At 45.0% G+C, this 288358-nt stretch overlaps 4 protein-coding genes across 9 annotated transcripts in view; 3 read left to right on the forward strand and 1 right to left on the reverse strand.

Annotated features, from left to right (window-relative positions):
* The first annotated feature begins 48268 nt into the window (after positions 1-48268).
* SLC25A30 (solute carrier family 25 member 30) lies at positions 48269-85520 on the forward strand. Its single transcript, XM_061434554.1, has 11 exons — positions 48269-48351; positions 58411-58525; positions 60389-60536; positions 62642-62736; positions 63734-63819; positions 65611-65706; positions 66375-66499; positions 68528-68666; positions 70282-70362; positions 71348-74529; positions 79394-85520. Exons 2-10 carry the CDS (start codon positions 58462-58464, stop codon positions 71387-71389), a joined length of 876 nt encoding a protein of 291 aa, XP_061290538.1. The 5' UTR covers positions 48269-48351; positions 58411-58461; the 3' UTR covers positions 71390-74529; positions 79394-85520.
* A 3789-nt stretch (positions 85521-89309) lies between these two features.
* Positions 89310-150690, forward strand: COG3 (component of oligomeric golgi complex 3). Of its 2 annotated transcripts, XM_061434549.1 has the most exons (23): positions 89322-89827; positions 99054-99200; positions 100705-100766; positions 101735-101900; positions 102667-102741; positions 103918-104010; positions 104704-104829; positions 107591-107671; positions 109620-109663; positions 110131-110257; positions 110855-110946; positions 112054-112193; positions 113357-113517; positions 117585-117696; positions 121237-121361; positions 126057-126146; positions 129380-129500; positions 131909-131997; positions 132107-132241; positions 138469-138544; positions 143313-143440; positions 144389-144487; positions 148725-150690. In XM_061434549.1, the coding sequence occupies exons 1-23, from the start codon at positions 89651-89653 to the stop codon at positions 148752-148754; spliced, it is 2496 nt and encodes an 831-aa protein (XP_061290533.1). In that variant the 5' UTR covers positions 89322-89650; the 3' UTR covers positions 148755-150690. The 2 variants fall into 2 exon arrangements, with proteins under 2 accessions (XP_061290534.1, XP_061290533.1); XM_061434550.1 differs by lacking the exons at positions 138469-138544; positions 144389-144487; positions 148725-150690 and having other exon boundaries at positions 89310-89827; positions 143313-143439.
* A 4186-nt stretch (positions 150691-154876) lies between these two features.
* Positions 154877-232629, reverse strand: ERICH6B (glutamate rich 6B). 3 transcript variants are annotated; one of them, XM_061434553.1, is made up of 16 exons: positions 232330-232629; positions 220922-220973; positions 212975-213095; positions 208505-208882; positions 201550-201595; positions 197648-197763; positions 191267-191341; positions 190587-190625; positions 186971-187062; positions 179447-179583; positions 177086-177147; positions 172067-172242; positions 164872-164957; positions 164565-164717; positions 157910-158135; positions 154877-157166 (listed from the first exon to the last, which is right to left on the reverse strand). In XM_061434553.1, exons 4-16 carry the CDS (start codon positions 208833-208835, stop codon positions 156852-156854), a joined length of 1854 nt encoding a protein of 617 aa, XP_061290537.1. In that variant the 5' UTR covers positions 208836-208882; positions 212975-213095; positions 220922-220973; positions 232330-232629; the 3' UTR covers positions 154877-156851. The 3 variants fall into 3 exon arrangements, with proteins under 3 accessions (XP_061290537.1, XP_061290535.1, XP_061290536.1); XM_061434551.1 differs by having other exon boundaries at positions 197648-197766; XM_061434552.1 differs by lacking the exon at positions 212975-213095 and having other exon boundaries at positions 197648-197766.
* A 42911-nt stretch (positions 232630-275540) lies between these two features.
* The window catches only part of CBY2 (chibby family member 2), a 13735-nt gene continuing 917 nt past the window's right edge, over positions 275541-288358 (forward strand). Inside the window, exons 1-3 of one of the 3 annotated variants that reach the window (XM_061434556.1) lie at positions 275541-275696; positions 275972-276052; positions 287882-288358. The exon at positions 287882-288358 is cut by the window's right edge and continues 917 nt beyond it. In XM_061434556.1, the coding sequence (XP_061290540.1) occupies positions 275622-275696; positions 275972-276052; positions 287882-288358 (633 nt within the window). In that variant the 5' untranslated portion in view covers positions 275541-275621. Of the gene's footprint in view, positions 275697-275971; positions 276053-276736; positions 276968-287881 lie in introns of those variants that run through there. The other 2 variants (XM_061434557.1, XM_061434555.1) reach the window with 2 other exon arrangements.

Consider the following 288358-nt stretch of genomic DNA (forward strand, 5'->3'; position numbering starts at 1 on the left):
GGAGAAGGAAATGGCAATCCACTCCAGCACTCTTGCCTGGAAAATCCCATGGACAGAGGAGCCTGATAGGCTACAGTCCATGGGGTCGCAAAGAGTCGGACACGACTGAGCGACTTCACTTTCACTTTTCACTTTCATGCATTGGAGAAGGAAATGGCAATCCACTCCAGTGTTCTTGCCTGGAGAATCCCAGGGACGGGGGAGCCTGGTGGGCTGCCGTCTATGGGGTCGCACAGAGTCCGACACGACTGAAGCGACTTAGCAGCAGTAGCAGAATGTCAGTGAAGTTAGGGTATCTGGTGCCGTATGTCAGGAATTTGACTTGCGAATTTACTTTGAAATGGTTTGAATAAGACTGCAAGTGGGTCCAATCCCTGCTCAGGGAACTAATAATAGATCCCACATGCCGCAACTAAAGGTCCCGCATGCCACAATAAAGGCTCAAGATCCCCTGTGCTGCAACTAAGACTGACACAGCCAAATGAATAAGTAAATATTGATAGATAAATAATTTTGTAAAAAGTAGTCAGGGAGGTGGCCTCTTGGGTGACTGCTGCATATGCTGGGACTAGTCAGGGGATGGGCATTCTTATCCTTAGGGACAAATCTGCTCCAAGCGGCTGTGTGCCTACTAGGTGTGAGCCTGGGGTGACAAGAGGGTGAAAGCAAGCAGGGTTCAGCTTTTGAGATGGGCCTGGGTTATCTCAGGCTTCCCAGGTGGCGCTAGAGCTAAAGAACTCGCCTGCCAATGCAGAAGACGCAAGAGACGCAGGTTCGATCCCTGGGCTGGGAAGATCCCCTGGAGGAGGAAATGGCAGCCCACTCCAGTGTTCTTACCTGGAGAATCCCATGGACAGAGGAGCCTGGCGGGCTACAGTCCATGGGGTGGCAAAGAGTTGGACGTGACTGAGCGACTTAGCACAGCACAGCACATGGGCTATCTTAGGTCAAATCTGTGACTCTTATCCTTTATTCTCTCGGTTACCTGCTTGTGTTTCCAGCTGCTTAGAGACCTTTTCTTGGCTATAGGAGGAATGCATCCTGTTCAGAGAAAATAGATCCTGTCCTTGGTGTGCTGGGGGAAGTATAACATGGTTATGGGAGCCTCAGCCACAGGCTCCCATACAAATTCACATTTAATCCTTGCCCATAGGCCCAGAGTCTGAAAGAAATTAGCCAGAGTAAGAAAAACAAGGCTCCGTACCTATGAACGTTTATTCTTTTTTTTGCCGCGCTGGTTCTTTGCTGCTGGCTCAGGCTTTTCTCTGACCGCAGTGCTCAAGCTCTAGGCATGTGGGCTTAGTAGCTGCAGAGCTCGGCTTACTGGTCCTGTGGACCAGGGATCAAACTGGTGTCCTCCACACTGCCAGGCAGATTTCCAACCACCGGACCACCAGGCAGGTCCCACCTACGAACATTTTAATTAACATTCATTTTAAGCATGCTGTGTGTATATCACGCGCTTCCCTGGTGGCTCAGTGGTAAAGAACCCGCTACAGTGCGGGGAGCTGCAGGAGACCTGGGTTCGATCCCTGGGTTGGGAAGTTCCCCAGGAGGAGGGCACAGAACCCACTCCAGTATTCTTGCCTGGAGAATCCTGTGGACAGAGGAGCCTGGCGGGCTACAGTCCATAGGGTCGCACAGAACTGGACATGGCTCGGCCCATGTATACCACTGTGGTTCACAAGGTCTGGTCCCCAAGATCTTTCCAGGAGTCTACTATACCAAAACCATTGGAAAATAGTTATTTTTGGAAAAATAGTTATTTTTCATAAAATGCTATTTATCTTAATGTGTGAGTGAGTGAAAGTCACTCAGTCGTGTCTGACTCTTTGTAACCCCATGGAATAGTCCATGGAATTCTCCAGGCCAGAATGCTGGAGTGGGTAGCTGCTCCCTTCTCCAGGGGATCTTCCCAACCCAGGGGTTGAACCCAGGTCTCCCACATTGCAGGTGGATTCTTTACCAGCTGAGCCACCAGGGAAACCCAGCCACCAGGGAAGCCCATCTTAACATGTAGTGGGCTTATTATTGTTATTTTAAATAAATACAGATTTTAAAATTTAAGCATCTAATATGGCAAATATCCAAAGACATAATCCACATAAACAAAAGCACTGAGTCCTCAATACTTTTTTTTAATTGAAATGCAGTTGATTTACAGTATCATCTTAGTTTCAAGCGAATAGCATAGTGATTCAGTATTTTTGCAGATTATACTCCACTATAGATTATCACAAAATAATGACTATAATTCCCTGGGCTACACAGTATATTCTAGTTGCTTATCTATTTTACATATATTAGTTTGTATCTGTTAATCCCATATCCCTAATTTGTCCCCTCACTCCTCCCTCTCCTGTTTGGTGACCACAGATTTGTTTTCCTCAGTAATATTAAAAGTGTACAGAATTAAATTCAATGCACATTGGATCTTGGAACAGAAAAAGAGTATTAGTGGGAAAATTGATGAAATCCAAACAAAGTCAGTAGTTTATAGTATTGTATCAATTCAATTTCTTAGCTTTGGTAAATGTATTGTGGTTACATGAGATATGCACATTAGAGAGAGTCGGATGAAGGGTATATGAGAACTCTTTGTACTATCTTTCTATTCTTCTGGAAACCTCGAATTACTTCAAAGTAAAAAGTTTTTGTAAAAAAAAGTGTAAAACATCTGAAGACTGAAAGTTTGAGAACCACTGATTTACCATATGCCAAGCCCTGTGTTGGGATCTGGAAATATAAAAATAGGTTAGTGATTACACTCACTAGCTATGTGCACACAAGCAGGGTTTAATGCTATCTGACTTGTGAGCAACTAGTCTTCTGTGTATGGACATGGTCTCACAACTCTTCTCGTTTCCCTTTTCACTTTGACTTCTAGGAAACTCAGAGCCAAATGCGGGCTCATTTCCAGCAACAGGATCTTTTGGAATGCTTTTATGTTCAAATTTGTTCCTGCTTACATCCCATTTCCCTACTTGGATTTTCACTCTGTCCTGATTCCCTCACTTTGTATTTTGAGGATTTTTTCTCATGTGTATTTTAGTTGATGTACTGCCATACACCCCTCTGTAAGCCACATCGAACCTCTTTTGAAACGAGGCAGGACACTAACAGTAAACGCTTAGGGTTAGAGTTCATGGCATTTTAAATCTCCTAAAAATGTATTTTAAAATCTTGAGAATGTGTTAGAAACCATCCCCATGGTTGATGAGATGACAACCTATTGCCAATATGCAAACAGCTACTAGAAGCGACAGAATTCAGTAGGTCACAGAGGCGGTACAAGCGAGTAGGGATCAGGAGGAGAGGCCCATTGCTGTCTTTATGGGAAAGGCGCAGCCCCACTAGTCCTTGAAGTATGGGTGGTCTATCATTGAAAAGGTAGGAAGGGGGACTCTCCTGGAGCTCCACTGGTTAAGACTTCACCTTCCAATTCAGGGGTTGAGGGTTCAATCCCTGGTCCGGGAGCTAAGAACCCGCATGCCTGGTGGCCAAAAATCCAAAACATAAAACAGAAGCAATATTGTAACAAACTCAATAAAGACTTTAAAAATAATCCATATTTAAACAAATAGAAGAGGTAGGAATGGTGGGTTTGTTTAGATGTACATGTGCAGTGTTTATACATACATGAAATTTGAATACTCAAACATATACATATATATGGTGGCAGAAAAACCATGGCTGGAATACAGTTTCCTAGCCTTTTTGGCATTCTCATTCACTTTAAAACCAGTTGAGCTGTGATTACGTCATTTTGTTCTTTCAGCCGCTGCTATATCTGGATTTTATCTCCCTTTGTAAAGTATTCCAGATTTACCCTGGTTATCCAGTAACCAGTAGAAATGTTAAATGGGCACCTAAATGAATTCTAACTTCCTGTTAGAGGAAAAAGTGTCTCTAATTCTAATTTTATGGCAAATTTAAGTAGAAAACACTGATTGGCTAATGGCTTGAAGACAAATTGAAAACTTCATATTATCAATTCTAAAGTGAAAGAAAGTGAAAGTCACTCAGTTGTGTAGTCCATGAAACTCTCCAGGCAGGGATACTGAAGTGGGTAGCCTTTCCCTTCTCCAGGGGATCTTCCCACCCCAAGGATTGAACCCAGGTCTCCCGCATTGCAGGCGGATTCTTTACCAGCTGAGCCACGAGGAAATGATCAATTCTAGAGATTATTTTTGTTGTATTTTTTCTATTTTTTATTTTTTGTGGGTTCTTTTGGTTGGTTGGTTGGTATTGGAATGGAGATAGGTTTTTGCTTCTTTTTTCTTTACATTTTATTTATTTTTTGTTTTATCTTTAGGGCATGCATCTTTTTTAGAAAACATTTCTGATATTGGGGTGCATTTTATGGTATGTCATGGTATTGGCAGTATTTTTTTTTCTTAATGATATGTAAAATAATGATGCTTTTCATGACTGATAATGAAAACCAGTATTAATTCAAAGTAAAAAATGGACAAGGAAATGGCAACCCACTCTAGTATTCTTGCCTGGCAAGTTCCATGAACAAAGGAGCCTGGTGGGCTACAGTCTATGGGGTCACAAAGAGTCGGACATGACTCTGATACTGAGCACGAAAACGGAGATAACTGTGGGTAAACTACCCAGGGTTGGTAGGCTGAAGGAACACCATCCCTCACTGAATGGAGAGTAGAGGGGGCCAGACTTACAGAAGGAAATTAATCCCTTCAACTTCCACTTCTGGGCTTCACACTCAGACTCCCACCACGTCAAAGACTGTGTCCAGCCCAGGAACTGGGGCCATGCTGCTAACGCTTTCTCTGCCTCTATAAACATTCTCCCCTCCCAGGCTACCTTGGCTTGGGTCTGAAGAAATCCCTTCCCCTTTCCTTCAGCAAGACAAAGATCAACATTTTAAAAAGTAACGTGCAGAGGTTACAACAACTAGCTCCCAATAGGGGTTCCGTGCCTGGTTGGGGAGCTAAGATCTTGCAGAGGGCACAGCTCGGCCTGAAAAACGAAAAAGTAACTTAACCAGAAAACAAAGGAAAAACAAATACAAAGAAAACACTGCAAGGTAGGAACATGAATTTCCAAACTGACTTTACAACTTCCTTAGCCTCAGGGACAACAGGTAGACCTTGGTTTTGGTAAAGCTAATAGAGTTTGCTGGCACCTGCCCGCTGTCAGGGAGGGAAGTGTGCAGAGCAGGCTGTGGGCTAAGGTGGCTTTGGGTTGGCACCCGAACGGGCGCACTGGCATTCTGGTCCCCGCCCAAACCACGTGAGGCCCCCCCGCAGGGCCTGTTGCCGCAGGCGTGGGTCAAGGTGCCTGTGTGTGCACTAAGTCACTTCAACCGCGTCCAACTCTGCGACCCTAAGGACTATAGTCCGCCAGGTTCCTCTGTCCATGGGATTCTCCAGACAAGAATACTGGAGTGGGCTGCCATGCCCTCCTCCAAGGGATCTTCCCGACGCAGGGATCGAACCCACATCTCTTACATCCCTGCTGCCTTTGTTCCTGAGGCCCTGGAGGAGTCGTCAGCTCCCCTGCTAGCCCCCTAGATACCTCCCTGGCTCCCAGCTTACCCCCTCCAATCACCCTCCTCCCTGCAGGATGTGCTCTCGAAAGGCCCCTTTTCACCCACCGCCGCTTCTCCTGTGTCTCACTCACTGGCCTGAACAAACGTGCCATCGCCGTGTCTCCCCGTGGGCGCGGCTGTGTGTCCTCACCGGCTCTTGTCAACCAGAAGTGAGGATGACCTTACTGGTACTCACGTGGCCCGTGGTGGCTGCTCCCTCCCCTGGAACATCTTGGGGCAGGCTGGACTCCAGAGGGGGTTAGCACATGCCTCCCGGGGCAGGAAGTGTGTTCCAGTGGAAAGAAAATGGGCTTCGGAGCCAGCCAGGTGTCCTTTCAGATCCTGGCTCAGCCACTTACTAGTCACCTGACCCACGAAGCCTGTCCGAACTGGAGTCTCCTCCCCTGTCATGTAGGATGTAACTTTTCGGGTGTTGTAAGGCATGAGTGGCATCAAGCAGGTGAAAGCATCTACTTAACACCCAATTGGATGGCCATGCTATTATCAAAACACTGAAAATATGTTGGTAGAGATGCAGAGAAATTAGAACTCCTGTGCATTGCTCGGTAGAACATTCAGTACGGCAGCCTCCGTAGAAGTCAGTATGGTGGCTTCTCAAAAAAAAAAAAGAAAAAAAGAAGCACGGAATCACCATATAATTCAGCGATTCTATTTCTAGATGTATATCCAAAAGAATTGAAAGCAGGGACTTGAACAGACAGTTGTATATTAGTGTCCACTGAAGCATTATTCAGAGTAGCTAAAAAGTAGAAACAGTGCCCGTGAACAGATGGACAGATAAACAAACTGCGGTCTATAGATACAATGGGATATTATTTAGTTTCCAGAAGGAAGGACATTCTGATACACAGTAGATACAACACGGATGAAACTTGAAACCCTTATACCAAGGGAAGTAAGCCAATCACAAAAGGACAAGCTACACGATTCCACAGTTTTTTTTTTAAAGGAACTTGGCAAATTCATAGAGACAGAACAGAGGTTACCGGGTGCCAGGCGTAAGAGGGAATGAGCAGGTATTGTTTAGTGAGTATGGAGTTTCAATTTGGGATGATGAAAAAGTTTTAAAGATAGACGGGGTTGGGGACCTCCCTGGTGGTCCAGTGGTTAAGACTCCAAGCTTCCAATGCAAGGGGCTAAGTTTCAATCACTAATTGGAGAATTAAGATTCTTGAATGCCTCATGGCATGTCCAAAAAAAAAAAAAGAGGGGGTTGATGGTCGCACAACAATGTGAATGTCCTTAATGCCACGATATTGTATACTTTAAAGTGGTTAAAATGGTCAGTTTTATGTTTTGCATAATTTCACACATACCCGACTACACAGTGCCTAAAGTTGTTCTGTGCATTTATCAAATGGTAGTTCCTCCCTGTTTTTGTAAGTGAATCCCTGTATCTTGGGATCACCCACTGTTTTGTTACTTTGATGAGCATACAGACGGAGCATCAGCCAAAGGCGCTTCAGTAAAACTCAACTGTAAAGTGGCAGACCCTGAGGGGTCTTGAGTCCTGTACTTCTTCATGTCTTTCTCCTTTCAACTCAGTTCAGTTACTCAGTCGTATCAGACTCTTTGCGACCCCGTGAACCGCAGTACGCCAGGCCTTCCTGTCCATCACCAACTCCGGGAGTTTACCCAAACTCATGTCCATTGAGTCGGTGATGCCATCCAACCGTCTCATCCTCGGTCGTCCCCTTCTCCGCCTGCCTTCAATCTTTCCCAGCATCAGGATCTTTTCAAATGAGTCAGCTCTTCACATCAGGTGGCCAAAGTATTGGAGTTTCAGCTTCAACATCAGTCCTTCCAATGAACACCCAGGACTGATCTCCTTTAGGATGGACTGGCTGAATCTCCTTGCAGTCCAAGGGACTCTCAAGAGTTTTATCCAACACCCACAGTTCAAAAGCATCAATTCTTTGGTGGTCAGCTTTCTTTATAGTCCAACTCTCACATCCATACATGACCAATGGAAAAACCATAGCCTTGTTCATTGGAAGGACTGATGCTGAAGTTGAAACTCCAATACTTTGGCCACCTGATGTGAAGAACTGACTCACTGGAAAAGACCCTGATGCTGGGAAAGATTGAAGGCAAGAGAAGAAGGGGATGACAGAGGATGAGATGGTTGGATGGCATCACCAACTCAATGGGCATGAGTTTGGGTAAACTCCTGGAGTTGGTGATGGACAGGAAGGCCTGGAGTACTGTGGTTCATGGGGTCGCAAAGAGTCGGATACAACTGAGCAACTGAACTGAACTGAAACTGACTAGATGGACCTCTGTTGGCAAAGTAATATCTCTGCTTTTGAATATGCCATCTAGGTTGGTCATAACTTTCCTTCCAAGGAGTAAGCATCTTTTAATTTCATGGCTGCAGTCACCATCTGCAGTGATTTTGGAGCCCAAGTAAATAAACTGTCTCACTGTTTCCACTGTTTCTCCATCTATTTCCCATGAAGTGATGGGACTGGCTGCCATGATCTTTGTTTTCTGAATGTTGAGCTTTAAGCCAACTTTTCCCCTCTCCTCTTTCACTTTCATCAAGAGGCTCTTTAGTTCTTCTTCACTTTCTGCCATAAGGGTGGTGTCATCTGCATATCTGAGGTTATTGGTATTTCTCCTGGCAATCTTGATGCCAGCTTGTGCTCCAATCCAGCCCAGCGTTTCTCATGAGGTACTCTGCATATAAGTTAAATAAGCACGGTGACAGGGTGACTTTCTCCCTTTAAGTTACATCTAAAGATCCCAAGTACAGCCAAATAAATAAATAAACAAATAAATATTAAAAGGAAGAAGAAGAAGCATCATCCTTTTCTTTCCAAGCAACCTGCTTTAGGCTTTAGGAATCAAGGATGTTGTTGCAGCCAATCCCATTAGCTAAATACTTCTTCCAGAGCCTCTGTAATCTCAGAGTTAATAAGCTAAGAGCATTGAAGGGGAATTCCATTTAAGTGCTAGTTGTCCTTTCCATTGGGCTTACCTGGTAGCTCAGATGGTAAAGAATCTGCCTGTAAAGCAGGAGACCTGGTTCAGTTCCTGGGTCGGGAAGATCCCCTGGAGAAGCGAGAGGCTATCCACTCCAGTATTCTTGCCTAGAGAATCCCCATGGACAGAGGAGCCTGGTGGATTACAGTCCATGAGATCATAAAGAGTCGGACACAGCCGAGTGGCTAGGCACACAGCCTCTCCTTTCCATTAGGTCAATAAAAGGTAGGGTGGTATATACTTCGTGGGAATATTGGAACCTATAGCTTAGAGATTATTAAAACAGGCAAGGGGTAGCTATCCTTTTATTTACATTCTCTACAGTCTCCTCTCTTCTTCCTCCCTCCGTTTCTTCTCAGAGCGTGCCGTGGGTGAGACTTCCTACAACTCCCATCATGCACCCATTAATTAAAATCGACTCAGCACTCAGCAGCCATGGCTGTTCTTGGGTTCCAGGCCCAACATCACACCAGTGGAGTCACCAGGTGGAGTCTCCCTCTTGCATCAGCAACAGGGGAGTTGATGAGTCAGGTCTAATTTCCTTTCCTGGATAATTAATGAGTAGAAAGGACTAGGATTCCAGTTCTGCGTGTCAGTATGCATTCTCTTAAACAACCTAAATAAGGATTGGGAATTTCCCTAATGTAGAATCTGAAGAGTAGAAGCAACTTTTAATTTTTTAGAAATCTTTTTGTTCAAGAAAACAAAACATGCACAAAAGTGCCTATTTTGTAAGCGTACAACCTAATCACTTTTCACAGAGCACCCAGATCTATTGAGAGATTGTCACCAGCCCTGCAAAGCCCCCTTTGTATTCCCAGAAGGGCCTCTGAGAGGTTATTTTATAGGTTCAGTCTGTCTTTTAAGTAGGCCCATGCCTGAATCCAACTACATAGACAGGCAAATACCCTCCCTTTTACTTTATTGATTTCTATGTATAAAACCACACCTAATTCACTTAGGAAGTATGTTACTGTATCACATGTGCTTTTTGTGGTAGCGTAATTTTTTTCTTCTGGGCTCCCCACCCCCATGATAATCCCGCCACCCTGCAGACACCCTCCTGATCACTTCCCAGGACAGGAACTAGAACAGTTTTGAGCCACCCCCAAAGTTGCACCTTATGCCCCATCCTTGTCAAGCATTTATCCTGCTTTTCTCTGTGAACCCTCCCCTGGTAACCACATCAGAGATGTGGTGAAGTATCTTTTTATAAAAGGGCTTCAATGAACACATTTTTTTTTTGCCACACTGCATGGCATATGGGATCTTAGTTCCTCAACCATGGGTTGAACCCAGGCCCTCTGAAGTGGAAGGGCAGAGTCTTTACCACTGGCCCACGAGGGAAGTCCCTTAATGAATACATTTTAAATAAGAAATGGTAGAGTTTCCGTTTGGGACGATATGAAAGTACAGAAATGGATAGTGGTGTTGGTTGTACAGTATTGTGGATTACTTAAAGACACTAAATTGTACAAATAAAAATGGTTACAAAGGTGAATTTTATTCTACAACTATTTTTACTAACATAAAAAAAGTCACCATTTTTAGCCCTCAAATTAATCCTATCCTGTCTCACCCCTGCCTTTTCCTTAAAGTAACCACTCTCCTGATTTTGTAGTGATTACTTTCTTACTTTTTTTATAGCTTTATCAGCCAAATGGCATCCTTACACGTAATAGTGTAGTCTTGCTAAAAGATTTGATGGGTCTTCTAATGTTTTGTTTTAACCTGTAAGTTCCCCTCTGTTCCTTTCTTCTTTTGTCTAATTCATCTGTTGGTGAATTCAGATCATTTGACCTTTTTCCTTTTATAACAATTTCTCAAATCAGTCTTTTCTAGGGGGCTTCCCTGGTGGCTCAGTGGTAAAGAATCTGCCTTCAACGCAGGAGACCCAGGTTTGATCCCTGGGTTGGGAAGATCCCCTAGAGAAGGGAATGGCAACCCACTCCCGTATTCGTGCCTAGAAAATTCCATGGACAGAGGAGCCTGGCAGGCTACAGTCCATGGGGTGGCAAAGAGTCGGACACAACTGAGCAACTAAGCACCACACAGCACACAGCCTAATGTGGAAAGTCTCGGCAGAGAGGACTACAGTCCTGGATCAAGATCAGGGCTTTCCCTTAATCCTCCCAGGCAGTACTGAGAGTTTTAGGAAGAGGCTGGAATCTCCCATCCTCTCTCTGGAGGGGAGGGTGGAGAAGTGGATCCCCAAGTCTGATCAGTCCCTCTTGCTGACACGGCATTTCACCTAGGCCTGCCTCTGGCCCTGAATCAGTTTCTTTGAACCTGAGGATCCCTCTGACTCACTTGATGAGGCGGCAAAGCATCAATCGTCCCAAGCAGGACCACACTCCTTCCCCGACCACCCTCTCACGTCTGCACCCACAGTTCAAACTGCTTCCTGCCTCCTAGGGGCGTCTCACTGCCTGTCCCAATCTATTCCCTGTCTGGCTTCTTTGGGTGATGTTGAGGGGGTGGGGGGCTGAGAGTCCTGAGCTATCTCAGCATCAAGCTATGAATGGAGAGCAGAATGTCCTATTTGAGAGGACAAGTTCACAGTTGATTTGTGTTATCCTGTTTTTTTTTCTTGTGTGCTAAATCCTTGATATTCAAAATGTGGCTCATTTGCCAGGCATCTCAGCATCACCTGGGAGCTCGTTAGAAATGGTGCATCTCTGTGCCCACCCCGGACCTCCCAAATCAGAGGCTGCATTTTAACAAGATCCCCAGGTGATTGATCTGCTCATTAAAATTTGAGAAACCAGTTCTACAATGAAATACACTTTTAAAATTAAGAACATGATAGATTTTTAAAAAGAGGTAGACTTCCCCAGTGAATTATTTACCCGATTTCTGGACCGTCAGGCCAGAGGCTGGAGATGTCTCTGCATAGAATTGCATCTCCCTGTATGATTTTTTGGACCTGAGGGTGAAGATTTACATTACTCCATTTACTATGGAGACAAAAAAACCTCTTAAACGTTTAAGTCAGCAATTCTCAAGCCCCCCCAAAGGGCTGTGAAAGAGAAAAATGTTGCCCCTCCCAAAGCATATTAATTAACAATGAGATGATTATTATCATGGGACAATGGTTTCTGGGGGAAGATAATAAAATAAAAAGAGAAGTGGGTGAAATCAGGGGCAGTGGCAGGGAAAGATTTAAAAAAAAAAAAAGGAAAACCGCCACAGGAAATGACAGCAAGGCTGTGACTAATGTAATGCCTCAACCCCACCCACTGTGGGCACTCGCACCTGAGCTGGCACCCTGCCCATGCCTGCGTGTACCCTTCCTTGACCCAACAGGAGACTGAGGAGTTACAGGGAAGTGTTGAGACAGCTTTCTACTTCAGGGCATGCCTCCTACTTCCTGGTTCAGAGTGATGGACGGGCTTAGAGAAACCCACGGCACCGCACGAGCTAGCCCAGACTTGGCGCTGACCTGAGTCTGGACCAATTCCTGCCCTCGTGGAAGGAACCAGGAAGGAGGTGTCTTCCTTTCTCAGAGGACCGTGAGGCCCGGGATGCTTTTGTTTTGCAATTTCATCCTTCCAACGGACTCTCCTCAGGCATGGGCACGCGCTCTCTCTCCCACCTCACCCCTTTCTTTTCTCAGATCCGGCCTTCAAAGGCTGGCTTTTCTGAAAGTTTGGTCCTTGGAACGCTTCTCTCCCCAGGAAGCAGCACCCATTTCTAAACAGCACCAATGAGGCTAAAAACAACACATTCATTTCCATTTCTAGCCAAGATGTCTCCTCTGAATTTCAGAATGAGGTCAGCGAAGAGTTCACTTTTACACACATTAAGTTTGAGATGCCTGTGATTTTTTTTTTTTTTGTACTTGACTGTTCATTAGGGGTATCACCGGCATCTCACACTCAGTGTGCACAAAGCTGAGCCCTTCTGACTCTCCCAGACACGCTTCCCCTTCCGTCTCAGCCTGTGCTCCAGTCCGGCGTCCTGAGCGTGGACTGCCCCTTTCACGGCTTCTTCTCCCGGGCCCCACCCCTAGTCTGTCCCCAGTCTGGCCACTTCTGTGTTCCCATCCTCCCTGCTGAGCGCCTTCGTCTCTGCCTGAACAATTGAACGTGTCTTCCATTCCATCCTCCTCTTCTCTTGCCTCCCTATCGCCTATTATACATTTACCACAATCTTGTTAAAACACAAGAGATCACTCAGAGCCCCTGCTTAAAAGCTTACAGAGATGTCATTGTATATATTTAGATTGGGGCTTCCCTTGTAGCTCAGTTGGTAAAGAATCTGCCTACAATGCAGGAGACCAGGGTTCCATTCCCGGGTCAGGAAGATCCCCTGGAGAAAAAAGGAAACGGCAACCCACTCCAGTTATTCTTGCCTGGAGAATCCCATGGACAGAGGAGCCTGGCAGGCTACAGTCCATGGGGTTGCAAAGAGTCAAACAAGACTTAGTGACTAAACTACTATATACTTAGATAGTAAAACCCAAGCTCCTTATCAATGCCCCAAAGACACTGTAGAATATTGAGGCTGAGTGAAGCTGTACCACGGGAGTTTAAATTCTCGGTTTGCTACCCAGTCCATGGAAATATATACCTCAACTCAATTCATACCCCTACCCACACCATTACTCAGAATGCCCCTGATTTCCTTTGAGAGCCCCAGAAAAGAACTCCTTAAGCCACCTGGAATCCCCTCCCTGGCTTTCAAGACTCATTCCTTCTCAAATTTCAGATCTTAGCTTCCAGTCAGCTCCAGAGAAAAGACATCCTTGGCCATCCTTCCTAGAATAAGGAGCTCTCAAAACCTAGTTCTTTCCTTTAGAGCATCCACACCATTTATAAGTAGATATTTAAGATTGTTTATTTGCTTAATACCTGTTGCCATCACTAGACTATAAACTCCACAAGCAGAGAGTTTGCTGCTGTTATCTTTTTCTTTTTTTTTTGGTCTTGTTTTGGGCTAAGAAGAGCGCTTGGTATTTACTAGGCATCTAATACTTGTTGGGGGAAATGAGTGAGTAAATGAATCAAGTCTGGGAGACTATTAGGGAAGCAATTCTTTACCCAGTGGTTCCCCAAACCACTGAATAAGCCATGTCTGTACTCACCTCCTCCGCCCAAATGTGTGTGGATAGTACTCCTGGTGGCTCAGATGGTAAAGAATCCACCTGGAACGTGGGAGACCTGGGTTTGATTCCTGGGTTGGGAAGATCCCCCAGAGGAGGACATGGTAACCCACTCCAGTATTCTTGCCTGAAGAATCCTCATGGACAGAGGAGCCTGGGAGGCTACAGTCCATGGGGTTGCAAAGAGTCGGGCATGACTGAGCGGCTAAGAACAGAACTGTTCTAACTAAAAGCAAATTCTTGTTCATTCATAAATAGAATATGATCATTATGCATTTTCTTGATCAACGGCTATTAGTAGTACTCACTCCACATCACGGGATGGAACTGCATAACATTTTGTGATATTACGGAGATTGGGGAGCACACCTTGAGGCCTGGTGCATATCCCCCTGAAAGGAGCTGGTTGTACTTTGGGTCTTTATCGCGTGTCCAGCAGAGGGCGCTGCGGAGACACCTCTGCCGCGGGTGCAATAGCAGCCCTGAGGGAGGGGCGGGACGAGAGGAATGACGTCCTAAATGACAACGGTGGGAAGTGTTAGCAAGGTCTCTGGAGGCTTTCTAACTGCTAGGCAGCCAGGATCATGCAGTGGGTTTGGAGGCCAGCTGAGTTACTGGGATCCAGAGAGACTTTGAAAAAAACTTGATTTCTGAATGGCTGGTTAAGCAGGACCTGGGCAGGCTTCGGACCCTCTTGAAGATGTTACGTATGATTTTGATGATCAAGAGATTTGGGACCCATTGGTGGGAATTCCCCAGGGCCAGCTCGGGGAGAGGAAGGGGTGGGGAGGAGACAACCCCTGTTGCTTTTTAGCTGTGACCTTTCTGAGTAATCCACCCCAACTTGTAAAATGGAGGTAATAAAGATGGAGCAATAACGCATACTTTGTAAGGTTATTTTAAGGACCAAAGGACATCCAGGTGTAAAACTGCTAACAATAAGTGTCCAAAGTAAGGTAGTCTGTGCTCTGGATCAAAGGCAGAAGAAGCGCTGTGGTCCCTCTGTTGGGTCTTTACATCCTTAGGTAAGAGGAGACCCGTGCAACCTAATAATTTGGAAACTGACTTAATATTTATTCTAGAACCTCCAGGCCCCCTCTGTTTCTGCCAGTCTTTAGTTCTTCCATTTGTCCTCCAGAAGGCAGGCAAGAACAACCAAATGAGATAAAGGACAATGCTTCTAGAAATTAAGAGAGATCTTATGCAGCATTTAATGACTGCATAAATGCTCAGCTCAGCTTTGTCAACAGGTGCAGAGAGGTTGAGAATCTTACCCAAGGTCACGCCGCTGCTGAGCACAGAACCTGGAGCCCTGAGTGCTTTCACCAGTATTCAGTGCTTTCTCAGGAAGGTTTGTGGTTAATCTCTCTGGGCCTTGCCTCTGTCCTCCAGAGAAGAGAAATCAGTGCTTCCTACATTCCTATTTCAGAGACAATAAGGTAGGCTCATTCTTACTGCCTTATCCAACAGATCCGACTTGCAACAAAAGGGGAATGATAGCAATAGTGATAATAATGCCATTGCTAAGGTGCCTGGCACCCTCCAAAAGCTTAGGAACACCGTCTCCTGTAATCCTCATCTTATCCTTTTCGTGCATTTATCAACGATCGGTCAAGACTTCCAAGGGTGGGACTTCCGTGGTGGTCCAGTGGTTAAGAATCCGCCTTGCAATGCAGGGGACATGGGTTCGATCCCTGGTCGGGGAACTAAGATCTCATGTGCCATAGAGCAGCTAAGCCCTCACACCACAACTTGAGAGGCTGTGTGCCACAACTAGAGAAACTGGACCCCAATGAGAGATGACACAATGAAGATATCTAGTGCCACCACTAAGACCCAATGCAGCCAAATACATTAAAAAAAAAAAAAAAGACTTCAAATTGTTCCAGGCACTGGGGGTACCACAACGAGCAAACAGCTCCCTGCTCTGGTGGAGCCTGCATTCTGCTGAAAAGTGAGGGGGCTGACAAAGACAATCACACATGTAAGGTGGTTTCAGAGAGTGTTAAGAGCCTTGAGAAAAACAGTGATGTGATGGAAAGTGCCTGAGAACAAGGGAACTGAAACTTAGCAGGACCCTTCGGGGGAGGGGCCTCCCCACCCCCTGATTGTTTGTAGAAAAAGTCTTAAGTCTCCTGGGCCTTCTGGGAGTTCCAAAGAGCAGACTCAAGCAGTTACTAATTAGAGCAGTGAAAGAATGCAGAAACAAAGGGCAAGTGGTCCGGAAGGACAGTTCAGGGGTAAAACCGAGGCCTAGTTCGTCCTCCAGGGATACACAGAACAATCTGATTCAAATCTCTGAGTTGCTTTTTGGGGACTAAGGCCCCACCCGGGTGGAGAATGGTAACTACCTGCTGAGACCCCAGACTTGTTGGAACCAGAAGACTGGTTGGAATTGAGATTCCTGGTCACCTCACCACCAACCAGGAGGAAGTCAGGCACCCGCAGCCCTCACCCCATATTTCGCCTTTAACAACTCTTCCTTGAAGCTGTCAAGGAGTTCGGGTTTTCTGACCTCAAGCCCCCTGTTGTCCTTGCTTCAGTTCAGTTCAGTAGTTCAGTCGCTCAGTAGTGTCTGACACTCTGCGACCCCATGGGCTGCAGCACGCCAGGCCTCCCTGCTCATCACCAACTCCTGAAGTTTACTCAAACTCATGTCCATTGAGTCGGTGATGCCATTCAGCCATCTCACCCTCTGTCATCCCCTTCTCCTCCTGCCCTCAATCTTTCCCAGCATCAGGGTCTTTTCAAATGAATCAGCTCTTTGCATCAGGTGGCCAAAGTACTGGAGTTTCAGCTTTTGCATCAGTCCTTTCAATGAGTATTCAGGACTGATTTCCTTTAGGATGGACTGGTTGGGTCTCCTTGCAGTCCAAGGGACTCTCAAGAGTCTTTTCCAACATGGTAGTTCAAGACGATCAATTCTTCGGTGCTCAGCTTTCTTTATAGTCCAACTCTCACATCCATACATGACTTGGTACTGAGATAAACCTTTCTCTGCTCCAAGCTCTGACATTTTGGTTTATATGGCCTCACTGTGCTTTAGGTACGTGGAGGACTTGGATTCAATAACAGGACTGAAGGCTGGTGAGTCCAGAAAGGCGTCCAGAGGAGGTGACATTTGAGCAGAGCCCTGGACAGTGAGAAAGAGTCAGCCTCACTGAGGTCTGGGAGGAGAGCTTTCTGGGCAGTGAACAAGGCAAGTCATCAGAAGCCCTGTGAGTGGGTTTGATGTGATCCATGAACTGGAAGGAGGTGGGGGAGTGCGGACAGAAACCGACAACAGCTGGAGGGGAGACCCATCTGGAGAAGGCCGGGCGGGCCGCTCCATTCTTGTCCAGCCTGCCTGTCCAGACCCTGCCCCAGGACTTCCCCGAAAGGAAGTGGTTATTTCCCCTCCCTTGGGAAGAATGTCAGGGAGGCAGGGCGGGCTTTGGGAGAGGGGCAAGGGAAAGGCCTTTGGAAAATAGTTGCATAGCTTTAATAAGAGGTGAGGGTTTTTTTAATTTATAATTTTAATATGTAAAATTATGATTTATAATTTTATGATTATTTATTTTTGGCTGCACTGGGCCTTCATTGCTTTGCTCAGGCTTTCTCTAGCTGTGGTGGCTTCTGTTGTGGAGCACAGGCTCTGGGCACACGGGCTGCAGTCGTCGCGGCCCTGAGGCCCAGTAGTTGAGGCACAAGGGCTTCATTGCTCCGAGGCACGTGGAACCTTCCTGGACCAGGGATCGAACCTGTGTCCCTTCCACTGGCAGGCGGATTCTTATCCACTGTGCCACCAGGGAAGTCCAGAAGTGAGTATTGTTTAACTCATTTCACGCCTGAGCCAGCGCAGGTTGAACGGTGGCTTCTGTTTCCTTCCGAACCATGCCTCTCATTTCCAGCGTCCATGCCATTCCGTAAACAAGAGGCTGACCTTCCTCTCAGCCCAATCCTGCCCCTCCCCTGTCACTGGGCCCTCCTCCTCTCCCGTCTCTCATCTCTCCGAGCTCAGGGCTGAGCTCTCCAGGGGACTTTGGTTGCTGACCTCATTCTGAGGGCTCTGTTCCTACTGGAATTAAAACCTACTTCCTTTTCTTAAAAAGAAAAAAAAAAAAAGAAAAGATTAATTAATTCATTTAGCTCTGCTGATCTTAGTTGCAGTGTACGGGTCTTCAGTTGCAGCCTCTGGGCTGTTAGTTGCTATATGCAGGATCTAGTTCCCTGAACAGGGATCAAACCTGGGCCCCCTGCCTTGGGAGCTCTGAGTCTTAGCCACTGGACCACCAGGGAGGTCATGAAGCCCACTTCCTTTTGTGTACACATCTACTGCTAGTCTATGCAGGGTCCCTTTCTCCTCTCTGTGTCCTGAGTGACACCACCCGGCTTCCTGGTTGTCTGGGCTTCCCCTTGAAGGCTTCCCGAGGGGCTGCTGGGAGGTGAGGAGGAGGACTTCCGGGGCAACATATCTAATGACACACCAATCAGGACTGTATCTCAAGTCTGAATTCTGCAAGGAAGTGACAGCAGCTTTGGTCTCTACAGGAAAGAAAGGCAGACACTTCCCTCTCAGACTCGTTTGGGTGGTCGTGTCCCTCACACAGCAACCTCAGCCGGGGAAAGCACTTCCTCATCCAGTCATACGTTCACACATGCCCTGCGTGTGCTGTGCTTAGTCAGTCAGGTCTGACTCTCTGTGGCCCCGTGGACTGCAGCGGCCACAAGCCCTACGGTGTGCCACACCCCAGGACTAGTAGTCAGTCTTTGAACTTCAGGGGGTCACAGCCAAATAATAATGTCAGGCACAGTATGACATCACATAACGTTCCCACGTGTTCCCTCACTTGAGACAGGCGGGGTGGGTGTGTGTATGATGGTCTCCTGTGTGTGTCCGAGGTCATAGCAGGCTCCTGGAAGGAGCAGGCTTAACCCAGGCCCCTCAGCTCCGTTTGTATTCCTCTGGAATCTTAATTCTTTTGACTTTAGAGTGGGTGAATTCAGGACATTAGGGGCTAGATTTATTTTTGGTTGTGCTGGGTCCTCATCGCTGCTCTTGGGCTTCCTCTAGCTGTGGCCAGTGGGGGCTCTCTTCCTGCTGGCGCTCGGGTGCTCCCTGCAGTGGCCTCTCTCGTTGCAGAGCTCTCAGGCTTCAGTAGTTGTGGTGCTCAGGCTCCGCAGGTGCAGCTTAGTTGTTCAGCAGCCTGTGGAATCTTCCTGGACCAGGGATTGAACCCATGTCTCCTGCATTAGTAGGTGGATTCTTAACCACTGGACCACCAGGGAAGCCCAGGCGTTAGGTTTTCACATGAATTTCAGGGGCACCAGCACTCCATCTGTACCATCTCCCATCACTCCATTTCCAGCCTCCGGTCCCCTTGCTGTTTTCTCAAACACTCACACACACTTACCTCGGACCTTTGCACTTCCTGTTGCCTGTGTCTCGAGTTCTTCGATGTCTTGTTCCCTTTGCTCTTCTCCCAGATGTGTGTGGCCTGTGCTCTCATCTCATCCGGCCTCCTCTCAGACGTGCTGGGCCAGCTCATCTTAACACGGCAGCCCACCATTGTTTTCTCTGTCTTCACCCTGCCTTCCTTTTCTTTGTGCCGTGTCTCTCCTGACATTATTTCCTGGCGTGTTCCTTTATCATCTGTCTCCTCCTAAGCATAGTGTTAACATCAGGTCTGAGAGAGTAAGGATTTTGATTTGCTCCATGCTGCGTGCACCATGCCCCGTAAAGTACCTGGCATGTCAACAAAATTAACGTGTGTCAACAGAATGGAGGAGCACACGCGTCATTGGTCTGGAAGAGTGTTTCAAAAAATATGTATTTGTTTATTTGGCCATTTTGGGTCTTAGCTGTGGCATGTGGGATCTTTGTTGCGTCATGCGGGATCTTTTGTTTTGACACACGGACTCTCTAGCTATGGTGCATGGGCTCAGTAGTTCGGCGCTAGGGCTTAGTCACCCCGTAGCAAGTGGGGTCTTCGTTCCCAGCCAGGGATCTATCAAACCCGTGTCGCCTGCATTGCAAGGCGGATTCTTAATTGCTGGACCACCAGGCAAGTCCCTGAAAGAATATATTTTTTGAAACCACAACTACAATGATGTCTTAAAACCAGTCTGCCATCGCGAGTATTTTTTTTCTCCCATTCTACATATATTTAAATGGTTTGAATCAAGACTAAGATTTTATGAGAACGAAGTATTGAGGAAACATGAGGTAGACAATTGCTTATCTGCAAGCAATTCTTTTTCTCGGTGCCTAATGAATTTCCCATAAGTCATAAAAACAGGTCATAAAGGAGATTAAGCATAATATTTCTGTGTGCATTAAGTTCCAATTTCTAATTAGAAACCACAGAAAGTGATTGCTTCAGAACCAGGTGGGCCTAGCCAGCACAAAAGGAAGTAGAGTCTGGGTAGGATAAACATCCTATCTAGATAAAATCAGGGCATCCAACTCCAGATTGGTCAAATTATTTAGGGAATTGCCAAATGTCTATTTCATGCTGTGACAAAGACAAGCTCTCAAAAACTTCATTAAAAAAAAAATTATTTATTTGGCTGAACTGGGCCTTGGGACTTCCCCAGTGACTCAATGGTAAAGAATCCATCTGTAGTGCAGGAGACAGGGGTTTGATCCCAAGTGGGAAGATGCCCTGGAGAAGGAAATGGTAACCCACTCCAGTGTTCTTGCCTGGGAAATCCCATGGCCTGGCAGGCTGAGGGGTTGCAAAGAGTTGGACACGACTTAGCGACTAAATAACAACAACTGGGTCTTGGTTTTGACGCCCAGGATCTTTAGTTGGAGCATGTGGGACCTTGTTCCCTGACCCAGGATGGGACCCCACGCCACCAGGAGGACCCACAGTCCTGCTGACCCCTTGATTTCAGCTGGGTGGACCTGATTGTAGACTTCCAACCTCCAGAAGGGTCAGAGGACACCTTTTTGCTTTTGTCTTTCTTTTATAGAGAGATTTTTTAATATGGGCCATTCAAAAAGTCATTATTGAATTTGTTACAATATTACTTCTGTTTTGTGTTTTGGCTTCCTGGCTGAAAGGCATGTGGAATCTTAGCCCCCTGACCAGGGATGGAACCTACACTCCCTGCACTGGAAGGAGAAGTCTTAACCACTGGATCACCTGGGAAGTCCCTAAATTCATGTTGTTTTAAGCCACTAAGTTTGAGACAGCTTGTTACAGCGGCAATAGGAAATGAACGCAAGTGCTTTCTGGGGATTCCTGGCTTCTGAGGAGTGGGAGCCAGGGCATCTGAATTAGAACTAAGCTTCCTCAATGTGACGTGTGCACACTGGCCACTGCCTTAGGAAAAAGTAGAACTGGAAGTTATTAGGAGTGGAAGCTCGGGGCAGTGAGGACGGTGAAGCAAGGAGAAAGAGGTGCAGACTCCTCGCTCTGAGACAGACCTGGTACCACCTGGCCTCTGTTCGCCAGTGAGCTGTGAAGAGGCACAGCAGGTCGTTCAGTGGCTCATCTGCTCAGATGTTGTTGTTCAATCGCTCAGTCGTGTCCAACTCTTTGTGAACCCATGAGCTGCAGCACACCAGGCTTCCCTGTCCCTCACCATCTCTCGGAGTTTGCCCAAGTTTATTGTCCACTGAAGCAGTAATGCCATCCAACCATCTCATCCTCTGTTGCCCCCTTCTCTTCTTGCCCTCAACCTTTCCCAGCATCAGAGTCTTTTCCAATGAGTTGGCTCTTCGCATCACGTGGCCAAAGTCCTGGGGCTATATCCTCAACATCAGTCTTTCCAATGAGTATTCAGGGTTGATTTTCTTTAAGATTGACTAGTTAGAGCTGTTTGAAATCCAAGGGACTCTCAGTCTGCTCAGATAGAGGGTTGCCAAGAGCAAGGATGCTTCTTCAGAGTGGCCCATGGAGAGAGGAAGGAGGGAAAATGAGTCTGGCGGGCTCCCTCCTGTTTCCCATTCCCAACTGGTCAGGGCTCATCCATGCTGGGGTCGGGGTGAGGTTAGTGCCCTGGAACCCAGAGTTGATTCCATCCGGCCCCCAGAGGCTGCCTAGGACATCCTATCCCCAAGCCTCAGCTTCTGCTTGTTCATTTACATCCAAGGATGAAATTCAGATTCACACTGTTGGTTGGGTAAGGATTCAAGAGAGTGAACAAAAGCTGGCGGCCTCTGGAGGCCTGGGCTCGGAACCCCCACAGCAAACTTCCAGAACATTCCATGGGGCAGGCAGCCACAGGCCGGTCCGGAATCAGTGGCTGTGAAAATCGACTCCCTCTCTATGGGAGAAGCTGCAGAGAGCCTGGCTAGCAAGAAAGGAAGGATTGGGGCAGTTTGGGCAAAAATTTTACCACAGGGGGTTAGCGGAGAAAAGGAGTGGAGGGCGGCAGGCGGAAGATGCTGGAGCAGGAAGACTGGGAGCCACAGGTGCCGCAGGTTTGACCAGAGTGGAGCGGAACCCCAGCCGTGATGCGGCCGAAGGCGGGCTGAAGCCGGGAGCCGCATCAGGAGGCCGGGCGCTGAGTCAGGGCGCTCGGATTTTGTTCTGAAAGCAGCCAGGAAGCGCGAAGCCGAGGCAGGCCTGTAGGCTGTCTGTGCTGAAAGCCCTTCCAATGGGACGCGGAGAGTAGGTCAGGCCATCCCGGCGGCGGGCCTCGAGGGTGGAGCCCGCAGCGCAGGTAGGAGATGACGGTGGCCTGATGGCAGGGTGGTGGAGAGGAACACAGTGGATGTGCGTGGGGACACGGAGGAGGGAGACCCGCCCGGACGCGGTGATGGGAGTGGGGGCGCCGATGGAGGTCTGGTGGACATAGAGCAACGGGACTGAGGGCACGACGCTGGACTGAGAAATGGGTGCCACGCCGGAACTTAAGGAAAGGAAGTAGAGAGGAGGATATTCAGACAAAGGAAAGCGCCCCACGCTGATGTGGACCGGCTGAAGCATGCCCTTCGTAGTTCATCTGAACACCAGGCTGATGATCAGCACTTGATTATCCTGTATCATCCGGGAAAGGGAACGGGGGTGATTCCAACCACCAAGCCTTCAGAAACCCCTCGCTGATGTTCTTGATGCTCCTGAGCACAGTCCATTTCCTTGTGTATTTGTGTGACTCTAACAGGTTCCAAATAGGAAAAGGAGTGTGTCAAGGCTGTATATTGTCACCCTGCTTATCTAACTTATATGCAGAGTACCTCATGAGAAACGCTGGGCTGGAAGAAGCACAAGCTGGAATCAAGATTGCCAGAAGAAATATCAATAACCTCAGATATGCAGATGATACCACCGTTATGGCAGAAAGTGAAGAGGAACTAAAAAGCCTCTTGATGAAAGTGAAAGAGGAGAGTGAAAAAGTTGGCTTAAACCTCAACATTCAGAAAACGAAGATCATGGCATCTAGTCCCATCACTTCATGGCAAATAGATGGGGAAACAGTGTCAGACTTTATTTTTGGGGCTCCAAAATCACTGCAGATGGTGACTGCAGTCATGAAATTAAAAGACGCTTACTCCTTGGAAGGAAAGTTATGACCAACCTAGATAGCATATTCAAAAGCAGAGACATGACTTTGCCAACAAAGGTCCGTCTAGTCAAGGCTATGGTTCTTCCAGTGGTCATGTATGGATGTGAGAGTTGGACTGTGAAGAAAGCTGAGCGCCAAAGAATTGATGCTTTTGAAGTGTGGTGTTGGAGAAGACTCTTGAGAGTCCCTTGGACTGCAAGGAGATCCATCCAGTCCATTCTAAAGGAGATCAGTCTTGGGTTGGGTGTTCTTTGGAAGGACTGATGCTGAGGCTGAAACTCCAATACTTTGGCCACATCATGTGAAGAGTTGACTGATTGGAAAAGACCCTGATGCTGGGAGGGATTGGGGGCAGGAGGAGAAGGGGACGGCAGAGGATGAGATGGCTGGATGGCATCTCTGACTCGATGGGCATGAGTTTGAGTGAACTCCAGGAGTTGGTGATGGACAGGGAAGCCTGGTGTGCTGCAATTCATGGGGTTGCAAAGAGTAGGACACAACTGAGTGACTGAACTGAACTGAACTGAACTGAACAGGCCTTTGAAGAAAAGGTGGGGTGGGGCTTGGAGCAGGAGCCTTTGATGTGGTTCCTGCTCTGTAAGGCTTGAAAACAAACTCACAGGAGCTGCATCTATTAAAAACTCAGAATATCACTTAATATATGTTCAGTGAAAAATACAGAGTAGATGGGAAACTTGTACTCATTGCCCAGAACATTCTCTCCCCCGAAGCAAAGCTATGCAGGAAGTTAAGTGATTATCTGCTGCTGCTGCTGCTGCTAAGTTGCTTCAGTCATGTCCGACTCTGATTATCTGGGCACTTGTTAAATTCATCTCCTGAGCCTCAATTTCTCTGTCTAGAAAATGGGGGGAATGATTCCTACCTCCCATGGGTGGTTACAAGGATTAAATGTATAGACATTTTATACACCTCAAGTCCAAGGGTCAATTTTGGAAATAACATTTTAAAACTGACTATATATAATCTTATAATTAATAACAATGTGAACAGATCTTTTAATTTTTAAATTAATTTGGTTTTGGCTGCACTGCGTCTTTGTTGCTGCTCATGGGTTTCTCTAGTTGTGGAGAGCTGGCTTCTCATTGCAGTGACTTCTCTTGTTGCAGAGCACCGGCTCTAGCGTGCACACAGGCTTCCGTAGTTGCAGCTGGCTGGCTGTAGAGCACAGGCTCAGTAGTTGAAGTGCTTGGGCTTAGTTGCTTCAAGGTGTGTAGGATCATCCCCAACCAGGGATCAAATTGGTGTCCCCTGAATGAGCAGGTGAATTCTTAACTGCTGGACTGCCAGGGAAGTCCTAACTGAATTCTTGATAATTGGATCTGTTTAGTTCAGAAGTTAGAAAAATCCAATCCTTACTGCAATGGACCACATGTTCATGCCCCTTCCAAATTCATATGTTGAAACCCTAACCTCAGTGTGATGGTGTTAAAAATAAAATAAAAACTTGAACATATACACACACACAAAACACACACGCACAAAATCAATATGATGTTGTTAGGATGTGGGAATTGATCAGGTCATGAGGGTGGAGCCCTCCTGGGGATAAGCACCCCTATAAAAGGAACCCTACAGAGCTCTCTTACCCTCTTTCTGCCATGTGGGAACACAGGAGGAGCTGGCGGTCTGTAACCCAGAAGATGGCTTCACCAAAAGCGTGATCTCAGAGTTCCAGCCTCCAGAACTAAAAGAAATAAACATTTATTGCTTATAAGCCACCCAGTCCATGGTATTCTGTTGTTTATTTGCTGAGCCATGTCCGACTCTTTTAGAATGCCATGGACTGTAGCCTGCCAGGCTCCTCTGTTGGGAATTCCCAGGCAAGAATACAGGAGCAAGTTGTTATTCCTTTCCCAGGGGATCTTCCTGACCCAGGGACCAAACCTGACTGGTCTTGGTCGCCTGCATTGCAGGCAAATTCTTTGCTGACTGAGCCACCAGGAAAGCCCCTGGTATTCTTCTAGAGCTTCCCAGGTGGCGCTAGTGATAATGCAGGAAATGTAAGAGATGCAGGTTCCATCCCTGGGTTGGCAAGATCTGGAGAAGGGCACGGCAACCCACTCCGGTATTCTTGCCTGGAGAAACCTGCGGACAGAGGAGCCTGGCGGGTTACAGTTCACAGCGCCACACAAGAGTCGGACACGACTGAAGCGACGAACACGTACGCAGGCAAATGAAGACAGTTACCAAGAAGACTTCTAAAGTATCTGAAGCACACACTGAAGATACAGGGTGGTAAATGCAGTCACTCAAAGCTGTCCTATAAAATTCCCCTCGAGGCAACATTTTGCTTGGTGCAATGTTTGTATTCCTGGTATCAAGGCCTTTAAAACTGCTCTCGCTTTGCTTTCTACTAATTCCCTGGAAATCTTTAAAAGCATAGCCTCGTGAGATGAATTTCCCTGTAGCTTTTGCATTTTACTGCCTTTGTCAACTCTAACTCTGTCCTTTATCAAGGTCACCTCCCAGTGAATAGCGTCTCATGATCCCGTTTACAGTCCAAAGTGGTTATTCGGCCTCAGGACTTTTTCAGTTTGGAAGAATTACGCTCAGCAGATGTTCTTCAGTCATCCAGAATGTCAGCCCAGGGACCCTTAATTCCAGTCAATTGCCCTCCCTGAATCTTGCTGTTTTTTCTCGAGCGTTCTGAGTTTGTCATGAAATGAGAAAGTTTACTAGAGGAACGTGTTTAAAGTCAGAGAAAAAACAGGTGCAGAGTAAGGATGAGTCTGGAGGGAGTTGAGGGGGAGAAAATTCTTTGGTAAAATTCTAGATTCTCTGTAAAACAGCAAGCATCAAGGAGCAGCAATTAGTACAGGACTCAGTGCTCACTGATGGTAAAGTAAAAGCATGGATATGCAATGGCAGGGGCTTCCCTGGTGGCTGAGTGGTTAAGAATCTGCCTGCCAATGCAGGGGATTTGGGTTCGATCCCTGGCTGGAAAAGATTCCACGTGCCTTGGAGCAACTAAGCCCTTGCACCACAACCACTGGGCCCCTCCTCTGGAGCCCACATGCTGCAACTGATGGAGCCTGCATGCCCTAGAGGCAGTGCTCCGAAGCAAGAGGAGCCACCGCAATGGGAAGCCTGCAACTGGAGAGCAGCCCCCGACTCCCTGCAACTAGAGAAAAGCCCTCCCAGCAACAAAGACCCAATACAGCCAAAAATCAATACATTATTTTAAAAAGATGTGACATCAACTGTAGATTTGAGAGAGAAGCTTTCAGCTTACGAAAAGTTAAATAATACAAGAGAAATACCAAGCTAGGCTGAAGGTCGTTGCTATTTGTTAGTGAAGTAATAGTATCCACAGAGTCATTCTTTTTTTATTTTTAATATTTGTTTGGCTGCATTGGGTTGTAGCTGGGCACATGGGATCTTTGATTTTCATTACAGCATGCAGGATATTTAGTTGCTGCATGTGAACACTTAGTTACGGCATGTGGAATCTAGCTCTCCAATCAGGGATCGAACCCAAACCCCCTTGAATTGAGAGCATGGAGTCTTAGCCACTGGACCACAGGGAAGTCCCCAACAGAGTCATTCTTTCACAATGTACTTGGTCCCAGCCACTTGTATGTAACGGTGAACAAGCCACTAGAGGAGGTGTCCTGGAGGACCGGCCATCCATTCCAACTCAAGGGAGAAGAGAGGGAAATGATGGTGTGAACAGAGCCACTGAAATCCAGTATCGAGTCATAGGACCGTGAGTCCGTCACTTGAGTTGTTTCTCCCAAAGCAATCAGCTGGGCCTGGATCCCTTCCATAGCTCACTTGAGCTTGTTAGAAGGCTTAATTTTTGATAGAGCAGCTCTGAACTCTCCCCCAGTTAGGTCAGTCACTTCCGCTTTCTGGTCAGATGAGGCCCTGTTGTGCTGGAACTTGGCACCACGAGCAGAATAAAGGTCAGGGCAAGCCTGGGGCATGGTTCTGAAAAGCTGGAGGAGCCTGGGAGCTGACGCACTTGTGCTTGACCTGGGGCAGACCTGGGGCCTGTGCCATCACCCTGTGACCCAGGCTCCCCTCTTTGCTGAAAGATGATTAAAGGCACAACATCACCCAGCTGGTTAGGGACCCAACCGGCCCACAGCTCCACCGCGCTTCCCATCTTTTGTGGAACCATGATGTCTAGTGGCTCAGACAGTAAAGAATCTGCCTGCAATGTGGGAGATCTGGGTTTGATCCCTGGATTGGGAAGATCCCTTGGAGGAAGGCATGGAAACCCTACTCCAGTATTCTTGCCTGGAGAATTCCCATGGACAGAGGAGCCTTGAGGGCTGCAGTCCATGGGGTCACAAAGAGGTGGACACGACTGAGCGACTAAGCACTGTGTCTTCAACTCCTGGGCTGTTCCAGGTGATCTCAACTCCCATATGTCTCCGTCACTATTACTTGCCTTTTTCTTCCTCTCGGAGTCATCTTTTTATTCTTCTTTGGTTCTTCACTTCTTTCGCAGAAGATAAGACTTCCCTGATGTCCCAATCGGTAAGACTCTGAGCTCCCAATGCAGGGCGCCTGGGTTCAAACCTGCATACTGCGACTAAGACCCAGTGCAGCCAAATAAGTAAATAGTGATAATTTTGAAAATAGGTAGGGCAAAAAAGAAGATAAGGCAGTGTCCTCCACCCCAGGGTTCCTCTCATTTGTCCTTTGGTAGGTGATGTGCTGGCCACTTGCTCCCAGGGCACTGGCCCCTCGCCGGTTCTCCAGCCCGTGTCAGTTGCCCCTGAGGTGGGTCCTTAACCGCTGCTCATCTCCATGTCCCTGGGAGCCCTCAGTCAGAACTCAGGACTTCCCTGCTGCTTGTGCAACTTCGGTTAGTCTACGTTCGTTTCTAGCCCTCACTTATTTCCTGAGTGCTGGTTCCATATGGGCTTCCCAGGTGGCGCTAACAGTAAAGAACCCGCCTGCCAATTCAGGGGACAGGAGAGATGCAGGTTCGATCCCTGGGTGGGGAAGATCCCCTGGAGGAGGAAATGGCAACCCATTCCAGTATTCTTGCCTGGAGAATCCCATGGACGGAGGAGCGTGGTGGTCAGACACAACGGAACCGACTTCGAAGGCAGGTGGCATACATGCAGATCCACACAGCAAATTGACTCGATCGGGCAGCTCAGCATATCTCAAACGGAAGCATCTCCTTTGCCTCCAACCTCCCTCCTCCCCAGTCTCTGCTCTGAGTGGCACCACCAATTGGACAAGAGCCAGGAACCCAAGAGCCTGTCTCACTTACCTCCCCTCCACCTCCATGGTGGGGCAGTCAAGTTCCGGGCTCTCTGCCTCCTTCACCTCCCCTGTCCCACCACTGCTGTCTTAATTTAGCTTTTCAGCTGGGAAACCTGCATTGACCCTTCAGGGCTTGGGCAGTTCAAGTGTCATCTCCCCCAGGAAGCTTTCCAAAAGCCAGTTCAGACTATTATGTAATTGTTAGGTTCTTTTTTTTTTTTCTTTCATCAGACCATAAATCTCTAAAGGCAAAGGCATTTTTCTTCCCCCTTGTACCCAGCATGGCATTTAGGGATGGCTCAGTACATGAATACGTGAGTATATAAATGACCAAGATGAGGAAATAATACTTATTTTCCATAGCTGCCCACAGGATTCATGGTCAAATAAGGACGTTTCCATTTTTACCTACCACTCTCCACAGGTTTTATAGTTATTTTCTTTTTCCCTAGGCATATTTTCTCTTGTTCTGTTTCATTCTCTGCTCTACTAAATACAAAGGGAAATAAGACTCAAGACTCAGGATATAAAGCAACTATATACTCCAATAAAAATTTAATTAAAAAAAGACTCAAAATAACACACTAGTGACTGGAAATTCAATTCTAGTTTCCTGGGCCAGAGAATTGAGTGAATATAAATCTTCAATGGGAGTTAAATTTGCAAACCACAATTAGACCAAATTAGCAATCAGAAACCTCATTGTTCTCTACAGGAGAGTCTCTTTACATCCTCTCGGGGCTAGCTGTTTAAACATCACCCGTAGATGATATACCTCCCTAATCCCTTCTTGTGGAATAGTTGGCTGTTATGGCTCATTTTAAGGTAAACTGTTGTTAGTGGGTGAGAGCAGATAATAAAATGTGAGCTTGGGAGACATTGATTATAGACAAGCCCTGATGGGATTCTTGTGATATTCTCACAGAAAATGGAGGCCGGAAAACAACTGTCAGCCTACTCTTGTGAATTTCCAGGTTGACGTCACCAATTATAATTTACCCGTGCGTGTGTATTAGTCAGTCATGTCCGACACTTATTAATTACTCACATCACACCGTGTATCACATAGTCACAACTGGGAAAACCACCCAGCCATCACCAGCATTTTTTCAAATGGAAAAAGAACAGTGGACATCACACACCCACACACCATCCTTAGTTTTTATTTTTCCATGAATTCTGATTAAAGGAAATATATTTGGGAAAAGGGCCATCCTGTTTGTTTATGTAGGACTTTTTTTTTTTTTTAATTTGGAAAAGAGATGCTGAGTCAAAGTGTGCAGGTCATTCTCTTGGACAGATCAATGTGCTTCAGCCAGGGTCTAGTTATCCTCTTTAGGTAAGTAGGTGAAAGGGTCACAGTGGTAATATGGGTGCTTGTAGCTTTGGCTGTAGAATCTTCTCCAGGCTGCTGCAAAATCTAAATTAAGGCCAGGGGTTCCTGATTACTTCCCTGGTGGCTCAGATGGTAAAGCATCTGCTTGCAATGTGGGAGACCCAGGTTCAATCCCTGGGTCGGGAAGATCCCCTGGAGAAGGAAATGGCAACCCATGCCAGTATTCTTGCCTGGAAAATCCCATGGACGGAGGAGCCTGGTAGGCTACAGTCCATGGGGTCAAAAACAGTTGGACACGACTGAGCGACTTCACTTTTACTTTCCTGATCATATATTTAGAGGCTGCTGTCAATTTAAAACCCTTCTGTGGGGCTAGTAGACAAGTCTGGCCTTCATCCAATCTGAAAGGAATGCAGGTTCATGTGACTCAAACCATCAAGTGAGAACTGGCCTTGACCTGTGGGGAAGGACGGTAATGATGACAGAAACCCCACAGGACTTGTCAGTTTCAACAGAAGCCTGGGTTGGAGGCTTGGCTGCTACTTGTTCTGCCTTCTGCAGAGGAATTTGTTAGTTAACCAGCATTGGTTGAGTGTCTGCTCCATTTAGAACTCATGCTATGTAGACTGCAGAAACATGTGCTCTTCAGCTTATAAATACATTGAGCGTTTCAAAAAGGCAATGTGTCTTAAAGCCTTTAAAAAGGCTTGTGTCATTCTAGGAACCATCCACTAATTATTTTATGTAGGGTGCATTGGTTCTGTGATGGTTCTCTTTCACATTAGCAATGATAAAGTGCGCTTAACTGTGTTGACAATTCAGTTCTTTGCGTTCTGACTGCGTGAAACCACATCCAAGAGCCGACACGAGCAGTGTCTGTGTAAGAGGCACAATCAGACATAAATGTTCCATTTCAGGTGGTTCCGTTGAGCCTGGGCACTGACCTGTGCAGCGGCTGGGTCTCTGTCGCACGTCTTCTTAGCAAAACCCAAAGTGATGTTTAAAACTGGAGATTATAGAATTTGTTAGAACTGGATGTATCTGTGGAATAAATAATGTGCAATTTTGAAAAGTTTACATAAGGAAAATATAAATCTATAAGACATATTTTGTTACTCGTTCTATATATATACTAGTATGTACATTAGTGTTATCAGGTAGGAAATCTGCAAGTAACAGTATATGCTCATAGGGGAGTTTCCCGGTGATCCAGGGGTTAGGACTAGGGGCTTTCACTTCAGGGGCCCAGGTGTGATCCCTGGTCAGGGAATTAAGATCCCATAAGCTGCATGGGCTTCCCCGGTGGCTCAGATGGTGAAGAATCTGCCTGTGATGTGGGAGACCCAGGTTCCATCCCTGGGTCGGGAACATTCCCTGGAGAAGGGAATGGCTACCCACTCCAGTATTCTAGCCTGGGGAATTCCAAGGAGAGAGTAGCCTGGTGGGCTGCAGCCCATGGGGTCACAAAGAGTTGGACAGGACCGAATGACTAACACTTTCACTTTTTCACTTTAAGCTACACAGAGCAGCCATAAATAAATAAATCTTAATTTAAAAAAAAAACACAGCTGTGTGCTTAACAATGATATTTTTCTTGTAGAACAATAAGTCTGGAGATAAGAAGCTGCAGGCACTGGCATAGCTTCCCAACATAAGGACCCTGACTCTCTGTCTTCCTGTCCTGCTCCTCTTCGCCACATGGTCTTTTGTTTCCAAACTTGTCCCTTTGTGATCGTAAGATGACTGCCATAGCTCCGGGTACCACGTCTGTCTTACCGGCGGGAGCGTGGAGGAGGGCAGTCCCATGGCCACTTTTCTTGGGCCTGGTCCTTTTGTAAAGAAGTAAAAGCTTCCTCAGACACTCTCCCTTCCCCGCAAGAGTGCCAGCTTTGTCTTGGTGGTTGGAACTTGTAACTTGGCCATGCTTAGCTGCAGAGGGCCTGGGAGAGGAAGTATTAACATTTTCTAGCTTCTGTAGCGGAGGGCTGGCAGTGCAGAGGAGGGGTAGGAAGAAGTTGTCTTACCAGCAATATCAGAGCTTTTTTATCAGAGCAGCTACTGGCTTTCCTTAGGGAAGCAGGGAGTGGCCAGGATCCTTTCAGTTGCTTCCTTTTGTGGCACTTAAATCGAATTCTACCCAGTTTGGGGCTTCCCAGGTGGCTCAGTGGAAGGTCTGGATCCCTAGTTCTAAGCTGCTTACTAAGCTGTATCAAACTGGCCTTTTTGTGGGTGCAGGTGTGGATTGGAGCTGTTTTACTATTTATAAAGAGTTATCTGCCTTTCTACCTTCATTTGCTCAAAGCTAAAGCTCTACACGTTTTCTACTTTGACTACCCACGAGTGGCTTTTAGGATCTTAGATCCCCAACCAGCGATCGAACCTGGGCCCTTGGCAGTGGAAGTGTGGAGTCCTAACCACTGGACTGCCAGGGAATTCCCTTGATTTGACTTTTAGAAGCAGTATGTTTCAAATTTAGAATAAATTAATAAAACAGCAACAAATCCCACCCCCTCCTATATTTTCATTGCTTTGATGGTATATATTCTAATCTTTTTTCCATTGAAGAAAGTTTGGGTGAAATTCACCATATGTCCATAAGGTGATGGACAGAGAGGCGTGGCGTGCTGCAGTTCATGGGGTCGCAGAGTCAGACACGACTGAGCGACTGAACTGAACCATTTAAAAAGTGTATTTAGTGGCATTTAGTGCATTGGAGAAGGAAATGGCAACCCACTCCAGTGTTATTGCCTGAAGAATCCCAGGGACGGGGAGCCTGGTGGGCTGCCGTCTATGGGGTCGCACAGAGTCAGAAACGACTAAAGCGACTTAGCAGCAGCAGCAGTGTATTTAGAGTGCTGTGTAACCATCCCTCTATTGAGACCTGGATATGTTTCTGAACAAGTGATCCCAAATGCTGGGGAAGATGTGGTCCTCTGTGCTGAAAAGACTGCCGATGCTGCCTGCAAGACACCCGCCACCCCTCCTACCCCCGACCCGGGGGCTCTGGGCTCACAGACTGAACTTCACTATAGGCTTCACGTGAGAAAAAACAGTTGCTGGACACCTGTCCCAGTTCTCAGAACCTTCTTGGCCTTGCCCTTTCACATGTCAAAGGTTGCAGTGAGAAGCTCTTTGTTTGCTGAGGGTTGCTGTTTATGGCGGCTTAGATAACAGTTCAGTTCACACGAAAACAAACAAACGATGACCAGCCCGAGTCAGGTACAAGGCCACGAATGGACTCGGGAGGGTGACATGAAAGTAGAATCTCTCCTTTGACTCACCTACTGGGAGAGGAATTTTCCAGGGTAAGTCCTTAAGATGAGTTATCAGAGGGCCAGGTCACAATTTATTTGTAGAGCCCCGTACCCTTCCTTGGCACCGTCACAGAATCAGTTCGTTGGATTCTTGCAGCAGTCTGATGGAGGAGGCTGGGCAGGTGTTGGCCTCTTACAGCATTGCCCTCTTCTGAGCACTTGGCTCCTCTAACTGTAGAGATAGAAAAGGAGGGCCACAGAGGCCCCTCTAATTACAGAATAACTCGGAAAGAGTAAGATTTGATTTGAATTTTTTTTTGGCTGCACTATGCAGCTTGTGGGATCTTAGTTCCCTGATCAGGGATTGAACATGCAGTGGAAATGCAGAGTCCTAACCACTGGACCACTGGGAATTTCCTGATTTGACTTTTATAACCAGTGTTTTTCAAACTGTTGAGTTTTCCATGTAGCGGATTATGAACAAAAATGAAAGAAAATAGAATAATAAATGTCAGAGTGCATTGTAGTCACAGTAAGTATTTTTTCCTGAAATGGTTGCCTCCCTGGTGTGTGAGTGTGTACTGGGTGATGATGCAAAATGTGTTTCCTGATGTGGGTTACAGTTTAACCAGAATGAAAGCCCTGGGCAGGAATGGCTGTGGTCCCTTCAGCACCACTCAGATTTGAACATTGCCAGCCTCAGGCCTTGCCCGCTGCCCTGACCCTCCAGGTCAGGATGGTGATGTCATGTGTGTGTGTTCAGAGTCCTGTGCTCTTTATCAAAAGCAAAAATTGAGTGTCTGCCCCAAAGGCAAGTTCCAAAAACTGAAAACATGACTCTTACCGGTTGTACAACGTTTCGACTTTCCAGTGGTAAGAACAGTGTCAGTGCTGGCTTTGCTGTCTCCATTTATTTTTTGAGTGTTCTCGAACATTTTAGGGCATTTCTACGGCCGCAGGCCAGCCTCCTGGCCCCAAGAAGCACACCGCAGGGAGCTCTGGCTAAAATTACCCCACGGAGGTCACCTGTTAACTTCCTTTATCCTGTGCCTCTCAGCATCAGGCAGCCTGGATCACTTACAATTCCTCAGTTTCTTTTTCATGGAAAAAGCCATTTATTCCGTCTGTTGGAGATTGCATTTGGTCCCTTTATCTTGCTTCTGGTACACTTAAGTCTGATAGTTTTCTTAGGCAGTGTCTACATGAAGGAACCCAGAAAGTTAGAGACTAAAATATTTAGCCAAATAATTGGCTTAAACAATGCAGATAATTCCAATTAAAAGCCCACTGATTTTTTTTTTTTTGCATGTTGCATTAGCTAGTTTTCATAAGGTCCCATAGATATAACTTACCATAAAAGCAAATAAAAAGCCATTTTGGTTTCTGTTCCCATGTGTTTTTGAAACTGTATCATTCAAAAATTAATTGGAAGTACTGAGTATAAATCTTGCGGACCAAACCACCAAGAAATATGAGAAGCTTTAACTTTAGGGTCTTAGCTAGTTAGCTATACTGGTTTTATGGTGGGTTTTTTTTTTTTTTTGGTAAATTTTCTGGCCACACTGCGACGCTTACAGGATCTTAGTTGCCCCACCAGGGACTGAACCCGTGCCCCCTGCAGTGGAAGCATGGAGTCTCAACCACGGGACCGCCAGGGAAGTCTGGGCCCTTTGTAATGATGGTCATAATAACAAGGGCAACAGTGATGTTGATTATATGTAGGGCACTGTGCTCACGATTTCATTTATTTCCTTTACTTCTTACAAAAACCCTCTGAAGAGAGTTTGTGCTTTTACTTCTAAGAGAACTGAGACTTATAAAAAGGATAAATGACTTTTCAAGTTCTCCCGAGTTGGATGCCAAATCCCCAAGCTGGATCTTTGTGGAGGGAGAGGAATTAGCCAGGAATGTGAACCCTTTCAGCTGTTTTCATAGAGATGTTCCCCCTGTTTTGTGTTCCCCCTGCTCCCTGTTCTGCCTGTCAACTCACCAGGTGCAGAAACTGGAGGGGAAAAACCTCAACACATTCCTAAATGTTTATGGGGAGACTGGGAGAATGAAGGTCATTTCCCAAGGAGCAGACCCCAGAGACCCAGGCATGGACCTGCCTGAGATCCAGACCTGTGAGGGAAGAACAGAGGGCTTACTGGGGAGAGAGATTAGATGCAAATCCAGTTGACAGGGCTGGAAGATAGGGTGGTCAGGGGAGTCAGTGAGCGTGGATGAGTGTCATATTGCTGCTATGACAAGTTACCACAAGCTTGGTACTATAAAACAATAAACAGTTATTATCTTTTGTTCTAGAGGTCAGAAGTCTGGAATGGAACTCAGAAGGCAAAAATCAATTGATTGTCAGGGCTATATGCCTTCTGATGACTCCAGGGGAAAAATCTGTTTCCTTGACTTTTCCAGCTTCTAGAGGCTGCCCACATTCCTTGGTTTAGGACTGCTTTTCATCTTCAGAGCCAACAATGGCAGGTTGAGTTCTTCTCATCAGATCACTCCAGCCTACATCCACAGTTGTATTATGTCTCTGACTTCTCTGCTTCCCTCCTTCACTTAGAAGGATACATGTGATTATGCTGGACCCATTCATTATCTTGTGTAATCCAAGATAACCTCTCCACCAAAAAGTCAGCTGATTAACAACCTTAATTCTATCTGTAATCTTAATGCTCCTTTGCCATGTACCTAACATAGTCACAGTTTCCAGGGATTAGGACATGGAGTTCTCTAGGGCTATTATGACTATCACAGTAGCCTCTTACATAAAAGCAACATTTGACCTGAAACTAAAAAAAAAAATGAGTTAATGTCAGGTTGTGAAAACAGGGAACAGGGCAGGTAGTAGTCCAAGCAGAGGTGACAGTCTGCGCAGATGAAAAAGAACTTGGCGCCTTGGAAGAACCAGCATCATGCTGGCCTCCAAGGCCAGGGTAAAGACTTGGGGGGCTTGTGCTAAGGACGGTGGAGAGCTTTTAAAGGCTTTTGGGCAGCAGGAAGGCTTGATCCAGATCACTGTGCTCTATAGAGATAGATGAAGGAGGCAAGAGAGGACATGAGAGGCTAGTGATTATCAAATACCCTCCTTCCTGGAAGATCATTCTGTTAGGTACGTAGAATAGGGAAAAGGAGTCCAAAATGGCGGTGGCTAAAAGACAAGGAAGGTCAAAGGAAGGTCCGAGGACCAGAGTGAAGACTTCAGGCAGAACAAACAGCACTCCTGGCTAAGCCCAGTTTGCATAGGGCAGGCCCAGGTAGAGGAAAAAACATATAAAAAGAGGAGCCAAAGCGCTTTCTCACGGACTCTCTCTTTCCCGCGTGCGTGCGTGCTCGCTCTCTCTCTCTCTCTCCCTCCCTGCGTACTCCTCCACTCTCTTCTCTTCGAGTCTTTGGGTTGACATGCCCTCACACTTCGAAGATAGATTCTCCTGCTATCTTCTAAATAAAATAGAGCTGTAACACTGATTTGCCTAAGAGCTATAACACGGTTTGTCCAAGACCCGAGAGCTGTGACGCGCCGAGGGCTTTAATGTCCGTCACTCCAAATCTTTGTTGTGACGAGACAAAGAACCAAGGAACATACAGTCGTGTGACAATTCCACCAAATTTGGACAGAGATTCACCAGATATTCACCAAAATCCATTTTGCTTTCCTGTGCTAAGTTGCTTTAGTCATGTCGGACTCTATGTGACCCCATGAACTGTAGCTCACCAGGCTCCTCTGGCCGTGGGATGCTCCCGGCAAGAATACTGGAGCGGGTTGCCATGTCCTTCTCCAGTTTGTTTTCCTAGAGGTACAGTTAAAGCACACTTCCCAGCATCTGGGTATTATTAGTGAGGCTTTGAGACTAATTCTTGCCCATAGACTGTGACCAGAGACAGTAAGAGCAGGTGGGCCCCCTCTCTCTTCCTTTTCTACAGAGATCGTGGATGCCATCTATGAAGAGGGTTGCTTTGGGAGAAGGGAGGATTCCGGGTTCCTGAATGACACTGTGGAGCACAGGCCCATTATTATTCTGACTGTTGTATGTGAGAGGAAGCAATACTGTTCACCCTGTTACAGCACTGAGATACGGAATTATCTTTTGCAGTAGTTAGCTAAGCCCAGCTAATAGACAACCCCTGCATGTTCAGTCACTCAGTCATGTCCACCTTTTTGGAACCCCATGGACTATGACCCACCTGCACCTCTGTCCATGGATTTTTCCAGCCAAGAATAATACTGGAGTGGGTTTCCATTTCCTCCTCCAGGGGATCTTCCTCACCCAGGGATTGAACCTGCATCTCCTGGCATTGGTAGGTGGATTCTTTACCACTGAGTAAGTGGTAGACTGCAAGTCCAGTAGACAACCAGACAGACAGACCAATAAATTAAGCAAAATAATTTTGAGTTTTAACAAGAGCTCTGAAGGAAATTAACGTGTGAAGTGATGGCGAATAATTAGGTGTTGCTCCCTCAGAAAGGATGATCATGAGAAGCATTTCTAACGAAGTGGCATTTGATCAGAGGCTTAGAAGATGAGAAACAGTGGCTCGGAGCAGAGGGAGTGGAGATCTTTGTGGACAAAGAAATTAATAAATGTGATGACCCTGAATGAGGAGACACCGGCTGTGTTGCTAGGAGGAAAAAGGTGGCTACTGTGGCTGGAAGTCAAAGCACGGTCAGAAGCTCCCTGGGAAAGGATCCACGAAAAGGCTCCAGCCTTGGTGCCCCTCCCACATGGGTCAGAGTGCTAGAAGCATGTCTCTGCTGGACCGTGTACTCACAGAGATAGTTCTCTCTTCCTAGCTATTGCCACCGGAGAAGGCAATGGCACCGCACTCCAGTATTCTTGCCTGGAGAATCCCAGGGACAGAGGAGCCTAGTGGGCTGCCGTCTATGGGGTCGCACAGAGTTGGACACGACTGAAGCGACTTAGCAGCAGCAGCAGCAGCAGCTATTGCCACTGGCTGGAGCATAAGTAAGTTTGGTCAGAGGGGAAGCAGGGAGACTAGTTAAAGCAGAAGTCTTGATAAGACATTTTGGTGACTTTGACTAGGTTGCTGGCAGTGCCGATGGGGAGAAGTGACTAGATTTGAGATACGTTTTCTCTCTTTTTTTAAGTTTTTTTCCTTGTGATGGAACTTTCTAAAAAATTAATTTCTCTTTGACTGCGCTGGTCCTTCGTTGCTGTGCTTGGGCTTTCTCTAGTTGCAGCGAGCGGGGTTCCTCTCTAGCTGTCGTACGTGGGTTCTCTTTGCAGTGGCTTCTCTTGCAGAGCACGGGCTCTAGAGTGCGCAGGCGTCAGTAGTTATGGTTCGAGGGCTCAGTAGTCTCAGCTCTCGGGTTCTAGAGTGTAGGTTCAGTAGTTTTAGTGCATGGGCTTAGCTGCCCTGCGGCATGCGGAATCTTTCCAGACCAGGGATGGAACCCACATCCCCTGCACTGGCAGGCACAGATTCCTAACCACTGGACCACCAGGAAAGTCCGAGATGCATTTTAAAGACAGAGGTGACAGGAATTACAAAGTGGATGCTGCAGGTGAGAGCAAAGGAAAAATCGAGGATGACGTCTGGGTTTTCGGATAGATCTTGAATAGACAATGGTGACGTTTAATAAGAGAAAGACTAAAGAAGGGACAGGCTTCAGGGACAAAATTAAGAGAGCTCTTTGATTTTGTGATGGTTGATCATCTGCGTCAACTTGACTAGTCCTTGGGGTGCCAGATATTTGATTATTTATTGTGCTAGGTGTGTCTATGAGAGTGTTTCTGGATGCAGCTAACATTTGAAGCAGTCGACTGACTGAGTGAAGGGAATTGCCCTCCTCAATGTAGGTGGGTTTCACCTAATCAGCTAAAGATTTGAAAAGAACAAAAAGCCTGAGTGAGAGAGAACTCTTTCTGCTTAACTGCTGTGTTTCCTTTTCCTGTCTTTGAGCTCAGACTGAAACATCGGCCCTTCTTGGATCTGCTGCTGCTGCTAAGTCACTTCAGTAGTGTCCGACTCTGTGCGACCCCATAGACGGCAGCCCACTAGGCTCCTCAAGGCAAGAACACTGGAGTGGGTTGCCATTTCCTTCTCCAATGCAGGAAAGTAAAAAGTGAAAGTGAAGTCGCTCAGTTGTGTCTGACTCTTCACGACCCCATGGACTGCAGCCCACCAGGGTCCTCCATCCATGGGATTTTCCAGGCAAGAGTACTGGAGTGGGGTGCCATTGCCTTCTCCCTTCTTGGATCTAGAGCTTGTTTACTGCAGATCTTGGGACTTAGTCTTCATTAACTGTGTGAGCCAATTCCTTATAACAGATTTCTTTAGCTATCAATATATCTGTTTTTGTATCTCTACCTCCTGGTGGTTCTTTTCTTTGGCGAACACTAATATAGATTTGATAGGTTTGAGGTGGCTATTTCCATCCGAGAGAAGGTATCCCATCCGTAGTTGGATATACGAGTCTGGAGTAGCAAATAAAGCAGGGCTAGAAATACAAACTTGGGATCATTGGTGGAATTTGGAGCCTCTGCTCAAGATGAGATCATTAGAGAGAGGGTTTGGTTCGAGAAGAAAAGAGGCTCAGGATAGAGCCCAGATGCATTCTCATCCTTAGAGAGCTGGTAGAGAGAAGGAGCCAGTGAAGGAGATGGGGAATGGTTGGCCAATGAGGATGGATGAAACTTAGGAGTAGATTTCTTTCTTTTATTCAAAAGATTTTTTAATTTTTAAAATCAGAGTTGTACATTGTCATGGTTTTCAAAGCCAAGTTGTTTTACAAGAGTTGCCATGAAAAATAATAGTGAGCAGCCCCATTACTGACCCCTCTTTCCCAGAAGCAACTACTTTCAACTGTTTCTTCTGGCATTTACTGCCTTCATTTCTCACAAGCTGGTTTATCTGCCATTTCTTAATTTTTCTGCTTGGATATGTATAGACTTCCTTCTTCTAAAGATTTATTCTCTACGCCCACCCACACTCACCCTCACTCCCACTTACACACAGGTACTCACGTAGACACACAGGGTTCTTCACTATCCTCTAATTACAATTATATTGCTTGTTTTGGTTAAACCAATATATAGTGTTTTAATTATTCTGACTTTGTAAATGTTATTCATAGCTGAGCCATGTAGTATACTATGATTCAGTTCAGTTCGCTCAGTTGTGTCCAACTCTTTCGACCCCATGGACGGCAGCACGCCAGGCCTCCATGTACATCATCAACTCCTGAAGCTCGCTCAAACTCATGTCCATTGAGTCAGTGATGCCATCCAACCATCTCATCTTCTGTCGTCCCTTTCTCCTCCTGCCTTCAATCTTTCCCAGCATCAGGGTCTTTTCCAAAGAGTCAGTTCTTCGCATCAGGTGGCCAAAGTGCTGGAATTTCAGCTTCAGCATCAGTCCTTCTAATGAATATTCAGGAATCATTTCCTATGATTATGTTTCCTTTTTTAAATATGACCTCTGGTTTTCCCTGGGATTAGTAATTGTCTATATTTAAGGCCTTCCCTGGCAGTCTTGTGGTTAGGACCCTGCGCTTCCACTACTGGGGACAAGGGTTCAATCCCTGGAATTAAGATCCCACATACTGCTTGGCACACCTCCCCCCCACCCCACTTCCAGAAAAAGAGAAAAGAAATAATTGTCTTCATTTAAAAGGTTTGGGGGGACTTCTGACTATTCCTAATTCATCCCTAGACTCTGTGTTAGAAGTTAAAGCCTCCTATCAGTTTCACAAATGTCCAGTGACTGGCAGCCTCAGTTTTCCTCGGCAGCGTATTTCCAGGGTTTCCATGTATTCCTGCCCTAATCTAGGCTGGTTGCTGTTGTCCTGAGATTGATTTTCATGGTCATTTTAGGAAGCCCTTTCCCCACCTTCCTGTGTTAGAGCCCCTATTTCTTGGCCCCCATATTTTCCTTTATTAAACGTTTATTCCTTAGTTTTGAGGAAATATATCCTCTCTTAACTTTTCTGAAGACACATACATGAGAGGCCAGTTCTTTGAGACCTTTTGTGTCTGTAGCTTTAAAAGTTTTTTTGTTAGATATGATGTTACAGTTTGGCAATAATTTTCCCTCAAATTTAAGGCCTTGCTCCGTTGTTTTCTAGTTTCCTGTACTGCTGTTGAGAAGTTACGATTATTCTCTTTAAATGTCACTTGCTTCTCTCTTTGTCTGTCTGTTTCTCTCTCTCTCCACCTAATCAGTCCCTAAAAGTTGAAATGGAGCACAAACAAATTGGGTTTGTTGGGGGACAGTGAGGAGGGATGAAGGTAGAGAAACTAAATTCCAAAAGAAAGACTTAGACTTGAAGTCCCTGCTACAAATCAGACACAGCTGCTCTATAAAAAGGGAACATGTAGCTGGAGTGTAGCTCACAGCACTTCAAGATAATATTATCAAGGTCCTGATTCTTTTCATTATGCCATTGCTCAGCTGACGTGAGCTAGTAAACCTGCTATTATTTGGGCACCTTATATGATTACATAACCCCAAGAAGGTTTAGAATTAAATATAGCGATGGTGAACTAAATCAAACCCATAGTACTAATATTTTTAGTACCAGCCTTAAAGTGTAAGACAATCTGCATGTGTCTGTTATTTATGCACCGTGTCCATAATAAAAATAGCAGCTATACTCTAGACAATCTGACAGATTACCTCGTGATTTCAATTTGACATGTGTAATTAATTTTATATTTATGATTTTAAAGTGATGGTGCAAGAGAATTTGCTCAAGTGTGTAAGCTGCATTGATTGTGTTAAGAGAACTGTGGCATAGGCCTGTCCTCTGAGGTGGCAGGGGTCTTTGTGAGGGTCTCATGATCGTTCCTTCTGCTGCCGTCAGCTGTTATGGCTGTGCTCCTGTCCCTTTACCAAATGAACCCCGACAGGCTAAGGGCACAATAGCCAAAGCACAGTGGAGAATTGTGGAGAATGAAATATTTAAACGCAAATGTGCTAAAGGCTGGAGTAGAGATCAGTCAGCACACTTCTTCTGTGAAGAACCAGTTTATAAATATTTCACTCTTTGCAGTCCAGGAGGCAAAACTGAGGCTGCTGCTGCTAAGTCGCTTCAGTTGTGTCCGACTCTGTGTGACCCCATAGACAGCAGCCCACCAGGCCCTGCCATCGCTGGGATTCTCCAGGCAAGAACACTGGAGTGGGCTGCCATTTCCTCCTCCAATGCATGAAAGTGAAAAATGAAAGTGAAGTCACTCAGTCGTGTCCAACTCTTCGTGACCCCATGGACTGCAGCCTACCAGGCTCCTCCGTCCATGGGGTTTTCCAGGCAAGAGTCCTGGAGTGGGGTGCCATTGCCTTCTCTGATTATTAGCTCTAGGACTGTATAAAAACAGGCAACTTTCTGGATTTGGCCTACAAACCATACTTTGGAAATTTCTGGGCATAAAAATTAAAAGGATAATAAAAAGGAAATAGCAAATAGTTAAATACCTGAGATTCCTGGTATAACTCACTGGAATTCATATGAGATTCCTTGTACTGGAAGTATTTTTTCTACTGAATACTGAAACACAACTAGGGAAGCTTTGGTCAAAGCCCACAACTGATACCAACTTGAGGAAGATGGGTGGACCATTTGAAAAAGGTTTTTATCTTTCAGCCAGATCCCAAATTATACAGACTCTTCAAATGTATGTATATTCACTACGTACCGTTTCATGTGCTGTGCTGAGTACTAGAAATACAGCAGTGAGCGAGACTGGGTCCCTGCTAGAAGGAGCTCTGCGTTCTGGTTGGGAGAACTGGGACAGGGGCACAAGCTATTGCTGCTGAAGTGCAGTAACTGTTGTGGTAGCAGGAGGCATGTGCATGGCGCATCTACTGTGTCTAGCATTTAGGGATCAGGAGAGACTTCCTGGTGGAGCTGATGCCCAAAACTGAAGCCTGAAGGATGAGAGCATAGGAGCAAGAGAGGGAACTTGGCAGGTGCAGCTTAGCAATGTTCGAGGCTCCAGAGGTGTGGGGAGGAACAGCACACAGGGAGCCGAAGCTCATTCATATAAACATGTGGAGCCTTACACAAAAGATGGGCTTTCCAAAGAGAACCTGTGGGACTTCTCCAGTGATCCAGTGGTTAAGACTCTGCACTCCCAACACAGCGGGTGCAGTTCAGCTGCTGGTTGGGGAACTAAGAGCCCACCTGCCACCCTGTATGACCACCCCCCACCAGTCAAAAAAAGAGCGCCTGTAACCAAGAAAAACATATGCCAAAAGCCACATTTCCAGGAACATAATTTCTCAAACCTCAGCACTATTGCCATTTTTGATAATTCTTTGTTGTGGGAGGCCTTTTCTGGGCATTGTATGGTGTTTAGCAGCATGGCTGCCCCCTACCCCATAGATGCCTGTAGTATCACTCAGTGGTGATAATCAAAAAACATCTCCAGACATTGCCTGTCTCCTGGGGGACAGATCTGCTGGTTAATAACCACTGCTGTGAGATATAAGGGTAAAGAATTTTACCAGCTCATTCCAAGCATACCAGTTGGGAACACTGCCCCATCCAGCTGTTGTTGTTAGGAGTAGGTATGACTCATTACTGCTCCACTTTGCCAGGGGGCAAGGTGACCAAATGTCTCTGATGCAACCTCTTCCTCCTCCTCCTCCCACCACCAATCACTGAAGTCCACCCTGAAAGTGGTCTGATTCAGGCCTTTCGTTCTGCGTGGCACCAAGCATCTAAAAAACCCAAAGAGACTCCTTCCTGACAAGATGTAGGGTACATGACAATATATCAATATCGTTCCTGTAGTTTAAGGTAGTCTCACACACATTTATTAAATTCTAGCTGATTCCAAAGCATTTGTTCTCCCTTGTTACTACAGCAGTACAAGTGCGACTGCCAAGGTGATGAAGAAAACCAAGATGTGAGTGAGGAATGGCCCTTGCTGCCCAGCTCTTCGTGGAGTCTGGCATAGCCCAAGTTACAGACCGTGAGGACTGTACTCTTCTCAACAGCGGCTAATAAAGGCCTGAATGGAAGTATGGCAAAGAGTCCAGCTACTTGAGATGGACAGGCTTTAGAATGCAGGGTTGAGAGGCAGGTGAAGAGGGGAGGACAGGGAACAGGATTCCTGTGACTGGAAGCTCTAAGGACGACCAGGGAAAGGGCTACTCTGTTAGGCTAAGAGGCTGTCCTTTATCCTGAAGACCCAGGGGAGCCAAGGAAGAATCTTAAGCTCACAAGTGACAGAGCCAGATGAATGTATTTATTATTTTTATTTTTAAAGATTTATGTATTTTTGGCTGTGCTGAGTCTTCATTGCTGCAAGAGGACTTTCTCTAGTTGTGGCGAGTGGGGGCCACTCTTCGTTGGCGCGGTCGGGCTTCTCACTGCGGTGGCTTCTCTTGGGTGGAGCACCAGGTAGGCACGTGGGCTTCAGCAGTTGTGGCTCAAGGGCTTAGTTGCTCTGCGGTATGTGGCATCTTCCCAGACCAGGGGTCAAACTCGTGTCCCCTGCGTCGACAGGTGGATTCTCAGTCACTAGACCACTGGGGAGGCCCCGCCAGATGAATCTAGAAGATGTTTCTACATCATTTACATTTTACAGAGTACATTTTTGCATGTCACTTAAGATTCTGTAAGGTAGGTGTTGTTTGTATTTGGCAGCTGAGGACTTAAAGAAGTTGATTAATCAAGGTCAGAGAGCTAAAACAGTTGTGGCCAGGACTGAATAGAATTCAGGTCTCCACTTCTGCATTGCCATCTCGTATTTTGACTGTAGTCAGATAAAACACACACATGAAGGGCCGTTATAGGGCAAATGTGAAAGCAAAGAGTAGGTGAAAAACTAGTTGTGTTTAGCAGGGACTGGCACTGAGTAGTTAGTAGATTTGTTCCTAGACTTACCGTTTCATTTGTTATTCTTGTTTTTTTCTAAACTGGTTATGATGATGTCACCATGTTAGTAGTCTCTAGAGCAATAATTTCCAACACGGGGATCCAGACCCTTGGGGGAACCCAAGGTTATTCAGAGGGTCCTCAATTCAATGTAAATTTTCTTGATAGATGCTGAAAGTACTACCATTCATTTCATAGGGATTCCAGTATTTTTTTAAAATTTAGTTTACATTACAAAAGGATCTTTATACTTGAGAGGGATCTTCATGCTAAATATAAACGATATTATGTGTGTATTACTAAAGATGATGTGCATATTAGCAGAGGCTGGTGGGGCACAGGGAGAGTGGAGTTTGGCTATCTAAAGAATCTATAGGAAAGGGTGTGTCACACAGTTGTGAGACTGGAAAGGACTTGGTGAGATGACAGTGGAGGTAGAAGTCTCAGGAGAATGTGGTCCAGCTGACACTTCAAGTTTGAACTTCTAGCCTCAGAACTGTGAGAGAGTAAACCCCTGTGTTTTTTTTTAAAAACTATATTGTTTGTGGTAATTTATTAAGGCAGCTCCAAGAAACGAATTCACTGGCTCACAACCAGTGGGGACCAGAGATATGCCAACAGCCCTGTGAGGGAGCTTGAAAGAGGATATTCCTACAGCCAGCTGAGTTTGGAGGCAGGTCTTCCCTCAGTCCAGTCTTGAGAGGACTGCAGTCCTTCCATAGTAAATACATTCTTGTGAGAAACCTGGAGCCAGACCTACCTACCTAAGCCCTTCTTGGATTTCTGATGCACAGAAACTGTGAAGTAATATATGTTTGTTGTTTAAAGCTGCAAAACGTAACCCTACAGCAATAGATAACAAGTGAATGCATATTCTTAATTTTGGGGGGAGTGGGAGAATAAACGGGAAACTAAGGACAGTGGTTAGTGATAGGCGGTGGGTGGGAACAGAGTACAGGGACAAGGGGGTGTTCCTCTTCTGAAAACGTTTGGAAGATTTGATTTTGAACCAAGCGAATGCTTTATACATTCAAAAATGAAAGCTAGATAAGAAAGATGAAAAAGGCAAACTAAAATTATGCAAATAAAATAACAAACCTAACACTGTATCACGGAGAAGGCAATGGCACCCCACTCCAGTACTCTTGCCTGGAAAATCCCATGGATGGAGGAGCCTGGTAGCCTGCAGTCCATGGGGTCGCTAAGAGTTGGCACGACTGAGTGACTTCACTTTCACTTTTCACTTTCATGCATTGGAGAAGGAAATGGCAACCCACTCCAGTGTTCTTGCCTGGAGAATCCCAGGGACAGGGGAGCCTGGTGGGCTGCCGTCTATGGGGTCGCACAGAGTCGGACACGACTGAAGCGACTTAGCAGCAGCAGCAGCAACAACACTATGTCACAGTGTATCACACAGATAACACAACTATATTGCAAAGCAGATGAATTCAAGTAACTTTTGATCACCATCCTCTCGCGGCACACCTTTGGAAAGAGATGTATTTACAAAGATAGAAAAAGTGCAAAGAAATCTTAAACTTAGGTTTGCTACTGGTGTTAGTATCGAAGTCACAGCTCTTTTGTCTCTATTGTAGGATAGAAGAAACCAGTAAATATATTGATGCTGACAAGAACCAGAGTTTTCCTGCATTTTTACATCTCCCCACCATGTTTACCGTTTTTGACATCGTATTTTACATCTTTTTCTTAGTAACCAGGGTTTTTCACTGTGGGAGAAGAAAAATATAAAATGGAAAGAGGAAGGCTAGAATGAACCTCGAGATGCTGACTGTTTAATTGGAGGTATCAATATGAACTCATGATTTTAAAATATATCTGGGTAAAGAGTATACTGTTGAGTGTTTTATAGCTCTGTGAATATATATACACTTGGTTCACTGAAAGGGCCTAAAAGAAATAACATCTCAATAGCAATGAGCACCCTGGACACTAAAATCTAATTTTCCGAGTACCATTTCCTACTAAAAGGAACTAAAATTTCTCTGCATCAGGCAGAGAAAATGCAAGGAGAGCTAGGAGGTCCTATGTCAGAAAGCAAGATAGTGTTCAAAGATAGATCAATCGATAGGATGGGGACTTCCCTGCTTTCCAGGGACTAAGACTTGGCTGATCCCATTGCAGGGGTCTGGGTTCTATTCCTGGTCAGGGAACTAGATCCCACAGGCTGCAACTGCAACCCAGCATAGCCAAATAAATAAATATTAAAAAAAAGATAACAGGATATACATAAGGAGGGGCTTTCACAGGTCACAAAAGGGAAATTCAAACACCACAAATAATATTGGTAGTTGGTTATAATAACTGGATTAAATTGAATTTTAAAGAACGCCAGAGTTCATGCTGTTATTCAAAAGAAGAGGAGACTTGTGAAGGGGAAGAGAAGGAGGAGAAAACAAAATACAGGTATCATCTGTTGCAGAGGGAGAGAGGATCTTTGTGGAGGACTGCCAGACCGCCCTTGACCAAGTGATCAGGCTTGACATGGACACAGAAGGATACTGTGTCTCTGGATGGAAATAGCATCACCTCTGACTTCTCTTACTAAAAAGTTTGACTTGCATCTAATTATAAACAATTCAATAACCCCATACTCTTAGATTCTAATATTGGCCTGGACTTTTCAAATATGTCAAAGTAATGGAAGATTTTTTTCATAGTACTGGAATTCCCTGGTTGCCTAGTGGTTAGGACTGGGTGTTTTCACTGTCGGCCTGCCAGGTTTGGATCCAGGGTTGGAATGACAAAGAACCGGCAAGCCAGCTTTAAAAAAAAAACAACAAAAAGAATACTAGTACTAGGGTAATCCTGGGTACATCTTGAACTGAAAAATAAAAAAATATGTGTGTGTGTGTGTTTGTGAGCTTTAGGGACAACAAAAGAAATTTAAATATTGACAGTATATTGGGTTTGACTGAAACGGCATTAAATTTCTTGCTTGTCCTGCTGGTGAAGTATTTAGGGGGTGAAGCAGTGTTGTTTGCAACATTCCAATAATTCAGGGTGAAAAAAAAAACCCTATACAGTGAAAGAGAACGCAAATATTGTGAAATGTTAGCATTAAATTTAGTGCAGAGTCTACTGTACAAGTCTTCGGTTGGTTTATAAATTTTACTTTAAAAAGCCGGGTTTTAAATAAAAAGGGAGCAAGTTTACTTCTCCTTGCAGAGGGCTCTTCATGGCTCTTAAGTTTCTGTTTCCCTGCGGCGTCGATCTCGAGGCCGTAGGAGGCGTCACCGCGACCGGGGCAGATACGAGGCCCGGGGTCCAGCCTGTCTACAGCCTGGTGGCCCCCTGCTGCCTGGGACGCTGCCTGGGCGTGGCCTGTGCCGGGAGAGGCCAATAGGAGCCGAGCCGGCGGGCGGGGCCGCGCGCAGGCCTCTGGGCCGCCCCCGCCTCTCTGCTGCCTCTTTTCCAGCTCCCGCGCGGCCGCCGGTTCCGTCTGCTGCAGACCCCAGGACGGAGAAGTCTCAGGGCCGCCGCCGCCCGGTAAGTGCCTGGCCTTCCGGCCGCTGCTGCGCCGGTCGCCCCTCCTCCGGCCCGCCCCCACCCACCGGCGCCGGACTCCCGGGCCCCTACGCGGCGGCGCTGCCTGGTCGGCCGCGGCCAGGAGGCTGGGGATCGGGGCCGGGTCCCGGAGAACCCCGGCGCGGGTGGGGCCTTCCCGGGGCTGCTTCTGCTCTCCGGCGCGCGTGCTGGGCCCGGCTTGGTGGGGCGCGAGGTTCCGGGGTGCGCCCCCCTCCTGGTGCTGCCGATGCTGCAGGAGGGCCGGTTCCTGGCTCTCATCACTCGGCGGCATGGGGGGTGATTTCTCTCCCAGTGTCACCGAGATCAGGTGTGACGCCCGTCTTGCATCCCGGCGTGTGCGCCCTTGCAGCCGCGGTGCGTTTCACCTGCCTCTGCATCGCTCACACCTGCGATTCATTCAGGAGCGTGCAACCGGGGCCGGGCGAGCTGCGTAGTCTGGGAAAGGGCCCTCTCCTTTGAGTTGCTCCTGGAACACGCCAAGTTGTTCACGTTTTCGTGGACTGGTGGAAATTAATTTCCTCGTAAAGTTAATGTAGCTAAGGGTTTTAGCATAATTCTAGGCGTGATTAATTTCGGGTACAGCGGTTGCAGTGACATTGTTCCTGCGCAAGAATTGCTAAACGTGTCGTAGCCTTGCGAGAGTCTAGCTTCGTGCTCCTCCTGTTGCGAGAAAAGTTGAAAGGCGTAAAATTTGTTCTTGATTTTGCTGCTGCCACGCTCTGTGACTCAGTTAATTCATATGAGATAAGATAGATTCCTAAGACTCTTAAAATCCCACGTTTCATGAGTCTGATGAGCCTGTTTTTCGTCCTGTACCTTTAAAAAGAATGGGAAATAGGAAAAAACCGTGGAAGACAGCCCTGCGGGGAACAAAGATTTGTGAGCGCACCGAAGTTTAGAGACTGGATTGCGGTTTAAGATTGGGAACTGAAAAGGGAGCACTGTAATACTGAAAGAACTTACCCAGAGTTAATTATATAAGGGAAACTTGGAAAGCTTTCAGAAGTTCCGGCAGCAATTGCTGTATTTAATTACCTCTCTTTGCGACTGTATAGATGCTGTAAGGGGAAGATAAATGCTAAAGTTATAGAAAATGTAATAGGTTATGTAACCTATCTTAAGTGTAGAGAGAATGCTTTGAATTCTTAATTTATATAGACATTTCCGCTTAGGAAACACTTTTTTGTTTATTAATAGTTAAGAAATGTTTATATACCCCCTTAGGAAAATCATAAATTTATTTTGAATATGTTGATTTCCTACCCTCCCACCCCCACCCCCACTTTTTATTGTATTCTTATTATTTGCGCCAATGTTTTTTTTTAAACAGCCTTTGGAAAATAGTGTTTGGCTTTGTGGTACGTAGAGGAAGATCAGCTTTTCCCTCAGGGAGAGCTCAGTTTGAGTCCTTCATAGCTGTGTGACTTGGCAAAGTCACTTTCCCTCTCTGAGGCTGGCTGTCCTCAGTTGTGAAACGTTATGATGGTACCGATTGCATAAGGTCATGGAGATTAACCAAAACCTTTTATGTGGAAAACAGAGCAGTGCCTGACGTTAATACATGTCATGTATTAATAATGACGGCCATTGTTAGTACTGTGTTCACAGCTCAGAGAAGTGGTCTCTGGCTTTTAGTTTAGCTAGAAGGCGCCGACGGAAGAAGAGAGCAAAGAGATTAAGTGATTAACAGCCACTCCCCTTGCAGGACGCTAGAATTTTTGCAAGTTGTAAGTCCCTCCCTGAATCTCAGGCTGAACTACTGCTCAAACACTAGTGATTGCTAAGGGACACTTCAGTCTCCTTGACTGTGTTGGCCTTCAGTCTTGGCACTTGAGTAGAGTTGGGATTTCGCCAAAAATTGAACTAGCAAGTTAAGGAATGTGTGTGAGGAGAACCCCTCCAAAGAGAGCTCTAAAACAAAGAAATGGTTGAAATGCCAAACAGAGGTTTCCAGCCCCAGATAACTGAAGCCCAGTTACAACTAGCCTTGGCCAGTACGCTTACTGGACCTACGGGCCCCTCTATTCCAACATTAACCAGAATCTCTTCTTGTTTGGATGCTTGCCCAATTACTGATGCTTTTGGTTGTTATTTAAGCCCAGTTATTCTTTCTTTGACTCTGCAAACAATAACTTGGGAAGGCACGGTAGTCTTAACTGCTCAGGCATGTAGTCCTAGCTTTGGTAAAGGAAAAGAGAAGAGCCCCAAAGTTATTTTTACCCTACTTTTAGTTAACTTTTTTTGTGTGTGTGTGTGTAATAAAGTTTTATTAAAGTATAAAGGAGATAGAGAAAGCTTCTGACATAGGCATCAGAAGGGGGCAGAAAGAGTACCCTTAATTAACTTTTAAACATCTTATTAATAGTTGAATAGAAAGTACTTTCCTACAGTTTAACCAGGAATACCGGAGGGACTCTGGTTTGTGGAAGATAAGGTATTGTGAGGGTACATCTGAATGGGAACTCATGGGTGTGTGATCAAAACTGTGGGAGGCCACTCCACTGCAATGCGGCACCCTAGCTGAGTGTTTGCATATGCGTATAACCCAGAACCTCTGGGTTTTAACATTATAACTAAAAAATCTAATATTAAAGCCAACCGAAAAAAAAAAGAGCCAAATCTCATTAAACTAGCAAAACAAAAGTATTGACAGGAAACCAGAAGATTTAATGGGTGAGATGGCATGAAGTCATATACAATACAGTTTTTTAAAAGCATTTTTAATTAGAGATGAGAAGGTAAAATCCATTTCCCATACATTTTTGCTGACGTTTTAGAGGATATCTTTTGTACTTCTGTGTGTGTGTATATTTTGTATGTATGCATTTCTGCAAACACTGCTAAAAATCACTGCTAAATAAGATGAATCAGAAGAACTGTCTGTAGTGTCATCACTGCCTGATCAACTACATAAGTTATTTAAGTGGTAAGTATTCCAAGGCGTTATTTGCCATCACTGTTTGACTCACTGATGCATTGGGGATGCTCCTGAGGCCCTCATTCAGTGGGTGAGGCCCTAGTATCTGTACTTGTAAGAAGCTCCTTAGACAGATTCAGTTCAGTTCAGTCACTCAGTCGTGTCCGACTCTTTGCGACCCCATGAACTGCAGCACGACAGGCCTCCCTGTCCATCACCAACTCCCGGAGTCCACCCAAACCCATGTGCATCGAGCCGATGATGCCATCCAACCATCTCATCCTCTCTCGTCCCCTTCTCCTCCTGCCTTCAATCTTTCCCAGCATCAGGGTCTTTTCCAGTGAGTCAGTTCTTTGCATCAGGTGGCCAAACTATTGGAGTTTCAGCTTCAGCATCAGTCCTTCCAATGAATATTCAGGACTGATCTCCTTTAAGATGGACTGGTTGGATCTCCTTGCAGTCCAAGGGACTCTCAAGAGTCTTCTCCAACACCACAGTTCAAAAGCATAATTTCTTTGGCGCTCAGCTTTCTTTATAGTCCAACTCTCACATCCATACATGACCACTGGAAAAACCATAACTTGACTAGACGGACCTTTGTTGACAAAGTAATGTCTCTGCTTTTTAATATGCTGTCTAGGTTGGTCAAACTTTCCTTCCAAGGAGTAAGCATCTTTTAATTTCATGGCTGCAGTCACCATCTGCAGTGATTTTGGAGCCCAGAAAAATAAAGTCAGCCACTGTTTCCACTGTTTCCCCATCTTTCTGCCCTGCAGTGATGGGACCGGATGCCATGATCTTAGTTTTCTGAATGTTGAGCTTTAAGCCAACCTTTTCACTCTCCTCTCTCACCTTCATCAAGAGGCTCTGTAGTTTTTCACTTTCTGCCATAAGGGTGATGTCATCTGCATATCTGAGGTCATTGATATTTCTCCTGGCAATCTTGATTCCAGCTTGTGCTTCCTCCAGCCCAGCATTTCTCATGATGTACTCTGCATATAAGTTAAATAAGCAGGGTGACAATATACAGCCTTGCTGTACTCCTTTTCCTATTTGGAACCAGTCTGTTGTTCCATGTCCAGTTCTAAGTGTTGCTTCCTGACCTGCATACAGGTTTCTCAAGAGGTAGGTCAGGTGATCTGGGATTCCTATGTCTTTCAGAATTTTCCACAGTTTGTTGTGATCCACACAATCAAAGGCTTTGGCATAGTCAATAAAGCAGAAATAGATGTTTTTCTGGAACTCTCTTGCTTTTTCCATGATCCATCGGATGTTGGCAATTTGATCTCTGGTTCCTCTGCCTTTTCTAAAACCAGCTTGAACATCTGGAAGTTCACGGTGCACGTATTGCTGACCTCAGATAGGTTGCTGCTGCTGCTGCTAAGTCACTCAGTCATGTCCAACTCTGTGCAACCCCATAGACGGCAGCCCACCAGGTTCCCCCGTCCCCGGGATTCTCTAGGCAAGACACTGGAGTGGGTTGCCATTTCCTTCTCCAGTGCATTAGGAGCTGCTAAAAAGGAGTCCTGTGTTCCACTTAGCACATATAGTGTCTCAGCCAAGAAAATAAGAATCATAGAGGCCATGAGGGGTGGGGAATGGTTAATGATTTCTTTTTGAAGTTGTTAGTTACAGCAGGCAGGTAGTTAGGTGTGAGTAGAGAAATGGAGGCAAGGGCCAGGTGGCAGGAAATCAAGCATCTTGTTAACAGCGAGGGTCCCTAGGCAGATAAAGGAAAACAGGAACCTTAAGCCTGACAGGAAACGACACCATTTTGGGTGATAAGGGTCGGAAAAGCAGACAAAGAAAGGTGGGAAAGATGGGAATCATCTGCATCCAAATGTAATCCTTTGCTCTCTGTGCTGTCTTTACAATAGGGCTTCCCTGTGGCTCAGTAGTTAAGAATCCACCTGCCAGTGCAGGAGTGGCAGGTTCAATCCCAGGTGGGGAAGATCCCTTGGAGAAGGAAGTGGCACCCCACTCCAGTATTCCTGCCTGGAGAATTCCATGGACAGAGGAGCCTGGAGGGCTGCAGTCCATGGGGTCCCAAAGAGTCAGACACGACTGAGCAACTCAACAACAGCAAAGTCTTACAGATAAGAAGTACCCATCTTGCACTGATGCCATGACACTTCTGATCTGAGCTAAATCCCTAAGACAAAAATCCTTCTTCTCCTCAGGAAAATGGGGCTGGGATGAAAATCAGGGAATATGACCCCCAGGCTCGTCCTTCTCCAGTAAATATTGCACTGCTTTATTTGTATGCTCCTCGTGACCAGCTTGCCAAAGAAACTGTGGGTGGCAGCTCTTCGCCTGTAAGCCTACTCTCTCTCTTTGCTTAAATAAACTTTCACTTTACTTTCTTAATTTCTCTGCTTCATCTCCGAATTTTTTCGTTATGGAGAAAGAACCTCCAATTCACTGACCATGGGGTGATGGAATATTTTGGAACTAGATAGAGGCGCTGGTGGTGTGACTGTGAAGGTACTGAGTGCCACTGAGTTGGTTGCTCTCATGCTTTGTTTGTAGTATGTGAATTTTGCCTCAGTAAAAAAAACTCTGGAAAAAATAATACCATCTGTATTGGAAAAATTAATTATCCCTATTCAGATGATCGGGAAATATCAATAACCTCAGATACACAGATGACACCACCTTTATGGCAGAAAGTGAGGAGGAACTGCAGAGCCTCTTGATGAAAGTGAAAGAGGAGAGTGAAAAAGCTTAAAGCTCAACATTCAGAAAACTAAGATCATGGCATCCGGTCCCATCACTTCATGGGAAATAGATGGGGAAACTGTGACAGACTTTATTTTCTTGGGCTCCAAAATCACTGCAGATGGTGACTGCAGCCATGAAATTAAAAGACGCTTGCTCCTTGGAAGAAAAGCTATGACCAACCTAGACAGCATGTTAAAAAGCAGAGACATTACTTTGCTGACAGGTCTGTCTAGTCAAAGCTATGGTTTTTTCCAGTAGTCCTGTATTGATGTGAGAGTTGGACCATAAAGAAAGCTGAGCGCCAAAGAATTGATGCTTTTGAACAGTGGTGTTGGAGAAGACTGTTGAGAGTTCCTTGGACTGCAAGGAAATCAAATCAGTCAATCCTAAAGGAAATCAGTTCTGAATATTCATTGGAAAACTGATGCTGAAGCTGAAACTCCAATACTTGTGTGGTCACCTGATGGAAAGAATTGACTCACTGGAAAAGACCCCGATGCTGGGAAAGATTGGGAGGATAAAGGCACGACAGAGGATGAGATGGTTGGATGGCATCATGGACTCAATGGACATGAGTTTGAGCAAGCTCCAGGAGTTGGTGATGGACAGGGAAGCCTGATGTGCTGCAGTCCATGGGGGTTGCAAAGAGTTGCACACGACTGAGTGACTGAACTGTTTCAAATTGACTACCTTCTGAGTGTTGTTAGGAGCTTCCCTGGTGGCTCAGATGGTAAAAGCGTCTGCTTGCAGTACAGGAGACCCAGGTTCAATCCCTGGGTCGGGAAGATCCCCTGGAGAAGGAAATAGCAACCCACTCCAGTACTCTTGCCTGGAAAATTCCGTGGATGGAGGAGCCTTGTAGGCTACAGTCCATGGGGTCTCAGAGTTCGACAAGTCTGTGCGACTTCACTTTCACTTGAGTATATATATTTCTAAAACTTTTCTCTTAAATTAAGCACATTTTTATTGTTTCTATGCTGTGTCTCATCAGTAGTATTCACAGCTGCTTAGTAGTATTTTCTCCTTAATTAAAACACCATCATTCCTTTTGATCATGTACAGCCTCAGATAGTAGCAGAAAGAACATGAAACTTGGGATCAAGTTTGGGGGTTATAGGTCCATTTCTGCCCCCTTGGCCATGTGGCTTTGGACAAGGAACGTTCCTGAAACTGGCTTTCCTGGTCTGTTTTTCTGTCCTATCCCAAACTTCTTGTGGGGGGATCCACTGAAATCATTTATATTGAGCACTTTTGTAATGGCAATCTGCAGTACTTCTGCATGTCACTGTTACATGGTTATTGTTTTGTTTTTTAACTTGAAGTCAGCAAAATTCAAGAATGGGTTGAGGACAGTACATGGATTATTGGATTTATTATTAATGTGTTTTACAGTGTGTAACTTACAGTGTTAATCATTATCTTATGACTTCAGTAAGGTTAAGAATTAGTTAAGTACAAATATTAAACTTTAAGGATGTTAGATGAGTTTTTGGGAGCAGTGCTTGTTCTTTGGTACAAAAATACTTAAAACATGTGTTGTTTTTTTTTTTAAACATGATGATTTTTAAGTTCCATGCTTAGGGAGCCTTCTACTTTACTCATCTCTTCAGTTCAGTTCAGTTCAGTCGCTCAGTCGTGTCCGACTCTTTGCCACCCCGTGAATCGCAGCACGCCAGGCCTCCCTGTCCATCACCAACTCCCGGAGTTCACTCAGACTCACATCCATCGAGTCAGTGATGCCATCCAGCCATCTCATCCTCTGTCGTCCCCTTCTCCTCCTGCCCCCAATCTCTCCCAGCATCAGAGTCTTTTCCAATGAGTCAACTCTTCCCATGAGGTGACCAAAGTACTGGAGTTTCAGCTTTAGCATCATACCTTCCAAAGAAATCCCAGGGCTGATCTCCTTCAGAATGGACTGGTTGGATCTCCTTGCAGTCCAAGGGACTCTCAAGAGTCTTCTCCAACACCACAGTTCAAAAGCATCAATTCTTTGGCGCTCAGCCTTCTTCACAGTCCAACTCTCACATCCATACATGACCACAGGAAGAACCATAGCCTTGACTAGACAAACCTTTGTTGGTAAAGTAACGTCTCTGCTTTTGCATGTGCTATCTAGGTTGGTCATAACTTTCCTTCCAAGCAGTAAGCATCTTTTAATTTCATGGCTGCAGTCACCATCTGCAGTGATTTTGGAGCCCCCCAAAATAAAGTCTTGACACTGTTTCCACTCTTTCCCCATCTATTTCCCATGAAGTGATGGGACCAGATGCCATGATCTTCGTTTTCTGAATGTTGAGCTTTAAGCCAACTTTTTCACTCTCCTCTTTCACTTTCATCAAGAGGCTTTTTAGTTCCTCTTCACTTTCTGCCATAAGGGTGATGTCATCTGCATATCTGAGGTTATTGATATTTCTCCTGGCAATCTTGATTCCAGCTTGTGCTTCTTCCAGGCCAGCATTTCACATGATGTACTTTGCATATAAGTTAAATAAGCAGGGTGACAATATACAGCCTTGATGTACTCCTTTTCCTATTTGGAACCAGTTTGTTGTTCCATGTCCAGTTCTAACTGTTGCTTCCTGACCTGCATACAGATTTCTCAAGAGGCAGGTCAGGTGGTCTGGTATTCCCATCTCTTTCAGAATTTTCCACAGTTTATTGTGATCTACACAGTCAAAGGCTTTGGCATAGTCAATAAAGCAGAAATAGATGTTTTTCTGGAACTCTCTTGCTTTTTCCATAATCCAGTGGATGTTGGCAATTTGATCTCTGGTTCCTCTGCCTTTTGTAAAACCAGCTTGAATATCAGGAAGTTCACGGTTCACATATTGCTGAAGCCTGGCTTGGAGAATTTGGAGCATTACTTTACTAGCATGTGAGATGAGAGCTAATGTCCATAAATGAGGAATAGATATCAGTTTATCAGTCTGCCAGGGTCCCCTTTGAGTTCCTGTGTTTTCTCTTGGTTTAAGCAAGCCGATTGGCCATCTTGTGAACTGACATTAGTAGTACTTGTGTTAGGTCTTCTGGGAAGTACAGACCTGGGGAAACTCCCTGGACCTACAAAGTAAAAACCTTGGGCATATTGCTTACTGATGACTATAGTAAATTACTGGCCAAAAAGGTCATTCCAGTTTTTCCATATCTTATGAGAAACGCCAATGAACTTTTTGGTCAACTGAATGCAATTTTACTTTAAACTGACAAGAATTAAAGTTGATAGCAGATACACAGAAGTGGGGTAGTTTCCTTGTGTCTCCTTTTACTGGGCGCAAGCCCAGATTTGCCAGCTGGAATCCCGTGAAGCTGCAGAACATATAATGAATGTGGGGGCCTGGCTGTGGCAGGTGCGTGCGTGTGTGTCACAGTGAGTGAGGGCACGTAGCCTCAAAGCGGGGTGGAAGGCAGCCTTTGTGAGTGTCTGTTTTGTGTTAGTTTTAAAAAATATACTTAATTTCCACAATAGGCCTAAAAGCTGGGCATTTTATTTTGCTTAGTGAATAAAGGTATGGGCTCTACCCCTGACTGCTTGCCTTGGATGTTTCGACGATGAAGAGGATGGAGAATTGAAAAACCTAGAGGTTAATAACTGGAGCTTTATGAATGAGGAAGGAAGTGATGGGGCTCTCACCCCATAGTTGGCCTTGTTTCTTCATCCCAGGCCTCCTCACAGCTAGTAGCATAGTATGGGTAAGAGAAGAGAGGTAACTTTATAAACTGGAAGTATACTGTGGCCATGCTAGGTCAATAATTATCATTTTAGCTTGTGACACTGGGTTGCAACATCTTGCTACTTCTGTGAATCTGAAGAACTTCATTTCCTCCCAGGAGGGACTCACTAAGACAGTGGAAAGCCAATAGCAAATATTTATTTAGTGTTGAAGAACAGGTTGAAGATAACACGGGCCACCCAGAAAATTGGCTTCATGTACCACACTATACACATACACGCATTTCAAGGTATTATTTTATTGGATTATTTATGGCCTCGGTGAGAATTAAGGCCACTTATAAAGTGATTTGGGGTTCAGGAGATAGGGTGCTTTGCTTTATAAGGTGAGGATCACCTTGGGAATTGTGGGGGGTTTCCACGGTAGCGTCTGGTGGCACCCTCATCTGATTCTGTGACCCCATGGACTGTAACCCGCCAGTTTCCTCTGCCCATGGGATTCTCCAGGCAGGAATACTGGAGTGTGTTTCTGTGACCTCCTCCAGGGGCCCTTCCCAACCCAGGGGTTGAACCTGGGTCTCCTGCATTTCAGGCAGATTTTTTTTTTACCATCTGAGCTACCAGGAAAGCCCATCTCCAAATGAAACAGAAGTTTAAAAAAGAAACTGCCTGTGTGAGAAGTTCCATTGAAACGTCTTACTTTTGTGTCCAGGAAAAACCCCGTTGGAGGCTATGGTTCTGTGAACAACAGACAGCGGTGAGCATGTCGGCCCTTAACTGGAAGCCCTTCGTGTACGGAGGCCTGGCCTCCATCACAGCGGAGTGCGGTAAGTAAGGAGCCCAGGGCTGAGGCTGGCCAGCTGCCTGCTGCATACCACGAGGCTTAGACTTCTGGTCACGATAATTGGATATTGAAAGACTTTCGGTGTGAATGTAGTTCAAACACAGAATCTGAGATTTTGAAACACTTCGTCTTAGAATTTAAAATTTCTTTCTCCTCTTGGGAATCTTGTAAGACAAAATAGAGACTTTCTGGGTGGTCCATTGGTTGAGAATCCACCTTCCAATGCAGGGACATCAGTATTACGATTCTATACATACGCCATGGGGCAGCTAAGCTCGCTTGTCACAAGGAAAGATCCTGCATGATGCAACCGTCATAAGACCCGATGTAGCCAAATAAATAAATATTTTTTAAAAAAAAAGGTAAACAATGACTCTGACTGCTTATTAGCAGTTTAGGGTTCAAAGTTCAGTGGGGAGAAGGTTGAACCAGTTGCCCCAACGGAAGCCTCATGAATCACTGTTGACTGACATCTGTCCCCATTCTCCTTGTCGTCCTTCCCACTCTGTCCCTATGAACACATTTGACTATAAAGAGGTTTAGGGAGCCCCACCATCTTCCCAAGCCAGAGGTGAGCGACCGTCATCGCGTCGTCGTGTTCCCATCATGCTCGTCCACGTCCTGCTGATGACTTCATCAGCTCCATCTCCCAGCACATCCCATTTGTTCCTTTGTTTATTCCTTGAATCATTCATTCAACACATGTTGGTGATTGGTGAGAATTCCCTGGCGGTCCAGTGGTTAGGACTTCCTGCTTTCACTGTCTGCGGGACCCGGGTTGATCCCTGGTCAGGGAACTAAGATTCCACAAGCCTCCTGCTGTGGCCTAAAGGAAAACAAAACAGAATGAAACCCACGTTGGCTGAGATGCTGCTGTGTGCCAGGTGCTAGGTGAGTCACTGCTGACCTGGGGTGACCGCAGGGACTGGAGCCGATGGGTTGGGACGCTGTAACCACTCACCCACCCACCCCTGCCTTCAGTTTCCTCTGTGGACTCATTGACACAGTGACTCACGGTTACTGTGTTCGGGGGTGTATATTTGGATGGACTCTCTCTTAGGTACCACATTAAACATTTTAGCCTATATTAAGAGTCACTTTTGGAGAAGGAAATGGCAACCCACTCCAGTCCTCTTGCCTGAAGAATCCCATGGACGGAGGGGCCTGGCGGGCTGTGGTCTGTGGGGTCACAGAGGGTCGGACACAAATGAAGTGACCAAGCAGCAGCAGCAAGAGTCACTTTTAGGCTGTAACACACAGTAAGAAACTCCTTTAGAAAAGGCATTTATCTCCATTCATATTGAATACAATATTAGCCTTCACATGTGTGAGAAATAGTAACTTTTATTTTATTTTTATCATTTTATTATAATTATTTTTTGGCCATGCTGCACAGCTCGTGGGATCTTAGTTCCCCGACAGGGGTCTCAACCTGGGACAGCAGTGAAAGCACCGAGTCCTAACCACTGGACTGCCAGGGAATTCCCAGTAACTTAGATTTTAAAATGGATATCTTTTGTATATATGTTTATGTGTATATATGTATATATGTTTGTATAAAACATTCCAAGTACCTACTTTAGATAGCAGTGCAGCCTCTTCACATTCTATGTAGAAAAAGATGGGACATAAATACAAATATATGGAAAAGAAAATAGTTAATGTGTTTTTAAAAAAATCTTTTGATTCTTAATTTTTTTTAAAGTAAGTGGAAGACTGCAAAGTATCAAATTCTTAATTCTGCTTTTTAATCTGAATGTTTCCTCAGTAATAAGTCAGTGTTTATCCTTTATTTAGTGGAATTTCTTTCTCTTAAGTGAAATATTTCCTTCTGAAAAATTTTAAGGTACCTTTCCAATTGATTTAACCAAGACACGGCTCCAGATTCAAGGCCAGAAGAATGATGCAAACTTTAAAGAAATCAGGTATCGAGGAATGTTGCACGCATTAGTGAGGATAGGCAGAGAGGAAGGCCTGAAAGCGCTGTATTCGGGGTAAGTAGACGTTTCAAATGGACAGACTTCACACTGACACTTCACAGAGAAAAAGTCCAAGTTCGGGGTGTATTTGAAAAGAGCAAGTAGCAATGGTTGATTATTTTCATTTCAACTTTGCTTTCTACATGTTTTGTATAGTGAATGTTGTGGTAAAACTTTTTACTATAGTCAAATACAGATAATGGTACAAAAATTACATTTGTTTTGAAACGTTCTGTAGTTCATTTTTTTCCTCTTCCCCTTGGCTATTACCGAGCTTTTTACCATAACAAAAATGATGTCGTATTCTCCGTGGACAAGAATTGCAGTGAACAGCTTTGCTTTAGTCCAGCGTTTAGTGAACATTGTGCTGTAGGCGCTGGATAGGAAAGTGATTAAGAAGGGACCCTGCCTCTATCAGAGGCCCTGCAGGAGGTTATTCTTTCAGATGATTTAAACGAAGGGAGATTGGATGAAAGGGGCTTCCCTGGTGGCTCAGTGGTAGAGGATCTGCCTGCAATGAAGGAGATCTGGGTTTGATCCCTGAGTCGGGAAGATCTGGAGAAGGGATTGGTTACCCGGTGCTGTATTCTTGCCTGGAGAATCCCATGGACAGAGGAGCCTGGTGGGCTACAGTTCATGCGGTCACAAAGAGTTGGACACGACTGAGCGACTAACACTTTCACTTTAATAAAAGGGCTGCTTAAGGGTTAAGGGAACAATTGAAGGGTTACCTAGAAACTGGCAAAATGAGAAATTGTTACCGAGGCTGGGACCAAAGGAACAAGGAGAAAAGAACAGTGTTAGCAGAGCCTCCCAGGGCTGAAGCCTTGAAGGAGCCTGTAGGAGCAGTAGAGGGATGCTCTGCTAGTGCCTGGGGAGAGGAGGAAATCCTCTGCTTCTTCCTGTCCCTCCTGCCCTCTCTTCCACCTTCTACCTGCTGACTCCTCCTGGAATCGGCTAGCAAGGGAGAGGGGTGGTAGTCTAGCAGCAGCTCCTGCCATGAAGGAACTGTGTAGGGCAGAGCATCCACATAGTGTGTGACCTCACCCATGGAGTGATGGGAAAGGAGGAGACGCGCTGATGTCTCTTCTGGTTCTGGCCAGTATGCAAACGGAGGTTCTGTTCCTTGATCTAGGACCCAGGAGAGGAGAGCGGGTCGTTCGGACGTGAGGGTAATTAGCTCAGTGTGAACTCTTGCTCTGGTGGTAGGTGTAGGACGTGTGAGTTGAGAAATCTGGGAAGCAGGTGGAAATGCATCCTAGAATCAGGGTTGGAAACATGAGTTCAGGAGTCAGCAGTCTTTGGGCAGCTGAAGCCATGCAAGTAGATGAGCTCATCTGGTAAGTGTGTGGAGCCAGGAGAGAAGAGAGGAAGGACAGAATCCCCTGGCCCCTCAGAGGACAGAGGTAGGATGCGCAGAGAAAGGAGAGGAATGGAAGAGGCTTAGGGAGGAGATGATTGTAAGCAGGGCCAAGGGTGGACTGGAGCAGATACCACAAGGCGAAGGGGCTTCATAAGATGCTGATTGAAAACCATCATTTGATTTAGTAATTGAGATGTCCCCTGGGCTCATTTTGGTGGGACGGGGGGAGGAGGGCGGATATTGATGGAGAGGTTGGAGGGAAGCCCAATTGCAGCCTAAGAAGAAGTGGTAAGTGTGGCAGGAGAACCTGGGAGTGTGAATGCCAGGTGATTATGAGATTGGGGAGGGTCCCTGGAAGGAGAGGGAATAACTGGAATAGGGCCCCCAGGGAGGTGGGTGGTGAACTTCAGAGAAGCCCTGGAGGGTGCTGACAGAGGCCAGATTTCATAGGGACTCTGTCCCAAGAAAGGAAAGCCCTCCACGATCAGGGAAACGGAACTCTGTGTTCACGTGTTCGTGAACGTTTTCACTGAGGATAAATACAGTGTGCTGAGCTGTCATTTAGGGAGCTAATAACTTGCACACATTTGACTGAACCCGCCTGTGTTTTTGCTGGATTTCGAACTTTTAAGAGAAATCCATCTTCGTGTAGTTTGCGGAAGGCAGATAGCATGCCTGTGTCCCTTGGGTGCATCCTCTAGAAGATTTTCAGTGACTCTTAAGAATTCCTGTGTCCCTTTGTCCCTTGGTTTGGCAGGATCGCCCCGGCAATGTTACGCCAGGCTTCCTATGGCACCATCAAGATAGGCACCTACCAGAGCTTAAAGCGGTTATTTGTCGAGCGTCCAGAAGGTGAGTGGGGAATCCTTTTTCCACTTATGGACAGGAGGTGGGTTGTTTAGTCTTTTTACTCAAGTGGTTTACGAACAGAGGAGAACTTTGGGCATAAAGTCTAAACAAATTCTGCCTAAAGCATGTCAGCATTAGCTGAATTTAGGAGGGTAACAGTTAAAAAGAGCAATTTCCAAGCTTCTTAATGAGTTACTTCCACAACATCCAGACTAGGGAGTATGTCATTATAGTTCTAGCCTACTTAAAATTCTCTAAAATCCTAGGACTTATCACCTATTTTTCAGGAAAGCAGGCTGTATTTCTTAGTGTTAAGAACTCTGATTTGATTTTATTTTATTGCTGGTTGATTCTTTGACTTTGCTTTAATCCATAGAAGTTTCTATCTGTTTCACAAAGGAATGAGCACCCGTCACTCTTGGGTGAGAGCAGTGAGCAGGAGCAAAGCTGCTTTAAAGTGCGTCAGTGTATTCCAAATAAGTATGGTGTGCTTGAAAGTTTTATCTCCACGTTATCTCATAGGGTATCTTCTGTTCTCTTACCATGGTGTACTACCTCATCTTATTTACAATAGTTATATTTACACACACGAGTGAATTGATGGGTGGTTACTTTTCCATGATAATTCACATTCCTTCTTAGGTTTCAAGAAATTTTGCTATGGGACTTCCCCTGGAGGTCCAGTAGTTATGACTTTCACTCATAGAACTTGCGTTCAGGCCCTAGTTTGACAAGTAGGATCCTGTAAGCCAAGTGGTGCAGCCGAAAAAAAAAAAAACAACAGAATAAAAAGAAGTAACTAAAAACAAAATGAAGTTTTTCCTGAGAAAAATCTCTTCTGCCAACAAAATCCCAAATTCTTTTAAAATCATTTACTTTGTTAAGCATATATTTCTTTATTTTCCTAAGTGAACAAATGGTATGTAAGTGAATCTCATTTGTATATGCATTACATGAAGAGTTCTGTATATGTGAAAAGTCAAATAATGTGTCTTTGCAGATGAAACCCTTTTGATAAATGTGGTCTGTGGGATTCTCTCTGGAGTCATATCCTCAAGCATTGCTAATCCAACGGATGTTTTGAAGGTAGGCAGCCCTATATTTTGGGCTTCCCTCATAGCTCAGTTGGTAAAGAATCTGCCTGTAATGCAGGAGACCTGGGTTCGATTCCTGGCTTGGGAAGATCCCCTGCAGAAGGAAATGGCCACCCACTCCAGTATTCTTGCCTGGAGAATTCCACGGACAGAGGAGCCTGGCAGGCTACAGCCCATAGGGTCCTAAGAGTCCAACACGACTTAGCGACTAAACCGCCACCACAGCCCTATAACCTTCAGGCACACTCTGCTTTTTCTTAGTGAGATCAACACTCAGGTCATGAAAATTTGAGAATATAACACTGTGCATGTGCGAGTCTGTTTACAGTTTTAGTGCCGGGAAGCTTCTAACTTAGAAACCTGCATTAGGGGGTTTCCCACTGGTACAGGTGAGCTCACGAGTAGAGCCCCTTCTTGGAGACTGTGGTGATTTGGGAGGTTTTGGTGACTAACCAGAGAAAAACATTTAGGCTTGGATGCATTTCACTTGTCATTGAAAATCTCCTGTGTTTTATTGGTTCATGAAAATAGGTGGACTGCAAGTTTTACACCAGTCGAGGCTGCACATTGGTGACCCTTTCAGAAGGCATTACGTTATCCATTAATCTGACTCCAGGAAATAATAAAGAAAATATTTACTTAACCACAAGTAGACATACCTTATTAGATGACCTTGCCGACAGTACCAGGATACAGCCTTCTTAAATCCCTTGGGACTAATGAATTAAAATCAGTTAGGTGCACGTCCTTGTTTGAACCGTCTCAAGTTTTCCCTTTCCTTCCCTCCCTCTCCTCCCCCATTATTGCAAGCAGCATTCATGATGCTCCTGCTTTGTGCCAGTTGGTGCCCTGTGTACTTAGAATCCAAGAATGACTAAGGCAAGGACCCCGCCTGCAGTCTTCAGTCTCATAGGAGATTCTGATAACATCAAAGCTGTGCACGGCAGGGACGCTGCAGTTACACAGGTGCAAAGAGAACTAGCAGGCTCTGAGCTTACCCCGTGCTGGGGCTAGATCGCTGGAGAAAAGTTTCCGCACTCATTCACCTCTTACATGTGTGGAGAGGCAGTTTCCTGCATTTTGTCTTACTTTCGCATGTTACCATGGCAGTAGCAATCACCTTTAGAGTTAGAGGTAAATGCGTGTGCTCTCTCAGACAAAATAAGGTACCAGTTTTTAGTGAAAAGTCCCTCTTTATTTTTAAAAACGTGGAGAGCTACATCAAACGTTATTTTTATGTTGGCATCTCGGTCATGTGAATTCCATGGCTGTGGTAAAGTTCACTTGTAAGTTCAGAGTGTGACGGCGTCACATGGCTGTCTTTTGGCCAGCACGTCCGCATACCTTTCGGTTTGGCTGGAGGGAAATAATAGTGGCTTGGAGTAACTAATTTAAGAAGAGTGCTTGCCCATGCTTGATGCTGCCAGGCACACTGGATACTCATTAATTATGTGAAGTCTTAAAAATTAACACTCAGAGTCTCTCTTTCCTGCTTAGTAACCTAGAGGAAAATATGCCATTTTCTTTCCATTTCAAAAGACTATTATTAATAATAATAATTTTGTTTTGACACTTAACTCTGGACTTTCCTCGATGCTTTTTGATGATTCCAAAGTACCTAAGAACCAATCCATATAAACTTAAGCTAGCTTTATAGTAATATATATGGTACAGTTTTTTTCTTTTAATGGTTATTAAACAGCAGGTTGATTTTTTTTTTTTTTCCCCTGAATTTGGGGAGAAACATGCTAGTTTCTTTCTCACGTTAGTCTTTAATCTCTAGATACGGATGCAAGCTCAAAGCAGCACCCTTCAAGGAGGAATGATAGGCAACTTCATTAACATTTACCAGCAAGAGGGCACAAGAGGACTGTGGAAGGTGAGCTGACTTGGTTCTCTTTCTTTAAAAAAAAAAAAAAGGTGTTTTTTTCCTATTTCCATTATTTTATCTAATCCAAATGGCATAAGGCAGTAACTGAACAATGACGTCTGCCCTTGAAGGGATCTTCTTCCTTAATTTCCTTAATTTGTAAAATGAAAACATGTCATGATTTTACATCAGGAATGTGCCATGATTTTACAGTAACTTTTGTTCAATTCACATGGAAGAAATGCTATGAAGGCTGAATTTTTGTTTTTTTCTGTTTTAAGTTCTTAGGGAGAAGGACTTACAGTTATCTTGGGTTTTTTTCAGTGGTATGGTTTCATGGCTTCTCTGAAGACCGTTAATCAGGCGCTGGTATGGAATGCTATTTCCTAGTATTCTAGGGACTGTCAGTTCATAGAATGGATCCAAAAGGCGATCCAGTCCCATTCTCTCCGTACATCCGAGGAAACCGGAGGCGCTGAGCCGTGACTTGTCTTGGTGAAGGTCGTACAGTTAGTACCAGAATCAGAATTAGACTTTGGAGCTTCTGACTTCTTACCCTCTACTCTGCATTTTTCTACTCTGTAACTCTGCATTTCTACCCACCAGCAGGCAGACATAAAAATTGGCCATCGTTTGGGAGAGATGTCTGAATCTTCATTATTCATGTTTTTACCCAGGGCGTGTCCCTTACTGCTCAGAGGGCTGCTATTGTGGTCGGCGTGGAGCTGCCAGTCTACGACCTCACCAAGAAGCATCTGATTCTCTCAGGCCTGATGGGAGACACCGTGTATACCCATTTCCTGTATGTTTATAGATTTTTTTTTAAATTAATGTTTTAAGTATGCATGACTTTAGAGTGGAAATTTGCTACAAATTTATAGACATTTTAAAGAAAGTTTATTATGAAAGTATTATATTCTCATATTTGAAAATTATGGTACAGAAGTAAAGCAGGAAAAGGTACAATAAGCCTTTATCCTTTTACCTAGGTAGCCATTGTTAACTGTTTGATATGTACCTTCAGGTTTTTCTATGCACGTGTAAGTACGTCTACAAAAATACATTGCTGTGTTGTGCTCAGGCGTGTCGACTTTTTACAACCATGTAGACCGTAGCCCGCCAGGCTCCTCTATCCATGGGATTCTCCAGGCAAGAATACTGGAGTGGGTTGCCATGCCCTCCTCCAGGGGATCTTCCCAACCCAGGGATCTAACCTGAGTCTCCTGCGTTGGCAGGTGGATTCTTTAGCATTGAGCCACCAGGAAAGCCCCACAAAAGTATTATTATGTGTGCTTTATTATGCACCTATGATCGTGTTTAGCATTCTTTTATTTTTATTTTTATATTAAAAATTTTTTTTCAACTTTATTGAGGTGTAACTAGCAAGTAAAATTGTAAGATATTTAAAGTACACAATGTGATTTGATACATATGTGAATTGTGAAATGATTACCCCCATCCAGTTAATTAACACATCCATCATTTTGTGTGTGAGAACAAAATTATTCTACTCTCGTAGCAAATTTAAATTATATATAATACTGTTATCCACCATAACCACCATATTATATATTAGACCCTCAGACCTTATTCATTTATTATTTTTTTTTAATTTTATTTTATTTTTAAACTTTACATAATTGTATTAGTTTTGCCAAATATCAAAATGAATCCGCCACAGGTATACATGTGTTCCCCATCCTGAACCCTCCTCCCTCCTCCCTCCCCATACCATCCTTCTGGGTCGTCCCAGTGCACTAGCCCCAAGCATCCAGTATCGTGCATCGAACCTGGACTGGCATCTCGTTTCATACATGATATTTTACATGTTTCAATGCCATTTCATTTATTATTTTTAAAATTAATTATTTTGGAGTATAGTTGCTTTATAGGGCTTCCCAGGTGACTCAATGGTAAAGAATCCACCTGCCAATGCGGGAAACTCAGGTTCGATCCCCGGGTCAGAAAAGTTCCCTAGAGAATGAAATGACAACTCACTCCAGTACTCTTGCCTGGGAAATCCCATGGACAAAGGAGCCTGGGGTAGCCGAAGAGTCAGACCAGAACTGAATGACTAAACAACAGCAAGTTGCTTTATGAGACCCTCTTCATCTTAAAACTGAAAGTCTGTGTGCCTTTCCCAACCTCTTCCCTGTTTCCCCCAACCCCTGGCTCTCGCAGTCACTTTTCTGCTCTGTTTCTATGACATCTGGCAACTTTGGAGACTGTTGTGATTCTTAAGCCTCAGCTGGACAGGGAGTGCCAGTGACATCTCCTGGGGAGAGGCTGGTGAACCGTGTATGTCTTACACTGCACAGGAAAGACCTTCACAACACAGAATTATCTGTTCAAAGTGTTAGTAGCTGCGAAGCTGTGAAACCGACTCTTAAGTTAGTTGATACCAGGACTGGTCTATGGTCCAGGTATCAGTTTAGTGCTACCATGGGCCCCCAGTGGGCATTATATTACAGTGAGGAAATCTTTTTCTCTGATCTCTTAGAACAGGGTAGTTATGATACGGCTAAAATTACTCTGATGTCTGTTTAGAGGTGAATAGATAGATATAGCTCATCCTTGGAAGATGTTCCTTGTATGTTTCTGTATTCCTTCCTGTTTCCATGACAGTCCAGAACCTCAAAGGTATTGGTAGCCGGGACTGGGATTTATAAGCTAGGATAAACAGTGCTGATGTTTGGAAGTCTGTGTAGCGCTTTAGATAGGGTCCTTATTCACGTGTATTCTGTCCAATGTTACCTGTTACATGTTAACCTAATTGGGGGGAGGCCGTTTCCTGCCTTTGATATGCTTTTCTAATGGTCTCTTCTTACAGCTCAAGCTTCACCTGTGGGCTGGCGGGAGCCCTGGCCTCAAACCCTGTGGATGTGGTGAGAACGCGTATGATGAACCAGAGAGTCCTCCGAGATGGCAAATGCCCTGGCTACAAAGGTACCCTGGATTGCTTGTTACAGGTGAGTGGGGTTGTCCGTTCGTACCCTGTTGCGAGTTCTTTCTGTGGCTTCTTGGCTTCCATGTCATCCTCTGAAGAGTTTCTCTTCATGATTTAAATACACAAGGGTTTGGAGCCCGATGAACCTCTGGTTCTGTCACTGGTAATCCTGTGACTCTGGTCCATACAGACACTCCTCAGCCTCCTCACAAGTGGCACAGTGGTACCACCCGTGTCACGGGATTATTATAAAAATCATTGCGCTAATACTGCCGAAATAGTTAGCGTGGTGCCTGGAGTAATGTTAGGTAGAAATATTATATATGTTTATAATAAGTATAAGCATAGTAATAAAGCCTTGTTCATAGAATATGATATATTAATATAAGGGACACTAGTGAAATAAGCACATTTACTTAGTCTTCAACATTCTGTGGATGGCTTCTGTCTGTGAATCTGCCCCCCAAATACGTGTATACATGTATGTATATTATTTTTTTTTAATATATTTTATTTTTTAACTTTACAATATTGTATTGGTTTTGCCATATATCAACATGAATCCGCCACAGGTATACACGTGTTCCCCATCCTGAACCCTCCTCCCTCTTCCCTCCCTGTACCATCCCTCTGGGTCGTCCCAGTACACCAGCCCCAAGCATCCAGTGTCGTGCATCGAACCTGGACTGGCGATTCGTTTCATATATGATATTATACATGTTTCAATGCCATTCTATATTATTTTAAAATTTATATTTATTTAATCAAAGAAGTATCTAAGTTTTGAGGGCTTAATATAACTAAGATGAGTGGTGCCCTAAAGCCTAGAGATGGTACAGAGTATTTGCCTAAAACGGGCTTTTATAAATACAAAATCTAAATTAATATTTAGAAATGAAAGTTCAGTTTTCTTCTGTCTCTGCTCTGCTGTGAAGGGTGAGAAAATACTCATATTTTCTGTGATGGCAGTAGAACTGTGTCTGCTTCCAGAATATATCACCTTCCTGTTGAGTCAAACTGGAATGAATATCCTTCATTCAGACATCTCTGAAAGGAACCCATGAATCTTAACCTTAATTCTCGGTTTAAATAACTGGGCCTACTGTTGATGAGTAGATGAAAGTTTGGGACTGTCTCTGCTACCGGACTGCCAGCAGCCAAAGATGAGGGACCACTTCTGTGGTTGCTGTTTTCCATCATGATGCTGGCACACCCCTAGACTTCAAAATGAAGCAAAGATACTTAATGTTGCCTATCCAATCACATAAAGTAAAGGTCCCCTGAATTATATCTTTATCACTGTCGCCTCCCTTTCTAATTTATGACCTGTTGTGAGTCCACATGGCAAGGAGGCAGTAGACTCTAGTTTGGAGTTAAATCTCACTTCTTCTTCATCCAGCTCCTGTTTGCTCTGGGTGTGGGATGGTTTGGTACAGAGCCTGAGTCCTCACCTAGGCAGGAAGCTTTAAAGAACAAAGAAAGGCAGTGGGCAATGATTTTGTAGATAGTCCTTCCAACAGAATTTTATTTTTAAGAAAAACAGACCAGTTCAGTTCAGTCTGGCTACTAATTAAGGCATATTTGACATAATTGGAAAGTTGGATGCTAACTTCTTTTTCCCCCCTCCCTTCCAACAGACATGGAAGAATGAAGGGTTTTTTGCTCTATATAAAGGGTTTTGGCCAAATTGGTTGAGACTTGGTCCTTGGAATATTATTGTATCCTTTTCTGTTGCAGTAGATCTGAACAGAGATATACCTAAAGAATGTTGTTTGCATAAACTGTCGGGTTATTAATTATAATTAAAAGATTTTTTTCTCTTTTGAATTCTTCTCATTCAAGAAGTTAACTATTCAGTTTCTTTATACACAGGTAGAAAGTCTCTCTGCCAGCCTCTGTGAAACTTGGTTTAATGATGGTGTTCTTGAAAGCCAATGATATCAGTGAAAACCTTTATTTAGACTCTGCTCTAGGAGCTGAGTTTGTTTTTTATTTCAGAGAGAGACAAGGACTTATTTATTTATTCTGTAAATCCCTGGCCACCCTTGGGCAGGATGTGGCTTGGCAGCTATGTTCTAGAATGCTCGAGAGTGCCCAATGATGGGAATTAGCTTCTGAATTATTTGCCTGATTAGCAGTTTGTCCTCCATGCCAAAGTGAGAGGCAGGAAAGAAACGACAGTTTATTAGGAATGAAAGGGCAGAATTATGAAGTAGGAGATGTTGGTTTCTACCAGTTTTGTTCTACTTAAAAAAAAATTTGTTTATTTTTAACTGAAGGATAATTGCTTTACCACCCTTGTTCCTCATTATCTGTGCCTCCCTCGCATGGAAGCTTGCCTACCGGCCACCCTGGAGGAGAACTTCCCAGGGTTGCTGCCTTCTCTTACAGACTTCACTACTCTTATAGTCTTCCCCAACGTTAGAAAACTAGCAGTGTGGATGTACTCCCAGAGGCTGTTGCAGCTGATGCAAGGGATTTGTGTGCCTCAACTGTGATCTGTCTCTTCCAGGCCGATCTTGGGAAGGCTCCCTGGGAGCTCTTTTGGGGTGGTTGAGGATGGAGCCCTCGTGTTTCATCATGCCCCCAGCACATGGTCTGCCCAGACATGTTTGTTAGGAGGCGTGTGCTATTTGTGGGTCGGTTTTGATACGTCAGGGTTAAGATGGCATAAAATGTCAGCCTTAACTAATACACCTGCAGTTCTTTGTGACCTATGAGCAGCTGAAGAAACTGGATTTGTGACAATCAAGACTGCATGAGACATCCTCTGAAAACGCTCACTTCTGAAATAGCGAAGCCTCCTGTCTTTGCCACTGCTTCTCACTGCTTGGCCTGCCACAGATTAAGGTGTGAGCGAGCAACAGGTGAGGGCTGGGTTAGCTTGGATCGCTGTGCCCCGGCATCGGATACTCTGCACCAAATGTTAACGGCCTCGACTGTAACATCCAGACACTAGTCCTTACCATTCAAGTGCCCTTCGACATCAAAGATAACAGGAAGTGCATGTTTCTTGCTAAAGAAAACTTGCATGAAGGTCAGGAACTATGAACCATTTCCTTCAGGCGAAGAATAACTCCTGGAGCACCTCAGCTCATAGCCAAGACTCCCAGACTGTTCTGAAGAAGCTCTTTGGAACCGTGGGATGGAACGTCTCAGACGGTGTTACTGTTCCTGAGCTTTTGGGGGGCTTTGGCTTCGTGTCTGCTTAAGAAATTCACACATGGAGACGTGATGTACCCCAAGTATAAACAGGGCGGGTTAGAGGTCGCTGGAACATTGCACTGCTTTGTAATTTCCTATTTTGGCAGGATCTTTCACTTATAATAAGTGACTTTTAAGCCTTTCACCACCCGACCTTTGTGAGGAATTGTTACAAAGTATTACCATCTGAACTCATGATGGTGTGAGAGGTTGGCTTGGGAGGTAGCAAAGTCTGTGTTGTGGGAGGTATGTTTAAGCAACTTGGGTTCTGTCCTAGCTAATGGTAGTACTGGGTTGGCCAGAACCTTTGCTCAGGTCGTAAGAGCGTGGGGAAAATCCGAACAAACTTTTTGGCCAAGTCAATAATTTGTGATATTAGCAAAGTTTCTGTGTCCCAGTCTGTACAATGGGGATAATAACATGTATTGATACTGAGTGTCAGGTGAAGAAAACAGTAGCTCCTACTACTGGCCTTGTAGCATAAGTGTCTTTACATCATGATGTCGTATAGCCATAATTCCAAAATAAATAGTTCCTGTGTGTGAAGAGAGTCATTTTATCGTGAACTTCTCCCAAGGGAGGTCCTGTGATAAAACTCTTGTGAAAGAAAGAGGCTAACGTTCTGTTGTTTCCCTTAGTGAAATGTAGCAAGGTAATCGAAAAGTTGATTTTTTCAGATTTCCCAGGTTTTACTTTAGTTTTGGTCATGTTTGTTAAAATATTTCCTGTCTTGGATTTCCTTATCAGTTTGGATGGAAAATCCTTGCTTGAAATTTGAAAAGCAATATTTTTGTATACCTAGAGTCTGATAAGAGGTATATAATAGCTTCGTTCTTTTCTTCTAAAGACAGGATATCATTCTTCTTTCTCGTCTTTTACTCTTTTCAAAATAAAAAGTGACTCTGAGAGAGTCCCAGGACCTTTATACTTATAGAAGACATCCCTAGAAAAGGAAATATATTCAGCATTCACTTGGGTAGCATTGGTTCTACCCTTAGAGTGTGCTCAGTCGTGTCCGACTCTTAACTACCCCATGGACTGTATCCCGCCAGGCTCCTCTGTCCGTGGGATTCTCCAGGCAAGAATACTGGAGTGGGTTGCCATTTCCTCCTCCAGGGGATCCCCCCGACCCAGGGGTCGAACCTGTGTCTCTTGTGTCGGCAGGCAGATTCTTGACTGCTGCGCCACCTGGGAAGCCCTGTGAGAGTACCAGTAAATACGTACTCCCTGGGGCTCCAGGACAGTCACCTCTGCTGTATATGTAGGTTCCCAGTCCATCCAGCCCCTGGACTGCTTCCTCCTTCAAAGCAGAATAGAAGGCACGCAGATTTTTCTTGGGGATTGGGCAGTTTTTCCTCCCTGTCTCTCTCACCTTGCCTTCTATATTAATGCTGACTTTGAAAATAAGATTTTGTGAAGCAGGATTTCTGTTCCAAAAGGAAGAGCTAAGGCAAGAAAGGAGGCGGTCAGAGGGGCAGGTAGGTGTTGATTGCTTCAAGATTCAGATGAAAGTCTAGTTCTCGCTGACCAGCTCCAGATGTGATACTAGAGAGCTGAGCCCCTTCAGGCCTCGAACCTCGTACTAAACCATATCTTTAGAGAGGAGACTTCTCTTCTTACCAGAACATTCCATTGATGTAAGGGCTTTCTATAGAAAGGCTTTCACTTTTGGGCTCCTTGAGTTTAAAGGATGACTTTTTATGAGCCACTCTTTGTTTTTCTCCCTTAATGTAGAAAACATTGTAAGTATACATATAATTCCTAAAACAGTAGAAGCGAGTTCATTTTGAAGACCATGAACAGACTGAATGTCACGTAATATTTATTATATCAGTTTATTCAAATATGTACATGTTCATACCAGGAGGAAAAGAAAACCAAACCCCTCTGTAAAAGGTAAGCACATTTTAAAGACATGTATTTCTTCAGTGCAGACTTATTATAAATACCTTATAGAACAGAGTCTTAACCTGTTTTGATTTTTTTTCCCCCTGTTCCCTGAAAGAGTTATGCAGTTATTGAAGCTTCTAACCAAGGAAGAACTTGAAGGACTGGGAGACTTGGTCCCCTTGTCTATGGGGCTATGACTATAAGTTCCCTCCCTCCACTCCCTTGGATATTGTTAAATGTAGCAAAGGGATTTTTAGCTTTTATAACCCAAATGAAGAAAGTGGATTTTTTTGTTTGTTTGTTTGCTTTTGGATTGGTGTAATCATTGATGGCTAAGTTTGGCTGATTGTGATATAAAGAACGGCTTCTGTTTTCTGTATTTATTCATGCACCGGAAATAGTGTATATTATTATATAAAGACTATAAATGTTTTCATAAGCCTTTATATTTTGAGCTCTTTATTTAAACATTGTTGGAAAATGTGGCATAAATCTTGTGTCATTATTTAATAAACTGTGGTAATATATAATAATAAAAATGATTTGTGGTTATTTCAGATGCATAGAAACATTTGAACAAAAACAAGCTCTGAAACGTCCAGGAAGCTGGAGTAGATCTGGCGTCCATGAAGCGGCTGCAGACATTTCTCTCTGCTTAGAGAAGTTGTCGAGATCATCTTACTAATTGCCTGGAGACATGTGTGGCCTCCCAGTCTGCAGCTCCACAGAGGCCAGTGAATTTGGCTCATTGGGTTTGCTGGGCAAGGCAGCTTTGAGATAATGAAACACAGGTGGGATGCCATCAGGGCCTTGAAATTTCAGGACCCCTCAGTCCTTCTTCCAATGCCTGGTGTTGGCAAGATCCTTGGTTAACTGTTGGCTAGGCAGACACCTCTAGTTGGGTATAAAACAACCAGGGGATGAAATGCAAACCTGGTTCATTATTTATTTTTTTTACTTGAAAATATTTTCTAGGTGCCTGTCTTAACATTTGAATTAAACACAGTGGTCTATTGAAAAAACAGAATTGGCAAAAAAAAAAAAAAAGAGCCTTGTGGTCTCTGGTCCCCTACCTAAGAGATCATATGACCCACCTTTATGTGATCGAGTTCACGTGAAGGTCAGCGGGAAGAGCTGGCTGCTGGTGAACCTTAAATGCTTGGAGAGTTCACATCCCACTGGATCCGGGCACCTGTTAGACACGCTGGGCATGGAATCCAGGCTATCTATTTTTAAAGGCACAGCTGATGCCTTATATAGGAAAAAAGTTAAGGTGTAGACTTCTATAGGTATATCATGAACTCAACACTTAGAGGAAAAAGCATAAACTTACATCAGTAGGGAATGGTTGTAAAGGTTGTGGATTAGGCTTCTCCAGAGAATAGCGGACCAGTGGGATGAGTGTGTGCGCCCACGCGTGATTTATTTTAAGGAATATGCTTATGTGATTGTGGGAGGCTGGCAAGTCTAAAACCTGTAGGGCAGTTGCGCAGGACAGAAGACTGGAAACTCAGGCAGGGTTTCTATTTGTCTTTTTTTTTCCTTTGGCCATGCCATGCAGCTTGAGGCAGTGAATACACTGGACTGCCAGGGACCTCCCTCTGTTTTAGTCTTGAGTTTCTCTGGGAAACCAGTTTTTCCCTCCTAAGATCTCTAACTGATTGAATGGGGCCCACCTATATTATGGAGTGTAATTTTTTTTTACATGATTTTAAAAAATTTAATTTTTTGGCTCTGTTCCTGTACACAGGGTGTTTCTAGTCTCAATGAGGGGGAGCTTCTCGATGTGGTGGTTTCTCCTGTTGCGAAGCACAGGCTCCAGGGCTTACGGGCTTCAATATTGTGAGTCCTGGGCTGTGGAGCTTGGGCCCAGTAGATGTAGAATACAGACTGAGCTGCCCCTCGGCGCGTGAGATCTCTGAGCAGGGATAGAATCGTGACCCCTGCATTGGCAGGCAGATTCCTAACCAGGGAAGGCCAATATGGAGTGTAATCTTAATGTCAACTGATTGTAGATGTTATCCACAGCTGCACATATCTTCATGGCAACATCTAGACTAGCACTTGCCATACACCTGGGCACTGTAGCAAGGTCAAATTGACACAAAATTTAATCATCACAGGGTAGAAAATTACTGATATTTTCTTTATGCATAATCGTATTGGTTGGTTTGAAAACTGATGTTTTGCCATTTAAAGAAAAATCTCAAAAAGGACTAATTTGGAATACAAATGTTCAGAGTACATATACGTGAAGGGCATTGGGGGAAGTGAGAGTTGCAGTGTGTGTAGCAGACTATTTGCATTTTGACTATGTTTGTAAAGTATACCTAATGTTTGTCAAACATAAAATTGAGCTGAAAGGTTAAATGGGAAACTTGTTTATTTCAGTTTTAACTACTTCTTATTCCTCAGTAAACTTAGTACTTTTGTAATTTAAAAGTTTTTTAACTTTTTTTTTTTTTGGATAGTGGGGGAAACCTCTAGAAGAGTGTATCATGTACATACTTAGTCTCTAAACACCAGAGTATGTTAATACAATTTTTAGACTCCCCCTGACATAATGATTTTCATATTATATGCAGTTCCATTGTATTATATGGTAGAGCGACCACTACATTTTCATTTAAGAGGTTTTGCTTCATCAATTATAATCTTGCAAATAGATTTCTAAAACACCCCACAATTCTCTGTGGAAACAGAAACTGACAAAATGTAAGCTGTTACCTTTCTCCACTGAATGTATGCGTGAGAATCCCAGTGATTCTCGACCTAAAAGTAGTCTCATCTGACAGTTAATGCCAGGGTTATGAACAGCCAAGAACTGCTTCGTTTTGAATTGCGTGACTACTTTACCTCTTTTTTGGTGCAGGGGAGAGAGGGCTGTGTGACACGCAGGATCTTAGTTCCCGGACCAGGGATCAGGACCCATGCCACCTGCAATGGAAGTGTGGCATCCTAACCACTGGGCCACCAGGGAATTCCTGCATCATTATTTTATTTAAATACTTATTTGATTTTTTATTTATATGGCTGCACCGGGCCTTAGTTATGGCATGGAAGATCTTTAGTAGCAGCATGAGTGCATGCTTAATCGCTAAGTCTGTCCGACTCTTTGCGACTCTGTGGACCGTAACCCACCAGGCTCCTCTGTCCAAGGGATTCTCCAGGCAAGAATACTGGAGTGGGTTGCTGTGCTCTCCTGCAGAGGATCTTCCCAACCCAGGGATCAGTGCCATCTCTTGCGTCTCCTGCACTGTCAGAGGGGTTCTTTACCATGAGTGCCACCTGTCTTAACTGTGGCATGTGGAATCTAGTTCCCTGACCAAGGATGGAATCTGGCCCCAGCATTGGGAGTGTGGGATCTCAGCCACTGGACGACCAGGGAAGTCCCCCTGCATCACTATTTTAATTTGCTCTACTACTTGGTGCTGTTTTACCACAATAATTTGCAGAGTGTTTGCGTGCCTGTGTGCTCAGTCATGTCCAACTCTGCGACCCCATGGACTGTAGCCCACCAGTCTCCTCTGTCCATGGAATTTTCCAGGCATGAATACTGGAGTGGCTTGCCATTTCCTACTCCAAATTTGCAGAGTAGATCATACCAAAAATACTTGCCATGTTAAATGGAAGCAACCTGCGGAGGTTTGTTCATCACTTCTGGGACCTTTATGTGATAAACATTATCTTAAGGTCGCCAAGGAGTCTGAGAATTGGGGTAAGAGCGTTGTGTGTGCTATTTCTTACTGAGCTCTTTATTTACCCAGTTTCTCTTATGACACAGATTTGTTAGTGTTCAGTTCAATTGCGGTAAAATATGCATTTAAAAACTTGCCATTTTAATCATTTTTGAGTGTATAGTTCTGTGGCATTAAGTGCACCATCATCCATCCCCATAACTGTCCCATCTGAACTCTGTACCCACTAAATAAGTCCACATTTTCTCCCTTCCTCCCAAACCTGGGAACCCCTGTTCTATTTTCAGTCTCTAGGAGGTCTTCCATGTTTTTCAATTTTTCCTCCTTTTAAAGGCTGAGCAATAGTTTTGTTATGCACATATGCCACGGTTTGCTTATTCATTCATCCATCAATGAGCACTTGGGCTGTTTGCATGTTTGAGCTATTATAAATCATACTGCTATAAATATGAATGTAGTAATGTCTCTCTGAGACTCTGCTTTCAGTCCTTTTGATTATATACCCAGAAGTGGAATTGCTGGATCATATGGTAATTGTATTTTTAATTTTTTTAAGAACTCCATACTGTTTGCTACAAGGGCTGTACTATTTGACATTCTGACCAACAGTGCCAAAGGGTTCCACTTGATCCACATCCTTGCTAACACTTCTTGTTTTCTTTTCTTTTTTTTTAATGGTAACTATCCTAACAGATGTGAGGTGTTATCTCATTGTAGTTTTGATTTGCATTTCCCTAATAATTAGTGGCGGAGAAGGCAATGGCACCCCACTCCAGTACTCTTGCCTGGAAAATTCCATGGAGGGAGGAACCTGCCAGTCCATGGGATCACTGAAAGTTGGACACGACTGAGTGACTTCACTTTCACTTTTCACTTTCACTTTCATGCATTGGAGAAGGAAATGGCAACCCACTCCAGTGTTCTTGCCTGGAGAATCCCAGGGACGGGGAAGCCTGGTGGGCTGCCGCCTATGGGGTCGCACAGAGTCGGACACGACTAAAGCGACTTAGCAACAGCAATAATTAGTGGTGTTGAGTATCTTTTTTTTGCTGTTCTTGTTGTCCATTTGTATATCTTTGGAGAAATGTCTATTCAAGTTCTTTACTTGTGTTTGAATTGGGTGGTTCGGTCTTTTTGTTGAGTTTTGGCAGTTCTCTATATGATTCTAGATATTAATCCCTTACGAGATATATGATATGCAAATCTTTTCTCCCATTCTGTGGGTTGCCTTTTTACTCTTTGATAGTGCCTTTTGCTAAACGTTATAAAACTTAATGAAGTCCAGCTTGCTTCTAAGGGCTTTATTGCTTTATGGTCTTACATGTAGGTCCTTGGTCTATTTGGAGATAATTTTTGTGTATGGTGTTAGATAAGGGTCCAACCTCCTTTCTGTGTGTGTGGATACTCAGTTTCCCCATTACCATTGAAAAGACTGTCCTTTCTCCATTGAATAGTTTTGTCAAAAATCATTTCAATATATATGTGAGGATATATTTCTGTATCTTCATGGGTCTATCTATGCCAGTTCCACAGTTTTGATTACTGTGGGTTTGTATTCAGATTTGAAATCAGGAAATGTGAATCCTGCAGTTTTATTGTTCTTTTTCGAGATTGTTTTGGCTTATTTGGGTTCTTTGAGGCTCCATATGAATTTTAGGATGGGTTTTTCTGTTTTGCAAAAACCATCATTGGGATTTTGATAAGATTGCATTGAACCTGTAGATTTATTTGGGTAGTATTGATATTTTAATAATATTAAGACTTAAAAGCCATGAACATGGGATGTATTTCCATTTATTTGTGCTTTACTTTCATTTGTCTCTAAGTATTTCTCATTTCCCTTGTGACTTCTTTACTGATACCTTGTTTGAGAGTGTGTTGTTTAATTTCCACAATTTTGTGAGTTTTTCAGTTTTCCTTTAGTTACGAATTTCTCACTTTATCTCATTGTGACCAGAGACCCTTCACAGAGACTCAAGCAAGAAGCAACCTGAAGTTCTTCTCTAAGAGTGATGAAAGAGGACTTCCTTGGTCCAGTGGTTAAGAATCTGCCTGCCAATGCAGGCGGCACGGGTTTGATCCCTGGTCAGGGAAGATTCCACGTGCCACGGGGCAACTGAGCCTGTGTGCCACAACTCCTGTGCCTGAGCTCTAGAGCCCGCAAGCTGCAGCTCCTGAAGCCCTTGTGCCGAGAGCCTGTGCTCTGCAACTAAAGAAGCCGTTGCAGTGAGAAACCTGCCTGCCGCAACTAAAGAAAGCCCAGCTGAAGCAAGAAAGACCCAGCATAGCCAAAAATAATAAATACTTTTTTAAAAAGAGCGATAGAAGAGACTGTGGAGTTTGAATCAGGCCTGGAAAGGGTCCAGCAATTTGGTTATGACTACAAATGGCTGAGTGCTCCTCCGTTCTCAACCAGGGAGGTCTTTTCTGCATCCTGGGTGAGATCCAGCCTACCTTGTACTTCCCCTTGTTAAAGGATGATTTTCAGGAAAATGTAAAAGCATGATTCGTACAAATATAAATTAATGAAACGAAAGGAGTGAAACAGGGAAGAAGTCTCAAAAAATGTCCAAGCAAATTAAAAATATAGCCAGATTTTTAGAAAACTACAATATTTTGGAAATCTTTATGACTGAAGAACATCATTGGACTTAAATAGGTAGGCAGTTTGCCTTTAAATCCTGATGTGACTTCTTTCCCCCAAGGTTCCTAATTAAAGAAAAAAAATTTTAGCTAGTTTAAAAAAATTAATTCAATGAGAGGGAATTTGTTCAATACTGAGAGTTTGAAGCCTATACTTGTATTGATTCATTTTTAAAGAGCAATAAAGTTTGTGTAAGATAAAAAATAGACAATTCTTTGAAGAGAGCAATAGTAAACTGTAAAATAGATCTTAAGAAATTTCTCTGTATACAGCTTGAGACAAGGAGATGGGAAATATGAAAGGTTAAGAAGATTGGGGGATAGAATGAAAAGGTTGTATTTGGACAAGTTCCCATCAAGAAGCAGACTTTATGTAAAGACTTGAATGAAGTTAAAGAGACTGACCTTGGTTGTTAGAAAACCTGGATATGAGCAGTGGTGGGAAATGGTTACCACCCCTAAACTTGAAGAAGCAAGGCTGGGAAATCAAGTTATTTTTTAGCACCATAATATAATAATGCTTTTTATTCCATTTCTTTAAATTTTATTGCTAGTAAACATGCAGTTCATAGCTTTTTGAGGTTGAAATCTTGGCAAGTAGTTATGTCTTTATTAAAAATATGCCTTGATTCTAAATTGGAAGCTGGGGGACCGTATGTCTGATCTAAGAAAGCAATTCTGTTGTGAAATAAAGCCTAACTTACTATTTAAGTAAATTGTCCAGATTTAAAGTGATTTATACAGATCACTGATGTGTGAATAAGAAACTGATACAGTGAGTAAGCAAAGAAATAATTTGAAAAGGCAAACAGATCTTCAAATACTTGTTGAAGCTATAAAAACCAACACTAAGAGAAGTGATTCTCATAATAAATTAAGGATCGTGTAGGAAGAAATTCAACAGTTTCAAATTACCATGCTCTGAAAAATGCAAGAGGGAGTTGCAGACAGGCGGGTGCCATAAGAATATTTTCTTTCAAATGATCTCATCTTGTTACTTCATTGTAAGCCATGGAGTGAACGCATAAATCTGAGAAGCCTGATGTTTAATCCATGCTCCTCACCAATGCTCTGATTTAATGTTTTGGCACTTAAAGCTCACCTACTGGGTAAAGTAAGGAACAGGTGAGAGGAGCTTGATGCTACAGCATCAGCTGTTTTTGCAATGTTACATTATTGGCTGGGATCTTTGGCAGTGGTCAGATTTTAGTCACCGAGTGGGGCTGACCGAGGCGAGACCTTGAGGTAGATCAGAAGGAGGATTTGGGATCTGTATCTCCCATCTCCTCCGCGTTCTCCTCCTATCCTTGATCTGGAACACCCGTGACTCTTGTCCCATGGACAGTTTTCCATTTCCTGGGGCCTATTCTAAGACATTAACGGATGAAAAGTCTTAAGAAGCAAAGATGCAGCTTTAGAATGTTTAGTTACAGACATTTATAGTACGTAATAGGGACATTCACCATTATCTGTGCCTTTAGAGCAGCAGGATATAATGTGTGGCATTTTTTTTTTTCTTCTTTTTTTTGCTACGATGCCTGGCAAGCAGGATTTTAGTTGTGTGATCAGGGATCGAACCCATGCCCCCTGCTATGAAAGTTGGAGTCTAAGACACTGGACCATTAGGGAAGTTGCTTTGTGGTGTTTCTTGAACCAAAGCCTTTGATCAGTGTTTTTAATGTGTTTTCATTTCATATACATATATGTATACTTTTTTTTATGAATCAAGAGCATGATTGTTTTAGGATTGCCACATGATTTCAGCTTCTACCCCACCTCCCTTGCTATTTTAATTAAGCTATAGAAGAACAGGGATTGATTTATATGCAAATGGTATGTACAAGCTAGATTTAGAAAAGGCAGAGGAACCAGAGTGAATTGCTAACATCCGTTGGATCATAGAAAAAGCTAGAGAATTCCAGAAAAACATCTGCTTCATTGACTATGCTAAAGCCTTTGGCTGTGTGGATCACAACAAACTGGAAAATTCTTAAAGAGATGGGAATACTGGACCACCTTACCTGCCTCCTGAGAAATCTGTATTTCTCAGGAGGTCAAGAAGCAACAGAACCGAACATGGAACAACAGGCTGGTTCCAAATTGGGAAAGGAGTACATTAAGGCTGTATATTGTCACTCTGTTTATTTAACTTATGTGCAGAGTACATCATGCGAAATGGCGGACTGGATGAACCACAAGCCAGAGGCTTATGAAACAAACCCTCCAAAGAGACCCCAGGCCGGGATGCTGATGCTCTCCAGTGGCCACCTGGGATCCAGCTTCTGTGGCAAGGACGGGAGTATCCCCAGGCAGCCTGGTACAGATACGTGGGGTCCTAGTCGCTATTCTGGCCAGAAAGGAGTGGGCCCTGCATGGCTGTCTCGGTGTTAGGGTGAGCCGGCCACTGGCACTGGAGCCCCCCTGCACCCGCCCACCTGCTGCGGCCACCCGGAGGCGCACGTGCAGACTTGGAGGAGGGGAAGGAAGGGAAGCCAGACCACAGAAACCACGGGCAGCCCTGGCTGGCCCTGGAGGCTCACCCACAGTTGTTCTTTAGCAAGCTCACAACCCAGTAAGGAAGTTGGGGCTGGGAGAGGTGAAGCAAAAGTGGCAAAAATTTTTTTCTCCTCCTCCTGTTTCAAGTTTACAGTTCAATTCAACAAAATGCCAGTCACATTTGATAAAAATCTGCAGATGAAAAATTTAAAATGCAGGATCTAGGTTATTTCAGGTGGATATCTGCCTGTTATGCCATGACATAATCATGAAGGTTATTTAATTTGAAAAAGAAGAGATGTGTTTTTGCTTTTTGATTGTTTTGTTTTTAATCATCAGAAACAAACAAAACATCCCTCATTTACCAACCAGGCTGTTTATTTTAAAACAGAAGGCTGGAGAGCATATTTCCACCCAGGAGAGTCCTCCAAAGGTGACCAGTACCCCCTCTCCCCACATCCGGCCGAGAGAAGAAGGAAGGGATCTACTTTGGAGGTGGGGACAACCACTTTAGACCTGTGTCAGGGTTCGGTTATTTTAGATTTACTGCTAGGACATATTTACATGTTTTACACCATAACCTACTGGTCCCTGGCAGGGAGTCACAAGCTGAATGAGCAACACGTGGGGAATTAATACCAGCAGAGGCCAGTGGAGGTGGCTTCCAATTCTTGGTCAATCCCCTGAGGTCCAAGTCCTTCTAGCTTTCCTTTCTTTCCTCTACAGTTGGCCCAGCTGTTGCTCAATTTCCAGGCTGCTGTGGTGTTTATGCTCAGAGAAGGCAATGGCAACCCACTCCAGTGTTCTTGCCTGGAGAATCCCAGGGACGGGGGAGCCTGGTGGGCTGTTGTCTATGGGGTCGCACAGAGTCTGACATGACTGAAGCAACTTAGCAGCAATAGCAGCAGTGGTGTTTATACTCATGTTCTTAATTTCAGAAAACAGTCACAAATCCCTTTCAGGAAACTTCCTTTCCTCTACCCTTTTCTGAAAGACTCCTCAAACCATTGCCTTATGTATTTTGGCCACACTGTGCCATGTAGGAACCCCAAGGACTGAACTCGTGACCCCTGCAGTGGAAGCGTGGAGTCTTAGCCAGTGAACATCAGGGAATTCCCTGCAATATATATATCCCACAACCTAACTTGTCTCTGCTTCTTTATGGCAGGTCCCCAAATAGTTGCACATGTGTGTAGAACTTTATGGGTTCTCAATGGAACACTAATTAGGGACTTCTCTGGTGGTCCAGTGATTAGGACTCCACAATCCTTGGTCAGGGAAGTAAGATCCTGCAGCACAACCAAAGCAAAAAACAAAAAACACTGCCCATTCTTAACTACTCCCATTAAGAAGGGGGTCAGACCCTCCCCTTGAATCTGGCCTGACTAAAGTGACTCACTTGGCAGAGTGCAGCAGAAATGACCTTCTGTGACTTCTGATGCAAGGTCAGAAGAAGCTGGAACAATCTCTTCAAGCCTTGAGTCACATCCAAATACTCTGAGGTCTTCACGTATGAGTGGCCTAATGGAGAGACCCTGTGGCTCCGGACATGGTGAACAGAAAGGAGTCTTTTCTGATATGCCCTCTAGAAATTCCTGACCTGCAAGATTATGAAAGATAATGAAGCAGTGGTTCATGTGGGGCATGATTTTGGGGTTTGTTAGGTAGCAATAGATAATAGGAACTAAACCATTCCCTCTGTTGAAAAATATTTAAGCTGTGTCCGTTTTTTTCCCACAAAATTATCCTATGTATGTACTTTTTTGTGTTTAATATGTAAAAATTTCTCAGGATAGATTCTCTTATAAAATTGCTGGATCAAAGGGCTGTCTTCTCTTTCCATTTCTCTGGCCTGTGCTTTGTTAGGTGTTGGCAAGTTTCCCTCTAGAAAAGAGTGTATAAAAGTGGCCTTTTCCTTCAACTTCCCAAATATCTTTGAGGTCTCACCTCATCATCTTGTGTTTCATTTATTTACATTTAAATGGGAGAAAAACCTGCCTTACTTACAGGGTTTCGATCAAGAGGTCAAAAGGGAAATTTGAATAACTTTATAAATGAAAATGTCATCTACGACGGTATGGGACCTTGGTCACTTGGGGATGAGACTCCTGTGATCTCATCTTTGTCATTTTCCCAAGATCAGTTCAGTTCAGTCATTCAGTCATGTCTGACTCTTTGAGACCCCATGGACTGCAGCATGCCAGGCTTCCCTCTCCATCACCAACTCCTGGAACTTGCTCAAACTCACGTCCATTGAGTCAGTTTCCCATCCAACCATCTCATCCTCTGTTGTCTCCTTCTCTTCCTGCCTTAAATCTTTCTCAGCATCAGGATCTTTTCTAATGAGCCAGTTCTTTGCATCAGGTGGCCAAAGCATTGGAGCTTCAGCTTCAGCATCGGTCCTTCCAGTGAATATTCAGGACTGATTTCCTTTAGGATGGACTGGTTGGATCTCCTTGCAGTCCAAGGGACTCTCAAGAGTCTTTTCCGACACCAAGGTAGCCTTTGCAGCCCTGTCTTCTCATTTCTGTTTTTCATGCACACACATTGTGTGAATATATAGTGTGTGCATCTGTGTGTGCTCAGTTGCGTCTGACTCTTTACAACCCCATGGACTGTAGCCCGCCAGGGTCCTCTGTCAATGAGATTTCCCAGGCAAGAATACTAGAGGCTGCCATTTCCTTCTCCATGTGAATACATATGTGTGCGTTATACATACATGCATATATACACATATATGGGATATGAATGTTTATCAATTTGAGTGATTTTATGGAAACATCAATACTTGAATCAAATAAATATATTGTTAAAAATTACAGTAGAGAGAGTTCCCTGGTGGTCTAGTGGCTAGGATTTGGAGCTTTCACCATTGTGACTTGGGTTCAGTCCCTGGTTGGGCAACTGTGATCCTGCAAGCTGTGAGGTGAGGGGCACCACCCCCCCCCCCCAAAAAAAAATTACGGTAGCAAAGCTTGTCATGGCATCTAGTGCATCTGGGAATAGGCTAATCAGCAGTTGGAAATAGGAAGAAATTTGACTTGTGATATAGAGTATAAAAGTGGATCCATTATAGGAAATTTGTACTTTTTCTGGAGGTGGGGGGGCCACTAGATAGTATTTGCTCATACAGAAAAGAACACTACAGTATGAAGCAGAATTCAGCATATTATATTCCACACTCTCCACTGAATTTTGAGCAACTAGTGCATTGTTCCGGAGAAGGCAATGGCACCGCACTCTAGTACTCTTGCCTGGAAAATCCCATGGACGCAGGAGCCTGGTAGGCTGCAGTCCACACGGTCGCAAAGAGTTGGACATGACTGAGCAACTTCCCTTTCACTTTTCACTTTCATGCATTGGAGAAGGAAATGGCAACCCACTCCAGTATTCTTGCCTGGAGAATCCCGGGGACGGGGGAGCCTGGTGGACTGCCATCTATGGGGTCGCACAGAGTTGGACGTGACTGAAGCGACTTGGCAGCAGCAGCAGCATGATTATGGGGCTTCCCTGGTGGCTCAGCGGTAAAGAATCTACCTGCAGGGGGCTCGGGTTTGATCCTTGGGTTGGGAACGTCCCTTGGAGAAGGAAATTGCAACCCACTCCGGTATTCTTGCCTGGAGAATCCCATGGACAGAGGAGCCTGGTGGGCTACAGTCCACTGGGTCGCAGAGTCGGTCACAACTTAGTGACTAAACAACAACCACAATAACAAAGCATGATTATGGGTTTAGGAAAATCTGCAATATAAACACATTTGTGAGAGAAGATGCCTCTGAAGGAGGATTTGGCCTCTGAAGGATAATACTTGGTGAAGAATTATCATCGCAAAGCTCAACAGGATAAACTTCATTTCTGATATTTTTGTAATCAGCCTGGCCTGAAAAGGAGGAAGTGTGTTTTAGGTATACTAATTAAACAAACAAAAAACCCCTTAACTTAGATGTAAAACTCACTGGGAAAAAAAAAGGAAAAGAAAGTAATTATTAATAATTCTAACCATCTGTGAATATTTGGGGAGTGTTTCCTTTGGTCAACAGTATGATACACTATTTCATTCTCAGTTTTATCATTTCTCCAAAGAGATACACATTTGTTACAGCACAAGAATTTTAACTCTTTAAAATATTCATATATTTATTTGGCTGCAGTGGGTTTTAGCTGTGGCATGTAGGATGTGCTAAGTGTGGAATCTTAACTGCTAGACCACCAGGCAAGTTTTAACTCTTGACGATGATATAATTTTCAATTCAGTTCAGTCGCTCAGTCATGTCCGACTCTTTATGACCACATGAACCGCAGCACGCCAGGCCTCCCTGTTCACCACCAACTCCCGGAGTCCACCCAAACCCATGTCCATTGTGTCGGTGATGCCATTTTAGACTTTAGAAAACTGCAAAAGTGCTACAGAGTTCAGATGTGCCCTTCATCCAGCTTCACCTTGTGTTACCATCTTACATAACCACATTATGTATAACCATCAAAGCTGGGAAATTACTTTGGTACACTACTGTTACCTAAACCATAGGGCTTATTTTTTTGTATAGTTTTCCCCTTTTGTCCCAAGATCCAATACAGGCTCCCACATTGCATCTACTTGTCAAGTCTCTCTCACCCCCTAAATGTAACAATTCCTCAGTCTTCCTTCTCATTTATGACTTTGACTTTTTTTTGTTGTGTTTTGATTTTGACACTTTTGAAGACTACTGATGAGCAGTTTTGTAGGATGTCTGTCAGTTTGAGTTTGTTTGATGTTTTCTCATAATGAGAATGTGGTTTTGCATTTCCGGCAAGAATATCACAAAAGTGATACTATGTCCTTCTTCATCTATCACATTAGGAGTTTCATGGTGATGACTTGACCTTGATCACTTGGTTAAGGGGCTGTCTTCCAGGTTTCTCCACTGTAGTTTTTACAGCCAGCCTCACCTCCCCCCATGAATAAATATCTTTGAGAGATCCTTTGATACTATGCAAATTTCTGTATCTCCTCAAACTTTGACCCACTAATTTTAGCATCCTTAGATTTTTCCCTGCTTTTTAATTATTGCTGTGATATCCTTAATGATTTTTCCCCTCGGTCTTTCTATGTTTATTGGTTGAAATTCTTTAGTAAAGTGGAGTCTTTTCTCCCCTATTTATTTATATCAGTGTGAACTCATAGGTATTTATTTTATTCTATAGGTTACAGTCAAATACTATCATTTATTTTGTTGCTGAAAATAAATGGCAGAACAGCTTTCCAATTATACATCTGTGTCGTGAATTATTGATCCAGTTCTTCAATGCTGGACATTTGAGTGGTTATTTGATACTATTTATGATGTCTGATATGCAGATGACACCACCCTTATGGCAGAAAGTGAAGAGGAACTAAAAAGCCTCTTGGTGAGTTAAAAGAGGAGAGTGAAAAAGTTGGCTGAAAGCTCAACATTCAGAAAACGAAGATCATGGCATCTGGTCCCATCACTTCATGGGAAATAGATGGAGAAACAGTGGAAACAGTGTCAGACTTTATTTTTTGGGCTCCAAAATCACAGCAGATGGTGATTGCAGCCATGAAATTAAAAGACGCTTACTCCTTGGAAGGAAAGTTACGACCAACCTAGATAGCATATTCACAAGCAGAGACGTTACTTTGCCAACAAAGGTCCATAGTCAAGGCTATGGTTTTTCCTGTGGTCATGTATGGATGTGAGAGTTGGACTGAGAAGTTGGCTGAGTGCCGAAGAATTGATGCTTTTGAACTGTGGTGTTGGAGAAGACTCTTGAGAGTCCCTTGCACTGCAAGGAGATCCAACCAGTCCATTCTGAAGGAGATCAGCCCTGGGATTTCTTTGGAAGGAATGATGCTAAAGCTGAAACTCCAGTACTTTGGCTACCTCATGAGAAGAGCTGACTCATTGGAAAAGACTCTGATGCTGGGAGGGATTGGGGGCAGGAGGAGAAGGGGACGACAGAGGATGAAATGGCTGGATACCATCACGGACTCGATGGACTTGAGTTTGAGTGAACTCCGGGAGTTGGTGTTGGACAGGGAGGCCTGGTGTGCTGCGATTCATGGGGTACAAAGAGTTGGACACGACTGAACGACTGAACTGAACTGAACTGAACTGAATGATGTCTGATCGGAGAAGGCAATGGCAACCCACTCCAGTACTCTTGCCCGGAAAATCCCATGGACGGAGGAGCCTGGTAGGCTGCAGTCCATGTGGTCGCTAAGAGTCGCATATGACTGAGCGACTTCACTTTCACGCATTGGAGAAGGAAATGGCAACCCACTCCAGTATTCTTGGCCTGGAGAATCCCAGGAGCCTGAGAGGCTGCCGTCTATGGGGTCACACAGAGTCAGACACGACTGAAGCGACTTAGCAGCAGCAGTAGCAGCATAATGTCTGATTTTGGAGGAGGACCCGGCAACCCACTCCAGTATTCTTGCCTGAAGAATCCCCATGGACAGAGGAGCCTGGCAGGCTACAGTCCATGGAGTTGCAAAAAGTTGGACACGACTGAAGCGACTTAGCGTGCATGATGTCTGATATACCTAAGCCTTTGAGTTTTTATGTTTCATAAATTAGGTTTCTAACAGCGGAATTTTGAATGTTGGAAAAGCTGTGGTAACTCAACACGCCAACACGGAAATCATAATCCACAGTTTAAGGTGCTGTGAGCTGAGAGAGGTAGCAGATCCTGGAGCTCAGTAAGGCCCCTGCCGGCAGGGTCACGGAACACAGTTGTCAATAACGACACGTAACAATAAAGTTATTGATGTTGAGATAGGGACTTCCTGTAGGGGCAAGTCTATTTCCGTTAGGGCCTAGCGCCTTCGTCCTGTCGGTCTACATCCCAACCGGAAATACTTGTACCCCGTCGAAAGCCACGTCGGTCCTGGACTCAGTCCCGCCCACGCAGGGGAAGGAATCGCTTCCGGAGTCAGGGTGGTCTGGCTCGCCCAGCCCCGCCGCCGGTGCCGCGCTGGAAGCCTCAGCGCTCCCGGAAGTGGCCCGGGCCTCTCTGTGTCTCTCTCGGGGTCCCCACCTCCCCGCTGCTGCTGAGGGCCACTGGGGAGGCGGCGATGGCGGAGGCGGCTCTGCTGCTGTCTCTGCCAGAGGCAGCGGCGGAGCGGGACGCTCGGGAGAAGCTGGCTCTGTGGGATGGGAGAGCGGACACGACGGCGCCGCTGACCGACCGGCAGACGGACTCGGTGCTGGCGCTGAAGGCGGCTGCCGAGGCCCTGCCCGTGCCGGCCGAGGTGAGGCGACGGCGGGAGCCGGGCTGGGTCAGCTCCGTGGGCGCGTCCGCCGACGCCCGCCCTGCAGACCCCCGCCCGGGGTCTCTGCCCTGCTTCCCGGGCGCGGGGACGGCTCCAGTGGGCGAGGCCGCTCCCCTTCCAGGGCTGTCAGGCCTCTCGCTGCCCGGGACCGCCGGCGCTGCCCCGCGGCGCGGGCCGGTTGGCCGGGAGCTTTGCCCCGGGTGTCCCTGGGGTCACCGAGCCCGAGTCCTGCCGCCCACCCTCTCCCGGAAGGAGAGCGCGGCGAACCCGAAGTGCTTCGCTTTCAGGACAGCCTCCTGTTGGTGTTTGTTTGCCACCTTAATGAATAACTCGGCTTCCTTTTCCCTAGGGGCGCCTGGGGAAGACCAGAGTTAGTCCGGGGTGACAGTTTTCATTCATCGCACGTTGATCTGTTGAGCTCTCGAATCAAGTGCAGGTCGTGTTTATATTTGACTTACAGCAGAGCAATAAAAATGTTTTTCTTTGGAAGCTAGGTCAGTACATTATTAGATAATGCTGGTTTTCGGTTTTAGTGTCCACGTTTCTAACTACCAGTTTGGGGTGCTATGCATTTTACTTTCTGTGTGATTCAGTTCAATTAATTATAATAACAAGAAGTACCTTTCATGAGTTGTCAGACGTTTGACAAACTTTTTCTGGCTTTGGGGGCCAGGTTCAGAAGGTCATTTTATTTGCACCCATAGTTACTTTTGATGTTGGAAGCCTTGTTTTCACACGTTGGTGTCCAAAGGCAGGTGGAGTTTAGCGATTTAAGCTTTTAGAGGGTAAGAACTTTGGTTTGAAAATTCTCACTTAAACTGTCTCATGCTTTGCAGTAAAATACAGGTGTTCTTTCTTGGGTTTTTCTGTCCACCTGTATAAGTCTGTGCTGAAAGTGGGTTTGAAATAAATAAAGAAGCAGGTAGACATTTGCTTTGGCGTTGCCATCAAAGCCTATTATGCTCGGGGAATAGAAGTTTGCTCTGTAAATATTTCAGTCTGTTTATAATTGGATCTGGCCTGTTACCAAAGCAGTATGCTTGGACATCACAGTACCTTTGGCAAACTGTGTTCCATAAGAAAAGTGACCCAACTTGTTTCTGTTGTCTTGGGTCACAAACTATTATTCCCATTAAGCATGAGGGAGAGGGGTTGGAGAGAAGTAAATGGAATCTCTTCATTTTCATCCTGTTATGTGATATTCTTGCAATATAATGCCTACTGTTAGTAGGCAGTCATTTAACATATATTATGTGCCTAACTGAGGGCTGAAAGATAAGAAAGACAAGATCCCTGCCTTATAGAGCTTACAGAATTATGGTGATTATGAATATGTGAAAAAAGAGCGAAGAAGGTAAGTTCAAGGGGTGGTCCAGGATATAGAGGAAATAAAACAGGATGGTATGACACCAAGGAATGAGGTATGTATGCCCTTTCAGATAAGATGCCTTCCATCTTATCTGAAACTAAGTAGAGAACTCATGTTGGAAAACAAGAAGCCAGCGTTGTAAAGACAAGAAAAGTAATCTAGCTGGAGGAAAAGGCAATGTAAAGTCCTGGGTAGGTAGAGTCTGACAAGATCAAAGGTTCAGTGAGGGTCTTCTGCTGTGTGCAGTCTCAGTGTTGGCTTCCTGTGAGAATCAGATACCACCCTGTCATTTACCCATCCTGAAACCTGTGAGGGGGATTTCTCATTGCTCGTCTGCTTTCAGTAGCCCTCTTTTCCCTTCATGTGTCGGACGGGAGACTTGGATGTGCATGTGTGTGCTCAGTCTCATCTGACTCTTGGGGACCCCGTGACTGTAGCCCGCCAGGCTCCTCTGTCCATGGGATTCTCCAGGCAAGAACACTGGAGTGGGCTGCCATCTCCTCCTCCAGGGGATCTTCCTGACCCAGGGATTGAACCTGGGTCTCCTTCATTGGCAGGTATATTCTTTACCACTGAACCACCAGGGACTACTGAAATTGAATTTGTTAACCCTATTGTCACTCTTTTAACATTGGCAGTGAGAAAGAATGCCTCAGTTTTTATTTTGTCCAACCAGGGTATCTGTAAAGGATTTTCTGTAGCATTTTCCAATTTTCAGAATATAAATTGTTTCCTGAACAGCAGGAACTGAGCAAGTTAGTTGACTAGTAAAAGACCAGCTGCTGCTGCTAAGTCGCTTCAGTCGTGTCCAACTCTTAGCGACCTCATGGACTATAGCCTACCAGGCTCCTCCATCCATAGGATTTTCCAGGCAAGAGTACTGGAGTGGGTTGCCATTGCCTTCTCCGAAGAGACCAGCTAACTTTCAATAAATATCATAAAGCTGTTAATAACTTTCTTTTCTATGAAAGTGAACTAGTCTTTTCTTGGAAAGGAGTTACACTTTTTAAGTTGGTGTTAAATAAGAAAATTTGTGGTAGAGTGTTAGGTAGACTGGTTTCTTGTAGCTAGAGCATATTTTTTAGTCATGAGAGCCTTTTTCTTTCTGCCGAGTTTAGTCATTCTGGATAAAATGCCGAGATGATTTACCCTATAAGTTACCTGTAATTGACTGTTAGAGGTGTTTTCCTAAAGGTTTTGTGACCTTAGATTGATACTTCTCTGATGGGGATGATATGTGCCTCTCAGGGTATGTGAGAATTAAATCATGTATGTGCATACAGCAAACTGCCTGTCAGTATTGTATTATATATGTGCTTTTCTCCCCAAATGATTTGTACCTTAAAAGAACAGGCTAGGATCTTATGATCTTGAGCTGATGTAGGTGTCACTCAGACCAGAGGTTAGAAAAGAAGGAGTTAGGTGCCTTGAGGAAGGTTCTGAGTCTCCATCTGTACCTCTTCAATGATTTGCTCCAAGCAGAGTTGATAATGTCAGGTTTCATTTAGGGAATAAATTCATTACATTGATTACAAAAGTGATTTTCTCTAACCCAAAACTGCGCAAGAAAAGTTTGGAGAGAAAGGCATATTTGCTTATTTTTTCCTGGCCCCGCTCAGCTGGTCAGGCAAGGCTTGATAATTTGTAATTAGTATTTGATATGTCAGTGTCCCCGTTCACATACAGTAGCTCTCCTCCGGGCTCGTTCCTCTCTGGTGGTGGATGTCTTCTCCATCCGGACACTGGGACGGTGCACGCGGACCAGAGGTGTCCAGTCGTCTGCTCTCCAGGAGTGAAAGAGCAGCCAGAACAGGAGAGTGGGTGACGCCAGCACACCCTTCTTGATTTCCCCTTCTGTTCCAGGTGCTTTGAGGAGAGAAGACAGCTGGGCAGATGTACCTAACGAGGACATCTTTTGAGAACTTTTCTAAAAACACATTTGTTCATTGTTTCTTTGGCTGCACCAGGTCTTAGCTGTGGCACGTGGGATCTAACTCCTTGACCAGGGGTTGACCCCTGGTTCCCTCCGTTGGGAGTCAGGAGTCTTAGCCAAGGGACCACCAGCAAAGTCCCTCATAACCTCTTGGAAAGCAACTTGTTTTGTGATTCTAAAAACTTCTTAGAAGTGGTTGCAATTCAGCTTCTAGCTTGTTTGGTTTGAGAGAAAATGGTTTTGTATTAGAACGAGGCAACAGGACAGGAAGCCGCCTTCTGCTTCTGATATTTAAAAGTTCTTGTGGTTGGAAAGTAGTCATTTGTGCATGAAGTGATCGAGTAGAATGCTCCTTCATGATTCGGATTATCTCATTTACTCACAACGTCCAGATTACAGATTATATTTGGAGTAACTGTGTAGTACCTTCTCAAGTAGATAGAGTTTTCATATGATTTTATTTTCTAAAGTATATTAGAGGATGCATTCTTGTTGACAGTGGCAGCCAGAGCACACGTGTATGACGCCCCCGGGTCCTTTTGACACGACAGTGTTAGGGCGTGGCACACCCAGAAAAAGTGGTTTCAGTAAATCTGCATCTAAGACTTAATTACCTGACAATACAAATTGTGACAGTCTATAAAAGGGATGGTATATAGGTAACAGAATTTGAGAGTAAGTATAGAAGGAAATATTAAGGGTATTACTTTCACTTTACACCATGGGAGTCAGTAGATAAGACCTTAAATTGATGAATTCAAACACCGTGCTGTTAATCTGTGTTTTCGAGTTATGGAATAACCAACAAAAATACTGAAAACAGTGAACTTTTTAACTCTTGTGGTGATCTGGAATAAAAATATGAATAATTTTTATAAAAGAAAGTTGATACAAATTACAGATAATCTCTTTGGTTCCTTCTGCTTTTAAAAGTTCTCCATTTTACCCTCAAATTCCTTAGAAATATTTCTCAAATTATAAGTGTTATGTACCTCGGAGAAGAATTGAAAGGGCAGAGAAGGGAAGAGGGCAACTTGATTTTCAGGTAATCATTCTAAACTGCTGGACTTGTAAAATAATGCCCTTGTTATAATTTAATGAAAAGAGTTGTGAATTTGAAGTAAGAAAATAAATTCCATCTTTTTCTTACACTCTGTTGAAAATGCTGCATATCAAATGAAAAAGGCAAAGATGTATATATTATACTGCTATTTGGGTTTTTAAAAAAAGGTAAAACTTTTTTTTAAAAAAAGTAAAACTTAAAAAAAAAAAAGGTTTTAAAACTTCCTTTGTATATGCATAAACTGTCTTAGAAAAGCTTGATGAGAAACTAGTTAACATTAGTAGCTCCTGGGGAGGGAACTGGGTGGCTGGGGAACAGGTCCATGGGAAGAAGATGTTTCCTATCATTTTGAATTTTGTGTTTTCTTAACGTCCCCCCTCAACCCTCAGCTGTTGGTGTGCCTGGAGGTGCCCTTTTTTTTCTAGATTTTTAGCTGCTTGATGACACTGGGACCTCAGCTCTCTGGTGGAATATAGTTCGTAGATTGTGTTTTTCTTACTATAAGAGTGCAGCTGCACTCTGTCTAGCCTTTTTATTTCAGCCTAGCCTCCATGTGCTTTCTTGCTTTCTGCTTTTTTTTTTTTTTTTTCCCCAAATCTGTGCCTGATCCACATCTCCCTCCCTTTACCTTCTTGTGTGTATGTTCGTTGCTCAGTTGTGTCTGACTCTTTGCAACCCCATGGACTATAGCCGCCAGGCTCCTCTGTCCATGGAATTCTCCAGGCAAGAATACTGGAGTGGATTGCCATTTCCTTCTCCAGGGGATCTTCCCAACCCAGGGATCAAACCCAGGTCTCCTGCATTGCAGGCAGATGCTTTACCAGTCTGAGCTTTTTAGATAACGTATAAACTGCTGAGAAAATTATGTGTTTGAATGTTGTCATGATCTGTTCATAAATAACTGATAAAGGTCATTTACAGACTATCGTGTTTCCAAGAAGCAGTTCAATTCTGATATATAAACGTACTTACTCCGTAAAGGGAACCCTTTTGCACTGTGACGGGAATGCAAATTGGTGCAACCACTGTGGACGACAGTATGGGGGTTTCTTAAAAGACTAAAAATAGAACTACCATATGATCCAGCAATCCCACTCCTGGGTATACATCAGCAGAAAACTCTTAATTTGAAAAGATACATGCACTCCAGTATTCATAGCACCACTACTTAATAGCCAAGACACAGGAGCAACTTAAATGTCCATCAGCAGATGAATGAACTAAAGAGATGTGGCATATATACAATGGACTAGTATGTAGCCACAAAAAAGAATGAACTAATGCCATTTGCAGCGACATGGATGAAGTAGAGATTATCATACTAAGTCAGGTGAGTCAGACAAAAACAGATGTGGCATGTGGAGTCTAAAAAATGATACCAATACTTACTTACAAAACAAACAAATTCACAAACGTAGAAAACAAACTGGTCACCAAAGGTGGAAGTGGGGGGATAACTAAGGAGTTTGGGATTAACAGGTATTTACTAGTGTATATAAAATAGATGAACAACAAGGTTCTCTGTATAGCACAGAGAACTGTATTCAGTACCTTGTAATAGCCTGTAGCAGGAAAGAATCTGAAGAAAAATTTGTGTTTGTATATAGCTGAACCACTTTGCTGTACATCAGAAACTAACATAGCATTGTAAATCAACCGTACTTCAATACAAATTAATGTTTGTTTACTCTGTTTGTGCTCATCAATAGCGGTGTTGATAATAATAATGTGATAATAGCAGCAGCTCCGATCGCTTGGTTCGCTGTCTGGCGGGCCTCGTGCCCCGTGCGTGGACTGCTGGCTCACACTCTGTGCAGCCGCTCCAGGGAGGCAGCAGTTGTGGTGACTGGAGCGGCTGCACAGAGCGTGAACAGGCGCTCTTAGCTCCCTCTGTCCTCAGAACCGCTCATGGCAGCAGACAGCTGCTGGCCACACTTTAAACTCAAGGTAGAGTCTCACCAGATTCCAGAAACTTAGTTCTTAGTCCTTTTATATGCAGAGATTGTGTCGCCATTCAGCATGAGTTTATATGAACAGGTGATGCCCTTAATACATATTTACATACATCCAAGACCCTCCTGGCTCTTGAGTCAGACTCATTTGTGGGGAGATTGAGGATCAGTCTCCTTCCTGAACTTTTTTTTTTTTCTCTGTGCAGCTTCCCAGGGATCCAAGAAGTCTGCTTTCTCACACTTGTGTTTTCTTGTTTTTGCAGTGGTCCCATACAGATAATTTAATTTCTATATTGAATGAATGAAAAATGCTCAGTTGTGTCTGACTCTTGGCAAGGACTGTAGCCACCAGGAATTTGTCCATGGAATTTGCCAGGCAAGAATGCTGGAGTAGGTTGCCATTTCGTTCTCTAGGGGATCTTTCCGACCCAGGAATCGAATGTGTGTCTCCTACACCTCCTTCATTCAGTTCAGTTCAGTTTAGTTGCTCAGTCGTGTCCAACTCTTTGCAACCCCATGAACCGCAGCACACCAGGCGTCCCTGTCCATCACCAACTCCCAGAGTCCACCTAAACCCATGTCCATTGAGTCGGTGATGCCATCCAACCATCTCATCCTCTGTCATCCCATTCTCCTGCCCTCAGTCTTTCCCAGCATCAGGGTCTTTTCCAATGAGTCAGCTCTTCACATCAGGTGGCCAAAGTATTGGAGTTTCAGCTTCAGCATCAGTCCTTCCAATGAATACCCAGGACTGATCTCCTTTGGGATGGACTGGTTGGCTCTCCTTGCAGTCCAACAGACTCAAGAGTCTTCTCCAACACCACAGTTCAAAAGCATCAATTCTTCGGTGGTCAGCTTTCTTTATAGTCCAACTCTCACATCCGTACATGACCACTGAAAAAACCATAACCTTGACTAGACGGACCTTTGTTGGCAAAGTAATGTCTCTGCTTTTTAATATGCTGTCTAGGTTGGCCATAACTTTCCTTCCAAGGAGTAAGCGTCTTTAATTTCATGGCTATGGTCACCATCTGCAGTGATTTTGGAGTCCAGAAAAATAAAGTCAGCCACTGTTTCCCCATCTATCTGCCATGAAGTGATGGGACTGAATGCCATGATCTTAGTTTTCTGAATGTTGAGCTTTAAGCCAACTTTTTCACTTTCCTCTGACTTTCATCAAGAGGCTCTTTAGTTCTCTTTCTGCCATAAGGGTGGTGTCATCTGCATATCTGAGGTTATTGATAATTCTGGCAATCTTGATTCCAGCTTGTGCTTCCTCCAGCCGTGTTTCTCATGATGTACTCTGCATGTAAGTTAAATAAGCAGGGTGACAATATACAACTGTGACATACTCCTTTTCCTATTTGGAACCAGTCTGTTGTTCCATGTCCAGTTCTGCATTAGCAGGTGGATTTCTTGACCACTGTGCCACCTGGTGGTCTGTGGAAGTCCGTCATTAACTTAGAAATACTTAGATATTAAGTAACTTGCCCACTGTAACATCTCATAAGTGAGCAGGAGCAGGGAATTCCCTGGTGGTCCAGTTATTAGGACTTTGTGCTTTCACAGCTGAGGATGTGTGTTCGATCCCTGGTGGGGGACCTAGGCTCCCAAAAGCTGCATGACTGGAAAAATAGGGAGCAGGAGCAGGGTTCAAGGCAGGCTGTGCTATAAAGTGCTTTATTTACCATGGCTGAAAGGACAGCTCCACGTGAACCCGGGTACAAAATCCCCTACATTTAAAGGGTCGTATTTCTAAATTAATGATGGTGCATTTTGTATCTCCCTTATTTTATTTTAGCTTTGAAAAGAAAATACTGCCTTCAGATGAAATTTCTGTATCTAGAGAAATAGGAAGCAATTTCCTAAAACCTTGGATTAAGGTCTTCTATTGCTAGACTTCAGGTGTCATGCCCTAAGGGCTGAAAACTGGGCTTGAAAAGAAACAGTTGGGGCTTTTTTACCTTCCCCAGCAATCACACTCCGCCCCCTTCTCCCCCCAGCCCTTTTAGGTCTAAAAACAGCCTGCCTGTGTGACTCTAGGTAAATGAACACCGGGACTATCTTTAGTAATGGAGAACTAGACAGTATTCTGGGTCTGATGGCATCAAAGTGAGGCGCTCAGGACTCTGATGGGACACTCTGAAATTCTTTCTCTTCAGTTGTAATTTTAGAATCGGTCAGCCGGAAGATGTGGGTGAAGCCTGTCAGCTGTGTGGAGGTAGTGGCAGGAGGTACAGCTGTGGCCCTTGATTTCTGGGTGTGCTTTGTCTTCTGCTGGTTGGGTTAAGGAGGTTAGTCTTCCATGCTGATGCCTGAGAGGGCCTGCTGCTTTCGTTAGCACACAGGCTTTGCCTTTGGTGCTAGTTCACCAGAGGCTCCAGTAGGAGAATGTGTGCAAATTAGTACAGATTCACCACCAGTTTTCAAAAGGTAAGCCTAAAACTTTACTAGTGGGATATTGGTATCCTGTTGACATTTTGAGACTAGCGTTTAATATGTGTGTGTGTGTGCTCAGTTGCTCAGTCGTGTCTGGCTCTTGGCGACCCCAAGGACTGTAGCCTGCCAGGGTCCTCTGTCCATGGAATTTTCCAGGCAAGAATTCTGGAGTGGGTTGCCATTTCCTCCTGCAGAGGATCTTCCCAACCCAGAGACTGAACACACATCTTTTGTGTTTCCTGTGTTGGGAGGCAGATTCTTTATGGCTATGTCACCATAGAGAGAGCCTAACTATAAGTGTTAGTATTATATGGCACTTACTAACCTTAGATGATTTAATGGAAAACATTTCTTCTCTTTCAGACATACTGAGATGGACTACCAGTCTTGAGTTAAGTTCAGAGAATTTTCAATTTATTTGAATCTCTTTGTGGCTCTCTTTTTTCAAGCTCCCTATTGAAGATTTATGCAGTTTACCCTCCCAGTCACTGCCCATTGCACAGACTTCAGTGGTGCCCGAATCTACAGAAGACATTCTCTTGAAGGGATTCACGTCCTTAGAAATGGAAGAAGAAAGAATCGAAACTGCACAGCAGGTGAATGGCAGCTTTTTCTTCTAAGAATATTTAGTGTTTTAAATGTTTCAAGAGAGGGCTAATAAAGGCCCTAATTAAAACTTTTGATCTTTTAAAATTGTAGTTAAAATCTTTCTAGAATTTTTGTGCGTGTGTGTGTGGGAGAAGGATGTATTATATACAGCAAGTAAGGAAAACACCAGGGATCTTTCCCAAAGCAGTATCTCTTTCTAGAACAGTCTTGATTTTGTGATTTTTGTGTTAGTGATGGCTATTTCTTAAGTGTCTTAAGTGAACCTGTTGCCCATTTGTATTTGCAGTACAGATAAAAATATGATATTCCAAGTTGATAGAGTTTTATTATATTTATTAAGGTTTTGATATTTTATGCCTTTTTGACCTCCTCCCAGTGTGTGTCTGTATTAATGTGTGCCCTCCCACCCCAGCATGCGTGTGTGCTCACATGGACATACACAGACCTGCCCCCACTTGTTGCTAGGTAATTTCTTTCTTAAAAACCTCAGTATTCTCTTTAGACGGAAGCTTATGGTTATTTTTCAGTAATTTAACATACGTAATCTGTTGTTTTTTTGCTTATTTTTACTTGTTCCCAACTATAAATTTAAATCAACTATAACTTCAGTTTAAAAAAAAAAACCAAAGCTGAGGCGGTTACCAGGTGAAACGTGGAGCGAACGTGCTGAGGTGCACACACACTTAGTCGGGAAAGGCAGTGCTGCAGAGTGGTGAAAAGCTCTCGCTCTTGAGTTGGGCCAACTTGGATCTGAAAGTCACCTCCATCTCTTATCATCAGGGTTCAGTGAACGAAAGCGTACTTGGCAAGTGTAATGTCTTAGGAGAATAAAGCATACCTTTGACTTCAGATCCCACCTGAGAACTGTAGAAGATCATCTTGCACCATGTCTGTGAATTTATTTGGAGTATTTGAGAAAAAAATCTGGATTAAATTTGCACTTGCATATCTCTCTTTAAATTAAAAAAATCTAATATATTGAGTTATAATTTACATATAATGAAACTGTACTCATTTTAAGTATACAACTTGATGGTGGGCCTAGAATTCAAATCCAGGTTTAGTTGATGCAAAAGCTATGTTTTTAAACCACTGCTTTATATTATTTCTGAGCTTATATTCTCACAATTATTATTAGATAACAATATTAATATTTAACCAAAGCCTTATGTTACCTACTCATATTAGGCAAATTAGCAGGTAGGCAATAACCTCTTGGGAAGAAATATTTATTCCTGTTAACACATATTGTCTTGTTAATACTCTTTATTATTTGACTCTGAACGTGGCCAGTGTTTTTAAGATACTTTGTTTTCCCTAGCATATACACACTGACCATGCAATAAATTATCATCACCTGGCTTAAAACTTTTAATGTCTGAGCCCCAAACAATACGACTTAGTGTCTGCCCTTCTGACTTGCTGTTTAGCATGTAGCCACTCTTTATTTTGTTGTAGTTTTATTGACAACGTAATACTCTATTTTTCCAGTTTTTCTCATGGTTTGCAAAGCTACAAACTCAGATGGATCAGGACGAAGGAACTAAATATAGGTATGTGGCTCTCATTTGTTGGCTATCCTGGTTTTTAGATCATCTGAAGTGTTTCATAATCTGTGTCTTTAGATAAAATTAAGGTACAAAGAAAACTTGAACAGTCACACGTTCTTTAAGGGTAGGTAGAGAAGATGTAGGTCATTACAACTGGTAGCGGGAGTTGCATGATTAAAAGAAAAGTCAGTTAGCAGGTTAGGAGGGAGACACTGATTTTTAGATAACTTGAAATGAAGTGGGAGTTGTCAGGAACCCTGCTGTCTTTTCTTTAGAGGGAGAGACCCAGGAGACTGGGGTGGCCGCTGGGCTGCGCGGGTGCTGTGTTGTTTGTGTGTATTCGCGGCATGGAGGAAGTGACTTATGATCTCTAGCTGATTTGCCGGCTCTGAGTTGAACATTAGCATTCATTTAACATTAAGTGACGACTGTTGCTAGGCACTGTATTAGGCTCTTTTATGTATGATTCCATTTAGTCTTCATAGCAGCATTATCCCCATTTTACAAATAACTGAACTCGGGCCTGGAAATATTGAATCCTTGCGTAATGTTATGGAGACTTGGGCAGAGCTGGGACTTGGACTCACGTCTTCCAAGTCCAGAATTCTTCCCGTGACTTAGTCCCTCAAAGGCAGGCTTGACCTGAGGGATGGACCTGCTTGATGACTTTGGTGTCCCAGTCTTTGAGAGCTGAGCCCATGATTTATTGACCTGCATGTGAAAAGCCAGTTTATGGCTGCAAGGCTGATGCCTTTTGTTGCTCATAGTTTCAGTCATTTTCCTCCTTAAGCATTGAAACAGTTTGTGACATAGTTTTTGCTACATTTCTGAATTAGTAAATGTTTGTGACTAGGTCAGACTTTCCTTCTGAAAGGCAAGCATTTGGGGGAAAAACAAGATTTTGTTGTTTATTGTCTATGCTTATTGGGGGAAAATATTATTGCCAATCCCCTTTTGGTTCTGTTTTCTAGACAGATGAGGGATTACTTGTCTGGGTTTCAGGAGCAGTGTGATGCTATATTGAATGATGTAAACAGTGCTCTTCAGCATCTGGAATCATTGCAGAAACAGTATCTTTTTGTGTCCAATAAGACAGGAACCCTACATGAAGCCTGTGAACAGCTCCTGAAAGAGCAGGTAATTTGGAAGAAGAGAGAATGTCAGTGACTGTATTTAATATTTTTAAATAGATGAATATAATTTAATTCTGATTTCCTTAATTTTGAACACTGCTCTGTAAGAGACTTGCATTTGTAAGCATACAAATGGTTACTTTGACAGCCTGCTTTTAAGCTTGTGGGAGCAGGGGCCCTGGCAAGCTCTCGTATGTTTTGAGCTGTTAGGTCTCAGTACAGTTTCAGAGTGAAGAGGATATATTTGTTTGCTCTCTCTGCTTTTTATTATTGACACTTTATTTTTGGCCACGCTGCGTGGCTTGCAAGATGTTCCCTGACCAGGGATTGAACCCCCCAGCCTTGGCAGTGAAAGCACTGAGTCCTAACCACTGGACCACCCGGGCATTCCCTGTTGACACTTCAAGCAAGAGTGTAGTAATGGTGGGGTTTATGGAATGATGGACAGATCTAGATCGCACTTAAACTTATGACTTAAAAATAGAATATTTAAGTTCCTATATTTATCTCAGATTTCTCTGTGTATTTTGTATGATTTTTAAAAGGCAACGCTTTGTTATTTTGTAAAAAGGTCTTATATAATTTACTGTAAGAATCATTGCTTATTTTAGCCCATTATTGCAGAAATCTTTGGGCATTATTGTGAGACTATATATATCTAATATAAACCTGTATGACTGATATAAACCTCTTCAATGTAATTTTGAGACTGGAGTGTTGATTCCTTTATTCTTGTAGTAATTGATTTTTCTCTTTTAAAAAACTGCAAGTCGGAACTTGTTGATCTGGCTGAAAACATTCAACAAAAACTTTCCTATTTTAATGAATTGGAAACTATTAACACAGTAAGCATTGTTTTTTTATCTATTTTCCCCTCCTGAGTATAATCTTTAAACTTATAAATTGGCTTGAGTGATATTTTTAACTTAACAGTTTGCTTGTTGTTAAGGTATTCCTATTTGTGGCTGATAGACATACCATTACCAGTTCAGATTTTTTCCACATATGATTTAAATAATAGTTCTTTTTATATTGTATTATAGTTATTAAAATCTCTTTTTTGGTTAACTCTTAATAGTATCTTATTTGCAAGCTGTGATGTTTATAAGAAGAAATATTCCATTTTAAATGTTTCTGTGGTTGTGTTTCTATAATATTAATTAAAGCATTTCTTAAACTAATCTCATGTTTAGTTTGAGGAAAAGTATAGCCCTCTTAAAGCATTCTTGTATCCCAAAGAGATCGTCACAATAAGGACTGCTGTGTAAATTATATTTTTCTGTGCTCTGGCTCATAAATTAATTATAACTGCATATACATCATGTTATTAAAATTATTAAAAGTAATCTTAATTATTAAAGTTCTTTGAGAGAGAAGTAAAAACGGTAGCCAGTTAACAGTGGAATACATTGACAAACTATTTGTATATCAAGATTAGAAATAATTGATTTTATATTTTATATATATTATATAGCTTTATATATTTTAATAAGTAATCCCTCATCTGTCTAGAAAACAGAACCAAAAGGGGATTGGCAATAATATTTTCCCCCAATAAGCATAGACAATATATAAATATATAAATATATATATTAAATATATATATATATAAATAAAATATATATTACATTAAATATTAAATATCATGTTTATATAATGTTACCTCTATTTATACTCATATTACTTGTGTATGTTTACTTACATTTTACTTTCATAGTATGACTGCTAAACATAATGTTTTAACTTTGAGAAAATCACCATTCTTTGAAATGTGAAAATTTATGTTTTAAAGTACTAGAAAATGAAAAATCTAGGTTCTTGATGTATTACTTTAATGTAACTGTACAATGGGGGATAAAATGTTTGCTAATTCATGAAGAGCTCCATTAAAGCTCATTAGGAATAAACTGAATTCAATCCATATAATTTTTAATTTGTCCTCTATTGTATTGTTACACATGGGCTGCATTTGAGGCTATTTTTTGACTCTTAAAATGTAAAATATTTTTTTTCCCTTAAAGAAATTGAATTCTCCCACGTTGTCTGTGAATAGTGAAGGATTTATACCTATGCTGGCCAAGTTAGATGATTGTATAACATACATATCATCTCATGTAAGTCATGGTATTTCTGTATGTTTTAAAGAAATCTTGACATCTCTCTTACATCACTTCTTATGCAATAATTATTTCTTCCTAAGGGAAAATACATATCTGTAATATACTTGAAGAAAAATTGTGGTAAATTCTTATTCACTTTCAGTAGTGATGTAAAAAAGTGTTGTACTTTCAGCTGCTCTGGAAGCCCCTGAAGTAGAAAAAGGGTCTGGCGGACACAGCTTTATCCCATCTAAGAGGGCTAGTGATTTGTTTAGATTGTTGACTTCCTATTTTGCTAGGTACTTCATTGAAAACAAAAATTATTACTTGGCAGGGGAAATGAAAGGACAAGCCCTTTGATGTAATCACCATCTCTTTCTGTCCACTGAGGATTTATAACTTTATATATTCACCCAACTCCAATCCTTTTCCTAGTTGGGCCTCACATATTAGCCTTGAGGTCTGTGCGGTACTGAAAATATATTTTGCTAAAAATGGCTAATATTTATTGAGCCCTGCTTTATGTCAGGCACAGGGAATTTGGCTATGACCAAGAAAGTCATAGTATTTGTCTTCAAGGAGTGTATGACCTACATAAGACCTGCCTTTGAACTTTCTGTATAGCTTTGCATAAAGGTTGGTTTTCATTAAATGTTTGCTTTGTTAATGTTTCTTTCATATTTATAAATCTTTCCATTTCCTTTACAGCCGAATTTTAAAGATTATCCTGTATATTTACTGAAGTTTAAGCAGTGTCTTTCTAAAGCTTTGCACCTCATGAAGACATACACTGTGAACACACTACAGAACCTCACAAATCAGTTATTAAAAAGGGTGAGTTAACTGGTGAGGTGGGGGGGGGGGGGTTTGATTCGTTTATTTTCCATAACCTTAGTCTGAATACATAGAAGAACTATACAGAAAAGATCTTCATGACCCAGATAATCACAATGGTGATTAACCTGGAGTGCAAAGTCAAGTGGGCCTTAGGAAGCATCGCTATGAATACAGCTAGTGGAGGTGATGGAATTCCAGTTGAGCTATTTCAAATCCTAAAAGATGATGCTGTGAAAGTGCTGCACTCAATATGCCAGCAAATTTGGAAAACTCAGCAGTGGCCACAGGACTGGAAAAGGTCAGTCTTCATTCCAATCCCAAAGAAAGGCAATGCCAAAGAATGCTCAAACTACTGCACAATTGCACTCATTGTATACGCTAGTAAAGTAATGCTCAAAATTCTTTAAGCCAGGCTTCAACAGTACGTGAACTGTGAACTTCCAGATGTTCAAGCTGGATTTAGGAAAGGCAGAGGAACCAGAGATCAAAGTGCCAACATCTGTTGAATCATCGAAAAAGTAAGAGAGTTCCAGGAAAACATCTACTTCTGCTTTATTGACTATACCAAACCTTTGACTGTGTGGATCACAACAAACTGTGGAAAATTCTGAAAGAGATGGGAATACCAGACCACCTGAGCTGCCTCTTGAGACATCTGTATGCAGGTCAAGAAGCAACAGAATTGGACATGGAACAACAGACTGGTTCCAAATCAGGAAAGGAGTATGTCAAGGCTGTATATTGTCACCCTGCTTATTTAACTTCTATGCAGAGTACATCATGAGAAATGCTGGGCTGGATAAGCACAAGCTGGGATCAAGATTGCTGGGAGAAATATCAGTAACCTCAGATATGCAGAAGAAACCACTCTTATGGCAGAAAGTGAAGAAGAACTAAAGAGCCTCTTGATGAAAGTGAAAGAGGAGAGTGAAAAAGTTGGCTTAAAGCTCAACATTCAGAAAACTAAGATCATGGCATCCGGTCCCATCACTTCATGGCAAATAGGTGGGGAAGCAGTGGAAATAGTGACAGACTTTATTTTTTGGGGCTCCACAGTCACTGCAGATGGTGACTGCAGCCTTGAAATTAAGACACTTGACCAACCTAGACAGCATATTAAAAAGCAGGGACTTTAGTTTGCCAGCAAAGGTCCGTCTAGTCAAAGCTATGGTCTGTCCAGTAGTCATGTATGGATGTGAGAGTTGGACTGTGAAGAAAGCTGAGCACCAAAGAATTGATGCTTTTGAACTGTGGTGTTGGAGAAGACTCTTGAGAGTCCCTTGGACTACAGGAGATCAGACTGGTCAATCCTAAAGGAAATCAGTCCTGAATATTCATTGGAAGGACTGATGCTGAAGCTGAAACTCCAGTACTTTGGCTACCTGATGGGAAAAACTGACTCATTGCAAAAGACCCTGATGCTGCCTGAAGGCAGGAAGAGAAGGGGACAACGGAGGATGAGATAGTTGGATGGCATCACTGACTTCATGAACATGAGTTTGAGCAGGCTTCAGGAGTTGGTGAAGGACAGGGAGGCCTGGCGTGCTGCAGTCCATGGGGTTGCCAAGAGTCATACATGACTGAGCAACTGAACTGAACTGACTGAGCTCTGTTTTTTAACCTATTGTTAAATAAGAATATACATTGCAACTTTTATAATAAGAAAAATGGCCATATATATTTGTCTGTCACAGTTTTATTTTCAAAGAATACATAAGAGTGTGAGAAATAATTCAGTACTATATGATAAACAATAAAAAAGATTCAGACTATTTCTCACTTAAACTTTTTCTTTTTAAAGAAAATACTAGGAAATACATCAAAACGATAAAAGTGGTTCTGAGTGGTGGAATTATAAATGATGGGTGATTTAAATATTTTTCTTTATAAATGATGGATTATTTAATTTTCTCTATTTAGGAACTTTATTATTGAATGCCTCCTAAATGCTTGGCATTGGACTGGGAACTGTACAGTAGTGAAAGGAGATAACAAGGTCCCTGCCCTTGTGGAGCTTATATTCAGGATAAATAATCAGTAAAGGAATAAATTAATCAATTAAAGATTGTGGTAGATGCTAGGTGGAAAATTAGCTGAGTGTTAGGTTAGAAAATAAGAGTGGAGCTAGATAGGATGGTCATTGAGCACATTTCTTTCCTAAAAAAAATAAAACCTTAAAGGTAATACATTTTATTTTTTTATTTTTTAAGCTTACTTTCTAAAAATATGGAATATTTTCTTGAGCTTTCAGTTCAGAGCTACTGATTTTTGTATTGCATTTCATCATTCACATTGCTCTTAGCTTTACAGAACAGATTGTATGATTTTTCTATTTTGCAAAATTTTTAATTTTGAAAACTATGGTACTTACTATGTGTTAGTGCTTTATATCTGAGCTCTGTAAAACGTTTGTGCATATGTTTTGTCTCCATTTAATGGATGCCCTGTATCTCAGAGAGGTTAAATAATTTGACCAATGTTCTACAGTCCGTAAATGACTGTGAATCTGAATTCAGTCTTTTTTACTGCCAAAATTCTTGACGCATAGGATAAATTTTAATTATGAAAAGGAGAGAGATGCAGCTCCACACAATTATTTTATATGTAGCAATAACAATATTTAGTCTTTCTCTCTGTAAGCTTTTGGTTGGTATATAGGCCAAGCAGGAGTCATATGACATGGTTTGTGTTATATTTTCTGAATAATTTTTTGTTTGCTAATTACCTGCCTTCTCTGTCCTCCGCCTTGTGTCTTTAGGATCCTTCATCTGTACCTAATGCAGACAATGCCTTTACACTATTTTATGTGAAATTTCGAGCTGCTGCCCCCAAAGTCAGAGTAAGTCTATTGACATAAAAAAGATACTGCTATGAAATTTATTTAGCCAGCCCTTTGGAAACGCTAATGTATGTTAGGTCCATTGCTTATACCAGAAAAATGAGCATGAATGAATGGTAGGCTTTGTCCTTCCACATTACAGCAGTATATGTTGAGGGGCTTTAAGCCCACAGAGCAGGAAACACCTAGCTCTTCTGTGATGCTCAAGGAAGGTTTCCAGATGAAGCTGATATTTGAGCTTAAAAAGCTTGAATTTAGAGAAGACTTGGGGGGATTGATAAGGATGTTTTTTACAGAGAGAGCAACAGGTACAGGGAAGGTACTAGAAGCATAAAAGACATGTCTTTGGGGAGAACCTCATGTAATTTGTTGATGCTAGAACACAGACTTTAGTCGAGTGTGATGATAAGTGAGAATGGTGGCAGAGACCATCTCAGGAAGGGTGTTCCATGTCATGCTGGTTCAGGAAAAGCAGAGAACCAGTACAATATTTTAAACCAGTGTCATCCCAGATACAGCCGACTGGAGCTGGGATGTGTATCTTTTTTTATTGTTGTGAAGTTTCTAGAAAGAGTGGTCTGCTTTTGCTGACTTTGACCCCACTCTCTTCCTTGTATCCATCTTGAAAGTAAGTGGAAAGGAGTTTTTGTTTTTCAAAGCAGGAACTTGGTCTTGTTTAGAGAAGATACAGCAGCTAGTTGATAGTTTGAGGTTTAGATTGTGCCAGGTTGGTTGCCAGAGAAGGCAGTGGCACCCCACTCCAGTACTCTTGCCTGGAAAATCCCATGGACGGAGGAGCCTGGTAGGCTACAGTCCATGAGGTCGCTAAGAATCGGACACAACTGAGCGACTTCACTTTGACTTTTCACTTTCATGCATTGGAGAAGGAAATGGCAACCCACTCCAGTGTTCTTGCCTGGAGAATCCCAGGGACGGGGGAGCCTGGTGGGCTGCCATCTATGGGGTCGCACAGAGTCGGACACGACTGAAGCGACTTGGCGGCAGCAGCAGCAGCAGGTTGGTTGCTTGTTAGTCAATTAACAGTGATACAGTTTTGATTAGAAAAAATGGTGTAGGCATGAGGGCTCAGTAGTAAGTGGTATTTTTGGTCTGTTAGAAGTTGACAAAGGTGCAATAGTCAATGTTTTTCAGAATTTGGTGAGACAGGTGATACTGCTGATGGAATGTATTAATACTTAATTTCTTCCTCAAAAACATTTTAGCAGAATGGAACAAAAGTCTCTAAAAATATTTTATCTTTTCTGACCCAGTGCTGGGAGTCCCCAGCTGGGACTTAGGTATTATTATTGTATCAGCTTTCCAAGGTCAGAAATGGAATCTCAGTGTCGTGGGCTTGTTCTCTGGACTCAGACAGCCACTGGGAGTCAGCACTTAAACCCTCTAGTTTCACTTCAAGACCCGGAGCTCTTAACCACTGGGCTGATATTCTTAGAAAACAACCTTGATGACTAGCAATAGAAGAATGTCTGACTTAGAGTGCATCCACTCAGCAGGATATCAAATAGCCATGTAAAGTAATGTTTTAAATAGTATTTATAATGATGACTCACTGACTGTTTACTAAGTGCCAGGCAGTAGGCTAAGGCTTTTCAAACATTTTCATCTGATAACGGAAGTTATTTAATAAAAGGAAAGTGTTTTAAAATATTAGTTTTTCAAAAGCAGATAGTAAAGCTGAATATATAGTATAATTCCAGTGTTGTTTAAAAAGGAAAACAACTGTGTATATACAAATACTGAAAGAAAATATTCTAAAATACTGTGATTTTTTTTTTTTTTAAATTTTTGCGTTTTAGGTGATTTTTATGTTTCAGCTTTTTTGTATTCCCAGATTTTCGAACATGAACTTCTTTACTGTTACAATCAGAAAGTAATTAAAAGTATAACTAAGACAGATGAAGTTAGTGAGCTTTTCTTTATTCCACAGACTCTCATTGAACAGATAGAACAACGATCTGAAAAAATACCTGAGTGAGTACCCACAGGTTCTTCAGTTTCCAAATTACCTTCCTTGAAGTGCTGTTTTTCCAAGTTTGCTGTGTCCTTGATGTTTTCTTAGCAATTACCTGTGTGCTATACCAGCCTTTTCTTGTGGCACACAGCTCAATTTGGGGAGCAAGGTCATAGACCTGACTTCATGAGTCTACAAAGCATCTTTTTCCCATATAGCTGGATTTTCTTCTCATTGAGGTAGATGTAGGACCACTACTCCTGGAAGATGAATCTTTCTTTAAAAGATAAAGGTTTTATTAGATCATTGTGATTTGTTTGCTTTTTCTTTATATACATAAACATTTCTAGTTTTTAATGTGGGCAAGTGATCAGTAACCATGTATAACCTTGGGGGCTTGGCACCCTATTTTGGGATTTAAGATCAGATTTAACGTATATACCTGGAATCAGAAGTTTATGCTCCAGTCTCATTTGCTTTTCATCAGATACCAACAACTGCTAACTGACATCCACCAGTGTTACCTGGATCAGCGGGAACTCCTTTTGGGCCCCAGTATTACTTGCACTGTAACAGAGTTGACCAGCCAGAATAACAGAGACCACTGCGCCTTGGTGAGTTTCTGCTTGTTGTGGTTTCATGTTAAACCTTCTCTGAAGCTGTTCTGACACCCTAGAAACTGCACGTGGGTAAATAAGTTTTGGTCCCCCCATCAACAAAGTGACAGAATCTTTCAGTTTTGACAAATCTCACTTAGTAATTAGCATTCATTTAGGCAAAATATTCTAATTTTGATCTATTTTTTGAGCATGTGATGATTTACAAATAAGTATTGTTTTTTGAAAGATGAAGTTTCAGAGCTGGTGGATTTACGTAGACAGTTTAATCTTAGCTTTTGCTGCAGAAGTGCTTTTTTATTTAGTGTGATTTTAATTCAGACTGTAGGAAAGTACATATAGATTCTTTTTTTACATACCCCCCTTTGAACTGGAAGAGTACTTTTCATTGTCAAAAGTTTAGAAAACGTAAGAAAATAAAAGTCATCCATATCCCCATTACGCCGAAAACCATTTTCTGTTATTTAGGAAGTTCTTTTATGAATTATATATGCATAGTCTCTTTGTAAATAAAATGTTTGCTTTACTTCATGAGTGCTGGCTGGAGTCGTCATGCGCCTTTAATTAGAGGTGGTGTGTGCTTGTTTCCCACAGATTCGCAGTGGCTGTGCCTTTATGGTTCATGTGTGCCAGGATGAGCACCAGCTTTACAATGAATTTTTCACAAAACCAACGTCAAAATTAGAGTATGTGGTACATGGACTCCAATTCTTGTTTTTAAGATTTAATTTGCTAATGGCTTATCATATAGTAGTACTCTAAGGCATGTTTTAATTTTTGTGGATATATGAACAGAGTATTGTTGGGTGAGACAGTGGCTATTTACTTTGAAATAAATTTGCAGCTTAAAGGCCAATATGCTTTCATATTTTTATAATTATGGAAACAGTAAGTTACAAGAGTAAGAATCCTGTATAGGCAGCTATTTTGGTATATGGAGCCGTTTATCTCCACTAAGTATAATAATTCTTTCTAGTTAAAAAAATTGTATGATTCTAACTCATGAGAGATACTTAAGAATGTAGATACTATTTAAAATCCTTTTTCTTATTTTTCTCAAAGTGTCTTTCAAACCCACTGTTAGTCACTTCTGGGTTCTTCATACTGGCGATTTTGACTCATAAGAATCCCAAGATTATGACTCTCATGATGGGGAAGAAACAAACACATCTCATGGTTTTGGTGAAAGACTACATATAGAAGAGTACGGTTGACAATGTAAAGACTATAGACAGCCTCACTTTTTTCTTTTCAAGTGTTTAAAATTGTCAAAATACTAGGCACATGTCCAGAATACTTTTGTTTATCTAAATCTGTATGTATTCAAGAGTTTTGAACCAGTCTTTCCTGGGAAAAATGTCACCATTTGATTCATAGTGGTGTAGGTTATTTTATAGTGTAGGAAAATTAAAAAATAATTAAATTATTTTATAGTGTAGATTATTTATGGTGTAGGAAAATTAAGTCTACTGAAATATATTGTTTTTGAAAAGACATGCACAAGATTATTGCTAATGTAAGTGAAAATTATAATAAATTGACTTTCAGCTGGGGCCAGCTAATTTGTTGACTGTGAGAATTGCTTATTCTGAGCTTTTTTATTGATTCTAGCAAAAACAGTTGAGAGAATTATTTTCAGCCTTTCACTTCCATTATTTAATGTTCCCGCATATTATTTTCCAGTACATTTTCATTATTTTTATTGGCTGGAAGTAATTAAGGGTGACTTTTAAACTGTTAGAAAATACTGAAAGGATTACTACTGGTAACCATGTTTCATTCTTTCATTTTAGTGAACTTTTGGAGAAACTGTGTGTGTCGTTGTATGATGTCTTCAGGCCATTGATCATTCATGTTATTCACTTAGAAACTCTCTCGGAACTTTGTGGGATTCTTAAAAATGAGGTGCTTGAAGATCATGTACAGAATAATGGTAAATGATAAGTAGAAATCATCATTTCAAAGATTATTTAAAAAAAATATTAATTTGGTTGCACTGGGTCATCTTTGTGGGGTGTGGGATCTAGTTCCCTGACCAGGGATCAAGCTCAGGCCCCCTGCATTGGGAGCACAGAGTCTTAGCCACTGGACCACCAAGGAAGTGTCCCGAAAGGTGGTTTTAAATTATATCTGTGACTCAGTGAATTTGAAAAAGATTATCCATTCCCCACCCCCCCACATCCCTATACAAATTTAATATATTTAAAACTTAGGTTGATGCCTTGTCTCTTTTTGAACCACTTTATCCTGTGACTAAAATAATAATGGGGAAAGAATTTTAAAGTCTGTATAAAATTAGTAATAAAATAATTGCAGTTACTGTTCTTTCTGGCATCTGAAATCCAGAGAGAACCAACCATTAGTTTTGTTTGGGCATTTCTAGTACACTGTTGGGGCTTCCCAGGTGGCTCAATGGTAAAGGATCTTCCTGCAGTGCAGCAGACCCTGGATCAGGAAGACCCCCTGGAGAAGGAAATGGCAACCCACTCCAGTATTCCTGCCTGGAAAATCCATGGACAGAGGAGCCTGGCAGGCTACAGTCCGCTCTGGGGTCACAAAGATTAGGACACGACTGAGCACACACGCCTGACTAGGGATTGAACCTGGACCCTTGGTAGGAGAGTGCAGAATCCTAACCACTGAGCCTCTGAGAAATTCCCTCATTTTATTTTTTTATTCATTTTTCCTTGTAAGAATGTTAGCAAGTCATTTAGTATCTGTGGAACTCAATTTATATGTAAAATGGGGATTAACTCAGTTAACAAGTTGCTTTAGCCATCTCTCAGGATTGGTATGAAGCTATATGAGATACCTTTTAAAAGTCACAGAGCACTTTAAAACTAAGATTTTATTATTCATATTAATAATAGAAGTTATTTCAGAGAGTCTCAGGAAGAAGATCTAAGGGCAAATTTATTTCCCAACTTTAAATCTGAGGAAATTGAAAGACAGTTATTTCAAAATAGAATATAACCACTCCCTGAAGCAAGACTGGTTTTTCCTGTTGTAGACAATTTTGTAATGTTTTTGCTTGTTTAAAGAAAGTATTTTCTAAATCTAAAGGAATGGGTGATTGCACTTTTGTTTTTAAATCAGCTGAACAGCTGGGGGCATTTGCAGCTGGCGTAAAGCAGATGCTAGAAGATGTACAGGAGCGGCTTGTCTACCGGACCCACATCTACATTCAGACGGACATCACGGGCTACAAACCAGCTCCTGGAGATCTAGCGTATCCTGATAAGTTAGTTATGATGGAGGTGGGTCTTCTTGTTGGATCTTTTACCCACCCCCACACATTTGGATATTTTATACCAAATGTGGTGAAGATAGGATATTTTTTTTTAATTCTCATTCAGGATGCAAAATCAAGGGAAACTTGATGTGAAATCTTAGGAAATAACATTTTAACAAAACTGAACAGAAATGATTTGTTAGAGTGTTCTTTTTTTGGTCCTTCCTTTAAGTTGTATTTAGAAACATTCTGTTCAGTTATCTCTTCTTTTCCATTATGCATTCTGTTTTTAAGTTGAATTTGTGTTTTCTTTTTTGTTTGTAAGTGGCATCAGTTCATTCACTCAGTTGTGTCCAGCTCTTTGCGACTCCATGGACTGCAGCACACCAGGCTTCCCTGTCAGTCACCAACTCCCGGAGCTTACCCAAACTCATGTCCATTGAGTCGGTGATGCCGTCCAACCATCTCATCCTGTCATCCCCTTCTCTTGCCTTCAGTCTTTCCCAGCATCAGGGTCTTTTCCAATGAGTCAGTTCTTCCCATCAGGTGGCCAAAGTATAGAAGCTTCAGCTTCAGCATCAGTCCTTCCAATGAATATTCAGGACTGATTTCCTTTAGGATGGACTGGTTGGAACTCCTTGCAGTCCAAGGGACTCTCAAGAGTCTTCTTCAACACCGCAGTTCAAAAGCATCTTCCTCGGCGCTCAGCTTTCTTTGTAGTCGAACTCTCACATCCATACATGAGTACTGGAAAAACCATAACTTTGACTAGATGGACCTTTGTTGGTAATGTCTCTGCTTTTTAATATGCTGTCTAGGTTTGTCATAGCTTTTCTTTCAAGGAGCAAGTGTCTTTTAATTTCATGGCTGAAGTCATCTCTGCAGTGATTTTGGAGCCCCCCAAAATAGTCTGTCACTGTTTCCATTGTTTCCCCCTCTATTTGCCATGAAGTGATGGGACTGGATGCCATGAACTTGGTTTTCTGCATGTTGAGTTTTAAGCCAACTTTTTTACTTTTCTCTTTCACTTTCATTAAGAGGCTCATTAGTTCTTCTTCGCTTTCTGCCATAAGGGTCGTGTCATCTGCATATTTGAGGTTATTGATATTTCTCCTGGCAATCTTGATTTCATCCAGGCCAGCATTTCACATGATGTACTCTGCATATAAGTTTAAGTAAGCAACATGACAATACACAACTTTGATGTACTCCTTTCCCTATTTGGAACCAGTCTGTTCCATGTCTGATTCTAACTGTTGCTTCTTGACCTGCATACAGATTTCTCAGGAGGCAGGTCAGGTGCTCTGGTGTTCCCTTCTCTTTAAGAAGTTTCCACAGTTGGCTCCTAAGCCCAGCCCGGTTGGTCAGGTCCCTGAACTCTTCCACCAGCTTTGGGCAGCTCGTGCTCCGCAGGGTCTGCACACTGCTCCCAGGTGTCCTGTAGCAGTTTTGTACCGAACTTCCTAGCTTTTCACCCTGGCCCTCCTGTGACAATGAGACTCTCTGCAGCTGCCAGCCAGGCCTGTTTCCAGACCCTCCTCGGGTCAGACCTCTGTGTTGACTGTGGCCTTGAAGGTAATTCCAGGTCAGCTACCCCACTGGATGCAGCGACGGGAGCTTCTGACCCTCCTAGAGGATGAGGAGCCCGTGTCCGGAGTAATGCACAATCAAGCAAAGTAGATAAAAGCAGGAAGGCAAGGAAGCAAGCTTGCTGGCCGAGACCCGCTCAGCCTGACCGTATTTCTCACCTTGTGCCTTTAGATCTGCCTGTTGTTTGTAAGTGACATAGAAGAGGATTAGTAACATATGAGCCACCAGAGTGGATGGTCACATAACCATGTGTCATGGTCTCTTAGTAAAAATGTGTCTACTCAAAACTACACAGTTGCTGCTGCTGCTGCTGCTAAGTCGCTTCAGTGGTGTCCGACTCTGTGCGACCCCATAGACGGCAGCCCAGCAGGCTCCCTCGTTCCTGGGGTTCTCCAGGCAAGGACACTGGAGTGGGTTGCCATTTCCTTCTCCAATGCATGAAAGTGAAAAGTGAAAGTGAAGTCACTCAGTTGTGTCCGATTATTAGCAACCCCATGAACTGCAGCCTACCAGGCTCTTCTGTCCATGGGATTTTCCAGGCAAGAGTACTGGAGTGGGGTGCCATTGCCTTCTCCAAACTACACAGTACTCGTCTCCAATTTGTGGTCTGAAGACTTAGATACATCTCACTAATCTTTCAGTTACAAATGTATTTTCATTTCCTTTGAGTGCTGGACAGAGTTTAAATAATGCCTAGGGTATTAGTGCTAAAACAGAATTAGAACTTGGAGCTTCTTATTTTTATTGATTCATTTTTTGGAATGACAAAGTCAAGTATACTGCTGCAGGTTACAGCAGTGGAGACAGGACATGGGAAGGGGCGGGGTGGGGGAGTTGGTGGTGTCACCAGCTGTTCCGGGAAGTTAGTGACGGCAACCCTGGGCCTTGGCCTGTGCTGAGCTCTCAGCACCCTGGGAAGTCAGCCAGTCAGTGCACCTTGGACCTGCTGGTCACCCCCTCACGGGCCAGGCCCACAGTAAAGCTGGAGGCACAGCCCAAAGCTCTAGGCAGCATGTCCCTCCTGCCCATGGGGTCACCGGCACAGGTCAGAGCACAGAGGAGGGCACCACGGAGATGACCTCTGCTGGGGCTCATAACCTCAGGAAGGTGTCTACCTGGTGAAGGAGCAGCCTGTGCCTTCTTGGTGGGGACCTTCAGCAGTGCCAGCTTCTTGGGCAGACTGGTGTTAGTGGGTCTGCTTCTAAGCCTGATGCAGGGACTTGTGCTCGCTTTCTCCTTCCTCCCTTTCTTCCCTTGTCTCCTTGTGAATATCAGTTTTTGTTTTCTAGATAGAGTACCTGTTTTAATAATTCTGTCTGATAGGATGTCAGGTGATTAAGTTTACTATGTACTCCCCATGTCCCCACCTTGGACTTCCCAGGTGGCACTAGTGGTAAAGAACCCTCCTGCCAATACAGGAGATGTAAGCGATGTGGGTTCGATCCCTGGGTCGGCAAGACCCCCTGGAAGAGCACGTAGCAGTCCACTCCAGTATTCTTGCATGGAGAATCCCATGGACAGAGGAGCCTGGTGGGCTACAGTCCATGGGGTCACAAAGAGCTTGACATGACTGAAGCGGCTTAGCACACACGTATACCCCCTCCCAGTTTAATTTAGTGGTAGATTGGATACGTTTATTCCGTCATCACATGGCCAGTGTCTTGAGTCTTTTCTTGTGTAGACCTCTTGGTTTAGACCTCTTGGATACCGCTTTCAGTGAATCTACTTGTTTTCTTTTGGTGAGGGTCGGGGGAATAGCGTGGTCTGGCTGTGACATCTCTGTGCCCTTTGGGGATTAGCTATATTTTCTGATTTGTGCATGCAGAATGAAAGGACAGGCCTGATTGATTTGGAGCCTGTCTCCTGAATAGTTATCTGGCCATTTCTTTTTTGTCAGTAGCTGAATGTCTTTCAGGCCTTCATTTCTGTGTATTTCTGCCTGTATAACCAGTGTAACTTGGTAGGATTTTCACTGCCCCCTTAGTAGTTAGTGATGTGTATATTTGATGATATTTTTTAAGCAGTGAAGAAGAGCCAGATAGTTTCCAGTCCATAAGATAATTTTTAAAAATCTGTTTAAAAAAAGACCAAACTGTAGCTGTTCTCACATAAAGAGAAAACCATGGTGTGAGTTAGCTAACACTTGATACAAGCATGTCTGACATCCACAATGTATCCAGTCTTAAATCTGAGTATTTTGTTTCTAAATATAAAGTTGAAAATTAAGCTTCTAATCTGAACCTTGTATATTTGACTCTTTAGCACATACCTTGTAATGGTTCTGAAATTAGTGGTTCAGGAAAGTCTGTGTTTGCTTTTATGAAAATAGAGACACTGCCAGTTTAACTCTTCATTTCTATGTGCTGTTTTGGCATGGTTCTCTTAAGTAGTCCATTTATTCATGAATTAGGATATATATTTTTTACTTTATAGAAACATTGTGTTCGTGTTGCTAGACACAGCTCAAAACTACTTTTAATGTTCTCTGATTTCTTTATATAGCAAATTGCTCAGAGTTTAAAAGATGAACAGAAGAAGTTATCACCTTCAGAAGCTTCGTTTTCAGATGTTCGGTTAGAAGAAGCAGAGCCTCCTAATAGTCTAACAAAATCTGGTATGTTATGCTGTCTTTAACTTCCATTATTTAATTCATTCATTTAATAAACTTATATTGAGGACTTGCCGTGTCTCAGGCATGAAAAACTGTTTATGGCTTTGAGGAGCCCATACTTTAGTCGGGGGAGATTGGCATGCCACAGGCATTAAGCAAGAAGTTCCGGGGTGACAGGATAAAGATACGCACAGGACTCTGGGACCGTGGAAGGACCATGGAAGAATTGTGAAGGGGAATGAGCTTTGCGTGCAGAAAGGCAGGTTCAGTCAGAGCTGTCGAATCTGAAAGCTGTCGTGTGGATGAGTCTGAGAGCCAGGTGGAATAAGGTTGTTTAAGACAGAGCAGCGTGGAGGCCTGCAGACAGGAGTGGAACACCATAGGTGCTTGGAGAGCTCATGTGGTTTGGTGGGTTCGGCACCAGTTATTTATAGGGAAGGAGCAGCTGAGACGGGCCAGAGTGTGGTAGGTGTCAGGTGATACTCTCACGGACTTGGAAATTCCAGCTACTTGTACCATCAGTTTTGCATTTTGTAAATGTGCCTGGACTGGGGTGAAAAAGTGACAGAAATGTATGGGATAGCTTGAACTAGGGTGCATGTTATGCAAGGAGCAAAATTGTCTAGAGTCACCCTGGATAACTCGTGAGTTATCCGTGCCCCCTATGTTGGCAGGTGGATTCTTAAACACTGGACCACCAAGGAAGTCCAGGGTGGCGTTTTAATGTGTCACATTTATGATTCACATAATAGTCCTCTTGGACTGCACTGCTCTAGAGCTATAAAGAGGAAGACTGGTTTAGAGATAAAGACTGAGGTGTCATTGACACTTTGGAATTGTATAAGATCACCCAGGACAGAGAGTGGCAGGATAGTGGCGGAAGTCTGGGGAGAGACTCGTAACAGGGGCTGACATTAGGAGCAGATGGAGGGAGTGGACCGGTACCAGGTTGGCAGGGAAGGAACAGCCAGAGGGGTGGGAAGTAGGAAGAGAGGGTGTGATGAAGTCAGAGAGGAGGGCTTGGCAGAGTGGTTTGAGTAAAGAGCTGAGAAATAAGAAATCTGAGGACATTGTGGCCAGAGAGTGGGATACCGAGTTTTAATAATTAAGAGGTAGAATAGTTCGGAGTAGTAAAGTCTGTAGAAATTAATAAGAAAGTAATTCTGAAAGAAAGTTAAACTATCTGGACTAGGGGTGCAGGAATGGAAGCAAAGGTCTTTGGAGTTGCGAAGGTCAGGGACAACCACGTGGGTCATCCATATGGTTACTGATGTTATTCAGAATGGAGGTGGAATTGGGAATGGAAACCGGGACTCTGAGTCTTGGCAAGGGGAGCAAAAGAAAAAGAGTAATCACTTTCCCTGGTCTTCTGCTATGTCAGAAGTACATATGAGATGCCTCTAAAGTGAGGCCTTTAACTGATGTGATGTTCATGTAGTAGGAGTAGTGAAGAAGTGAAAGTGTTAGTCAGTCAGTCGTGTCCGACTCTGTGAGCCCATAGACTGTAGCCCGCCAGGCTCCTCTGTCCATGGGATTCTCCGGGCAAAAATACTGGAGTGACCTGCCTTTCCTTTCTCCAGGGGATCTTCCCCACCCAGGGATCCAACCCGGGTCTCCTGCATTGCGGGCAGATTCTTTACCATCTGAGCCACCAGGGAAGCGCAGTAGGAGTAGATGTCAGGGCAAATTGGCAAATTGGCGGAGGGTCCATCCTGTGAAGAGGCTGATTATCAGTATCTTTAATACGCGTAGCCCTTCATCGCCATGTCGAGCAAGTGAGGGCAACTGAGGCTCACGGAGGAGGAGGTGAGCAGGTGCGGGAGACGCCCTGCAGCCGGTTTGCGCTGCTCCTCAGAAGAGGCAGCCAGTAGGCCCTGGACTTGGCTGTATAAGGAACTTTCCCCATCCGCCGCTTCAACTATTAACTGTTCTCAGGAAAATGAAAAAAGGAACAAATAAATTGACTTCCGGCATTAAGCTACTTAAACACATTTATTTCACTAAACTTTAACTTGGGAGTACTTTTTGGGCTGTTTCATTTTGAAGGAGGAATCCTGCAGATAGCCTCATTCTCAGCAAAACTATGGATACTTAATCTCCTAAATATTCCATGATATAATTTGTCTAGTTCATTCTTTCTCCTTAAGAAATTTTATATAAAGTAGATATCCTAGTTTAAAGTAAGGCAGAGCTTTTTAAAATTGTATAAGTATCACATGTTTTTGAAAAAAAAAAAAAAGCTTATAGAATGAAAGAGAAAGCACCCATCCTCAACGTTGCCCTCAGCCCTTTCCTGCATAAATCCACTCCACGGCTTCCAGGTCTCCTTTTGAGCATATGCGGATCTGGCTGTTTTAAAATGTTTTTTATTTTTTTGGCTGCACTGCATGGCTTGCGGGATCCTTAGTTCCCCATCCAGGGTTCAAACCCAGGCTCCCTGAAGTGGAAGCACAGAGTCCTAAGCGCTGGACTGCCAGGGAATTCCCTATAGCTCTTTTTTTAAAAAATGAATTCTGTTTTGCTTGGCTATACTTTTACCTTTTTATTATTTAAAAAAATTCAAATACACAGAAACATGGACTGATACAATGAACACCTATGCCCGCCACCTGGATTTAAGACTTAACATTTTATCATGTTGTATCTATAGTTTTGCTAATTGTTTTAAAGTGAGTTATTGACATCATTGCAACTTTACCTTTGAGTATTTCAGCATCTCTCCCCCCACCCCCTAAAATGGGACATCTTTCATGTAACCATAAACCATTGTTGCAATGAAAATTTTGGTAATGTTTCCTGATGTGTTCTAATACGCAGCCCGCATTTCAGTCTGCCCTTCTTGTCTCAGAGTGTGGTCTCAGCTCCACTTTGATGGCTCATCCGAATTCTGGTCCCTCCACCCGGGTGACCGTGCTTCTCTCACAGAAGTGTTTCTGTGCAGCTGTGCAGCCACATTCCTCTCATTCCCCTCTTCACACTTGCTGGCAGCTCCCTTTTCTGACTTGGGGAGGCTGGGGTGGGGCAGGGGGCTGGACACACAGCTCTGGTCACTTGGGCACTGGATATACTGTGTGGGCCTGAAAGTGATACAGTTCTGCACGTGCAAGGCTGTCAGGCAAACGAGCTTTGATTAATCTTCCTGTTTAAAGTGCTTTGTTTTCTTGTCACTCCCCTCCCACCCCGACTTGTGTCCACATGACTATGTTTAGATCCGTCTCCTTTTTATTGGGTGCGTGGTATTCTGTAATGTGTGTATACTGCTCATGTAGTTCCTAAAGATAATTGATTCCAGTGTGGAGAAGGCAACTTGGGCTGCGTGTGGGCGGCTGGAATGTACAGACGTGGGTATTCAAGTGTGTTCTCGGTGAGTGTGTTCAATCTCACTTGTCACTATGGAGATTCCTTTGACATTCTCCATTAGAGACGAGGCTAGAGAAAATGGATACCTCCAGCCTTTGATAGGTAACAGAAGCTAACCGTGTATAATTGCTGTGCATGTAAGACAGACCTGTGAAATGTCTTCTTTTCCACTTGGGGTTTTAGGTTCATCTGAATCTCTCAATCCTAGACAGCAGACCACGATTTCTCCAGCAGATCTTCATGGAATGTGGTACCCTACAGTTCGACGAACTCTTGTCTGTCTCTCCAAATTGTACAGATGTATAGACGTATGTCTGTCAGTCAATCCTTGTATCTTTACTGTAAATTGCTTGCTCTGTGACTCAAAATATTTTTTAATTTAAATTTTAAGATTTTGATGCAATATATTTTGCTTGGTATTAGATGCAAATAATAAGATTTTTATATATAGAGGTAACTTTAAGATCAATCTAACTTAGAGATTCTTAACCTGAGTGTTTTGTAGGCCCTCAGAATCCTCTCATGGGCTTTGGGTAGTCTCTGAACACCTTGAAGTTGTGGGTAAAATTTCGTCTATATGTTTGTAGTTGTCTTTTTGAGAAAAAGACATATAACTTTTATTGTTTCTGAAAGCCTGTAGCTTTTATTGTTTCTCATGGCTACAAACATTTAAAACTATTGATTAGTTCATCTGTCTTTAGTCTATAGATGAAGAAAAAGATGCAGGAAGGTTAATATGTCCAGTGTCACATACATATATTTCGTATAATACACATTTAGTACTGAATGCAACTACTTTTGTACTCAGTTTATTTTTTTTTATTTTTTAAATTTTATTTTATTTTTAAACTTTACAATATTGTATTGGTTTTGCCAAATATCAAAATGAATCTGCCACAGGTATACATGTGTGTACTCAGTTTAAATCAACTTCTTTAACAAGGGTTCCTTGTTACACAGATTACATGTGTTACTAACCACGGACTAATTATTTGCTGAAATTAGCAGTACCCTTTTAGTTTTTTTAGCCTCAACTTATACTGCACATTTATTTTAGGTGGCATTTATTTTAAGCATTTCAGTTTAACAGTTTATCAATCACTGAATGATCAGTTGTCTACATTTATTTACTGTTAGTGTTAAAACCCCAAAAAATGGTTTATAAAACTCAGTGACTTTAATTCACTTTTCAAAAATTAGTTTGATCATTACAACTTAAATAGCATATGAAGAGAGAAGTGATCAAATACAGAAAGAAAAGAAAGTGAAGTTGCTCAGTCATGTCTGACTCTTTGTGACCCCATGGACTGTAACCTACCAAGCTCCTCCGTCCATGGGATTTTCTAGGCAAGAGTACTGGAGTGGGGTGCCATTTCCTTCTCCAGGGGATCTTCCCAACCCAGGGATTGAACCCGGGTCTCCTGTGTTGCAGGCAGATGCTTTATCATCTGAGCCATCAGGGAAGATTACAATGATCATGTAATTAATTGTTCAGAAGCCACTGTCTGTTAAGAGTGTGGTTTAGAAGGGAACGTGTGTATCCCCTCCCACTCTGGAGATCCTCTGTGCTCACCGCCCTCTGGCCTGAGCGGGATTGCACAGCGGACTCATGGGTTCACTGGAGAGCTCACTACTTGGTATCTATGTTAAACTGCATCATTCCTGGAGTTTGTGCTCAGAGATTCTGGAATTGAACCAGAAAGCGCCTTTTACTCCATTCTGGGACTTTTAGGGGTGAGGCCAGGTCTCCTGTACAGAGTTGGATTCTCAGCCATTTTGCCCAGCTGCTGAGATCTCTCCCAGAGGGAAACTTGGATATTGGCAGCCCTTCTTCCCCAGGTCCTCCCAGTAGATGTATTGAATGATAGTGTTAGGCTGGGATTCAGAAACTTCCTACGGTGGAGCCAGGATCCCAGGGGAAATACCGGGGGGCCACAGTCCACATAGAACCCATTGTCATCACAGACCCTGGGGAAGTCTCTTAGGTGCTTAGCGGGAATTTTAGGCAAACAGTAGGTAGGCCCACAAACGACACTGTGCCTGTTTTTATTCTATGCCCTAGGCCTGCCCATTACATTTTCACCTAGCCTACATTCAAATCTTATCCCTCTCCATCTGACCAATCGAAGGTAAAGACAGACATGAGTAGGAAGAAGAGAGGGTCTCAATCGAAGCTGTCTTCCTAAGGCAGGCAGGGTGAGTGACCTAGCAAATTCAGTTCAGTCACTCAGTCGCGTCTGACTCTTTGCGACCCTGTGGACTGCAGCACGCCAGGCTTCCCTGTCCATCACCAACTCCTGGAGTTTACTCAAACTCATGTCCATTGAGTCAGTGATGCCATCCAGCCATCTCATCCTCTGTCATCCCCTTCTCCTTCTGCCTTCAATCTTTCCCAATATCAGGGTCTTTTCAGATGAGTCAGTTCTTCACATCAGATGGCCAAAGTATTGGAGTTTCAGCTTCAGCATCACTTCTTCCAATGAATATTCAGGACCGATTTCCTTTAGGATGTACTGATTGGATCTCCTTGGAGTCCGAGGGACTCTCAAGAGTCTTCCTCAACACCACAGTTAAAAAGCATGAATTCTTCAGTGCTCAGCCTTCTTTATAGTCCAACTCTCACATCCAGACATGACTACTGGAAAAGCCATAGCTTTGACTAGATGTACCTTTGTTGGCAAAATAATGTCTGCTTTTTAGTATGCTATCTAGGTTTATCATAACTTTTCTTCCAAGGAGCAAGTGTTTTTTAATTTCATGGCTGCAGTCGCCATCTACAGTGGTTTTGGAGCCCAGGAAAATAAAGTCTGTCACTGTTTCCATTGTTTCCCCATCTGTTTGCCATGAAGTGATGGGACCAGATGCCGTGATCTTAGGTTTTTGAATGTTGAGTTTTAAGCCAACTTTTTCACTCTCCTCTTTCATTTTCATCAAGAGGCTTTTTAGTTCTTCTTTGCTTCTGCCATAAGGGTGGTGTCATCTGCATATCTGAGGTTATTAATATTTCTCCGGGCAATCTTGATTCCAGCTTGTGCTTCATCCAGGCCAGCATTTCTCATTATGTACTCTGCATAGAAGTTAAATAAACATGGTAACAATATACAGCCTTTAGGTACTCCTTTTCCTATTTGGAACTAGTCTGTTGTTCCATGTCCAGTTCTAACTATTGCTTCTTGACCTGCATACAGATTTTTCAAGAGGCAGGTCAGGTGGTCTGGTATTCCCATCTCTTTCAGAATTTTCCAGAGTTTGTTGTGGTCCACACAGTCAAAGGCTTTGGCATAGTCAATAAAGCAGAAGTAGATGTTTTCCTGAAACTCTCTTGCATTTTCGATGATCCAGGGGATGTTGGCAATTTGATCTCTGATTCCTCTGCCTTTTCTAAATCCAGCTTGAACATCTGGAAGTTCACGGTTCACATACTGTTGAAACCTGGCTTGGAGAATTTTGAGCATTACTTTACTAGTGTGTGAGATGAGTGCAATTGTGTGGTAGTTTGAGCATTCTTTGGTGTTGCCTTTCTTTGGGATTGGAATGAAAACTGATCTTTTCCAGTCCTGTGGCCACTGTTGAGTTTTCCAAATTTGCTGGCATATTGAGTGCAGCACTTTCACAGCATCATCTTTCAGGATTCGAAATAGCTCAACTGGAATTCCATCAGCTCCCTAGCTTTGTTCGTAGCGATGCTTCCTAAGGCCCACTTGACTTTGCATTCCAGGATGTCTGGCTCTAGGTGAGTGATCACACCATCGTGATTATCTTGGTCATGAAGATCTTTTTTGTACAGTTCTTCTGTGTATTCTTGCCATCTCTTCTTAATATCTTCTGCTTCTGTTAGGTCCATACCATTTCTGTCCTTTATTGAGCCCATCTTTGCATGAAATGTTCCCTTGGTATCTCGAATTTTCTTGAAGAGATCTCTAGTCTTTCCCATTCTATTGTTTTCCTCTATTTCTTTGCATTGATCACTGAGGAAAGCTTTCTTATCTCACCTTGCTATTCTTTGGAACTCTGCATTCAAATGGGTATATCTTGACCTAGCAAGAGAGAGCCTTAATCTTGTCTCACTGTGCAGTAGCCTCATGAGAAACAGAAGAGAAGGTAGCAGTACAAATAGAGAATAAATCATTACGCACGAGACAAGAGGCCAGGATGGTGGCCTAGTAATAAATATTTTGCTCATACACATCCTTATCAGTTCCGTTTCAGGTGGAGTAGAGGCAGAGAGAAAGCAGGGGGGCTGACAGGAATCTGTGCACACACCACACCTCTGGGAAGATACAGCAGTGGCAGAATTAAATTAATCCTACTTCACCTTCTGTTTTGTAACCTGATTTTGTTTTTAATTAATTATATTCTTGTACAAGAATTTTATCACTTCCTGTTCAGCATCCTTTGATTTCATGTACAATGTTCCATAATTTAGATTTACTAGTATTTTGTCAGCTGCTTATCATTGAACATTTATTTCCAGATTTTTTTTTTTCTGCTTTAAATAGTATTATGAAAAGAGCCATAAGTATGAATCTTAGAATACAGTACTGATATTACTTGGGATACGTTTTTAGAAGTGGATTTACTGAGGCTTTGTTTTAAAGTTGGTTTTGTATGTTTAAAAAACAGCCTATATCATGAGATCGCACTGGAGTGAGAGCTTCCCAGGCTCAGGTCACATCTGCCTTGTGCACCTGCCACTGTGCTTCCAGGACCAGCACAGAGCCCGGCACGAAGTAGGTGCTCAGGAAATAGTGTTGGATGGTCACGTGAGAGTTTCAAGAGGTGCAGATTAGGAAATTGTGCTGGTCTGGAAAGCTTGTGTGGCAATAGGAAAGTCTGGGAGGAGTATCTGTTCAGTTCAGTTGCTCAGTCGTGTCTGACTCTTTGCAATTGGTAGTAATAAATTAATTCATCAGATGAGGGCAAGCAAGCTGTACTCACAGCCTACAAATTTCTTTTGCTTTGTTTGAAGTGCTACAGGGGATGTTTCTCTTTTGTTTCACCAGAGGGCAGTGTTCCAAGGACTATCACAGGAAGCCTTGTCAGCCTGCATTCAGTCACTGCTTGGAGCATCAGAGTCCATCAGCAAAAACAAGGTTTGATGAAGTGTTAGATGAAATCTGATCATCTATAATACTATTGTGGAATGCAGCGTTTATATACAGGCACAGAAATTTAAAGCCATTTTGGCAGTAGCATTTACTTTTTTAATGTGATTTAATTTTGAGGCCCTTTGAGAGGAGGTAGTACTTCATTTTAGTGCTGAAGACTATGCTATATAAGAGAGTGCCAGCTTTGCTGAAGTACCAAAGGTGATGCTTAGGTTATCAGTTCTGTGGGATAAAGGTTTCTTGTTCTAGCCTTAGTAGCAGGAAGGTACTGGACTACTCTTTCCCTGTAATACCGAAACTGTTTTCAAGAAATCGTAGCGATCTGTCATCGTCCCTACAATGACATTCCAAATAGTTGAATGGCCTCACTTGGAGGAATCAGTCAGTCAGTTTGGAAGATAAGAGTTGTGGCCCATGGATTATGTGACTAGAAGGAGTTGACATGACTTTGTAACTTACACTTTTTATTCAAGAAGAAGGGATCTGGTGCTGACGGCTGTTGGCATGTGCTTCTCCCACAACCCCTGAGATTTTTTTTTTCCCAGAAAGTATGGTTCAGGATGCTGCTCTGTTTAACTCTCTACCTAAAATACCTATTGCTTACCAACAGGGAGGAAGCTGTGGGACTGTTTCCAGCCGAAATTTCATAGCTCGTGGGAGTTTTCAGACTTTGTGAACCTTTCTAGACTTCCAGATTTATAAACTTGGTTTCTAACTTCAAGGTTTTAGATAAACTAAAAACAGAAACCTCCTCATGGAAGAATGTGGGATCCTAGACAAGCTGGAAAAAGCTCTGCCTTTGTGACCACTGTATGTTCCCATTCATGGGATTGAGAATTGAAGGGAAATTCTGACACGGGAACTAGAAGAGAATGGAAAGTTAAGTTATAGACAGGCAGGTTGAAATTTAAAACATATTTCCCAGCCTGAGCTTTCATGTTCTTTTGTTATAGAGGGAATTAGGAAACACGTCTAACACTAGACACGTGTTTAAGTAAATTGTGGTATATTCCATACAGTGGAATACACAGATGTTAAATTCCAGAAAAGGGAGTGATAAAATTTAACGTAAATATGTTAAGGTAAAAACAAGGCACAGGATACGACGCAGATGATAACTATGTGATTAATACATTCACCGAAGAAAGTAGTGATGGAAGGTTGGAGTGACTGCAGATGACTCTTGTTTCTTCTCACACTTGTCTGTATTTTCCACAGTTTATGCAGTGAGCATGTATTTCGTAGATTATCAGAGGGAAAACAATGATGTAATTTAAAAAATTCATGTGCTTATATCCTCTTATATCTCTGTCCTCATTTTAAAGGGAAGAATGAAAACCCTTTTTTTTCATTATTCGGCCTTCTCCCCACACAACCTGTAAGGCCATCCTCGCATAAGGCCATTGTCTAATGGCATAAGGCCATTCCTGCATATCGTAAGTGCTTAAATATATATGAGGAGACCTTCAATTTAGTAAGAATTAGCCGATTTATTTTCACAACTAAGTTAGTGTGCTTTTCATCTTTCAACTTTTGGAAAAGTGATCAATGAAAATGGCTTAATGTGTTGAGACTTTCTTAAGGAAAGAAATTTTCTTCCATACTTAAATTGAGCACCTAGTGTATCAGTACACTAACACGATACTATTTGCTGAATCACAGTAGCTTCAGCAAAGTAAATCCAATCTATATGGTACTGTTTTCTCCTTCGGAGCTGTTAGTTCTTTTGAAAACAGAGCAATTATTCAAAGTGGGTAGCATTTCCTACTTACCCAGAGTGCAGAGTGAGTTTCCATCAGGTAAATCATACACACTGATTTGTGTCTGTTCAGGAGGGTGGGAAGGAGAGAGAGAACAGAGAGCAGTCACTTTAATAACCTCCTTAAAGCTTATACAGTGCACCTTGTTTTACTGTGCTTTGCTTTATTTTGCTTCACAGATAACTGTGGGTTTTGTTTCTGTATTTTTTTACAAACTGAAGATTTGTGGCAACCCTGCGTCAAACACATCTGTTGGCACCATGTTCCCAACAGCATTTGCTCACTTAGTGTGTTTGTATCACATTTTGGCAGTTCAGTGTTTCAAACTTTTTCATTATTATATTTGTTGTGGTGATCGGTGATCAGGGATCTTTGTTATTACTGTTGACTTGCTGTAGGCTCAAATGATGGTTATTTAAAAATACTTGATTGGTAAAGATGGTTAATATTTTTAGCAATAAGTATTTTAAAATTAAGGTATGTACTTTGTTTCTTTAAACATAATCCTGTTGGCCACATAATAGTTTGGTGTAAATGTAACCAAAAAATTTGTGTGACTCGCTTTGTTGCAATAATCACTTTATTGCAGTGGTCTGGAACCAAACCCGGTGTGTCTCCAAGTTATGCCTGTATTAGTTACTGAAAGACATTATTCTTTTCCTAATGCAGAATAAGTTGATTAAAAATATTTTCAAAGTAAGTCTGTCTTGGGTAGCAGCAAGAAGGAGCAAACATATCCTTGCTCTTCTTAATATACAGACTCTTCTGAAATGAGAGCTATGGTGATTCACTATTTTGGGAACTGGGTCAGAGCTTTGAGAACTGAGCTTGAATCACAAAACTCTTGAAGATGTGTCCTGAGAGGGTAAAAGGAAATGCGGGAGTGTCTGCACTTCCTGTGTGGGGTGTAGGTAGTCTGTTCTCCATTGCTGGCAGGGTAATCCAAAATGACCACCCCAAATCTTTTTACATTTGGAGGCTCCTTTGTACTTTTATATAAATACCAATATTTCTGATATTCTGAATATTGAAACTACTTTGACCAAACAGTGAAAGCTGTGTTACTGAGAGAAACTAGGAAGCTGTGAGAGATGGAACTCTGCTTCCTGTGCTGTGCTGATCTTGGGCCATATCATCTTTTTTCTTTCTGCACCAGGTTAGAATAGACTTGACTTTTGTTTCTAACTGTGTTGTTACGACCTTTTGTCTGGTTTACTTTCTTGGGTTTGCTAAGTAGAGTAGATGATAGTAAAAGTTTGAAGTAAGATTTTTCCAGATAGTTTCAACCTGAAAATATGGTTGAGTTCATCGCACAACAGAGGAGTATTGGTACCATGTAGTTATGCTAAAGGCAAGTGACCTAGATAAATTAATGTTGAATTAGTAGCAAACGTGTTATATGTATTTCTATTTTTACTTAATCTGTGATAATATCCATTTTTCTGTCTTACAATTTAGACTCAGATTGATGGACAACTTTTCTTAATAAAGCACCTTTTGATTCTTCGTGAACAAATCGCTCCATTTCACACTGAATTCACCATTAAGGAAATTTCCCTGGACCTCAAGAAAACTAGAGGTACTTCATTGCCCTGGCTGGCACAGTTGGGTGTGTTTGACCCATCCAAGTGTGGCAGCACAGGTTTATAGGTTTATTTTATGTTCATCTGCAATTTTTTATTTTGCATGCTGTGCTTGCTGAGCATGTTGCTTGTTCATACTAAGCTAAGCTGACAACATCCTAATTATATCTAATTTGCTGTGTTTTCTTTATGGAGAGAACTATATTTGAGCATTTCAACTTGCAGTGGAGTATAACTTCTCTTAGACTCTGCCACATATTACCATAACCAGTTAAAAAATGAAAGATCATTTTAATAACTACTTAAGAGTGTCAGCTAACTGGAATGATTTTAGACATTGAGTTGGGTTTGTCAATTCATAGAAACTCAGGAAGCCAGCTGGGTAAAATCAGAAGAGTGAGTCAGGTTCTGTTCCTGGTCCATCATTTCCTGGTTCTTGTGATTTTAAACGTGTGTTTTAGCTTCCGTACCTTGCGTAAAATGAGCAGAATTAACCCATCATGATGCTTTCACCAGATTATCAAGATCATTAAGAGTGAAAATGAATGAAAATATATATTAAAGTGTTTTTGTAAGTTTAAGGTGCTTAAATAAACTTAAGTTGTATTATTAAATCAGCTGGTTAAGTAATCGCATCAATAGAATCTTGAATTGGTAATAGACATTGAATCATCTTGAGATAGGTGCTTCATCCATACTAATGATTTGTTTCTGACTGAATTAGCAAGTGATGATTTCTAAAAGATTACAGTAGTTATTTTTTAAGATGCTGATCTTGAACAGTTAAAGGATATACCATCAATTTCCATCTCCCTTACTTACAAATTTATCTAAACTTTATCTTTTCTTAACCATTTCCAAGAGAAGTAAGCTCTAATGCCTTAAGCCATCCATTTATGAAATGAATGGATTTCTCCCTTGTGCATTGGGAGAATTGAGAAAATTCATAGCCATTCAGATTACTTTTTGTATTCCATGGTTTAGAGAGTCTCCAAATATAGGATTTCCAAGAGGAACAAGTTACTTTCCTAATGACTGCTTATAAAATAGTGGACTTGCTGTAACATCACTTGGAATCAAAGTGAGTCATATTAAAACAGCTTATTCTTTTTCTTTTCCTAATGCACTTTCCTTTTCACCATAGAGAATACCTTTTGGTTCTGGTGGAATCTGGATAGTAAGCCTGTATGTTATTCATCTGCTTTGTAAGGTGTTTTTTTTTTTTTTTAATAACAGCAGCCAGATTTCCTGACTTTGGCCTTTATAGAATGCATCATTTTTAAGTTGATTTCCTCCTTTCCTTTCAGTGTGACATGTGGGAATAGCACCCTAACCTTGAGGAATGCCAGGCACTGATTGTCCTTATTTTATTCAAAGGATGAGGTGAAGCAGGACTGATCTATTTTCTTTCATATTTTTTTCTAATTCATAACCTGTTGCTGCTTCGATCTACTATAGATCCACTGAGGTGTGAGAAAATGAAGTATTAATTTTGGCAAATTTTGGTTTAAAATATGTTTTCCCTACAACATAATGAAGGTTCTGTAATCCTGCTGTATGATCACCTACAGTTTTTCAGGTTTCCTGTAGAAAGGACAGAAGAAATGAAGAGTCATTTACTAAAGAATTCTGAATTCAGAATACTGAATCTGATAAGGGATTTGTTTTCAGTTAAATCAGTTCACAGTCGAGGCAGGAAGTACAGTATGGTGTGTGTATGTACTTTTAAATCCAGGCTAGAAGCACTTCGTGCTGTGCTTTCTCCAGCCTGGCAAGGCAAAGCAAAGTAATGGGCTTTTCTGACTATCACTTAATACTTGCTGTCTGTACTTTTAAGCCTGTTAACCTCTCACTACTAACGTTATATCTTATTGCATTTGAACATCAATGAGACCTGTTAGTACTTTGCACAGATTCTAGTTAGTCTGGAGGTTAAGGGGTAAATATGTCCTTTTGGTGTTTTTTTTTTTCTGGCTGACATATTAATTTATTCTCTCTGCTTTGAATGAATAAATTTCTATGCCAGCCAGATCTTAAACAAAAGAAGCTGGGTAAGTATATGAATTTTTTTTTTTTTTTAAAGAAAATCTTATTTAGCATCATTAAAGTAAAGCTGTGAAATTGTAAGGTGTTAATTACCGTTTATCCTTTTTTCTTTGTTCCTAAAAATAAACAATTGTGGTTAATAGCCATTTTGCAATTCTGAGTTCTAGAAAATAATTATGCGTGAGTACTGTAGCCATCACGGGCACTGACCTCACCCGCTCATGGAGGTGACTTGGAAATGAAAGTGCTTTTGCTCTGTGGTGATAGAGAACAAGTGTATGTTTACACGCTAAAATAGTTACGTGACTTCTCTGTTGAAACTGTACATGTTCACTGGATGAGTAATTTTGTTCCACAGATGCAGCATTTAAAATCCTGAATCCTATGACTGTTCCAAGATTTTTTAGGCTGAATAGCAACAATGCCTTGATAGAGTTCTTGTTGGAGGTGAGAAGGAGTCTGTTTCCTTGGTGGTGGGAGAGAAATGACATTCTTTGCATGTCTGGTAATTTCTAGGCACATAAAAACAGGAGGAAATTGTCATCTTCTTTTTAAGGGTACTCCTGAGATAAGAGAACATTACCTCGACTCTAAAAAAGACGTAGACCGCCACCTGAAATCAGCCTGTGAGCAGTTTATTCAGCAGCAGACCAGGCTGTTCATAGAGCCGCTGGAGGAGTTCCTGACAAAGGTACAGACCTTGCTGCATGCTTGGGAAAGTAACTTTGAATTCTTCCCTAGATTGCAGTTTGAATTGCCTTCTTGTGAAATCCTTGGCAGAAGGAAATAGTAAACTGAGGTCTTAACAATCCTAAGAAATCACCGTGTTTCCTCTAATGGAAGCTTTTTGGTTTGGACTTTTAGGTAGGCATGCAGAATTCTTCAGTTTTAAAAGAAGGTGTGAGTATTGGAAATCTAGTTAGAGCAGGCTCTGGTTAGCTCTGTTCTCCACAGTGTAGATGTCTGTATGTGCTCTGGGACTCTCACTTAGATTAGGACCTTCATGGCAGTAGTCCCAGACCTATGTATGAGGGTTTGTCATTACCTAAATGAGTTATTTTCCTCTTGTTTTACATGCTGTTCCTACCTTTCATTTTGTATGGGTAATTGAGAATTGAAGATTCTAAATCATTGCATTGTTAATCACCAGATATATAGATTTACAATAATCTGTCTATCTCTCTGTCTCCCAGCTAAAATCCATAAACTGGCAAATGCCAGCAAAGAAAAAAATCAGATCATGGCGGTTTTGACTTTCTTTTTTCAATAATTGTTTTTTAAAAATCTAAGTTTTGTTGCTAAGGACTTACCTTGTAAAGATGTTTAAAAAGTCTTGAAATTAATTTATTAATCTCTACTATCTGTCCAGACTTGAATTTGCGGACATTAAAAAAAAAAAAAATGACAGCCTTTCCTCTCAAATTTGCTTACCTAAGTCTTAAATGGGGAGACAGGGTATGTCTACGAAATGACAGGAGGCAGCTCAGGAGATTGTTCGTTGGTAATGTGTTGCTGGGTCCCGTGATAAAGACAGAAGATACTAGTTTTTAAAAATAAGAAATGATACCAAAAAAAGCAAATATAGAAATGGTAAACTATTTTTTTATGATTGGGGTATATTACTTGTTTGGTGGATTTTAGCCTGTTCAAGAATTTGGAATGTGTGCTTTTTTTTTTCTCACTACATAAATTTAAAAGGAGTGTGGTGTAAATGTTTTCTACCAGCTTTTGATTTTTAAAAAATGGTGCTAGTATTGATATTTTGTAAGTTACAAATAAGTCATCATAGTTTTTACTAAAACTGCCCTCGTGGACAACTAGTTTGTAGATTGCAGTATGTGTTTTGGGAGAGCACCCACATTAATACTGGTGGGAAATGCTAGAGATGAATATTTTACAGTAACAGAGCAGCAGAACGAATCTTCTGATGTAAGCAAGTTGGTTATAATGAAATCTTGGCTTAAAGGGTTTTTTCCTAGAAAAACAGAGTTTTCCTAGAAGTCAAAAGAGTGAAAATTTACTGATGGCAGTTGTCCAAGTTGACCTGAGTATAAGTTTGGTATGTTTAATATGTGCTAAGTCGCTTCAATTGTGTCCGACTCTCTGCGACCCTATGGACTGTAGCCCGCCAGGCTCCTCTGTCCATGGGATTCTCCAGGCAAGAATACTGGGGTGGGTTGCCATGCCCTCCTCCAGGGGGTCTTCCTGACCCAGGGATCGAACCCACAGCTGTTACATCTCCTACGTTGACAGACTTGTTCTTTACCACTAGTGCCACCTGGGAATCTGGTTTAACTGTGCATTTTGGAAGATTCTGGACACTGAACATTCTTTAAAATTGAGACATTTAGGTAGAAAATATGTATCCAAGTCTGAATCATAGCATAGCTCTGCCTGGACATGCCACACACTGCAGCAGGGACCCCGTGCAGCTGGTCGTGCAGCTCTGTTCATACTCCTCTCACTGTGGGGCGCGGGAGGCAGAGGTCTCCCTCACTCCCGCCACCAGCTCAGTCTGTGTTGCCCTTCCTCGGTTCATTTGCAGTTGTCTCGATTTTCCTTTTACAACCCTGGTCCCTCAGTGCTCCTCACTGTTTAGTGAGGCTCTTTAGTAGATACTTCAACTCAGAGGACCCAGCATCCCTTCTACGTTATCTTATTCCAAATTGGAGAAGACTCTGATGCTGGTAAGATTGAGGACAGGAGGAGAAGGGGTGACAGAGGATGAGATGGTTGGATGGTATCATTGACTCAGTGGACATAAGACTGAGCAAACTCCGGGAGGTGGTGAAGGACTGGGAAGCCTGGCGAGCTGCAGTCTATGGGGTTGCAAAGCGTCTATGGGGTCGCAGAGAGTCAGACGTGTTCACATGTGACTGAACAACTAAAAAACAACAAATTCCAAATCTAGGTTTCTTCCCTTGTCCTCTTGGCATAGAGTGGGTCAAAGGCGAAGATACACACACACAGGCGACTCACATGCACTGTACACACTGGAGTTCATGCAGACGCTTGCGATCATTTAAGACATTGTTTCCTAGAATTTGTGGACCAAACATTTTTCACGTCTCACCAAGTCAGCATTACTAGTACTCTGAATAGCAGAGACAGAGTAAATGATTTTAAAACTTATAAGGATTTTCTTTGAAGGTAATTCTGCAGGTGCAGAATCTTACACCCCTTTTATTATAATTGCCATTGTAAAGCAGGCGGTTCTTGTGCCTTGATAAATGACTACAAGAAAAACAGTACTCGTCGATGTAGAAAGGAAACAGTATTTCACCTTTCATTTGGATGTATGCTTGTAGGTCTCAGTATTTACTATTTGGATGTAAGCCTCATTAGCAAAATGTCCTCAGCTTGTTTCTGAGTTTGGATTGATTTTAAAAATATATATGGATTTGCCATAAAACAAACTGTGAGGGTCTGTAGAAAACATTTTTAGGTTGTCAGAAGATTTTATTTTTTTGGACCTGAAGACTCCAGCTGTGATTCCGATCCCCTTCACCTGTTGTAAATTGGCTTTATTGTATACGTAGCTCTTTGCTTGAGCTCTCTTTGTTGAGATGCTTTGTTTTCATTAACTGTCCTTACATCCCCTCTACCTAGAGTAGGTAAATCATCTTCATTTCAGACTGAGAAACAACGTTAGCAGTGTGACCCATTACACATGAGATGAACATTTCTGTGGCGTTTTTAATCTATCTGTTGTAAACATCCTTCTGATTTTTTGGGGGTCACAATAAAATTTTATTTTATAAAATAATGAAATATCTTGAGAATGATAAAGTTCTAGAAGAACTTTGCCTTGTTTTCTGCTCCTTGAAACATAGCCTTTTCTCTCAGCATCATTTGAATGGTCCTGGGGAGTGCAGTGGGCTTCCCTGGAGGTCAGTCAGTAGAGAATCTGCCTGCAATGTAGGAGACTGCCTGCAATTCAGAAGACCTGGGTTTGATCCCTGGGTCGGAAAGATCCCCTGGAGAAGGAAATGGCAACCCACTCCAGTATTCTTGCCTGGGAAATCCCATGGATAGAGGATCCTAGTGGGCTACAGTCCATTGGGTCGCAAAGAGTCAGACATGAGTGAGCAACTGAGCATGCATGCAGGGAGTGTAAAACTGTTTTCCAAGTGTTGAGGGGTAGAGGTTCATACAGAAACTTTTGGGTCAGATATTTTCCAAAACTAAAACACTGTCCATACTTTTTCATTGTTCTCAAATTTCATCATATTGAATATTGTTTGAAGCTGACTCCTAAGTAGGGCTTGGGGTAGTCATGAGAGCAGTCGAGAGAGCACAGCATTTCGAGGCGAGGGCGCTGAGCTGCCAACCGCATTCTGCACCTCGTGACCGAGATGGGTGCATGTGCTCAGCTTCTCCAAGCCTTGTTTCTGATCCCTACAGAAGAGTGCTGTCGTATCCCTCCTTCTTACTTATAGTTGGTACAAGGACTCTGGTGGCTCAGATGATAAAAAATCTGCCTACAATGCTGGAGACCCGGGTTTGATCCCTGTGTCAGTTTGGGAAGGGAAAGGCTACCCCCTCCAGTATTCTTGCCTGGAGAATCGCATGGACAGAGGAGCCTGGCCGGGCTACAGTCCATGGGGCTGCAGAGTCAGACACGACTGAGCAACTTCCATTGTACTCTATATACATCACTATATGTATCAGGACCAGAAGATCAAAGAGAGCAAAGTACTTTCTAAGTGCTTGCAGAAATGTTAGTTTATGTGACAAATATGAAGTGAAGATTTTGCTTTTGCAAAAAAACCTGAATGAAAGTATTTTATAGGAAGTATAATTTCAAAGTTTATAGCTAAGCTAAAAAGTGTTTCCCATGGTAGGACCAGTTTATGCTAAAAACTCAGACTTATGTTAGCAGATTTCATTTCCTCTCAAGCAATTTGCTAAAGTATTGCAAGTTTACTCTTAATGTTCCCTCTTAAGTATTATTAATTTCCTCAGTAACAGTATAAATTAAATTTTTTTCTGATATAATGTTGTAATAGAATTTGACCTATAAGTTTCATTTCTGTTCTTAAGGTGTTATAACCTAATGGGAAATCAAGATGGATATGATGTAAACATGAAGATGTATACAGCAGTGTCATTATGAGACAGTGGGCCTGTCTTCATCCTGTGGGGTTTTAAAAAAGATGCGGCTATTGGGGAAACTGAGGAAAATGCTCCTTGAGGTCTAACTTAAAGACAAGTATTGGGTTGGCCAAAAAGTTCATTCAGGTTTTTCCGTAAGATGTTAATGGGAAAACCGAAACGAACTTTATGGCCAACCTAATTAATTATCTAGATAGTAAATAGAGGTGAATATACCAGTCTGTATTTGCTTTTAATATAAAAATAGTTCTGTGTAGTGTATGTCGTTATGAAATTGGTTACGTTCTGGAACAGGCAGTGGACCAACAGGCAGGCATTACTATTGAAGTGTAACAGTTGGATACAGAAGAATGTTCAGTCAGGACTTAGATTTAAGTGGGAAAAAACAGTTCAGAGCACTGTGTTCCTGTAAGTGTTTTGTAAGTGGAGACGCATTAGTATGTTTCTATTTACGTTGGGAAATACTGGGGATAATATACACTAAACATGAGCATGTTTTTCTTTTAGCATTGTCTGATCCCTAGACAGTGACTCACTTTTATTTTTTATTTTTTTTTAATTTTATTTTATTTTTAAACTTTACATAATTGTATTAGTTTTGCCAAATATCAAAATGAATCCGCCACAGGCATACATGTGTTCCCCATCCTGAACCCTCCTCCCTCCTCCCTCCCCACACCATCCCTCTGGGTCGTCCCAGTGCACCAGCCCCAAGCATCCAGTATCGCGCATCGAACCTGGACTGGCAACTCGTTTCTCACATGATATTCTACATGTTTCAATGAGTGACTCACTTTTAAAAGCAGCGTTTCACAGTAAACATAAAGCCATATAGAGGAATTGAGTGACAGTGGAAAGGGGCGATTTTATACACGTGACAGCATGAGCAAGGACCTAGAAGTAGATTCAGGAATGTGAACTTGGTACGCCTTGGTACCAAGAGGGCTCGAGAGGCCTGGGTTAACGTTATATCCTGTCTGTGCTCATTCTCTGCCTGCATATTTATGTGGCCTTCTTTATGAGAAATTGAAAGAGCTGGTGTTGAAGTCTTTCTAATGAGACTGTCTATTGAGGCCAGGGTCATGGCCTGGACCTTTGGCACCTAGCAGTCCATTTATAAAAAGATGTTTTATGAATTTCTGTCTTTCACACTCCCCAGCTCCACCTTAGCCCCACTGTGGTCTGCCATCTTAAGAACATTCTTGTCCAAAATGCATGGTTTTGCTTCTCTGCACTGGTGCTGAGGAATGAGGAGAGAAGTGACTAGAGGGTGGGCATCCACTTCCATCCCTCTCACACTGGTTGGTCAAGGGTGCTTTTTGATGCTATCTGAAAACTTTTTTTTTTTTTTAAATAACATTCTCTCTGCCTATAATGAAGGAAAGGACCCTATAGATATATAAAGGGGATTTTGTCCGGCTCCTGTGACATTTTTCTGATAACATAGGAAAATAATTTAAAGTTAACCTAACAGTCCACTTAAAGAGAGATCTGTTTTGTGTTGATGTTTCTCTCAGTCTTCATTCTTGTCTTCCTGAAATGTTTCAGGCAGAATGCCTCAGGACATTGATGTGGTTTTCTTTTTGCAAAACAGTGGTATGCCTTGAAATCACGAAAGAAGTTTTGCTAAAATATTTTATTGGTTGTAAAGGACTATGGGAAATGATTCATTTTCTCTTAGAGCTGTACATTTGGTTATTGTTATTTTCATAGGTTTGAATGGTGTCACATCTTTTGAGAGCAGTTCTAGTTTAATTTGTCATCAGTGAAATGAAACTTTTTTCCTTTTGTCTCCTCTACTAGGTTTCAGCATTAAAAACAATGGCCAGTCAGGGAGGACCTAAATATACGCTGTCTCAGCAGCCTTGGGCACAACCAGGTATCTCGCATTTTACTATTTGGGATTTCCCTGTTAGGATGTCGGTTAATTTGCATTTATATAGTCATGCTCTGACAGCTTGGAGTGGTTTCCTACTCCTGCTGTGGTTTAGGTTAATGCAAGATCCAGTTTGGAGTTGACAGGTCTTAATTGAGCCAACACTACTTGTATTTCAACAAGCATTCCAAGTCAAAGGAAGAATTAAAAAAAATACACACACACATATTAAAATAAAAATACACACGCGCACACCCAGTTAAAAATAAAATATGGCTTAGATGAGAATGCTTTGAGTGCACTAGTTTTTGTATACCTGCTTTTCACTGTCCTAGAACTCGGATGAAAATACAGTGCTTGATAGTATGAAATTAATGGAGAGTATGCTACTGTTTCCAAGTATTATATGAAGAAATATTGGACATTATTACATGTTATACAAGTTACATTCTCTTTAATGTTTTAGAGTGCTTGAAAAAACATTGTAAAAGTTGTTTGGGAGTTGTCAGGCAATGTCATTGATTGGCAGAAATGCTTGAGATGTTTTCCTGTCTTAACTCTTTCCTAAATGTAAATTTTTTTGTGCTAGAAGGTTTTTTCCCTTCTTTGGCATTAGATAGTAGACATTGAAAATCAAGACTAGTTTTTGTGGGTTATTTTTAGTCCATTTTGTGACAGTTTAAGTTGTCATTCAACCAGAATAAATCACTTTGTTAGATTATATATTTCTGGCCGTTCCTTGGCTCATGTTGTGATAGAGATCCTTTGAAAGAGAAGAGCACGATGGCGAAGCAGTCAGTGTTTTAATTATGGGTAAGCTGTGTGCAAGTTGGTAGGAAGCAATTTTCTTATAGTGAGAAAGCCGAAGGATCATTCCATCTTAGCAGTTGTAAAAGATTGACTGTCTATAGACACTTAAACTAGAATTAGGTCTTTAACACGATTGGCTTTCCATAGTGAAAGAATGTATGTCTGTCAGGTACTTATTTCTTTTGGGAAAAAGAATTGAGGCCATTCTGAAATTTTCAGTTATTAGTGCCTCAGGTTAGTCTGAAGTAGAACAGAGAAGTTGAAGTAGAACAGAGAAGAGTGAGAGTAGCTCTGTGTCTCTTAGGAAGATTTGCGAAGCATAGAGAATTATCACTTGTATTTGAACGAAAGGCAGGATTTTATGCCAAAAATTTGTCATGGGAACTTTTATAGGTTTGCATTGATTTGTTTTATTTTGCAAATAAACTTTGTAACACACTTTAGTCCTTTGTTCACTGCGGTAGAGACAGTGAGTGGTATACTGGATTTATTATTTTAGACCTTGTGTTGTATATGAGATTGAAGTCTTCGCCATCTTACGAAAGGACAGAGAACATCCTTCGTGTAGTAGTACATTCTGTCAAGAGACAGAAAACCAACCTTTTACAGACAATACTGGCAGTTCTAACTATAGTCAGCCTGGTGGCAACCACTTGTTCTGACCCCTCAGGGTCAGCAGCAGGCTTGTCAATCTGTAACTCAGCACCAGTTCTAGAAGGAATTCTGATTGTCTTTGGATTAACTGGGCTTTTGGCTCAAGGTTTCAGTTACTTGCAGAGCTTACTTAGAAATAGGAGCTGATTTTATTTTGAATGTTAATGTAGATGAAACTCTTGGGTGCAATAAATTTTTCTTAAAATAGGTAGAAACCAACAAATTGGCATAGGCATACTTAGTACAGCTAAGCCTAGGGGCTTGATGTATAATTAATGTATTTTCTTTCTGCTCTGAAAAGATTCTCTTTTGCTCAAAGTAGGGGCTGTCATTTTTCAAGTGGAATCCTAGGAGAAGTCTCAGTGTTGAGTGTGTGGTGCTCTTCAGTAGCACTACCGTTGTCATTAGTAAAGCAGGAGTAGATGAAAGGAAAAGGAAGCCAACAGGAGGACTAGATGAAATCAGGCTTACTGTTTTTGTCATTTAATCACTTAGTTTCTTTCTGTGTGAGGAGATGCTGGCCAATGTTAGCAGTGATACTTCAGTTTACCTAGTTGTATCTTCCACCCCAGTTGGCCACAGGGAGCTATGGAGTTGCTGTCTCTTGATCTGTAACAGGAGAAACCCACACTGAAATGTCAAAGATTTTTGAGCCTTTGGGGAGGGAGCACCAAGAACAGTCTAGGAACTTGTCGTGGACCCCTGGAACCCAGGGTTAATGTGGTACATGCAGACTTGATCACATTCTTGGGGTCAATTCGTGATAAACTCATGAGATTGAGCTATGATTAGGATGCCAGTTTGTTATTTCACTCTGGGAGATATACCTTCTTAAGAACTAGGGTACTTTATTTACTGAGCTCCACATAAAACTAGTTGTCCAGGCCTCTGAAAACTGACCAGTGACCCCTCAAGTGTGTTAGTGATGAGAGGGACAGAGCCTATGGAATTTACTGTCTTAAAGGAGTTTTCATCTGTTCATGAAAAACATGCAGTCCTTGGATTGTTGCTTCTTTCTTCTTGTGGGCACAGGCACTTTCTTGCCCTGCTCATCTATGACCCTCTTCAACTGAAAAAACCTTTAATGTGGTATGAAAGTGGAAATGTGGAGAAGTATAAAATTAGAAGTAGTTCTGTTCTCCACCTCCAAACTAGTTCTCTCGAAGGTAACCACTGTTCACAGCTGCTTCCCGAACATGTGTGTTTTAGCACGTATGGACTTGAAATATGTTACACAAGTAAGATTATACTACTGTTACTTGAAAAACCTGGGTAACCACTTTTTAGGTAACAAGTTTTAGCTCAACACTCACCAGGTTTCCCTTTTGGTAAGTGTTGAGTTAAAAGACACCAAAAAGGCAAAGATCAGGAGAAGGAAGGAGGTATTACTTGGAGCAAGAAAGAGCACCAGGGATCTTTCCCAGAGCAGCATCTCCCCAGACAGCAAAATTGGGGAAGTTTTAAGCCAAGGGTACACGTATTCATGAAGGGGCTTGAGCAGAGGGGCTTCAGCATTGAACTGGGGCGGTGGTCTACAGAATCTAAGCTTTCATTGATTGAAGTCATGAGAGGCAGCAGCATCATTCCAGCCTCCACCTGGTATGGGTCTTACTTCCTGCAGAACTCAAAGACGTGTATCAGATTGTTCTCTGTATCCCTTGAGGACAAAGCTAGTGTTTTGTCACTGAACCGTTGTTTTTTGACTGCTTCTCCTTTGTTCCTGCATCCCCTCACTTCCCCTAAGATTATCCATTACTGAGACCTGTTCAGGGACAAGCATTGTGGCTGGGCTTAGATCACAAAATGACTTAGGACAAAATGGCTTCCCTTATGTCAAGAAAACCATGCTTGGTTCTCTTTTTCCAGCGACCTCCTACCCAATCTGCTTACAAAATATCCCCTCCCTGCCCCTTTTTAAAAAAACAGTTACTCGGTACCTTAGAGCCCCTTCTATATCAGCGTATCCAGCTCTACCCATTTTAAGGAATGGACACATATATCACTAGAGCACAATTTCTTTAATAATTCTGTTAATATTTAAATTACTTTTAGTTTTTCCTTACACTCTTTAATAAACACACATATCTTGGTGGTATTTTGTGAGCATGTCTATAAGGTAAATTTTCAGCAGTACAAACATTAAATATTAAAGAGTATGTGTATTTTCAGTTTTGCTAGACATTGCCCAGTATCCCGTCCAAGAAGTTGAACCAGTTCATACTGTACTCCCATCAACAGTGGATGAAGGGGAATTCCCTGGTGGTCCAGTAGTTAAAATGGGCTTTCCAGGTGGCTCAGTGGTAAAGAACCCACCTACCAATGCAAGAGACACAGATTTGATCCTGGGTTGGGAAGATCCACCCACTCCAGTGTTCTTGCCTAGAGAATCCCACGGACAGAGGCACCTGGTGGGCTACGTGGGGTCACAGAGTTGGACATGACTTAGCAACTAAAGCAGCAGCAGACAGCCAGCAGTTAGGTCTCCACGGTCAGTGCCACATGGCGTGGCCAAAAATAATGGTGCACGAAGGGGGCTGTTTCCCCACCTCCGCCAAACGTGCATGTGCACAATCTTAGTGATTGTAACCAGTCTGAAATATTCCAGTTGTTTTAATAGGCATTTCCTTAATTATGAGTGAGGTCAACCATCTTTGTAATGATTAATCAGTCTTTTCCTTTCTAGCTTTCTAGGTAATTTTCTCTTTTAAGTACTTCACACAGATTACTGCTATTCTTTTCCATTTGTACTTCTTTTGAGACACTACATCTGGGCTATTAACTATTTCAGTTACCATTTTCTGGAATTCTATTCCTTTTCTGATAATATAGTATAAGAACATAACAAATGGATTTTTATTTCCCATTAAATACGTTTGGGCATTTTCTGAATAATCTCATAAGACAGAGAGCATCTCTTACTGTGAGTCAGTGAGAGTCACAGTGAATAAGTCCATTCATTACGAAGTAATTCTTTCTAGTGTTTCTCTGCAGATGACTTCCAATTTTACCTTACCTCTGGTCTCCAAATTCCAAAGGCACCATACTACCGTCCCTGTGAATGTCCTGAGCCGTGCTGGGGGAATTCTTTTCTGTTTAGCCTTTGCAGTTAGAATTTTATATATCTAAATACTTAATGAATGTTTATGGGCTTGTGATTAAACTGATAAATAAACAAAAGTGAAAAAAAATTCTTTGAAGAAATAGTCGTCTTTTGCTGTTTTTCTCTCCTTTTGTTATCTTCTGAATTAAAGTGGAAGTAGTACTTCTGTTTTTATTTGTGATACTAAGGAGGCTAATTTCTTTCCAGCAAAGGTCAGTGACCTTGTGGCAAGTGCCTACAAGACAATAAAAGCAAAGCTGCCCCTGACATTGAGAAGTATGTCCTTGTACCTATCCAACAAGGATACTGAGTTCATCCTGTTTAAACCAGTCAGGGTAAGTTTCATGATGATCTGTTTGAATGTTGGCTGGTCTTTTCAAGTATTCTTGCTTCGTCTAGCATTTTCCTCTTCCTGTAAACATTTGGAAATGTTGATCTACTATTCTAGTGCAGTTGATTAAAAAAAACACTGGGATTCTTGAAAGACTTAACAAAGCTTGCGTCTCTCTGATTCTGCCCCTCTTCCCCCCCTAGCCCTCATTTTGTCTTAATTTTTTATGGTTACCTATGGCACAAAGGTAATTTCTGCCAAAAAGTAGAAATTAGTAAATGAGTAAATAAGTAATCAGACCTCTGTGTGAGATGTGGCCCAGCACTTGAGAGAATAGCATCTCAGGAACTATGCCCCATTTTACTGGTGAGTGGAGAAGGAAAAGGCAACCCACTCCAGTATTCTTGCCTGGAGAATCCCAGGGACAGAGGAGCCTAGTGGGCTGCTGTCTATGGGGTCACACAGAGTCGGACACAACTGAAGCGACTTAGCAGCAGTAGCAGCAGCAGTGGAAATAAATGGCTTGCAGCGACCCCCAAGGGATTAAACGTCAGAGCAAATTTAGGTCACTGCTTCCAGCTCTGTGTTGAGCTCACATCTGTACCCAAGGCATTGGTTGATTTTTAAAGTACAATTTATGTGTCTGGGAACTTCATTATCTTTTGTGGAAGAAATTGCTGCTGAAGACTCTTATTATTCTCTGGAGGGAACAAAGCTGGCAAGAGTTTAGTTTTTTCCAGGAAATACTATCTAATAAGTCTTATTAGTTAGGTTGTGCTGGTATGTGAAATGTTAAGGACCAGTTACATGTCTTTGGTAATCCCCTGGAAGATACGTCTCTTCCACTTGTTTTGGCAAATAGTAGTATTTAACTTCCTTGGTTCTTCATGTTTAAGGAGGCTGAATCTGTTTTCAGCGACTCGTAATACAATTGCCTTTTCTTCTTTCTAAGAATAATATTCAGCAAGTCTTCCAGAAGTTCCACGTCTTGTTAAAGGAAGAGTTTAGCCCTGAAGATGTTCAAATCATTGCTTGTCCTTCAATGGAACAGGTAGGTAATCCGTGTTACTTTTATAACCTTTTAGTTATCTTACTTGAGTAGATAGGATCTTTTGAGTTACCATATTTTGTTGTAATTTTTAAAATTACAACACATTTGGCAATGGTGTTCAAAGTTTCAGTTGCTTCTTTTTTGTTTTTTGGCCACACTTTGTGGCACATGGGGTCTTAGTTCCCCAACCAGGGATCAAACCTGGCCCCTTGCCATGGAAGCATGGAGTCTTAACCACTGGACCTCCAGGGAAGTCCCCTCAGTTGCTTTTTAATGCTTTCTGATAATTGAAAGTTGCTCTGTTTAAAATAAACTCTTTGTGGAAAACTCAAATAGTGGTATTTAGGTTGCTGCATAGTTTTGTTTGCAGTATGTATGATAAGAGGCCCATGTTTCAAAGATGTTAGAAAGAGGTCCTCTTTCTCTCTTCTTCCTAAATTAAAAAAACCTGAATAGAGAGCTCAGCCCGTGTTTACTGTCATCATTTATTCAGGTCTGTCGGCAAACTTTTATTGAGTAGAAGTAGACTGGCGCCACAGAGGGTATTTTGTTTATGGTTTTAAGAATCATTGAGGAGTTTAGTGTATGGTAAGGACTAGAGAGGAGAGCAGTAAGGTTGGTGAGCGTCTGATTGGTTTGCGTTGAATCTGCAGGGAGAGAGACTGGAGGCAGTGAGTGTGGTCAGTCTTTGAGGAGTTCTGCTGTGCAGAGAGAGAAGAGATGGGGTGGTAACTGGAGGAGAAGTGGGGTCATTTTTAAATTGAGGTATAATTCATATACCATAAAATTCATCTTTTTAATTCAGAGTTTTTGGTATATCCACTAAGTCCTGGAACCATCACCGCTGTCTAATTTCAGAGCATCTTCATCCCACCCCAGAGAAACCCCTGTCCTTTAGCAGATTCTTCATTCTCCCCTCTGCTGCTGCTGCTGCTGCTAAGTTGCTTCAGTTGTGTCCAACTCTGTGAGACCCCAAAGACGGCAGCCCACCAGGCTGCCCCGTCCCTGGGATTCTCCAGGCAAGAACACTGGAGTGGGTTGCCATTTCCTTCTCCAATGCATGAAAGTGAAAAGTGAAAGTGAAGTCGCTCAGTCATGTCCGACTCTTAGCGACCCCATGGACTGCAGCCTACCAGGCTCCTCCGTCCATGGGATTTTCCAGGCATGAGTACTGGAGTGGGGTGCCATTGCCTTCTCCGCTCCCCTCTTCTACTAATCCACTTTTGTCTCTATGATTCGCCTAGTCTGGGTAGTGCATTAAATGGAATCATGCAATTCATGGCCTTTGAAGACTGGCTTCTTTCTCTTAGCATCATGTTTTCAAGGCTCATCTATGCTGGAGCTTGCATCAGAACTTCATTCTTAATGGCTGTATGAGTTTCTTATCTTTCAAAGATAAGGTGTCTCTGTAGTTCTAGGGTCTTGTACAATCAGGACACTTTTTATATGTCATCTGAAGTAATTAGGGAGTGGCTGTAGTGGTGCTGTGGAACATGGCAGACGAGGAGCAGGAGGAGCTGAGGGAAAGAGAGGGAGAAGGCGGGAGGAACCCAGGCTATAGGTCCTGGTCGAGTCAGGATTGTGCAGTGGGCGGACAAGAGGGAAGACGAGCTGGAAGATGGTTGTGGGGTCGCAGTGTGAGCGGTGACAGTGGGGAGCAGCTGCAGTGAGGGGTTACATGGAGCTGGCAGGTGCCCGCGGCCTGAGGAGCTGATGAGGTTGGTGAAAGAGGAGGGTGTTGGAGGAAAGGAGCGCAGAACTGAGAGGCCTCCACCCTGGAAGGTTAGCTGTCAGGGTGTTGAAATCACCAAGAATACTCACAGGAGTAGTTTTAGAAAAAAATGATAGCATTCTGAGACCTGCAAAAAGTGCCCGGCCAGGTGACAGCCGAGGAGTGGTTGGTGGAGGAGTGAAGCGTGGCCTGGTCTGAAAACCAGAGCTGGGGAGAGTGGCGGGAGAGGGAAGGAGAATGGTCCGGGAATGACATTGAGGGGCAGAGGGGACTCCGGTCCTGCCTCCAGGCCCGGTGATCGCGGGCAAGCGGAAGAGAAGCAGCCATCACCCGAGAAGGCTGCGAAGGAGGCCTGTCCTGGCGAGGGGAGGGCGCCAGGCTGCCGGCCAGAGGGCTGGGCTGAGAGGTGGGAAAGAGCCCCCGAGGGGTGACTCGGGCCTCGGCTGCCTGTGGTGGGTAAAGGTGTGAGGGGAGGAGGGTCTGGCGAGAACACGCAGAGCTCCTGGGTTCCTGCCTGACTCCTGCCCGTGAGGTGCGTGCTTTAGTGTGTGTGCGTGTGTCTGTAAATTCCAGGTTTTACCGTGGTCATCCACACTGTGTGCAACTCAGTTGCTTTGCTCTTCTTCTCTCTTCTGTTGGTGAACCACTGAATTATTCTCACAACAATGAACCAATGGGTTGCAACCAGTAGTTTGAAAAACACTAAGAGAACCCATCCTCCTCACTGTTCCTTGATCCTCTTTCAGAACCGTTTCATTTTCTAGATAATAATAACAGCTGCTATTAGTGACTGCTGATGACCCTATGTGCAAGACAGCAAAAGAGACACAGATGTAAAAAGAGCAGACTTTTGGACTCTGGGAGAAGGAGAGGGTGGGAAGATTTGAGAGAACGGCATTGAAACATACATATTATTATATGTAAAATAGATGACCAGTGCAAGTTCGATGCATGAAATAGGGCTCTCAAAGCCGGGGCTCTGGGACCACCCAGAGGGATGGGGGGGTGGGGAGGGAGGTGGGAAGGGGGCTCAGGATGGGGGGACACGTGCACCCATGGGTGATTCATGTCAATGGCAAAAACCACCACAATATTGTAATTAGCCTCCAATTAAAATAAATTAATTTTTTTTTTTAAAAAGGAAAGGACAGTTATAGTTGCCAGTAGATCTCATAAATGTGCAATGTGCATACTTAATAGTAAATAAAATGCAAAAAAAACCCCAAAAAAACAAACCCCAAAAACCCTTGCGTGTAGAAGGACGCACTGTCAGGCTCAGTCAGCCACAGGTCTCTATAGGGCCGGGGTGGCAGACCTGCAGAGCTCAGGCTGCGTCCCTGCCGGCGACAGTGGCGACTTCTCTGGTTTCCCGGGGCCGGCTCTGTGTCACGCCCTCCTTTACAGAGGGGGCAGGGGGCTCCCGAATCTGCCGGGCCTGTTCTTGTGCAATGAAGAATCACTTAAAGAATTCCTAGCATACAACTCTCTGCACAGCACACTATGCATAGAGAAAGATGAAGTTGGTTATTTACAGGGGTCCCCAACCTTTGGGATCTAATGCCTGATGATCTGAGGTGGAAGTGATGTAATAATAATACAAATAAAGTGCACAATAAATATAATTCAAGTGAATCATCCCCAAACTGTCCCCACCCCCAGTCCATGGAAAAATTGTCTTCCACGAAATCAGTCCCTGGTGCCAAGAAGTTTGGGGACCTCTGAGAGCTATTTGCCAACAAAGGTCTGTCTAGTCAAGGCTATGGTTTTTCCTGTGGTCATGTATGGATATGAGAGTTGGACTGTGAAGAAAGCTGAGCACCGAAGAATTGATGCTTTTGAACTGTGGTGTTGGAGAAGACTCTTGAGAGTCCCTTGGACTGCAAGGAGATCCAACCAGTCCATTCTGAAGGAGACCAGTCCTGGGATTTCTTTGAAAGGAATGATGCTAAAGCTGAAACTCCAGTACTTTGGCCACCTCATGCGAAGAGTTGACTCATTGGAAAAGACTCTGATGCTGGGAGGGATTGGGGGCAGGAGGAGAAGGGGACGACAGAGGATGAGATGGCTGGATGGCATCACTGACTCGATGGACGTGAGTCTGAGTAAACTCCAGGAGTTGGTGATGGACAGGGAGGCCTGGCGTGCTGCGATTCATGGGATTGCAAAGAGTCGGACACGACTGAGCGACTGAACTGAACTGAGAGCTACTTCTGTTTTTTGTCAGCGTTGGTGTCTAGTTTTTTTCTGTCTTCCTCATCGGATTCTGAACGAGTTAAGGGTCCAGGTTTGGCCGTACCTCCTCACAGGACCCCACGATGCGCAGTGCCCCAGGGGCTGCTTCGGGAGTCAGACCATCACGGGTCCAGGTTCTACTTTACAGCTGGGTTTATTGGTCTCTTAAAAATTTTAGACTTGCCCTATTGTTCTGGTTGTGAGAACCTGAACACCTTTTCTTGAGTACGGTGTTGCACAGTGGAACTAACACAGCCTTTTTCTGCTTTTCAGCTGAACCTCCTACTGTCCGTTTCTAAATAACTTGGCCCATTGGGCTGTGCGTATAGATGGCCAGCTGGCAGGAACGGGCTGCCAGGTCCAGAGGCTGCAGGACACCGGGGAATTGGACGAGGGACGTCCCCAGAACCACACGGCCGCCGCTCAGGGCTGATCACAGAACGAAATGGAAGCAAAGTGGCAATGATTTGTGTTTCCCTTTTAAAAACATCAAAATGCCAAAGATAAGCTATATAGTCTATGAGCGCTGATAACTGCCTCACTTAAATGGTCACAAGCAGTGTAAGTTTTTAAGGGGAGAAACTTGTGGTGGGCACACAGGGAAATGGTTCTTAAGAAAGATGCGGTGAAAATAGGTTACAGTAAATACCGCAAAGAGCTTTACGGAAATACAGCTAATTAGGAAACTTCTGAGAGTAAGGTTTGTTAGAGCAAGAAACACTGCAGTCCTTTTAACCACTGAGCATTCCACAGTACTATTTTTTTTTTTTTTTACTTCCAGAAATGTTATTTCTACACTCTATTTATAATGTTTCTCCTCTCGCTTTGAAGTTTAGTTTGGAGTAGATTGGCGGCTGCTGAGACGTCCTGCTTTCCAGGGGATTCAGGGTGTTCTCTTTCTGCGTGTTTGATGTGAGGTAGTTTCAAAATGCAAGGGCCTCGTGTAAGGTCCCAGAACCTGTACTGTGAATGGCTTTGGTACAGAGCATTCAGAGCAGGCCGGGGCTGCAGCCTCCTCGTGGTGGATACATGCGTATCTTTAATGAGAATCTTCATGGTACAGTGGGCAGTGTTTGTGAGGGGGAGGTACCAATTAGGGCATCTTTAGGCTGCCACACTGAGGCGGCCAGGAAGCCTGATGAATAGCAGGTTGCATGCACGATGCTTAGGGTTACCAGCTTTCTGCACATTGCCTTCCATTTCCGTAGTTCTTTGAAAAGCGAGCACTTTTTATGTCCCAAACATTCACAGCGGCTGTGCCGCGGGCCAGCCTTGTGGATCTGCAGCCTGCAACAGCAGAATACAGTTTACTTACAAACTGGTGAAGACCGCCCATGCCTTGAAATGGACTGCCTGATATCAGGGATCATCAGATTAATCACGCACATCTCTTGAGTTTGCCTACAAATACCTGTTTCCTGATTGAATTGGTTTTGCCTCTGATGTTACAGTAAATGTCACCTGCTTTTTGGTTCACAGTGAATTTTGAGTTACTCAGACACTAGTTTAGAGATAGAACGCTAACAAGGGCTCTGGAACGTAGCCAGCAGACCGCACTCTGTGAGACTATATTCTTCATCCACTTCAAGTAGACTCCCGCCACATCCGGACAGTTTACACACCCCGATGTCTGTCATTTTAAAGGGTCACTTGCTTTTCACCTCAGTGTAACTTGGTGATGGATGTTGCTTGATAGACCTTAGTACTCTGTATATTTTGGGAAGGTAGAAGGTAAAGAGGGGCCATATTCATTCTTTGATAGGAAATGAATGAATTAGGAAGATTCTACTCACTTCTACTTACTATTTTAAATATGTGTTTAATGAAATAAACTGTAAAATATCCAGTTTTATATATTATATGTACATTTGATTTTTAAATAGCCTTTCCAAAGAAATGAGGGCATGATTATTGTACAGTACTATGGCTGATTTCATTTGATGTACAGAGCAGAGGATGTTCTTCAGGATAAAAATATTTGATGGCACTCATTCTTGTGCTTTGAATCTTTTATTTCTGAAACACTCAAACACCTTACTGAGTAGGTAATAGCGATCCAACCTGTTTGCTAAATGACTGTTTGTTTAAATCTGTACAGTTTAAAGTGTTCACTTATACAAAGAGTGTACATACTTTCAAATAATTAATTTAAAATGCTTTATATTATTTGGCTAGAAATTGCTGTTTTTAATAAATGTGAATTTTTTCAGAAATAAAGATTTTTGCTTCCTACTTTGTCCTCATGAGTGTGTGTGTGGATCCTTTTAAAAGAATTTTTTTAATTAAGATTTTTATTGTTGATTCACACACGGTTGTGAGAAATCACATAGACCGAGCCTGTGTACCTGGACTGGATTTCTCCCAGTGGTCCATCTTGCGGAACGGTAACACATATCACAAGCCAATGGTGGTACTCTCCATCAGTGTTACTCCCATTTCCCCCATTTTACTGGTATTGTGTGGGTTCTTTTGGCAAGATGATTATTGTGGAAAGACATTTTTGAAACATTTAATGCCTCATTAATTGAAAGATAATTTTTCTTCATTTGCAAAACCGCCAATTTCCAGAGTACCATCAGCACATATAGTTGTGTTGAACTTTAGCATTATTGAAGTCAGAAGAAAAACAAACCTTGTATTTTTACAACCCCCTATCTAAATTCTTCTCTGCTGTTAAGAAGGAACAAAGAGTAGTCAGCCTTAGTTTTTAAAAAGAGGCCGTTTGTCAGAGGAGCCTGCGGGTATTGGTAGTGGGAAGGCTGCTTCTCAGAAAGCAGGAGCTTCATTGCTTCCTCTCGGGAGCACTTTCTTCTAGTGGTGGTTCTTCCCCAGCTTGTCTGTCTGCTCCCCCTCAGCCCCCTGGAAAGGAGGCAGCTGCTGGACACGTGGTAAAGGGGCATCTGTTACATAGTCATCCAATAAATACATATTTGGGATTTTAAAAACCATTCCCAGTTAAAATATGTTCACTATTAGACATTTCTACAGTGTTTGAATTTTAACATAAAATGTGAGTTTGGTAAATGAAACTTGAAAGGTAAACTGCTGTTAAATGTTTGCATATTGCTTCCAGATTTTTTCTATGTATATTCTAAATAATTTTTCTTACAATATTGGGCTCTTTTATACTTTTTTAATCAGGTGAGTTTTACTTTTTTATTTTGGTTGTGCTATGTGGCTTGCAGAATCTTAGTTCCCTGAACAAGGATTGAACCTGGGCCCTGGCAGTGAAAGCACCTAACAGCTGAACCACCAGGGAATTCCAGTCAGGTAAGGTTTAATTATCAGTTATTAGTGGTGTTTGTTACTGTTCATTCACTGACTCGGGTCCAACTCTTTGTGACCCCAGGAACTGCAGCACGCCAGGCTTCTCTGTCCACCATCTCCCGGAGCTTGCTCAAACTCACGTCCATTGAGTCAGTGATGCCATCCAACCACCTCATCCTCTGTCGTCCCCTTCGCCTCCTGCCCTCAGTGTTTACAGATAGGCATAGTCTCATCTCAGTTTACAGATAAGATCCCTGGGTTGGGAATATCCCCTGGAGAAGGGAAAGGCTACCCACTCCAGTATTCTGACCTGGAGAATTCCATGGACTGTATAGTCCCTGGGGTCAGGTCGCAAAGAGTCAGACATGATTGGGCGACTTTCACGTTCATTTGCTGAACTATTTGAAAGTAAGTTGCAGGCATCATGACATTTTACCCCTAAATACTTAAGCATCCATCTCCAAACAGTAGGCACAGTCTCCTACATAACCCTAATACCAATATCACACTTCAAAAAATCAGTAGTATCTCCTATGTAGTCCGTATTTCACTTTGCTCAATTGTTACCCAAAATGTTTCAAAGCTTTTTCTTACCCAAGTGCTTATGTGTTACTTGGTGGTTACATGTCTTTAGTCTCTTTTAATGTAGAAATTCTTAAGGTTTCTGTTTGCTTGTTTTCATGGCATTGGCATTGACTTTTTTTTTTTTAATAAATCTATCTCAAGAGTTGGACACGACTTAGTGACTAAACCACCACCAGGTTAGTTATAGAATGGACCAGAGTTGATGTCCCTGCGTCTCCTCATTGCTTAATTCAGAATACTCAACTGTTGCAGAATACATTCTTCTCAAGTATATGGGACATTTGCCAAGACAGACATGTGCTGGGGCATCAAACAACAAAACAGAAAACCCAAACACGATCTACAACAGTGGTTCTCAATAAGATGACCCCTGCCCCTGCCACCAAGAACACATTAGGCAACATCGAAAGACGTTCTTGGTTGTCGTGACTGGTGTGTATGTGTGCACAGGGGTAGAGGTTTCATTGGTTTCTATTAGTAGCTGGAGAAGCAACTAGAATGGCCAAATATTTTATGATGCATAGGCCAGCGTCCTACAATGCACAGTTATCCAATGTGGAGAGCGGTGGAGTTGCAGAACCCTGGGATATACACAGCAACCCCCAATCTCCAGCACTTGCTGTTCCCTCACCTGTTTTCATACCAACAAATGGTGTCTTTTGCTAGTTTATTGTCTGTCTTCCGCACTGCAGGTTGTAAGCTGCTCTGTTGACAGCTTTGTACCTGGTGCCTAGAACAGATCCTGCAGTAGATGCTCAGTAAGTATGGGTTGAAAGAATCCCCGTGGACCCAAGTCACATAGCCTTCCCTTCCCCATCCCATTCCTACCGAGTCCTGCCTGTCCTCTACCCCTCCTTCCCCCCTCCTTTATTCCCTCCCCTCCTCTATTTACAGTGCCATTGCCCTGAGTCAAGACCCTCATTTTCAATATTCCTTGCTGGGAATATTGAGTTATTTTTACTACAAGAACCTAGTCTTACTAACGCTCTCCTTTCCCTTTGCGTACAACTCCTGACAGCACGCAGGCTGTTCAGACCCCTGCGCATCTATGTGTCCAGCCCCATCTCCTTACTGCTCGTGCTCTGTATCCATCAGGGTCCTGGAGTGTAAGCATCAGAATGCATCATGTCTGACTGGAGCAGGAAAGGGCTATTGGAAGGAAATGCGGGTATGGGGGACAGACCAGAAGCCGGAGGACCAGAGGAATGAGAAGAGGAAGCTTTAGAGGTGCAGAGGTTTTGTCGTTGTTTCCAGAGCAGGAAGTGTTGGTGCACTGCCTTGGCAGTGTCCTGGCCTTGGCGTGATTGCAGCTGCTTCCGTCTTGGCCAAGCTGACTTTGTGTGTGTGTGTGTGATTCTCCATGCTTCATTAATGCTGGAGCAGGGAGAAGGAAGATCCTCTGTGTCAGTATCCATGGAGTGCCTCTCACCTCCAAATCCACCCCCTTTTGGCCCTGCTTTGAGATTCTGGAGCCGGGCCCAGAGAACATTTCTCCACCGCCAGCTGGTGCAGAGTGAGGCTCTGTAGCGTGCTGATGCTGTGCCGACAGGCACAGGGGAGGGGGTTTCTCCTCCTACACTGCCCCGGGCAGTGGTGTGGGGCGGGAGGTGTGGGGAGGTCAGGGGGCACTTGCTGTCTCGTGAGTTCTCCTGCTACCCAAGCAGCAAGTGTCTGTGAACCAGCTTGTTGTTGCAGATGTAGTTGGCTAAGACACTGTAAAGAGGCAGGTCCCTCATCCAGCATGACTGGTGGTCCTATAAAAAGGGGAAATTAAACAAACATTTACTTGGCTGTGACGACTCTTAGTTGCAGCTCACGGGCTATCTAGTTGTAGCTCACAGGCTTATTAGTTGCTTCTTGGCATGTGGGATCTTAGTTCCCAGACCAGGAGTCGAACCCACATCCTGTGCGTTGCAAGGCCAATTCTTAACCAGTGGGCCATCAGGGAAGTCCCTGGAAAGGGGAAATTTGATCCAGAGGTGTGCACACAGGGAGAAGGCCATATGAAGACTGCCAGAGACAAAGGAACTCCTAGAAGCTGGGAGGTGGGCCTGGGCTACATTCTTTCCACACCCTTGATCTTGGACTTCCGACTTCCAGACCTGAGACGATCAGTTTCTGTTGTGTAAGCCACCCAGCGTGTGGTCCTTTGCTACAGCAGCTCTAGCAAGCTAACACAGAGGGTGGGGGCTGGGTTTTTCTAGTTCCCGGTCACCTAGCTGCTTTCACTACATTCTTCATCGGTTAGGGGCCTCACTTTTCCTTATGAAGTAGTCCCTGGCTGCTGGGTTATTCTGTCTGGTCCATGATAAGACTCACACAGAGCAACAGCTGCAAGAGAAGTTAGAAATGCAAAAAATCTCTGTGAAATATCGCATCTAAGTAAGTGCTGGCAACAAGATATTTTAATGGTTAAAGATTTTTTTTAATATTTATTATTCAATTATTTGGCTGTTCTGGGTCTTAGTTGCAGCATGTTTGACCCAGTTCCCAGACCAGGGACTGAACCCAGGAACCCCAGCGTTGGGAGCTCGGAGTCCTAGCCACCACCCAGGGAAGTCCCTGAAGATTTTGAAGAGATATTTATTTATCTGCTGGGCTGTGCTGAGTCTTAGTTGCGGCACACGGGATCTTTAGTAGCAGCATGCGGGATCTTGTTCTCTGACCAGAGATAGAACCCGGGACCCCTGCATCGGGAGTGCAAAGTCTTAGCCACTGGACCAGCAGGGAAGTCAGAATATTTTAAAACAGGGAGCTGACCAAACCCAATGCCTCTTCAAGACCACCTGTTGACAATCTCTGCATTATGGGGTGAGTCACGCTTTTGGGTTTCTTGGAAGGAGCAGGACCAGGGGAGGCACTGGCTGATGATCCTAAGCGCTCACAGCTGGGAAGCCCCATGCCGAGCACTTCCCCAACACCATCTGTTCTCATCCTCTACCTGCGAGCTGTGTTCTGTGGTTGTCCTCCTGTTACAGAGGAGGGAATGGAGTCCCAGAGGGGCTCCCTGCGTTGGTTGAGGTCGCACAGCTGGCATGTGGCGGTGCCAAGACTCCCACCAGGACCATCGGCTTCCAGGGCACATGTTGGAGAAACGTCGGGGCTTTGAGATGTGGGCAGGCCTGGAGGATTTATTTGCTGCTGAGACTCGACCCCGGAGCTTCTGTCTCCAGCGCCTGGTAAGAGAAGGGGCCCCTGCCCACACCCAGCAAAGGTGTAAACCAACAAGCTCCGTAAATGTGGAGGTTGGCCCGTGATGCTTTGCTCCCCACAGTGGTCACTGGCAGCGTTTGTGGCTCACCGCCTGGCAGCAAAGTAACTGTAGTAGTAGCTGGTGATGCTACGTGCCAATAAGATGTGAGAGTCAGAGGGGAAGTGGCCAGTAGGGCCCGCTGCTACCAGCCCGACCACCCCGGACCCACCCCAGGCGCACAGTTGTCTGGGTTTGGAGTGAGGATGGGACTTTGGTGAGGGTTTGGAGGCAGGAGAGTCCAGCTGCAAAAGTAGGGCTTGTGTGTTCACAGCAGGGATTGGCTAGTTGCTAGGCTGAGCAAGGAAGAAGGGGTTTCCCACACTCTTTTGGTTCAGGCTGCAGTTGGGGTCATTTTGGAAAGTCTGCAGTGTCTCAGGGATGTAGAAAAGGCATGCTGTACAGGACCCTCAGCTCCCAACCCCCCCTTTTCTAGAAACGACTGCCCCTCCCCATGCTTGACATCAACTAGGAGCTATGGTTAGAAGACATAACCTCGCTCTCCCTACCACACTGGATTGAACCAAGAGTGACCTAATCAAGCCAGGCCAATCGGAGACCACTGGAGTCTTTGAGAAAGATCAGGAGACAAAGCCACACAAACTGAGATGCCTAGAAAGCACGTCTTTGGAATAAGACGAGTGTCGCTGAGCTGAGAATGATAGTCCTGGCTCTGGAGGCCTCCCACACACCAGTCCTTTCTGGACCGGAGACCCACTGCACCTTCCACCCAGATCACACGTTTCCCATTTTGCTTTACCTACTCGAGTTGGTAACTGTTACCAGTGACCAAAAGGGGCCCAGAGATTGAAGAGGCTTTGATTGTGGGTCCTTTTGGGCTTCCCTCCCCCAGTTGAGGGACTGGCTGCAGGCTGGTGCTGCTTTACTGAGTGTCCCTCTGACTTGGCAGGGGCAGAAGAGGGGGTGTTTGTGAGGCTACTGTTTCTAGACCCATTTTACAGGTGAGGAAACCGAGGGAGGAAACTACATGCCCAAGGTCACACAGTCAACAATGGGTGGAGCTAGGCTTTGAGATAGTCTGTGTCTTGAGTCAACCCAAGGACTAGAAAGAACTTCTGCATTCAAATGACCAGTAGAAGCCAGCGGGACAGGTGTTGACATGTATTCTCTGAAACAATTTGCCTCTGATACCCTCAGGGCACATGCTTAAGTCTTCTGTGCCCAACCACAGATGCTGTCAGTCCTGTCTCTGCCCCCCACCCCCCAGAACTCTGCCCCACCAAACCAAGGAGCTGTGGTAGGTACCAAATTACACACCAGCTCTCATGAGATACAGCTTAGGGCTTTGGGAGTTTCCTTGGGGCTTTTGACAACTCCACCTCCCCCAGACATCCAGCACCTGCCAAAGCCCCTCTGGGACAACTGGGGGATGGCTTGAGCTTGGCGGGATCGAGCTCCTGCTCGGACCTGTGTCGCCTTGTTGGCAAGATCTTGACGCACCAAATGAAGTTTTCCAAGTCGGGGATGGTCAACAGCCTCAGGATCCTACTCATTTTCCCCAGAAGGATCTGGATCTTCTGAGCCGTGGGGCTGACTTCCATCTCCAGAACTGATTTCTTTCTCATTTCGCTCAGCACCTCCAGGGTAATGTACTGGGGGAATTCACAGAAGGCTGGGTGAGGATTAATGTTGCCCGGATACCACGTGCCCCCCACAGCAGGACTGGGACCCTGTGGGCAGAGTCTTCTTGGACCCTTCCAGGACCGAGTCTCTCCAGGGCAAACCTGAGTGCCCAGTCCTGCCTCCAGTGACGTTTCTTCTGCTTCCCCAAGACACTTGACCTGTGCCTCTGGACACACAGGCTACGGTGATTGGGCTGAGGCCACATGCCAACCTGACCCCAAACCAAAGGCTGTGCCCTCCTGGGGGCATCTGGCTGCTCCCCACGGACTCCCTAGCGCAGCAGGAGACAGCCCTGCCACAGCCAGGGGGCCAATGTCTGCCCGTGAGCCCCACCTCCATCTGGGGCTCCCCTGGGGCCTGTCCAGGATGAGGATGTCAGTTTCCTCAACTCTGAATCTCAGGGTGTTCGGATGTTAGCTGATTGCCTCTTTGTTTACATACGTCGTGTTGGCTTCTGCCATACAACGTGAATTGGCTGTCAGTGTCCCCTCCCTCTTGAACTTCCCTCCCACCCTCCACATCCCACCCCTCTAGGAAATGACGGCCTTTGTACATGGTCACACGTCGGTCCCTGAAGCTGGTCTCGTTTCCCTAGGGGCTGGGCTGAGGCAGAACATAGCCCGGAGGCCAGGGCGTGGACCACCCCCAACCCGCAGTGGCCAGGAGCAGGCGGTTCCCGCCTGGCAGACAAGGTGGGGAGTTGGGGCCGAACCTTGTACTTGGTGCCCAGGTTTAAGCAAATGTGCTTCTTGCGGTGGGTGAAGTGGAAGATGATCTTGTCCTGGCTCCTGATCTGCACCTCGATGTACTGGTTGATTTTCAGGGAGATGGGCTGGATGGGGGGCGCGTGCACGTGGAGGCTGAGATCCCACCAGTTCCAGGCCTTCTGGTACTCATCTTTGGCGAAGTAGTAGCCCAGGTTTTGGCTCAGGCTCAACCTAGACCAAGAAGGCATCAGCCAGCCGCAATGCTGGGCCCGGGGTGGGAGGGGCTGGGGGGCGTGGCCTCCCCCTGCAATGCAGGCCTGCCCTTCCCCGGCTCCCGCCTGGCCCAGCCTCTGCCCCCAGAACCCAGACTAGGTGCAGCCCCTCAGCCAAGGCCTGCCCCTAGCCCCTCACACCCAGTCGCTCCTTTCGGTTCCGGGTCATGTGTGCTTTTGACCTCCTCAAGGCTTTGCCATGCTGTTCCCGCTCCCTGGAGAAAGTGTTCTTCCAGCCTGTGTGGTACAGTGGGTTCTAAGTCTTGGCTTAAATGTCACCTCCTCCGAGAAGCCCTCCTTGACCAGCCCCTCTGGGTCCCAGTATGACAATTCAGCCTTAGTTAGGTTTCTTCGTATAATTTACTAATACACGTTAATTCTCATTATTTGCTATAATTAGACTCCATAAAGTTGCCTCAAACACGGAGTTAGCAAATAGTAAACCATTGCTCCCCAGGGAAAGAGGTGTGTGTATATACATTATGGGGACTTCCCACGTGGCTCAGTGGTAAAGAACCCGCCTGCCAATGCAGGAGACGCAGCAGATGCAGGTTCGATCCCTGGGTCGGGAAGATCCCCTGGAGGAGGAAATGGCAACCCACGCCAGTATTCTTGCCTGGAGAATCCCATGGACAGAGGAGCCTGGCGGGCTAAATTCATGAGGTCGTAAAAGAGTCAGACATGACTGGGCAAGCACCGCAGCAGCACATACATGGATACGCTCACGTCCTAGAAACACCCCATCCTGGCTCCCACCAGCCCCAGGGCTGGACTTCCCAGCACCACCTGCCCTTCCCCTCCCGGCTCCATCCCGTTTCCCGTGTTAAGAGTTGCGTCAAGAAAGCAGAGCAGCTGGGAACGTGCGCACCAGGCAACTCAAATTCTGCCCCGTGCACGTTTGTGACTCTATGTAACGTGTATACAGGCATCCTTCCCCTGGAAGCAACGGTTCAGCGTTTGCTAGTTCATGTCCTGGAGACTTGACAGAACTGAACTATCTTGAATAATGAGAATCGGCCATCCTTGCTTATCATCCGTCCTTCCCACTAATATGGAAACATAATTGGAAGTCCGGAGTGCAGGGTCCCCATCCGTGTGGCTCCTGGGCGGATGCTGTCCCCGCATGGCGCCTGGTGCCCGCATAACCAGCCGTGGGTGAGTGTGGACTGGTGGGTTCCTCCCTCTCCCAGCCCAAGCCCTGCTCTCCTGCGAGCATCCTCTCCTGGCATTTCAAGCCCATCATATATCCGTCTGCCCTGGCTTCTGCTTTTCACATCCCACCGGTCTGTCCTGAGAACCGGTGCAGAAGATTTTCTCGGGAACTGAACACAGAAGGGGAGAGAATCTGAGCCCTGGGCTAGTCAGGAGAAGGCGGGCTTTGGGGCAGCCTGGGTCACTCAGATCACCTGCCAGGCCTCATCCAAGCTGTCCAGGGGCCTTTAAGTTCGGCTCAGAGGGAGAGGCCGGCTCAGACCTGCTCAGGGCAGCCTCGGTCACCTTCTGGTCAGTCCCCAACACTAGGTCCTCCTGTTGCTTCCCACTCCCATTGAGCCAAGTGCAAACTATTAAGTCCCTTCACCGTTGAGCCCAGCCTGTCGACCACACCCCTCTTCACCTAGCCGAGAAGCTGTGATGCGTGTAATGAATTAGAAAAAAACCTAGACTTTTGTAAAGCAATTATCCTCCAATTAAAAAAACAAACAACAAAAAAAGACAAAACAACCCGGTCTCTGGAGTCAGACTTTCTAGGTTCATAGCCTGACTTGGTCACTTGCAAGCTGTGTGACTCTGGGCCAGTTACTTAAACTCTCTGTACCTCAGCTTCAGTGGTAAAATGCAGATAATAACAGTATGTTGCTCATGGGGTATCTGTGAGGATGAAGCACCTGTACAGAGAAGGCCCCTCTCCAGCCCCGCCCCAGACGGGCAGAATCGGAATCTTGAGGTAGGGGGCAGGGAACAGCCTTTCCCCAGCTTTCAGCACCGCCCTTCCCCCTGGGTTTGGGTGTGCTGCCCTAAGATGTGCTTTCTCTTGCAAACTTTATTTGATCATTGAAAATACTGCTTTAGTTCAAGCCGAGTCAAAAATTCCATAAAACCTCTTTCCTGGGACTTTATGTATGACTCGGGGCAAACGACTCATCATTTTTTCTGCACCCAAGTTAAAAAAATAAAGTCAGCCACTGTTTCCACTGTTTCCCCATCTATTTGCCATGAAGTGATGGGACTGGATGCCATGATCTTAGTTTTCTGAATGTTGAGCTTTAAGCCAACTTTTTCACCCTCCTCTTTCACTTTCATCAAGAGGCTTTTTAGTTCTTCTTCACTTTCTGCATAAGGGTGGTGTCATCTGCATATCTGAGGTTATTGATATTTCTCCCGGCAATCTTGATTCCAGCTTGTGCTTCTTCCAGCCCAGTGTTTCTCATGATGTACTCTGCATAGAAGTTAAATAAGCAGGGTGACAATATACAGCCTTGACGGACTCCTTTTCCTATTTGGAACCAGTCTGTTGTTCCATGTTCAGTTCTAACTGTTGCTTCCTGATCTGCATACAGGTTTCTCAAGAGGCAGGTCAGGTGGTCTGGTATTCATGGGAAATAGATGGGGAAACAGTGGAAACAGTGTCAGACTTTATTTTTGGGGGCTCCAAAATCACTACAGATGGTGATTGCAGCCATGAAATTAAAAGATGCTTACTCCTTGAAAGGAAAGTTATGACTGACCTAGACAGCACATTAAAAAGCAGAGATATTACTTTGCCAACAAAGGTCTGTCTAGTCAAGGCTATGGTTTTTCCAATGGTCATGTGTGGATGTGAGAGTTGGACTGTGAAGAAAGCTGAGTGCCAAAGAATTGATGCTTTTGAACTGTGGTGCTGGAGAAGACTCTTGTGAGTCCCTTGGACTGCAAGAAGATCCAACCAGTCCATCCTAAAGGAGACCGTCCTGGGTGTTCATTGGAAGGACTGATGCTAAGTCTGAAACTCCAGTACTTTGGCCACCTCAAGCGAAGAGTTGACTCATTGGAAAAGACTCTGATGCTGGGAGGGATTGGGGGCAGGAGGAGAAGGGGACGACAGAGGATGAGATGGCTGGATGGCATCACCGACTCAATGGGCATGAGTTTGGGTGAAATCCAGGAGTTGGTGATGGACAGGGAGGCCTGGTGTGCTGTGATTCATGGGGTTGCAAAGAGTCGGACATGACTGAGCGACTGAACTGAAGTTTCCTTATCAAGAAAATAAAAGCAGATTTTCCTCATGGTCTCTTATTTCCAATATTTAACGATATTTAGGAGAAGAGCCCCTACTGTGTGTAGCAGATACTGTTGGAGATAAAGTTTCTTGGCCCCATTCCTTGGTGCTTCTTGTATGCAGTGCTTTCTTCTCACTTTAAGACAGCAAAGTCTTTCTTTTAAAAACACTTTTCTTGTTGACATACCGTTGATTTAAAATATTTGTGTTACACTGAGGAAACCAGAATTGAAAGAGACACGTGTACCCCAATGTTCATTGCAGCACTGTTTATGATAGCCAGGACATGGAAGCAACCTAGATGTCCATCAGCAGACGAATGGATAAGGAAGCTGTGGTACATATACACAATGGAGTATTACTCAGCCATTAAAAAGAATACATTTGAATCAGTTCTAATGAGGTGGATGAAACTGGAGCCTATTATACAGAGTGAAGTAAGTCAGAAAGAAAAACACCAATACAGTATATTAATGCATATACATGGAATTTACAAAGATGGTATTGATGACCCTATGTGTGAGACAGCAAAAGAGACACAGATGTATAGAACAGTCTTTTGGACTCTGTGGGAGAAGGTGAGGGTGGGATGATTTGAGAGAATAGCATTGGAACATATATATTACCATATGTAAGACAGATCGCCAGTCCAGGTTCGATGCATGAGACGGTGCTTGGGGCTGATGCACTGGGATGACGCTGAGGGAGGGATGGGATGGGGAGGGAGGTGAGGGGGGTTCAGGATGGGGGACACATGGACACTCATGGCGGATTCATGTCAATGTATGGCAAAACCCACTATAATATTGTAAAGTAATTAGCCTCCAATTAAAATAAAGTAAAAGAATATTGTGTTAGTTTCAGGTATATATATAGCAAAGTGACTCAGTTTTATATACAGATTCTTTTCCATCACAGGTTATTACGAGATATTAGTTCCTTGTGCTGTACAGTTCATCCTTGTTGGTTATTTTATATATAGCAGTGTGTATCTGTTAATACCATATTCTTAGTCTGTCCTCCTTCCACCCTTTCCCCTTTGGCAACCATAAGTTTGTTCTCTCTGTCTGTGAGTATGTTTCTGTTTTGTACATAAATTCACTTGTATTATTTTTTTAGAATTCACATATAAGTGATATATATTTGTCTTTCTCTGACTTAGTATGATAATCTCTAGGTCCATCCATGTTGCTGCAAATGGAATTATTTCATTCTCTTCTATGGTTGAGTAATAGTCCACTGTATATATATACATACATACACACATATATGTATATACATATACATACATACACACACACATATATATACATATACATACATACACACACACACACACACTACATCTTCTTATCCATTCATCTGTTGATGGACTTCTTTTTGGATTAGGTTTTTCACCTTTTCTGGACATATGACCAGGAGTGGGACTGCTGGATCATACGGTAGCTCTATTTTTCGTTTTTTAGGAACCTCCATACTGTTTTCCATCGTGGCTGCACCAGTTTATATCCCCACCGACAATGTAGGAGGTTCCCTTTTCTCCACACCCTCTCCAGCTTTTATTATTTGTAGACTTTTTAATGATGGCTATTCTGACTGATGTGAGGTGATATCTCACTGTACTTTTGATTTGCATTTCTCTAATAATAAGTGATGTTGAGCATCTTTTCATGTGCCTATTATCCTTCTGTAGATCTTCTTTGAAATGTCTGTTTAAGGCTTCTGCCCATTTTTTTTTTTTGGTTAGGTTGTTTGTTTGTTTTTTATATTAAATTACATGAGCTGTTTGTATATTTTGGAAACTAAACTCTTGTTGGTTGCATCATTTGTAAATATTTTCTCCCAGTCCATGGATTGTCTTTTCATTTTGTTTATGGTTTCCTTTGCTGTGTAAAAGCTTTCAAGTTTTATTAGGCCCCATTTGTTAATTTTTGCTTTAATTTCTTTTGCCTTGGGAGACTGATCTAAGAAAATATTGTGATGATTTATGTCAGAGAAGATATTGCCTATGTTCTCTTCCAGGAATTTTGTGGTGTCATGTCTTATATTTAGGTCTTTAAAACATTTTGAGTTTATCTTTGTATATGATGTGATGGTGTGTTCTAACTTCGTTGATTTACATGAGGCTGTCCAGCTTTTCCAACACCACTCGCTGAATAGACTGTCTTTTCTCCATTGTATAGTCTTGCCTCCCTTGTTGAAGATTAATTGTAGATGTGTGGGTTTATTTCTGGGCTCTCTGTTCAGTCCCAATGATCCATATGTCTGCTTTTGTGCCAGGACCACACCATTTTAATTACTGTAGCTTTGTAATATTATAGACATTAATTTCTATACAAATGGCCCTCTAGGAAGAGCAGATACACCTGAGTAGAAAGTAGTCAACTAGCAAATGGTGTTGAAAACCTCATAACAGGGAAAATATTCCTAAAAACCAAGGCCTGGAGGGTGAAAATATTTCTTTGGAATTAAAATTTGGCCTTAACTATCAAGAAGTATAAAGTTGGCTCAAGAGACTAGGCATTCTCCACTTTGTGACCACTAGAACAGAAGTCAAGGGAGAAATCCTGAAAAGACAGAGTTCTTACACCAAAGAGATGGAGAAAAGTTCTAAAGTGACTGAATTACCTTGAATGGGTAAGATGAGGTTCCCTACCATTACCAGAAACGGGAACATAACAGCCAAGTTAGTTACAATGAAATTTTTAGAAGTTATGTTTTTAAAATACAATACATGTACCTCCAGTGCACTAACCATACCTTTCTCTCTGCGGCACCTGGAACAGAGGGGGCACTGGATCTTTCTAAGGTCATTCTCGTGAAGTTTGATTCTTAAGTGAGAGGAGACGAAACCTAAAGCTTACTCCAGCTTTTGAGTCTGTGACTGCTATGTCCTGGAGGGGAAGCAATGGTGCAAAATGGCTGAGGCACCATCTGAGGTCAGGGACCTGTCTTACAGGCTCATCACGACACCCAGCTCCCCACGTATGGGTTGGATAGACGAATTCTAAGTGAATGACCGAGAGAAAGGCTTACCCAGAAAGAGGACGGCTGTGCAGACTGGGAATCAAAACCTTACTCACAGTGCTTCTCCGCAGGGAGGGGTGTTTGGGACTCATGCCCCAGGCTTACCAGATGTCTCCATTTTCATCATGGAAGGTGGCATGGCCAGAGTTGTTGATAAAGGCCCGGATGCATGTTTTTGCACTGTCTTCCAGAATGATGTACATGGACTTGCCTTCTTTTATACTGAGGATGAGCATAGCCAGGTGTCCCGATGGGTAACTGGGAGATGGTTAAGGCACAAGTAGTCCCTTGGGGTCCCCTGCAGAAGGCAGAGAGCCCTGCAGAGCGATGCAGGCCCCAATAAAACCCATGCCCCGGCCCGGAAACACAAACTTTCCTGGCATCGTATTTGTCCCTGTGTTCCAGTGGATACTATATCTGGCCTGATCCATCAGGAAAGAGAATTTGGAAGATAATCTCATCGGGGTAGAGAATTATTTTTCCATCACCTTGAAGTACCTAGGGAGAAGAGAGAAGCCTGTGTTGTCACCAGAAGGCTTGACATGGGTCTATTTACTCTCTGATTCCTGCATGCCACCCACCCATCACTCCCCTACCCATCAGCACCACCAACTTGCTGGGGATTCCAGAAGGGAACCTTCGCAGGGGCCTGGTTTACCTGTCTTGGTGTTGAGGAAGCTGAAATGGACCACTCTGTGTTTATGTGTGCAGGTTTTAAACTATCATTTCAATCTAATGGTTATCAGTTATATTAATTTCACAGGGCTACCACAGCAAAGTACTGGGCAATTTTAAATTGTAGAAATTTATTCTTTCACAGCCGTGGAGGCCAGAAGTCTAAAATCAAGGGGTCGGAAGGGTCAGTACTTTCTAGAGGCTCAGAGGAAGAATCTATTCCATGCTTTCTCCCAGCCTTGGTGACGACCTGCTGTCCTTACTCTTCTTGGTTTGTGTATGCAGGGTTCCGACATCCGGCTCCATCTTCCCTGAGTCTCAGCCTTCACTGTCCTTCATAAGGACACCAGTCATACTGGGTTAGGGGCCCACCCCACTCCAGCATGACCTCATCTGAACTAATTACCAATTTTCCAAACAATGTCATAATCTGCGTCAGTGGGGTTTAGGATTTAAACATCTAGGGAGGCACAGTTTCACTGATAACATTAGTATATTCAGGTATTGTATCTCTGTTTGAATCAGTTTTAGTGAATTCTATTTTTCTGGGAAATTGTTTATTTTATGTAAATTTTCAAATTTTTTGTCATAAAATTTTGTGATATAATATTTTCAAAAACCTTCTACTGTCTCTAAGTTGGGCTTCCCAGGTGGCTCAGTGGTAAAGAATCTGCCTGCTAATGCAGGAGATGTAGGAGACGTGGGTTTGATCCCTGGGTGGGGAAGATCCCCCGGAAGAGGAATTGGCAACCCACTCCAGTATTCTCTCCTGGAGAATCCTATGGACAGAGGAGCCTGAAGGGCTACAGTCCAAAGAGTCAGACACGACTGAGCATGCACACATGCATGTCTCTTAGTCATGCCTTTGTCTTCATTCTTTATAGCATGTATATGTTTTCTTTTTTCTTTTTTCTGGATCATTTGCCTGGAGATTTGCTTATTTTACTCATTTTTTTCAAAGACCCAGCCTTTTGGTTTGCTTGTTCTAATATTTTTTTGTTTTCCAGTGTATCAATTTTTGTTCCCAGCATTATTTTCTACATACGGCTGCTTTCTGTGGGTTTTCTATGTTAGACTATGTATTTTTCTTCTAATTCCTTGAATTGAACATTGTGCTCATTGATTTCCATCTTGCTGCTTCTTCACGACCCTCTTCTCCTCTTCTTTAAGATAGGCATTTAAAGCTATAACATTTCTCTCAAAATTTTAGCTCTTTCCTCCAAGTGTAGATACTCACCTTTCATTTCATTCTGAGTATTTTAAATTGCCAATATGCTTTCCTCTTTGACACACAGGTCATTTACAGGTGTGTATTTGAGTTTGCAAATGTACGAGTTGCTTTTGGCTACGTTGTTAATATTACCAATTAAAATCCACAGGGTTGGGCCTTCCCAGGTGGTCCAGTGGTTAAGAACCCACCTTCCAATGCAGGGGAGGCAGGTTCGATCCCTGGTCGGGGAACTAGGATTCCACACGACTCAGGGCAATTAGGCCTGCAAACCGCAACTAAGACCCGACACAGCCAAAAATTTATACAGAAATACTAAAAAAAATCCGCAGGGATAAGAGAGCAGAGTACATATGGTATCAGCTTCCCACCCACACCTCCATCTTTGGCTGTGCTGGGTCTCACTTGTGGCAAGTTGGATCCAGTTCCCTGATCAGGGATTGAACCCTGGTCCCCTGCATTGGCAGTGAGGAGGAGTCTTAGCCACAGCACCACCAGGAAAGTCCTGGTATCAGCTCTTTAGTGTTTGCAAAGTGTTCTGTGGTTAAATGTGTCACCACTTACTGTAGCTACTTCACTTGTGCCTGAGAAGGATGCGTGTCCTCCAGGGGCTTGGAGGCCCCATCAGACATTAAAAGGCAAGCCTTTTCTCCTGCTTCCCACACCTCAGTCACTTTCACTATTCTCGTTTTCCAGTTTCTGTTTCCGGTATTACCTCCCTTACTTTCTCATATACCCTTCTATGTGTGTATGTGTGCTCAGTCGTGTCCGACTCTTTGCTACCCCATGGACTATAGCCGGCCAGGCTCCTCTGTTCGTGGGACTTTCCAGGCAAGAATACTGGAGCGGATCGCCATTTCCTTCTCCAATATACTCTTATATACTATAGATTTAAATACTGTACATATATACTTCTGCATTTAAATACTATACATTTAAAAGGACTTTTTTTCTTTTTACATTTTATTTGAATTTCCCAGGTGTTTGTAGCAGGATGCCTTTTCCGGTCATGTTTTATCCTGCATTACTCTAGCTAGGTGTGGCTCAGACAGTAAAAAGCCTGCTTACAATGCAGGAGACCTGGGTTCGATCTGTGGATTGAGAAGATCCCCTGGAGAAGGAAGTGGCAACCCACGCCAGTATTCTTGCCTGGAAAATCCCATGGACGGAGGAGCCTGGTAGGCTACAGTCCATGGGGTCGCAAAGAGTTGGACACGACTGAGCGACTTCAGAGGAGAGGAGGTGTTAGATCAGTGGTTTTCAAGCTCTTATTTTTAATGACTGAAGAATCCTTCACTCAAGAGAGCTCACTGCAAAGTGCCAAAATCTGAGACAATGAAAGAAAAAGGTGCAGCTGGTTGATGAGCTGCTGTGGACTCCGCAGGGCGTGGCCTTCAATGCCCAGGAACCGCTTCACCAGGTGATGATGAAGATCCTGTAACTGACTCTGTCCCCACATCCAGCGTTTGCGCTCAGCATGTGACTTCTACAACACAGTGACCCTATAGGAGGCGCTATCATTTCCCCCATTTAAGAGAGGCGCCTCCACTAGATGGCGCTAGTGGTAAAGAATCGGCCAGCCAATGCAGGAGACACAGGAGACGCCGGCCTGATCCCTAGGATGGGGAAGATCCCCTGGAATAAGAAATGGCAACCCGCTCCAGTATTCTTGCCAGGAAAATCCCACGAACAGAGGAGCCTGGCGGGCTACAGTCCATGGGGTTGCAAAGAGTCAGACATGACTGAGTGACCTACACAAGGCTATCCAATGAAAGGGGAGCCAGACTCCCACAGTCTGTCCCTGCGGCCCCCCAGCCCACAGGCTCATCCTTGGAAACGCACCACCTCCAGCCATTAAGCTCCCAGCCACCTTGCTCATTTACTCTACAAATCACTGCTCTCTCTCTCTTTTTACCCTAAAGAAAGCACTTTATAAGGACATCTATGGTTGGTTTCTTCCTTAGAACTGGTAAGAAGCTTCTAGATTTTGCTCACGGGGGAGGATTTTATATTTTAGGTCTTATTTTCATAAAGCCACCCGAAGCCAGAATTTCTCGATACACTTTCTTCTCTCATCAAATTCACTTGTCATGGAATGACATTTTCCTAAAAACAAGAAGCCACGGGCAAAGAAAAATCCCTGACACAGAGATAGAGTCATTCCATTTTCCCTCACTGGGAAATATACCACACAAAGCCAAATGGAGGAATCTAAGAATTTTGGCCTGAGCAACTGAGAAAAAGCTGTATTATCACTTAGTAAATTGGAGAACACATGAGAAACTAACATTTATGTAACATCATGCAGCTTTTAAAGCACCTCTGCATATAATGTAGACTTAGCTTTTTCCAACGATTTTGTGGGATAAGTATGGTCTTCTTATCTTCAATTTACAATTCAAGAGAGTGAGACCCAGAAAAACATACATAATGGTCTTAAGCACAGAGGTTGTGTTATTAGTCAGGGCTACTTAAAACATACGCCCAGTGAGACAGCTTCTCACCACCTCCTTCACCAGCCTAGTAGAGATGCACGTCATCTCTCACCTGCATTAATACCTGGCTTCCAGCTGAACTTTCTGCCTTTCCTCTTGCCCCCTTAAGCCTGTTCTCCATAGAGCAGCCAGAAAGATTCTTCCAGAGCTTAAGCCAGATGATGTTCCTCCTGCTCTAGCCCCTCCAGTGGCTCCACAGCATCCTTTGGATAAAACCAGGACCCACAAGGCTCTACCTGACCTAAACACCGAGCTCATTTCCCATCCCTTTCTCACTTGCTCACCACTGTCCTTGAGGCTAGGGGCCTCAGGGCCTTTGCATGTGTTAGCTCTGCCTAGGACACTCCTCCTCCAAGTCTCTAGTGGCTCACTCCCTCTTTTCGTGCCTGCCTAGGCTCAAATGGCACTTCTGCAATTGCACTAAAAGCATGACAGTTACTCCTTTCTCAGCCCAGCAACTCTAGAGCCTCTCATCCTGCTTGCCTTCCTGCGGCACCTAACAATACCTGCCTTGGCACTGAACAGAATTTTGTGCATTGACTGTTCAGTCACTCAGTCGTGTCTGACTCTCTGTGACCCCATGGACCGCAGCACGCCAGGCCTCCCTGTCCATTACCAACTCCTGGAGTTTACCCAAACTCATGTCCATTGAGTCAATGACGCCATCCAACCATCTCATCCTCCGTTACGTTGGCTGTGTGCTCAACTAAAACGTAAGTTCCCTGGCTCCCAAGGCTTTGTTTGTTCACCCTTGTGGCTCCAGCACCTAGAAGAGGGCCTGGGGCACTGTACGTTCTCAGTATATATTTACAGAAATTAGTTTTCACTCATGGCTTTATAGTGTCCATCTTTATAAATATACCATGTGATTGGCTTTTACAGATAGGCTTTATTTTTTAGAGCAGGTCACAGCAAAATTGAGTAGAAAATACAGAGATTCCCCATAAATTCTCTGCACCCCCACACACATGCGCAGCCTCCCCCCACTATCAGCATCCCACACCGTGGTGTACATTTATACAAAGAATCTACACTGCATATCACCATTACCCAGAGTCCATAGTTTACACTGGGGTTCGTTCCTGGTATTCTACATTCTGTGGGTTTATACAAATACATAATGACATATGGTCTTCCCTGGTGGCTCAGCTGTAAAGAATCCACCTGCAACGCAGGAGACACAGGTTCAATCCCTGGGTCGGGAAGATCCCCTGGAGAGGGAAATGGCAACCCACTCCAGTATTCTTCCCTGGAGAATCCCATGGACGGAGGACCCTGGTGGGCTACAGTCCATGGGTCTCAAAGGCTCAGACATGGCTTAGTGACTAAAGAGCAGTACTAATGACACATATCTACCGTTACAATACAGAATGTATGCATGGCCCTGAAAGCCCGCTGTGCTCCTCCTGTTCATCCTTCTTCCCAGATACCTGCCAACCACTGGGTCTTTTTACTGCCGCCATGGTTTTGCCTTTCCCATAGTGTCGTTTAATTGGAATCATACAATATGTAGCCTTTTTGGATTGGCTTCCTAGACTTAGTGATACAAATTTAAGTTTCCTCCATGTCTTTTCATGGCTTGATAGTTCATTTCTTTTCAGCACTAATATTCCATTGTATGGATGTACCACAGTTCACATACACATTCACCATGCAATTGCTTTTTGATATAGATTTTAAATTTGTTAAGGGAGGGACCTACATATTATAGATTTACTTTCCTCTACTCCCAATTCCAACCAGTTGGTTACTGTAGGCCCTGCAAAGAGAAGTGTTTCAATGACAATGATCCCAGTTAAAGTCCTGGCCAATCTGTGATAAACCACACACTCAGCTGTGCCTCGTGTATATGGGACATATTTGTCTTGTTTGTGTTCACATTGTGTATTTTTCCTGACAGCTTTCTGAGGATATGTGTATATGTCCCACCTGAACCACCCCCAGCCCCCCCACCCCCAGTTCAGTTCAGTTGCTCAGTCGTGTCTGACTCTTTGTGACCCCATGGACTGCAGCATGCCAGACTTCCGTGTCTATCACCACCTCCCGGAGCTTGCGCAAACTCATGTCCATTGAATCAGTGATGCCATCCAACCATCTCATTCTCTGTCATCCCCTTCTCTTCCTGCCTTCAATCTTTCCCAGCATCAGGGTCTTTTCCAATGAGTCATTTCTTCCCATTGGGTGGCCAAAGTATTGGAGTTTCAGCTTCAGCATCAGTCCTTCCAATGAATATTCAGGACTGATTTCCTTTAGGATGGACTGGTTGGATCTCCTTGCAGTCCAAGGGACTCTCAAGAGTCTCTTCCAACACCACAGTTCTAAAGCATCAATTCTTTGGCGCTCAGCTTTCTTTATAGTCCAACTGTCACATCCATACATGACTACTGGAAAAGCCATAGCTTTGACTAGATAGACCTTTCTCAGTAAAGTAATGTCTCTGCTTTTTAATATGCTATCTAGGTTAGTTATAACTTTTCTTCCAAGCAGCAAGCATCTTTTAATTTCATGGCTGCAGTCACCATCTGTGCAGATTTTGGAGCCCAAGAAAATAAAGTCTGTCGCTGTTTCCACTGTTTTCCTATCTATTTGCCATGAAGTGATGGGACTGGATGCCATGATCTTAGTTTTCTGAATGTTGAGTTTTAAGCCAACTTTCTCACTCTCCTCTTTCACTTTCATCAAGAGGCTTTTTAGTTCCTCTTCACTTTCTGCCATAAGGGTGGTGTCATCTGCATATCTGAGGTTATTGATGTTTCTCCCAACAATCTTGATTCCAGCTTGTGCTTCCTCCAGCCCGGCATTTCGCATGATGTACTCTGCATATAAGTTAAATAAGCAGGGTGACAATATACATCCTTGACATACTCCTTTCCCAATTTGGAACCAGTCTGTTGTTCTGTGTCTGATTCTAACTGTTGCTTCTTGACCTGCATACAGATTTCTCAGGAGGCAGGTAAGGTGTTCTGGTATTCCCATCTCTTTCAGAATTTTCCACAGTTTATTGTGATCCACACAGTCAAAGCCTGTGGCATAGTCAATAAAGCAGAAGTAGATGTTTTTCTGGAACTCTTTTGCTGTTTTGATAATCCAATGGATGTTGGCAATTTGATCTTTGGTTCCTCTGCCTTTTCTAAATGCAGTAAACCCCCACCCCCAACGCCAAACCAACAAAAAAAACCCTGGACAAAATGCAAACACCAGGGCATTACCTTAAGCTTGCTGTTGATCCAGTCCGTATCTAGTTCTAACGTCTTTGTACGGCGAACAACAGGACGAGCTTTTTTGACTTCTTTCTCTGGCTCCACCTCCTCCTCCTCGTCTTGTGGTGGTATATTACATAAGTGAAACGTGAACGTGCTCTCTGCAGTCCTTTGGCTAAATATGGCTTTGGTAGAAAAGAGAAAGAAAACTTAGATCTATTTCTCTCAAGGAACCCAAAGAGAGTTTGAGGAGTTGGGATATCGACCATATTTCCCCAAGCTCTCTCATTTTTTCCCATTCATTCTTTCATTCCACACACAATTATTAAGGGCCTGTGAGGTGCCAGCTCAGTGTCAGATGCCTGACACCATGGTGAATGCCACACAGTCCAGACCTGGGGATGCGAGGGGTGACACACCAGCCATGTGCCAGGAACAAGTGAGGCTGCTGAGTCTGGTAATTGAGAAAAACAGGCTAAAGTGGGAGTCATTAAAAAAAAAAAAGGAAACATGCCTTAAGCATGCTGCTACTGCTAAGTCGCTTCAGTCGTGTCTGACTCTGTGCAACCCCATAGACGGCAGCCCACCAGGCTCCCCCATCCCTGGGATTCTCCAGGCAAGAACACTGGAGTGGGTTGCCATTTCCTTCTCCAATGCATGAAAGTGAAAAGTGAAAGTGAAGTCGCTCAATTGTGTCTGGCTCTTAGCGACCCCATGGACCGCAGCCTACCAGGCTCCTCTATCCATGGGATTTTCCAGGCAAGAGTACTGGAGTGGGGTGCCATTGCCTTAAGCATGCTATTTTAACTTAAAACACAAATGTATACTAACAATATTTTAAAATTTTATTTTTAATTGGAGGACATTGCTTTCCAATGTTTGTTAGTTTCTGCTGTACAACAAAGTGAATCAGCTGTATGTATACATATATTCCCTCCCTGTTGAGCCTCCCTCCCACACCCCCATCCCACCACTCTAGGTCATCACAGAGCACTGAGCTGAGCTTGCTGTGCTGTATTAGCAGGCTCCCACTAGCTAGCTATTTTATACGTGGTAGCTAACACACCAATTTTAACTGCAGGACTCTGTGATCACGTTTGCTCAAACCCCATTCATAATTTATCATCTATCACTTTCAACTTTGGCAGTTTCTACATAGTTTGAGTGCAGGATTGTAGACTTGAAAAAAAAATCTGTATATCCCCCAGCCTTTTGTGTATGTTTGGTGCACACCTAGTTCTAAGCAGTATTTGTAAAGCTACTTACTTTTTTTTTCATAGCTACTTTCTTATTGAATCTTCTCAAAAGTATCCCACTTAGTTTTCACAGCAGCAGCAGGGTTTTTTTTAGTCTTCATTTCAGTCCATTTTTATAACTATTGAATTTTGGAGTAAGCTAGCAAGGACTACTTGCCTGGAAAATCCCATGGGTGGAGGAGCCTGGTGGGCTACAGTCCATGGGGTCGCTAAGAGTCAGACACGACTGAGCAACTTCACTTTCACTTTTCACTTTAATGCATTGGAGAAGGAAACGGCAACCCGCTCCAGTGTTCTTGCCTGGAGAATCCCAGGCGGAGCCTGGTGGGCTGCCGTCTGTGGGGTCGCACAGAGTCGGACACAACTGAAGTGACTTAGCAGCAGTTAAGAGAGCTTGGTTGTCCCACCATTGGGTCCAGCCCAGCGTTGGAGGAGGTGTTGGAGAGGACGTGACAGCTTGTTGACCCAGGAGCTGGACGGGGCATGGAAGTCTCCCCACCCCCTTCCCGGTCCTTGGAATGTACGTTCTGCCCACGGTTCCCACACTGGGAACCCTTTGTAAGGATGCAGCTTCGCGGGCACTGTGTTGTTGAGCCTACCTGGATGGATGCCTCCCTGAAGTCAGGTAAGGCCTCCATTTAAACTGTAAGAGTCTGGCCAGTGGAGGTGGAAATCCACAAGTCTTGTGCCACCAGAGAAATGCACACGTCGGGTGTAAGTTCTCTTGCTTTTTAAACCTGCCACCTACAATTTGGAGGGGACCGCCTCTCAGGCCTTTCCTTGCCCTCTGCTTCTCGTCGTTCAGTTGCTCAGTCATGTCCAACTCTTTGCGACCTCATGGACTGCAGCACGCCCTGGCCTTCACTGTCTCCCGGAGTTTACTCAGACTCGTGTCCCTGAAGTCGGTGATGCTATCTTACAGCGGCTGATTTAGAATTTCACCCCAGGAACTCTGAGGTTGCCAACACAGAGGGCAAGGTGCCATCGGAGCACACAGGGACCCTATCCAGGCCTGGAGGTTGTGCACAGTGGAAATTGTCTCTAGTTTGCCAGGTGGATTCCTAGCATAAGTGCTGCGTGGTTGAAGGCTAGCGTGAGACCAGCTTAGTAATAACGGTAACTCTGGAGAGAGAGGCAGGGCTAGGTCATTCCTTTATTCACTCACTCAGGAAATATCCATTGTGTTCACGTATGCCCAAAGCTGTCCTAGGTACCGGGGGTGGCACAGAGCCTGCTGCCCGTTCTAGTAGGGGCATTGGATGCTACACAAGTGAACAGGTGAGAACTTCACCTGCTGGTGGCTAGGCGTGCCCCAAAGAAACGGTAAGCAGATGAGAAGAATGGAAAATGATTGTGCGTGTGTGCACACTGGTTTGTAAAGGGTAGCCAAAGAAACAGTTTCTGAGAAGGTGACTTTTAAGCAGAGACCTGAATAAAGTGAGGGAGCAAGTCACAAGAATATTGGCGTGCAGAGTGCTCTAGCCAGAGGACCGCACGTTCAAAGGCCCTGTGTCAGGGAGGGCTGCTCATGTGATGAATAACAGAAAAGCCAGTGTGTCTGGAATGGACAAGAGCGAGGGCCTTTGAAGCCACGTGGGGAAAATGTGGAATTTTCCTGGAGGTAGTGGAGGGCCAGGGAAGTGTTTTGAAAAGATTTTGCTGGAAAGAATGTGAAGAAAGGACTGAGAAAGGAGAGGATGGGAGTCAGGGACACTGGGGCAATGAAGGTGTCTGAGGTGGTGTTGGTGATGTTGGAGAGGTGTGGAGTGGGGCTTGGGGAGAGGAGAACATGGCTGTGTGCCCCTGAGGAATGGGAGGAGGCTGCTCCTTAGAGCTCAGAGAGGAGCTTGTCCTCAGGGAGATGAGGAGAGAGGTGGGTGGGGGCAGAGTCGATGAGAGCGCTTTGTGAGAGGTCTGGACGCGGGCCTCAGTCTCCCTCGGAGGAGCCCTTCTCGGTGCTTCCTTCTGGAGTGGAGGCGATTTGTGCAGGGGGAGGCGAATGTGAGCCCGGCTGCTCTTCCTGAGGGTCAGTCAGAAATGAACAGACAGCATTCCTGAAATGGTCACGGTAACAAGGGACACAGATATGCTCATTTTTTTCCCCTGTCAGACGGCTAGAAGCACGGATTTTTTGGTTTGTGCTGTATAACCAGCTCTGTCTTTAATGGGGGAGGTGTTAGGCTGCCTGTCTGAGCCTCAGTTTCCTTAAAGTGGGGTCAGGCTGGCTGCAGAGACCTGTCAGGTTCCTCTGAAGTGATGTTGCTTGGAGGCTGCTGCCCAGAGACGGGCCGCAGGCCTGTGTCCTTCACACGGGGAGCTTTGGGGTCTGCTGGCTCAAGACACGAGCTGTGTAGTATCTCCCACTTCTTTTCACCCACGGGAGAGGATATATAATTTCAAAGTGCAGGTATCCTTGTTTTAAAATTATTCAAGATTTCAGGGACTTCCCTGGTGGTCCAGTGGTTAAGACGCTGCCCTCCCAGTGCAGGGTGCATGGGTTTGATCCCTGGTCAGGGAACTAGAACCCCGCATGTTAGGCAACCAAAATAAATTAATGAAGGATTTCAAGACAGTGACAGCCGAGCATTAAAAGCAAGCGCAGGGCCCTAAGTGTGGGGGCCTGTGTACCTGCACAGCTCACATGCCTGCGAAGCCATCCTTGGCTTGGAAATAGGAGGGTTCAGAGACAAGGGGCTGCCCACAGCAGTCATTCTACAGGAGTTAGGTCAGGGCATATACTTACTGGTATGGGGATGGGAGCACTTCTTGAGAGGGAACCTGGGGTTTTGTCCTGGCTCAGCAAGAAAGAGCGCCGTGATGGAGGAGGTGTGTCAGCTCTGGCTGTCGTTGCCAATTCTATGTCAGTGGGATCTGGTCATCTGAAAGATGTTCCAGCTGGTGGTTTGGAGTTTCTGAATTAAGTAGCCTGGTAGCTTAGGCTCTTGGCTCAGAGTTTTTGATTAGACCCCCAAAGCTGGCAGAGTCCATGATTGGCAAGTCTTAACAGCTGGACCTCCAATGCCTTTCAGTCCAGTTCAGTTGCTCAGTTGTGTCCGACTCTTTGCGACCCCATGGACTGCAGCATGCCAGGCCTCCCTGTCCATCACCAACTCCCACAGTTTACTCAAACCCATGTCCATTGAGTCGGTGATGCCATCCAACCATCTCATCCTCTGTGGTTGCCTTCTCTTCTCGCCTTCAATCTTTCCCAGCATCCGGGTGTTTTCAGATGAGTCAGTTCTCGTCAGGTGGCCAAAGTATTGGAGTTTCAGCTTCAGCATCAGGTGGCCAAAGTATTGGAGTTTCAGCTTCAGCATCAGTCCTTCTAGTAAATATTCAGGACTGATTTCCTTTAGGATGCCTTTAGTATCTGGTAAGGGGCTATTTCTTTCTTAAACTTTGTGTTAATGACTCTTAGAACCTCCCCCAATAAAGGTTAGATGCCTTCTTGTGTGGTCCTATAGTATCCCCTTCCCACCAAAGCATTAACTATTTTATGTGCAAATTCCCTGCTTTCCTGTTTATCTTCGCCTCCTGCCCTCCCTGCCACCCTCATCACAATCAAAGGATAAGCCCCTTGAAGTCCCAGACTGTGTTTGGCTTGCTCCGTATTTTAGTCCCTGGCAGCTGAGACTTTACTGGCCCAATGGATGCTCAAGTGAGGGAACGAGCATTTCTGCCTCCTTGAGGGACAAGGGGGAAGGTGGGAGACGGCAAGAAGCACCCGGGGGAACCAGGTGATCGGATGGAAAATGGGGAGAGGAGCTCTTACTTTCACGTTTCCTCATAATCCAGAGGATCGTCTCCTTGTATTTTTCAAAATTTTTCTTCAACCTGGAAGGAAGGGGAATTGTCTTTAAAAGCTGAGACCGAATTCGTGTTTACATGTCATGCTACGCGACAGACAGAGCTGGGGCCGGCTCCATCGTTTCCTAGGTGGAGACTCGGCTGGATAGCTCTGCCTTTGCAGCCAGCTTTCTTCCAGTCTCTGCTCAGGAATAAAGGGCCAGCACTTGGTGCTGTGCGTCCCTCCTGGCCTTTAACTGGCCTTCAGCCTCGGCACCTGGGCTGACCCCAGATCCTTCCAAATGAATTCAGTGGGGTTCCTCTTGGGAATGAAGCCAGGGTCGGGAGATCCAAAGCCAGCCAAAGCTGACTCTATGAGTTCAGCTCGTGCAGGCTGTTTTTTTTCTGTGGCTTGAGCACATTTCAGTAAAGCCTTATTCGGAAATAGCTTAGAGAAACAGTATTATTTGTGAACCGGACACAGCCACCTGAAACTCCTTTACACTGAGTAGGAAATTTTCAAATAAACTCACTCAAAAATGACTCACCACGAAGCCCACATTAAGGCACAGCTCTTCAAAATGATCAAGCCTTCAACCCTCCTTTCATGTCAATATACAAAACGAGTCATCCTGGCATTTCAATGGCTGGGACTGTTTTCCTGCCAAATAAGGGTGGTCTCCGGAGACAGCAGCCTTTCCTGGTCCTCAGATCAGAGACCTTTTGAAAGGGAATCTGCCAGAAGGAGGGAGCTTCCAAGGCTTAATTGGATCTGAGCAGAGGGCCTTTGACACGGCAGATTTTAAGTTCTCGCTTCGGAGTCCTCGAAGAGAGTGTAATAATTTAACCCTGAGCAACCTCAGGAAGCAAATATCATCTGCTGAAAAGGGCTGGACTGTTTGCCTGGAGGAAAGGAGGTTTAGTGTCTGTACTTTAGAAGCTATTTGCAAGTTGAGAATGAGCTTCTCGTGGCCCATTTGTGCCAAGAGTTCCTTGTTTTATTTGCAAGCACTGTGAATGGAATTGAAGCAGTTACCTCGCCTACCATCACTTGTAAAAGAACAAGGAGGAAGAGGGTGGGGTGAAGCCTGTCCAGGCTGACAGCAGGATGCCAGGTGCATGCCAGAGTTAGATTCCAGTGGGGGGATCCCTCCAGAGGCACCCAGTGCCCTTTGGGGAAGGTTCTTTCCTTGGTTCTTTGCTCAGCTTGGCAAGCTAATGGAATCCTTACTAGCCTTGCTAGTAAGGGTACGCACTACTGTACAGACCAGCACACAGTAGGTGCGTTCCCTGGGTGCAGTTAGGTTAGAATGAGCCTCGGTTATGGGCTTAACTAGAAAGAAGGGGAGAAAATGTAACCTAGCATGTAGGATAACCTACAACGGTGTTATTTGGGATTTTTTTTTTCTTGTTTTATGAGGATCTGAAAACTTGGGTGTTCTTTGTATTTTGCATTGTGTATTTAGCCTTCCCTTTTCCTAGAGAAGCCTTAGGGGTCTCTGGCCCCAGGACTCTATTGAGCCCAAAGCAGAAGTTGCTGGCAGTCAGTGTCTCCCTGATTTTTTGGGAGTCTTCATTCAGCAAGGAGGTTATGCATGGCACCCCATCCCCCACAGCCTGTTCCTCGGAGCCCCTGCCAGAGAGTGCCTCAGATGCCTGACCATGTACCTTGTTCACCAAGGCTTCTGACAGCTGGATAAGTGAAAATCCAGGCTTCCTTGTACCACAGGCTGGATGTGCAGATGGGGTTCTGGAACATTTTGTGACTGGGGTCATGCCAACTAGAAACATTTGGTGCCAGCAGCCATCTGCAATAACTTTATCCCTCCCCAAGCCCCTGCCATGAATCCCAGGTCAGTGATGCTTGGGGCTTATCCCCCTCAAGGAGCATGGAGATGCAATGGCTAGCCTAGGATGAAACTAAGGAATTTCTTGGAAGATGCCCATGATCCCCCCAATGTCCCTTCTCATCAAAGGCTCAGGGGTCTGAGCCTTGCCTCCCAGACTTCGGTATAAGTTCACAGTCCCTTCAAGACTTTTTCTTGCCTGGGATTTCCAGCCTGTGTCCCTGCTCACCTTTGATGCTATCTTGCACATCCCCTGTTCATAGATTTCTTTGCCTTTGAGTTTTGGCAGCCGGATCATCCTGTCCCCTGACCCCTAATCTTACCCTTGTCCTGTGTCTGGCTGTGCCAGCTCTTTGACACAAGGAAGCTTCTAGACCCTGGCCTTCCTTGTGCTCTCGTGGCCCAGTTAATACTTTTCTCTGCCGCTAGCTTTGGTCTACCTCCACCCAGTGACCAGCACCTTCCCAGTGACCACCAGTTCTATCCCTCTTGTCACTTACAGAATTCCCAGTTTCCTTCTGGTTTCACCCTCCAGATGACCAGTCAGGGGAATGGTAATATCCTCCTCCAGTTCGTCACGAACAGCCATTTCTTTGAGCACGGTCCTGAACACCGACTGATAGGAGGTGGTCGAAACCTGCAAAAGAGTTAATCTTTAATGTATATAAATCTTCTTCATCTACCTCTGTTTAACTTTGCATATCTCTTCTTGCTTACTTTTCCTCTCAAAATATTTGTTAGTTTTGTTTTCATTGCTTTATTCCCCACTTGGCACCTTGCTTTCGTTTTGTTTTCCAGTTTGTGCTTTAGTTAGTTTTGTTCTTAACTGGTAAATATAATTTTTGATTTCCTTTGTTTGCCAGGTCAATCTACTGTATTTTATTTTTGTTGGACTGCTTTAACTTTGCTCATGGGTGTATATATATGTGTGTATATTCCATTATTTTAATTATTATTTGCCTGATTTTGTGACTGCCATTTGTCTGGGGTTCATCTTTGGTTTCTTGGTTTTGGGTATTTGTTTTAATCTCACTTAATGCCATAAAAAACCATTTGTGGAATCCTCCTTCCTGACCAGAGATCAAGCCCTGGGCCTGAGTGGACTCCAAGACCCTAGACCACCAGAGAACTAACCCTAGAGAGTATCAAATAGTGAGAACTCACGCAAAGGAAACCACTTGAAAACAAGTCCCGACATCACCCAACCACCAGTAGCACCTGTGCACCCTCATCTAAACAACAAACAAAACAAAAATACAAACCCAGTCATCGGCAGACAGGATCACCACCTCACTCAGCCTTGCCCATCAGAGGAAAAACAAACAAAAAACTCAATACAAATTTCACCCTGTACGAAGCTTACACAACCACTGGACCAACCTTACAAAGGCAGAAACCAAAGAAAGAAAGAATTCAACCTTGAAGTCTGGGAAAAGGAGACCTTAAACACAATAAGTTAAAAAAAAATAATGAAAAGGGTGAGAAATACTACGCAAATGAAGAAACAAATTAGAAACACAGAGGTCCAAATAAATGAAGAGGAAATAAGCAAACTACCTGAAAAAGAATTCAGAATAATGATAGTAAAGATGATCAAAAACCTTGAAAACAAAATGGAGAAAATGCAAGAATCAATTATCAAAGACCTAGAAGAGTTAAAGAATAAACATACAGAGACAAACCACACAATTACTGAAATTAAAAATACTTTGGAAGGAATCAGTAACAGAATATCTGAAGCAGAAGAACGACTCAGTGAACTGGAAGATAAAGTGGTGGAAATAACTTCTGAAGAGCAGAATAAAGAAAAAAGAATGAAAAGAACTGAGGATAGTCTCAGAGACCTCTGGGACAATGTCAAATGCACCAACATTCAAATTATAGGGGTCCCAGAAGAAGAAGGGAAAAAGAAAGGGTATGAGAAAATTTTTGAAGAGATTATAGTTGAAAATTTCCCCAACAGGAAAAGGAAATAGTCAAGTCCAAGAGGCACAAAGAGTCCCATACAGGATAAACCCAAGGAGAAACATGCCAAGACACATACTAAGTGAACTAACAAAGACTAAACACAAAGAAAGAATATTAAAAGCAGCAAGGGAAAAGCAACAAGTAACATACAAGGGAAACCCCATATGCTATCTTTCAGCAGAAACTGCAGGCCAGAAGGGAAAGGCAGGATATATTTAAAGTACTGAAAGGGAAACATCTACCACCAAGATTATTGTACCCAGCAAGGATCTCATTCAGAATTGATGGAGAAATAAAAAGCATTTCAGACAAGCAAAAGTTAAGAGAATTCAGTATCACTAAACCAGCTTTACAACAATTGTTAAAGGGACTTATATAGTCAAGAAATACAACAGAAGGAAAAAGATCTACAAAATCAGTTCAGTCGCTCAGTCGTGTCCGACTCTTTGCGACCCCATGAACTGCAGCATGCCAGGCCTCCCTGTCCATCACCAACTCCCAGAGTTTTCCCAAACCCATGTCCATTGAGTCAGTGATGCCATCCAACCATCTCATCCTCTGTCATCCCCTTCACATCCTGCCCTCAATCTTTCCCAGCATCAGAGTCTTTTCAAATGAGTCAGCTCTTCACATCAGGTGGCCAAAGTACTGGAGTTTCAGCTTCAATATCAGTTCTTCCAGTGAACACCCAGGACTGATCTCCTTTAGAATGGACTGGTTGGATCTTCTTGCAGTCCAGGGGACTCTCAAGAGTCTTCTCCAACACCACAGTTCAAAAGCATCAATTCTTCGTCTTTCAGCTTTCTTCACTGTCCAACTCTCACATCCATACATGACTACTGGAAAAACCATAGCCTTGACTAGACGGACCTTTGTTGGCAAAGTAATGTCTCTGTTTTTCAATATGCTGTCTGGGTTGGTCATAACTTTCCTTCCAAGGAGTAAGCGTCTTTTAATTTCATGGTCGCAATCACCATCTGCAGTGATTCTGGAGCCCCCCCAAATTAACCCCAAACAATTAAGAAAATGGCAATAGGAACATATAGATCAATAATTACTTTAAATGTAAATGGATTAAATGCTCCAACCAGAAGACACAGACTGGCTGCTGCTGCTGCTAAGTCACTTCAGTCGTGTCCGACTCTGTGCAACCCCATAGACGGCAGCCCACCAGGCTCCCCCCTCCCTGGGATTCTCCATGCAAGAACGCTGGAGTGGGTTGCCATTTCCTTCTCCAATGCATGAAAGTGAAAAGTGAAAGTGAAGTCGCTCAGTCGTGTCCGACTCTTTGAAACTCCATGGACTGCACCCTACCAGGCTCCTCTGCCCATGGGATTTTCCAGGTAAGAATACTGGAGTGGGTTGCCATTGCCTTCTCTGATAGACTGGCTGAATGGATACAAAAACAAGACCCAAATATATGCTGTCTACAAGAAACCCACTTCAGACCTAAAGACACATATAGACTGAAAGTGAGAGGATGGAAAAATATATTCCATGCAAATGGGAAGCAGAAGAAAGCTGGAGTAGCAACCCTTAGATCAAACAAAATATACCTTAAAATAAAGAAGATTACAAGAGATAAGGAAGGGCACTACATAATTATCAGGAGATCAATCCAAGAGGAAACCTGCAAAGGGACCGCAGAATGAAATAGCCCGAAATCTGATTCCCTAATGTGCCAGATGAGATTTCAACATGCTATTGGAAAAAGACAGTGGTAACAGTAGGGTGACTAGCAAGGTTTGTTCTGAAGATTGTCTCCATAATGGTCACACCCTCTTCTCATTCCAGTTCCCTTAAGAATATTTTTTTAATAGTAGCATACCAAGAAATCTTTTGAGAGCATAAAATTACCTCCTTCTTCCAAATGTAGAGAAGGCTCTAGAACCTAAAATTGCATCCATGGCTTGAGAGCATAAGGCTTTTTTAGTTCCTGGAACGACCAAGCTCTCAGTGGTTGGTTATTTATCGTATCATAAATAACCATGAAGGATACGAGTCTTCAGGAAACCAGGGTAGCGCATTCTTGTAGTGCATTATTCTGTCTTTAAAGATTCTTCCAAAGTAATGACACTGCAAGCTACCTTTTCATTTTGTAGATTTGTTCATTCTATCTCAAGTCTGTGAGGTTAACCAGGACTGACCCATAGGTTGGTCTTCACAAGAGTTTCTTTTTTCAGCTCCGTTTTGGTAGAAGGTGAAGTGTGACTTGGTGTCCAGAAGAACTGCAGGTTGTCACATCGCCCTGCTCACTACAGGTTGAGGTTGTTATGGAGGTTGTTCTGCATCTGATAATGTACAGTCTGCCATTCACTTATAAGCCTCCTAAAGTAAGTAGTGGGGGCAGGGGGCGGCTTCCCTGGTGGCTCAGTGGTAAAGAATCCACCTGCCAATGCAGGAGACGTGGGTTCAACCCCTGGGTTAGGAAGTTCCCCTGGAGAAGGAAGTGGCAACCCACTCCAACATTCTTGCCTGGAAAATTCCATGGACAGAGGACTGTGGTGGTTTACAGTTCATGGGGTTGCAAAAGAGGCAGACATGACTTAGCAACTAAACAACTACACCAAAAGGAAGAGGGTGACCCACATATCCAAAGTCGCAGTGACCTGGGGCAGATACAAGAATGGAGCTTGCGGTTGGCTGGTTTTTCCAGGTTGGGGAAAAGCTGGGGTGTCTCATGACTGACTTGCTTGATTCTCAGCTGCATCTCTTCTCATTGCTGGTGTTCAATTAATTAAACACAGAGGCCATCAGACTGAGGATGCTCTGAGGCCATGGTGCCCCAAGTTAGCAAACAAAAACCTAAGCCTGTAAATGCCTCAAGCCTAAAAGATCAAAATCCAAGGACAACCACTCACAAGCAGCTTTAAGCTTTAAGCCAGTCAGTCAATAATTTCCTTGCTCTGCTTCTGCCTTTTCTGTCCTCAGCTCCTGTTGGCCGAGGGCTCTTAGCCACTTCCGGTCTGGTACTGCCTGATTCTAATCATGAAAGTGAAAGTGAACTCGCTCAGTCGTGTCCGACTCTTTGCGACCCCATGGACTGTAGCCTACCAGGCTCCTCTGTCCATGGGATTTTCCAGGCAATAGTACTGGAGGGGATTGCCATTTCCTTCTCCAGGGGATCTTCCCGACCCAGGGACTGAACTTGGGTCTCCTGCATTGTAGACAGACTCTTTACCGTCTGAGCCACATACAGGCTCAAATAAACTCTTCAGATTTTTAATAGGCCTCAGTTTATCTTTTCACACTGGAATGTATCAGTGCTTCAGGGCGGATTGAGGTGATGGCTTGTGGTCCCCAAATTTCTGCCTCTAAATTCTTTATTGTGGACCATTCCTCCCTTGAGTTGGAGCAATGACCCAATTGCCCAGGCCGGTCTTTCATGAGTCCTTTTTTTTTTTTTTTTTAATTTTATTTTTGGCTGTGCTGGGTCTTTGTTGCTGCCTGAGGGCTTTCTCTAGTTTCTGCGAGCAGGGGCTACTCCCTAGTTGCTGCGTGCAGGCTTCTGAGTGTGGTGGCTTTTCTTGTGGAGTGTGGGCTCAGTCGTTACAGCTTGGTAGTTGTGGCACTTGGGCTGGGTTGGCCCGAAGCATGTGAGATCTGTCAGAGGCCACTGTCAGAATAACCACGGTCTAGGGTGATGGCGGCCTCCAAGTCAAAGGACCTCAGCGACATCTCTCCCGTGGGAACCTCAGTGGCTTCTGGTGCTCCCCTTCCCAAAGGCCTCGGAAGTCCACACAGACAAGTCTTTCACCTGCAGGTATCCTGTGGCATTGACTCCATTCCTTCTGTCCTGCTCTGGCCCTGTTTGGGCACATCTGCCGCCCATGGGATGTGGAGAAATGGTGCTTTTCAGGGTATACTGTAGCTGGGCCACAAGTGCTGCCCTGTCATTCACCTAAGTGTCTGATCTTTGGAGGCCAGGTGGTATAGACAGCAGGGGGTCGTGCCCCCCTCTCTGTGCCATACTTTGTCACCTGAGGCAAGTCCCTGAGATGGCAAGGCAAGGTATTTGTGACTGGGGCTCATGTACACAGGCCGCGTGTCACCCAGAAGCCTCCCAGCATCCTCTCTCATCCAGAACCTCACACGGCTCCATGGCAGGTGTCCCCTTGGCTTACAGCTGCAGCCCCACCAGACACACAGAACCTCAGTTGACAGCTGCACTGAAGGTTTTTGAAAATTTTGTTTCTAGTTAAAACAATTCCTTTTGATTTCAATTCTTACTAAAAAAATCTCTCTAAAATGCCTGAGTTTACTTTCCTGTCTTATTATATTCAGTGCCGTGAATCTAGGTTCACGTAATCCCTTCTCCACTGTCTGACATGGTAGTTCAGTATTTGAAAAACCAGTAGGTTTTTTTCTTATTAAAATGGGATTCTCTGGTGGCTCCGATGGTAAAGGATCTGCTGCATTGTAGGACACCTGGGTTCAGTCCCTGGGTGGGGAAGATCCCCTAGAGGAGGGCACGGCAGCCCACTCCAGTATTCTTGCCTGGAGAATCCCCATGGACAAGGAGCCTGGTGGGCTATAGTCCATGGGGTCGCAAAGAGTCGGGCATGGCTGAGCAAAAATACTTTTGCTTCTTATTAATATAAGTGTATAGAAGCATGTCTGGAAAGTAAGGAATTTAGGGTTAAATAAGAACTGAAATCAGATAATTTTTTTCAGTTTAAAGTAAGAGCAAAAACTAAATGCCTCGGTTATTCCTCGCTGTAGCCCCCCCCCACCCCCCGCCCCTGCCTTTTTAAGATCAGGAAAATGTATCTGCTTAATTTTGAGTTTCAGAGACACAAGCTCTCACTTTTGTGATTGTAGTTAGTACCTACAATCCTGAGAAAATTTCTCAGCTATAGTGGAAAGGATATATAACTTGAGTAAACAGGTGTTGGAAGCCTTGGAGGTAAGTTGACACAGGAAATTATAGCCACCAAGCTGCATTAGCAGGTAAAACATTTGTGCAGTAAAGACAGTACAAAACTTTCTGTAGATGTAAGACTATTCAAGTTTTTGGAACTTCCCATGGTGTCTCTAGTTATTGGATACAGCTGGGAAAGGACCGCCATTAAACTTCCAGGGCTGGTTCTGTGCTGCTTTGAAAAGTGTGGGGGCAGGACTCAGATCTGTGGGCTATGTTCCATTGCTGTTTGTTGCGGGGTTTGCACTGAGGACGCTGTTGTCTGAAGTTTCCGTCTTCTGGGCTGCTCCATGCCTGGTCCTTCAGTTGGAGATGGTAGGCTTTTTGGGGGGCTTTGGTCTGTGCTTGTTGGGGTTTCTGATTGTGGTCTTTTCAGGAGGATACAAAGCAAACAGAAAACTCAGAAACTCACCTCCATGTTGTTCCTTGGATCTCACGGTCCCTTCTTTTCTGTCTTCTTTTCTCTGTCTTTTAAAAGCTCCTTGTGTTTGTTTTATATATAATGTCTAGAATTTTAAGTGGTGTGTATATGTGTGTTAGTCACTCAGTCGTGTCTGACTCTTTGCAATCTCATAGACTGTAGCCCACCAGGCTCCTGTGTCCATGGAATTCTCCAGGCAAGAACACTGGAGCAGGTTGCCATTCTCTTCTCCAGGGGATCTTCCCCACCCAGGGATCAAACCCAGATCTCCTGAATCGTGGGCAGATTCTTTACTGTCTGAGCCACCATTGCTTAGCAGGAAAATTACATCTAGTCCATGTTTCCAGGGTCTAACTTCATTTTTACACAAGGTTTCTACAAAGAGCGGTTTGCCCTGATCTATTAATAAGTATCTGGGTAGCTTGTGTGTTTTGTTTTTAACTTTGCTGCCTTCAAAAGCAATCTTGAGGGGGGTTTTATTCATGTTACTGAATGCAGGGCCTTGTGGTGTCATCCTTGGCTTTCTTTTGACCCTCTTTGGATTAACACATGTCATTTACACTTCAGCCTGTTTTAAGAGAAGCTCTCTTGGGCTGTGATAACAGCGGAGCAACGCTGTGACTCCCGGGGCTCAAGACGCAGTGTCCAGCTGGCCCCCGGGCCACCCTACCCCAACGTTCAGAGCCAGTGTTCCCAGTTTTTAACCCAACTTACTTCATCTTCGAAGACCTCATCACCTTCCAGTGTGCTAATGGGGTCTTTTAATACACGATCCCAAAAGTTCTCTTTGTAATCAAACTCCGTGGCTTTCAATGGTGGAAGGCCCGGCCAAAGGAGAGGCATTTGGAAAAGGAGCCAAAACGACAAACAAACAAAAACAAAAAGAGAAACAGATTTACGGCATTTACACTTGACCTTTTAACTACAAATGCATAGGTCATCAATAAGACTTTAAATTCATCAAACCACTTAAAATTTGACTTGGAGACATTAGTAAAACAGGAATGAAAGGGTATCTCAGTGGCAGATTTAGGAAAGTGTGTGTTTCTGGTGGTCAGGGAAGGTGCATCTGACAAGGTGACATTTGACTGAGTCCTGCACGAAGCAAGGGAGTGAGCAGGCAGATGGCTGGGGAAGACCATCCCTGGGAGGGGGCAGAGGAGGTGCAAAGGCCCTGAGGTGGGAGGGAGTGGGAGCATGTTGAGGCATCTGACAAACTGCAGGAGGCGCAGGATGTGTGGAGGGCAGTGAGAGTGAGGTGAGCTGGGAGGGCCAAGGCCAGCTCACGGAGGACCTAGTAGGCCCTGGCGAGGAATTTAGATCTTATTCCCAGAGAGATTTATTCTGAGTGTGATTTTCTCTTGGAAATCCTGAGAAATATTCCCATCTCCTGTCAGTTTTGTCAATTTTTGTCAATATTCCCATCTCCAGAGTTGTAGATGGTTCGTAATTGCTAATTAAAGCATAAAAGAGAATCCCCAAGCCAGTGAGCTAAAAAAAAAAAAAAAAAGTGTCTGGGAGATAGCAGATGCCTTTGTTCTCAAGGTCAACCACAGCCTGGTGACGGTGGGCCAGGAGAGGGGCTGGAGACCTCCAGTGTGGACGGGGTGCAAATTGAATGGAGGAACGGATAATTACAACTTGGGCCTGGATTCCCTGCTCCGGGAAAGGTGTGGATCCTGAGGCAGAGCTGGGGGGACAGGGCTCGTACATGATGATTGGATCCCCGGGGAAGTTATGGTGGCCTCTGTCTTGGCTCCAGGATGACACCAGCCCCTGCTTGCTGGGCCATCCAGAAAGCCCTGAACATCTACCGGGAGTGGTGCTGGGTTGACTGAGTCTGTCTGATGTATGTCCCTGTTGGGTCTCTGGGGGTGGAGGGGGCATTCTTTGTGATTTCCATACACGATATCTCTGCATTGCCTCTGGACTTTGGTTCAGTAATGGAAACGCTGACTCCTCTGGGCCCCTGGAGGGATGGTGAGCTCCACCCAGCTGGATCTGCCTGTCCTGACATCAGGCCAGGGGCCTCTCTGCCTGCAGACCTCCCACCCCAGCCTTGGCTTGTTCCTGGTGGAAACCTGCCTCATTGCAGGGGCCCCTGTGTGGCCAGAGTACCCCTTCACCCCCACGCTGGTAGTTCTTTCCCGCCAAGTCCTTCCAAGCACACACCCTCTCCACTGAGGGGCTCACAACTGGCAAAGGCAGGGGGGCCTTCCAGCTACATTCCAGAACACTGCGTCCCCAGACTGTCCACCTGGGCTGTGGCCTGGAGAAGTTTCTTCTTGTTGAGAAAACCTGACGAGAACCCACAGGGATTCAGGCAAGCCCTCAGGAGAAGTAGTGGAGGAGCTGATAGAACGCGAGTCTGGGGAGGCCGGGTGCAGAGCCCCCGAGCAAGGTTCTTTGAGGACGTGCCTGCTGGCCAGGGAGGAGAGGAGCCTGCCTCTGACCCTGCTAGCTCAGCAGCTCCCTGTGATTTGTCAGTGCTGTCTTTTAATAGGCTTTATTGAATAATAGACACTTAATTTGAGGGGGGGAGAAAAAGAAGTAAGTGTTTGTCCAGGTAAGAAGGGGACTTGGCAGGCCGGAATTGGGAGCAGCCATGTTCAGAGCCATTTGTTTCCTCGAAATCATTAACATTATTAATGCCGTTTATGGGGTCGCACAGAGTCGGACACGACTGAAGTGACTTAGCAGCAGCATCAACCGTCCCCGCCTACATGTCAAGACAAGCCCAGTCAATCCTCAGTAACGCAGCCTTAACTGGGGCAGGAGGAGAAGGAAGAGCTTTAGTCCTAATTAACTTTCCCTTTGGGGATTTCTGTCAACCTCTACCTTTGTTCTAGTGGGATTATCTTCCCTCGAAGTCTCTCCTATGGGAGGACTGGGGAGGCGGGGGAGGTGTCAGGCCAGGTTCTCGAGTGGTGGCCCTGTTACCCAGGGCCTTCCCAGCGGGTCACTCAGCCCTTTGCACCCTGGGCCCCTCGTCCATGTAGCGGACTTCAGGGCGGCTCAGGGGACCAGCACCAACACGACGAAGCCGGGCACACAGCACTCCCTGGGGTGGGACCTCTCTCCCGGACTGATTACCAACAAGTCTTAACTCCTCTCCTCCCAGTCAATAGCTTGCCTCTAACAGCTGTTTTTTTCCTGACAGAAGGATGCCTCCAGAATTTGGGGTGGATATTGGAGTCCTGTGTGTTTGCTGGGCAGGGCAGATCCCCACATTCTAAACCAGGGCACGGAGGAGAGAAGCAGTAGGCGACTGCCCCTGGGCCGGCTCGGAGAAGTGGGCACAAGGTGAAACTCGGGCCTGTTGTCTGCTCCTCCACCCTGCCTGTAAGAGCTGCTGCCGGGAGCTTGTGAGAAACACGGACCCTCAGGCCCCTGGACTCAGGGTCTCCGTTTTAACACAAGGCCTGGGTGAATGCCTCTGCACATGAAGGTCTGAGCAGCACTAGCCTACCCTGGCTCTCTCCTCTCTGGAAATGGAATAAGATCCAGAAGATTCTAGAGTGAGAAAGAGTTTGTTTGATAAGCCTCCTGTGCAGGTAACCCTGCTCCTCCCTGCCCCCATCCCAGCAATTCACCATCCCTCCGTTGTTTCTATTCAATAAAAGGATGTGTGCATGCTAAGTCACTTCAGTCATGTCCCACTCTTTGTGATCGCATGGACTGTAGCCCGCCAGGCTCCTCTGTTCATGGGATTCTCCAGGTTGGAATACCGGAGTGGGTTGCCACGCCTGCCTCCAAACCATAGACTAGGTCTGGTTAATTGTAGGACTTTGGTGGAGCGATGTGTACAAGTTAGGATTCTGCCACCAAAACCCAACCTGCTCCCCCGTCCTTCTCCCTTAGAGGATTCAGCTGTCCCCTCCTTTAATAAAAACGGAATCAGGCTCTACGGGTACCATTTGAGGGCTCTAATTCATTCCCTGCCAAAGTGCCATGGAATGAGTCTGTCTGGAAGGACCCACGCATCCCAGTTAAGCCCTGCTGCCCAGACTTCAGAGAAGCTAGTAATTGACTGGCTGGCCCCTCTTGAAATGTGGGTGTCCCTATACAGACCTTGGGTAGAGAGAGATGGACTTCTGGGCTGTTCCCAGGCCATTCTTTCTCACCTCCAAGACCCTCTTTCTATCTCCCCTCTTCAGTTAAGGGCAGGGAAGCACATCCAGGTTCGTGGACTGTGTGCCCAGCACTTCCCTCGATTTTCTCTAGGACTCAGCACTAGCCAGACCAGCAAGGCACCCGCTTACCCGGGGGGCACCATTCCCAGACACTCCACAGGGAGCAGGAATCTTTGGTTAGGTTCTGTGGGACTCACCGTTTTCTGCCATTTGGGGTTCTTCACGGGGAACAAAGGCTAAAAACAAATAGGAAAAATGATTAATAGGAGGTGGAATGGTGAACTCTTCACCCTTAAATGTCTGGAGAGACCAGGGTGGAGACTGCATATTCTAGGATAAGAGGCTCCCGTGATTTTCAGCAGTTGGAGCGGTAGCTTATGCTCAGCACACATCGAGTCCCCTCCACTGGTTCATGGTTCGTCTTTTCCACTAGAGTTTACGTTCTGAGAGGGTAGGATAGCTTTGTCCATACGAAGATGGACATACCACTGCCGAGTACACGGTAGGTACACAATAAATATAATTTCATACACAGAAGATGTCATGGAACAAATTGAGTATGGGTAATCCATTATCATCCTTTCTAACTCTAGTGGTAAATAGTATTCCCTCCCCTTTCAAAACTCAATTTTAACTCACGATTAAAAGCATTTTACCCTTTGGTGAACTTTCTTCCCTGAGCCTTGACATCAAGTTCTAGAAATAAAGCTTTGGCCCACTGACCTTAATGAAGGCTGCCCTAGTCTAAAATGATCACACGAGGACTCTCTTTGGCCTGGGGCATGCTAATTCTGTGCTTCTCACCATCTCATAGATGGACCTGAAGCTTCCACGAGTCATTTAAAATCATCGTAAAATTATAAAGTTAAAATGATACCTTGTGACTCAGACTTGAAGGTGGCCAGCGTCATTGTTGATTCTTCCTCTCTTAGAGATCTTGATTTTGAAAGTACTGTTAAAAGACAGACGATGATGGCCATTGACAGTTTTAACCTTATTCTTTTCAGTGGGTTCGTATTGGACAGTTAGGGTCTGAGGTTCTTTCTTGGTACCCAAAGTTGATCCACAGAGGAGAAAACTTGGGTTGGAGGCCCCTGCTGGGGTATACTGCATGCTTCCTCTGCCCAATTCCTCCTTTTAGCTTTGCTGACTTACTCTGGGGCTGCAGTAAACAGTGGCTGGGAAATGCAGGCCCTCTTCTTGTCTGGTCAGTTAGGGTCCCCAGGACAGAGGGGATGGCTGGGGAGACCTGAGGGATATTTCTCCTTCTATAGGAACCACAGAGCCAAGTGGCTTCCAGGCCGTGTAGGCTTATAATGGGGTGCATCTGTTGCTGTAGGAAGTGCGTGTCTCTGGTGTTCTGTGGTCAAGAGCTCCCAGAGAGGAGCAGAATGAGGGCCAATGGGGAGGCCCTGGGGCCTGGTTAGTACAGATGAGTTATGTCACGAGAGGCTACTGTAGTTTTTGAGAACTTTCTTAAAGTTCTTGGTTGAAAGTGAAAGTGTTAGTTGCTTGGTCATATCTGACCGCAACCCCATGAACTGTAGCCTGCTAGGTTCCTCTGTCCATGGGATTTCCCAGGCAAGACTACTGGAGCGGATTGCCATTCCCTTCTCCAGAGGATCTTCCTGACTCAGGGATCAAACTCTGGTCTCCCGCATTGCAGGCAGATTCATTACCATTTGAGCCAATGTTTTCTAGAATTTTGTGATCCCTGCTCTCTCTCACACACATACCCACACACCCACACACACACACACACACACACACACACACACACACACACCACACACACCATTCCATTCCTAATAGGGAGGAGCAGGCCCATGATAGGAAAGCCAAGGTAAGCTGCACCCACCTCTGCTTCCCTGCTCATGGGAGCATTAGGATTTGAGCCCTTTCTGTGGACATGGATCTTGTCTATGGAGGCAAAGCCTCCCTGACGAGGGCAGGATCCATGCTGCCAGCCTGTCAGCTAAGACTGAGCCCTCCATAGACAGAGAGCTCTCTGACTACTGAAAAGTGAAAGTGAAATCGTTCAGTTGTGTCCCGCTCTCTGCGACACCATGGACTGTAGCCCACCAGGCTCCTCCGTCCAGGGGATTCTCCAAGAGTGCTGGAGTGGGTTGCCATTTCCTTCTCCAGAGGATCTTTCCGACCCAGGGATCGAACCCGGGTCTCCCGCATTGTAGGCAGACGCTTTACCGTCTGAGCCGCCAGGGAAGTAGTTCTCTCACTACTAAGAACATGCATTCTACCGCGCATGGCTCCGGCTGTCGGGACCCATTTCGTTTTCTTAACCAGTTTTCCTCAAGCTGCCTTGTTCTAGCCCTTCTGTGCAGGTGGGTAGGCCAGGTCTCGTTTTCTCGTTTTGTGTGGCAGCTCATCAGATATTCGAAGGCACTTATTCTGTCTCAGACTCACGTGTCTTCCAGACTTAACAGCCTCGTTTGCTTCAGCAGTTCTCTGTGGCGATGTTACCCCCAGGCCGGCCTCAGACCAGCTTCTCCTCTGAGTCCCAGCTGGTCCACTTCTGGCCCCCATGGAGGGTGGAATGCTCCTAGTGAGCAGCGCCCTGGGCTGCTCTTGTGCAGGCTGGAGCAGGACTCATCTCCCTCTACATACCCTTGTAGTTGTTTCTGCTTATATCAACCTTCTGGCCGTCACATCAGTCATCCTGTTGACTTATGGAGCCTGTGGTTGAGTAAATCTAGAGCAGACAGGGCTCCCCCGCCTTGTCCTTCTCCTTCCTGTATTTGTGGGCCTACAAGCAGGGTCTAATCTAAAGGAGCATTCTATTTTATTTAGCCAGTCCTGATCCAGTGTTTCTGGCTGTCAAGATCTTTCAGAATCTGATCACATGATCATCATGACTCAACCGCTTCCAGTCGTGTACAGATATCAGTATTCCTCCTACATCTGTATCTGAGTCTATGATAAAATATTGTGCTGGACGGAGCCCCGTGGCCCCCGACTGGAAAACGGACGGACTCGATCCTTAAACAGACTCTTTGGATGCTTATTCCACAGCGCTCATGCCGTTCTGATCATGGTGCTCCCACCTCGTGTCTGTCTACCTTGTCCATAGGAACATCAGGAAGGCTCTGAAAATGAAACATGTTTTGGAACTCAGGCTTCCTGCTTTACCACAGCTCCTGATTTAATGACCTTGTCAAAAAGTGACGTAAGAGCCAGCATCACTCGATCTGTTCTTTTTTCTTAAAGTATTTGTTTATTTATGGCCGCACGGTGTCGTTGTCGCTACACGGGCTTTGCTCTAGTCTCGGCTGGTGTGGGCCGCACTTCGTGGCCGCATGTGGGCTGCTCATGGCGGTGGCTTCTCTTGTTGCAGAGCACAGGCTCTAGGCGGGCAGGCTTCAGTAGCTGTGGCTCATGGACTTCATTGCCCCTCAGCATGTTGGGTCTTCCCGGACCAGGGATGGAACCTGTGTCCCCTGCATTGGCAGGCAGATTATTAAGCACTGGACCACCAGGGAAGTACTTGATCGGTTCTTAACGATCCTGTGCTGGCTCCTCCTGGTCATTTTGCTCTCGATATTTGGCCCAGGTTGATCATAGCTGTTTTCCATGTGTACGAACGTCTGCATACAGCTTCTTGCCTACCAAGACCATCTCTTGAGGGAAGGGTGCACCCTCTCATCATCATGATCGGGAGTCTGGTGAGGACTCAATAGCAGTTTCACAAGCATGTAACAAATATTTATAGGTGTTTATTGTGTGTGTGTGTACCGGGGGCACCAAGTTTTGAGGATTTCTACCAGCGGGGATATAATGCTCTGTGTTAGAATTTCTGGTATACTTTGTTTATGACCCTGCTCTGTGCTTGGCGGTGTAGACGCCTGGGGCCATAAATAGTCGTTCTGGTCCTCCTCCAGCCTGCTTCATCACCCAAGCCATGAGGCATTTCTGGTGCCTTTAGCATTTCTTCCGTGTCAGACCTGCCACTCTCTGTAGTAATAGGTTTCAAGGATTTATTTATCTGGGTGTTATACCTCCATGTTTGTTTCAAAGTGCTGTTTATAGAGTCCATGTAAAATGCTGTCTCTGGTGTCTGGGGTTGAATTTGTTGTTCAGTCACTAAGTCCTGTCTGATTCTGTGACCCTGGGACTGTAGCATTGCCAGGCTCCTCTGCCCTCCACTATCTCCCAGAGGTTTCTCAGATTCATGTCCACTGAGTCAGTGATGCCATCCAACTGTCTCATCCTCTGCTGCCCCCTTCTCCTTTTTGAGTCTTTCCCAGCATCAAAGTTTTTTCCAATGAGTCAGCTCTTCTCATGAGTTGGCCAAAGGATTGGAGCTTCAGCTTCAGCATCAGTCCTTCCCATGAATATTCAGGGTTGGTTTCCTATAGGATTGACTGGTTTGATCTTCTTGCTGTCCAGGGGACTCTCAAGAGTCTTCTCCAACACCACAATTTGAAAGCATCAATTCTTCAGTGCTCAGCCTTCTTTATGGTCCAAATCTCACATCCGTACGTGACTACTGGAAAAACCATAGCTTTGACTATACAGACCTATGTTGGAAAAATGATGTCTCTGCTTTTTAATATGCTGTCTAGGTTTGTCACAGCTTTCCTTCCAAGGAGCAAGTGTCTTTTAATTTCAGGCTGTAGTCACTGTCTGCAGTGATTTTGGAGCCCAAGAAAATAAAGTCTGTCACTATTTCCATTGTCTCACCATCTATTTGCTATGAAATGATGGGACTGGATGCCATGACCTTAGTTTTTTGAATGGTGAGTTTCAACTCCATGGAGAGTATGGGGTGAATAGTCCCATAATAAAAAGAGGCTTTAAAAGTGGGAATCTATCATCCATGAAATCCATTCTGCCTTAGAGCTTCGCTGGTTCTCCAGCACTCTTGTGCTGAGTATCCTCTGGGGATGTAGTTAAGGATGCAGGCAGGGATTGTTAGGAAAGCCTGGGAATCTGCATCTTTACAGGTAGCGGGTGCTGGGGATGCCCAGTCCTGGACCCTGAGCACCATCACCACCAACACTCACCTCCGCTCACCCCTGGGGATCCTCTGCCCCCGACAAAACCAGCACTTTGAGTTGCTTTAGCCTCAATTGTGTTTCTCCAACTAGTGGATGGGCGGCTTTTGCCCTGGGCCAATCAGATTTTTTTTTTGCATCTGCCATGCTCAGGAACCCTTAGTATCCTGTCCTCCAGCTGCAGGGGGACTGGCTTTTCTTCATGGCGGGGGTACGTCCCCATCACACACGGAGCATCTTCCCTGTGTCACTCTCCTCCACCTTCTCCTAACTAGATTTGACCTCCTGTTTGGAGCTCCATACTTCTGGGGTTCCCCTTGCACCCCACTCCCCATCGCTTCCTTTTCACTCTTCACTCTTTCAGAGAAGTCTCTTAATGAGCCTGTTTGCTCCATTCCCCTGGCCAGACACAATCACGTAGCTATTGCCAGTAAAATCTGTCCAGTTATTATTTTAACACCCTCCAAAAGATTGATTGTAAACCATGGGCAGAAGGGAAAAGAAAAACCTTCATAAATTTTAGGAAATTGCTGACTTTTCTTTGTGTTCCAATCTCGGCTGTAGCCACCACCCTTCATGTCTCTGTAGGAGCCTGGGGTGTGACCTTGACCCTGGCTTAGAGGCTCAACACTCCACACTGTCGGTCCAGGCCACCAGCATCACAGGATCTGATCAGTAGGTATTGCTGTGGGTGGCCAGACTTGTGCTAAACACTAAACACATGTTGGGGACTTCCTTGTGGTCCAGTGGTTAAGATGCCACACTTCACTGCAGGGGGCACCCCAGTTCCATCCCTGGTTGGGGAAACTAAGATCCCACACGTCATGCGGTGTCATCACAAAGGAACTCAGTAGTGGAAAGAGACTTGGCTGGAAAACATACCCCTACAGTCCAAATGCACAGAGCACTTAAAACCTAAATTAGATCCAGACATAACTGGCTCTATAATTAAGCCTGGAGACCAAAAGGATCGTGAATGAATATGGCAAATGAAACATTGATTTCCAGAGGGCCTCCCTCTGAAGGAAGGTGCCCCGTGGAGTAAACAGGCTCTGGTGCCCCCCCTCCCCCACCTCAGCCTCCCTCTGTCTCCTTTTCCTATCCCACCTCCTTTCAAGCTTAGCATTGGCACTTTACAGGCGATTACCCAGTAAATGACTTCCAGAATCCTGCTTATGAATATTTAGATAAGTGCTCAGATTTTTTTTCCCAGCCATCACGCTTACTGACTCTGAAATGGTTCCAGTTTTCAGGGCTCCATCAGAGCGCAAACCCTGACACAAACCCCACATGCACCGACTTAGCCTGTAAAATCCTCCCCATCGTGTGCTGGCAGCCAGCACCCTGGAACTCCTGGCTCCTGTGGGCTTGCCTCCGCTGCCCCTTCTCCCTCATAGGGTTTCTGGCTCCTAATTTCATTTAAGCCACATTTGAACTACAAAATCGAGCAGGCACGGATGGGGGCAGGGAAGTGAGGTGCCGGTCAGGAATCTAATTCACTGCTGCCATGACTACAGATGTGAAACTAATGTGTGAATCTGTGATGGATCAATCTCACTAAGGCTGGGTTTAAATTATTAATCATGGCGAGAGAAGATGCCGTTCAGGGTTGCGTTCCCAGGATCCTAGGGCAAAGGGCCTTTGGGCTTAACTGGGCTGAGGATTAAGATCCTCAGTGCAATCTTGCCAAACTGTCCCTTGCTGCTGCTGCTGCTGCTGCTAAGTCGCTTCAGTCGTGCTGTCTCTTGAGTGTCTCCTAATTGTGGCCACACAAATTCCTGCTATGGATAGTCTTGGCTCGTTCTGAACCAGGGCTGGCTTTGACCGCACGCTCGGATGGAGGTTCTGGGGTGGGTCCCAGTCCTCTCACCACGTGATTATTTAGAGATGGGCTCTGTCCCCGGGGAATCGGCCTGTAATCTGGGAAGGAAATGGCCTGTGTCCCCGCGGGAAATAGGGCCTGTGTTCATGTGGAACGAGAACAGGAAAACTAATGAAGAGGGGGAGATGGGAGAAGGTGTTTGTCTTAGCACTCTGCTGATGCTCTTTCTCTGAGGGGGGTCTAGGATGAAGGGAAGCGGGGGGTCACAGGGACAGGATGGCCCAGGAAGCAGTATGCATCATCAATCTGACGGGTGATGCTCCAGCCTCGATGTTCCACCTCCACGGGACACCCTCGAGGCCACATCTCCCCAGCACCCCCGGAGCCTGGCCTCGAGGTGGATGTGGGGTGCGGGGTCCCTTACCCATCTTGCTTTCATAAATCCACTCCGTCTGTGTACTCTGGTCCTGGGAGGGCAGAAACTCTCCCTCGTGCTTCACAAATGATGTAGATGGCACCGTGTCCTCGAGAAGAGGCCTGCTGCTGGCAGATTCAGGGGATGGGAGAAGGGACAGTGAAGAAGGTGGTTACCTGAGGGATGCCAGCCACAGACAGTCCACCTCCAGGCAGGGGCCGGGTTAGAAGCCCCACGGCTGCTGCCTGCGGGGAGGTTGGGGTGGCAATGGCTGCTCCCTGGCCTGCGCAGGGTTCCACCCATTCCAGGACCATCACAGGGGAATGGAAAATAGCCCTGTGGGCCATTCTGGGTGCCAGCTGCTGCTTCACTTAGAGTGAAAGGGTCTGCAGACGCCTTCAAAGGCCAGCAGGCCAGGCTTCTGTAATAGACAGTCCAACCTTCCAGAACATTCTCTGCCCCTGCAGGCTCACCACCCTGCTCATTCCAGTCGCCCTTCCCACCTCACAGCTGCCTCATGCAGACCAGAGCAGTGCTTCAAGTCAAGCACTGGGGTGTGTGCCTGCCAGTCCACCCACTGCACACACCATTTTCAGGGAAGGTTTTTCAGGGCCCGAGGACAGGCCCTCGCGTGTGAGGCGCAGACCCTGCTGCCAGGGAGCTCGGGATCGAAAAGGGGCCCCAGCACCCTGCCCTGCACCATACCCTTCCTCAGGAATCTCTGCTGAGTAGACAAGAAACCACGTCAGAGGGATGAGAGGGGCTTTTGACCCTGAAGTCATGTCATGTCAACTGGCCCCATTGGCAGAGACAGGCATGAGAGAAATGCCCAGCTGATAAGGGGGGCAGTGACTATGGACGGTAGAAAGAAAGTAGACTTTGGGGTCGGCTGGTCTGAGTTGGCGTCTTGGCTCTTTTGAGTAGAGTGAAGTAACCTTGGGTAAGCCCCTTGACTTTTCCATGCCTTGGTTTCCACACCATTTTTTTTTTTAATTGGAGGATAATTGCTTTACTATTCTGTGTTGGTTTCTGCCATCCAACATCATGACTCAGCCAGAAATATATATATATCGCCTCCCTCTTGAACTCCCCCCCACCCCACCCAACCCCTCCCGCTAGACAGTTACAGAGTGCCAGGCTGGGCTCCTTGTGTTACAGGGCAGCTTCCCACATGGTAACCAAATGGTGAAAGCCATAATTCAAAAAGACGCCCATACCCCAGTGTTCCACACCTTTTAGATAATCATACTTCCTCCCAACACCAGATCTCTATAGGTGAGGACAAAATGAGAGTGGGCAGCGTTGGCTCTTAGAGGCAGTGTTGTTTTTAGAGGCAAAGTAAGAAGTTCAGTGGCCCTTCATGAGATGAGCTGGTTCCCTGTGGGGCTCAGGGTGCCCGATGCAGGGAAGTCCCCATGGGAACGCTGTTCTCCCTTCAGCGTCTGTGGGCATTACGGGCAGATTTGTGCCACCTCCCTGGGCCCAAAGGGGTTTGTGGAGATTTCGGTCTCTCAGCAGCCTTGGGTGAGGAAAATCCAGGGCCTCTCTGAGCACCCCAGGCTCAGCCTTGGACCCTGGGGAGCCAAACTGAGCTGCCTGGGGGCAGACCCAGGGGAGGCCTGGGGCTCCCTGCTGGGCCTGGGAACAGGAGCACACTCAGCAGCAGTACAGCTGAAAGACTGGACAGGTGCTTGTGCTGGGAACAAAGCTGATCAGGAATCCTGCTCCTTGTTCTATACATGTTAAGTTTTCTACGTGGTGGCTCTTGGGGAGCAGAATGAAGGCTAACATTGACCCTTACTGCACATACCCTGGGTGGTAACCACGGCTCCACTGCACCCCCATGAGTTCAGTTCAGTTCAGTCGCTCAGTCATGTCCAACTCTTTGTGACCCCATGAACTACAGCACGCCAGGCCTCCCTGTCCATTACCGACTCCTAGAGTCCCCCCAAACCCATGTCCATTGAGTTGGTGATGCCATCCAGCCATCTCATCCTCTGTCGTCCCCTTCTCCTCCTGCCCTCAATCTTTCCCAGCATCAGGGTCTTTTCCAATGAGTCAGCTCTTCGCATCAGGTGGCCAAAGTACTGGAGTTTCAGCTTCAGAATCAGTCCTTCCAATGAATATTCAGGACTGATCTCCTTTAGGATGGACTGGTTGGATTTCCTGTCCAACATCACAGTTCAGAAGCATTAATTCTTTGGCACTCAGCTTTCTTTATAGTCCAACTCTCACATCCATACATGACCATTGGAAAAACCATGGCCTTGACTAGACAGACCTTTGTTGGCAAAGTAATGTCTCTTCTTTTCAATATGCTGTCTAGGTTGGTCATAACTTTCCTTCCAAGGAGTAAGCATCTTTTAATTTCATGGCTGCAATCACCATCTGCAGTGATTTTGAGCCCAGAAGAATAAAGTCATCCACTGTTTCCCCATCTATTTGCCATGAAGTGATGGGACCGGATGTGATGATCTTAGTTTTCTGAATGTTGAAGTACTTGTTTAATCCTCACCACAGCCCCACCCCGGGTTGCACAATGGTAAAGAATCTGCCTGCCAGTGCAGGTAGACCTAGGAGACTCAGGTTCCATCTCTGGGTCAGGAAGATCCCCTGGAGGAGGAAATGGCGACCCACTCCAGTATTCTTGCCTAGGAAATCCCTTGGACAGAGGATCCCTGGCATGCTGCATCTGTGAGGTCACAAAGATTCGGACACAACTGAGTGTGTGCGCACACACACAAATACACACAGCCCCGGGGAAGCAGAAACTCTTCCTGTCCCCATTTTACAGATGGGAACACCAAGGCAGAAGATGAAGCGGCTGCCCCGCAGCACACAGCTGGCTGGGTGGAGCAGCTGAGATCCACGCCCAGGCAGCCTGGCTCTGGGTCCCTGTTCTCCATCACAGCCTGACCAGTCACTTCATCGTCAGGCCCCTTCAGCATCACGTTGCTTGCTTCTGTGAGTGTCAGTGACTGAAGTGGAGGGGATTCCGGAAAGCACTCCCTCTGTGGATTGGCGTAGTGGGGTGGTCCTGGCAGATGCTGAGCCTCTGAAAGCACGAAGCATGATACAGAGGGGCTGGTGGAAGGTGGGAGTGGGGAGCTGACCTCACCAGGTGGAGGGGGTGCCCCTGTACGGAGCCCCGGGTCCTCAAGTTATGGCCTATGTCTGCCCTGCACAGTAGAGCAGGTTTCATTCCTGCTTCTCAGTGTAACCCAGCCAGCCTCGCGCTTTCTTTGTATCTAGTGTCCACCCACTTCCCCTCTGGAGGTCAGTGACCACCTTCCCCTAGTCATCCTTTGGGGCGGATGTAGGGGATGAAGACTGTGAACCAGAGCTCGCGTGTCCCCTGCCCCACAGGGGTGTCTACAGAGTGGAGCACACAGAGGCTTCTGTCCACGGCTCTCGCAGTGACCATCTAGCGTGGGTCAAGCCCTGTGGCAGGAGTTCCACGAATACTCACTGCACGATCATTTGGAGCTTGGAATATGCCTGAGCAAGGAGGATGGCAACTTCCTTGCGGCGTTCACACACCTCTTCACTACGAATGATGCCCAGGGCCCTTGGCCGTCTTTCCCCACACTAACCGCCTTTCTAGACTCAGCTGGCCCCTGCTCTTTCCATAGTTCTGGGTGCCCAAGGCTCTGGATCCCGGGGCTCCTCTCTCAGCTTGTGAGTGGCTTGAATGGCAAAGGGGAATAATCTTGGGCGATCCTTTGTGTGTGACTTCTAGGAGACCGCCCCGGAACCCCTCCTTCTCGGAGGTCCTGCTCCCTGCACCCCTACCCACTCTCACCCCTGCTCCCAGTCTTTGGGACTGCAAAGGCTACGAAGCATCAGCCCTCAGCATGAATTTTCACCCTGATTTATCAGAAAAAACCCCAAAAACACCAAAAAACTTTTACCTTGCTCTAAGACCAGGCAGGGTTTGTGAAGAATGAGCCTTGAAGTCTGTTGGAAAAAATAAAAGAAAGACAATGTTAGGGAAAAAAAGGAAACTTTCTTTCTGTTAAAAAACCTGTCATTAGTTATGTGATGCTGGGTTTGAGGTGGAGAAGCCCTGATTTACAGAATTTTTCTATTTTTGCTTTTTTTTTTTTAATGGTGTTCTCTTTCTTAATCGTTTCCTTTAGAAATTATGAGGTTAAAAATTTTATAAAATTAGAACTCAAGAAGGTAATTTTCATGAAATTGTGGATTTGGGACATTCAAGTTTGCTTTGTTAATCTTTCGGGTTATCATAGAGTCCTTCCTCTGTCACAGGATGAAGGATATTTTTTTCCATACAGGAAAGAGGGCTGAGGTTCAGAGGACATAAATATTTTTAAAAATGATATTTAATTTTACAAGTTCTATTTGTGTCATTTAATCACCTGACTAGTGGGTTTAAATGATATGACATCAAGAATTTCAGGTACAATTGGGATAAAATAGAGCATCAGTTCTAGTAATAGAGGATGGCCCAGTGGAAGTGTAAAGAAATCAGAATCAGAAAACTTGAATGAGAAACTTAAATGTTCAACACTTATCCATAGTTCACCCATGAGATAGACTATTACTGAGGAATATTACTTGGCTATTAAAATGATGTCTACAGGGACTTCCCTGGTGGGCCAGTGGTTAAGAGCCCCCCTTCTAGTGCAGGGGGTGTGAGTTTGATCCCTGGTCGGGGGGCTAAGATCCCATCCCGCCCGCATAACTAGAGAAGACTGCCTGCCACAGTGGAAGATCCTGCATGACACAATCGAGACCTGACACAGCCAAAATAAATAACAATAATAAATCCATACTAAAAAATAAAATGATGGCTACAAACACTAAGCAATATGGGCAGAGGTGAAGGTCACAGGACTAAGTAACAAAAGTAAAATACAAGCTTGTATATACAGCGTATTTGAAATGGTAAAATCAAGACAAAACAAGGACCACCACCACCAGCAAGCAAAAGATGAGAGCAGGAGGGACAGAATAAAAATTGCTGAAATGTGAATCAGCCTTATTTATATTCGGATGTTGGTAGGTTAGTGTCTTCCTACTTTTCACGTTTCCCATGAGAAAAGGAACAGAAGTAGATTTTGCTTCATTTTATGTTACTCCTCTCGAATTAAAATATGCATATAATTTATTAAAAAGCAGAAACAAAGGACGAAAGGAGGGAAGGAAGGAGAAAAAGAGAAGCGATTAGAAGAGAAAGAGAAGGCCTGGGAGCGTCTCCTGACTCTTAGTTATTTTCCATGACCTTGAAGAAGTCACATACCCTCTCTCAGACGCCAGGATCCTCATTTGTAAAGGGAGGAGGGTGGTAAAGAGTGACTGAAGACCTGACGGAAACAGAGACTGAAATGAACACTATACACCCTATGTCGCTGGACTCTATTCCTAACCTTCAGGACAAGACAGCTGTAGAAGATGATGCTGTTTGTATGGGAGCAGTGTGGAGGCTGGGGGAACTGGGGACCCAGCATCTCTCCCCAGTAGTGGCCGACTCAAGGCACCCTGATTGGGAAGCTCTGGCTTATTTGTGAACTTTGCTGCTTGACAAGTTGTCTGTCTCCCCTGTCTCTGCCTTATCAGTGTATCGCAAGCCTTTCTTTTTAAATACACAGAATTGCTAGGTTCCCCATTTAGATATGGTCCCTGGGATGCCAACTCTCACCTGGAAACAGCAACCAAATTATAGCTTTTAAGTCAAAGAGCATTCAGAGCCGCCAAAGAAGAGCTAGCAAGAGGCAAGAAAATCAAATCCTGTGGATTGTGTGTCTCAAAATGTCATTAAGTAGAAACATTATGAATCAGTATACTGTGACATCTCTACAGCATCATTTGCCACAGAGCAGAGTTCATCTTTAGGAAGGTCTTCCCAGGTGGCGCTAGTGGTAAACAACCCGCCCGCCGACGCAGGAGATGTGAGAGACTCAGGGTCCATCCCAAGGTCGGGAAGATCCCCTGGAGGAGGGCATGGCAACCCACTCCAGTATTCTTGCCTGGAGAATCCCAGGGACAGAGGAGCATATCATAGGAAGATCTTAGGTTCTAAATGAACAAAAGGGACCACGTTGTGCGGTGGTTTCCTGTTCTATGACAGCACGTCAGAAATGCAGATTGTATTTCTTCCTTCTAGAACCTTCCTGCACCTTGTGAGATCAGACATGCCTTTTTGCACCGGGCAATTGTGTGGTGTGGGAGTGCTTTCAAAGCATTTTCAGAATGAAAATGAAAGAACATTGCCACAGTCACAGGGTATTTCTTCACACGGCAAAAGTGAAACCTGGAACAGGTAATCCACATGCCCAAGGTCCAAGGCCCACCCTTGTGCTGGATCTTCTAACTCTGACACCCCCGGGTTCACACCCATGCTTCACAACAATGATTTGGAACCTCCCAGTTCAAATCCGGGGAGATCTGTCACACGTGACCATTGATTATTCAGTAACAGTTGATGCTGCATTGATATCATCCAATTTTATTGGATTTTCTCACAAACCATGGAGAAAATCATCCCTTTAAAGAAGAGAGGGGATGGGGGTCATTGGTCTGACACTACACTGATTGGTCCAGGGCAATCGAAGTCTGTGAAATTGACCTGCCTGCAGAGTAGTTGGGTGGGGGCATAGATCCCTCCCACACCCTAGTTCATTGCATCTTCTCTTGTCTTTCTGTTATGTCCATTTTACAAAAGAGAGCAATGTGGCCAGGGGATGTTACCTACCCGTCACAAGTCAGTGGTAAAGGGGAATGATACTATATTATAATAATAATACCTAATACTTACATAGGTTATATGCTTAAAATGCTATATACCTGGCATAGCTCATAATGCTTTACATAATTTAACCCCTTTAATCTTCACATAAGGTAGGTCTAGTGTTATCCCTACGGGCCTTCCTGGTAGCTCAGCTGGTAAAGAATCTGCCTGCAATGCAGGAGACCCTGGTTGAATCCCTGGGTCACGAAGATCCCCTGGAGAAGGGATAGGCTACCCACTGCAGTGTTCTTGGGCTTTCCTGGTAGCTCAGATGGTAAAGAATTCACCTACAGTGTGGTAGACCTGGGTTGGGAATATCCCCTGGAGAAGGGATAGGCTACCTACTCCAGTATTCTTGCCTGGAGAATTCCATGGACAGAGGAGCCTGGCGGGCTATAATCCTTGGGTTCACAAAGAGTTGGACATGACTGAGCAACTTTCAGTGTATACCTAATTTACAGCTAAGAAAACTAAGAGCAGTTAAGTGACTTGCCCAAACCCATGCAAGATAAATGGGAGAGAACTGGTGTTCACACCTATGCAGTCAAGCTCTTGAGAGAGGAAGAAAAAAGTGCGCTTTGTGACAGGTTCACATCTGCCACCAAATCCATAATTGGCATCAGGCTCCTTCCTCCTCTCCTGATGCTGCGGCAGACATCACTAGTAGATCACGGCACTCTCTCCTTCTGAGGCTAGATGAGGTATCACAATCCATGTCATGACAGTGCTTCACCACTAACCTCTAATAATCCATCCATTAGCCTGTGATATGGAAGCCTATTTGTCATTGTGGGTTCATTTTATAGACACTGATTAATTCACAATACTGTTTTAAAAATAAATATGAGTGATTGGGATTGATGTATACAAACTACTATATATAAAATAGTTAATTAATAAGGACCTACTGGATAGCACAGTGAACTCAAAACTCTGTAACGGCCTATATGGAAAAGAATCTAAAAAAGAGTAGACATACGTGTATGTATAACTGATTCACTTTGCAGTATACCTGAAATTAACACAACATTGTAAATCAACTATACTCCACCATAAAAATTAAAAATCAAAATGAAAACAAAACAAAAAAAACAAGGAAAAAATGTGTTTGTGTATGTGTGTGTCTATGTACACACCTGGCTTTGTGAAATGAATGAAATTGAACTTGATCCAATTTGCATTTACTGAACATCTGTTATGAGTCAGGAAAGCACTCTTGTTTTTGAACTGAGGTTCAAAAGAAAGGATAAACAGTTACATCTTTAAGGTATTGGGGAGAAATTCTACATAAAGAAATCTTGATGTAAAGTCTTTTGAAAATTAAAGATCCTCTTGTAAACCGTTTTAACTTAATCTGTTTTGTACAGTCTGGCTTGGTACCCTGAGTTTTCATAGACTAAGACATGCTTGCATGTGCCTTTAAAGGCATTTTAGTATTCTCCTACAGTTTTTTTTTTTTTTTCAGTGCCTCGCCAATATTTGCTAGCAGGGCATTTATTTTCAAAGCTTTTGCTTTATACACAGTTCCATTCATTTGACAGCATTCTATTTGTCCTACTCTGGTGGGTAATATATTTGCGAAGGTCCGACACGTAGTGGGGACACGTGAAGAATGCTTGATTCATACTGTGCAAAACAAATGGCTTGAATGCTGTTTTTCAGTATTAGAATTACCCTTGGTACTTGAAGAACAGGGCTGTCAGGATCCTGAGAGGGAGCTCAGTGGTGCAGACACACAGAAGAGAGAATTTCCCAGCGAGAGGAACGACCTCTCCAAGGTACTAACTAAACTGCTGAGGGCAGTACGACGTATTGATAGGGTGAGACATCTGTCATGATTTGATGAATAGGATGTAAAGGTGAAATACCTGTGTGGCTGCCGAACCCACCCAGCTTTTAGGATGTGGGTTGTGCGCAGTCAGATTGGGATTTAAAGATTCAAGCTGCCTGAGATAGTTGCTTGTTCCAGAAAATAGTTCTATTTCTAGGTCAGCATTAAGGTGATGCAGATGACCTGGATGTTTAACTTTCTGTTTCTGGTTGGATATGGCCATGCAGTCATAACATCAAGGGAAGACACTGTGTGGCCTGTGAATAAATGCATGTTACCCACTTGGAGCAATAGCACAAGGAGACCACTGCCAAACGACAAAACCCAACTTAAGGAAAAGTTGCCAACTGCAGAAGCAGTATGGGAAAAATGTGAGCCTTAGGATAACAGAAATCACTCCAAAGTTAAATACCCACCAGCAGGGTAAGATGATGCCTTCCAGGGTCTGAAAGGGCACCCAGGGAACCATCCTAGTTTTTGTTGACTTGGTAACACATTATGGAAATGTGTTCTAGAAAATAAGTAGAGCTTATTAATAAAATTTAGCTATAAGGATATTTATCAACATGCTATTTTAAAAGGTAACAGAAAACAGAAGCAATAAATGATTAATAATAGGAAACCAATTAAAAATATTATGGTTTGGGGAAGTTCCTGGCAGTCCAGTGGTCAGGATTCGGTGCTTTCACTGCCAGGGGTGTGGGTTCAGCCCCTGGTCAGGGAACTAAGATCCTACAAGTCGTACAGTGGGGCCAAAAAAAATTACGGTTTAAAATATAATACAGTGTGATGTAGCCATTAAAACAATGTGTAGAAAATTGAAAGTGTGAAATGATACTCCTATAAATATGTCATATATATATGTAATTATGATACAGAAGGGGCTTCCCTGGTAGCTCAACTGGTAAAGAATCCACTTGCAATGCAGGAGACCCCAGTTTGATTCCTAGGTCGGGAATCCCCTGGAGAAGGGATAGGCTACCCACTCCAGTATTCTTGGGCTTCCCTGGTGGCTCAGATGGTAAAGAATCTGCCTGCAATGCAGGAGACCTGGGTTCAATCCCGCAGCTGGGAAGATCCCCTGTAGGAGGGCATGGCAACCCACTCCAGTATTTTTGTCTGGAGAATCCCTGTGGACAGAGGAGCCTGGGGGGCTACATCCATAGGGTCACAAAGCGAACACGACTGAGCGATTAAGCACAGCACAGCACATGATATAGAAATAAATATGCCTTAAAGGCAGGTTACAAGCACTATACAGTGTCTGGGGAGGACATAGTCAAGGTGCGAAAGTGATTATCGTCTCTGGATGGGAGTGAATTTTTCAGAAATTAAAAAAAAATTTTTTTTTTGGCTACACAGCGTGTGGCCTCTTAGTTCTCCAACCAGGCATTGAACCCATGGCCCCTGCAGTGGAGGTGTGGAATCTTAGCCAGTGGACCACCGGAGAAGACCCTGAATAAGACTGATTTTTGCTTTTGCTTTTTTCTTTTTACTTGTATACAGTTTCTCAAATGTCCACCATGCACATGTAGTACTTGTGCAACAAGGAAAGGAGAAGATACAAATTAGGGGGTGTGTTCTGTTTGGTTTTGTTTTTTATGAACAGAGGCTTCCCGTTGGATCATCAGGTCTCCCTGTCTGCTTGGTAGGCTCAGGGCTTGGGGGCACAGCTATTGAAGTCGTGAGTAGGTTGGTCAAAAATAGAAGGAAAAACACCAATACAGTATACTAACGCATATATATGGAATTTAGAAAGATGGTAACAATAACCCTGTGTACGAGACAGCAAAAGAGACACTGATGTATAGAACAGTCTTATGGACTCTGTGGGAGAGGGAGAGGGTGGGAAGATTTGGGAGAATGGCATTGAAACATGTAAAATATCATGTATGAAACGAGTTGCCAGTCCAGGTTCAATGCACGATACTGGATGCTTGGGGCTAGTGCACTGGGACGACCCTGAGGGATGGTTTGGGGAGGGAGGAGGGAGGAGGGAGGAGGGTTCAGGATGGGGAACACATGTATACCTGTGGTGGATTCATTTTGATATTTGGCAAAACTAATACAATTATGTAAAGTTTAAAAATAAAATAAAATTAAAAAAAAATAAAGTAACTATTGATAAGTAAAAAAAAAAAAAAAAAGATTCATGAGGCTGTCGGCATGGTGAGTAGGACTGATCATTTGCTCTTTGGCTGTAACTCAAGCCTGTTCTTTTTTTCCCCAGGCCTTGTGATGAGCTAGAACCACGATCTACGGGATGTCCTCTCCAGATACTCACCTGCTTCCAGAAACTTCTCATACAGAAACATTTTCCCTTCCAGGAGCTCTTTCTTCGGCAGATCCTTATGGCCCCGATAATCCTGTTCATACGGATAATCCTGATACTCATTTCCTTTCAGGTAATTTCTCTCCTCCTCCAGGTACTGTTCTTTCTCTGGAGTCTCATCCTCTTCAGGAAGTAAAAGTCCTTCCGTTAAACTCTGCTCATCTCCCTTAGTATCTTCTTCCTTCGAGGAGAAGGTCTGCGTGTTGTGGTGGAAAGTTGTGGAAGGGTGAGGAAGTGGTGTTCCTGATGGCTCAGGATTTTCAGCAGACATGCTGGGAGTCATTTAGCAGATGAAAGCCTTTTGCAGCAGGCAGTCACTACTGCATCATCCTGGCAACCGAGGAAGGAATAAAAACCCGTTAGTCAGTAATGACCTACTGCAGATCGTGCACTCATTTCATTCAATGGTCTCGGGATGGCCCTTGGAGAGTGTAGATCAGTACCTGGTGGCCCATGAAAAGGCACAGAGAGAGGAGACAGAGGGTTTACCCTCTGGGAGCTGGTTGGAGAGAGCCCACAGCTGAAGGCATCACCTTTGAAATGACATGAAGTCAACCAGGAGGGCTGCAAAGTGAGGGAGTGATTGGTGTTTAGTAGCGCCATCATTAGAAGACTTGCTTATTCATTAAGAAATACCATTGCTACAATAACCAGAACACAGACTTGTCTCCCAGGAGTTTCAAATTGGGGAGAAAAACAGACAGTCGGAAACAGATTTCCATACACAGAGTGACAAGCACAGGGGAAGAGGTGCAGGCAGGGCGGTCTGGATACCGTGAGCGGGGCCTTGGTCCGTGGCTGGACGTCTGCCAGGCACGTTCCCCAGGCTGCAGCCTCTGCTGGAAGCACCACCCCCTTGGCAAAGTCAGTTTATTCAGCAAACACTTATTTTTCCTCCCCAGATTTAACATAACTGTGAGCACCTACCCGCTCCAGGGGGTCTTCCATGTTCCACCTTAGGCTCCATCTATGCCTTCTATAGTTCCATGAAAGTAATGATTTTGCTATATTAAACAGTTTCTACATCTGTCTTTCCACCAGAATGTAAACTTCTTGAGGGTAGGAAGGATTAATTCTCCTTTTTAAAAAGTATTTCTTTAAAAAAATAATTTTATTCTTACCTTTGGCTGTGCCACGTGGCATGTAGGATCTTCCTTTCCCGACCAGGGATCGAACCCCCAGCTTCTGCATTGGAAGCACGGGGTCTGAACCACTGGCCACCAGGGAAGCCCCAGGAAGGACTGATTCTTGTTTGCAAATCTATTTCGGATCCTTCCGCTCTCCTCCGACCCGCCATGACTGCTCGCAGCTAACCGCGCCGTCTCTAGTCTAGGTTACTGCTGCATGCTCCTAACTGGCTTTCCTGTCACTGGTGCTGATGCCCTACAGTCATTCTCCACCAGGAGTGTTCTTGGGAAAATATAAACCACGTCAGGACATCCACAGCTTCACAGTCCCCCGATTGCTTTCTCTTGCACTGAGAATAAAACGCGAACCCAACTCCAGGGGGGCTTCCCTGGTGGCTCAGAGGGTAGAGCGTCTGCCTGCAATGTGGGAGACCCAGGTTCGATCCCTGGGTCGGGAAGATCCCCTGGAGAAGGCAATGGCAACCCTCTCCAGTATCCTTGCCTGGAGAATCCCATGGACGGAGGTAGACTGCAGTCCACGGGGTCGCAAAGAGTCCGGCACGACTGAGCGATTTCACTTTTACTTTCCACTCCAGGGCTCCCAGGGCTGGCCAGTCTCTCTGACCTCTCTTACTGTTCCTTCTTGCCTCTCCCACCCTGTTATTCTCTCGTGGAGCACTTACCCTACTTCTGCTTTTGGTTCTGTTTCCATGTTTACTTGTTCAACCTTTCTTTTCCACTAGGCCCTAAGTGTTTCAATGACAGTGACCTTGTGTGGCCTGTTCCCCACTTTTTCTCCAATAGTTGGCTCAGTGCCTGATGAATAATAAAAGGTCCCCAAAGTAAATGATCAGTAACTGAATGAAGGACCAAGAATAGATGTCTCTAGAACAGGGCATCTCCCAATTTAAAAAATGTTAGTAAACTGCACAATGGGATAAGCTGCAGGTAACAGACCCGAAATCTTCCTGTCTGCTCTAAGCACTTTAGAGAGAAATTTCTTTGCCTGTCTTTCCCAAGATACCTGATTGGGAAGCTCTCTTCTAGGGAACCAGCCAGTCGAGATCATGAGGCTAACTCTCTAGCATACGTGCAACATGATGCCTGAGATGAGGGGTGTGATGTGCAAAGACATTCCTAGTGAGACAGGCTGGACCTGGGGCCTTTTACTGAAGTGCTTGTACTTGGAAAAACATCTCCTCGAACAGAATACAAAGAAACCATAAGAGACTAGAAACCATAAGAGACTAAAAATAACTGTGAGCGTGTGCAGTTGGGGCAAATGATGAACAGTGAGAGAACAGAAGGCTAAAACCTAACTTCCACTTCTGAGATGCTGGGGTAGGCAGACCAGGGGGGTAGGCAGACCATGCAAGTCACCCCTCCAACTAGTCCCACTGATCGGCTCCCACCCTCACCCCATTTAAGGGACCAACTTGCCCCTGTCTCAGGGGGCTGCAAGGGCACCTGTTACTTGCTTTGGCTCCCTAGTACTAGCCGCAGCACAAGTCCCTAAAGCCTTGCCTGAATTTCTCATCTGGCCTCATCAACTGCTATTGATTAAAGAATCCAGGACTCCCATGGTGGTCCAGTGGTTAAGGAATCGCCTGCCAATGCAGGGGGCATGGGTTCCCTCCCTGGTCTGGAAAGATTCCACATGCCGAGAGACAGCTAAGCCTGTGGGCCACAACTACTGAGCCTGTGCTCTAGAGCCCTGCTCCCCAACAGGAGGAACCACCGCACGGAGCAGCCCTCGCGCCATACCTGGAGAGTAACCCTCACTTGCCAAACCTATAGAAAGCCCACACGCAGCCACGGAGACCCAGGGCAACGAAATATAATAAATAATTAAAAAAATAAAAAATCCAAGAACCCGGGTTGATATCAATAATGGGCCATATTTGTGCACCCCCCAGGGTTGCTAGAGCCCGTGGATTACTAGATTCCCATAGGATTCGCCTGGGGGCGGGGTGAGGAACACATAGAGGTGCGCTGCCCAGACCTCTTTTCCAAGAAGGACTAGCTGCCCAGCTGTGGGGTAGTTGGTCAGCAGCCAGCCCCTCAGCTCCCAGCTCCTTTAAGGTCTGCCTCAGCTGCTGGGGGCCACCTTCCAGAAGCCACTCCCTTCTTGGGGCTGCCTGCATCTGGTGATGAAACAAGGCGGGGGTATAAAAGTCCAGGCAAGCCCAGGACACCACTGAGAGATCATAGGCCCCTCTGCCCCCAACCCCACTTCCTCCAGTTGGGTCAGGGTTGCCAAGCCTGCTCCACGGCACTGTCCCCCTTAGCCTATCCCAAGCTAGGTCCTAGGTCCTAGAAAGGACCTAGCCGGTCCTTTCTCAGGGGTTGGTCCCAAAGGCACATTTAGCATTTCAGCCCGGTTGCCTCTCAACAGTTTACATCTTACCCTCTATTTCTAGAGAACCCAGCTGTGACAGGCAGCTTCATAAAATGTAAATCTGGAAAAGAACTGACTGTGAGATCCGAGGAGAAGGGGAAAGGCCTGGTGGATCGCTTGATGGTTTAAAGGATGGTCAAGTGGGGAGTAACCGGACCTGCCCTGGCAGGGGTGACAAGGCAGGAAAAGTCAAGACAGCCAGGGTGGTGGACTTGAACACCCATATTGAGCATCTTGTGCTGGGTGGTGACCTGGAAGGCGGTGTGATTCTGGTGACTCTGGCGACTCTGGTGCAGGAGGGTTCTTGCGGCCACTCTCCAGAAAGTTAGAAAGTAGAGCCTGGGAGCTCGCCCCGCAGTTGACTTGCTCTCTCTCCATCACTTACAGGCCTGTGTGCACGTTCTTTCACGTAGGCTATCTCAACTGCTTTTTGGAGGCGGCGACCGTGGAGGATGTTGCCTTTGCGGCAAAGGCTGAGCTGTGGGAAAGCTCTGGGGTTTATATCTCTGCCTCTGGGAGCCTCTTCTGTTTTAAAGGAGCCTCTCCAGCCTTATTTTGATATACAACCTAAATGCATCACCTGTTATGATGTAGAAGCTGCATTAAGGGTTAGCTGTCCAGGTCGAACTCCTGCTTGCTCCTGAGGCCTGTAAGCCACGGGGACAAGGAAGGGGTGGGAGGGCCGTGAGAGCCCACGGAAAGGGGGTTCTGTCCCAGCCGAGCCCTGGGAGCGGTGAAGCGCACACCCAGGCACCAGCCACTCCATCAAAGTCCTTCTTGCACTTCGGAGACCCTCCTGATGTTCATATTTTTTTAGCTGCTTAAGATAAAAGATCAAAATCAGCCAGTCCCCTGGACAGCCCAGAAGGTGTTTATCAACAGCACGCTGTCACTCACGGTTAAGAGTCTTCTCTCTCTGTTTTCTCATCAGGCCTTGTAAAAAGGCTCCAGTCAGCTGCAATCTCATTCCAGAGGTCAGAAAAGAAACTGCCTTCTCAACACTGTCCCTTTAATTCTCCTAGAAATTTATAAGAAAAGCTGTCAGGCAGAAATAGATGGTAATGGCAACCAGACATCCAGTGTCTGAGACAGACATCTCGGTTTTGACTTGGGATTTAGATCTTGACTCATTTTGACCCTGGTTTTTGAGCGATTGCGGGTTAATTTCTGTGGTCACAACACAAAAGATCGGCTTTATAAGGGCTGTTTATAATCAGCCAATTATAGCTCGTTCTTCCTTAGATCAGCTTTACAAAAAGGTTGCCTCAATCAAAGGAGGCTGCCAGACTTATTTTATTCAAATTAAATAGTTTTTTTTAAACAATTAGAGCAAATATTTAGAATTGGCAGAATTCACCAAAAGACAAGGGTTCTGGCTTGTCCTGGAAATAGGTGTCTCAGGGACCCTGGGCTGGCTTCCCCTTGCGGGGACAGTGATGTGGAGTGGAGGCGGCCCTCTCTGAATGAGACGGGTCTCCTTTTCTGCTTCTGTCCATGCTGCTACCTTGATTCCCAGGCAGGCTTATCATTGCATGTGTCCTATTGTTTTCTGGTAAGAAAGCCTAGTTTTCTGTCTCTATTAGAAAATAGAGCCACGTCGCCATCAAAAGCAGGAAAACAAAAGCCCCCGAGAGGTCTACTCTTTCTCACACTATCCTCCTTGGCTTGATCTTTCTGGCAGGTGGAGGGTGGGGCCTTCAACTGGAGGCTGTTTGGTGGCAGAGGGTACAGTGTTTGCACAGCTCATGGCTGCACGCCCGCCCCCAGCATGGCGTTTTGGGCACGTGGTTGCTACTCAGTGATCCCTGCTGAATGAATGCATGGATGATCAAAGAAAAGCTGTAATAATGTGCTACGTGCTTTGCCCAGTATGCTTACTGACGAATGTGCTTATTTAGTGAAGAGGGGAACACTTGATGCCAGAGGTCAACATGGAACCATAGAAATCTCGTAGATTTCTATCTGCGTGACCCCTTCCACATCGCGCTGTGAGTCAGAGGCCAACTGAATTCCCTATGGTGAGGTTTTCTTTGGATCTCATCTGTCATTCTGAGGGGCTAAGGCCAGGATTCCTGAAATATTCTTACTTGAAATAAAGAGGGAGACACGAGTAACTAAAACAAAGAGACAAGACAGAGCACTCTGTCTTTACAGGGCTGATTGGATGACTAGACTGAAAAGAGGAAGACGAGAGACCTAGGAAGGGCTCCACGTTCTGGTTGTGGGGTCAGCAAGGTCTCTCCTCTGGTTTCCATGGTTGGAGGAGGCTGCTGCTCCTGAGTTGTTCTTTGTCCCTCCCACTGGGGCTGTGGCCCAGCTGACATGCTGAAAGGCGTCATGCTTTGGAAACCAAGTGTGGCCAGAGGGCCGGCCTTGCAGGAGGGCAGGAAACCAGCTGTGCTGTAAGGACCGGGCTCTGCCCACCTCCTGAGGCCCTCTGTGATGCCCTGGGTGAAGATCAGGAAATCTAAGGTTCGGATTGAGGGCAAGAGGAGAAGCGGGTGACAGAGGATTAGATGGTTGGATGGCATCACTGACCCAATGGACAGTTTGGACAAACTCCGGGCCATGGTAAGGGACAGGGAAAACTGGTGTGCTGCCGTCCACGGGGTCGAAAGGAGTCGGACACAACTGAGCAAAGGAACAGCAGCAACAAGGTCCTGCTCTGACGGCTTGGCCAGCACAGCTGTCCTCCCCTCATGCCTCCTCCTGGCCCCTCCTCTGCCCTCCGGGAAAGCAGCCCAGGGACCTCATTTGACCCCTGGCTTCTCAGCACCAAAGGGCAGTCCTTTGTCACCACCATCGCCTGCTTTCACATCTCAAAGGGAAGGAAGGCTCCCCCTCCTTCCTGACACGCAGGGCACATGATGGCCCTGCCCCAGTGACCCTGAGTGCCCTCTGGCCCCTCCTCAGGGTCTCACCAGGTGCCTGGGTTCCCTTGCTTAACCTCCCTCGCCCCACATTCCATGCCCTCTGGGTCCCACCACCACCCCTCCCCTGGCTCCAGCAGTGGGGTGCAGCTCTGTGCCTTGGCCAAGTCCCTGGTCAATAATTCAACATTGCTTCTGAGGCACCTGCTCTAGACCGTCAGGAGAGGAGAGGTCTGTGTGAGAATGAAAGGGGAAGGCAAGCAAGATTGAAAACTCACCTTGAGAAAGAGAAGGTTGGGATTGGGGCTCCGTTTCCTGGGGTTAAATCCCAGCTTGGCCACTTACAAGCTGTATGCTTTTGACTGAGGTTCTTACCTCTCCTGTGACTTAAGTTTCCTTATATTGGGAACAGTAATAGTACCAACTTCCTGTGAGGATTCAGTGAGGCAATATGTACACGTGTAAGTAGCGGCAGGCACAAACATGAGCTGTGTTGTTGCTTGTGCACGCATGCTCAGTCATGTCTGACTCTTTGTGACCCCATGGACTGTAGCCCACCAGGCTCCTCTGGTCATAGGATTCTCCAGGCAAGAATACTGGAGTGGGTTGCCATATCCTTCTCCAGGGGATCTTCCTGACCCAGGGTTCGAACCTTCATCTCTCGAGTCTCCTGAACTGGCAGGCAGATTCTTTACCCCTGCACCACCCAGGAAGCTCATGTTGTTACTATTGCACACTTATTCCTAACCAGCTCTGAGGGTGTGTGTGACTGGACATGTTTGTAAGTGTGTATACGTGTGAGTGTGTCTTGTGTGTCCTGCTAAGGCCTTAAATAGTTCGAGGTACAGAGAGAGGAAAAAGACTGCTTCCTGGTACTGACGGAAGCCTAGGTGTTGTTCAGTCGCTCGGTCGTGTCCGACTCTTTGTGACCCCACGGACTGCAGCACACCAGGCTTCCTTGTCCTTCACCATCTCCTGGAGATTGCTCAAACTCATGTCCTTTGAATCGCTGATGCCATCCAACCATCTCGTCCTCTGTCGTCCCCTTCTCCTCCTGCCTTCAATCTTTCCCAGTGTCAGGGTCTTTTCTAATGAGTCAGCTCTTCGTATTAGGTGGCCAAAGTATTGGAGCTTCAATTTCAGCATCAGTCCCTCCAATGAATATTCAGGGTTGATTTCTGGAGGTTTAGATATTCAGGTCTGCCCATCCTTCAGTTCAGCTCCTAGTGGCTGGGCCCCAGGGAAGGTGATGGCCCACGGGGAGTGACCGCGGTGAGTGAGTGCCCTTATCCTTAGGAGATCAGACCCCTCTTTACAAAGCTGCTTGGCCCAAGGGAACTCTGTGGTGCTGTTTTATCTGTCGGTAAAAGAACCTCTCTCCCCATGGGTCAGTCTGTTTTCCAACTCTCAGCCCTGATTTCAGCCATTATTGTAAAACAGCCTGGATGAGGCCACTCATTCAGTCTCTGATAGCCAGGTTCAGAAGTCCTGGCGTTGAATCAGAGCCTTCTTCACTTTGACTCCCCCCACTCATCGGCTGTTTTCAGTCCTGGGGGAGCCTCAGTGAAGAGCTCTTACTCCTCCACTGCACAGTTGCTCAAGGGTCTGAGGGAGCGACCAGACCTTCTCCCAGGACTCCAGGCTCAGCCCTTCAGCTGCATTTTCAGCACCTCCACTCGCCACCTAACAGACATCTGAGACTCTCGCGTCCAAACTGGGTTCCTGCTCTTCCTCCCCGGACCTCTTGACTGATGACAAAGCCTTTGGGGTCATGTGACACTTTTCTGTCTTTCCCACCCTACATCAGCCCACCAAAGGACCTCCCCACTTCTCACCCTCTCTGAGTCCTGTCACTTCCCCTCCCGGCCCAAGCCACCATCACATCTTGCTTGGGTTACTGAGATGGCCTCTAGCATGTCTGTTCTTCACAGGGTAGCCAGTTTGCAAGACACAAATCACATCATCTCACTCCCCCCGATACATCCCTTCGAGAGCTCCCATCTCTTAGATTAAAAGCCAAGATCTGGGATTTCCTTGGCGGTCCAGTGGCTAAGTACAGGGGGCCTGGGTTCATTCCCTGGTCAGGGAACTAGATCCCACATGGCCACAACTAAAGATCCTATGTGCTACAACTAAGACCCCATGCAGCCAAATAAATAAATACATTAGAAAAAAAAAAAAAAAGCCAAGGCCTTTTCAGGGCCTGTGCGGTCCTTCCTGACTGGCCCTCCATGCCTCCCATCTCCTTCCCCCTCCCCTCTTCGCCCCTGCCACCCTGGTCTCAGTGCTGTCCCACCCAAGGCCTTTGCTCTCCTTGTCCCATGGGCCTGCTCCCCAGGTATCTGCCTGGCTCACAACCCCTCACCTCCTTCCCACCGCTGTCTCAGTGAGGCCTGTCCCCACCGTCCTGCTACTGTCACCCGCCCCATCACGGCATTTCCCATCTCCCTTAAGCTTCTCCACTTTCCCTTTTTTCCAGAGCTCGTATCGCTTCCCTAACATTTTGTTGTTCAGTCACTCAGTCGTGTCCGACTCTGCGACCCCATGGACTGCAGCACACCAGGCTTCCCTGTCCTTCACCATCTCCCAGAGTTCGCTCCCTAACATACTACATGCTTTATTCACTTGTTACTGGCGTTGTCTGTCTCCTCTCACTAGGATGTAAGCTCCCGTAGGGCAGGGATCTTTGTTTTCTTCACTGATCAGCCCGCGCCTAGAACCATTACCATGGTAGGTAATGCTGCGTATTTACTGAATGGAAGAGTTCCTTCCAGAGCTCATAGCCGGTGTGGTTTCTAGGTCCTCCTCCACAGTCTTGGCTGTCCGCTGCCGTGCTGTTAGGGTGTCAAGAGCTCCGGCTTGAGCGTGAGGCCACCTCCCCGCACTGCGTGGGGGTCTGAGACCACTTAACCCTGGGGGCCCTGGAGCGCCATCTCCAAAAACGGGCAGGGCGTTCCTTTGCTTTCTAACTGGGGCCTCACATTTTCTCCAGCTCCTCCCAGTAAGTTTTTATTGGGCTGCCGGCCATTTCCTATTAACTGTGTCCTCTTCAAATCATGGACACAAATGTTAAACCAGAGAGCGCTGAGGACGGGGCCCTGAGACCGCCCCCTCTGCTCTGTGACTCTCCCTCTTAGCTCCTTGAGACCCCTCCTTCTTGGCTCTCAGAAACCCTCCCCTTGACTCTTGAGGCCCCGCCCCCTCAATTTTCTACTATTCCCCTGCTCTTTGGCTCCCTGAGACTTCCGCCCTCCTCAAGGTCTACCCTCTTTAAGGGGTGGGTGGAGCAGTCCTGCCCTCCATGACCTGCTCTTTCAGGAATCCACACAGCCTGTCAGTTCTCCCAGATGCTTCCCAACCATCACAGGACATGTCCTGGAATTCTGGCCAGCACCAGTATCAAAACCACCAGGGCTATAAGTTTTCACCTCTGCTTTCTCTCCTTTTACTTAAATCAGGAAAATGTTCTCCTCTTTTCACATTTGGGGTTCTACTCTGTCTTCTCTAGGCTTCACCGATTTGTAGAATACTTTGAGTTGTATTATATGTATTATGTATACATATATGTGTATTATATAATACATATGTATGTATTATATGTTTGTAACAAATGTGCCATATTGAATGTATTCATCATAGCCGTCTTGTGCAGTAAACGCTATTCTCTGCATTTACAGATGATATCACTGAGGCTCAGAGAAAGCAAAGGTCTTAGTTAAAGTCAGACAATTAATAAGTGGCCAAGCTCAGACTTGAACCCGTATCTCCCGTCCCCAAGTATGGTGTTCTTTTACAATACTGGCTGCTGTGTGGGCAGAAAGTCTCGCGTTGTTTGGAAGACGAGCACTCAGTGCACTAGTCTGTAAAGAATCTGCCTGCAAAGCAGGAGACCCAGGTTGGATCCCTGGGTCAGGAATCCCCTGGAGGAGGAAGTGGCAACCCACTCCAGTGTTCTTGCCTGGAGAATCCCATGGACAGAGAAGCCTGGCGGGCTGTAGTCTATGGGGTGGCGAAGAGTCAGACGCGACTGAGCTACTAACGCTTTCACTTTTCCTTCTCAAAGCCTTTTCCTCAGCTGTAGTTAAATATGCATGTTCTCCATGATCCAAGAAGGAGAGTGAGGAGAGGGAGGGAGGGGAAAGCTGGCTTTCTGTCATTTACTGAGCACTTACTATGTACCCAGAACAAAGTATTTTACTTTCATTTTTAAACTTAAAGATTCACCAAAATCTGTTAAAGTATTATTATCCTATTTTTCAACAAAGAAAACTAGACCTTGTAGAGATTGGTAACTGGCTTAGGCCATGGTTCCTAAGCACCAAATTTGGGATTCAGACTACATCCGCTCAGTTCCAAGTCTAAACCGCCCTGTACCAGAGGGGATTAGCAAGAGATGTCATCTTTCTAGTCTTTACAATTCAAGTTCTTAGCGGTTCCTTCAAATATTCCGAGAACAAAGAAACTATTTAAAAGAACAAAGAAATAATCTTTAGAGTTTCTAATTGCTAAAAGGAAATTCATTCAGATGAAAAGACATCCTTAATTAAAAGCTTACTGGACTCATTTTCAAGAGTCATATAGAATGGCTTTGAATTAACTTCCCTCAGATTGTCAGTATGGTGTGAAACAAAGCAGGTAACTGTTATAACCGATGCTGTATTCTTTTCAGATGGTTCAACATAGCATCTCAGTAGAAGCATGTATTTTGAGTGTGCCCCAGCAGAGTGCTAAGACACCTGTGTTCTTAACATGTTTGAGCACATGTATTCAATTTCACTTTTCCCTTTCATGCATTGGAGAAGGAAATGGCAACCCACTCCAGCGTTCTTGCCTGGAGAATCCCAGGGACGGGGGAGGCTGGTGGGCTGCTGTCTATGGGGTCGTACAGAGTCAAGACACAACTGAAGCGACTTAGCAGCAGCATAGGCCATCTTTGCAGTGGTAAAGAATCCACCTGCAATGTAGGAGACCTGGGTTCAATCCCTGGGTCCGGAAGATCCCCTGGAGAAGGAAATGGCAATCCACTCCAGTATTCTTGCCTGGAAAACTTCATGGACAGAGGAGCCTGGTGGGCTACAGTCCACGGGGTCACAAAGAGTCGGACACGACTGAGTGACTAACATACACAAACATAGGCTGCTTTCTGGGGCAGCAGGTGGCAGGAGAAATAGTTCTGTCTTGGCTGAGCTCCAAACTGAATATGTGATTTTGAACACATTCCTGGCTCCTCCCACACATTTGTCTAGGCTTCTTTTCTCACTTCCCATGTTAATGGATTGACCTACAAGAGATCTAGGTTCCTTCCTGGCCTCTGTTTCTAAAGACTATCTCTTATTCAAAACCCCTGGGGCCAGTGTGTTGTGGAATTCAGATTTTTTTCTAATTTCAGCTGACCTCAGGGTGAATATATCACAGATGTATAACAACCTACTGTAGTGAATCTTAGTATTTCTGTAGCAAGACACATAATTGTTCACAATAAGTGGGATAAAAACAAACTTTAAGTAGTGCCACATCAGTTCAAGTTGGATTTTGCTTCCAGGATCAGGAAGATTCCCCTGGAGTAGGAAATGGCTTCAGTATTCTTGCCTGGAAAATTCCATGGGCAGAGGAACCTGGCAGGCTACAGTTCCTGGTGTCACAAAGTCAGACATGACTGAGTGGCTTTAGAACCTTCTGGATTATAGGTGTTGTGCATAGGGTTTATAATCCTATGTCTGTGTTTCTTCAGATGCCCCGTGGATGGTCACATCTAGGCTTTATGTAATGTTATGCCCTTGATGGGAAACAATATGTTTAAAATACAGTTCATTTCATGGAGATGCATTTTATCATCACTGTTTCTGGGATAACAGTATGGCCCACAGGGAGGATAGTAAGGATTATTTGCAGTCATGATTATGCAGCCTTCGAGACCTAGAAGATGCAGTTGCAGTTATTAATACATCTAGATATGCTCATGGGCAATACTTACAATGTCAGGGAGTGAACTGAGTCCAAGCCAAGAGATTCTTCAACAGTAACAGCTGGGAAAAAAAAAAAAAGTTTTCTGGTTAGCGCTTTCTTTAAAGAATATTTATTTATTGGCTGTGTCGGGTCTTAGTTGCTACATTCAATTGAGCTCTTAGTTGCGGCATGTGGGATCTAGTTCCCTAGCCAAGGGTTAAACCTAGGTTCCCTGCCTTACAAGTGTGGCGTCTTAGCCGCTGGACCACCAGGGGAGTCCCTCTGGTTAGCTCTTAGTTATCCAGAAAATTAGCCAGAGAACACCTTGTTTCTTAAGAATACTGGATAGTAGAGATTTTTCCTAGGCTAAGATGAAATGGAATTTGTTTTTGAAGTACATGTTTTTTGCTTAGTCTTTCTTGGTCAATAGCTCTTCCTGGGTGTTCCCCATGGAAATCCCTGAATTTCCCCCATGGAAATCGAACCGAGCAACCCTCACTTATGTATCTCCCCTGCCATTCCTCACCCATGTCCTGTCACTAAATGGTCTGACCAATCTGAGCGTCAAAGCTCCCCAGGTACTGCAGAGAACTCACAGGGATGCTGCAGTGGATTTAAAAGTTTTGAGGAAAACAGCCATACTCAGCATCTGGTGCATATTGTATGAACTAGTGCTTTAGATTCGGGCTTCCCTGTGGCTCAGATGGTAAAGAATCTGCCTGCAATGCAAGAGACCTGGGTTCGATCTCTGGGTTGGGAATATACCCTAGAGAAGGGAAAGGTTACCCACTCCAGTATTCTGGCCTGGAGAATTCCATGGGCTGTATAGTCCGTGGGGTCACAAGAGTCGGACACAACTGAGTGACTGAACTAAACTGAACTGACGTGCAACCTCACTCCAAGACTGGAGTCACGCAGTGCCTGATAGACACACACATTTCATTAGGAAGGCATCGTGGCTACTTAAGACTGAAGTAAAAGCATTATTTTTTTCTTTAAATTTTTGTGTATTAAGTTTCAACATAAATATATATTTACGTTTCAACATGTCAGAGAAGGCAATGGCACCCCACTCCAGTACTCTTGCCTGGAGAATCCCAGGGACAGGGGAGCCTGGTGGGCTGCCGTCTATGGGGTCGCACAGAGTTGGACACGACTGAAGTGACTTAGCGGCAGCAGCAGCAGCAGCACATTTCAACATAAATATACATTCATATGACAATAAAAATGTAACACAAGTGTTTATTAAATTCCTTGGAGATAAGTAATAAATGAAAACCATTGTAGGTTTCTTTTTGCTTAGGGGGCATTGTGAAAAATTCACTGAAATATTGAGAGTTGTGAACAGAAAGTTTGGGAACCTCTGGTATAATTCATGCAGTTGCTCAGATGTAGAAACATGAAATTACCCTTGATTCTTCCCTCTTTCATCCTCCTAAGACTGCTGATGAACCAGTAAGTCCTCTCCATGCAATCTTCCAAAAAATGTTCTGAATCCATTCTTCCTTCCATCACCACTGTGATCACTCCTGTCTAATACACCATCTTCTACAGTGGCCTCCCTGTTTTGGCTCTTGCTTTCCAAGAATTCATTCTTCAGAGGTGATTGTTTTTAACACATAAATTAGATCATGTCTTTTTTAAATTTTTGGTATTCCAATAAAACTTTATATACAAATGCAGGGCCATAGTTTGCCAATGCCTCAGCTGGGGAATTAGTCAATAAACTTATAGAGCTAATGAATGGTACATTATGTGCTCATTAAGATTTAGTAATGAATATATTGAAAAACATGAGAAAAGTTTTAGTAAAAAAAAAAAGCAAGATACAAAAGCATATAAACAGGTATGATCATGGCTGTAAATAACACATGAAGTATATAATACAAAGATGACAAAATAAATTACTAACTGTGGTTATGGGCTTCCCTGGTAGTTCAGCTGGTAAAGAATTGGCCTGCAATGCAGGAGACCCCAGTTCGATTCCTGGGTTGGGAAGATTCCCCTGGAGAAGAGTCAGGCTACCCACTCCAGTATTCTTGGGCTTCCCTGGTGGCTCAGACTGTAAAGAATCTGCCTCCAATGTGGGAGACCTGGGCTGGGAAGATCCCCTGGAGGAAGGCATGGCAACCCACTCCAATATTCTTGCCTTGAAGATTCCCATGGACAGAGGAGCCTGGAGAGCTACAGCCTGTGGGGTCTCAGAGAGTCGGACACGGCTGAGCGACTAAGCACACAGCACACACACACAATTGTGGTTATAATAGGATGGCAAGGCAGTAAATGGGTGACTTTGTTGGATGGTATCTTAATGACCTTGCTTGAAACCCTCCAGTGGTTTCCACTTCATGTTGAAAGGCCTCCCAGGCCTGCCATATGGGCCCCTGCTTCTTTTCTGACCCTCCTGGAACCCCAGAACTGCTCCCCCCGTGCACCATACTCCAGCCTATTCCAAGCTCAGGGGTCTTCCATTAGTCCTTCTCATTGTCTGCGAGAGCTTCCCTGGTGGCTCCGATGGTAAAGAGTCTGCCTGCAATGTGGGAAATCTGGGTTTAGTCCCTGGGTCAGGAAGATCCCCTGGAAAAGGGAATGGCAACCCACTCCAGTATTCTTGCCTGGAAAATCCCATGGACAGAGGAGCCTGGCGGGCTGCAGTCCATGAGGTCACAGAGTTGAACATGACTGAGTGACTAACACATAGTTGTCTGCAAAGTTCTTCATCCAGATCTGCAGCTGCCTGGCTCCTCCTCCTCGAGTGTCAGTTCAAATGTAACCTTCCCATGATACCCTCCCTGAGCAACTGATCTAAAATAGCTCCTCACATCCCAGTCTCTATGTATTTCATCATGTTGGTTTCTTTTCTGCACAACGTTTGTATCATGTTCATGGATCTGTATATCTGAGAATAGGAACTTGGCTCTCGTTTGCCATTGTATTCCTGCCACCTAGAATAATGCCTGGCACATAGTAGAAGATCAGAAGTATGCACTGAAAGTGATAAATGCATAATTATTTTATATGGTTGCATGTTTGGATCACTCACTGTTGTCTCCTAATAGAGAAGATCCAGAAGTCTGTTGGGAGGGAGGAAGTTGTAATTTCACTTGACTGATACAAATATATGTGTGTTAAGCCTCTTGATGAAAGTGAAAGTGGAGAGTGAAAAGGTTGGCTTAAAGCTCAACATTCAGAAGATGAAGATCATGGCATCTGGTCCCATCACTTCATGGGAAATAGATGGGGAAACAGTGGAAACAGTGTCAGACTTAATTTTTTTGGGCTCCAAAATCACTGCCGATGGGTGACTGCAGCCATGAAATTAAAAGACACTTACTCCTTGGAAGGAAAGTTATGACCAACCTAGATAGCATATTGAAAAGCAGAGACATTACTTTGCCAACAAAAATCCGTCTAGTCAAGGCTATGGGTTTTCCAGTGGTCATGTATGGATGTGAGAGTTGGACTGTGAAGAAGGCTGAGCGCCAAAGAATGGATGCTTTTGAACTGTGGTGTTGGAGAAGACTCTTGAGAGTCCCTTGGACTGCAAGGAGATCCAACCAGTCCATTCTGAAGGAGATCAGCCCTGGGATTTCTTTGGAAGGAATGATGCTAAAGCTGAAACTCCAGTACTTTGGCCACCTCATGCGAAGAGTTGACTCATTGGAAAAGACTCTGATGCTGGGAGGGATTGGGGCAGGAGGAGAAGGGGACGACAGAGGATGAGATGGCTGGATGGCATCACTGACTCGATGGGTGTGAGTCTGAGTGAACTCCGGGAGTTGGTGATAGACAGGGAGGCCTAGCGTGTTGCAGTTCATGGGGTGGCAAAGAGTCGGACACGACCGAGCAACTGAACTGAACTGAACTGAAACACACTGATATAGAAAATACATTGTACAACTAGGTATTGTAATCAGGGGTTTCCTGTATTTTAGGTTGTGTATATTCCTGTACTGTTCAGCCAGGAATTGTATTGCAGCCCTTGTTACCCAGGATATACAGAGACAACAGACAGTGACCTTATATGAACTCCTTTTTTCTTAGCAATATTAGCAGCACTGGTTTATCACATGTAATTATACTGAGTTGGTCTCAGTGAGGCAACTCATTATTCCACTTGTTATTCTTCACAACAGGCAAGTCTTTCAACCCATTCCTTTTCTTTCATTAAGAAATCGACATAAACATATATAAAGGAACATTTCTACAACTACAGCATTAAACCCAAAGTGGGAATGCCATTGTCCAGCCTAGATTCGCTGATGTGTTTTCTCAGACAACACTAAATCCGGGAAAGGCCCGTGGTAAAGCAGCAATAGATGTGGAATTATTCAGCATCTCCAGCAAACGGCAGTGGGGATTAAACAGAGCTTTCTTTAATAAGATTAATTCTGAAACACTAAGAGCGGTTTGGCATATCCCCAAAGATACAAGGCATTTGTATCTATATAAGATTAAGGGAGCTTTCACACAAAGCAATTTTATTTTTCAGCATCAAAGAGATGCTTCTGAGGGGTGGCTGGAAGGAGGCACACTGCAGCAAACGCAGGCAGTGCAAAAGCTTCTTTGTATGAAAGACAGTTTGCTCAGCCAGGAATTGTATCTGCAGCTTTGCTACCCAGGATGTACAGAGTATTGTTCTTCGAATCACAGGATTACAGGGAAGGCAGGGCTGGGGGTTAGGAATCTGGTCGACAAACTCCCCAGACAGGTGGCTACGCAGTGATAACCTTGGATTTCCAGGGAGTGGAGTTCAGTGCTGCTTGAGGCAGACTGTTGGACAGCTCTTATAAATAATAAATCACGACAATGATGCTGGTAATAACAATGATAAGAAAGATCACCACAATAAGTGGTGGAATTATTCAGCCACCATTTTTACGTGCCAGGCACTGCATTTAGCACATAACAAATGACACAGACTTCTGCTGTGAAATCTTTCTCCCTTGGGCTTTCAACCAGCGCCCCTCCCCCGCCCCAGGTCTGTCATCTGATGATCCACAGTGGCTGCATATATTTGAAGATAGCTTTTATGTTCCTTTACCTTTTTTTTTTTTTTTTGGTGCTAAACTTAGGTTTATTTTTGGAAGCTGATGCAGGCATTTATATGGATCAGTATTAAATTTCATCTTGCTGACTTTGCCTCCCGCTTCAAGGCTGCTCAAACATTTGTGAATCTGATTCTATCATCCCGTGCATTAACCAGACCTTATAACATTTGCTACTGAGAGGGATAAGCTTCCAAGGCTCCCTCCTATCCTTCTCCCTTTCTTCTTTGCTTCTTTCTTTCTGCAGACACTTACTGAGGACTTTCTATGTGCCAGACACCGTTGGGCACGGTGGCTGCAGTGTTGCAGAGGGCACACCTTGAGGGAGACCTTGAGAAAGCTTTGTGCTTAAGCCGGGAGACAAAAAAACAAATTATATACAGTGTGATTATATTATGAATGAAAGAGGGGGAGGGGGATTTTAGCAGGAGTCGGAAGAGTAATTATCTGTCAGTGGGGAAACAGGGAGCTAGGAGGGTGCCAGGACCACCTCCGGCTTCTGGAGTGTGGGGTCCATCGGGGCCATGGGCCGTCCTGGTGCATTAATAACTCAACGCTAGCCAGAGCATATTTCAGGGCCAGGGACGGGGGACGGCTTTAGCTAACATAGGGAAGTGGAAAGAGAATTGAAAGAAATGGAAAGAGGATGGAGGCGGGGAGCACCTACTTCTGGAGTGTGTGCATGCTAAGTTGCTTCAGTCGTGGCTGACTCTTTGTGGCCGCACGGACAGTAGCCCACCAGGCTCCTCTGTCCATGGAATTCTCCAGGCAAGAATACTGGAGCAGGTTGCTGTGCCTTTCCCCAGGGGATCTTCTGGACCCAGCGACTGAAACTGCGTCTCCTGTATTGGCAGGCGGAACTTTTACCGCTGAGCCACCCTGGAAGCCTTACAGAGGGGGCTGGGCTCTTATGTCCAGTGTTACAGCCTTTGCTCTTCTCTGCTACTGCCTGCTCAGTGGGCTCCTCCCTCCTCTACTCCAGGCAGGCCTCCCCAAAGGATGAAGTTCAGCTGTCTTGGCTAGAGGGGCTAAGTGTCATATGGTGGACTAGAGAATCAGGGTGCATTTAAGTAATTGCTTTATTGATTTTAAACTTTTTATTTTATATTGGAGTATATAGTTGATTGGGGCTTCCCTGGTGGCTCAGACAGTAAAGAATCTACCTGCAATGCAGGTGACCCGGGTTCTATTCCTGGGTCGGGAAGATCCCCTGGGGAAGGAAATGGCAACCCACTCCAGTATTCTGCCTGGAGAATTCCATGGACTGAGGAGCCTGGTGGGCTACAGTCCGTGGGGTCACAAAGAGTTGGACATGACTGGGTGACTAACACTTACTTAGTTGATTAACAATGTGTTAGTTTCAGCAAAGTGATTCAGTTCTATATATCCATGTATCTATTCGTTCTCAAATTCTTTTCTCATTTAGTTGTTACATAATATTGAGTGGAGTTCTTAGGGGCATTAATTTATCTGGGTGCTCCAGGTCTTAGCTGTGGCATGTGGGATCCAATTCCCTGACCTGGAATCGAACCTGGGGCCTCCTGCATTGAGAGTGTGGATTCTTAGCCATAGGACTATCAGGGAAGTCCCCATGGGGACATTTTAGATTTCAATGAGAAACTGGAGAGGGACAGAATGAGAGAGGAAGGTTGTCACATGTGACCTGAAAATGCCCAGTTAGTCGCTAGGAATGCTGATAAGACCAAGGGCAAAGGGAACCTTTTGTTAATGGCTGCTCGCAGGGTTTTTCCATGAGTAATTCTCTGGTCATTTAGAGGCTAACCTCGATGTGAAGACTGGAACCTCAGGCGTCCAGGCAGAGGGGCTTGTCTGCGCATGTTGCAGACCCCGGGATGGTGCTGGGCGCCTGCAGGGTGCCGTGTTAGGAATTTTGTAAGACAGAGAGTAGCTGACCTTGGTAGACCCATCATCCCAGGTTGGACATGCGTCCTTGTTCAAAGAGGGATACCTCTGAGGCAGTGAGCTCCTCCAAGGGAAGAAACCTCTGTAGCCAAAAGGCGACAGGGTCCTGAGAACGAGTGGGTTCTGGGTCTGTGCCAGCCGCCACCTGGGAGCTAGCCCTGCGCTCCTACCCGGGCCTCCTAGAATCCCCAAAGCCTGTAGAAAGCCTCTTGCACACGCTGATTTGATTAGGGCTGCGGGACTCCACCTGTTGCTGAGGGTTCGGAAAATTATGACGTGGGTGAGGACTGTGGATGGTTATTTTCTTACATAGACTGACCATGAATGTGGTTGGAGTAGCCCCAGAGCCCTGTGTGTGTGACCATAGCTGGGAACTAATGTAAAGCTGGGTGGCTTTACATTACCCTGGTGGCTCAGATAGTAAAGCATCTGCCTACAATGCAGGAGACCCAGATTCGATCCCTGGGTCAGGAGGATCCCCTGGAGAAGGGAATGGCTACCCACTCCAGTATTCTTGCCTGGAGAATTCCATGGACAGAGGAGCCTGGTGGGCTGAGTCCATGGGGTTGCAAAGAGTCAGACATAACTGAGCGATTAACACTTTCACTTTCAATGTAAAGCTAAAGTGGATCATACCCACTGGTGGAAGCAGGACTGGGGATCTTTGATGATTTGGAGCTGAGAGGCAGGCTCCGGACTTGGGGAGTGCTGCCTAAACACTCCTTTCTTCTGAAAGGCTAAGACATCAATCTAAGACGGCACAGTGGACTTCCCTGGTGGTCCAGTGGTTAAGAATCTGCCTGCTAATTCAGGAGATGCGGGTTCAATCCCTGATCCAGGAAGATTCCACATGTCTCGGGACAACTAAACCCATGTGCTGCATCTCCTGAAGTCCGGGCGCCCTAGAGCCTGTGCTCCACAAGAGAAGCCACAGCAATGAGAAGCCTGTGCATTGCAATTAGAGAGTAGCCCCCACTTGCCGCAACTAGAGAAAGCCCACATGCAGCAACGATGATCCAGCAGAGCCAAAAATAAACACATAAATAAATAATTTGAAAAAGTAAATAGAAGAGCTCTGGTGCCTGGCTCCACATTTAGAGTTTGGAGGGATTACATATTAAAAATGAATAAGCTCTGTTTTTAAACCAGCACCTGCTACTTTTGATGGGACAGGAAGAGCACAGGCAAACATTTCTAGAGTCAGAGATTGTGAGTCACATAAGGCTGAAGTCAAGAGGCCGGGTAAAGCCCTAAGGCATGATGGGACCAGCCGGTCCTGGGTGGAAGACTAGTGGCTGAGATCATTGGCGGAGGACTGGAAGGGGTGAAGAACTAGCTGCGGAAGTCCTCCCTAGCAATAAAAATACATCAGCAAAGATGTGACGGCAGGGCTCCACTGTCTCATTGTTCAAGAAAAGCCTGGAGATTCGATAGGAAATAGATGGTCTCCTTCCCAGAGGAGACTGCAGGGAAGTCTGGTTCTCCAACAGGCCTGTGTATTCATTCAGAACTCTACCTGGAAGGCTCATATCTTTCTTGTCAGTCCTTCAGGTGCCCAGAAAGAAGCCCTGTTAACATTTGCATTGTAGGCAGTCTTTAACCATCTGATCCACCAGGGAAGCCCGTATTATTTATCATTAGGGAGTCAGTTCAGGAAGAGGCCAGGCCATTGGGCTAGCCGTGGAGCAGCTGGCCAGATGGGTGCTGCAGGCCTCTCTCAGAGCCCAGGCCACAGGGCCGTGTGCGGGGCAGCCCTCCTGCCTGCTTCCTCCCTGCTTCTGTGTCCCAGTCTTTTCTTGGTCTCCTGCTTAGTCCTGCTTTATTTTCTGGAGAACACTGTATACACATTCAAGAACTCTTCACAGAGAGGGATTTCTCTGGGGGATTCTAGCCTTGCTTCTGGATTTTCTTATCACTGGAAAGGAAGTCTATTCATACTTTAAAACTTAACTCAGAGTTGCCTCCTTGGTGAGGACGTGCAGAGTCTTCTGGAAACAAGTCTGTCCTCTTCCCCCCACAGCTCCCTCAGCCCTTCTTTTCTTGCTCTCTGCATGCTTGCTTGCATGTGGGCTTCCCAGGTGGCTCAGCAATAAAGAATCTGCCTGCCAACGCAGGAGACACAGGAGATGTGGGTTCAGTCCCTGGGTGGGGAAGGTCCCCTGGAGGAAGAAATGGCAACCCACTCCAGTATTCTTGCCTGGAAAATCCCATGGACAGAGGGGACAGAGGAGCCTGGCGGGTTACAGTTCATGGGGTCCCAAAGAGTAGGACCTGACTGAGTGACTGAGCAGTAGCTTCAGTGCTTGCACGTGGCAGGATTTCAACTGGAGTCTGTGGACTGAATGGATGAGCCATATAAGAAGAAAGGTACACAGGAGACTGCTTATCAAGTTTCAGAATTTGGGGACTTCCCTGGTGGTCCAGTGGTTAAGAATCTGTCTTCCAGTGCAGGGGCCTCCAGTTCGATCCCCGGTCATGGAACTAAGAACCCACGTGCCATGCAGCAACTAGACCTGAGGGCTGCAACTAAGACCTGATGAAGCCAAAACTAACTAACTATTTCTAATACAGTTTCTGATTTGGACTTTTCAGGTCCCCATCCACTTCGTTTTATTTCACGTCATGGAGAAAAAACCCAAGATGGGTTGTGGGTGGGCTCAGACTGCAAAGATGCAGCTGATGAAGAGGATGGGACCCTTGGGTGCAGCTTAGGGGTTGCCAACCAAGGCTTGGAAGCCTTTGTTGCTGTCGTTCAGTTGCTCAGTCGTGTCCGACTCTTTGCAACACCATGGATTGCAGCACGCCAGGCCTCCCTGTCCTTCACCATCTCCCGGAGGTTGCTCAAACTCATGGCCATTGAGTCAGTGATGCCATCCAGCCATCTCATCCTCTGTCATCCCCTTCTCTTCCTGCCTTCAATCATTCCCAGCATCAGGGTCTTTTCTAATGAGTCAGCTCTTCTCATCATTGGCCAAAGTATTGGAGTTTCAGCATCAGTATTTCCCAGGAGTATTCAGGATTGATTTCCTTTAGAATTGACTGGTTTTATCTCCTTGCAATCCAAGGGACTCTCAAGAGTCTTTTCCAGCACCACAGTTCAAAAGCATCGGTTCTTTGGTGCTCAGCCTTCTTTATGGTCCAACTCTCACATCCATACATGACTACTGAAAAAACCATAGCTTTGACTATATGGAGCTTTGTTGGCAAAGTAATGTCTCTGCTTTTGCTCATCTCTGCTTTTTGGAAGCCTCAGCCGGAGCTAGCTGGAGCGCCAGGAGAAGTTTCATTTCTATAAAGAATCCAGGGTATTCTCTGGTGCTGTGCAAATACAAGGCTTTCTTGTTGCTATTGTTACCATCTTCCATAGCTGTTTATAACCTCTCTGACTAACTGGCAGGATTCTTGGCTGATAGTGAATTCCATGTGTCTGGGCTGACTGGGATCCACGTGAAAAAGTGCCAGGGGACAAACACTGAAGTCAAAAAGTGACAGTCACCCCCCCTTAGACTGATCAGTGCCATTTTCAGCAGTATAGACACCCAGTGCACTCATTATAACATAATTTCTTAAGGCCTTTTGTAAAGAAATAGAGTTTCCAGTGCATTCAGGTTTGAACTTTCAGAGAAGGTGACCTTGTGACGACAGGTAGAGGAGAGCCTGTGGAATACTAGCCCCAGCCACTCCGGGCCATCACTCTGGAAGGTTAGGGCTGCTGCTTCTGTCCTATTTTATTTTTTTAATTAATTTACTTTTTTATTGAAGGATAATTGCTTTACAGAATTTTGTTTTCTGTCAAACCTCACCATGAATCAGCCATAGGTGTCCTACTTTAGAGGAGGGGACACAGGGGTGGGGGAAGAAACACAGGGAAACGGAGTCATTTGCTTTGGGTCACAGGAGTTGATGTGTACTCAAGGCTGCAATTTGGGACATGGGGAATTCTTTTCCTGCTTAGTTGACTGGTCCATGAAGGCTGAAAACAGTATAACACACCCAGCACTTTCCCCTGAACTCAGGGCCAGGGCTGTCTGGAGTGGAAGGGACCCAGCCCTCCTTTATTGGCAGAAGTATCTGACCCCATAGAGGATGCGATGGTTGGGTGACGTCACCGATTCAGTGGCCATGAACTTGAACAAAGTCCAGGATAGAGTGAGGGACAAGGAAGCCTGGCCTGCTGCAGTCCAGCGACTTTGGGGGCGCAAGCAGTCGGATACAACTTAGCAAGGGAACAGCGACGACGATTGACCGCACACCGCGGTTCACAAAGGGGAGAAGCGCAGCATAGCTGGGAGGAGAAAGGCCAAGGGAGGGAGAGCAGAGAAAGGAAAAGGCACAAAGCTGTCAGCGCGCTGTCGCTTCTTTGTCCCCCACCCCTGGACTCTGCTCTCCACTCCCTGGCGGGGCTGCACGGGGAGGAATCGGGTCTGTCTGAGCGCGCGGGACGGCGGATGCTCGCAGCTCTTACCCGAGCCGGGCGGCCACGCGGCTCCTGCACAGAATCCCGGCGCCGGAGTTTGTTTGGTCCCGTTACCATGGTTACAGTGGCGCCCCCGTCCTCCCGGCGCCCCTGGAAGCGGTGCTGGGGCGCAGGGAGTCCGGAACCTCTGGACGTGCTCTGGGCGTCTCTCTCCCACGCCTCCCCTGGCGAGGGAGATCTTGGGGCTCAACGGCAGGAGGTTTCCTTACTATCCGCGTCACGGTCACCTGCATCGGGTGTCCCCCGAAGTGGGAACTGGGGACGACAGGCTCCAGGACCTGGAGTCGCTGGCGCCTGCCAGGCCAGACTCCCGACCCACCCACCCAGGGCTCCCAGGCAGTGGAGGGGCGGCAAACACTGGGCAGAGTTTTATTTTGTTCTGTTATTTATTTAATGGTAGGTAATTTTTATAACCTCTGTGAAAACCCTGGAGCATCCTTTCCCGGATCCTGGGCCCGATGCTGAGCTTGTGGGTGGGTGGTAGCTAAGATGGAGAGAGGCAGGGTCTGAGGCTCCCGGAGCTGAGACCCTTTAGCTGGTCAGGTGTGTGAGGCTGCAGGCTGGGCTGACAGGGTGGTGAGTGCACGAGGCATCCTGAGTGAACCCTCCAGGGCTGGCCCTCAGGACAGACACCCCTAGGCACACTGGAGGGCTGCTCCTTTGCTCTCTCCGCGGCGGTACTGTTGGAGAGGCAGGGGGCGAAGGAGGAGACGGAGTCCTGGTGCCTGGACTTGGTCTGAGGTCAAGGGCACGAGTGCGACAAGGAAGCTCACCTTCTCTGGCCACTCTGAGTGGACTCTGGATGTGCATAGAGGCCCAAGAGGCCAGGTGGAAAGCCATTTATTTATTAAAATTTTATTCTCATTTAGAAAAAAAAAGATTACTTATTTATTTAATTTTTTTGGCTGTGGTGGGTCTTTGTTGCTGCTCGCAGGCTTTCTCTAGGTCTGGCGATCCAGGCGTACTCCCCCACGCGGTGTGTGGGCTTCTCCTTGCCGTGGCTTTTCTCTTGTTGCAGAGGATGGGCTCTAGAGGGTCAGCTCAGTAGTCGTGGCACACTGGGCTTACTTGCCCCCGGGGCATGTGGGATCTTCCCAGATCAGGGATCGAACTGGCGTCCCTTGTGTTGCAAGGTAGATTCTCAACCACTGGACTGCCTGGGAAGCCCTGAGATCTACTTCTGTGTAGGCATTTCTGGCCAGTTGTCCCAGAGTCAGGAGAAAAGAACCCAGATCTTTGAGGCCCTGGTAATTTTCTGTGAAATCTTTTCCCATTTGGAGTAAATATTCCCTTTGGCTCCTCAATTCATATTCAGAATCTTTCATGCTTTTTCTCAAAGAGGGACCACCGGATTGTGTAAGCCCCATGTATCCACCAAGCCTGAAGACTCCCCAGTACCCCATGCATCTCAGGAGTGTTTCTTCATGTTGTCTCTTGGGGGCCCGTGCCAGGCTCTTGGGAAGGGGGTGGGAAAGACGGACAAAGGGGCTCCAGGGGAAGAGGCTTGGGACACAGAGAACTTGGTTGGTTCTTGGTGGTTTTTCCTCTGTTCAGTGGTCCCATAGGAAGTAAGCAAGTGGAAGATGACCAGATGGCAGTTGCTGCCTCCCCCCAACCCTGCCCCCAATGTGGATGGAGAAAGTTGAAGACAGGCAGAGAGAGGCCAAGCCCATACTAGTACCAGGGGGCAACAGCAGGATTCTCAGTGAGTTGGGGAGGAGTATAGGAAGGAAATAGAAAGACAGAGGATGCTACCAGCTCTCCAGGAAGCTTTTTTTTTTTGTGTGTGTGGCATATATTTGATTTACAGTGTTGTGCCAAAGAACTCTTATGTTTGGTTTCCAAGAATCTCTTGAAATACAAAGGAAAAATTTGAGGCTAGGTTATTAAAACAATTTTTGCTATGTGTGTTTGGGGGGGAACTGCCAAAGTCTGTTTTTGAGATTTATATCTCTCAGTTATACTCTGGTAGTGTCAAGAGTTGGCTTGGGGGAACTACAGCTCCCCCTTTGTTCAGTCACTCAGTCGTGTCTGACACCTTTTGACCCCATGGACTGCAGCATGCCTCACGTCCCTGTCCTTCACTGTCTCCCAGAGTTTGCTCAAACTCATGTGCATTGATTCAGTGATGCCATCCAACTGTCTCATCCTCTGTTCCCCCTTCTCCTCCTGCCCTCAATCTTTCCCAGCATCAGGGTCTTTTCCAATGAGTTGACTTTGCATCAGGTGGCCCTAGTATAGGAGCTTCAGCTTCAGCATGTCCTTCCAATTAATATTGAGGATTGATTTCCTTTAGGATTAATTGGTTGGATCTTCTTGCAGTCCAGGGGATTCTCAAGAGTCTTCTCCAACACCACATTTCAAAAGCATCAATTCTTCGGTGCTTAGCTTTCTGTATAGTCCAACTCTCACATCCATACATGACTATTGGAAAAACCATAACTTTGACTATACAGACCTTTATTGGCAGAGTGATGTCTCTGCTTTTTAATAAGCTGTCTAGGTTTGTCATAACTTTTATTCCAAGGAACAAGCATCTTTTAATTTCAAGCCTGCAGTCACCGTCTGTAGTGATTTTCTAGACCAAGAAAATAACGTCTGTCACTGTTTCCGTTTTTTTTCCCCTCTCCCTCTCTCCCCCCCACCCCCAATAATCTCCACCAACCTCACCTGAATTTAAGTCAAAAGTGTACGTGGTTTGCAAACACAGCTTCAAAACACAGCTTCTAGCACAGCGTGCCTGACAGTCCATAGCCGCTAAAATCCATGTCGTACAGAAATTTCAGTGTCTGTTCCCCAGTCTGATGCCAGGAACCTTGGCTGCGTCCTGGTAAGGCTGTCCACCAGGTGGTGCTGATGGGTTTTGTTTTTACTTTTTTTTTTTTTTAATGCTGATTGATTTATTTCTTTGTTAGTATTGATATTTTACTGGATACCTGCTGCTGCTAAGTCGCTTCAGTCGTGTCCAACTCTGTGCGACCCCATAGACGGCAGCCCACCAGGCTCCCCCGTCCCTGGGATTCTCCAGGCCAGAACACTGGAGTGGGTTGCCATTTCCTTCTCCAATGCATGAAAGGGAAAAGTGAAAGTGAAGTTGCTCAGTCATGTCCGACTCTTCGCAAGGCCATGGACTGCAGCCCACCAGGCTCCTCCGTCCATGGGATTTTCCAGACAAGAGTACTGGAGTGGGGTGCCATTGCCTTCTCCAGGATACCTGCTATGAGCTAGTATTGTGTTAGGAGGTACTGGAAATACAGACTGAACGGGACTAAGTCCCTGGTTCCAAGGAATTTTTAAAGGTTATGATTTTTATACTTTCAAAGACAAAACTCAACTGTGATGTAAGTTTCCCTTTTTATGTTGCAGGTATATACTCTTGATAGTTCTGCTACATTTCTGACATTCCCCGCCCCGGAGGAACTATAGACACTGTTATTATTTGGCTGGGGACAGGATTAACTTATATGTGTCTGTGTTTCCTGTCTGAGAGCCATCATTTTTCCAGAAGAACACTACACTTTAACTTGGAGGATTCTAAACACTAGCTTATCATTCCAAGACCTCAGCTTGTGATTCATTGGCCCATTTGAGTAAATTAAGAGCTCCTTTTTGGGAAAAAAAAAAAAATTATTCATTTGTTTGTTTTTGGCTGTGCTGCATCTTTGTTACTGCTTGGACTTTCCTCTAGTTGTGGCGAGGGGGGCTCCTCTCTAGTTTCGGGGTGCAGACTTCTCATTGCGGCGGCGTCTCTTGTTGCAGAGTGCGGGCTCTAAGCATGTGGGCTCCAGCAGCTGCAGCACGTGGCTCAGTCGTTGCGGCTCCTGGGCTCTGGCACTCAGGCTCAGTGGTTATGGCACACGGGCTTTGTTTCATCTCGGCATGTGGGATCTTCCTGGACCAGGGAGGGAACCTGTGTCTCCTGCATTGGCAGGAGGATGATTCTTTACCACTAAGCCACCAGGGAAGCCCCACAGCTCCTTTCAAAGAAAAATTCTGGTAGGTTGTTCGGATATCCTGGTGGCCTGTCTCCAAATAAAGTGAGGTGGGCCTTGATCTGGGTAGACTTGATCAGACACTTTTGCTTTTCACAGCAAAATGTCTGCTACTTGACCATCTGCCCCAGAGAATAAGAACAACCAAAGAGTTCACGCTTGCCAAAGGTACATCTGAAGTCATAGTTGAGAGAGAGACTGGCAGAGGTCCGTGGGAACTGCCCATTCCTTCAGCTTTGTAAGCTCCATCTTTGCTCAAAGTTAGATTCCCAAAGGCAGCATCTTTAAGGACGTTTACTGCACTAACTTGGCTGCTTCCACAAATGCCTTCACTTAGCTGTGATTGAAGATGTTGACTTTTATTGAGGACTGATATAAAAGCGGTCATAAAACAAATGTTTCTGCACTTTGGGCAGAAATAACTGTTACAGACCTCATTCGCTTTACCACACTATGTCCTTTACGTCAGAGTCCATGACAGCCCCAGACTCACCAGACCCTCTGCTTGTGTCGACCTTTCCACTTGTGTGTCCAGCAGGCGTATCCCGTTTCACAAGGTCAAGGCCAAACTCCCGTCCTCCCCCACGGTCTGCTCTTCCCTCAGTCTTTGTCGGCTCTGCAAACAGCAGCTCCACTGCTCAGCCAAGCATCTCAGAACCATCCTGGCCATTTACTTTCTGCCTCACCTCCCATGTAACCTGGTATGAAGTCCTGCCTTTGCCTTCAACACACATCTAGAGTCTGATCATTTTTCACCACCTTCTGTTGTCTGGAAATTTCACAAACTTCTCTTTGTAAAAATGAAGCTTGGGTCTTCATTGCTGCTCGTGGGCTTTGTCTCGTTGCCTCAAGCCGGGGCTGCTCTCTAGTTGCGGTGCATGGGCTTCTCACTGGGGTGGCTTCTCTTGTGGTGGAGCACGGGCTCTAGGGCTCTCGGGCTTTGGTAGTTTTGGCGTGTGGGCTCAGCAGTTGCAGCTCCCAGGTTCTAGAGCACAGGCTCAATAGTTGTGGTGTACGGGCTTAGTTGCCTTGTGTCATGTGGAATCTTCCTGGACCAGGGATTGAACTCGTGTCCCCTGCATTGGCAGGTGGATTCTTAACCACTGGACCACCAGGGAAGTCCCACACACCTCCTAACTGGTCTGTCTACTTCTGTGTTTTGTTCCCCTCCATCTACACTCGACACAGCATCCAGAATGAGCCTTTAAAATATTAGGTCATGGCTCTTCTCTGCCAAAATCTTCTCAGGACTTCCTGTCTTGTCAGAAGGGGAAAAAAATCCCCCAAGCTCTCCAATTTTAGTCCCTCCCTTCCCAGCTCTGAGTCGTGTCCTGACTTTCATCACGGGGCTCACCCTGGTTCCATGCGCTCCCATCGCAGGGTCTCTATCTGGAAGACTCTTCCCCAGAGAGCCATGAGACCCCTCCCTCTTCCCTTCCCTGTGTTTCCTCAAATGTCACCTCCTCAGTGAGAGGTTTCCTGACCACCCTGTTAAAGCTGCGGGTCACTGTCTGAACTCTCTGTCTCCTCTGTTCCAGTTTCATTTTTCTCCATAGCACTTATCACTGTCTGACACACTCTATATATATATTGTGTGTGTGTGTTTTAAGTTTTTGGCCATGCCTTGAAGCGTATGGGATTTTAGTTCCCTGACCAGGGATTGAACCCATGCCCTGTGATTGGGAGCTCAGAGTCTTAACCACTGGACTGTCACGGAAGTCCCTCTAATGTGATGTTTATTGTCTGTCTCATTCAGCTGGATGATAAGCTTCCTGAGGGCAGGAATTTATATCTGTTTGCTCTTCTTTGTACACTTCTGTATCCCACTCGGTGAACACTGCCTGGGACGTAGGACATACTCAATAAGTACTTACTGAATGAATGATGAGTTTCTAGTAGAATTAGTGTCAGAGAAAAAGTATCTTTTGCATTTCCTTAAACAATATGATTGCTGCTGCTCATTGTACTTTACTTTTCGGTTTTGCTCCCAGATTCAAAGTCGAATTTAAAGGGAGTTACCATGACTGTCTCACCTCTGGTCTCTGACTCAGTCATCTTCCCCTCCTACATGGGGTTTCAACACCTTCACTTTTAACTTTTATTCAGACAACTTTGTCCGTATCTGTATCTGTGAGTATTCAAGGAACTTTTTGGCTTCCAGTAAATATTTGTCAAGTGAATGCATGGTGTGCATTAATTCTTTTTGAAAGTAAATGGGCTATAAGTACTGAATTATTGATGATCTCTGTTATGACTAAAAAGTGATGGGCTAGAGAGAAGCAAGTGGTGGTCACGAGAGGACGGGCTGGTGAAGAAGGCATTGCAGGTGCCCCATGGCTGGGGTGTGTGTAGGATTTATCCTCCCGACCGGGACAGTGAGAGGCAGGAGGGGACTCATTTTCCTAGGACAGCCGGCATAAACTGAGACCGTCCTGGCAGACTAGGACAAATGATCACTTTAGCAATGGTTAATATTTATCGAAGCATAAATATTTAGTACAGGCTCATGTTCAGAGAAGTAAGCGTAAGTGAAATGGGTTCCTTTGGCAGGATCAACAAAAGCCGCCGTGAGGCACTACCAGCACGGAATGAGGCCACGTTCCTCGGTGTCAGAAAAGAGTGCGATGAACAGGCTGATTTTTGTTGCTATTGTACTTCTCTCCTCAACACTGACTTTGGTGGAGCAGTTTTAAAACCTGGGAAAGAGGATGCATCAAACGCCACAGGATACAGGGAGATGAAACAGAGGATACCAACCCAAGCCACTCCCTGGGCCCTGGCCAAGCCCAGTTCCACTCAGTCTGTGGCTCGTCCACCCCGAAGCAGGACAGAGGTGAGCTGATGGCGAGACCCCTGCCTTCTGTCCCCCTTGGCTCCCCACACCCAGCTCCTGTCCTCTCCAGCCTCCCAGCCCCCAAGTCACTCATTCAGGGAATTCCTGAGGTTCCTGGTGTCAATAAGAGCACCCAGAGCCTAAGTGCAGATTTTGGCGATAACATTTTATTGCTTCCTGGCACCTGCCTGTCCCTCCGCGTGGAACCAAGAGAAATTCGGTTAACAGTTTGTTTTCCACAAAAATCAGACCAGGGACAGGTGATTGCAAGTGGATGCATGGAAAATCCATTTTAACACCTCTGTAGGTGTTACAGGGGGCTTCCCGGGGGCTCAGTGGTAAAGAATCCACCTGCCAATGCAAGAGACGTTGGTTCAATCCCTGGGTTGGGAAGGTCCCCTGGGGAGAAAGAAATGGCAATCCACTCCAGTATGCTTGCCTGGAGAGTCCCATGGACAGAGCAGCTACAGTCCATGGGGTCACAAAAGAGCCAGACACAACTGAGCAACTAAACACCACCACACCACACACCAGGAGTTATGATTCAAGGGAACACTCTCCAGTTGCCAAGGGCACCTATCCTTTGTCAAGCTAGACATCACCTTCTTCCTGTTTCAGAGAATCCAGGCCCTGGGGGCCTTAGTTGAGTAAGACCTCCACGGGTCCCATTTAGCACACCCTGTCTTGTGATAGCTAATAGTTCTTTTCTAATTTTTTTAAATTGTGTTATTAACTTACCATGTTGTGTTAATTTCAAGTATACAGCAAAATGATTAAGTTATATGGATATAGGGGTTTCCTTGGTAGCTCAGACGATAAAGAATCCACCTGCAACACAGGAGTGAAAGTCACTCCGTCGTGTCCAACTCTTTGCGACCCCATGGACTATACAGTCCATGGAATTCTCCAGGCCAGAATACTGGAGTGGGTAGCTGTTCCCTTCTCCAGGGGATCTTCCCAACCCAGGGATTGAGCCCAGGTCTCCCTCATTGCAGGTGGATTCTTTACCAGCTGAGCCACATCCCTGGGTCAGGAAGATCCCCTGGAGGAGGGCATGGCAACACCCACTCCAGCATTCTGGCCTGCAGAATTCCATGGACAGGGGAGCCTGATGGGCTATAGTCTGTGAGGTTGCCATGAGTCGGACACAACTGAGAGACTAACACACACACACACACACACACACACACACACGTTTAGATATAGATATTCTTTTCCAGACTCCTTTCCATTATAATTTATTACAAGTTCTTGATTCTTGAGCTTATTTGGATTTCTACCTTCTACAATGGCAACTCATTTCCACGCCCCACCCCCCGGCCCCCGGAAGACAACAGAGCTAAAAAAAAAGTTTTGAAAATCCTGCCTTTTTGTATATGGACAATCAACTTTTCCTCTCACGGAGCAATGTTTCCCTTGTTCCTTCTCTAACTAGAGAATTGAAGAGTGTCCTCCACGTCAGACAGCTCTCATGTGCCTTTTGTATGCATTCTAGATATAGAGAGTTGCACCCCAGGGGAGCAGAGTTCAGGGAGAGAGCTCCAGGCTTAGATGTATACGAAGAACAGACACAGCAGCACATTGCTAACTTGACTCTGCCATACAGAGCCCTTAACTACAGTTGGGGTGTCACAGGAAGGAAGTTACCACCAGAGAATAGCTTGTGTGCATGCTAAGTCACCCAGTCGTGTCTGACTCTGCGATTCCATGGACTGTAGCCCACCAGGTTCCTCTGTCTATGGAACTTTCCAGGTGAGAATACTGGAGTGGGTTGCCATTTCCTCTTCCAGGGGATCTTCCCCATCTAGGAACTGAACCCACGTCTCTTGCGCCTCGTTCATTGGCAGGCGCATTCTTTACTACTGCGCCACCTGGGAAGCCAGGTATGGGGACAGGGCCTTAGTCAAAGAACACTTTGTGGAGGGAGGGGACATATGTGTACTTATGACTGATTCATGATGTTTTATGGCAGAAACCAACATGACATTGTAAAGTAATTATCCTTCAATTAAAAATAAATTAAAAAAAAAAAACACATTGCAAGAGTCATTGGCACAAAGTCCCTTGAATGGGATCAACAGATGTCAACTCTGAGAACACTGCTTCTCTGTAGAGACTCATGGGATTCCTGGTCTGAAGCAGGCTTGGGCACTGTCCCAGCCTCCTGGCCCTCTGCTGCCACCCCAGATGGACCAAGTCCCTTTGAAGGCACGAGTGACACCATGATTAACAAGGAACACAGCCAGGCTGCCACACTGCTGGGTGGCAGCAGGCAGCAAACCTTCCACACGCTTCTTCCTCAGACTTTTGGGAAGATTTCCCTGGAAACTGCTAGAAGAAATCTCTTTTGGCCATACCTGTTTGCTGCAGGGCTCCTGGTTCTTCATAGTGATTTGGGTGGGGGTAGACATCACCAGGTAGCTCAAACGGTAAAGAATCTGCCTGCAGTGCAGGAGACCTGGGTTCAGTTCCTGGGTCGGGAAGATAGATTCCCCTGGAGAAGGAAATGGCAACCCACTCCGGTATTTTTGCCTGGAGAATCCCATGGACAGAGGAGCCTGGTGGGCTCCAGTCCACGGGGTCACAAAGAGTCAAGACACAACTGAGTGATTAACACTTTCACTCTCAGATGTCACAGCATCTGTTTTATCAGCACAAATGGTTTAACTGCATCCAGGGATGGAGAGAAATTTGCACAGTTTTCCTCCCCTGGAAAAACTGAGAGAAGCAAATCTTGTCTCTTAGGAATCTAGAAATGTTTGTTCTTCAAAGTAAAGCTTTACTGTAATGAAGGGACAATGTGGGTTTCCTGTAAAAATTCTTACTTTTGATCCACAGTCAAGAGGATTCTTAGCTATAAGGACCATAGCTTTATTATCTTGCACCATCTTCAGACTTTGAAGAAGGACATGGCAATCCACTCCAGTATTCTTGCCTGGAAAATTCCTTGGACCAAGGAGCCTGGCGGGCTACAGTCCATGTGATTACAAAGAGTTGGCCACGACTGAGCGACTGAGCACATCCTAAGCCTTAAGTTCTGTTAAATCTCTGTTAAGGGACTTGCCTGGTGGTCCTGTGGTTAAGAATCTACCTGCCAATGCAGGGGACACAGGTTCAATCCCTGGTCTGGGAACTAAGATTACACGTGCTGTGGGACAGCTAAGCCTATGTGCCACAACCTTGAGCCCACACCCTAGAACCCAGGCTCTACAACAAGACAAGCAACTGCAATGAGAAGCCTGCAAATTATTATTATTTAAAGAAAAGCCCTATTCAATTGAGGACAGTCTATGGCAGGGCTGAGCGTGGATCTGAGGGTGGTCTTCTCAAGGTGGGGGCAAATGGAAGGCCCTTGGAACCTGGTTGTTCTGTCTACTTGCTTGTTGGTCCACCTGGGTGAATAGTGAACCGCAGTGTAAAATAAAGAGCCTTTGAATTATTATCTCACAATGTGAACAGTTTTTATAACCCATTCTAGGGGATGATGAACTCATCAAGGGAAGAAAGTTGCCTGGCTGTGAGAGAGCCGGGCTGCGATTGGGTGTCTGTTTCAATGATTTATAGTCCCTTTTAATGCAGTTGGGATTGGGAGCAAAGGTCAGAGTGGGTCTTTCAGGAGACACAGGAGAGTGGATTTTAGATATAAATTATGCAACCCTTAAAGTTCAACACAGATACAAACTGAGCGGCTCTTTCATGGTGTTTGGGGTTATGACTGATTTGTGGTCTGCTTATGAATGGAGATAGGTCACCTTCCAGTTCTGAAACTATTTTTTCACATTAGGACACCCATAATTAATTAGGAGTTCATGCAGTGAGGTCATGAATGGGATTGCTTGGTGCTTTGACCCACTAAATCTGTGTTCCTGCCCACAGGGCCCCAGTGATAGATCTCTTTCAGAGTTCACAGAGGAATTATGAGGGCTTGTCTCTGAGTCCAGCACGAAACACTTTTATGGCACCATTAAAACTGGAGCCTGTTCAAGTTGCAGCCAGGAAGCTTCTTTTGTCTAAGATAAATCATACGGCATATTTTATTTCAATCTGATTTAACTTTGAGACTCCTGGGTGAGGCTTTTGTTTTTCAAATATTTTGGATAGAATTGGTTTACTTTTCCATGAGAGGGTAAGAAAGAATTCTAAGCAGCTCAGCCTTCACCCAGTCGAGCTAATCAAATGAAGGAAGACTTTGATTCATTTGCTTCATCGCTGTGTGACAGCTGGAAATAATTCACCTCCTGGTTACTGATTTGCACCCCTCTCTGATGATAGCATGGATACCCCAGAGCTTTAGCTTGAGATGTGTCTGAAATCTAGAGGAAGCCCCAGGAGCCAGGGTTGTTACTTTTACATGAGGTGTTTGATGCTAAACATAAATACTCTGAGGGGTTGGGCTCTGGGAAAGTGGAGATTTTATTTTGAAGCCCCAGAGGCTGGCTTTCTACATCCCATTAGAGGGAAAGTCACCACAGGGGACTCTGCCAACACTCGTTCCCTGCTCCAGGCCTGTGGGGTCGGTGCTGTCGCCTCGTAGAGAACCCTCGTTTCTAGTCTCTGAGTGGCAGTGCCTACACATTCTGACCATTTGTTCCTGAAATGTGAGATTTCATACTAAAGTGTTCCAGAGCAGATTGGCGTACCCCAGGGCATAATCATCCTGTAATGTAGTGGACTTCTTGTGATTTTCACTGTCTACCATTAGGATTTGCAGGTTCAGTGTGATCTAAAGGTTTTAAATCAAAATCCTCTCTTCGTGTGGTTGTCTTCCAGGAAATGCTGCAGGATTTTTTTTTTCTCCTCAGCATCAAAGGAATTTCTTTGTCTCTTTTTATAACCCACCCGCACCCACCCCTTTCCTCTTCTTGTCCACTTGCTCCCCTTTCTTGCTTCATGACTCTTGTGAGCACTTTTTTCTCCTTCTTCTGTACAGGAGAAATGGACAAAGTCAGGGAGAGCCGGAGGGTAGGAGGGACCGGGAATAACAGTTCCTGTCTACTGGGTACTTTGACCTGAGAGGCACTGCGGTGTCCTGTCACTAAAATTTGTTGAGCAGAAGTGACCGCCATCCCTGTGTTCAACAGGGAACTTGGACTCCTTTGAGGGTAAGGAAATGGAGAGTGAACTGGTTAAAACTTGGCCAAGAGGGACCTTGGGTCAGCCTGGAGCACCCAGCCGTATCGCACCACGGCGCCCCCTAGTGGATGCAAGACTGACCTGAGCGGTAGGAAAGGAATGTCTGTTCCTTGAGAATCACCCTGCGCCTATAGCTTGCGTGTGCTCAGTCACTCAGTCGAGTCCAACTCTTTGTGACCCCATAAACAGTATCCCACCAGGCTCCTTTGTCCATGGCATTCTCCAGACAAGAGTACTGGAGTGGGTTGCCATTTCCTTCTTGGTGAGATGTTTTCACTTATGTGATCTCAGTCTTCACAGTATGTTCAAAGTGGGTAATATTTCTTCCATTTTACTCATGAGAAATTGGAAACTAAGGTAAAATAAGTTGCCGGTGGCTAAGCTATGGCTATATTTTTTTAAAAAAAGTAAACTCTATGCCCTTTTTTTTTTTTAATTATTTTTACTGCTCCAGATCTTTGTTGCTTTCTCCAGTTGCAGTGAGTGGGGCGTCACTCTTTGTTGCAGAGCATGGACTTCAGTAGCTGTGGTGCACAGGCTGAGTTGCCCTGAGGCACATGGAATGTTCCCGGACCAGGGATTGACCTGTGTACCCTGCATTGGCAGGTGGATTCTTAACCACTGGACCCCTGAAAAGTCCCTGTGAACACATTTGAACTGAGGACACTGGTGCCTCTAAACCATGGTGACTGGTCCTCATTCTGAGTGAGTGAATTCTCTGAGAAGTTGGTACTTTTTGCTGGTTTTGGGAATTTCTGCTGTGGCGAGGTAGAGCATGTTTATACCAAAACCATTCCTAGGCATCAGCTCCTGATCCTGTTGTTTCGTATCATCTATTCTTATCCCAAAGTAGTTTCTCATAGACAGAAAATTAAGACGCACAAGTACTTCTTGTGGTTTGGGGTAATGGTTCCAATGGAGGTGTTCTAGTGATGGGCATGGATGGAATGGTATGTGTAACCTTAGCACTTTTTTATATTCCGCTCAGATGTTTACCATCTTTAAAAGTAAAGAACTGGGGACTTTCCGGGAAGGTTCTAACTGCTCTCCATCTCCAGCTTGAGCTCTTCTTCCCTTTGTGATGAGGCAGGTCTTCAGCTCCATATGAGTGAGGCCTCAGTTGGGGCCTGCGGAGTCTTCACAGCCCACTTATGACCTGGGGGAGCATCTCAGAACAAATTGTTAATGATCAAGAAGGAACATGAGTATTGGGATTCTTGTGAGTAGATGTGTACCCATCTTCTGAAAAGACCAAGAAAATGCTGCATGAAAGGTTGTAGAATGGGATTTAGCAGCTTGGATGAAAATCCCAGATAACAATGGCACATTCTTTCAAGAACTTTATGGATGGTAGAGAAAATAATATCAGGTGGGAAAATCTGGACATTGACAATTTTGAGTTGATAGGTAGTTTAGGGTATATGAACTCTGCATGAGAAAAGAGGTTAGAAGTTTCCGCCTAATTTAATGTGCTTCATTGTACATGCTCACTCGTATCTGATGACAGATACAAGTTGTCACAGCTCGTATCTGTTGTGACAACAGGGTCCTACTGTAGAGCACAAGGAACTATATTCAATATCCTGTGATAAACCATAATGGAAAAGAATACTAAAAAATGTGCATATACATATAACCCGGGTCTCCTGCATTGCAGGCAGATTCTTTACCATCTGAGTCAGTGGAACCCAGCAATAAAAAAACAATTATGATCAAGTAGGGTTTAGCTAAAGAGAGCAAAGATAATGAAATATAAAGGAAATGAATCATTGTAATTCATTACATCAATGAAGGTCATATTAATTAATGTTGAAAAGCCTTTCAATGAAATTCAGCATCCTTTCTAGACAAAAATGATGTGTAATTGGCTTAGAATATCTCACAAATTCTGAGGTTGGCTAGTCCTGACCTATTCCCAGTCTCCATTGTTGGGACTGGTTCCATTATTGAGGCTGGATTAGTTAAATAACTATTTTCTTGCAGTTAGAAGTTGCCATATGACTTCATGTTATCTGAAGTCAGATGAAAGTTTTCTGATAAAGCTTTTGCGAATCTGAAATAAAGGGGTCCATATAGTTGGTATTGTCCCTTCCCTGTTGTTTCAGCCTTGAACATGTCTGTGATGTCTGCAGCTAGGGCAGCCATTCTGCAACCATGAGGCAGCAAGCATGCAGGATAGGCCAGACTATCTGCAAATATTTCATTTCCAACTTCCCTGAGCAGCTAAATGAACACCTATCATTGTCTGCCTCCACATATAATTATTGTATCTACGTCTACTAACTTGGAGGATGAAATAAATTGCCATAGGAATCATCCCCAGTGAATTAACCCTTCCTGTATCTCCAACCATGTGTGATCCCTCTCACTTTGACACTGGACCAGTCATGTGACTCACTTTGACCAATGGGACAAACGATGCAAGCAGTTGCTTACATCTGTGCATTGGGCTTACCCTCTTGGAATGCTGCCACCATGTGAAGAAATCTGCTGAACACTGTTGCTGAGCTGATATCCAGCACCAAATGTCAACAAGTGAGTGAGACCACTTGGCCTGTTCAGCTGCTTAATGACTGTGATCCTATGAGGGACTGTAGGTGAGACCAGCAGAAGAACTGTCCAGCTGAGCCTTGCCCAAGTAGCTGACCTGTGGAATCAGGGGGAAATAAATGGTTGCTATTTTGAGGCAGAGGTGAGCAAACCTTTTCTTAAAGGGCCAGATGGAACATAGTTTAGGCTTGTGATCTCTGTCATAGCTACTCATTTCTCATGTTGTAAGACATGAGCAACTGTTGGCAGTACAGAAATGAATGGATGTGGCTGTGCTCCAATATGTTTATTTACAAAGGCAGGTGACTGGCTCAGAGCTGGAGTTCGGCAGGCCCATGCTGAATTATTCAGCTGTAGAGTGATTGCTGTAGTCATTTACAGATGTGAGAGTTGGACTGTAAAGAAGGCAGAGTGCCAAAGAATTGATGCTTTTGAACTGTGGTGTTGGAGAAGACTCCCTTGGACTGAAAGAAGATCAAACCAGTCAATCCTAAAGGAAATCACCCTGACTATTCATTGGAAAGACTGATGTTGAAGCTGAAACTCCAGTACTTTGGCCACCTGATGCAAAGAGCTGATTCATTGGAAAAGACTCTGATGCTGGGAAGGATTGGGGGCAGGAGGAGAAGGGGATGACAGAGGATGAGATGGTTGGATGGCATCATCAACTCAATGGACATGAGTTTGAGCAAGCTCTGGGAGATGCTGAAGGACAGGGAGGCCTGGTGTGCTGCAGTCCATGGGGTCGAAAAGAGTGAGACACGACTGAGTGGCTGAGCAATGACGACAAACAACATAGCAATTGTTAACTGACCCCAAGGGACGTCCATACCACTGTCAAATGAAAGTCAAATTACGGAATGATGTATAGACTATGAGTCCCTTTGGGCAAAAAAACTCCAAAGAAAACCCAGAAAATTCCATATATATATATATATATATAAAACCCCCCTTCCAGAAAGGTGGGAAGAATATACACCAGCTTCCGGGCTCTGGATTCCTCAGAGGTGATTGTTGGATATCGGCATGGAGAAGGAGGGGTATGCAGAGCTGAATAAGTTTTCATACAGTTCCGTTTCATATATTACAATAAGCATGCTTGCATGCCTGCACACTCAGTCACTTTAGTCATGACTTTTAGTGGCCCCGCCAAGCTCTTCTGTCCATGGGATTCTCCAGGCGAGAATACTGGCATGGGTTGCCATGCCCTCCTCCGGGGGATCGTCCTGATCCAAGGATTGAACCCACATCTCCTGCACTGCAGGTGGATTCTTTACTACTGAGCCACTGGGAAGCCCACAAGGAGCATATGACTTGTGAATTTGGGGAAAAAATAAGGAAAAAATGAGAAATAATTAAACGCCTCAAAATTCCTCTTTGGTGTGATAGAGGACCACCCAGAGCTAAAGAGGCCATTCAAAGATACCTTTAGCTCTGTCCACAGCCATCACTAGAGGATGCTGGCATTTCCCGGGGCAGGAGTGAAGTGGTTGGTGCTGGTAGGAAGCACGTACGTGCTAAGGAAGGTGGGTGAATTTTCTGTTTGAATCACTTTTCTAGACTTGGCTTTTCTAAAGGCAGAACGCCTAAAAGTCATGGTTAGCGCCTAGTGGCCCGGACACCTAAGAATTTATCAGGGCCATCAGCCTGGATTCCTCTGACTGAACCGCTTTGTGTCAAGCCTCAGCTCTTGGCCAGCTGTGGTCTTCAGGGCATTGCCTGCTGCTGCTGCTAAGTCGCTTCAGTCGTGTCCGACTACGTGCGACCCCATAGACGGCAGCCCACCAGGCTCCCCCGTCCCCGGGGTTCTCCAGGCAAGAACACTGGAGTGGGTTGCCATTTCCTTCTCCAATGCGTGAAAGTGAAAAGTGAAAGTGAAATCGCTCAGTCGTGTCCAACTCTATCGACCCCATGGACTGCAGCCCACCAGGCTCCTCCGTCCATGGGATTTTCCAGGCAAGAGTACTGGAGTGGGGTGCCATGGCCTTCTCCGCAGGGCATTGCCACAACACCCCAAACAGCAAGGCCTTCTGACGAGCTCTTGCAACCTCTATCCGTGAGCTGTGGGATCCTCTGCTACAATTCGTGAAAACCAGTCCTCAGGAGAATGTGAAATTTCTCCTTTTCTCTACAGAAAACCTTTCTTGATCCATCATTCCAGCTGTTGTGAGCAGGAAATCATTTACAAGAAGGAATGCTAAACGGAAAAGCAATTTTAAGAAGAAATGTTTAATAGCCTCCACCAGCAGTTCCCTGCCTGGCCAGTGAGCGAGGGCAGGGAATATGAGATGAACCCTGAGGAATGTTCTGGTGAATCCTGTGACCGTGAACCCTTAGCCATCCCCTCACATAAAAGCCAGCAGAGCCAATCTGAAAGAAGTTGCTGTCAGCCCCAGATGACTGAGAATTTGAACATATGTGGGAATCATGTACCAATGGGTGGAGGAGTTAAGTTTGACCGATTCTAATAGTATTTCACCTATATTATATATATCTCATAACACGTATGTGCACAGCTTATACTTAAACACAGTGTTTTAGCTTTTCTAAAGCAGTTTGATATCTAATTATATCATTAAAATCAGCACGAAGACTTACTGATCACTGCTTAACTGAAACTTTGGTTTAGTTTTAGCTTGTAGGTGAAAATAGTTTCATTGATTAATGACATCGTCATGCTGATGTAATAATGAGTAATAATGAGTTTTGAAGAACGGACAGTGGAGGCATATGTTCCCAGGCTCCAGGCCATAGAGGTGCAACATGGGCACTGGTTTTGCAAATGCCAGCCTGGCCGCCACAGTGGTGGGGGAGAGGAACCCACCTCTTGCTGCTGCCCTCTGTGAACCAAAAGCAAGGATCAGGAATAAAACGCAGAGCGAGTTTGATAGAACTATCAAACCCCGCCACCTTTAAAGGACAATTTGAGACTTATTTAGTTTTAGTGTTTTGTTTTAGGGGCTTCCCTTGTGGCTCAGCTGGTAGAGAATCCGCCTGCAATGCGGGAGACCCGGGTTTGACCCCTGGGTTGGGAAGATCCCCTGGAGAAGGGAAAGGCTACCCACTCCAGTATTCTGGCCTGGAGAATCCCATGGACTGTATAGTCTGTGGGGGTTGCAAAGAGTTGGACACGATGAAGTTTTGTTTTACTGTTTATTTTTAAAGAAAAAAAATACCACCACAAGTAAGTAGGACTTGATACACCAAAACCAAGTTTCAAGAGTTGGTTTGCAGGGATTTCCCTGGTGATCCAGCAGTTAAGACTTCGTTGTTCCATTGCAGTGCACCTTGGTTTGATTCCTGGTCAGGGAAATAGGATGCCACATGCCACATGGCCAAAATACAAACAACAAAAGCAAAACTAGAAGCATTGAAAATCTTAAGGAAAAAAAAAAAAAAGAGTTGATTGGAAACCATTCTCCCCCCACGTGGCAGGGAGTTTGGGAAGAAGTACTCCTGAAGCCCCTCCCAGCCCTATTTCCATCATTTCTTTGACGGTGAAGACCACCATGTCAGCACGCCCCAGGAGTCCCTGTTACCAAGTGGGATGGCCTGTATCACAGCTCAGCTGAGCCGTGTCTTGGCTGTAAGACTGGCTTATGCACTGCCTTGCAAAGCCAGGAGGACTTCAGTTCTGGAATTTTGGACACAGGAGGGACTCTGGAATTCATCTTGTCCCACCTGTGCTAGAGAAGAAAGAATACCACCGCAAGTAAATAGGATTGATACAACAAAGCCAAGTTTCAGGAGTTGGTTTGGAGAGACTTCCCTGGTGATCCACCTGCATTAGGGGGCGACAACCTTCTCCATGTTTTGCTAGGACAGGTGACAAAAACAGTAGCCAAAGTTGGAGAGATGCAGTCCTTGTTGTGGGTGCACGTATATGATCGTGTTGTAGAGGGGAAGGGAGGGAGAAGGGTGTCCCTCTGGGAGAAGATGGGTTTTTGAGGGGACTTGGCACCTGCTTTGGTCTTGACCTGCCTTTGCCAGCAGTGGGTGGGGGAGAGGCAGAGAGAGGGCAGAAGGCAGCTATGGTAACAAGCCCATCGACCTCCCTAATGCACGCATCTCCTATAGAAAGCACCTCTGTGTGTCTGTCTGCCTTGACTTGCTGGCTTCAGGGAGTCAGTGCTGGGAGGGGAGGCCTCTATTCTCAGGCAGGAAGTGCAGGAAGTTCAGATGGGATCCGCAGGTGGGCTCTTACTGACTCTGGGCAAGGGACTTTCTGTTTTTCTTCTCTCGTCCGTTAAAATGATGACAGTGACATGCTTCTAGGATCAGAGACGATTCAGTTGTATCTTCATGTGAACCAGAGTATTACCAGCATCTCACAATCCAAGTATTTAATAAGCCACTTTGTACATTCTTTGGTTCTCACCGAGTGTTTCCTGAGCTCCGTCTTGGGCATCGGCTTTCAGATCAGGGCCAGCTGCTACCCTGCAGAGTTTATGACCAGTGGTGTCGGTGTTTCCTCAAAGGAGCTGGGAGAACATTCCCCGGAGAGGTGCTCCTGGTTTAAGTGGTTGGATGAATTGTACTGAGCCTGATCATGTGGACAGCGAGGTGGCAGCCCCCAAGGACAGGCCAGGGGGCGGGTGTAACTAAGAGCAGCGTGTTGTTACTCACATGCTGTGTTTGGGGACCACCAACCCCTGGGCCAGTTATCCCGGTCAGTGAGGCTGTACTTCCCACGTGAAGCCGCCCTTCCTACGTTAACGCTTATTCCACCGTCATCCAGTCACAGAGCACTGATGACAGTCATTCATTAGTCCCCTGAGAGGGCTCTTCGTCTCGAGCTGCGTTGCAGAGAACGGGACTCGAGCTGCCGACCGGGGAGAGCAGACACATAACCACTCAGCTTGTATTAGCAGAGAGCGGGGAAAGTGACAAGTCTGCAGTTGCTGCTCTTACAGAGATGATGAGCTGTCTCGAAGCAGCGATTTGGCTACAAGAGAGCCCACAAGACTCCAAGCAAATTTGTCACTTTGTGTTCCCCTCCTTTTTTGCTAAGTGTTAATGCAAGTTTGCAGTTGAATTTCAGATATTCTGAAATGGTGTTTCTTTCTTGGCATTCATTGATGCCACACTGAAAGCAGAGTGCTAAGTAGAGCATGTTTTTCTTTTGCACCCAAAATGAATCTTGGAACTACATCTTCGCGTTATCTTTCTTCAGTTATTCTCTTGCTTTGGCTTTCCAGTCCCCTGACCCAGACACCATCCCATCTCATTTAGTTCCTGAAGCTTCTGTTTAGCCAGTGCTATTGCTCCAACATGGCTTCCCAGGTGGCACAGTGGTAGAGAATCCACCTGCCAATGCAGGAGATGCAGGAGACGTGGGTTCGATCCCTGGGTCAGGAAGATTCCCTGGAGGAGAAAATGGCCACCCACTCCAGTATTCTTGCCTGGAGAATTCCACGGATAGAGAATCTCATGGACAGAGAGGCCTGGTGGGCAACTGTCCATGGGGTCGAAAAGAGTCAGACGTGACTGAGCACAGTGAAGCAACTGCTCCAACATGACCATGAGAACTGCACTTGGACTTTTAAAATAGGAGGCAGATGTGTTTTTTTGGAGTCAAGTAAATCATGTCTGATTTTAGGATCTGTCCTGGCATTCCTTAGGGTCAGAAAAGACTTCAAAGAAAATATTCAAAAGAGGGGAACTTGAGAAGAAATCAGAAGGTATCTATTAGAAATACGCTCTTAAAATGCCGCCGGCTGGAAAGGGTAGTTTTCAGATCACAGGAGGAATCGGAGCTGTCCGAAGGAAGAATCTGCCTGTGGAATTCTGACCGATCTCAAAATGATGTAGTGACAACCGTCAGATCGGAGAAGGGTGATCGGTCCCCACCAGGAGGCAGGTGACAAAGTTATGGAGCCCAATGTCTCCTTGAGATAGATAATGCAGGGTTCCAGACGATGTGGTCTTAAAAGGGTCATAAAAAGCCCTGAAAGCTTGATGGATGTGGACATCATATATATATTTTTTCCAAAATAAAGAATGGGATCCTATAAAAGCATTTCCTAAGTAGGAAAAGATGATCTTTGCATGGATGGACTGAAGCCCTCTGGGCCCCGTGTCACTTGCTGCCGGCTGTCCCTACCATATGCGTGTTTTCTGGTTGTGCTCTCGGGTGTTTATTTTTTTTTTCAGATTTATTTATTTTTTATTGTTTGGCTCTGGTGGGTCTTCACTGCTGCATGTGGGCTTTCTCTAGTTGTGGTGGTCGAGGGCTGCTCTTCATTACAGCGAGCAGGCTTCTCATGGTCGTGGCTCCTCTCGTTTCAGGGCACCGGCTGTAAGCCCAACGACATGGGCTCGGTAGTTGCAGCTCCTGGGCTCTAGAGCGCAAGCTCAGAAGTTGCAGTGCATGGACTTAGTTGCTCCTCGGCACGTGGGAACTTGCAGCACCAGGGATCGAACCCATGTCCTCTGCATCGGCAGGCGGATTCTTAATCACTGGACTACCAGGGAAGCCCCTATTAGATGTTTCAGGCTTCCTTTTAATGGCAATGGCAATGATGTATTGTTTTCAGCCTTTTGGGAATCTTTCTGCATTTTGAGAACTCTTTTTTTGTTTTTTAATCTCAATATTGGAGCTAGTGGTAAACATGTTCCCCCCGCACCACCCGCCCAACACAGAAGCCAAACTCACAAGCCCAGCTGCAGCTCCAGTCAAAGGTCAGGCAGGTGCCCAAGTCTCGAGTATTCCTCAAAAAGCCTCCAGCAGTTCCCCGCTGCTGTCAATAATGGTAATTATAATTATAGAGCCAGTCCCCTGAGGAGCTCAAAGCACTTTCTGGATGCTGCGGCATTGATCCTCATAACACGAGTGTAACAGGGGAAGGAGCAAGCGTTGTCATCACTTTATAGATGGAAAACATCACCAAGGGAGGCAGAAATGATTGTTCACATGGAGCAGGTTACAATGTTGAGGTTTTATGCATTCAGTTGTGTGCGCTAATTGCTGGGTTAAAATGCAGCACCGCCCCACCCCCGCCCCAATCAGCCTTTGCCCAGAAGGATGTCAGCACAAGCCTATCACAAGGACTTTGCTCTATAAGTGTTAGTGATAGTAGCTCAGTTGAGTCTGACTCTTTGGGATCCCATGGACTGTAACCCACCAAGCTCTGTCCATGGATTTCTCCAGGCAAGAATACTGGAGTGGGTTGCCATTCCCTTCTCCAGGGGATCTTCCTGACCCAGGGACTGAATCCAGGTCTTCTGCATTGCAGGCAGATTCTTTACCATCTGAGCCACCAGGGAATTTGCTCCACAATGCAAAGTCATTAAAAGATAAGTTAGTTCTTTTTCTTTTATTTGTATTTTTACCTAACAAGCTATAGGGCAGCTTGTTGTAAAAGTTATATCCAAGTAAAGATAAAAGAACAAAGGCCAAATATTATGTAATGGGCATGGGGGTGGGGGCAGCAATGGGATGGGGGTAAGAGAGTGGTGCTGGAAGGTATGTGTCAAAACCAGTTAGTGCCACTGAACTTAGCATTTAGCTGTGCGATTCCTGGCTGCTGCTGCTGCTGCTAAGTCGATTCAGTTGTGTCCGACTCTGTGTGACCCCATAGATGGCAGCCCACTAGGCTCCCCGGTCCCTGGGATTCTCCAGGCAAGAACACTGGAGTGGGTTGCCATTTCCTTCTCCAATGCAGGAAAGTGAAAAGTCAAAGTGAAGTCATGCCCGACTCTTCTCGACCCCATGGACTGCAGCCTACCAGGCTCCTCTGTCCATGGGATTTTCCAGGCAAGAGTACTGGAGTGGGGTGCCATTGGCTTCACCTGGCAGCCAAGGCTAAAAAGGGAAGCTAAAGATGTATGAAGGTTGTGTGCGTGCTTGTGCTCAGTTGCCAAGTCGTGTCTCACTCTTTGTGACTTCATGGACTGTAGCCCGCTAGGCTCCTCCGTCCATGGGATTTCCCAGGCAAGAACAGTGGAGTGGGTTGTCATTTCTTTCTCCAGGGGATCTTCCCCAACCATGGATCAATTCTTCACTGAAGGCGGATTCTTTACTGCTGAACCACTGGAGAAGCCCATGAAGGTCTCTATATAATGTGATGAAATACACTGTGATGCGAGAAGAATTTAGGTGTGTGAGCTCAATCAGATAAGTTAGCCTAGGAACAAAGGTTTCGTTCTGCCTCTTATGAGGGAGCACCTTGAGGCTAGATCACAAAGACTGGCTGCTCACACACCATGCACATGCACACACACGCCCACCCTCATGTTTCTGTACTTAAATGTTGAAGGTGAAATGTGGTTGAAATTCGCATCAAGGGCAAACTTGAAAGGGGCAATGGGATTAGAAGGCTGTAAAGTGGCCATTTGGTGGTTGACAGGTGAAGGCAGTGGCGGAAGTATTTTGCCAGCCTCCGTCTGTCTGCAATATTCCATGATGAACCATGGATTCTTCTTAACACTCATTCTTTCAGTTTCCTTCTCCCTGACCTGCATATCGCTTGCTTGTATAGAATCTCCGAATGTGAATGACCCTGGGGGCAGTTGTATCAACATATACCCTCAGGGCAAGCTCTGACTTCCAAATAAGTACAAATTCCGAAAGGACTCCTTGCTCATCATTGCTGCAAAGTAACCAAGTCTCCAAACTCACTGCAAATTGGAGGTTCTTTACACAGTGTTTGTAAAAGAGGCAGCTGGGTATTTCTGTCTTTTTTCCTTGTGTTCGTGTTAAACTGTCTGAGAATAACCATGAGGGTTACGCTTTTAGAGGGTTAGCTTTTTCAGTTCTAGAAAATGGATGAGGATGTATTGTCCAAACAAAACATTGGTGTTCCCAAAGTGTTCAGAGATCTCGAACATTCTTTCAAACATCATCTTCATGAGCAATGTCCCCTCCATTAAATCCTGCCCATGGGGGTGTGTATGTGTGTGTGTGTGAGAGAGAGAGAGAGAGAGGGAGAATGTGACAGCTAGAAACGGAGCAGAAAAGGAAAAGATTGGTTAATGTCACCTTAGATAATAGTGCCTCTGAAGCCACTTGCCGCCTTTTTAACCAGGGGTAAAAAACAACTTGATTTCAATATTATTGATATTATTTCTGGCTCTCGAAGACCTATGAAATGAAAACTAAGCTTTAAAAGCTTTGCAGTTAATTGCTGCTGAGTTAAGCATTTTTTTAAACACCTTTGTGCTGACGCATAATTTAGAAAATCGATCAGGAAGATGAGGAATAAAAATATGGGTCTAAAATATTCCTGGCTAATTACACACTGCTGTAATAAACTCTGAATGGCCCAGAGCACCATGGAGAGGGGCCGAGGCGCGTGTGGAGGGCGGCCAGAGAGCTGGCGTCACAAAGCGGGGAAAACACAGCAGAGCAAAGGGCCCCCGTCTGCCCTGACGAAGGGTTTCTTATTTGAAATTAGTCCTGGCATAACGTTTCCTTTAAGCGCTGAGCCTGCCAAAGTGTGGGGAGAGCCAGTGATTTTAGAATTGGAGGTGGTATTTATGCCTCTCGTGAGTGAACAGGCACCGGTTGGTGAATAAGGCCAAGTCTCACGCCTGGCCCTGGACAACATTATAAAGGATGGGAATTGGCCCCCTGCTTCCGCCTCACCCCTTCCCTCCAGATCGGCCCCTTTGCATTTGGCTCTCAGTTTTCTCCATGCAACAGGACATGTCTTGATAGCAGACCATCACACCTTTCATGTTGCCGAAAGTGAGGTCCAGCTGCTCACAGCTCGGAAGTCAATAAAGACGCAAACATGGTGGGAAGGAAAGTTTGCTTTATTTCAGAGGCTGGCAACTGGGGCAGGGAAGGGCTGGCTCCTGTCCAAAGGCCGGCTCCTTCCCTGACAACCAGGGGCAAGAGCTTTCATAGACAGACGGAGGGGGCTCCATGCAGAAACAGCACAGTCAGGTCTGACCGCCGTCTTGAAATTGGTCGTGAGGTGATCTGATCAGTGTCATCTTGATGGTTTTAGTTAGTCTTCAGTTCCAGGGTTGGTTTTTCCCCATTTCTTTGAGGCCAGTTCTCAAAACTGGGGCAGCTTATGTCATGGCTATAGTCTGGTCCTCATGTAGTTAACTTCATCCACCTGGTGGGGGTTTTAGTATCTGTAAGGCAGCTCACAGGATGTGGCACAGAATATTATCTATAACCCTTGCTGCTGCTGCTGCTGCTGCTAAGTAGCTTCAGTCGTGTCTGACTCTGTGTGACCCCATAGACGGCAGCCCACCAGGCTCCCCTGTCCCTGGGATTCTCCAGGCAAGAACACTGGAGTGGGTTGCCATTTCCTTCTCCAATGCATGAAAGTGAAAAGTGAAAGTGAAGTTGTGTCCGACTCTTAGCAACCTCATGGACTGCAGCCCTAACAGGCTCCTCTGTCCACGGGATTTTCCAGGCAAGAGTACTGGAGTGGGGTGCCATTGCTTTCTCTGCTATAACCCTTGAGAAGGAACTAAAGGTCCTTGATTTTGCCTCATTACTAAACTATTATTCTTTGGTCTTGTTTGACTATTTTTCGTTGTTTCTGCATTTTCTCACTTCCCTGATTAAACTTCCTTGCTTGGCTAAAGATTTTTGACAGACGGAAGGCTGGCTAAGGACACGGGGGACAAAGACCATAGCGTCCTGCTCTGTTTCACGTGGTGTAAATTTAAGCCTGTATTTTTCCTCCCAAAGAGGGCGATAACACTCCCAAGAACGCCAGAATTTGTTCTTGGGGGTAGGGGGGCAAAAAAAAACACACACAAAAAAACCCTTGTACTTTTTATGTATAAAGCTCAGATAGATATACAATGCATGAACAGATTCATTGTATCTGTATATCTGTGGCATTAAAATTCTATAAATGAGGGGCAATTAGGAAAAAAAATGTTTAAGGCTCAGGAATGGGAGGAGGTGAGATCATGAAGATAAGCCGGGAAAACCTTTCCATCCATTGAAGAGCTTTGGCCTAAGTCAAAGGAAGCGGCCGTTTCCCAGATGGCCAGTTCTTTGGCAAGACTCTTTGCCAGTGAGTCCTTCTTTCGGGGGTCAGGAGGCTGAAGAAATTTATTGAGAACCATTGCGTTGTCTCAGACACCCGTGTGTGGGGGGGGGTGGTAAAAAGTAGACTTCCTCATGCAAGGAGTCATTCCCACCCAGGAAATGAAAAATTTCAGAATCATCTGAGAGGCATTAGGAAGAAAAGCAGCAGGAGGAGAAAGCAGAGGAGGAGGAGACGAGGAGGAAGAAAAAGCCACTGCAGAAGCGGCCGTGACTTAGAGGAATTTGCTTTCCCTTGAGGATCACGTCCTTTTCTTTCTTGGTTTTCTGTGATTGAACATATTTGGCTGATAAAGAAGACTGCTTTTATCAGAACAGAAAGGTGGGAGGTAAATGCTTGCCACCGGTGGTCTCCCTTGCTGGAGTTTAAGCCCATCCCTTTCACTGCCTGGCAAAATCCATTTCTGGGATCCTTCAGAAAACAGCGCAAAGCTTCTTCCCTTCCCTGCCTTTGGCATCTTCTGTCTAGTTGGGTCCTTACTTTGTTCTCAGTCCTTTCTTTTGGCTGAACGAGCTTCTTGGTGCCCGATCTTGTGTCTGCCACCAGCCAGGGACAGTCAGTGAGTTTTGATAAGTCTTGCAGATGAATAATCAGCTCTCTTATCACCATCAAGGCATCCAAGGAGCACAGCGTTCTTCTAAGGATTAATTTAGCGCCAAACTTTAAGAAGTTAAGGAAGAAATGTATAGGAAATGACTAACCCATAGCTCGAATTCCCTACCTGGTATATTGCTGAAACAATCAATGGCACAGTATGGAGGCCTCCTTGGGAAGTGAAGGAGATAAATGTGTTGCAGTTCCGTAATGGAGGGGATGGGGTCTGCAGATGGAGGTCCTTCTCAAGGGGGACATGGAGGGGCTGCCATGGTAACCTTGGCAGTGTACTCCTTGGCTCTTGCAAGTAGGTCTGGAATGTATTGGGCTAATTGGTTGGAAAAAGCAAAGGGAAGGGTCCCCTGTGGATTGTCTAGGGGTTTTCTCCCGTGGGTCATATGAATAGAAATCCATACATGTTTGGGCTACATGAATTTTTTATTGATAACAATAGTGAGTTAGAAAAGTCCCTGCTGGCCAATGAGGATCAGACTCGATTCAAACATGAATCAGATGTGTTCAAGGCCTTAGTCATGTCTCCGTTTTGGCCATGAATCCTTTATAGTGTCCTAAGTTTATGGTATGATTTTAGTAATACTGGACATTAAAGGCTTTAAGTTTGCATGATTAATTACACTGACCTTGGTTTATACTAACTAATTCATCTATGCCGGCTGGCGTGACACCTGGCAGTGGTCAGTCATACAAAGATAACGGTGGACAGATGGCCAGACACTATGGCCCATGCATCCATGTGGATCAGAGCTTGGAGAGAACTTGTTTTTCTTCTCAGATCTCATGTAGGATGTCTTAACCCAGGGATCGAACCCAGGTCTCCCAGATTGCAGGCAGATGCTTTACTGTCTGAGCCACCAGGGAAGCCGCATTTAGAGATAGGTGGGTTCAATTAGGCATTCTCAGATCCTATGTTGGATAGGGTCTGGGTCTTTGAGGGTGACAGCTGAATGACAGTTATGGATCCCGACAGGCACACTGTCCCAAAGAGGAAGCTGCCACCATCACTGCCTTCAAAGCCAGAAAAGTGAAAAGTGGAAGTGTTAGTCACTCAGTGTCTGAGTCTTTGAGACTCCTTGGACTGTAACCTGCCACACTCCTCTGTCCATAGAACCCAAACCTGGGTCTCCCACACCGCAGGCAAACTCTTTATTGTCTGAGCCACCAGGGTAGCCCCAAAGCCAGAAAACCTGGCTTCAAATCTTAGAACTACCGCATTTTCTTTGAATGACCTTGGACAAGATGTTGCTTCTCTTATCCTGAGTTTCCCCCTCCATTATTAAATGGAGATAATTCTACCGCTCTTAAGAATGAGATCTTGTATTTGCATGTTATCTCAGCATATCATATCACGTTATTTCTAAAGAGACACGGACTGCATCCTGGTTGAGGAATCAGCAACATTGGTTCTCAGGCAAGTAAGTGATGCTGAAAGTCTCATAGAAGAAGAGGTCTATGTTTCTTTTCTTGCACTGACTTCAGGAATCTCTGTGCTGAATGAGGCATCCTCTGGCATTCCTCATCTTTCTAGTGACCTGGCAGAGATGATCCTGAAGTAGTTTGTGTCATTTCTACCCACAGAGTTGGACAGAGCTCAGTCACCTGGCCTCACTGTGGCTCAGGGGGCGTGGGAAGTGCAGTCCCTGGCTGGGAAGTCACTTTCCAGAGACATCTACACTCCATGGTGGGCGAGAACACAGTTCTTTGGTGATCTGTAAGCTGTCCTTGATACAGGTAGTAAATGCAGAAGATCCTGGTATGTGGAGGAGAAGAGTCACAGGATAATAGGAATTAAGGGGAAAGAGGGAAAAAAGGGTTGGTGACCCTACCAAAAACATCTTGCTACACTAAGTAAACAGAGCTGTCTGTCTGCAGAAACTGGCCTCTTAGCTACTCTCATAAATAAGGTCTTGTATTTATTTTATTTTTTGGCTGTGCCATGCAACATGTGGGATCTTAGTTCCCAGACCTGGGATCGAACCAACACGCTCCTTGGTGGAAGTGCAGAGTCTTAACCACTGGACTTCCAGGGAAGTCCCAATAACTACTTTTTTTTCTTTTCTTTTTTTTTGTTTATCTTAAAAAAAATTTTTTTAACACCAAAATACTTTGTATTTGGGTATAGCCAATTAACAATGTTATGGTAGTTTCAGGTGAACAGCAAAGGGACTCAGCCGTACATATACATGTATCCATTCTCCCCTGAAGCCCGCTCCCATCTAGGCTGGCACATGACACTGAGCAAAGTTCCATGTGCTGTATAATAGGTCTTTGTAACCACTTTTAAAGTCAACTCTCCAGAAATAGTTAAAAACCACTTGGCAACCATTTGATTTCTCATTCATGGCGAGTGTTTCATTGCAGTTTGGGCTGTATCTACTGCGTGCTGCAGTCCATGGGGTTGCAGAGAGTCAGATGCGACTGGGCGACGGAGCGGCTGAACAGACACTAGGGCATATCTGTGAAAGTGTCAGTCGCTCAGCCGTGTTCAATCCTGTGCGACCCCGTGACTCGCCAGGCTCCTCTGTCCATGAGATTCTCCAGGCAAGAATACTGGAGTGGGTTGCCATTTTCTTCTCCAGGGGATCTTCCCAACCCAGGGATCAAACCCAGGTCTCCTGCATGGTGGGCAGATTCTTTACTGTCTGAGCCACCAGGGAAGCCCTGAGGATATTCCAGTAGAAAAAGGAATTTTGACTCTGATAGGGTTTGTAAGGTAAGCAGATTTTTCTTCCTATCATCATTCGGGAAATTGGTAGAAGACATTTAAGAGCCTCGGTTCAAGGTTACGTGGCAAACTCACACACTGTCCGGGAGCTTGAGTCTAGCCATGTCAACCACAGCCCTGGGGACTGTTCACTATGTGGATAAACCTGGACTTTACTTTCCAACTCCAACATCTGCAGTCAAAGGAAGTCTTTTTTTAAAAAAATAATTCTTTTTTTTAAACTTATTTATTTGGCTGCATCGGATCTTAATTGCAGCACTCAGGATCTTTCACTGTGGCTCCCGGACTCTGTAGTTTGGCATGCAGGCTTAGTCGCCCCTCGGCATGTGGGAGTTTAGTTCCCTGACCAGGGATCAAACTGTGTCCCCTACATTGCAAGGCAGATTCTTAACCACTGGATCACCAGGGAAGTCCCAAAGGAAGTCCTTTTGTTACTCTGGCTGTGTTAGTAAAGAAATGCCTTCTGCTCCCCCTGCCGCTCTGCCTACACTTCTTTTAATATTGAGTTGTGTTACTTTTGTGGAAAACAATTTGCCATTTATCTGTGCAGTGTGATGGGAAATTCTGAGCTGCTTCGCCCATGTAAGTCCCTAGGAATATGTGGCTGGAGCCAGGACCTGCAGACAAACGTGTGGTCCAGGCTGGGTATACGCCTTCTGTTTTCCCTTCTCCTGGGCCCAGTGTTCATAAATAACATTCTATATTCCTGGACATAATACTTTTCTTCATGCCCTCCTCCCTTTTAAAGAGTTGAGTTAAAATGGAATTTTCCTTAATGATAGTAGGTAAAAGCAGTTTCACAGAATCAATTTCAATTTTAAGAGCACCTTGAGAATTACCAGGAATTGTGAGTTTTATTGTATTGAATTAATAGGCATTTCTGAAGCCAAGAGTCTAGAGTTCAGACTGTCAATTTTTCCCCCTTCTGGCTTCACTTCAAAAATCATAACAGAAAGCCTTATCTTAAAATGAAACTTCTGAACGACGTGCCTTGCCTTATGGAAATAAATTTAAATAAATAAATTTATCCATGAGAGCCTGCAATCATTTCAAGTTGAGGGTCTAGATTTGTATACAAAGTTTTCAAGGCATCAGGTCTTTTTGAGCCATTGCTTCTATTTTCTACTTAGCGGGTAAAGGGACAATCGAGTTCCAGTGCAAAAAACTTATCCTTAGACTCAGCTGTCCTAAGGATTAGCACTTGAGGATAGAAAGTGACACAGTTCTCTCTCTGACTGATAAGGGCTGCCCCAGACCCAACACTGTAATAGTGTAAAATGCATTCCCTTTACAGAAGATTCTTAGGGTGATTGGGCCTTGTGGGCTCGAATTTATGGTGAGACGGAATTTTGTGACCTGCCTTTGCATTTTCAAGGTCATTTGTGTGTCTTATAAAGTCAGAGATTTCAAACTTGGCTGTGCATTGGAATCATATAAGGAATTTTAAAAAGCATCGGTTGTTTAAATTCCACCCCTCTATTTTGTTTAGCTGCTGAGTGGTGTCCGACTCTTTTGCGACCCCAGGGACCATAGCCCGCCAGGCTCCTCTGTCCATGGAATTTCCCAGGCAAGGATACTGAAGCGCGTTGCTGTTTCCTTCTCTACCACCCCTATATGCTAACCCTGAATTTAGGGGAAAGGGGGCTGTCTCTGCAGGATTCCCGTGTTTTATTTATTTATTTTTTATATTTGGCTGTGCTGATGCTTCACTGCTGCGCTCGGGCTTTCTCTTGTTTTCAGTGAGCAGGGCTGGGGGAGGCTGCTCTTTGTCGTGGTGCACAGGCTTCTCGTTGCAGTGGCTTCTCTTGTTGCAGAGCGTGGGCTATAGGGTGTGTGGGTTTCAGTCGTTGCGGCTTGTGGGCTTGGTTGCCCCAAGTCTTGTGGACTCTTCCCAGACCAGGGATCGAACCCACGTCCTCTGCATTGGCAGGCGGTTCTTAACCACAGTCCTCACACATTTTTAAAATGTGCCTTGAGTAGACCCTGATGTAATTGGTTCCCTCCGTTTGGGAATCACGTGGGTTATCCTGTGTGTTCCTTAGGTCCAGGCGCTGCTCTTCTCTTTGCTCCAGGATGCCGACTCCATGAAGGAGCTCTCTTGCTGTCTGGATTTGATCAGTGCGACAGGAGACGGGAGGCAGGAAGGTGGTGCAGGCGGGCATCCTTTCTCCTGACTCCCCTGTGGCATCTCCTTGGGCTGGCTGTGGCTTGTGTTGAAGGTACTGCTCCTCTCCCAGTGGCAGTCTTCCACACTGTCTTCCATGTTCTCAGAGTCACTCCCTCCTCTCGCCTCCTTGGGCCTTGGGCTGGGAGCCTTGGCCTACGAGCAGCCCAAAGGGACTGCACGGTGTCCTCGGGTGTCCCTACACCCTGCCCACCATCTTGCAAACATTAGGTCATTCTGAAAAAGTGAAAGTTGCTCAGTCACGTCCAACTCTTTGTGACCCCATGGACTGTAGCCTGCCAGGCTCCTCTGTCCATGGAATTCTCCAGAGAAGAATACTGGAGTGGGTTGCCATTCCTTTCTCCAGGGGATCTTCCCAACCCAGGGATGGAACCCAGGTCTCCCACATCATAGGCAGATTTGTTACCACCTGAGCCACCAGGTAAGCCCTGAAGTCATTCTGAACTTACCTTAAATTTGGGGGGTCGCCTGATTTCTGCTGGGACCCTGCGTGGTATAGGAATCACTAGAAAACTTGACTTTCCAAGTCAGCTCTCCTGTTCTGAAAGAGTTACTGCTTCTTTAAAGGTGCCTGAGAGAGCCCAGACTGGGCTGACAGTGGAAGGACCAGAGAGAAATCCAGTTCCCCCAGTCTAGTACAGGAGGCAGTGCTGCAATGACTGGGGAGGCATGAAGCCACCACTGCCTCTTAGGGGCTTGGAGATGGTTCCTTTACCCTTAGGGAGACTCGTCTCAGTGAATGGTGTCTTTGCTTCTTGGAAAACATCCAGTGTCACATTCTCATCGGAGAAAGGAAGTGTCCTGAGAGAAAGCTGGACTTTCCCAAGCAGTTATGGGATGATGGTGGTTGGTGGATGGCGGTTCTCGTGCATCAGGGAGAGTGGGTTTGAGGATGATGTGGTCTAGTCTCACATAAATCACTCACCCGCAAATGAACATGTGGCTTAAGACGATATCTGCAGTGATCGTGGGTAGAAGGTAAGAATAAGTGCACAAGAAGTGGCAATGACAGTCCCACTTCTAGAACTAGATATCACTTTTAATTTGAATTATTTTCATTTTGGGTAGCAGTTTAAGAGTCAGTTTAACATTCTTTGGAAGGACTGACACTGAAGCTGAAGCTCTAATACTTTGACCACCTGATGCAAGGAGTTGTTTCATTAGAAAAGACCCTGATGCTGGGAAATATTGAGGGCAGGAGGAGAAGGGGGCGACAAAGGATGAGATGGTTGGAGGGCATCACTGACTCAATGGACATGAGTTTGAGCAAGCTCTGGGAGATAGTGAAGAACAGGGAAGCCTGGCGTGCTGCAGTTCGTGGGGTTGCAAAGAGTCAAACACGACTGAGCGACTGAGCAATGAAGACTCAGAGGAAAATTAGGCGGAAGGGACAAAGATTTCCCCTATGACCTTTGCCCTCACATATGTCCAGCCCCACCCCTAGCAACGTCCCCCACTGGAGTGGTGTGTTTGTTAGAACTGATGAACCTATGTAGACCCATCATAATTACTCAAAGCCCGTAGTGTAAGGGTCATTCTTGATGTTGTACAATCTATGGGTTTGGACACATGTATAATGATATATGCTTATCATTATTGTATCATGCAGAGTATTAATATTTTCATTGTTCTAAAAACCCTCTGTGCTCCATCTATTCAACTCCTGTACCTCGTGCCCACTGATAAGTACTGGTGTTTTTTGCTATCTACAAAGTTTTGCTTTTCCAGAATACCATATGCTTGGAATCATATGGTACATAGCCTTTTAAATTGGCGTCTTTCATTTAGTAATATGCATTTAAGCTTCCTCCATATCTTTTCATGATTTGATTGCTCATTTCTTTCTGGTGCGTGTACCCACTGTAGTATCCTTGCATGGGAAATCCCATGGACAGAGGAGCCTGGTGGGCTACAGTCCATGGGCTCACAGAGAGTCAGACACGACTGAGTGACTAGACAACAATATGCATTCAGCACTAAATAATATATAATATAAAGTATCTGGAAATATCATAGTTTGTTTATCCAACCACCTACTAAACGACACCATGGTGGCCTCAACTCTTTTAGTGAAGTTACTATGTAGTTGCACAAATACAAATTTATACCCACTATTACTAACGATGACCTTCACCTGAACTATGGTATGTCTTGGAATACTATCTAATAAGGGTATAAAGCCAACAAGATAGGAAAAGCAGTCAGTAAAGATGTCTACCATCTTTTTTATATTGACTTAAAATAATGTCCTATTCAATGTAACATCTTAAAATTTTTTAATTAGTATAATGGAAAGTGCTTAAAAGCATCTTCTGAGGTTTCTTACTTGGTCGTGAAAAAAATAAAAGAGGCATACTGCTGGAGGAAATACTTGTTCTTCCCACGGCAATAAATACAGCTGAAATAATACATGGGAAAATACAGTGACAAGGCTTTTAATACCATTTACACACTGACAAGTTTCAAATTTATATTTCCATTCCAAATGCCTCTCTTGTAACTCCAGACTCTTCTTATAAGTGGCTGGTTTCTTGACACCTTCCCTTGAATGTAATCTTCCTCAACTTAGCATGTCTAAACTGAATTCTTAATCTCCGTGCCTTGCCCCACCCCCAGTCTTCTTCCCCCTTGTAAATTACCACCACATTTTCTGCAGTGCTTTGATTAAAAGCCCTAGCTCCTTTCTCCCTTGCCCTATATCCAAACCCATCAGCAGGTCTCTTTCATTCTTTATTTGGACTCTTACAATTTTCTTACCCTCTTATCATGACCTTTGAGACCATCTCTTGTTTGGACAATTGAAATTGGTCCCCTGTTCCTGCCTTGCCACATTGCAGTCTATACTCCATGGGTGGCCACAGAAATCTTTTAAAACTTAAGTCAGATCTTGCCACACTGCTGAGCACCCTCCAGGGGCTTCCTATCCTGGTTGGGGGAAAAAATCCTCTGACCTCTGGTCCTCTTGTCTTCCTGCACTCACTGGCTTGAGGCACACCGACCTTATGGTTCAGCCACACCAGTTAGGCTCCTACCCCAGCACCTGTGCCCCTGCTGCCCCTCTGCCAACTGCTCTTCTTCCAGATACTCCATGGATTACCCACAATGCCTTTGCTCAAATGTTACCTTCTTAAGGAAGTCTTCCTCATCACCTGAAAAGGCTCACTCTGCCACTTGCTATCCCAATATCCTGTTGAACTTTTCTTTGGAGTGCTTACCCTGACATGTACTTGTTTTTTTTTTTTTTTTTTTTTTTGCTTACCATCTGTTTTCCTGCATAGGCATACAGCTCCGTGAGAACTTAATTTTGTGCCTTACTTTTTCAGCACCTAGGACAGCGACTGACTCAGAGCACTTGCTCAATAAATCCTTTCTGAATGACTGAATGAAATGAATATTCATTCCTTAGCCAGCAAAACTGCTGATAGATGCAGAGAAAACTTTGAAGAAAGTAGTATTGAAACAAATCAAGTAGTGTTTGTTATACAGCTGAGGGAAGTACAGATACAGTTTCTCCTTCAATAATAAAGCATACAAAGAGCTATTCTTTTGTGAACCAATTATAGGATGACAAGTCAGAAAAGATGTCATCTCAGCTGTAAATAACTTTACTAGAAATATTGTTCTGATGGAACAATTGTTTAAAATAACATTTGATGGAGCATCTGCTTTAGAATATGAAGAGGATGAGGGGTGAGTGTACAGGGAGAGCATCACTCAGGCAATTTATTCACCGGGTGGTAATTCACAGTCAAAGTGTCACAGCAAAGCAATCAAACCCAAGACATGCACAATGAACTAGATGATATCATGGATGCAATTGATCTGATTTTTACAAGTGGGAGAGATGTACAAAATGCCAGGATCTTTGCAGTTATTTTGTAGCAAGATGGAGAGTGATGATAAAAATCACTTGTGTCTCAGAGATTTTGCAGTTGTCTCTTTCTACAGAAGAACAGTGTTCTAAATTTGCTAACCTTTTCTTGTGGTGACAAGTGGTTGTTAACTGTGTGATAGGAGCCATTTTTTAAAAGATTAAGAAACAGTTTTTGCCTTCGTGGAAGTGACAGTGTTTTAAGAATAAATAAGAGAGTTTAGAGTGTTTTTTTTTTTTTTAAGTAAAACCTCATTCAGTGAACATTTGGGATGCAAATTTTAGCAATAAACTTTGCATTATTTGGGGATAGGACTGAATACTAAATATTGCTATTTAGAAATTGCTGTCAATTCTGTAAATATTTTTCCATTTGGATCAGCAGACCATTGTGAGGTACCCTTTTCATTGAGGACAGTCATTAAGTCCAAAAACAAAAGTAAACTGAACTTAGAATCTGACTTTTGGCTTACTACATTAAACCAAGATTTTAAGAAGGAATCACATTTAAAAAAATTCACACTGTGCTCAATAAAAGTATTACTCTCTATTTTTTTGTAAAAACAAAAATTATTTTGTGTTTTTAATGAATAAGATAAAATAGCATTCTTATAGAAGTTATTTTCTTTGTTTATCCTGTAAAATTTCAATTTTGAGTGTGTTTTATCACATGCATGCCTTAATAATATGTAAGAAAAAGCATCAAATTTATAAATTAAGAAATACACCTTTAGGGGTTTGCACTGGAAGTATATTTTTGGTAGGATTTACTATGAAAAGATTTTGTAGCCCACTGGCTATAGATTACCAATGTTCATATGTAATTCCCTGGTACAGTGTTCAAAATAGTCTGGGTCAAATTTGTGAGAAGATCTGAAGAATATTTAGTGTCCAGGGTTTGTCTTGGGGCAGTAGGGGCACTCAGGGCATTTAAGCTGATGGAAACGCTGGTTTATAAACAGTGATCATATGACTGAACTTTATTAATAGGCACATACTGCATGCCAGACCCTGCACAGGGCACTCATACCCACCTTATTTCATGATGACAGCAAACCATTCCTTCAGTTCAGTTTAGTCGCTCAGTCGTGTCTGACTGCGACCCCATGGACTGCAGCACATCAGACTTCCCTGTCCATCACCAACTCCTGGAGCTTGCTCAAACTCATGTCCATGAGTATATTAATAATGAGTAATAATTATTAATAATGATTTCATGTGAGATACTCTTCAGCTGATTCCTCTGGGGACAGAGGATGGCAGAGGGATGCTATTCTGATAGGGAAGGGAGAAGGTGAAGGAGGGCAGGATGTATGTGAAGTTGAATGTTCACATCCTAAATTATCAGCATAAATCTGAAAGTCATTGAATTAGAAATGGACAGAGCAATATAGTCTGCCATTTGCTGAAGTAGAAGGTAAAAATCAAGAAATAAAATGCATTTTTTGTTCCAAAAAATGATTTCAGTTCACCTGAACTTTTTTGTGAATTATTTTATATTTTTTAATTGTGGTGAAATACACATAACTTCAAATTTAGCATCTTAATAATTTTGAGTGTGCAGTTCATTGGCTTTGAGAGCATTCAAACTGTTGTACAACCATCACCGCCATTCATTTCCAGAACGCTCTCCATCCTGCAAAACTGAAACTTTGTATCCGTTAAACCAAAGTTTTTCTTTACTCCCTCAGTATTATAACTTTTAAAAACTTTTATTTTCATTTATTTAATTTATTCTTGAAGTTCAGTTGGTTTACAATATTGTATTAGTTTCAGCCACCCGAACTTGTCAATCAATACAGTTACCTATCACTCTTGTGGGTGAAGCCTACCCACCACTGTTCTGAAGTCTTTCGTCTCCTACATTATCTAGTTTGGCCCTCCCCACAACTCCAAATTTTAAGGACTATCACACCTATTCTATCGCCAAAGAAACTGAGGCTTAGCAAAAGTAAGTGGCAGAGGTCACACCGCCAGCTCGGAGTGGAAAAGGGGTCTTAGGTAGGTGCTGACTTCACTGTTTCAATTCCAGTGAGAAGGCGAGTGTTTCTCTGACATGGTCACCTTTAGAGGTTGGTCTTCTGTATGGTGTTGCCAGCCCGATCTCAGACCCACATTTCAGACGTCTGAACACGTTAAAACTCACTGAGGAAGCTGAGCAGATGGAGCCCTTGTTACTTCTTGAAGAGACACTATAATCAATTTATTTGGCACAATTTAGAGATCACATGCTATTAAACATTTTGTTATCATCAGGGAACAACTAACGGATACTTAGTTGAAGGGGTTACACATTTAACCTAATTTGATGATTTCAAAATTTTGCTTACACTGAATGTACAGAATCACATAAATTACTTTTGAAAGTGAAAATGTTAGTCACTCAGTTGTGTCTGACTCTTTGCGACCCCAGTGACTAGTCTGCCAGGCTCCTCTGTCCATGGGATTCTCCAGGCAAGCATACTGGAGTAGGTAAGTCATTCCCTTCTCCAGGGGATCTCCCCGACCCAGGGACTGAACCCATGTTTCCTTTTTTTTTAATATATTTATTTTAATTGGAGGCTAATTACTTTACAATGTTGTATTGGTTTTACCATACATTCACATGAATCTGCCGTGGGTGTACACATGTTCCCCATCCTGAACCCCCCTCACCTCCCTCCCTATCCCATCTCTCTGCATCATCCCAGTGCACCAGCCCGAGCACTCTGTCTCATGCCTTGAACCTGGACTGGCGATCTGTTTCACATATGATATTATACATGTTTCAATGCTATTCTCTCAAATCATCCCGCCCTTGCCTTCTCCCACAGAGTCCAAAAGACTCTTCTATATATCTGTGTCTCTTTTGCTGTCTCGCATACAGGGTCATCGTTGCCATCTTTCTAAATTCCATATATATGCATTAGTATACTGTATTGGTGTTTTTCTTTCTGGCTTACTTCACTCTGTATAATAGAGTTTCATCCACCTCATTAGAACTGATTCAAATGTATTCTTTTTAATGGCTGAGTAATACTCCATTGTGTATATGTACCACAGCTTTCTTATCCATTCATCTGCTGATGGACATCTAGGTTGCTTCCATGTCCTGGCTATTATAAACAGTGCTGCAATGAACACTGGGGTACATGTGTCTCTTTCAATTCTGGTTTCCTTGGTGTATATGTCCAGCAGTGGGATTTCTGGGTCATAAGGCAGTTCTATTTCCATTTTTTTTAAGGAATCTCCACATTGTTCTCCATAGTGGCTGTACTAGTTTGCATTCCCACCAACAGTGTAAGAGGGTTCCCTTTTCTCCACACCCTCTCCAGCATTTATTGTTTGTAGACTTTTGGATAGCAGCCATTCTGACTGGCGTGAGATGGTACCTCATTGTGGTTTTGATTTGCATTTCTCTGATAATGAGTGATGTTGAGCATCTTTTCATGTGTTTGTTAGCCATCTATATGTCTTCTTTGGAGAAATGTCTGTTTATGAACCTGTGTCTCCTGCACTGGCAGGCAGACTCTTTACTGCTGAGCCACCAGGGAAGCCTACCCTCCTCAGCGAAACTAACAGACCTTCCTCAGCACATCTTGCAGTTTGGAGAGGACAGGCGTCATGTAATTCACTTCACCCATGCAACGCCTCATCTCTTCCTCGACAAATGAGAAGGAGAGGAAGGTCAGCACATACCCCTGCGCGCTTCCGACTCCTGGGGCCGAGAGCTGCAGTTTCTGTGGCTCTCTGGAGGAAGCACGGGGGCCCCAAGCTCTCTATGGACCCTCCTGCTTGTTGAATTTCCCCCTGCGATTCATCAGCAGGCAAGTTGCAGACGTGCGAAGCCCGTGTGCGTGCTTGCCCTTTGCTTTGTGTCTGCTCTACCTGTCTGCTTAGATTAGAAACCCACGAGGCATGTCTACCTCCGCGTTCTGGGCCGCGCCCACCAGTTGTGGATGCTCATGGCACGTGGATGATTGATGATGGTGTTAATCTGAGTAATAACAAGGCACGTGGAGCACAGTCTCAAGGAAGGTTTTCAGTGCTGGGTTATGGATGCGTGTCTCCTGCTGAGGAAGAAGGGACCCGTCACGGGCAACTGCAGATGCCAGTACCAGGATGCCCAGCTCGAAATGCTCTTCCCTTAAAAGCAAAAGGCAAATCAAGCAAGCAAAGAAACAAGCCACCAGGCAAGCTGTAGTGTCGAGCAGGTTTTAACAGCAGCACCAGTTGAGTGTCAGCTGCTTTGAGATTATAAGTCAAAGGGAGCAAGGTAATTTTCTATGAAGGCGCCAAAACAATGATTATTGAGAGCTTACTGTCAGCTTCTTTACATCGGTACTCTCAAATTAATTGTAATTTCCTCATTTTGGAGATGAGAAAACAGGGCTTCTGAGATGTGGGGTCACTTGCCCAGGTCACATAGCGATACAGACTGAATATTTGCATCCCTCCAAAATTCATATTTTGAAGCCCTCATCCACAGTGTGATGGTTATTTCGAGGTTTGGCCTTTGGAAGGTAATTAGGTTTGGATGAAGTATTAAGGATGGGATTAGTGTGCTTATAAAAGAGAGAGACCAGAACACACATACACACACACACACTCTGTCTCTCTCTTTTTCTCTCTCTCCTCCATGTGATGACACAGCGAGAAGGTGGCCATCTACAAACCTGGAAACGGGCCTTATCAGGAACTGAACCTGCCAGCACCTTAATTCTGAACTTCCCAGTCTCAAAAACTATATGAAATAATTATCAGTCATTAGGTCATCCAGTCTGTGGATGTGATAGCAGACAGAGCTGACTAAGATCCGTAGTAAATAACTATTTCTGGGCCCCCAGATTTGTACCCAGGTCCGCAGTGGCCAGTGGCCATGACCTTGCTATCTTGCAGCCTTCTTTATTCTTATCAGAACTTTTTGTTTGGGTTCAGTAAAAGAAGTTCTTTTCATGCTAATGTGGCAGGTCAGTCCATGTGCCTATTTGCTCTCCTTCCTTCCCTCAGCACTCCCCCTCCTAGGACTAGGTGGGAAGGGGCTTTGATCAGATAACAGTGGATAACGAGTCTCCCAGAATCTGGAGACAAGGCGTGTTTGTTGTCTTAAGCCATTCGGTTCATGGTCCTTTGTTTGGGCATCTCTAGGAGATGCATCCAGCTGTCTCTCTGTTTAGTCTTCCCAGCTCAGCCTCTAATGTGGATATGAAGGTGCTTCTGTGAGGTGTGTGTATAAGGGAAAACTGACTTGTGTTTTCAGGCGGTATGAAAGTTCATCACTTACAGAAACACTTGGGGCAACAGAAAAGAGCCAGTGTTGATGAGGGTGTGGACAATTGGGGAACCCTTCTGCACTGTAGCTCAGCTGGTAAAGAATCCACCTGCAATGCAGGAGATCTCGGTTCGATTCTTGGGTTGGGAAGATCTGCTGGCTACCCACTCCAGCATTCTTGGGCTTCCCTGGTGGCTCAGCTGATAAAGAATCCTCCTGCAATGAGGGAGACCTGGGTTCGATCCCTGGGTTGGGAAGATCCATGGGGTGGCAAAGAGTCGGACATGACCAAGTGACTTTCACTTCACTGCACTGCTATGGGGAGTGATGGTATAGCTGCAATGGAAAACAGTATGGAAGTTCCTTAAAAAATTAAAATTAAATTATGTATGATCCAGCAATCCTACTTCTGGGCTTATATCCAGAAGAAATAAAAGCAGACTCTCAAAGAGATATTTACACCCTTGTGTTCACTGCAGCATTATTCACAATAGTCAAGAGGGAGGAAGTCCCAGATGTTCATCAGCTAATGAGCGGATAAAGGAAATGTGGTACGTGAACACAAAGACATATTATGTTGCTTAAAAAAGGGAGATCCTGTCACATGTTCCCAAACAGAGGTGTCTGGAAGGCGTCGTGCTAAATTAAATAAGCCAGTCACAAAAGGACAAATACTGTAAGATTCCAGTTATATAAGGTACCTAAAGTAATTGATGGAGAAGGCAATGGCACCCCACTCCAGTACTCTTGCCTGGAAAATCCCATGGACGGAGGAGCCTGGTAGGCTGCAGTCCATGAGGTTGCTAAGAGTCGGACACGACTGAGTGACTTCACTTTCACTTTTCACTTTCCTGCATTGGAGAAGGAAATGGCAACCCACTCCAGTGTTCTTGCCTGGAGAATCCCAGGGACGGGGGAGCCTGGTGGGCTGCTGTCTATGGGGTCGTACAGGGTCGGACACAACTGAAGCGACTTGGCAGCAAAGTAATTGAAAGCACAGTAATAGGGACTTCCCTAGCAGTTCAGTGGTTAGGACTCCTCACTTCCACTGCAGGGGCACGTGTTCAATCCTGGTTGGGGAACTAAGATCCTACATGCTGTCTGGTGTTCCCACCCGCCGCCTCACCACCCGCCCCCCGCCGACAAAATCATAGAAGTAGAACATAGAGATGGTTTCTAAGGGTTGAGGGGAGGCAGGAGTGGGAGGAAGTGTTTAATGGTCCTAGAAATTCAGTTTTGCAAGATGAAAAGATTCCATCGATCCATTGCACAGCAATGTGGATATTCTTGACACTCCCGGGCTGTACGCTTGAAAATATTTAAGATAGAAAATTTAATGTTATGTGTTTGTTATTTGTATGTTTGTTATATATATGTTGTTATATGTGTGTGTTATATGTCTGTAACCACAAATAAAAAAATAAAATACAAGTTAAAAGAAGAAACCCTGGGAGAAATTCTCATTGAAAATAAGACATTCTTTGCTAATGGTAATGGGATTAACTACCCTCTTGGCTTTTGCATATGTATGTCTTTGATTTTCTTGTACATTGGATTTTCTTAAAGCGAGGCTTGTGTGTGACTAAGGGGTGGGAGCTTTCGGTGGGTTGTTTTGGTGGCCCTGATCCATCATTCTCTTCACTGTGTGTGGTATAATAACATGGGTTTGGAGCTTTCTGCCTAACAGGAGACTTGAAATACATGAGTGTTCCCACTGACAGCCTCCAGGGACAAATGATTTGACAGAATGGAGGCCAGGAGACTAGACTGCTCGTTTCATGAAGCCCAGGTGTCAACAATTGCTACATGTGATCTAGTAAAAATATGTATTTGGTCTTGGCCCCCAGTTCCTGGCACAGAGTAACTAAAACTTTTGAGATTTCTTGAGTGACAGTATGTTTTATTATTCAATCTTCAAAGGCCAATGAAATAATCAATCATGACCATGTAATGAAACCTCCGTAAAAACCTCTAAATGACAGGGTTTGGAGAGCTTCCGCGTTGGGGAAACGCAGGGAGATGCCGGAAGTGTGGTTTGCCCTGATGAGTATGGAAGCTCCGCCTTCCTCTCCCCTCATATGTTGCCTTAAACATCTCTTGCGTTTGGCTTTTCCTGAGCTGTATCTTTTATTTTCTTTTTTAAAAAGCCCTGTAATTGTAAGTAAAGTGTTTTCCTAAGTTCTTTGAGCTTTTCTAGCCAATGATCGAAATTAAGGATTGGGTTGTGGAAACCCCTGAGGTACAGCTGTTAGTTGAAGTACTGGTGGTCCAGTTTCTTGCAGAGAATTCCATGGACAGGTGCCTGGCAGGCTACAGTCCATGGGGTGGCAAAGAGTCGGACACGACTGAGCAACTAAGCATGAGTCTGAGTGAGAGACTGGTAGCCCAAGGGGCTTCCCAGGTGGCGCTAGTGGTAAAGAACCCACCTGTCAATGCAGGAGACAGAAGAGATGAGGGTTCGATCCCTGAATCGGGAAGATCCCCAGAGGAGGGCATGGCAACCCACTCCAATATTCTTGCCTCAGGCAAGAGCTGGGATTTCCCCCAGGACAGAGGAGCCTGGCAGGCTTAGAGTCCATAGGGTCACACAGAGTCAGACATGACTGAAGTGACTCAGCATGCATGCATTAGTGGCCCAAGACTCCTGACTGGCATCTGAGGTGGGGGCAGTTCTGTGGGGACTGAGCCTTTTAACTTGGGGGATCCGGCATGAACGTCAGGTAGGGTGTGTCAGAATTGAATTGTAGGACCTCCAATGGGTGTCAGAGAATTGAAGAATGGGTTGGTGTCAGAAAACATCTCAGACTCCATTTGTTTTTCTCTTGGTCTGGGAAGAGTTCAATTTGGATTTCTTCCTTCTTGAGTAATCCAAGTAGAAAATGCTGCCTCTGGAGAGAGGAAAGGGGTCTCAGTCCAGCCTGGCAGTGGAGATGCAAATGTCAGCCAGGATGACCAAACAGGGGTCCAATGTTTGGGCTATTGTGTGTCACACCGACCCTGACCGGCCACGTGGACACAACCAGATGCCTGGCCAGCAGACCCCTCATTCCCACCTGCGATGCTCAGAGAGAGACCATGAGCCTTGAGAAAGACCGTATTGTTTTGTGATGTCACCTCTGGAATGTTCTGAGTGTTTTGGTGACCAGCTTCTGCACAGGACCTATACCTGGCACCTAACATTGGTATGGCTTTTTCCTTGAGCTAGGAATAGTAATGAGCAAAGGCAGTAGCTAAAGACTTTCAGAAGGCTCTGTCATCAACTGTAAGACCTGTCTTAATTTCTGTTCAGAGATTGATGAAGCATCTTATCAGATACCATCTTCACATTCTCCTAACGTACATAATTAACAGGAGGGGAGAAGTGGATAGTAGGAAGTCCTGTGTTTCACAGTTGAGCAGCTGAGGCTCAGACGATGGGCTGGAAAACAGAAATCTGCCTATGTTCTCTTTTCCACAGCACTCGAGGCCAAATTTTACAAGAAAAAGAGATACCAGATCTGAAAGCCTAGAAATTCCCATCAATGTGGTTGTACCTCAGGTAGGGATGAACACAGAAGGCTGTAACCTCTCAGTTTTGGCCGGAATAAGCCCCCTTTTTCTAAGCTCTAGCAAGATACTGCAGGACAACGGTAGCCAGGGCCTCAGATTCTAGCTGTAGGTCAGCTGCCAGCCAGCTGTGTGCCGGGGGCAGGCCACTTAGTCACTCGAGGTCTTGGGTTTCCCGTCAAATGAGGAGGTGGGTTCAGTGATCTGATAAGACCGCCCAGCCTGACCGCTAGAAGTTTCTGTGACAGTCTTTTCAAAATTAGATCGTTTGGAGCTTCTTTACCACCAGGGGGGCGCTAGTGGTAAAGAATCCGCCTGCCAATGCGAGAGACGTGAGATGTGGATTCGATCCCTGGGTGGGGAAGATCCCCTGGAGGAGGAAATGGCAACCCACTCCAGTATTCTTGCCTGGAGAATCCCATGGACAGAGGAGCCTAACGGGCTACAGTCCAGAGGGTTGCAAAGAGTCGGACACGACTGAAGTGACTTAGCACACACACGCACGTTGTGCAACTACTCTGGACTTATGGGGAGAGAATTAGAACTGGGACTTGGGATCAAGGGCATAGGACTGAACCTATGAACCCGGGCATGGACCAAGGGGTATGGGGTCCTGTGGAGGGGCCAGGAAAATTAGGGCCTGCGTGTACCAGAGACAGAGCGTAAGGGGGATGAGCCTGAGGGGGTCAGAATGGAGGCCAGTGAACAGGTGACAGGCTGGACATTCTCAGTTCTCCTCCTGCTAAGCAGCCGTTTCCCGGGAGGGGTCCTCCTGATTGGATTGTTTCTACTGCTATGTCACAAAGGGGGCAGCCTTGCTTCTCCAGAGTCACCTAAGGCCCTGGTGAAGATCATGGCGGTGCAGCCAGAGGGGCTGAAATGTAGGGTGGAGGAATCCAACGCAGAGGTAACGATCTGAAAGATCTGTCCAGGGATGTGTGGGAAGAGGGTTGACTCCCCAGTGGGGTCTTGGAGGCATGAAATTAGAGGACAGCCTGCTGCCTGTGCCACACACAGGCAGATGAGCCTCAAGGGTACAACCGGAGGGGCACAAGTCCTGAGTCAGGCTCCAGACCCCTGCCAGGATGCGCTGGGCACACTCTGGGGGAAGTGTGCTCAGTCACTCAGTCATGTCCGACTCTTTGCGACCCCATGGACTGTAGCCCCACCAGGCTCCTCTGTCCACGGGATTCTCCAGGCAAGAGTACTGGAGTGGGTTGCCGTTTCCTTCTCTCTGGGGGTAAAGGGGCAACAGTGCATTTAGATGATCTGAGCAGGCTGTGAGAGGGATCAGTGTGCTGACTGGACCTCCCCAAAGGAGAGGCTTACGGCTGGTGGCAGGGGAAGGATTGATCTGAGTAACACGGGGAGGAAAGGAGACTGACCGAGCGCTGGTTTGGTCACGATGGGGCCCTGGGCCGTGCAGAGTGAGGGAGAGGTTGTAAAGGACCGGGAACTGGGAACCGCAGCAAGGCCACTAGTAATGGCGGAGCTGGAGTTAGAGGCTTGAAGCCAGGTCAGTGCCCACGTCCTCTGCCACAAGCTGGGCACATGCCGCCTGCTTCTTCCCTGGCTTTTAGGAGAGGGTGCCTCCCCGCCCCCCATCATAACTGCCAAGCCCCGGAGCTCCCTGCACGAATCTGCCACATTCTGCTTCGTTCTGGTTCTGAGACTGAGTCCATTTGTTTCAAGAAGGAATTGCAGGAGCAGCTCTGTGTCTCCAGAAAGTGCCTCTGCCCTCCCCACCCCCCACCAGCTCCCAACCCTGCCTGAACGCTTCTCATTTGCATTGCAAATGTCTATGATTCTCTATTTGTTATCACCCTTAGGTCTTTTCGGGTCTTACTGATTTCCAGTTTTCCTTCCTCACAGTAAATATTTGTGTTTTCTAATCTGTTTCTCTCCAGCGCATTAACTTGCCAGCCTTCCCAAGTTACTTCCTTCCCAAGTTCTCTGCACGCTGCCCCCCACCTCCCTTGCCCCTCGGTTCCTTTTGTACATAACGGTTCAGTTCTCCCCAGCATTCCCGTTTTCCCTGTGAGCGCTCTCTGTGAATCTCGAAGGCACTGTTTCCTGTGAGATTGTTAGTGAAGGCTCCTCCCCAGGTCAGAATGGGGTCCTATCGCCCCTCCAGGGCCCCGCCTTGTCCCTCCCTGTCGCCGTTTCTCAATCCCCTTTGTTTGGGTTTGTTCTTAAGAAGCTATGGAATCTATGGCTGACAATGCCTGTAGCTCTGCCAGTTTGAAAAAGTGTTAGGAGGAAGATTCAGAAGATTCTGTGTTAAACAATTAGCTAAAACCACCACATATGACGAGAGAGGACATCTTTAGCCTCTTTGCTGTTAGTGTTAGGATTCTATCAAAATCAATTACACTGACCTGCGAATTATCCTCTTATCTGTTAGCATTTATTAAAACCAACATTGACTTTCTCATGGCACTCAGGAGTGGAGTTGATTTAAGTATATGATCATGATACTCAGCCTTGTCACCTGATCTGAAAATTAGTGGCAGATTTGGAGAATCCCAGGGACGGGGGAGCCTGGTGGGCTGCCATCTATGGGGTCACACAGAGTCGGACACGACTGAAGCAACTTAGCAGCAGCAGCAGCAGCTGCCTTTCCTTCCAGCATATTCTGGGTCTCAGCTTCCCCAGGCTTGAAACGTAACCCCAGAGGCCTGAATGTTCTCTGACCATAACCCTCAGTAATGCTGGCAAAAGCAGGGCTTTAAAAAAAACCTGATCAACAGACTTGGAGTCTGCTGAGGGCATTCGGACATCTCTTCTGGTCTGTGGTGACCATACTTCTCTGTAAGTGCAGAGAATCTTAGTGCCTGGCAACTAAACTGGCGAGTAGTGACCAGTTCTGTTCCCAACTCTTCAGATGGGAGGCCAGCAACCTCGAAAGCTCCATCCCCGAAGGTCCTGTTCCTTAGACACCCCGTACATTCAGAAATACGCTTTGGTCTCATCACCTCCCCTCTGCCCTTAGCCCTACCCCCATTTCCAGCCGCCATCCCTCCTATGTGGTCTCCATTTGCCACACACGAGGCTGGTGATCTGACCGGAGCATGTAGTTGGTGATTTCATACATTTTCCTTCCAGGACCACATGTATTTTAAAAAGGGATGCTGGGGAGAAGGATAAAGAGTGAAAAATGAAAGTGTTAGTCGCTCAGTCATGTTTGCTACTCGGCAACCCCATGGACCTTCGGAGAAGGCAATGGCACCCCACTCCAATACTCTTGCCTGGAAAATCCCATGGACAGAGGAGCCTGGTAGGCTGCAGTCCATGGGGTTGCTAAGAGTCGGACACGACTCAGCAAATTCACTTTCACTTTTCACTTTCGTGCATTGGAGAAGGAAATGGCAATCCACTCCAGTGTTCTTGCCTGGAGAATCCCAGGGACAGAGGAGCCTGGTGGGCTGCCCGTCTATGGGGTCGCACAGAGTCAGACAGTACTGAAGCGACTTAGTAGCAGCTGCAGCAGCAGCAACCCCATGGACCTTAGCACACCAGGCTCCTCTGTCTATGGGATTGTCCGGGCAAGACTACTGGAGTGGGTTGCCATTCCCTTCTCCAGGGGATCTTCCCGACTCAGGGATGGAACCCGGGTCTCCTGCATTGCGGCAGATTCTTTACCGTCTGAGCCACCAGGGAAGCCCAGGCCTGATGCTAAGGATGGAGCTCAACCACAGGCGGGATTCAGGCATCTGAGTGGGAGCTCTCGGTACCCAGGGCCCTTCCTGCATCCTTAGCACTGATGCACCTTCCTTAGGTCACAGCCGGGAGCACTTTGCTCCGGAGGGCAGCGTCTGTGGGTCACCTTCCTAACAAAGGTGACCCGATGGAAGGTGTGATGAGCCCCACGGCCACTCGTCTCCCCTTCTGCTTCCTTCCTGTATCCCATTCTTCCATGAAGAAGCCCCCTGCTTCTCCTCTCCCACCTACGAGGGCATGTCCTACATGTCAAGGAAGAAACTGTCTTTTCTTTCTTGGAAACTGGGCCAGGCTGTGCTGGGGGTTTGGGTCATGCTGCTGGAGACCCCACCTCAGAGGTTGAGGAGAACTTTGAGGGGTGTTCCAGGGGCTTTTAATTGGCCCAGACCTCTGGTTTAGGGCTCAGTGACCCCAAGGGCAGATTAGTTTGGCCCATGAAACAAAGCCTGTGATACCACTGGTTGAGGAGACCTACTGAGGAGCTGGCTTCAGACGTCAGCTAAGGGGGTCTGGGATTTGGTACCTCAAGTATCTTGAGAGCTTGCAGACGCTCACTTTTTGTCAAGTTCTTTCATAAAGAAAGACGGTTAGGATTTGCTCTAGTGTTTTAGGCCAGGAATGGTTAAGCTTTACCAGGAGAACTGGCCCTCTGTTTGGTCTTGATGACACCTTAGTAACCACTTTCTTGGCCTCTCACAGTAACCCCTGGCAGTAGACAGAGCAGCTACACTGAGGTGACTTTCAGAGAAGCTAAATGACTTTCACAGGAGCAGCCAAAGTGGGACTTTTAAACCCAAAGCTATTGGGAATTTGAGGCCTCTACCCTCATTGGATTATAGGTTCAAGATGGTGACATGGACAACCAGCAAGCTTGTGCACAGAGGGCAGCTTCTTTTAAGGGCTATGTAAGTGGGTGTGGGTGGAAGCCCTGTGATGCAACTGCTCTGCAATTTAAAATGTGAATTGAAATGTGGATATGGCTTTACCAAATAGACTAAAAATATTAAGGCGAACGAGATCACCACTTTGGAGGGCCCAAAATAGTATGATGTAACAGTGCTGTGTGCTGCTGCTAAGTCGCTTCATGGATGGCAGCCCACCAGGCTTCCCTGTCCCTGGGATTCTCCAGGCAAGAACACCGGAGTGGGTTGCCATTTCCTTCTCCAATGCATGAAAGTGAAAGTGAAGTCGTGTCCGACTCTTCGCGACCCCATGGACTGCAGCCCACCAGGCTCCTCCGTCCATGGGAGTTTCCAGGCGAGAGTACTGGAGTGGGGTGCCACTGCCTTCTCCGACAGTGTTGTGTAGTCAACCTAATAACTCCTCCTCACCCTTCAGTGAGCTTTGGTTGATGAGTGCATTGGCAAGGACTCATTATACCGCCACTGTCTGTGAAATGTGTTGCTCTGATTTCCAAAACTAGGGATGTCAAAAGAGTAAGGGGCAGGTGACTGTGCTAAGAGAATGACAGTTTATTCATCTGGGGAGAAGATGGGACAGGACGTATGAAAGCCACTGCAAAGTAATGAAAACATAACATGTGCAGAATAAAATATCGGAGCGTTGTGAAGAGCTAGAGTGAGCATGCAGTTTGGAGTCAGATATCCTGGTTATAAATCTTTGCTGGCTGTGTGAGCTTCAGTAGACCCATGGTAGCTCTTTTCAGTAAGATGTTACGTATAAATATGGAAATCAGTTAGCATATCATCACATGGTAGTCATTCCATGTTACTCCCTTTACCTTGTTCTATACAATTGAAGGAAATGCTAAGCATCTTCTCTTCTGAATGCACAGTCACCATTCTTGCATGTCTGAAGCTCCCTATAAACAAAGAAGATGTCACATATTCTCCTTTTATTTTTGAGCTCAACAAAACCTCTGAAACAAACAGGGCAGATGTTAGTCAAATGGCTGTGGGTGGTTGCACAGGTTCTGCACTGCAACACCAGTTGTGACTGGCATCCTCTAGAGTTGGACATTGTACAGCTTGCACAAACATAGAGGGTGTCTCTGAATCACGCTAGCGCCCACATTTTCTAGATACGGAAACTGAGGCAGAGAAGTCAAGTGCTTTTGTAAAGGCCATGAACTTACAGCACAGAGCCAAGACTCTTTAGTTTCATGACGTCCAGTCCTCTGCGCCCCATACTTTCCTATCAGAATTAAAGGTTTTACACCAAGAAATAGTTGGTGCTAATGCATTGATTTTCAAATTGACTGGAAGTTCCCTGAGGGCAGGTCTGAGAACAAATGCCCAATTAGTGTTAGTTGATTCATTGACATAAATGTGGAGGAAGATTTGGTGCAAGAATGTTTAAAGTAGGAATTGATTAGGGTGAGGAGTTTGCATCAGGCCAAGAAACAGCTTTCCTTTGCGGCCTAGGTCCAGTTAGGTCTGATTGGAATCAGGGAAATATGGGAATTGTCTTGGTTCAGCATCTTTCCAGAGTTTAAGCATGATTCTTGGTATATCTGAAATGCCTGTATATTTGTTGTTTTTCTTTACATCCTCTCATTTTCAGAAAGAGAAGAGGAGTTGCTCTATTTTGGCTCATCCTAATCCTATCCATAGGATTGTGGGTTTGATTAAAATAGGTATATTTTCCTAATACCCATTAAAATAAATGCATGACTATCACATTTTTTAAATAAGTGTTTTATCTAAGAAACTAGGCCATGAAACGATGCTAGACTTGGCCACCTTCTGGGTCCTGTGTGGGAGAAGAGGAAGAATAGAAAGACTTAGTCATAAGAGGAGGGTTTGTTCTCTTGGTTAAGAAGGTAAAGAAGAACTATTAGTCCATCAGTGTTTTCTGGATTAGGTTACCAGGCATGAAACAGACAGTACAGGGTCTGCTTGGGAAGTGTTGGTCACGTAAGGAAGGGGACTCGATGTAAGCTAGGTTGATAAAAGAGGACTGCTGGGGTCACGGCAATGCCAGTTTACAAACTTAAATCCCTTGCACCAGAGAAAGTTAGACAAGAGGGTGTTTAGAGATAATGCCACTGACCTTTCCATCACACAGAAGTGAAGACCAAGGTCAGAGCGTGAGAGGATGTGACTGAGGCCACGCAATGGCGTGCATAAGGACAAGGGCCCAAATACCCAGACTGTCCACTACTAGGGATCTGCCACCCCTGTGTTAAGCTTTCTACTTAGTGCCTTTATGTTGAGGGGATAGTTGGAAATCCCTCAGCTATCCAGTTCAGGACGTGGATATAAAATGCAGGCAGCTGACTAAGTGGATAATTTTAAGGCCATAAAGGATACTGTGAATAGGTATAAAGGACCAGTGATTTCTCTTTGGTTGTTCAGTTGGATCAAAAAGAGTGTCTTTCTGATAAAAGTCAATTGTAAAAAAGAAATGAGACAGTTGGGAAAATTTGAATCAGTATTTGTTGACATTAAGGGATCACTGTTAAATTTTAAAGGGAAGATAATGGTATTTGGTTTTGTTTAAAAAATGCACATTGACTTATTTATGGATAAAACAACACCATGTCTATGCTTTGAAATAACCCAGTGGCAGAAGAGTGGTTCTGAAATTGGATGATGTTACAGATGAAACAAGTGTGGCCTTGAGTTGATAACTGCTGAAGCTGGGCAATGGATACATGGAGATGTACTAGACTATCCTCTCTCTTTTTGTGTACATTTGAAATTTTCCATAATAAAAAGTCCCCAAGTACTGAAAGCCCTTTGCTAAATTCATGGAGATTTCCCATATGTGTGCTTCACATAAATAAATTCAGGGAGCCAGAACTGGATTTGTGACTGAGTAAGTGGAACTTGTGCTGGTTATTTAACTTCTCTGAGTTTCAGTCTATCCATCTGTAAAACGGGAATAATAGTAACACCTTATTAAATCAGTGTTGTGAGGATTAAAGGAATTCAGTGGATGGATCACTCAGCCCAGGGTCTAGCACAAAACTTCCCTTTCCTTCTCATGATGGAAATATAAATCATTGACTAAAACTACATTTTCCATAATAACATCCTCGAGAGCAGGATGTTACTGCTGAGATGGAGCCCTCTATTGCCTCACCCTTTGAGGATGAAGATGACCTCTGACTCCTTATTCACTCTGGGATCAAGGCACCTTCAATTTACAAGAAATGGTCTGGGCTCTTCACAGTGGGATACATGCAGATCACAGGTTCAGCCCCAAGAGCCAGGTTGCTTCTCCAGTTGAGAAAGATGAAAACTACTGAAGCTGGATTTATTAAAGTAAATAATGTGCTGATCATAGAATGTCCCTGCACCCTTGCTCTCTGGAAGATTAAGCACATCCTTACAAAGTTAATGACATGTGCTTATTGCAAAGTTAATAGCATAGAACTGTGCCTTCTATTTATCTAGCTCTTTAGGTCTTAAAGAATTCTAACCAACTTTATACACTGTACAAATTATATATCTCTCTATATACTTATATATATATACATCAATATATATAATGCAAATAACCTGACTTGTTTTCTATCTTCTCTATCTGTAAAATTGTGAAAATAACCTAAGAAATGAGAAATTAATATTTGGAGAGCATTGCGATGTACTTGGATGAAATGCTTTTGGTGTATTTAGAAGCAGCTCCCGTGATCTTATTTTTATTTAAATTCATTGCTGCAATTGTTACCTCTTCTCCAGGAGGCATCCCTGTTCATTGCTTTATGAATCATCTCAGAATTCCCCCATTAGTGAAATCTCCTTTTCTCGATAACAATACCTTACATTTCTATGGCACCTGGCAGTTTTAAAAACACTTTTGCATTCATTATCTCTTTTCAGTCCTCGTAACAGTGCTGTGAACTAAGCAGGGCACATGGTATTATTTCCATTTTACAGGTACCATTTGCTGACTTTCAATGTTGGAAGGTGCTTTTAAGATCACAGAGTCTGACTCTCTTTTTGCACTAGTGAAAATCTGGGTCTCAGAGAAGGTGAACGAGTTCTCTAGTTTCATGCTATCAGCAAGAGAACTAGGATAAGCATCTGTGTGATCCCTGTCTTGACCTCTGGGCCTAGTTTAGCTCTGGTGTAACCCTCAGAGAATTCCATGGACAGAGGAGCCTGGTGGGCTACAGTCTATGGGGTTGCAAAGAGTTGGCCTCAACTGAGTGATGAACACTGCAACCCTCAGAGCAGTTCTGACCACTGGAAGCCAGAATTGCCCAAGGGAGCTGGTTAGAAAACCAGATGGAATCAGTCTTGTAAGCAGAGGCTCCAAAATCTGCATTTAAAACGCACTGAGATGACTCTGTATTGAAAGGTGCGACCGCTCCTGGCTTGTCGGAGGTAAGCTCTGTGACTCTGATCCTCTTTTTATGGGGTGGTTTCGAGGTGCACGGCCACCCTCATGAATTCCCCCTTAGGAATCCCTTGGTCTCCTTTGATGTCTTCACTACCACACGTTCAGCTCCCGTGGTTAGTGACACGACTGTGGCAGTGCCTTTCCTTTCCAAAATTATCAGCAGGACTCTGTTTTGAGCCTAGCACTGTGTGTGTCGGTATTTAAGGAGCTGCTATCAGGACAAACTCAGGGGTAGGGAAGAGTGAAGGATGAGCCCGAATAGGGCCAGGGAGAAGGTGGGACTTAGCAACGGCACTGCCGTCTTGGATAACTTGAGTGACTGTTAGGGTGATGCCAGTTGTGGGTCCACCTGGGGTAGCAGGAGGATGATGTTTATTCTTCTTGTAGGATGACAGAAGTGTGTGAGAGCCCCAGCTTAGTGCTTTCATACATTATCTCTTAATTCTGAAGTATTTCTTTGCAGCAAGGCAGTGGGTGCAGTTCCTCCAGTTTGAAAGCATGGTAACTCACAGAACTTGTCCATATTCTTGTAACTGATCAGATAACCGGGTCAGGACTCAGAGGTGGTTGACTCCCAGCACTAATGCCTTTAAAACCTCCATGCTATGTTGTTGATTCTTCTTATTCACAGATTCCATGTTTGTAAATCTGCCTAAATTTTTTTCATTGAAATTAGTTTTCAACCTCCAAATCAACACTTGTGGCACTTTTGTGGTTTACCATGGACACTCACAGAAGGGTGAATGATTTGAGTTACCTGATGCACACGTTTCCAGTTTAGGCGCCTTCTTGTTTCAGCTCTGACTATAAAACAGTGTCCTTTCCACAGTTTGTTTCGTGTCACTGTTTTCACACTCTTGTACTCTTTGTTGGTGATCTCACTTTCTAAAATGGCCCTCAAGCATACTGCTGAAGTGCTGCCTTCAGTTCAGTTCAGTTCAGTCGCTCAGTCGTGTCTGACTCTTTGCAACCCCATGAATTGCAGCACGCCAGGCCTCCTTGTCCATCACCAACTCCCAGACTTCACCCAGACTCACATCCATCGAGTCAGTGATGCCATCCAGCCATCTCATCCTCTGTCATCCCCTTCTCCCCCTGCCCCCAATCCCTCCCAGCATCAGAGTCTTTTCCAATGAGTCAACTCTTCGCATGAGGTGGCCAAAGTACTGGAGTTCCAGCTTTAGTATCATTCCTTCCAAAGAAATCCCAGGGCTGATCTCCTTCAGAATGGACTGGTTGGATCTCCTTGCAGTCCAAGGGACTCTCAAGAGTCTTCTCCAACACCACAGTTCAAAAGCATCAATTCTTTGGCGCTCAGCCTTCTTCACAGTCCAACTCTCACATCCATACATGACCACAGGAAAAACCATAGCTTTGACTAGATGAACCTTTGTTGGCAAAGTAATGTCTCTGCTTTTGAATATGCTATCTAGGTTGGACATAACTTTCCTTCAAGTGTCTTTTAATTTCATGGCTGCAGTCACCATCTGCAGTGATTGTGGAGCCCCCCAAAATAAAATCTGACACTGTTTCCACTGTTTCCCTATCTATTTCCCATGAAGTGGTGGGACCGGATGCCATGACCTTCGTTTTCTGAATGTTGAGCTTTAAGCCAACTTTTTCACTCTCCACTTTCACTTTCATCAAGAGGCTTTTGAGTTCCTCTTCACTTTCTGCCATAAAGGTGGTGTCATCTGCATATCTGAGGTTATTGATATTTCTCCCGGCAATCTTGATTCCAGCTTGTGTTTCTTCCAGTCCAGCGTTTCTCATGATGTACTCTGCATATAAGTTAAATAAGCAGGGTGACAATATACAGCCTTGACGTACTCCTTTTCCTATTTGGAAGCAGTCTGTTGTTCCATGTCCAGTTCTAACTGTTGCTTCCTGACCTGCATACAAATTTCTGAAGAGGCAGGTCAGGTGGTCTGGTATTTCCATCTCTTTCAGAATTTTCCAGTTCATTGTGATCCACACAGTCAAAGGCTTTGGCATAGTCAATAAAGCAGAAATAGATGTTTTTCTGGGACTCTCTTGCTTTTTCGATGATCCAGCGGATGTTGGCAATTTGATCTCTGGTTCCTCTGCCTTTTCTAAAACCAGCTTGAACATTAGGAAGTTCACGGTTCACGTATTGCTGAAGCCTGGCTTGGAGAATTTTGAGCATTACTTTACTAGCATGTGAGATGAGTGCAATTGTGCGGTAGTTTAGCACGAGAAGGCAGTGATATCCCTTATGGAGAAAACACCTGTGTTAGGTAAGCTTCCTTCCCGCATGAGTTACAGTGCTGTTGGCCCCAAGTTCAAGGTTAATGAATCAAAATGCATTTTAAATAAGGTGTCTTTAAACAGAAGAAAAAGTTGCCTATTGATCAGTTGAGGAAAATGTGGCCCGCTGGAGGTTGGCAGGACCTAACGCTGTGTGTCTCCCCTGAGTCCTGGTTCAGTATTAGCTAATTATGTATTTGCTGGGACATTATAGAATAGAAGCTGGAGAAGGGAATGGCAACCCACTCCAGTATTCTTGCCTGGAGAATCCCATGGACAGAGGAGCCTGGCAGGCTGTAGTCCACGGGGTCGCAAGAGTCAGACCGAACTGAGCGACTAAACCACCACCATAGAATAGAGCCTCCGTGAATAACGGGGCCAAGTGCAAAAGCACCCTCGGTGGCTGGTCCAGACTCCCAGACGGGGTTTCTTGTGGGGTCTCGGGCCTCTTACGTGGCCAGCCGGCCTCGGGTGTAGTCAGCCTCTCTTTGCTAACCCTGGGCTTCCCTGTTCTTTCCTGCAGAGGGGCACAGCCGAGCCCTTCCTGAGGCTCCACAACTTGTACCCCACCCCTCGCTGTGCCCGGCAGGCCGCCCTGCCCAGGCTGAGCCGTCGGGTGGTCAGCCAGCACTCCTACCCACTCAACCGCTTCTCGTCGGTGCCCCTGGACCCCATGGAGCGCCCCACGTCGCAGGCGGACCTGGAGCTGGATTACAACCCGCCGCGGGTGCAGCTCAGCGACGAGATGTTCGTCTTCCAGGACGGGCGCTGGGTCAGCGAGAACTGCCGGCTGCAGTCGCCCTACTTCTCCCCGTCCTCGTCCTTCCACCACAAGCTGCACCACAAGAGGCTGGCCAAGGAGTGCCTGCTGCAGGAGAACAAGACTCTGCGCGAGGAGAACAGGGCGCTGCGCGAGGAGAACCGCATGCTCCGCAAGGAGAACAAGATCCTGCAGGTCTTCTGGGAGGAGCACCAGGCCGCGCTGGGCCGCGACGACAGC

This window comes from Bos javanicus, chromosome 12, assembly GCF_032452875.1.
Source record: "Bos javanicus breed banteng chromosome 12, ARS-OSU_banteng_1.0, whole genome shotgun sequence".
NCBI classification, from domain to species: domain Eukaryota; kingdom Metazoa; phylum Chordata; class Mammalia; order Artiodactyla; family Bovidae; genus Bos; species Bos javanicus.

Excerpts from the sequence above, each read along its gene's own strand:
- SLC25A30 (XM_061434554.1), top strand. The coding sequence starts at position 58,462 with ATGTCGGCCCTTAACTGGAAGCCCTTCGTGTACGGAGGCCTGGCCTCC. Across the intron at positions 60,537-62,641 it reads CTGAAAGCGCTGTATTCGGG|GATCGCCCCGGCAATGTTAC; the intron begins GTAAGTAGACGT and ends TTGGTTTGGCAG. Across the intron at positions 63,820-65,610 it reads ATCCAACGGATGTTTTGAAG|ATACGGATGCAAGCTCAAAG; the intron begins GTAGGCAGCCCT and ends TTTAATCTCTAG.
- COG3 (XM_061434549.1), top strand. The coding sequence starts at position 89,651 with ATGGCGGAGGCGGCTCTGCTGCTGTCTCTGCCAGAGGCAGCGGCGGAG. Across the intron at positions 107,672-109,619 it reads CTGCTGCCCCCAAAGTCAGA|ACTCTCATTGAACAGATAGA; the intron begins GTAAGTCTATTG and ends TTTATTCCACAG. Across the intron at positions 129,501-131,908 it reads GGACCTCAAGAAAACTAGAG|ATGCAGCATTTAAAATCCTG; the intron begins GTACTTCATTGC and ends TTTGTTCCACAG.
- ERICH6B (XM_061434552.1), bottom strand. The coding sequence starts at position 208,835 with ATGACTCCCAGCATGTCTGCTGAAAATCCTGAGCCATCAGGAACACCA. Across the intron at positions 197,767-201,549 it reads CTGCCTGGTCTTAGAGCAAG|CAGCAGGCCTCTTCTCGAGG; the intron begins GTAAAAGTTTTT and ends TGAATCTGCCAG. Across the intron at positions 187,063-190,586 it reads ACCCCAAATGGCAGAAAACG|CCACGGAGTTTGATTACAAA; the intron begins GTGAGTCCCACA and ends CACCATTGAAAG.